The sequence below is a fragment of the Camelus bactrianus genome, chromosome 11, assembly GCF_048773025.1.
Source record: "Camelus bactrianus isolate YW-2024 breed Bactrian camel chromosome 11, ASM4877302v1, whole genome shotgun sequence".
NCBI classification, from domain to species: Eukaryota; Metazoa; Chordata; class Mammalia; order Artiodactyla; family Camelidae; genus Camelus; species Camelus bactrianus.
This window is the reverse complement of record NC_133549.1, coordinates 44,034,900-44,323,257: the sequence shown is the minus strand read 5'-3', so window position 1 is coordinate 44,323,257 and position 288,358 is coordinate 44,034,900. Positions and strand designations below refer to the sequence as shown.

General features: G+C 44.3%; 2 protein-coding genes across 12 annotated transcripts in view; one reads left to right on the top strand and one right to left on the bottom strand.

Annotated features, from left to right (window-relative positions):
* Window positions 1-105,534, top strand: part of LCOR (ligand dependent nuclear receptor corepressor) — a 110,675-nt gene extending 5,141 nt beyond the window's left edge. For 6 of the 10 annotated variants that reach the window (XM_074373826.1, XM_074373827.1, XM_074373825.1 and 3 more), the window contains 6 exons: window positions 37,393-37,458; window positions 37,803-37,882; window positions 60,025-60,157; window positions 64,393-64,680; window positions 67,595-67,688; window positions 90,831-105,534. In XM_074373826.1, coding sequence (XP_074229927.1) covers window positions 37,393-37,458; window positions 37,803-37,882; window positions 60,025-60,157; window positions 64,393-64,680; window positions 67,595-67,688; window positions 90,831-95,163 — 4,994 coding nt within the window. In that variant the 3' untranslated portion in view covers window positions 95,164-105,534. Of the gene's footprint in view, window positions 1-37,392; window positions 37,459-37,802; window positions 37,883-60,024; window positions 60,158-64,392; window positions 64,681-67,594; window positions 67,689-70,231; window positions 79,762-90,830 lie in introns of those variants that run through there. The other 4 variants (XM_074373829.1, XM_074373830.1, XM_074373831.1 and 1 more) reach the window with 2 other exon arrangements.
* Window positions 105,535-107,979: 2,445 nt separating this feature from the next.
* Window positions 107,980-287,681, bottom strand: SLIT1 (slit guidance ligand 1). Of its 2 annotated transcripts, none has more exons than XM_045507428.2 (37): window positions 287,518-287,681; window positions 248,739-248,810; window positions 246,532-246,603; window positions 240,483-240,554; window positions 164,161-164,232; window positions 162,998-163,069; window positions 162,311-162,382; window positions 161,620-161,783; window positions 158,889-159,036; window positions 158,378-158,449; window positions 157,787-157,858; window positions 155,469-155,540; window positions 154,603-154,746; window positions 148,028-148,191; window positions 147,350-147,373; window positions 147,055-147,199; window positions 146,363-146,437; window positions 146,066-146,209; window positions 143,297-143,440; window positions 142,843-143,009; window positions 140,294-140,426; window positions 138,072-138,140; window positions 137,137-137,208; window positions 134,937-135,008; window positions 134,084-134,155; window positions 126,366-126,529; window positions 124,435-124,559; window positions 124,055-124,152; window positions 120,840-120,979; window positions 120,598-120,691; window positions 117,814-117,951; window positions 116,276-116,513; window positions 114,627-114,757; window positions 113,997-114,151; window positions 112,655-112,943; window positions 112,094-112,305; window positions 107,980-111,238 (listed from the first exon to the last, which is right to left on the bottom strand). In XM_045507428.2, exons 3-37 carry the CDS (start codon window positions 246,594-246,596, stop codon window positions 111,000-111,002), a joined length of 4,329 nt encoding a protein of 1,442 aa, XP_045363384.2. In that variant the 5' UTR covers window positions 246,597-246,603; window positions 248,739-248,810; window positions 287,518-287,681; the 3' UTR covers window positions 107,980-110,999. The 2 variants fall into 2 exon arrangements, with proteins under 2 accessions (XP_045363384.2, XP_010969421.2); XM_010971119.3 differs by lacking the exon at window positions 287,518-287,681 and adding an exon at window positions 267,981-268,458.
* Between the last annotated feature and the right edge of the window lie 677 nt (window positions 287,682-288,358).

Below are 288,358 nucleotides of genomic sequence, written 5' to 3'. Positions count from 1 at the left end.
TGCCTATTTTGGACATGTCATATAAATGTAATCATATTATATGTGCCCTTTTGTTTCTGGCTTCTTCACATGTTTTTAAGGCTCATCCATGTAGTAGCATGTATCATCGCCTTATTGCTTTTTATGGCTAAATAATATTGCATTGTATGGACATACTACATTTTGTATATCCATTTATCAGTTGTCAGACATTTGAGTTGTTTCCACTTTTTGCCTATTATGAATAATACTGCTGTGAATGTTAGTGCTTTATTTGTGTGGACGTTTGTTTTCACCTTTTTTTGGGGGGGGGATGCTTAAGAATGAAATTACTGGGTCATATAATAACTTAACTTTCTGAGGAATGGCCAAACTGTTTTCCAAAAGCAGCTGCAATATTTTATATTCCCACCAGCGTTGTATAAGAATTTCAGTGTCTCCACACCCTTGTCTGCACTTGTTATTGTCTGTCTTTTTTGATTGTAGCCATCCTGGTGAGTAGGTATGAAGTAGTATCTCATGTGGTTTTGATTTGCATTTCCTTAATGACCACTGAGTTCAAGCGTCTTTTCTTGTGCTTGTTGACCATTTGTGTATCTTCCTTGAAGAAATGTCTGTTCAGTTCCTTTGCCCATTGTTATTTGGCTCTTTAATTATTGAGTTGTAAGAGTAAATTTTAGATACTAGATCCCTATCAATATATGATTTGCAAACATTTTTTTCTCATAATACTCTCAGTTTGAGAATCATTACAGATTAGAAGATAATCTGCAGTATATTTTGTGAAGGGAAAAATGAATATGGTAATAGAGTAGTCAGAATGAACTACAATTACTTAGGAAATGCTTCTTTTAACATCCTTTTCTATGAATCATTAAAATTGTTACTTGATGGAGTTTTGTAATAACACAGATATACTTTGCTATCCAAGCCTTCTAAGTTCTTGTTATCCAAATCTTCTTTTATAGTGAGTGTTCATATTTTAAGTTCAAATAACATAAAACTCATTATCTGAATCTGTTCTATGCCTGAATTTTGAATAGTGAATAACAAAAGCCTGGGTGGAAAGGGTTATCTTTACTCAATGTAGACATATTGTCTGAATCTGGTCTGATTCTAGTATTCATGATGTTACCATCTTATATATGAATAACACATTTTATATTTTTTAGAAAACTTTCATATTATTTTATTGTCTTTATTTAGAAATGTAGAAAGATAAAGATGGGTATTAAAAAACAATTGGTCAGTTGGGAAATATTGAGTAATAACTCCTGTTAAAATAATCAGGGTATTTCCCTTAGCATAAATGCATCCCTCTTATCCACAGAAATAATTTTATGATATTTAAGTGTTTGAAATAGTTACCTGACTTTTCATGTAAAAGTAAAACACAGAATTGAACTCTTCCAGCAGACTTTTTAACTTAATTTGTTCCAATTGCTCTGTGAAATTGCGGTGTAGTTTTCTACATCTGTTATGATGATACATATCCAGACTGACTTTGGGTTAGAAGATGTGAACACCAATATTATTTCCCTTGAGAATTATTCTTACTGGAAAAACTTGTATGATGAGCATTTTCATTCTGATTGATAATACTAGAAGTCTGTGACTGTTATTCAGTCTCATGATTAGCTTATTTTTCATAAGATCGGAATCATTTTATCATCATTATTAATAAATGATTATTGTATATATTTCTCTTACTAGTTGACTTTTTAGAATTTTCCAGAGAGTAAAGGCACGTTCTCCCTCTCCTAAACTCCCAATATATATGAGAAGAAAAATAATTTTAAAGGATCTACAGGGTGTATCTTTAATTTCATTCCCTACGTGTTAAAATATGAATTTACTACAAAAAAAAATTCATGTTATAACAGAATTCATCTCTGATATAATATAGGAAACCAGCTCCAATGGTACTTTTTAGAATTACTGGTTTATACAAATTTCAAAAATATGTGTACAACGTGTGTAGAGAAAGGAATTGGTGAATTTGTTAAACTAAGACATGCTTATGTTCAGTTTGATGCTCTTGTTTTTCACATTTTTAAAAATTATCCCCAGTACATTGGTATTTGTGGGTTTTTACTTGAATGCTTCCCTTCTTCCCAATCAATGTAGGCATATTTTCTAGATCATTTGTGAGTATTTACCTCTATAACTACCTACAGGATATTCCCCAGTTCTCTTGTACCTTTCTTACATCTTTTAGATATGTGATTTATGAAAGGTAGAAGGGATATTATAACTTGCCCAACCATATTAATTAAAGGGAAAGGAATTTTTTTTTTAATATTTCATTTTGAAAAAATTTAAACATACACAAAAGTAGAAAGAATAGTTTAGTGAACACCCGGCTACATCAGCTAATTGCATTCCCACTAAATTATTTTGAAGGAAAATCCCAGACTTCATATTTAGTATGCAGTCTTTTTGTAACCTTCTTATATAATACTGTGTCCCTCTTCCCACCTCCCATCCCCATCAGGTGGTTCATAAATTTAAAGAAATAAGATATCTGAATATGGAAAAGACAGGTTTTTGTTTTATTAATAAAAACAAGCTTAAAAGCTTCTATGTTGAGTATTTTTTATGTGCCAGAGAAGATCCCTTTGATATTAATATCTGTTTTACAGGTGGAGAAACAGATTTGGAAAGATTAAGGGTTTCATTTATGGCCACTCAGCTAAAGAGTGGTAGATCTGAGACGGGAATTCAAAAGCCTGTGCTGTAAAACATGAAAGTCTATGCCCTTCTTTTAGACTTTCCTATTTGGTTTCACCAAGTTGCCTGTCTTTGTTTCTGACTCCTGATAGTTTACTTGATTTATATTACATTAAAGAATTCTGGTGTCTCTACTTATAATCTTACCATAAGTAGTAACATAATTCCCTGGCCTAGAATGCCTTGCCCCATTCTCTTTAGTGTTATGGTCCAATTTGTCTTTCCTTTTTCTTCTCAAATGTTTTAGTTTTGTCAGAGCTAAATAGGCTTTTGAGTTGAATGTTTCCACTGGCTTAGTTTCCTTCATATATTGCTAGACTGGCCTCCTTTCACCATTGGCTGAGATCTGAGCATAGGCTTAGAAGAGGAGAGACAGGAAAGGATATCCAAGTTATTCCAGGTCTTAAGCTTGGTGAGCCTTCCACATGGACCAGCTTAGTTCACAGGGCACTTTGAAGTTTGTAACAAAAGCCTTATAGTAACAGTGTGTAGGTGCCTGGCCTTTTCTTCTATTCTTAATCCTTCCCAGAGACCTCAAGGGGGGTGGGAGGAGTGAACAGTAAAGCAGATTGAGTTCAAGATTCAGGATTCCTGGAATTTAACCAAATGCCTTCTCAGTTTTAACTTTCTGACTGTGACTTTGATTTGGCACTTGGCAATAAATGTTTCAAAATGTGTGATGAAAAGGGACATTGCTGAGTCGTGTATAATGACTGAGAAGGGGAAGGAGTGATTGACAAATTTTAAAAAATTATACCATATTTTGGTAATTGTATCACTGGTCTTAGACTAATGCTTCGTCAGTAGATACAGGAAGATGTTGTGACAAAGGTAATAGGGAGAAATTCCTATCAAGTTAAAATGGGAGCTCCTTGCCTTCACTAAGAATAAAAAAGTGAGCAGAACAAAAATGTTTGTGAATATGTGCCTGTGTTGAAATGTGAATTGCATGATTAATGGTATGAATACTTACTAGTCCCATCATCATATGTGTTAGGTTATGTGAATTTTCATTCAGCTATTAAGGAAGCAGATGAAGTTTATCTTGTATAAATGAGCATTGATTCAGTTTATGTGATCACAATAGAACGATACTTTAATTATGGATGGGCAATAAGTCTATAAATCTTCGGGAATAGTTACTGAAAAACCTTTAAGCTGGTCATTTTTCTGTGAGTGAGTAATACAGTTATTTTAAATGATTTAATTAATATATTACCTGTGTTCAATGATCAGTATACTAAAATTTTACTTATTGTTTACCTATTGGAAACATATAATCTTTAGCAGTATTTTTATAATGCTTAATATGTTAGATACCCTGTCTAGATCTGCTTTTTGTTTTGGAGAGAGAATACATCAGGATAAAAATAATGAAATAATACAGATTCATTTCCAACAATTTTTTGAAAGGTACTGGACTTTTGCTGCTTTCAGACTTTTCAAAAGGAGGTATGATTAAAGTGATAAAGCCGTTTTCCATAAGAGACTTGTACAACCAATATTGATTTGTGGATGCATACATTTTCTGTGTATTTATTAAAATAGATTTTGGCATGTTAAAAGACATACAAAGAGTCAGGTCCACATATATCTATTAAAAATAGTTTCAAGAACCATGGCTTATGGCTACTAATGTACAATCTTATCTAATAGATAATTTCCCCTTTGGCCCCTCTCTCTTTTGGCAGAGAACCTTGTTTAATTTTATGTAACATACCCAAATCAAAGATTATTACATTTTATTGGTGAAGGACAATGGTACATTCATATATGGGGTAAAGATAAAGAAGAGAAACTAGAATTTTCCACATTAGGTTAGAAGACTTTAGGTAGGAATTATCAGAAGCTGTAAATCTGTGTGGGACTTAATTTTTCTTTAAAAAGAAAAAAAAGTAGGCCGCATAGGTGATAGTCCAACCTGAATGAGTTGTTTAGGTCAGGACTGTTAAACCATTAAGAAGATTGAATTATCTACAGATTTTGATCTTTTAAAAACAAGAGAATAAATTAATGGAGAAGAGTATTCTAATATAATTCCACTGATAAAGAAATGAACTGACATTGTAGCAAGGAGAAAGGACCAGAGATGTTGATGACCCACACAATTTTTGCCTTTTTTTCTTTTCCTGAGGACTTAAACTTTATTTTAGAAAAAGCAGAAGGTTCACTCCTGTTAAATGATGAATAAATATGTATTACCTCTCAGACATTCCATGGTAGAAATTATTTCTTAAAATCATATGAAGATGTTTAGGTAAAATACTTTGAGTAAACTTTTAGTAACCTAAGTTAGCCAATGCATATTTTGTCAGATATTCTTTAACAAGTAATTAGAGAAAGAAAAACAAAACAAGACAAAAAAGTAATCAAGTAATCCAGAGGAAATCAACTGATTTGAGAAATACGAATATATATCCAGTTATAAGTAGAAAAGAAAGTAAAGAATAAAGGCTATATGAAGAAACAGGAAGGTTCTACTGTCAAGCCATGCTGCTGCTAATGTCTGGTTTTTGTGACTCAGAACAGAAGTATAAGCAGTCCTGATAATGATATTGTTGCTATTATATATAACTGAATTATGAAGTAAGCAGCACACTTTAAAACTTGATGCTGAAAGGATGCTTACTCAGCAAAATATACAGAATCTTCAGATGTTTGATACAATAATGTAGCCTAGGAATCTGCAAAGAATGTTCGTTCAGGAATGAGTTACTTGCTTTTGCATGATAAGGCTTTTCATTCATCTTTCTTTATGTAAATCCATTTTTTCTTTATACACTTTTTTTTGTCTCTGTGCATCTAAAATAAATTGATGTATGTTTGTAAATACATGGAATGAAAAGTAAACTGAATTAATTTTTAAAATAAACATATATTTTAGTCTGGGGAAACATATCTTCAGAAGCCCATGGAGATAAGAATAACTTTAGAAGTAGGAATAATGGTGGTTGTAGTTAAGAGAATGAAATTAACCATCCTGAATTCAGTTATGAAATACATTCAGTGTACTCTTTTTTAGTGAATATTTTTGGCTCTATTTGCAGCATTGTTAATTAAGTCCATCAGACAATTTTATTTTGATATAATGCAAATAGTTTTCTGGTTTTTGTCTATTTAAGAATTTTTAAAAACTTATGAGATGCAACCTTTGTTGAAATTAAACATTAGTTCTTTTTTTTTTCCTTTTTTTTTTACACCAGCTTACATGAAAAACTTATGAACTTACAGAGAAAAGTACTTGACAAAAAAATTTAAACATAGATTTGAATGCCTTTCAAATATTAACCATGTCTAGCTAACCCTTTAAAGATTGTATCTTGGTAGAATGGAAGAGGTTGCTAAATGTACTCTGCATTCAGAAGTTTAATTCCTCTCATCAATTCCTCAACTGTTAACCATATTTGGAGGCCCATTTTGGAAACACTTGCATATTAGAAGAACAACAAAATGTGGTTTTGAGTCAGACAGAGCTGAGTACAAATTTTATCTTCACACTTTACCAACAATGGAATGTAGAGAGAAATAATTGCAGTTTATTCTTATAGTAAATACTGTGTAGGAGGGTTGTGAGAATTGAGTAAAAGGCAAAGAATTTAATTTTTGCTTAATAAATAATAGATCATTTGAAAAAAATATCTGTTGAAGCTGATGCATAGAATTTGCTCTTTGGATATACTAAAATAAAAGTTTCTCTTAAATATTTTTATATATATAACAATTATTATTCTCTAGAATTTAAATTGTTTGATCTATCCAAAGCTTCTATGTATTTACAGCTTCTCTGTAAAGGTTTGGGTGATGACATTTATGTATCATTAACATTATCACATTTATTGGTACATTCTACAAAACAGTAGCAAAAAATGCTCAATTTTTGTTTTTTTGCCAGCTAAGAACTACTACATGCTTTTTCTTAGGTAAAAAATAGTTGCATCTTAGGCAGTGGAATGGGGTGGGGAAAACCTAAGTAGTTCTGGTATAAGTATGACTACAACTGTCTGATTTTGAGCAAATACATCACTTAATCTCTGCCTCTTGGTTTTTTTATCTGTAAAATAAGATGGTCTTGGAGAGCCTTCTAATTTCAGTATTTTGATATAAATTTTTGTGTTGATTTTCACTGTCGAATAGTTTTGGGAATGGTTGACATGAAATCCATCAGGAAATAGAATATTCATACTGTCTATAACAGGGCAGGAGAGCTAAACTGACTAATGTGCTCAAAGATGTTTGTCTTATAAAATATTCATGACAATAAAGACTGTTCACTTTATGTGCAAAGCACGATGTCTAAGGAATGGGCAACAGTTCCTCAAGCTCATGTAAAATACATAACTAAGTTTTCTCACTAAGAGCATTAGCTACATACTCAAAAAGTGAGAGAAACTTAGTCTCCTTTAGCTAATAATGGTTGTATCTACATTTCATATAAAACTATGTAAATGTATATTCTTTTGTGTATTCAATTTATTTAATTGAAAAAAATATTTACCCACTCCAGGCAACCACCAGTCTGTTCTCTGTACCTTTGAGGTTGGTTGGTTGGTTCATTCATTCATTCATTCATTCAATGTGTAACAGAGATTATATGGTATAGCATAATGCTAGCAAAGTCCATCCTTGTTGTCACAAATGGCAAGATTTCGTTCTTTTTTTATGGCTAAATAATTCATTCATACATCAGTGAACACTTAGGTTGTTTCCATATCTTGGCTATTGTAATGAACTTGGGGGTGCATACATATTTTTTAATTAGTATTTTGTTTTCTTCAAGTAAATACCCAGAAGTGGAATTGCTGGATCGTATGGTAATTTGATTTTTCTTTTTTTTTTAGGAAACTTTATACTATTTTCCTCAGTGGCTGACCCATTTATATTCCAACTGACAATGGAAAAGTTTCCCTTTTTTAACATTCTTGCTGCTACTTGTTATTTCTTGTCTTTTTGCATATAGCCACTCTAACAGATGTGCGGTGCTATCTTACTGGGATTTTGATTTGCATTTCCCTGGTGATTAATGGTGTAGATCATTTTTTCATGTACCTGTTGGCCATCTGTAGTATTTGGGAAAATGTCTGTTCAGATCTTCTGGCCACTCTTTAATCAAATTGTGGTGTGTTTGGTTGGTTGGTTGGTTGGTTTTTTGTATTGAGTTGTATGAGTTCTCTATATATTTTGGATATTAGCTCCTTATCAGATATGATTTGCAAGTATTTTCTCCCATTTGGTTGGTTGCCTTTTCATTTTGTTGATGGTTTCCTTTGCTGTACAGAAGCTTTTTAGTTTGATATAGTCCCACTTGTTTATTTCGCTTTTGTTACTTCTGCTTTTGATGATCAGATTCAAAAAAATCATCATTAAGACCTGTGTCATGGAGTATACTGCCAATGTTTTCTTCTAGGAGTTTATAAAATTATAGTTTCAGGTCTTACATCCATTTTGAGTGTATGGTAGTGGTCCAGTTTCATTCCTTTGAATGTGGATGGCAGTTTTTCTAACACTATTTATTGAAGAGACTGTCCTTTCCCCATTTGTTTATTTTAGGCTTCTTTGTCATAAATTAATTGGCCATATACGTGTGGGTTTTTTTCTGGGCTCTGTACTTTGTTCTGTTGATCAATATGTCTGTTTTTATGCCATTACCATACTGTTTAGTTACTAGAATTTTGTAATACAATTTGAAATCAGGGAATGTGATGCCCCCAGCTTTGTTCTTTTTTCCCAAGATTTCTTTGACTACATGGGATCTTTTATGGTTCCACACACATTTTAGAATTGTTTGTTCTATTTCTGTGAAAAATACTGTTAGAATTTTTAAAGGGATTACATTGAATCTGTATATTGCTAATTTCTCTTTCTTAGAGTTCATTATTAGTGTATAGAATCACAACAAATTTTTGTGTATTGATTTTTTTATTCTGCAGTTTTACTGAATTGTTTATTCTAATAGTCTGTTGATGGGGTCTTTAGGGTTTTCTATTTAAAATATCATGTCATCTGCAAGTAGTGACAGTTTTACTTCTCTCCAGTTCGGGTGCCTTTCATTTCTTTTTCTTGCCTCATTGCTCTGGCTAGGACTTCTAGTACTATGTTGAATAAAAGTGGTGGGAGTATACATCCTTGTCTTTTTCCTCAAAGCCTGCAGCTTTTCACTGCTTAATATGATGTTACCTGTGGGCTTGTCATATATGGCATCTATTATGTTGAGGTATGTTCCCTCTATACCTGCTTTGTTGAGAGTTTTTATCATAAATGGATGTTGAATTTTGTCAAATCTTTTTCTACATTTGTTGAGATGATCATATGATTTTTATCTTTCATTTTGTTAATGTGGTTTATCACACTGACTGATTTGAGGATGATCAGCCATCTTTGTATGTCTGGAAAAAAATCCCACTTGATTATGGTATATGTATTTTTATGTATTGTCTTTTTAATCTGGTTTGAATTCATGCTAATATTTTGTTGAGGATTTTTGCATCTTAGTTCATCAGGGATGTTGGCCTGTAATTTTCTTTCTTGTGACGTCCTTGTCTGGTTTTGTTATTGGGATAATGTTGGCCTTGTAAAATGATTTTGGAAGAGTTTCTCCTTCTCCTTTTGGGAAGAGTTTGAAAAGTATTGTTATTTATTCTTTGAATGTTTAGTAGAATTCATCAGTGAAGCTGTCTAGTCCTGGACTTCTGTATGTTGGGAGGATTTTTTTATTACTGATTCAGCCTCCTTACTGGTAATCAACCTGTGCAGATGTTATAGTTCATTGTGATTTCAGTCTTCATAGGTTGTGTGTTTCTTGAGATCCATTTTTTTTTATTATAGGTTGTCCAATTTGTTGGCATATAATTATTTATAATCTCTTATGACCCTTTGTATTTCTGTGGTATTGGTTGTAACATCTCTTTCATTTCTGACTATTTATCTGAGTCCTCTCTCTTTATCTCTTGGTGTGTCTAGCTAAAGGTTTGTCAATTTTGTTTATCTTTACGAAGAACCAGCTGTTGGTTTCATTGCTCTTTTGTACTATCTTTTTAGTCTGCATTTCAATTATCTCTTCTGTAACCTTTGTTATTTCCTTCCTTTTGCTAACCTTGGGTGTCTTTTTTTTTTTTTTTTTCTTTCTTTTCTTTTTTTTTTTTTTTTTTTCCTTGTTCCTTGCATGTCAGGTTAGGTATTTGAGGGTTTTTTAGGTTTGCTTGTTATTTGAGGTAGGCATTTATTGCTGTGAGCTTCCCTCTTAGAACTGTTTTTGCTACATCCCATAAATTTTGGTATGTTACATTCCCATTTTCATTTGTCTCAAGGTATTTTTTGATTTCTCTTTTGATGTCTTATTTGAGCCATTGGTTATTTAGTAGCATGTTGTTTAATCTCCACATATTTATGAATTTATAAATTTTCTTCATGTAATTAATTTCCAGGTTCTTACCATTGTGATCAGAAAAGGTGCTTGCTATGGTCAGTCCTCTTAAATTTATTAAGACTTTTTTTTTGTGGCCTCACATGTGACCTATCTAGGAAAATATTTCATGTGCACTTGAGAAGAATGTGTATTCTGTAGCTTTTGGATGGAATATTCTGTAAATATCTGTTAAGTTTATCTGATCTAACATGTTTAAGGCTGATGTTCCCTTACTGATTTTCTGTCTGGATGATCTATCCATTGATACAAGTGTGTTATTTAAGTCTCCTACTATTATTGTATTACTATGTCTCCCTTTGGGTCTGTTAATGTTTGTTTCATATGTTTAGGTCCTTCTGTGTTGAGTACATAAATGGTCACAGGTATATCTTCTTGTTGGATTGACTCCTTTATCATTATGTAATGCCCTTCTTTGTCTCTTATCAGTCTTTGTTTTAAAGTTGAGTTTGTCTGATATAACTACTCCAGCTTTCTTTTGGTTTCCATTTACATGGAGTATCTTTTTTATCCCTTCAGTTTCAGTCCATGTGTCTTTACATCTAAGCTGAGTGTCTTGTAGGGTCTGTTTTTTTTTAATTCATTCAGCCACTCCATGTCTTTTGATTGCAAATTTTAGTCCATTTACATTTAAAATAATTATTGTTAAGTATGTGCTTATTGCCGTTTTGTTCATTCTTTTCTGACTGTTTTCTGTTCCTTTCTTCCTTTTCAGTGTATGATTTTCTCTAGGGGCATGCTTATATTCCTTTCTGTTTATCTTTTGTGTATTTACTATAGGTGTTTGTTTTGTGGTTACCATGAGGCTTACATATAACAACTTAAATCTAAACAATCTACTTTAAGTTGATAACAACTTTTAAGTTTGGTCCCATTGTAAAGCTCAACATTATTACTTCCCCCCCATAAAATCATGTTTTATGTTTTTGATGTCATATTTTACATCTTTTTATTTATATATTCCTGAGCTAATTATAATCTTGTTTACTGCTTTTATCTTTTAACTTTCATAATAACTTTGTAAATGATTGATTCACTACCATTTCTCTATATATTTACTTTTTCAGTGAGATTTATTCTTTCATGTGTGCCGTTGTTACTAATTAGCATCCTTTCTTTTCTGCTTAAAGAAGTCCCTTTAACATTTCTTGTAGGGCCAGTTTATTAGTAATGAGCTCCTTTAGTTTCTGCTGGTCTGGAAAATTTTTCATCTCTCCTTCACTTCTGAATGATAACTTTATTGGGTAGGGTAGTATTAGTTGGAAGACTTTTTTCTTTCAGTGCTTTGAATATATTGTTCCACTCCCTTCTGGCCTGCAAAGTTTCTGCTGAAAAATCTGCCTGTAGGCTTATGGTGGGGAGGGGGTCCCTTGTGTGTAACAAGTTGTTTTTCTCTTACTGCTTTTAATATTCTCTCCTTGTCTTTAACTTTTGGTGTTTTAATTATAATGTATCTTGATGTGGGTCTTTTTGGACTGCTCTTATTTGGAACTCTCTGGCCTTTCTGGATCTGAGTGTCTGTTTGGTCCCCAGGTTAGGGAACTTTTCAGTCATTATTTTCTTCAAATAAGATTTCTGTCTCTGCCTTTCTTCTTTTTCTGGGAGCCTTACAATGTGAATGTTTGTCCATTTAATGCTATCCCTTGAATCCCGTAAGTTATTTTCACTTCTTTCTCATTCATTTTCCTTTCTGCTATTCTGATTGGGTGAGTTATGCTGGCTGCCTTATCTTTGAATTGACTGACCCTTTATTTTGCTTCATCTAGTCTGCTGTTAAAGTCCTCTAGTGTATTTTTCAGTTCAGTTATTGTGTTCTTCAGCTCTGTGACTTCTATTTGGTACTTTCTTAGTTTTCCTCTCTTTGTTGAAGTTCTCACTGTGTTCATCCATTTTTCTCATTACATTGAACATCTTTATGATGGTTATTTTAAACTTTTTATCAGATGAATTACTTATCTCTGTCTTATTAAAGTTTTTTTGTTTCCTCTGAAGTTTTATTTTTTTCATACAGTCAGCTCTGGATTGGTTAGGCAGCTTGGCTGGATTTGCTTCATGTCTGGGGATGACTGGCTTATGTAGGTTGACTTAAATTGGGATGACTGCAGTAACTAGACTCTGTTCTGCCTTTCTCAGCCTTTACCAGGGTACCTTGAGGGATGTTACTATAATGTGTAAGAAGTACACAAAGCAAGCAGAAATAAGGAGGCAAGTTTTCAACCCTCTGGTTGTGTAATGTCTGCTAATATCTCATCGGTTTAAGCAAAGTACATGATTGAGCCCAAAATCATGGTAGGATGGGTATTATAAAGTTACGTGGCAAAGTGCCTAGATATATGGAGGGATGAAGAATTAGGGCCATTTGCAGTTTTCCTTAGAAAAATCAGTTTCTTTTCTTCATGGAAGTATTCATGACAGTAGATACTCATCAAACACATAGTACATGCTTAACATTTTTCATTTAATAGGTATCATCAACCTGCAAAGAGCATGATACCTTCTTTTTTAAACTATAAAGGAACAGAATTAGAATGATAAGTAATTCATAAATGTGATGAAACTGGTGGTTTGAATCTGGGACTGTCTGACTTCAGAGCCTATAGGCTTTCTTATGATTGTAATCATGTAAATTAGATATAAAATTTTCCCCCTTAATCTTTTCTCCCTTATTTTGGGAAATAACTATGTGTGTGTTTTGTCATGTATTCTGTACTGCGTATCTTGTTTTTGCCTTCTCAGACTCTTTTCCCTTCTTTTTTGGTAGTAGTGCCTTAAATTCCCTTTAGGGAGTCACTTTTCCTAACATTCTTGAGTTTAATATGGTTTGGATGAGGCTGACTCACTCCTGTAACTTATGCCTGGCCATTGGTCACAGTGAGTGAATGGTTCAGGGATCAGCCTTGAGGTTGGCTGGTAGAGTTCTTGGGAAAGAGATCTCTTTTTTCTGGGGTAGATAAGCTATTAGCCAATGAGCAAACAACAGCTACCATGCCGGGAGAGCCTGCCTGTGAGTGAAGCTGTGTACCTCTGTGTGAGACAGACGGCAGTGGCTAGGGAGAGAAATACTGCTTTTCACTTGGATCCAGCTTTTCATGGAGTTCTAAAAAGCCTATGTGAGCCGATAACTACCCTTTTTTGCTTTGGCCCATTTAGTTTGGGTTTTTATCACTTGGAACCAAAAGCCCTTACTAACACTGTTTTAAAGTTCAAGAAAGGCTGTATGTCTCTAAGGAGAACAGAAAATGAATAGCTTACGATAGGTAAAAAATGTAAAAAACAAATTCTCTGGCCTTATGGAAATGGGATGGAATGATACTGTACCAGAAAAGAACAAGCACAGTACAGTGTGGGGAGGATTTAGTAAGCTGCAAAAATAGACTCACAACTACAAGGTATTCTCTTCTTTCATTCTATCTTAGTGAATTCTTCAGTCATCTTCTAGAGGACTAAGCATAATATTAATATAAAGAGAGTACCCATTTGGGTATTAAAGAGTTTATTTTTGTTTTTTGGCTGTTTTTATTTTACAAGACATTTTAAGCTAAGAAACAGTGTTATAATTGTTGGTTATGATACCAGGTCAGCCCCACAAACATGATTTAAGTAAATTGACGAGTTTTAGTAATGTATTGTTGAAATAAAAAGAGTAGACATATATTCCCAGTGCCATCCACTGTACATTTTTATTATCTGGAAATGTTGAAATCTTGAATTCCAATATGCCATTATTCCTACATGTTTTATATCTGATCATATGTAACTTAATCTTCATAATAACTCTACTAGGTGGGTATTTAATTTTATAGATGGAAAAACAACTGTGTGGATTGATGCTACTTCAGATTTATGTCAAGCCTCAGCTGGACTCTTAGCACTGGGAATTCTTTTGTGTATTCTTGATCAGTTTCTGCAGTTTCTCACAGTGGCTCTCTTTTAGCCCCTATGCACTCCTACTTCTCACTCAGTTAATGGTCTTGTCACCTATAAGACAATGAATGTTGAGGCTATGAAAGTGAATATTCCCCCAACATTCTCCTCATCAATAGGACTATTTGGAAAACCTGAGAAAAATACCTATGTAAAGCACTGTTTAATAGTATTTACCACATGAACAAAACCACTGAGGTATTTGTAAAAATAGAAAATTTGGATTCCTACCTCAGATTTGCTGAATCCAAATCTTAGGTGGGGCATGGGAATTAATTTTTAACAGAAATATCAAGTGGTTCTTGTCCACACTGAAGCTTGACAAAAACAGACATTTAGAATAAAGTTACTTTAAGCAACATGCAAGACCCTTCAAGATAACACAGCCTACTTCTTCAGTCTCAGCTCTCTCTGTATATCTTGCCCATTCCCTACTCTAATTCCTCAAGTCCTCTAACCACAAAGTACAGGTTGCTCTTTTTCTAGTGTGCAAGCATTGTTGTACTACTTTATTTACTTCCTTCCTTTTCTTTCTCCAATTTTACTTCTAGTTTGCAGACCCTTGAAGTCAGCAGCCATGTCATGTTTTTCTTTGTGTTTTAAGTATTTCACAAAGTGACTGGCACACAGTGGATGCTCAGTAAATATTTGTGGAAAGGTGGAAAACAGTACTTTGAAAAATTACAAACTACAGAAATAACTGAAAGTGAGTAAGAGATAGTGTTCTGTTTATAATGATTCAAGTTATTTAAGAAAAACAAAATTAATGTGAGAAAGAGGTGGTGCAGATATTTTGAACACAATCTGTGATACCTTAATGGCTTCAACACAGTGATTTTTAAGGGCATTTGGGTGGGTGGAGTTGCTCCTTTGAGATACTGTATTAGAGATACTCAGGACTAGTTTTCTGTGCATGTAAATTGTGTAGAGACACAAGAAAAACACAGCCTTTAACAGGTGAAACGTTATTTCTTTATTTTGTCTTGTTTCACTTCCAAATGTAATTTTTTCCTTTTTGTTCAGAATGTATGTGTTACTTTGAGTTTTCTGAAGTACCTCAAAAGGAATTTTGTCCAGAAGTCTAGGGACATTTATTTGACACAGTTTGCTTGAGATAGAAGCAAATGAACTATGAACAATGATAGCCATATTAAGGGACAAGTCTGTCATGAATGTTCTCAAAGTCATGATGTGGCAAGAAAGAGATATTTCAATATACCATTCTAGCCACCATGTAGTGATATTGATCTAGGACTGTTATTGCTTTAGGGATGGTGGAGATGTGGAGTGTCGTTGAAGAGGAAAAGATCTGATGAATGCTTTGTTTTTATATATTGATATTTAGGTTTTTATAACTGAGAGTTCCTTACACTGTTCATATTTTTCTTTCAGAGGCTTACAGATTGATACTTTATCAAACATAAATGAATTTTTTGGTAACTTTTAGATTCTAAAATCCTTCATGGCAGATGGCCTGGTGAACAGAGAATGGACATGGATACAAGCTATTTTCACTTTATACTCTCCTCTCTTTGACAAGTTTGAAAATAAGACCGAAAAAAAGTGAAACCCTGTTTTCAGTCATATGGCACGTTGTAGTATCCTGCCTATATCTATCAAGACTCTTTGTTTTGCAAATTGAGAAACCCAGTTCAAATTAATTTAGGTCAAAAAGGTCATTTTGTAGATTTATAAACTGGGAAGTTCACAGAGTAAAGCTGAAGCTAGATTCTGATATGACTGGATCCAGAATTTTATTTATATCAATAGGAATGTCTCCTTATCTCCATCTCTAAGCATTCCTTTCTTCTTTTGGTTTCTTTTTGGCAAGTATGGTAAAGATGATCAGTGGCAGCTCTAGATTTACATAATTTTTAAAATCCACATGTGTCTTTTTGTGTATAGCACCCGCCAAATTGGGTGGATGGGAGGACTTATTGGCCAGCTGTGGGTCACGTGGCCTAGTCCTTAACCAGTCACTAAGGCCTATGGAGTGTGATTCTCTGACCCACCCAGTGACAGGTGCCTGATATTGGAAAGAGGCTTAAATTCAGCCCTCCCTTATAGCTTGAAGGAGAAGCAGATTGATTCTTCAAAAGAAAATTGGATGCTATTACCTTAGAAAGGGAAATGGTGCTGGTTAGGCAAAATCTGTGAATATTCCATATGTGAATTTAGGACTACTTTTGAAGAAATTGACCAATTTGGACCATGTTGTGAGTTGAAGTGTGTTCCCCCAGAAAGATATATTTAAGTCCTCACTCCCAGTATCTGTGAATGTGACTTATTTGGAAATAGGGTATTTGCCGTTGTAATCAAGTTAAGATAAAGTCATACTAGGTTAAGCCCTGATTCAATAACTGGTATCCTTGTAGAAAGAGGAAATTAAGATAGACAGGGAGGTTGGCCATGTGAAGACAGACAGAGATTGTAGGTATAATGCTATGAGCCAAGGGACAGCAAGGGATTGCTGACAACTACCAAATGCTACAGAGGCAAGGAAGGATTCTTCCTTAGAGCCTTTGGAGGGAACATAGACTTGCCAGCACCTTCATTTCTGCCTTCTAGTCTCCAGAACTACAAGAGAATACATTCTAGCTATTTTAAGCCACGTAGTTTGTGGTAATATGTTACAGCAGCTCTAGGAGAGTAATATAGACCATATTTGCTACAAATAAAAATTTTTTTTTTATTTAGTCCCTTTTCTTAAAATGCTAACCGTAAGTTTTCCTAATAAACGTCTTTTACATTTAAATGGACTTAGTGGGGATTTGGAATATCTTTGGAATGTATGGGTTTGGCATTTAAAAATATATGTTAATAATGTGACATGATAGTTTGTGATTGATTGAACTTATTGAACTCTACATTTTACAGAGGCTATAGTTATATTTTAGTGAAGCCTTGGTCCTTGTTGATGAACAACTAAACATTATTTCTCAATATGGTTGACTCCCAAATAGCACACTACTATGTGAGAACCAATAGCAGAAATAATTAAAGTGAAAAACCATGTTCCTATATACATATGTTCCAGTAGCCTGAATATAAAAGAAAGAGTATGTCTAGGGTAACTGTCTTTCGAGATGGGAACTTTAAGTAAACCTTAAGAGTAGCTTGAGCAGTGTTTCTGGGCTCTTCTTCATTTTCTGCAAACTGAGAGTTGGATAATACCATCAACGTTTTGTTAAACTTAGAAAAAAATATGATTTTAAGAACATTCTAGAAGAATACTGTACTGTAGTATACTATTATAGGTACTGTAATTCTTACTCAGAACCTTTGTAGTATGAAAATTCATTTTAAGGAACTTAAGACTTTATTAGGAAAATAGTTTGAGGAACCTGCACAAACACTTTTAAATATATATACTCTCCATATTCACTAAAATGAAGTAGAAACAATAAGTAAAGAAATTGTCATATCTTGCATTAATAATGATGAACATGGTATAATTTTTATTATAAATATTTTTGACAGTAGTACCTTTTTTAAAGTTTAGTAATACTTTTTCAATTTAAAACTCAAAATTTTATTTTTGGACCATGCAGTGAGAAGTCTTGCTTCTACCCATTCCCCGTCTACTCTAGTTTTACTTTCCTCCTGTAACCTTTTTATTATGTATTCTTTCAGTGTACCTTTGTAAGAATAAAAGCCGATGTTAGTATTTTTCCTACTTTCCTCTTTTCTTACATATGATGCAAACAGAATACCTTGTTCTTTACCTTGCTTTTTTTACTTAATGTACCTTAGCTATATTTCCATATCATTATATAAAGAGCATTCTCATTCTTTTTCACAGCTACATTGTATTCCATTGTGTGAATGTGTATTGTAATATATTAAACTAGGTGGTTGTTGAACATCTGAGATGTTTTCAATTTTCACTTATCACTAACCGTGCTGCAGTGAATATTGTACATAAGTTATTTTGTATGTGCTGTTATTGATAGAGTACATTCCCAGAAATGGTATTGCTGAGTTAAGGGTAAAATGTGTTTGTAATTTTGCTAAATATTGCCAAATTGCCTCTAGATGAATTTTGATAGAATTTTGTAGTCCCTCCGTCATTGGAAGAGAGTACCTGTTAGGAAAACATCTGTATCCCCACAACCTTACTGATACCATGTTGTGTCTGACATGGGGATTTTTGCAGATTTGACATGTAAAAAATGTTCTCAGTGTAGTTTTCATTCGCCTTTCCTTTATGAGTAAGGTTGAGCCTCTTATTTTTAAGAACATTTTCAATTCCATTTGATCTTGAATTGACTTCGTGCAATGATAATTGTGATACATTTCCAGTGGTGAAAGTAATAATGTTTTAGTAGGGGAAGAAAGGGAGGAGGTAATTGTTATCAGAGAGAAGACCTCTGGATCCTCTTCCTTCAACTCATAAATTTTCACATAATTTAGAATTGATTCTGAAAGTTCAATTGCTTTATTATTGCTTTAGGAGGCATACAACGTGTGATTGGCACAGCACAGCCATCCAGGTTTTTCTGAGCATGCCTTTTGTACCCTTTCAAGAAAGCATAGACTGATGTTAGGCAGTCTCTTTAAAGTACTTCAAAGGATTGTAGAAAATTGTTCAAGTTTTGCCCAAAGGCCTCTTCTTATATTCACTTTTAGATGTTTGCTAGAGTCTTTATCTAGATAGTGTAAGCTGATTTCTATAAATATTTTTGCTTTCATTTGGTGAGTTCTACAAAATGCTACATGCCTTCTTTCATGGTGCTGTTTGCTTCCAACTTGCCTATTGTATCTGTTCTTTTTGACACTTCATTATTTCTGTGTCAGCATTCTGTTTCCTGAATGTTGGGAGAACTGTTTTAAGCTTTTTGGTAGTGGTGTCAGTTTGCATTCTGAACTGAAGCCCTCTTCCCTTAGCAGTTATGTTTCTGCAGTTATTCACAACATTAAATACTGTTTTGGCATTAATTTATGAACATTATTGTTTAATTTCACGAAATCTGGTTATCTAGAAACTATAGGAGAAGCATGTAGTGGAATACACAATAGAAATTAAAGATAATAGGAATAAATGTATTCAGTTAAGAGGGGAACAACAGGCAGAACAAGGGTAGAAACTAATGACTCAGAGAACAATCCTATATTCTGAGAACCAAGTTGACAAGGAAGTAGATACTCAGTGACTCATAGATGTGATCCAGAATGTTCTCTGTCAAAAGTATATTGACATACAGTGAATTTCTCAAGCAAGGACAACTTCTTTGCTTTGGTAACAGTCTCTGTTTAGATAGTTTGGTTGAATTGCATTTTCAGTTTATTCATTGAACCAAATGCTACACTAAATGCAGAGATACAGTGATGTGTATAGTAGACTTGTCTTGCACACATGGCACTCAGAGTCTAAGGGGAGAAAGTAAGGCCATTAATCACATGAGGAACCTATAACTAACTGCGCAATGAGATAAGAGCTTTGAAAGGAGACATTGTTCTCTCTGTGAGTGTAATTGTGTTTGTGGAGGGGGACAAGTTGGAGTAATAGAAATTCAGAAGAATTTCTAATAAATTTTTTTTAATTTTTATGAAATATAGTCTGTTTACAGTGGGTCAGTTTCTGATGTACAGCACAATGCTTCAGTCATACATGTACATACGTATATTTGTTTTCATATTCTTTTTCACTGTAAGTTACTACAAGATACTGAATATAGTTCCCTGTGCTATACAGTATAAACTTGTTGTCTGTCTATTTTATGTATATTAGTATCTGCAAATCTCAAATTCCCAGTTTATCCCTTCCCACCCTTTTCCCCCGCTGGTAACCATAAGTTTGTTTTCTATGTCTGTGAGTCTAGTTCTGTTTTATAAATAAGTTCCTTTATCTTTTTTTTTTTTAAAGAGTCCACATATGAATGATATCATATGGTATTTTTCTTTCTCTTTCTGTCTTACTTCACTTAGAATGGCATTCTCTAGGTCCATCCATATTGCTGCAAATGGCATTATTTTATTTATATATTATAACTGAGTAGTATTCCATTGTATAGAGATAAACCACAACTTCTTTATCCAGTCATCTGTCACTGGACATTTAGGTTGTTTCCATGTCATGGCTATTGTGTATAGTGCTGCTATGAACATTGGGGGTGCATATATCTTCTTGAATTAAGGTTCCCTGTGGATATATGCCCAGGAATGGGATTGTTGGATCATATGGTAGGTCTATTTTCAGTCTTTTTAGGAATCTCCACACTGTTTTCCATGATGACTGTATCAGACTGCATTTCCACCAGCAGTGTAGGAGGGTTCCCTTTTCTCCACACCCTCTCCAGCATTTATCGTTTGTGGACTTTTGAATGATGGCCTTTCTGACTGGTGTGAGGTGATACCTCATTGTAGTTTTGATTTGCATTTCTCTGATAATTAGTGATAATTGAGCATTTTTTCATGTGCCTGTTGGCCTCTTGTATGTCTTCATTGGAGAATTGCTTGTTTAGGTCTTCTGCCCATTTTTGGATTGGGTTGTTTGTTTTTTTGTTTTTTCCTCATTCAGTTATATGAGTTGTTATATACTCTGGAAATTAAGCTTTGTAAGTCTTACCTTTTGTATGTATTTTCTCTCATTCTGCAGGTTGTCCATAAATTATTGTTTGACAGGTAAAAGATGAATAGGAGTTAACTAAGCATGGGAAGGAAGAGGAGAAGAGTGTTAGGTGGAGAGGATTCTTTCAGAAACAGTATCAGAGGATGTTTTCAGAAGAAAGAAAGAGAAAACTAGACCTTGGTTTCCCTCTTAGGGTTCTGATTTATATAAATATTTATATTTCCTTTTCACCACTTGGTGGCACTTAAACATGCTTTTAACTAGGCTCAGTTTTGGCTGTGGATTATTCTTTGGCTATTTTTTTTAAAATCAGGGAAACTGATATATGTGAAATTGAGGGAGAGGAGAGCACTGGATGAGATTATTATTAAAAAGTTATGGAAAGAAAGTGTACTCAGGCACTGTATATTTCTGTCAATGAACATCTGTACAGTCACTTCCATTGGGGAACGTGAACACATTCTTTGGCAGGCACTCTTAATTCTTACCCTCTTTTCTTTCCAAGTTCAGGTAGGAGTGATTTTTTAAACCATCTTTTTAATTGAAATATAATTAAAATGCACAGTTCTTAAGTTTTGACTGTTGTTTACACTCTGTGATCTCCACCCAAAACAAGATATGGAACATTTCCAACCTCCTAGAAAATTTATTCCTGTCCTTTTCCAGCCAGTTGCTCACCATCACAGTAACTGATTTCTATCACTGTAAACTAGTTTTGCCTGCATCCTGGATTTCATATTAAAAAATCATACAGTATGTGTTCTTTTGTATCTTGCTTCTTTCGCTTTAACATAGATTTGTGTGTATTACATTAATAGTTCATTCCTTTTCAAGTGGATTTATTGAGATATAATTCATATAGGAACCAATTCACCCACTTAAAGTGTACAATTCAGTGATTTTTACTATATCCAAAGAGTTGTGCAACCATTACCACAATTAGATTTTAGAATATTTTTATCATCCCAGTGGGTATCATCATTCTCAGTTTACAGATGAGAACTCGGTACCATCAGCATCAGCAGCCATAATTTAGCTTTTGTTACATCATGGAGTCTTTAGAAAACCAGCCTTTTGGTTGACTGGGAGACATACATGAGTTTTCACCAACTTCTCTTGCTTGTGGAAAAGAGAACATGGGACATTTTATGACCCTGGAGGAATTTTGTTGAAAATGATTTACTTTGCTGGATGTTGAGTCTTTTTGTTATTGTTGTGTTTGGGGGAGTTTGTTTTTATTATTTTCTTTTTAGTTTTTTTTTTTTTTTTGAGGTGGGTGGGTAATTCAGTTTGTTTGTTTGTTTGTTTATTGTGGAGGTGCTGGGGATTGAATCCAAGACCTCATGCATGCTAAGCAGGCACTCTTACCACTGAGCTACATACCTTCCCACCCCAGGTGTGATTTCCTTACTGAAATGGAAAGCATTACAAGTAGTCTAGAAATATTTATTATTAAATATATATATATCACACGCGATAAAACTCTATTAGACATATGGTCCCTTTTAGTAGAGATCAGTATACAGCCGTCCTAGGTCTTACAAGAGGTATGCAGATTTTCTGCACTTCAAATAAGTTTTTATCACTTCTGTATACTACATTATTGAAGATTCTTCATGATTCTTGCATACCTGTATTCTATCCAGTCTTTGACTCTGCAGTGTAATTTTTCTGAAACATGCCATTATCCTGTCAGAAAACCTTCAGTGGCTTCCCATCATCTTCAGCATAAAATCCAGACTTAACATGGCTTTCCAGGAGCATCTTAACTTACTGCTTAGGATTTTACCTAATTGATCTCCATGTCCCAGTAATCAGCATAATAGCTAACATTTATGTAGTACTTACTGTATATGCCAAGCACTGGCCTAGGCAGTCATAATAAACTGCTTGTAATTCTACAAATAGATCGTGTACTCCCATTTCATACCTGTTGTTCACTGTGTACTCCGGAGTACTCTTTGTCAGTTTCTTCATCTGTTTAATACCTACTTGTTCTTTCAGACTCCATTCAGACATCACTTTTTGGAAGCTGAATTCCCAAACTCACTTCCTCTACCCCAACCCTATCCCTCACCTCTTAAGATTGTTGTGAGATGTCAGAACAATGTGTGTGTAATATCTAGCATAAAGCAGAACACAGAGTTTTTCCCTCTGAGCTACACCTTCTTCTCAGCACAGTTCAGTAGGATTGAGTTGCTCTAGTTTAAGGGCAGAGAGAACAGGATTTATGACTATTCATCACCATCACCTTCCTCAAACACTGTGTTTGAAAGCACTTGGGTCCAGAGGCAAAATTCTTAGACTGATAATAAAATGAGTAAGATATTCCTTGCCTTTGAAGATCCCAAATTCTAGTGGGGATAGACTTAAAAACAGCTAATTGTATCTAGCTAGGTGAGAGATTTAAACGTTGAAAAAAGAAAAAAACTATAAAAGATATAGAAGAAGCATACTCAATTTTTTTCTATCGTAATGAATTCGGAAAGGTCTTCAGATCTAAACTGAGAATTATAAAGGAAATGATTGCTTTTTTTCAGAATGTAAGTATTTCACATGACAAAGAAATGCCAAAAAATCAAAATTAAATAGAAGAGTAAGATTGTAGCTTTTATTAATACATAACTATGTCATATATTAAAATTAACTTGTAAGATTCGGAAAGCAAAAGGAATTAACAGCCTACTGGAAAAATGGACAAAAAAATGAATAGACAGTTCACAGAGAATTCAAAAAGATCAGTAAACATGAAGATTGTTCAAGCCTAATTATAATTGAGAAATTACAAATTTAAACTGCAAGTTAAATTCTTTTGCCTATCAGGTTGGCTAAGAAGTGTCAGAAGTTCACAAAGCCATCTCTAAGATAGAAAATTTGAATATTAAAAAAGTAATGACTGCAATAGACTGAACTATATCAAATAAATAAAAGTCCAGGAGTCCATAATGATATTTTAAAAATAAAAAACAAAAACAACTATTGATCACCTTTGGAGGTTTCATGTGCATATCAGCTCATTATTCTGAAAATTTATGCAAAGAGAGAAGCATTTATTTTGTTGCAAAGTGTATTTGAGAGTAACCAAATTTTTGATAGCAGAGAACTCTTCTTTATTGAAGAATTTCAGTTAAATGAATGAAAGTACTAAGAAATGAAAGTATTAGAAAAGTCACCATTTTGTGCCCATAATACAAGAATAGGTCTAGATATGTTATTGATGTATGCTAAAATTATTAGATGAAAGGTGATAGATGACTTTGTAATGGTGGGATCAAGCTAATATCCTGAATTCACTGATCAATCTTAGCATCACTTAAAGTAGAACAGGCAGATTTTATGTCTCTTGATTTGATGAAATAGGAAGGGCATAGCACTACTGGGAAGTATTCTACCTTAAAAAATTAACCTGAATCTAGTCATGAAAATTAACAGAGGACAGGATGGATCATGTAAGGTATATAGGCTGTTGTGAGGACTCTTGACTTTTTGGTGCAGGTGTGGGATATGTCTCTAATGGCTTATTTCCCCCATAGTTTACTTTATCCTTTGAGTAAAGCTCAGCTGCACTTCAGACAGTTGAACCTGATTTTATTTATTTTATTTTTTAATGAAGACTATTTTTTAGAGCAGTTTTAAAGTTTACAGAAAAAATTGAGGAGAAGATAGGACTTTGGCTTTTACTATTAGTATTTAAATTACTATTACTATTACTATTACTATTACTATTACTATTACTATTACTATTACTATTACTATTACTATTAAAATAAAGAGCATTCTAGGCTTTTGAGCAGAGGAATGACACAATGAACAAGCTCAGTTTTAACAAACTACCTGACTGCTATGTTGAGAATAGGCCAGGTGTAGGGGGAGTATTAGCACAGATACCAAGTTGGAAGATTTTGCATTAGTCCGGGTGAGACATGAAGGTTGCTTGTACTGGATACTAGTAGAGGAAGGGAGAAGTGTTTTGGACTGTAAATATATTAAACTAGCAAAAGATTGGTTAGGATTGGTAGAGGCAACATAACTTCTGGGGGGTGAGAGAAAGGAGGTAAGGAGGACTGTAAAGGTTTTGGTTCAAGCAGTTCAGAGTGCAGGGTTGCCTTTAACCAAGGTGGGAGAGACTGTGGGTGGAGTGGGTTTGGAAGAGAGGTTAAGAAATTCAGTTTTGAGTATCTTCCACATAGTAGATACTCATGAATATAGTACTGTTGAATATTAAGAATCAAAGATATGAGATAGCTGCCATAAGAAGGCCCTTCCTTGTCAGTCTCACATTGTTCCTGAACTGTGTGAGTTCTCACTTCATGAGATTGATGTTGTTTCTGTGTTGTTTGTATATTTTTTGTTTTATTTTTCCATTTAAGATTTGTGCATGTAGTACTTTGTGCCAGGTACTATTCTCTCAAATTTCTCAAATACTAATTTTTTTAATTCTCATAAAAACCTTGTGAGGTGAGTATATTGCCTGTTTCACAGAGAGGCATTGAGAAATCAAGGATCTTGCCCAAGGTCACACAGCTGGAAGAGGTAGAGTTAGGATTCATACCCACACAGTTTGATTCCAGAGTAAAAGTGAGTAAAATAAAGTGAACCCACGAAACTGCAAGTTCAGGTACAAAAGCTCTAGAAATTATATCTCAAGGTGCTCTTAACCTAGGCAGGTTTTTATGTGAGGCCTTCTTGAATGTAATGGTTGTCTAAGTAGGAAAATATCTATCAATACTGCATCTTTAGCCATACCTCAACATAATAAAAGCCATATATAACAAGCCCACAGCTAACATCATCCTCACTGTTGAAAAGGTGAAAGCATTTCCTCTAAGATCAGGAACAAGACAAGGATGCCCACTCACGCCACTTTTATTCAACATAGTATTGATAGTCCTACCCACAGCAGTCAGACAAGGAATGAATGGCTTAAATGGCAAATATTTATTTTCTTACATGTCTGAAGACTAGATGCCTCAGAGCAAGGTCCAGCCTGGTTGGTTTCTTGTGAGTACTCTTTTCCTGGCTTGTAGATGCCCACCTTCTCACTGTGTCCTCACATGGCCTTTTCTCTGTACTCAAGTGAAAGTGAGGGGTACTTTCTCTGGTATCTCTTCTTACAACCCTGTTGGGTCAGCCCTCATTCCCCCCTTATGACCTTACTTAATTAAAGTTACATTAGAAATTAGAACTTCAACATATGAATTGGGGGGCACAAACATTCAGTCTATAACAGTTCCTTTTTATGGCTGAATATTATTACTTGGTATACTTTTACCCCATTTTGCTTGTCCATTCATCAGTTGATAGACGTTTTGAGTTTTTCTGCTTTTTGGCTGTTAAGAATATTGATGCCATGAACAGTCCTGCAACAAGTTTTTGTTTAGACACTTGTTTTGTATGTACTTGGGAGTGGAATTGCTGAGTTGAAGGGTAATCCTATAGTTAGCTTTTTGAGGAACCATCACACTTTTCCATGGCATCTGCACCATATTGCATTACCATAAGCAATATGTGAGGAAGCGACATATGAGGTCCCAATTTCTTTCACATCCTAGCCAAAACTTACTATTTTCCTTGTTCTGTTTTGTTTTAATAGCAATCCTAGTGGTAAGAAGTGGTATGTCATGGTTTTGATTTGCATTTTTCTAGTGACTAATGAGTGTCTTCATGTGTTTGTTGTTCATTTGCAAATCTTTGAGAAAATGTGAATTTAAGCCTTTTGTCCATTTTAAAATTGGGTTATCTGTTGAGTTGTAAGAGTTCTTTATATATTCTGGGTGCTAGACTCTTATAAAATATATGATATGCAGAAATTTTATCCTATTTGTGGGCTTTTTACTTTCTAATTTTTAATTCTTTCGTTGCTTGTGCTTTTGGTGTTATATTTAAGAATCCATTGCTACATCCAAAGTCACCAAGATTTATTCCTGTTTTTTAAAAAAGAGTCTTATGGTTTTCTCTCTTATTTAGGTCTTTGATACGCTTTGAGTTAATTTTTATGTATGGTGTGAGGTCAAGAGTCCAACTTCATTCTTTCACAAATAATTATCCAATAGTCCCAGCATTGTTTGTTAAAAAGGCGGTTTTTTTCCCCACTGATGAGTCTTAAAATCCTTTCCAAAAATCAATTGACCATTGTTGTTTGGGTTTATTTCTGGATTCTCAGTTCTGTTCTGTTTGTATATTTGTCCTTGTGCAGTACTACACTGTTTTGATTGTTGTGGCTTTGTAATAATTTTTGAAACAGGATGCATGAATCCCCAAACTTTCTTCTTTTTGTTCAGCTTTCTTCAAAACAAGACTGTTACGACTCTGGGCTTCCTTGTAGTTCCATATAATTTTAGGATCAGCCTGTCAATTTATGCCAAAAAGGAATCTTGATAGGGATTACATTGAATTTATAGATCAACTTGGGTCATATTGCCATCTTAACAATATATTAAGTATTCTGATTTGGAAACATGGGATGTCTTACCATTTATTTAGGAATTCTTTAACTTCTTTCAACATTATTTTGTAGTTTTTAATGTGCAAGTCTTCCACCTCCTTGGTTAAATTTATTCCTATTTTATTCTTTTTGATACTATTATAAATGGAATTCCTTCCTCATAATTTCAGATTGTTCATTGCTAGGATATAGATGTTCATTTTTAGTATATAGAGATACAAATTATATTTGTATGTTCTTGTATCTGGCAATCTTGCTGAACTTAATAGTTCTCATTTTCTGTGAATTATTTAGGATTTTCTATTTATAAGATCATGACATTTGTAAAGAGGGGTGGTTTTACTTCTTCCTTTCCAATTCAGATGCCTTTTCTTTTTCTCTTATCTAATTGCTCTGGCTAGAACTTCCAGACAATGTTGAATAGAAATGGCAAGAGTGAATATCCTTATCTTACTTCTCATTTTAGTGGGAATCTTTTAAGTTTTTCACCACTGAGTATGTTAGTCAGTGAGGTTTTCTTAGATGCCCTTCAACAGGTTGCAAAAGGTTCTTTCTGTTCTTAGATTGTTGAGGGTTTTTATCATGAAAGGGTACTATAATTGGTCAGATGCTTTTTCCGTGCCAGTTGAGATGTTTTGTTTACTTTGTTAGTTGAGATGATCACATTATTTTTTCCTCCTTTCATTCTATTAATATGGTGTTTTTTCCAGTTGATTGATTTTTATATGTTGAGCCACCTTTGCATTCCGGGAATGAATCCACAGTGTATATAGTTCTCTTAATATGCTGAATTTGATTTGCTAGTATTTTGTTGAAGATTCTTGCATTTATGTTCTTGAGGAATACCGTTAGTTATCCCCCGCCCCCCATTATATTCTTTGACCAGTTATTTTTTCACTTGCCCCTAACCACGTACTGTCATCATCATCATCATTATTTGTATCATTTGTCTCCCCTGTCGTAATTAAAGTTCCAAGATAGGGATTTTTGTCTGTGATGGTCACAGCTGCATCTCTAGTGACTGATTCATAGTAGGCACTCAATAAATATAAATAAAATAAATAAATGTTGACCCAGGACAAGAGGCTCAGAAACAATAGAATTTAAAGGCAAAAGAAATTGTTAATCTCTCCTACAGTATTTTTAGTATCTTTGAAAAAAATATGTAATGACAAAAAAATTCATATAGTATGAATTCAGTATGCTTTTTAAAGAAACATGTAGTTTGTTTACAGCAGAATGCATTTGGAAAATTGGTCGCTGTATATGTAAGCACATTTTTATTTAATTTACCAGAAGTGCTCATATGGATGTACTGACCTTCTAATGACTGAGTTCCTCTAAGGAATGGTGGCCCACAGATTGTGAACTCCTGATGTAATTGACTCATTCCTAATCAACTTCAGATTTGCATTTAAATAGCTTCTTTTTAGCATAATTACCCAAGACAGTTTGATATAACAGAAAAAAATAACCAAAACTGCCCTTGGATTTCCAAAGAACTAAATTCATTTGACCTAGCTACTTACTACCTTTGATTTTGTTTACTTAACATCTTGGAATCTCATTTATGGCATAATGTGTGTAAATATAATTATATAAAATTATTTTGGTAATGTTATAGCTACTCAATATATATTCCTTTTCCATCTGTAATGTATTAATGCCACTGTTTTTTCAGGACTTCATCTTTCTCAATTTATTTCTCTCTTTGCTGTGATTATAGCTTTGCACAAAAAAGTGTCCTGTCATCTCTGTTCATGGGTCAGCAAAGCAAGCCATTAATTATGTTCTAGTTTTAGTTCATAGATACAGGAACCTTTTTCCATTACATATCAGTTGCCCTTCTGTTTCATGTATTTTTATTTCTTTGGGTCTTCAACATGCCAGACACACAAAATAGAGTTATTATAAAATCTTAAACCACTTAGGTAAATAGGATATAGGAGTTAGGAAGGGTGTGTTTGCATTTCATCCAACAAACACTTATTAATTGCATTTAAGGAACAGGCTGATGTTAAGAAAAGGATGAAGAGATTCCAGGTCACTGCTCAAAATCTAGTAGATAAAATGCCAAATATATATATAAAAAATAGTTTACATATAGTACAACTTCAGCACTGATGAGGATGTTCCTAACTTTGCCTGGGGCTCATTGTCTGAGATAAGGGATGCCTTAGAATTAACTAGATTAAGGGTTGCAGGAGAACATTCTGGGCAGAGGACATGCTGTGCTTAAAAAGCATGGAAACATTGACATGTATGTAATGACTGATAGATCAGTCTGGCCAGAGCAAAGCATATGTAAACAGAAAATGGTGGCAGGGCAGAATGAAAAGGTAGTTTGGGACTAGACAGACCCTCAATGATCTTGCATGTCATCTGGGAATTTGAAGATGTCTTAGTGATAATATAAAGCAGGCAATTAGAAATAAGGGGCAAGGGATGAGAGATTAGAGAGTTGTCAGTATATGCGTGGTAGCAGAAATGTATATAAATCTTAATGGCAGGGCATATATTTCAAACATATCCTCTGTATCCACACACTTCTGAGCTCTCTATAAATACTTGATTGGTTCTTGTTATTAAATGTGAGGTTTAGGGTGGCTTTGTATGTAGAAAAGATAACACATAGTTAATTTGATTTCTACTTTAATGCTCCCTTTATTTAAATTTATGAATTTAAAATCTAGTTCTCCTAAAATACAGATCTTACTCCAAAATAGTTTTAAAAAATGTTTAATACATATTTTAGTCAACTTCTTAAAACATTTTAAACTATAAAAATTTTGTATTTTCTCTTTAAATATTGGTTTAACAAACAAAACCTCAAATGCTTAAATAAATCTTATAAATATAATTTAAACTTATAAATGTGATTATTCTTAAGTTATATGAGTCCTCTAATACAGTATATAAGTTTAATATGACTTCAGCCTAAAACCACGGGTCTAAATCAGCTATTCAGTTCTACATTTTGAAGTTACAAGGCTGGCTTTCTAACAGGCCAAATTTTCTTAAACCATTACAAATATTTACAACATATGCATATTTATTTTGTTAACAGCTTTATTAACATATAATTTGTACACCTTAAAATTCAGCCATTTTAAGTATACAATTCACTGATTTTTATTATATGTACAGAGTTGTGCAGTCATCACCAAAATCTAAGTGTTAAATATCTCCATCACGTCAAGAAAGAAATGTACTGTCCCTTTGCAGTCATTCCCATTTTCACTCTCAGCCCTCAGAAACCACTACTTTCTGTCTCTACAGATTAGTGTTTTCTAGACAGTTCATATAAATGGAATCATATAGTATGTGACCTTTTATTTCTGGCCTTTTTTACTTAGCATAATGTTTTGAAGTTCATTCATTTTTATTGTAATAATATTCCATTATATGGATATGCTTCTGTTATAAGATAGAAAAAGAACAGCAGAATAAACCCAAAGAAAGTAGATAATGAAACTTAGAGTAAATTAGTGAACCAGAAAACAAACGTATGATAGAGAAGGTCCAAAAAAAAAGTCAAAAGTGAATTTGGGGGGGTGGGGAAACTAAGAAGACGAACCTGGTAATAATACTCAAGGAATAAAAGACCCAAATAAACAATGTTATGAAAATGAGGACTACAGATGAAGAAATTTAAAAGATAAAGGATTTATAACAGCATTATTTACAATAGCCAGAAGGTAGAAGCAACCTAAGTGTCCATTGATGTATGAATGGATAAACAAAATACAATCTGTGCATCAGTGGAATATTATTCAACCTTAAAAGGGAAGGAAATCCTGTCACATGCTGCAGGATGGATGTTCTGTAAGGATATTATGCTAAGTGAAGTAAGCCAGTCACTAAATGACTAATATGTACTCTATTCCACTTGAGAGGTAGTTGAAATAGTCACATTTGTATAGACAGAAAGTAGAATGGAGGTTGAAAGGACTGGGAGTAGAAAGAAATAGGGAGTTACTGTTTAATGGGTATAGAGCTTCAGTTTTACGAGATGAAAAATGTTCTGGAGATAGTTGATGTTGCAAACAATGTAAATATATTTAATGGTAAATCTAAAATGATTGAAATGGTAAATTTTATATTATGTATATTTTACCAGAAGTTTTAAAAAGATAAGGGAAAATACTATCAACCATCTGCCAATAATTTTGAAATTAGAGAAAAATATAACTTGCCAAAAACTGACTCAAGAAGAAATGAAAAACTTGAATGATTCTATAACTGTGAGGTAGATTTAATAGTTAACTCTAATCAAGGAAAATAACCCAAGAATGATTTATATGTGAGTTCATCCCAACTTTTAAGGAAGAGAGTTTCCCAGTTTTCTGTCACCTCTTCTAGAAAATAGGAAAAAAGGAAATATATCTCAGGTCGTTCTAGGAGGCCAGTTGTCAAAACCAAACAGATACAAGACAAAAAAAAAAAAATTACAGATCAGTTTCACTCATGGAATAGATTAGCCCTTTAGTAATAGAAAAATTCTTCATATTTTGTTTTATGCTTTTATCCTTGAATAGTTCTTTTTCTAGTATTGTTATTGCTGATATTTTACTGCTTTTTGCTTTTTTCTTATCTTTTTTTACATTTTTCTCATATCTATGCCTGCCTCTTTAGTTTCAACACATCTGTGTTACTTTGAGTCTTTTATAAACTGCATATTGCTGTGCCCTACCTGACACTTTTTTCTTTTACTTAAGTTAATTCAGTTAACATTTATCATAACGTACATGTTTGGTATTATTCGTGAAATTATTTTGTGTGTTTCTTGTTTAGCATGCTCGTGTTTTGTTTAGTTTTTAATTTCATTTGCTTTTATAGTTGATCTTTTTTTTGCTGTTCCTTATTTCCCCTGGTGATTTGAAATTTTTCAACTTTAGTCATACATTTTAAGCAAATTTATTTTAAACCTACATTTTCTTATCAACATCAAACAGTAATGACTACTACAAATTGCTCCCTCACTTCACATACACACTTGATCTTGCATACTTAAGCATATTTTACTCTTAACTTCTTCACCCAAGATTTTATTGTAATAGTTTGGGATGTTATTCCTAAATCATTAATTTAAAAAATTATATTGTGTTCATCTATTTAAAGAATCCTTTCTTATCTGTTATATTAAACTGAACCCCTATATTAGTAACAGCTATTTATACTTAACTATTAGTTTTGCTGGTATATTGCTTACCATTATTTTTCATATGAAGTGTTTTCCATTTTTTGGAGGTTTTTGTTCTGGATCTTTTTATTATTATTATTATTTTTTTTTTTAAAGCTGAGCAGCTTTAAGTAACTCTTACTGGTACTCAGAGTATATGGCTGTCTTACTTTCCAAATCAGAGCATATCTAGTAATTTATTTTAACCATATGTATGAATAATAGATTGACTACAAAAGTGTGTGTTTTTTTTCTCTCTCTCAGAATTTTGTAAACACAGCTCCATTGGCTTTTATCATTTACTGATGAAATGACTGGCAGCCTAAATCTCTTTCCTCTTATATCAAGTAAAATTAAGTAAAAATGTACCCTTATTTGGAGCTTTTAAACTTTTATCCTTGAAATTTAGATATTTTACAGGAGAGTTTTATATGCATATATACTTTCTCCCCGAGTATTCTTCCCCAGTACTTCTCATAACCCATTAGATATAAAGACTTGAGACAGTATTCAACATTAGGAAGTTCTCTACCACCCCACACCACCCCAGCCCCTGTATTTTTTGCTCTTTTTTGTTCTAGAAATTCTGTTTCACAGGTGTTGAATATCCTGGCCACCTCCTCATCTCTAATCGTTTTCACATGATTTCTTTGTCTTCAGATTTACTGTGGATCATGAGGACATACCTTTTTTTTTTTTTTAAATGACTAGTTTTATGTGTATTTTTCTACTTAATACCTCTATTTGATTATTTTGGTTGTTTTGTTTTTCTTTTTTTCCCCTCTCTAAACTCATATTCTCTACTCTTTTTTTCCCCCAGGGCAGCGTGCTCTTTTTTAAAAATGCTATTCCTCCCTAGTTTCAACAGAAATACTATTTATCATTTTTCTTCAACTTCTGGTGTTTTTTTCTTCATTAATTCTGTTTCACTTGGGGCTATTTTTGGCCAGATTATTGTTTCCCTTCAGTATGACTGGTCAGGTTTTTCATCAGTTCTTATGCTGGGTGATTCTGAGGGTGATAAGTGAGCCAGCAAATGAGCTCCTCACAGAGCATTGGGCCAGGAGCAGATGCTCGGGGAGAGAGGAGGACCCCTTAATGAGTGTAGTTGTCGAGCATTGGGGTGGATTGCCTACAGTAATGAGAAGAGTAGCCTGGGTTTTGCCCATCACAGGTAGAAGTTCATCCAGACTCCTTTGGTTGTATGCCACATTGAAATATCTGGAACATAAATAAAACAGGATTAATTACTTTATGTTCCCTTGGATTGTGTATAAAAGATTGTGTAATCTGCTGCTTTTTAGTTAGTCATTTTGGCACTCACTTGTAATGAAGTTAAGTATAATACTGGCAAAAGTAAAATCCTGAGTTTTAAGCAAAGAGCTCCAGGTACTAACAGTCCCCTCTTTATTAAGATATTAGTTGATCAGTGTTACTAGCAAGCACCTGTGAACTGACTGTTTTATAAAAAAAATAATACTCTACTGAACAATAGATGGAGCTCTTGTATACCAAGCAACAAGTTTTGCAAGATCCCCAAGAGCCCTTGATGTAAAAATTGCTGTTTTTCTGATATGCCCCTAGTTTTCTTTCAGCACCTCTTTGTCCCTCAAACTGATAATCTCAGTACTGTTATCTCAGAGGAGAGGTTCCCAAGATCCAGGAACCATTTTTTTCATTCCATCTGTAGTATTTTCCTTTATTTCAGAAGTACAGGCTGTTGCTTATCTTAGTTGGCTATGTATTTGATGTATTCCTATCTTGGTACTTTTCATAACCTGCTTTTCTCATTTTGGTTAGAAATAGAGTACAAATTATGATTTGGATTGAAGAGGGTAGTGTGTGAGTGTTGGATTCTGTCTTCTGTTTTTGAGAGCTACGTTATTAAAATCAGAAACTAAAAACCAGGCACGGAGGGCCCTAGTGTAAGAGGAACATTGTGGGAAACAGGAAGACCTTCCTTCCTAGCCTTCTTGGAGCTTTAAATCTCCTTGAGATAAGACAAAGACATATGGAAAGAAAAACAAAAGCAGGGTTTAGATAGCCTATGACAAATTTTATTTTTACAGAGTACTTGCATAGACAGTGCTTTTGCATGTGACAGAAAAGAGAAAACATAAGGCAGTTGACATTTATAGAGAAGAGGGGAATGATGCATGGATTCTGAGGATGAGAAAACTGAAAAACCCATGCTCTACGAAGGCAGGCAGCATACCATGTCTGCTCACCACTGCCTGCCTACTCAGTGCCCCGCTGTCCCTGGTAGGTGATAGGCTTTCAGTTAATGTATATTGGATAAGCAGATGTCTGTTTGTGGAACAAATTGAAGAGTGCCTTGAAGGAGGTAATTTATTTGGGCAGAGGTGAAATGAAAAGGCTTGAGGAAATATTAGGAGGTAGAAGTAATGGGTGACTGAATACATTAGAATACTAACCTGGCTGAAGCTTTGAGAATTAGCAGGAAAGTTCTGAAGAATAAGGCTGTTAATGGTAGGCTGGGGTCAAATTATATAAAGTTTTGGTTGCTAGACTTAGGAGTTTGGGATTTGTTTTTTAAAACAAAGTGGGATTTTTCTAAACAGATGGCGAGATTGTCAAAGTAGTGGTTTAGGAATACAGTCTGAAGTGATTGTCTTCAGGTTGCAGTGAGGAAGAGACTGGAGGCCAGCTTGGATTCCAATTACAGTGTTGGATTGGAATTCTTTGGCCAGTAGTCATGCCCAATAAAATTATTAGTATTTTGATAGTAGTATATTACATATGGGTGCTTTTTAAGCCCTGGTGATTGAACATAATGACATAGCTGTCTCTTTCAGTATTTATTTAATTTTCCTTGGCATTTTGTTATTGATCTTCATGGCTTTTCTGTGAGATCATGGTATAAATTTTGAATACATTTGTTCTTATTTGCCTTTTGTTAATGTCAGGCATAGCACATGAGACATTCCTTGTTGCTATGCAACTACTGAATTCAATATTTAATATTAATAAAACTGAGTGACATTAATTCAGTTAACAGAGGGAAGCAAAATATAGTTTTACAGTGTCTGATTGGTACTTGTAAGGTTTAATGTATTGTTGCAAATATGAGCAAAAGAGAAGTGACTTGTTTACAGTTACTGTTTTGATCAAAATTAGTTTTAATTAAATCTTTGCATTTATGACCACATTTTTTCTTGTTTGATTCTTTTTTATCTTTCCTTTCACCGCTTTTTGATGTGATTCAGTTTTGTTATTGAGGAAGTTCTTACTCTATTTTCTTATTCTTTCAGAGTCTATCATCTTTTGTAATTTTTAAAATTTTATCTCCCAAAGCTTTTATTTGCTTTTTTCTTTCGTAGTATTTTTTTTTGCTGTATTTACATTTTTCCTTTTCAAGAATTTATGCTTAGCATGCACATTTGGAATTTGTTATTATTTCATATAAACCTGTGTGAAAGTGTCTTAGATTTGCTCTTCAGTATGAGCCACCTGTAATCCCCTTTAGTTATTTGCAGTGTGTACTTGGTACTTTTCAAGATATTGAAATGCTTTCATTAATATTTGTGAAGTCAGAAATCCATTTAGGGGGTAAGAGGGATTTAGAGTTGGAGGCAGGGATTTATTTTTTTTTAAGCCAGTGTTTAATAATATCTAGTTTGCAGGGCCAACATAGACAGTATCTAGCATTTCCTTCTCATTCTTTCAACACCATTTCCCTGCCCTCAAAATCCTTAGCCCAACACTTTCTCCTCCCTAGTGTGGGGAAGAGAGGCCATAGTAATTTAGTGGACAATGTTTTAATTATAGTAGGCAAATAATAAACAGACATAGATACTTCCTATTTGCTTGTATGGATAGTTTGTTTTTGCTAATGTCCTTGGAGTAATTTTGAGGGAAAGAACAAAGGAGAGTCGAAAAACAATTGATCTTTAATAATAAATGAAAAATCTAGAATCTAGAAAATAGTATAGGAAAACCAACTCCCTAACTACAATTTAGATAATGCAAACTCTAGAGCTTACTTTATTGAAAATGATAACTTAATACTAAGGACAAAGAAATCCTTTACATTACAATGTTACTCTTATAACCAGATAAAAATACTGTTTCTAGGACCATCTTTTGTATTCTCTTACCTTCCAAACCCTTTATGGTGAGTGTATTTGTGGTTAGGAAATATCCCTGTTCATGGACCTCATGTATCTACCTGGCTAATAGTATTTTAAATTAGTGGTTCCCTCACTTTTGAACATAAAAGTTCTTTTTAACAATTAAAAAAAGTTTTAAACCCTTAAGTGTGATAGTAGATTATGTGACAAAACTCAGTGTCCCAAACTACTAGGAATTTAGTAACACTTTTTATATTTTCTTAATTATAGTAATATTCCTATGCATTTGAAGAGTAGCATGTACCCTGAATGTACAAGACATTAATTCTTTCTAAAGGTCATGCTTAAATACATATGGATTAATGGACCACTTGTAACTATTTGAGCTACTAATGAAGTCTATGACACATAGTTTGGGAACTAATCCATTATTTCTATTACGTTGTATAACGGTACAGTCTGATTCACTTCTGCATTTTTCTCACTCTTAATAACCCGTAGAAAACAGCAAGATGGCAAAGATATTTTTAATTTTTGGTTGAGTTGATTGGCAATATTTGAGGTAATAAATCAGGAAACTTTGTTTATTTTTCATTTTCTACTGTATACTGGTAGAATGTGATAATAGTTTAAAAATTTATGTACAAGTATATTTGAATTCTCCCTCTCTCTATATATATATATACGTGTATGTATGTATAATTAGTTGCTCCTACTTTCATAAAGGAACCCACAAGTAGTTATTCTGGCAATATGAAATAATTACAAAGGTCTTTTCATATTAAAATGGCCTTTTTTTTTAAGTGATATTGTCCTTGAATGTCCTTGAAAATGCTCTGAATTTGTATTGAATGTTAATCATTGACAAAAATGCAAATGCTCTTTTTAGGTTGGTCGTTGACACTTTCCTCAGCATCCCTTCAGTAATAATCTGGGGATCCTTGAAAACTGGAAGGAAACACATTGTTTTTTCATGCAACAAGATTAATAGTTAATTACAATAGGGAATATTGTTTTAATAATGGGGTTTTTTTTTTTTCATCCTTTCAGGGTTTGAAAGTATTCTGGAAGGGCTGTTTGGACCTGCATTATTAAAAGATCTCAGTTTATTTAAAGGTATTCAAAAATTTTTTTTGGTATTTCAAATTCTTCTTGGTGACATAAATGATACCTTGGTGTTTTAAACCTCAACCTCCTTTTTATTCACAGTTTTATGAATGGTTAAAGCTATATCCATGTAAGCATCTTTTTGTGTATAGTTGATAATGCAGATATATGTATGAACAAGGTATATTAACTAGTGAGCAGTTATTGCAAATAAGGAACCTATCTACTATTTAGTGAGGGGTGTTTTTGTTGTTGTTGTTAAAATAAGTAATATTTTTGAAATTAGCTCTTATTTGTCTTCTGAAAAATCCTCTTTTGTGACTATTAATTTGTTATTCCTACTGCTTTTGCAGACTGTGAACCCGAAAGCATTTCTGATTGGACTTTTGATGAAAATTGTCTGTTCTGTTGCTTAAGAAGAGATAAAGTAAAGGTAACCAAGAAACTTGTGAAACTTGTATGGTATTTTATAGTTTTTATTTTTCTAAAATTTGGTTATTTTGTTGGAGAACTTATAGGAAAAACAAGGTATGATTCCATATTTATTTATAAAGGATTTGCTGTTAACTCACTTTTGCAGTTTAGACTGTTTCTAGTCTGTTGATTAGCCTGTTGAGAAATCTATATCCCAACATGCATTGTTCTATTTATATAGTTCACTAGGCAGAGTAATTAACTAGTTCTCAGACTGTTGTGTTTATTTTAAATATGAAACGTATGATAATTCATGTAATGGGAGTCATTTGTACAGAAAGAACAATAAGATGGATCTGGATCAAGGAATTATTAATTCATGTAGATGTATAATGGACTGTGGTTTATTCTTTAGTGTAAGATATTTCTTTGTAATATTTGAACATGGGTAGTGTTTGTAATCAGTTGTAGAAATTGGCTGTACCTTTGGGTTTCTGTAGTTTTATTGCTTTGCATTAAACAAATAGAATTTTGGTTTAGAAACATTTCAATTGTTGGAAACTTTTATTAATAATGGTTTACTGTCTTAATGTTTCTTTTCATGGTATTTCTTTTCCCTGTTTTAAAGCTTTGGGAACATTTTGAATTCTTTTCTCTCCCTTGTACTTTCTAACTTTAAATCATTGGCCAAGTTCTATCAGTTCTTCTCTCATACTGATTTTCATGCTTTTTTTTTTCCATAGTCATCACCATAGTTCAAATTGTTAGCATTAATTCTGGGCTACTGAAATAACATGATTGCTCTTAGTTTTCTTCAGTGTGTTAAACACTGCTTCACGAATAAAATTCTCTCCCATACTACTACCTCCCACCGACCCTCACCCCTTAGTAGTGTGGAAATGTTATTCTGTACTCAGTCTCCAGTAACTTTACCATTGTCTTCAGGATTCATCAGCCTAACGCTCAGGGTACTACCCTTCGCAGTTCAATCCACTTCTATTTCTGATGCTACCCTACTAGACTAGTCTTCTATACAGTTTTCTGTTCTGTCAGCTAAACTGGTCTGATCATTTGTAGTAAACAACATGCTTTTACCATTTGGACTACACCATTACTATACCCATTGTTCTTTATAACCTGAAATTCCCCTTGCTTTTGCTGTTAGCTTAAGCCTCTGCCGTTCTTATAAATGTCATTCATCTGTTCTTAACTGCTCTTTCAACCGTTCACGCTGTTGTAGTAAATATTATTACCAGTTATTTATCAATTAATATTCTGCCTTACTTTGTTCATCCTTTTCAATGTTTGGATCTTGTGTTCCTGACTACATTGTCAGCCTCTGAAGACTGTTAACCGTGACGTGTGCTGCTTTGACCCCTGCATGTAGCCATTCTACCATTATTTACTATTGTTGACAAGTTGCTTTAAAGTCAAAAGCCATTTTAAGAGCTTTTTTGTGTTCTTCTTCTGTGGTATCTTTATCTTGGTTAGTACATGAAAAAGTTGTTGCTTTGACTATCCAGGATGGACTGTTTTCATTGAATTAGTGAGGAAAGTGTTTTGAAATGTATTGTAACTTGAAACAGACCAGAAAATTAAGCAACTACCAGTGAAGTTAAAGTTCATTACTTTAAACTGTGTGTCTCTCTGTGTGTGCACACACACGTTACAACTATTTATTGAACAAGTTATTTAATAGGCATTTTGATAGCATAAAAGGAGCCAATGATTAATTGACTTTTTTTCAGAATAGAATTGGGAGGAAAGCCCTTCTATATGTTCAGTAATCGAGTAAAGTATATTCTTATAATAGAATTGAGTTTTCCATTGCTGTATGAGGATAAAATATTGTATGAATATTTCTAGAAGAAAATACAGAAATATCAAGGCATGGAACCATGTAGTATTTAACCGTGTAGTTCTTACTTTTTGTAGTTCTACAGTTTTTAGTTGATATTCTAATTAGAAAGAATATTTCCATTTGACAGCTCAGCTGGATCTGGGAAAGCAGTTTTTCTCCATTCGACATTTCACTACCTGTCTTTGGCATTTAGTTTTTTCAGAGGCAATCATAATGTCTATATTGGAAAATAGGGAGAGAAAGCCTAGAAAATATAAATTGTCAACTATATAGCTTCAATTGTGTTAGGTTTAAAGTGATTGTGTTGGAACTCTTTGTAGGCACTTGGAGCATCTCACTAGAGAAGGACTAGAATCTGGAAATTAAATATATCAGCTGGGTTGAGGCTTGCAGTTTAAGGCTGACTTAAGATTCCAAAAAAGAAGGAAATATCTGGAGAGTTTGGTAGCAGCCAATAGGTGGCAGTATAGAGCACAATATTGGAATCTTAAGTTTGAGGTTGGCATGATGAGATATCTCAATAATGTTTGAAAAAGCTGTTAGAAATATTGATTTGATATTTGGAAAGGAGGTGGAGGTTATGCATATTTTTTAGTTAATTTTATTTTCATTGGATACTGACTGTTAGAACAGATAAAATAGTACATTATATTTACTTTTAAAAACATCTAGGTGAGCAGGGGCGGGTAATAGCTCAAAGGTAGAGCACATGCTTAGCAGGAATGAGGTCCTGGATTCAATTCCCCAGTACCTCCATTAAAAAAAATTTTTTTTAATAAAAAATAATAAACTGAAAAATACCTAGGTGAAAAGTATGAAGTAGCATCTTTGGAAAACAGAACAGGGACTCACCTAGAGATTAGCAAAACAATTGTTCATTTACACTTCAGCATTAGAAAATATAATTTGTAAGGGAAAGGCAACTAACATTTTTTGAGCGTCTACTATGTGTCAGTTATTTTTATTTGTTCCCATTTAATGCTCAAAACAATAACCCTATAAAGTTGATTAAAAGCATGTCAGTTTTATAAATAAAGAAATGGGAGGGGTCAGAGAGACTAAGTTATGGGCAAAGTCATAGAGTTGGAATTTGATCCATGTTTTTAGAATACATGTTTTGGTAACAAAACTAGAAACATAGACATGGAAATTGGTAGAGCAAGAATTAAGTAGTACTTGCAGTTACTCAGTTTGAAAGAGAGAGAGACTAAGAGCATAAATGGACATAAGTATATTTGAAATAGCCAATCTTAGCTGTACTAGGAGTCTGTTAATGACTGACTTCCTGCCTGCCTTGCTTGCTCTCTTTCCTTCCTTTTCTGTTGGTTGGGCATGTAGGCACTCTGAAATATTTACTAAATGAGCAACTAAGAAGTCAGTATGCTCAATAAAGTTGGATAATTTAGTATTAATAGCTGACTGTTTTGAGCACCTACATCTGCCAAGCATATATACAAAGTTCTCTCTGTATTTTTCACTCATGAGGCTTTTATACTTTTCTCAGCTTCTTTTTGAAGTAATTTTAGACTTATAAAACAGTTGCAAAGATAATAAAAAGAATTCCTCTATACCCTTCATCAAGATTCCCCAGTTAACATCTCATGTAACCACAGTACAGTTATAAAAATCAGGAAATTAATATTGATACAATACTATAATCTGTAAACCTTTCAGAATTCACCAGTTATCCCAGAAATGTTATTTTCTGGTTCAGGAGTCAATCTAGCATCACACTTTGTATTTAGTTGTCATATCTCCTTATTCTCCTTTAGTCTGGAATAGTTCTGTTTTTCTTTGCCTTTCGTAACATTAACACTCTTGAAGAGTACTGGCAAATTGATTTGTAGAATGCCCCCTCAATTTAGGTTTGTCTGATGATTCCTCATGATTGAATTCAGGATATGCATTTTTGGCAGGAATTTTACAGAATTGATGATGTGTCATCCTTAGTGCACCATATTTGGGATGCACATGGTGATGTTTGTTTTGTTCAGTTGGTTAAAGTGGTGTCTGCCAGTTTTCTCTACTGTAAGATTTCTATTTCTTTCCTTTTTGTACTTAATAAGTATCTTGTGGGGATGTACTTAGAGATTTTGTAAATACCTTTTTCTCATCATGCTAGTTTCTTATTATACATTAATTTATTATCCATTGATGAATTTTGCTTAAAAGAATTACTCTGGTGGTATTTACCAGATGATGATTTTCTATTCCTTCTGCCTTTGTTAGTTGAAATCCTACTGTAAAGAAGAGGATTTGACTATTGAGAACCCTTTGAGGTTGGCTCCTCATCTTTTTTTTTTATTACATGTTTCTTTACTCTTTGGCACCAAAAAATGTTGCATGCGTATCTTCACTTTCGTTGTTCCAACCCTGAATTTCCCCAAGGAATCCTAGTTTCTTTTATTTGGAAAATTGTATAAGAGAAGAAGGTACTAGATGTACTCATTGGTACTAAAGCATCATTGCTCTAGGCCTCCTCTGTTGTCTGCGCTAGGATATATGTATGTTTTCTTCAATATACATACACATACATCTTCATTTCTTTCAGTATCTATTAGAAATTATCTTGTGAGGCTTTTATTAATTGCAGGATTGTGTTGATAGTATGAAGAGCTGATCCAGTAGTAATGAGAGAGTATTGGAGAGATGGGAAGAATAAAAAATTACTTTCACCAATTAATATCCCTAAAAATGGACTAATTCTAAGCAGTGAATCAATCTGGTAATGGCTGTTCTCATACATGACTGAGATTAGAGATAGCTGTCGTAAACAGCATGGATGTTTTAGTAACTAAGGATGATGCAAGATAGGATATATAAAATGTTTATGCTCTTAAAAAGCTTATTATAAGACTGTTAGTAAGTTTAATATTTGACTAGCATATTTGGAGAATGTTTTAAGAAGTTATGACTTGAGCTACATTTTTGAAGAATACATAAATCTGGATAGGCAGAGAAAAGAGGGGCACATCCTAAGTGGAGCAGAGCATTTATTTTTGTAAGTAACTGGCAATAAGACTGGAGTCAGATCATCAATTTATTTCAGTACCCATCTACCCTCAGGAATCATGTAATTTAAATTAGTCTATCACATTGTGTTTACTCTCAACATTTCATAATTTCCTGTTTCGTGAGTATTCCTTAAATAGAAGTTCAGATACATCCTTTAAACATTTTAATTTTTATTATTATTTTAGCACATTGAAAGTTTAGTAAGAGCAGGTGCTAAATCTAAGTTAGTATTTTCTCATTATATCCTACAACATGTATTTCTGTTGAATGAATTCGTTTGGGCATACTCAGCACTGCTTGATTTGACTTGTTTGTCGTCTTGTCCCAGAGTACCACAACTCAATAAGTATAATAGGAATTTGGAAGAAAAACACATCAATATAGTACCTGTCTATCAGGAGTGAAAAATAAGAAAAAAATATGAGAAGTTTTAAGATTATTTATTTATGAGATTTAAATAGATACACAGTAGAGTTAAATGGATACCACAAATTAGTACATAATTAATTACTCTGTTAATTGTGCAAATCTAAATTGCGAGATCTAACCTTGTATTTCCAGAAGCGTTTTATATAGATTATTTTAAAAGATTAAGGAAAAACCACTTGACACAGTGAATCAGTGCTCATCTAAGATTAAATATCAAAGAGTTTTTTGGAGGGGACAGGGAGTGGCGTGTGTGTGTGTGTTGTGTGTTTTGTATATATTTACTCCCAACCTGTGGATTTTTTTTCACCCTACAACAAACATATAGACTTGGAGAAAAACTGTTCATTGGAGATTAACTCTGCTCTGTTTAGCTTTATGTGGTCAGAGTTAACCAATATACTAATCATTAGGCAAATTTATTTATTAAATGTCTGGTTCTGTGTTAAACCAGAGAGTATATCAAAAAAGTAAAAAACTGATCCCTCCTTGCTTATGGAATCTTGGTGAGATAAATCATGGATGGCTAATGTAATTAAAGGAGATTTAAATTAGGTGTAAATCATCCATCCTGCATGCCTGAAGCTCTGCTGTAAGTAGGAAACATTGAGAGTAAAATTCCTTCCTTCATTCTTATACAGTATTTTAAAAGAAAATATAAGTACTGTAGCAGTTGAGAGGTGCAGTAGATGACACTGGAATTGCTTAATCAAGGATATTGAACCTCAAAAGGGTCTGGGTTTTAAAGCAATTCATTTGGTAGTTATTTTGAGGTTGTAATGGAGAGAAAATTACCAAATGATCTTGTAATAATCCAGAAAATGAGCCTAAACTAAGGTCTTGGCTGTGCAGATGCATAAGGAAGGTATGTATGTAGAAAATCTGGAATAAAGAATTGTCAAAACCTAGCCATTACATGAATATATAGATAAGAGAGAGGAAAATGATACTGATGGTAGTCTTTCTAAGCCAGGATGACTTAGCATGGTGAATTAATAGAAGTTGAGAAAATAGAAGTTGAGAAATGAGAAGGGGAAAGGTATAGTGGCCAATTTTTATGGGGAGGATAATGAGGTTATTAGCTGGAAGCAGTTTGTGATGAAAGTAAACATTATTTATTTAAAGTGTCCAGTGCAAATTGAGTTGAAATGAGATCTGAGCTGAATCCATACTTGGAGTGTTTCTTAATCCATATGGTGATTGGATTATTTGAGCCGATGAAGTCTTTGGTGAAAGGTAAAGCACAAAATAGAGCTGAAGAAGACCTTTATTTTGGGAAGGAGGAAGAAGAATCAGATTGGAAGGAAGATAAAATCCTAAGACTAAATGAATTGCCATCTTGCATCAGATATCTTCCTGGCCCCATCCTGTGTGATGCATAGGGAGATGGGTTGTCATGTTTGTTGCTCTATTATGAACTCCTATGCAATTTCCCAAAATGGACCCTAAATGGATTGAGCAAGTACCCTGAAACCATGGACTTCGAGAGAACAGCTTCTCAAGAATACTGGTTGTGGGAGCCAGACTATAAGTCTGACAGGGTTAATGAATAAATGGGTATTGTGGGAGTTAAGAAAAGGATATAGACTACTAGTTTTAAAAGTTGTCAGTGTCAGGAATGATGAAGAAAACAGGACCATAGAAAGAATGGACAGTTGGTTTAAGTAAAGATATTTTGGGGAGGAGAGGGAAACACGTAATAGTTATACTCTTGGAAGAAAAAAAAACTGGAGGAGAGGAAGAAATAAAAGTTATTAAAAGGAGAGAACAGTTGAAGAAGGCAAGATTGTAAGAGAACCAACAAGAAATTAGTTACTGAACAGTGATGAGAGATTCCTATTGAAATTAGTACAGTTAGTATAACTGTAGGAGGTAACAGCTGGCAGGAATTAAATGAAGCAAGAATGCCTAAGAATCCTGACTTGCTCACACTGAAGGCTAAGAACTGTGAGGAACTCTTTGCTATGAAGGTGGTGTTTAAAAAAATAAAAAAATAACAAAGGGGAATAGTCCATAGTATCTTTACTCCTCTCACTTGTATTGATGCTTGGAGTTTTCTAGTTATACCAGCAACAACAAAAAAATAGTTTCAAGAAAATTAATAAGATTGCCTCATCCAGCAATGCATTTTTTAAAACCATATTTTGGTTATTCCTTTTTCTTTTTTTAAATTGAGATATAATTGACATAACTTACTAGTTGCAGGTGTACAACATAATGGTCAATATTTGTGTACATTGCAAAATAATCACCACAGTAAGTCTAGTTAACATCCATTACCACACAGTTAAAATTTTTTTTGTGATGAGAACTTTTAAGATTTACTCCTAGTAGTTTTCAATATATAATACAGTATTATTAATTATAGTCACCATGCTATACGTTACATCCCCAAAACTTAATGATTTTGTGACTAGAAGTTTGTACCTTTTGACCACCCTCACTCATCTCCCACCCTCCCACCCCGCCACCACCACTATGAGTTTTGATTATTTTTTTTCTTTAGATTCCATATTAGATCATAAAATATTATGACTTTATTTAGCATAATGCCCTCAAAGTGCATCCATGTTGTCACAAATGGCAGTTTCCATAAAAAGTTGAGTATTATTCCATTGTGTATTTGTGTGTGTAAATAGTTGGACTCATCATATTTTCTTTATCCATTCATACATCTGTGAACACTTAATGTTGCTTCCATATCTTAGCCATTGTAATTAATGCTACAGTGAACATGAGGATGCATATTTCTTTTTGGGTTGCTGTTCTTGTTTCCCTCAGATAAATACCCAGAAGTGGAATTGCTGGATCATACGGTAATTCTGTTTTTTGAGAGAGCCTCAGGCTTTTTTTCCCACATCAGGTGCACCATTTTACATTCCCACCAACAATGCATAAGGATTTCAGTTTATCTACATCCTTGCCTACATTTGTTATTTTCTGGGGTTTTTTTTTAATAGCCATTTTAATAGCTATCCCACTTCTAGGTATTTATCTAAAGAGTACAAAAAAAAAAAATTGGGAAAGATACATGCACCCCTGTGTTCATCGCAGCATTATTTGCAATAGCCAAAATACGAAAACAGCCTAAATACCACATCGTTTTGATTACTGTAGCTTTTGTTGTCAAAACTTAAGTCAAAACTTAACTTTGAAATTAGAAAATGTGGTATCTCTAACTATTTTTCTTTTTCAAGGCTGTGTTGGCTATTTGGAGTCCCTTGAGATTCCATATGAATTTTAACATGGATTTATGTATTTCTGCAAAAAACACTGCTGGGATTTTTGTAGGAGTTACAGTAATGTGTATATCATTTTGGGTAGTATTGGCATCACAATAGTATTAAGTCTTTGCCCTCTTATTTCTTATGTTTATTTTTTCTTTAAAAATTTTTTTTCAGCTCCTTGTTTCTAAATTTAAAATCAACTATATGTATTTAACCATTACTATGTCAAAAAGTACCAGCCACTGTAGTTGAAATAAACGTACTGTGAATAATGAAAAAGAAGTTGTAGCCACAGATGCTATTTTCAAGAAATTTGTAGTCTATTGGAGGAGGTAAGAAATACTGATATATATATATATATATATATATATAAATAAATTTAGTACAGATTATAAAACTAGTGCCATCATAGCACTATATATAAAGGCACAATTACCCTCACCTAGGCTTTATAATACCATTAACCTCCAATATACAGTTGAGTATCTTTGTGTTTATTGTGGTCTTAGGCATCTGGGGAAATCCACAGTCATTACCGAGAGCAGGTTAGAAATTTAGGAAGTATTTTGATTGAGATTGGGTTGTGGATGAGAATTGAGATAGTATAAACTTAATTTCCAGCTAGTGGAAGGATATAGGAAAGCCTTGCTATTGACTGGAGGTGGCTTGCATTTGTCTTTTAATGTTTTAATAACAGTACATGTGTAATAGAAGAAAAATTATAGCAACAAATGCTGGTTATAGATACTGGTGAATTAAGTATAATGGTAGTTATAGTCATTTGCCTCTTGCACTTCAGGCTTAATTTCCATGTACAGTAATAACAATTAGATATACTAGTAAGAGTCATTCATGGTAAGTTTGTTGTACATTTTTCATACTTTAATTCTTGATAAGAATTCAAGCTTCAATCTTTGTTGTTTTCCTGTTCTTTGACTTGATCTGCTTAACAAAGTTGAAGGTAATTGATATATAGTAAACATTGTATAAGCACAACAATTCTTATTTGGTTAATATAAAAACCAACAGTGTACATGAAGTAAGAAGGTTTCTTTTTAGGTAACTGACCTTAAAAAGTGTAAGCATTTTAAATGGTGGAGTCATTTTCCTTAAGACTTGCTGGCATTTAAAATAATAAGACATAGGAGAGTGGCATTTAAATCAATGAGTTGCATCTTGTCAGCTCTCTTTAGCTCATTGCTTGAAATGTCAGTAAGCCATGGGTAGCAGACATGGCTGTAGCTGTAAGCCCCTGATCTACTCAGGAAGGCCTTTCTAACATAATTATTACAAAACCTGCATGCATACATATAATTCTAATTCCCAGATTTTCTATACTATAGTATGAATTTTTTAAAATACCATTTAAACTTGGAGAATCCAGGTACAGAGTGACAATGCTTTTGAATTTAGTCAGGAATGACTCTGAAATGTCACCCCTTCAGTTTTGTATCACACTCCTAAAATCTAGGCCATTTTCCCTTTCCCAAGTGTAACTTGTCATTTTTTTCTTCCATTTCCTTTTCTGAGATGTCATCTTGCAAAAAAAAAAAAAAAACTATGTAAGTGACACCCTCATTCTTACCCCGCAAAAAACCCCAAACTCAAAGGAAACAAACTTTAGAGCTACAAAAGAAACTTTAAGAAATGTTCATCTTTATTTTTTTCGTTTAAAGTTTAACTTTATTAACTGTTTGTTGCCCTAAGAACTACCATGGTGATACAGTTTTGTTGCTTTATTTATTCAGTAATGTCCATGCTGTTTTCAGGGACCAGTAGAGCTATATTTGTGACTTCTTGAAGAAGTTTAATAATTCTCTCCAGCAGGGGTTAGCAAACTGTGACTGAATCTAGCCCACAATCTGTTCTTATGTCTGCAAGCTTAAAGAGGTGGTTTTGGAGGTGGGAAAAAAGGAGAGATGCTACAGAGATTATATGTGACCTGCAAAGCCTAGAATATTTACTGTCTGGCCCTTGACAGAAAATTTCTTACTGTTTTGAATATCTTCATCAGGTTATTAAGATGAAGAGAAGGCTAAAAGTTGTTAACTTCCACATCCTACTTACTGTTCTCTTTGCTCTTCTTCTTCTGTGTATCAGAGCAACAGCACAAGCAAATATAATTTAATGGCAAGACAGCTGTGATTATAGAGAAGAGGGTGGTAGAGGAACAAGAGAAATTTGGAAGAAAACAGAGTTCAACATTTGCCAACCCTACATTTTTTTAGACTTTTTGCTTTCAAAAAATTTCATGTTTATAAAAAAGTTAAAAGAATAGCACAAAAAATTTTGTGTCCTTCACATTTAACATTTTGCCACATTTGCTTTATTAATTCATTCTCATTCTTTATCTGATAAATTTTACATATAACACATAGATTTTCCAAAACCATGTCCTTCTGACATGCCCCCATCATTTTTTGAGCCCTTTCTTACTTCCTAATACAGGTTTTTCTAGGTTCATCTTGCCTTTTCTCTGTTCTTGTACTGGATTCCATTTTTCTAGGGGCAGGGGTCTGGTTCCTTTGGTGAGGAATTGTTAATGCATGCACCCCCTTTTTTGGTCCAGTCTACATACAGCTTCATTAACAGACATTGTCGGGCAACAGTCAGCCTCCTTATTTTCATATTTATCTAAGGATATACCTAAAAATCTTGAAATGCCACTGATTCATGTCCACTGACATACCTATTCAGAATACTGTGCACGAAAGTGGATGGCAAATAAAAGATACTGTTTTTTAGCCTAAAAGTATACTTGCTTGTGGAGAAAGATATTCACATGAATTTTCGAAAATGTGTCACATTTCTTTGTGACTCTGAAAATGTAAGTAAAGATCATTTCTTTGATTTCAGGTGGTTAGTTCAAGTTGAAATTCAGTGATAAATTCAATATCTAGTATCTTTAATACCCTGAACCTGTTTTCAGTGATTTTTAAATTGAGATAGTATTTGTACACAATAAAATTCATCCATTTAAGAGTATAGATTAATGAATTTTGGTAAATGTATACAGTTGATAACGGTCAGCACAGTCAAGGTACAGGACAGTGCCCTCACCTTAAAAAGTTTTCTCGCACCCCTTTGTAGTCACTCCCTTTATTGGACCTCCAGACACAGGCAATCACTATAATTTTACCTTTTCTAGAATTTTATATAATAGGAATCATACAATATGTAATCTTCCATTTTTGACTTTTTTCACTTAGCATAATTATTTTATATTCATTTTTTTTGCTTGCAGTTTACAATCATGTATTAATTTCTGGTATGCAGCATAGTGATTCATTTATACATAGATATATACACACACACACATATATATGTGTGTATATATATATATATATTCCTTTTCATATTCTTTTTCCTTATGGGCCATTGTAGGGTATTAAATAGTTCCCTGTGCTTTACCGTAGGACCTTGTTATTTGTTTATTTTATATATACATTCTTGGTTTTTTTAATAACCTTTTGTTCCTTTTTATAGCTAAGTATGTCTCCATAGCATGGATATGCCACTATTTGTTTATCCATTCACTTTTTTATAGACATTGAATTGTTTCCAGATGTTGACTATTAGGCTTATTGACATGTAAGTCTTTGGGCATGTATTTTTCTTCCTCTGGGATAAATACCTAAAATTGGAATTATTAGGTAGTACTCTAATTGCATATTTAGCCTTATAAAATATTACCATGTTTCACCAAAGTGACTGAACCATTTTGTATTTCTGCCAGCAGTATATGGAAGTTCCAATGTTCCACATCTAGCCAACATTTTATATTATTGGTCTTTCTAACTTTAGCCATTCTGGTGGATCTGTAGTGGTATCTCGTGATTTTAATTTTTATTTCCCTGATGACTTAGTGATGTTGAGCATCTTCCTGTATATATATCTATGTGAAACATTGTGTGACTCTTTTGCCATTTTTAAAAACTTACTATTAAGGTGTAATAGTTCTCTATGTATTCTGTATAAAAACCCTTGTCAATTTTTTCTCTTAAAATTCATGTTTTTATGGCCTTTTCAATAAATTTTTGACTAATCCAGTGTCAGACACACAAAGTATATTTTCTTCTAGAAGTTCAGTCATGCTAACTTTTTGATTTATGATCCATTTCTAGTTAATTTTTGTATATGGCGTGAGTTAAGTGTTGAGGTTTATTTTATTCTATGAGATAATCCAGTTTTAGCACCATTTGTTGAAAAGACTCCCCCCCAAACAGTTAACTTATCTTGGCATCTTTAAGTCAGCTGATCGTATATATGTATGTTGAAAAGACCCCCTCCTCAACAGTTAAATTACCTTGGCATCTTTTAAGTCAGCTGACCATATATATGTAGGTATATTTCTGGGCTCTGTCCTGTGCCATTGAACTATATATCTATCCTTACATCAATACCACAGTGTCTTGATTGCTGTATCTTTGTATCTTGAAATCAAGTAGTACAAGTCCTCTGTTTTCTCTTTCAAATTTGTTTTGCTAATCTAGGTCCTTGACTTTTCTATATGAGTTTTAAAATTAGTTTACCAGTTCTTCAAAAAGCCTTTTAGAGTTTTGATTAGGGTTACATTGAATCTCTAAATCAGTTTGTAGAGAATTGCCAAATTAACAATGTTGAGTCAGTTTATGATCCTGATTTACCCCATCTTTATTCACATCATCTCTAATTTATCTTAGCAGTGTTTTATAGTGTCATTTCCCTTCAGCCTAATGAATTTCCTTTAGCATTTCCAGTAGTACAGAGAGAGAGTACTTAAAGCTGTAGAGAAAATTTATAAACTTACTTGAATGCATCTTGTGAATATTTGTTTCTTTGCTATTCCCCAAAAAGTAATAAAGGGTGATTAAAGAATATATTATATGGATTATATGGCTTGAGATGACCAAAAGCTTAATAAAGAACTTGAGGTCTTTTCTACTGAAGAAGATCCCAACCCATTCAGTATTATTTCTTTTTCTACTTTGGGTGCTGGGTCACTAGACCACAAAGTGTTGGTGGCTTGCTGCAGCTCCCTTTTCGTCTACCTCTCCCTACAACCCTCACAGTTCCCTGAAGTGAAATTACCTTAAAAAGATAATTGGAAAATTGACACAAAGTGGTGAGACTACCAGAGAACATAGCTACTGAAGACATGACCTACACTTTCCCCTGAAAGCTGTATACAGAATTAAGTTTTAAGTTCTACATACACACACTCACTCACTAACTCACTCACTTACTCTTTGTTTTGCCAGTCCTAGCAGTTAGAAAAGAAAGGAAGCATTCTCTTCATAATGACAGTAAAAATGTAAAATAATAAATATGTGGGAGCTATATGAATAAACAACAGAATTTTAATTGAGAGCCATTAAAGCCCATTTTGATAAATGAAAAGCAGTTCCTAAAAGAGAAGACTGAATATTTTTAAGGATGTTACTTCTTCCTGAATTACTTTCTAAGTATAATGCAATTCAGATTAAAATACAGTGTCTTCTTTGGGGAGTTGGTGGTGGTAGGAACAGAATTGACTGAGTGATTTTAAATACAATCTGAAAAAATACAGTTAGAATGGTCAGGACATTTTAGAAAATATGAATAACAAGTGGGGATTTGCCTTCTCAAATACTAAGATATTTATAACAATGTAATAATTTTTTAAGTATGATACTGATGATTCTTTTTGCAGTTCCTTAGTAAGGAGAGAGCTTTTAAAAAAACTTAATGCCCACTCCCTGCCCCAGAGTTACAAAATAAAAAGATCTGGGAGTATATTCTAGGTATATATGCCTTTAAGAAGCTCACAGTAGATTCTAATATGACAGAACCACCTCTTGCTAAGAAGCACCCAGTCTAGGTAGACCAGTTCCTGAATCCTGAAGGAAGCAACTCTTAGGTGATATAAATTCATTCTTATCTCCAGCTTTATTCCTATTTAGTTCTGGGCCAACAACTGGTTCTTTATAAAGGAGAAATAATAAATGCAAAGAACAGTGACTTTTGATTTACAGAAAAGTATGTCACATCTTTTTGTTATTTTTTGCCATACCATACATAATGACTCCTTTCAGAATTCACATATGGGGGAGGGAAAATGGCATGAATTGTTTTCTTTAACTTACTATCTCCTGACTATTATATTAGCTTTTTTAGCTTTATGTCATATGAACTTTCTTGGTCTTGTTGGTTCATTTAATTTTGTATATCTATGTACAGTGAGAGAGGATGAGCTATATTTTGTTTATACATCAATGCTATAAATTTTAACCATGTGACCAGATGTACTTGAAAAAAGTATATGATTTTGTGTTGTATTTTTCATCTTTGGTTATTATTTTGGATTAAAACAAGCAAAATAACCATTTAACTGGTGACAAAAAAATTTTTTGGAATAGAAAAGGAGTTTATTAGAGGTACGCTGCCATAGACAACAGCAGGCCACACAGAAGTGCCTGTGTGAGCACCAGGGCGAAGAACAAGTTTAATAGCTACACTGCTGTAGGCAACAGTGGACCACACAGAAGTGCATGTGTGAGCACTGAGGGCCAGTTGTTGGGGTGTTTTATAATATAGAGTCCCAAGGTGCCTGATTGGCTTGTGCACAAGTCTCTGGTTGGTTGTAGTGAGGTAAGAGGTTTAGGGTCCGTGAAGGGCAGTGGGGTTTATGACTCTGATAAGATTGGTGAAGATTATTTTAAAACAATCGTTCAAATTCAGGAAATAATTATCTTAAGGGTATACAGCAAATGGAGAATCATTTGTTCAAAAAAACCCCTAAATTTCAGTAAGAACAACAAGAGTTTATGGCATTTGAGCCATCATCCACTCCCACCCATTTTCCTGAGCTCAGTTTGAGCAGAAGGGACAGACTGTGGGCATCTTTTGTACCTTCTAGCTTTTGTTGCAGAAGCTTTCTTCCAGACAGGTGAGGTCAGAAGGCCTAAGGGCTCCCATCCTTTACTCAGTAGAGGTCTACTGTAGGCACAGCAGGCTGAGAATACTAGGACCTAATTGCCCTGGGCCAGGCCTCATTCATAAGGCAGCAATTCCATGCCAGGAGGGGCAAGTCATTCGACACCCCCTACTCATAGAGCACAGATAACGCTTTGAGGGAAGTAAATTACTGTCCCAGCCCCCAGTTCCTGTGCAGAATAGCACAAAGGTTCTTCCTAAGGCAGAGGCAGGCCTTAAGAACAGAGAACTGTGTAGCTCTTCTAAGGGGACTGACTTTATTTGGAACAGACCTTATGAAAAGATGTTGAAAATTATGAAGATATTTGTGGTGAAGAGTTTAAAGGAGGCTGATAGCTCCTTTATACTAGTAGAAACAAGTGAAATGGCAAACAAGTTAGAAGTTTTAACAGAGAAAAGCAGAAAAACACAGCAACAAAGTGCCCTCCTGGGGTTGGAATAAGCCTCAAAGACTGGCAACATTCTGCCCCTGCAAAGGGGCTCCACTTTTATTGAATCAGACTGAAGTGCAATTTATGCCCCAGGGTGTGGCAAAAACAAGTAGAATAGTAGTAGAGACTAACAGCTGGGTGTCTGATACCACTACAAGCAGATCATCCAGAAGCTTATAAAGGGGAAACCTGATAAAGAAACTGACAAAGAGAGCTCAGCTGAACCCTCGTGAACAGAGAGACTACATGCTCAAGACCACATCTTTTGAGAAGTGGTATCAGAGGCTGCACACTGCTGGGAAACTAAACAGGGACATTTTCTAATGATAAAAGGATCAAACTGTATTCTCTCCTAAGAGCAGAACTCCAAACTGCATGAAGCAAGATGCGACAGAATTGAAGGGGGAAGTATACAATTTAACCATAATAGTTGGACACATAAATAGCCCACTTTCAATAATGGATAGAGCATCTAGGCAGAAGATCAACAAAGATGGAAGACTTGAACAACACTGAATCAACTAAACCCAGCAGACATTACTAGAACACTCCACCCAAGAAAAGCAAATGAAACATTCTCCAAGAGAGACCATATGCTAGGTCATAAAAAATAAATTTTAAAGAATTGCAATTATACAAAGTTATGTTTTCCATTCACAGTGGAATGAAATTAGAAATCAATTACAGAAATATGAGGAATTTAAAATCATGTGGAAATTAAACTGCGTTTCTAAATAATCAATGGATCAAAGAAGAAATCACAAAGGAAGTTAGAAAACAATCTGAGATGAATTAAATCAAAACCAGAACATACCAAAGCTTATGAGATGTAGTTAAAAGACCAACAGTGCTTGGAAGGTAATTTATAGCTACAAATGCCTGCATTACAGAAGAAAAGATCTCAAATCAATACCCTGTCTACCTTGAGACTAGAAAAAGAGCAAACTAAACCATAATTAAGCAGAAAGAAGGAAATGATTAGAGCGGAAATAAATGAAAAGGTAAAATAAAGAAATAGAGAAAATCATCAAAACCAAAAGTTAGTTCTATGAAAAGATCAATAAAAATGATAAACCTTTATCTAGTGCTGATCAACATAAAAAGAGAGAAGATTCAGATTACTAAATCGCAAGTGATATAGTGAAGACCATTACTGACAGTACGGCAGTAAAAAGGATTCTAAGGAGAATACTATTGATAATATATATGCCAAAAGATTAGATAACTTAGATGAAATGGATAAATACCTAGAAAGACACAAAACTGGCATGAGGAGAAATAGAAAATCTGAACAGATGTATGTTGCAGATTGAATGTGTCCCCCCAAAAGATAATGTTTAAGTTCTAATCCCTGGTATTTGTGAATATGACCTTATTTGGAAATAGGGTCTTTGCAGATATAATCAAGTCAAGATGAGGTTACCCAGGCTTCAAGTGGGCCCTAAATCCAATGACTGGTGTCCTTATAAGAAGAGAGATTTGAAGTCACAGACACAAACACACAGGGAAGAAGTCCATGTAAAGATGGAGGGAGAAATTGGAGTTATGCTGTCATAAGCCAAGAAACACCAAGGATTGCTGGAAACCAGCAGAAGCTAGGAAGAGGAAAGAAAGGACTCTTTCCCTAGAGCCTAAAGAAGGAGCAGGCCCTGGTGACACCTTGATTTCAGACTTCTAGGCTCTAGAGCTGTGAGAGAATAAATTTCTGCTGTTTTAAGCCCTCCAGTTTATGGTAGTATGTTACAGTAGCCCTGGGAAACTGATATGACCTAGAACAAGTAGATATTGAATTAGTAATTTAAAAAACTTTGAACAAAGAAAATCCTATGGCTAGATGTCTTCACTGGCGATTTCTACTAGTTTAAGAAGAATTAATACCGATTCTTCACAAACTTGTATAAAATATAAGGAAGAAAGATTTTCTCATTCTGTAAGACTAGTATTTGAAAATCAAAACCAGACAAAAGACGTAACCAGAATACTACACACCAGTATCCATGCAAAAAATACTCAACAAAATATAAGCAAATCAAATCAAGCAACAATTAAAAACTGCTATACACGTTACCAAGTGAGATTTATCTCAGGAATGCAAGGTTGGTTTAACACCCCCCCCCAAATCAATTAGTGTAATACAATGTATTAATAGAAAAAGTGGCAGGAAGCACAGTCATCTCAATAGATGCCTCCCCAAAAGACACTTGACCAAATCCAACTTTCTTATGATACTTCAGCAAAGTAGAATAGCAGGAACTTACCCAACCTGACCTGCAAAAATACACAGCTAACATCATACGTAATTGTAAAAGATTGAACGGTTTCCCCCTAAAATCAGGAACAGGACACAAATATCTACTCTTTCCACTTCTTTTTGGCATTGTACCAGAGGTTCTAACCTTGACAGTTAGGCAACAAAAAGAAACCAAAGTTAATCCAGATTGTAAAAGAAGTAGTAGAAGTATGTCTGTTTGCAGATGACATGATGTTGTTTAAAGAAAATCCTGTGGAATCTATAAAACTATTAGATTTAATAAGCAAGTCCAGCAAGCTTGCAGAATACAGTGTTTTAAAAATTAGTTGTATTTCTGTACATTAGCAGTGAGCAGTCTGAACATGAAATTAAGAAAACAGTTGCATTTATAGTAGTATCCAAAAGAGTAAAATAAACAAAAGTGTAATACTTTGTACACTGTCAATTACAAAACATTGTTCAAAGAAATTAAAGAAGATCTGAATTAATGGGAAAGCATTCCATGTTCATGATTGGAAGACTCAATATTATGAAGTTGGCATTATTCCCCAAATGATCTGCACCTTTCCTGTCAAGACCCTAGCTGGGTTTTGTTTTTCAGAAATTGACAAGCTGATCCAAAAATTCATATGAAAATTCAAGGGACTCTCAATAGCCAAAACAATCTTGTAGAAGAACAAATTGAGAGGACTCACATTTCTCCGTTTCAAAACTTACTACAAAACTATAATGATCAACATAGCGTGTTACTGGCATGAGGCTAGATATAGATTAATGGGATAGAATTGAGTGCCCAGAAGTAAAGTTTATGGCCAGTGATTTTTCACAAAGGAACTTGGACCCCTTCCTTATACCACACACAAAAATTTAGTGGAAATGGATCATAGATCTAAAAGTAAGTCCTAAAACTATAAAAATTTTTGAGGAAAACATAGGAGTAAATCTGCATGACCTTTGGTCAGCAACTAGTTTTTTTTTGGATACAATTCCAAAAGCACAAATGACAAAAGAACAAATAGACAAATTGGAATTCATTAAAATTTAACTTTTGGGGTAGGGGGACTAGCTAAGTGGTAAAGCACATGCTTAGCATGCATGAGGCCCTGGATTCAATCCCTGGTACCTTTGTTAAAAAAATTTTTTTTAACTCTTGTACAGCTTAACTGTAGCATCAGTGAAGTGTTAGAAAGCTCACAGACAGGAGAAAATATTTGCAAATTATATATCTGATAATGCACTTGTATCCAGAATATATCAAGAATTCTTGCAGCTCAACGCTAAAAAGATAAATAGCCCAATTAAAAACTGGGCAAAGCATATGAGTATACATTTCTTTGAAGGAGGTATCCCCCATCAATAAGCACATGAAATGATGCTCAGGATCATTAGTCATTAGAGGAATGCAAATCTAAATCATGAGATACCACTTCTTATATATTAGGATGGGTGTAATCAAAAAAATAACAAGTGTTCATGAGTATGTGGAGAAATTGGACCCCCTCATTGCTGCTGGGAATATAAACTGGTACAGCTACTTTGGAAAATGGTTTGGCACTTCCTTAAAATGGTAAACATAGTTAACGTATAATCCAGAAATTTCACTCCTGTGTATATATCCAAGAGAAATGAAAATATACATCCACACAAAAACTTGTAAGCAAATATTAAAAGTAGCATTATTCATATCATAGTAGACAAAAAGTAGAAACAACCGAAATGTTCATCAGTGGATGAATGGATATAATGTTGTTTATCCTTACAATGGAATATTATTTGGCAGTAAAAAAAAGAAGTCCTGATATGTGCTACAACTTGGTTGAACCTTACAAACATTATTCCAGGAGAAATAAATCAGTCACCAAAAAACCAAATATTGTATAATTCCATTTCTGTGCAATTTCCAGAGTAGATACGGCTTATAGAGACAAATATAGTGGTTGCCTAAGGTTTAAGGAATGAGGGTGTGACTGTTAAATGGGTACAGGGCTTCCTTTTAGGGTACAAAAATGTTCTTAAGTTAGATCATGGTGATGGTTCCATACCTATGAATATACTTTAAAAAGCATTGAGTTTTACACTTTAAATGGTACATGAATTGTACAGTGTGTACCATACCTCAGTCAAACTGTTTAAAAACAAAATAAGTAAGTGTGACTATAATTAACATGAACCAACTAAAAGTAGGCTGTGTATTTCAGAGTACAGGCTGATTAAACTGGTAATTTTTGATTCAAAAACGAACATGTAGCAACTGCCTTAGTGAACACTAGGTTAGTTACTGTGTTGATTTATATTAGAAAGTGGCCTGAATGCTACGTTAAACATAGTTTAAGTATAAATTCTCTGTTCAAAGTCTGACTAAACTGAGTGAATGTAGGACTAAGGACTTGTAAGTACAGCTTATGCCATGGAATGTCTGATTTTTAAAAATCAATAAACAATGAAATGACATTAAAGTATAGTACAAATGAGAATTATTGAACTCTTTAATACTTGTTCCTAATACATTTTAATTGTTAAATCTGTATCAAAATTTGTGATTCGGTTTTAAAAGTTACTTTCTTAATAATTTATTTAATGCATAGAAGAGAATGTTGGCAAATAACACCTGTAATAAAGGTGTTTGTAATGATTCATAACTTAAAATATTTTGTTTAAAGCTTTTTAATATTATGTGGCAAACAATGTGTCTTATATGGAAATGTTAAGGGACTGTCATTTCAGTTTGAGTATACAAGAGAATTCTTCATGTTAAATATTTACAATATGTAATTGAAGTTAAATGTGTCTTTGCAAAATACATATTTTGGTTGTGCTGTTGACATAGTTTGGGTGATGGGGAAATCATAGAAAACTGATTGCAGTTATCATTGAGTATATTTAAAATTTGAGGGGATATCGTTTTTGGATTGTAACATGCTTTCAGTGTCTTATTTACTATTCATTGTGCCAGTGTATGTCCCGTTTTCTTATTTAGAGCACTTCTAAGTTTTTCATGATATAAATAAATGCATGTGTTGATACATTGCAGTGACATGAAGTAAATGATATGCACTTGAACTTAAGGAAGTCTTAAAAAATATACGTTATTTTTCTTTATAGTCTTATTTTTTATTATAGGTTTTTATAGTCTTATTTTTTACTGTCATAATTTTCTGTTTATTTATTAGCTACAAGAGTGGAAATAAGTACAAAGCATTGTCAACCTAGTCCAGTGCTCCTATAGTCTGAGTGTATATTCTGGGAGTCTCTGGGATGAGTCTAATGTAGTATCTTGAAACTTTTTGATCAGGACCCATATTTTCATATTGAAATCATGTTTAAACAAATATATATAAGATACAGAAATGTTTACCCTTAAGATACTGAACTGTTTAACCATTACAACATGCAATGCACTCTGTTTTTCAATTCTTTTCTTCTAATGCTAGTTTTGACCTATTAATTTCAAAACCCACTAAAGATTTGAAAGCTACTGTTTGTAAAATAGTACTGTCAGGACAGAATTATGAATTCAGATACATTCTTTTTGAGTTTTCCCTCCTAATGACCTTTTAAAAATGTTTGTTTTGTGTCTGGAGAAAACAGATACTAGGAGGGCAAACAAGATTCTCAAATGAGATTTGGTGTTTAAGGTATCTTTTTGTCTGAGTTGAGTTGTCTATGAACCAGTGCTATAGTGTAATAAGAACCGTTATGTTTGAATGCTCAAAGAAATTTTCCCCCTGGTAATTATGCTTAAAGTTAACCTATAAATTTAAACAAAACTCAATCAAAAATATGGATAAAAACCACTCAAAGCATATTTTTATATTCACTTTGCTTTTATACTTTTGTGGAGTTAAATATCCTGATTTGAAGTTTTAAAATATTTTAATTGTATTAAACTAATTTATCTTACCTGTTATTAACATTTGTCTTTGACTTTGGATCTGTGCTTTTAATATTGAATGGGGAAAAATTTTTGTGCAAATGTTTCACCAAATATTTTTGCAGGGACACTTAGTCGGTCTGGATGAACCAGCTTCGGGAGCTGGGCAAGAAGCTCTGCTTAAACAAGAGCAAGCAAAAATCATTCGATTCGAGAGACAAGCAGAAGAGTTCCTCAATGCAGTCTTTTATAGAAAAGGTTGGTTCTAGTGAAGAATGACATTTAGCATCTGCTTGTCTTATATTTATCTCTTTAATTTCAGTGTCATTTTTAAAAAGAGTTACTTTTAAAAATATTTTTCTTTATAGATTATATACTTTATAATTCTCTATATTCCTTTGGTCAAGTTAAATTTGAAATAGCCTTGTTTTCTAAAGTTTTTTAAATTATTAAAATTAAAGAAAAATTCACTATTACATAATAAAAATTTCCCACATACATTTGAGGTAACTTATTTAATAGCTTTACCTCTTATATTTTTCAGTTTATCTTTCTCCATGAAACTTTTGTAGGTTTCTTTTATATTTCTTTTCTCTATCCACAAAGCATAATTGCCATCAGCCAGGACCTTTGGGAAGCTTCCCTTCATGTTCATCGTAGTGAAGTCTTTACCTTCAAGAAAATTCTTTCTAAATGAATTTATAGTCCTTAGTTATGCCAATCATCTAGTTCCAAGATGGAGGGTACTATGATAGGTGCTAAAAAAGTTTTCTACAAACTCCTGATAATGCTGAATATCCCTGCTTAATCTTCAGCAGACTCAATGATTCCACTTTCTCTAATGTTTCTTCCTATGTTCTTGTTTATGCCTCTCATTCCTCTGGAAGTTCCCTCCTTCCTTCCGAAGTTTGAAGGGTGATTTTTGCCTGTACATTAGTTAAAAGTCTGATAAATGCAGATTCTAATAGGTTGATTACAGTTGGAGACCAGCTGAGCTTCTGCTTAATGTGATCAATATTTTCAAATGGGAATATAAGGTAAAGTATCATAAAATTAAGGAATGCACAAGAATTTTCTTTTCAGAGGCACTTTTTTCCCTTCTTCCATCAGATCCCTAGGTAGAATTAAATCTTTTAGTACCTCTTCACTTTTCTTTTATATCCTTTAATACCCTCTGACCTAAAGCTCCCAGCTGAGGCTTCCATGCTCGCCATATCACTTCCATAAAATACCCTGATTTCAAAAGTCTGTTCAAAATAGTTTTATGAACAGTTGATTGTTTTAAATTAATTCACATATATACTTTAGAGTATAAATGATTGCTAGATCTGTTTCTGTCAGTTTATTAACTAAATACAGTATCTTCCCAGCTCTTCTGCTGCTCTTCTTTGAGATGTGTACTGAGTCATGGGTCTAATGCTGCAGGAAACTTGATTATCTGGAGAGGAACGCCTCTTCCTAATTTACATAGAAGAACCACTTTTCATTTACTCTTTGCTTAGGGGGAGTTAATGAGGTTAATCACAAGCAGATTCCTGAGGAGAATTTCAGCCTGCTTCTCTACTAGTGCCATCCCTTTGTCATGTAGGGATAACTTAGGTTAAAGTTCCTACAGGTTTTCTTACTTAGAAATTAAATTTGGGGGCACATGACTTTCGTGGGGAGAATTCGTACCTTGAAATCAGTCTTAGGATAGACTTTGAGAGATGAGAATCCTCTGAAATTGTATGTAAAGTTTGTGTATTTGTCTGTACACTGGCATATGATGCTCAGAAAAAGAACTATTGCTTTGCAATTGGAAGTTCCCCCTTTATGTATTAATATTGTTATTTGTAGATATTTTATTAACCCTCTTGGAAATGTCTAAAAGATAGACATTACAAGTCTTCAAATTAATACCAAAAATGTTCAGTATCCATAGAGATGACAGGCAGTTTAATCTGAAGGGAATATTTTGTTTTTAATAAAAAATTAAGATATTTCAATTTAGTCTTTTGTTGCCAAGTATTGCAAATTGTGTATTTTAAATAATTGAATGTGAAAAGGTTATATGTAGCTAGGTAGAAACATAGATGCGATAAGAGCAGGCTTTTGTGGTATAGACTCTATAATAAGTTCCTCTTTAAGAACGGCGTGCCTTCTATAACTGTCATGATCATTACTTTTCAGCTTGCTTTGTCACTTGTGTCAGAAAATTTGACACTTTTCTAAAAGTTAGGTTTGCATTTTTAAAACATACAGGTGGCTATGATGTAGCATTTACGTGTTTTTCTTACTTTTAATTTTGACCCGATTTATTATTTTTATTTGACTCAGTTGTGCATGTTCCCCCTAAGCGTGACTAGGTTTATAGATGTAGTGTTTTAAGTAAATAAAAGAATGAAATGTGCTTAAGAAACTTTCAAAAGATGTAGAAATTCAAATGGCAGAGATGTGATCGGATCATAAACATGAATTGTGTTTCATAATTGTGTAAGTTATTCAACAAAGAGGCAAAATACACTGCAGGCATTTAAAACTCAGTGGTAGGAATTCATGATCTTTATCCTAAAATCTCTGACTCTTTACAAAACTCTTTAATTGTATTTACTAGTCTAGTTAAACAGAGACATTCTATAAATGAATTCATATTGCTTCCTATTTGGAAGCTTTCTTTTTTATGTATTACATACTCCAGCATTTTAGGGGGTAAAAAGATACAGGGATGTATTAAAACTTGAAATTATATAGTCTTTCATTTTCATTTGGAGGGTTATAAGCTGTGTAAGAAAAAAAAAAGGATGTAACGTAGGAAGTTAAATGATTATGAATAAGAAAACCCAGTGGGTAGAGAGATTGAAAAAAGGAATATCTGACTAAAATGTTTATTAAAACATTCAAGGAACCATGGTTGGTGATTGTAGTAACTTGTGAACCTTACCTACTGAATACCTTTATTCCTAAACCATCTAGCATACTCATGGTCTCTATTTATAGAGAGGCAACTTAGGGTTAAAAATACTTCTTAGTAGAACAGAAATGTTATTATTGGTAGAGCCAACCTCAAACTCCAAAAAATTAAGTAAATTTTAATTTGTCCTTCAGAAAAAAAAAATTGTTCTTGGGAGTCTTGTGTGATTTTAATGATGTTTGTTTTTTGTGATATTAACAGTAATTAGTCAGTTTTCCTTTAAATTTATAAATCAAAGTTCCTTACAACTCCAAAATATTATGAGTAAAGTAATTGACCTTCTATAGTTAATATTTAAAAGACCAAGGAAGCTGAGGTTTTCTGAGATCCGTCTTCTAAAGCCTCAGGAGTGTGGTAGGGAAGTATAATGGTTACAGGTGGAGCATTAAGATCAGGGGGAGAGTTTTAGTCAGGGGTCTGTCACCAACCATCTATACAGATTTGAAGAGATCCTTACTCTTCAAACTATTTGCTAATCGATTGATCCATTTATTACTCAACTAATATGAATTTATACTTTACACCAAGATTAGGTGCTTCGTGTATAGGGGTAGTCTCTGCTCTCAAAAAGCTTTTAGTCTCCCTGATAGGGTGTTAATGACAGAGATGTGATGGGATATGTTTATACAAAACATTTTCCCTTTTATTTTACCTTCAAGGTCCCTTCCAGTACTGAAGGTTCTATGAGTTAATGAATTCGTGTTGTCTTTATTTTTAAACTAACATTGATTAGAAATTGATAACTTAGATGTGTATTTCATTACTTCCCTGTTTATTGTGTTTAATGTTGGCAGAGTGTATTTAAAGAACTTGTGGGAAAATATGGTCTTAGGCTTTAGAGATTTGCCATTTAAACTCCTGACCCAGGAGTTCTGAGAATATGGTCCCCTGATCAGCAGTGTCTGGAAACTTGTTGTAAACGCCAGTTCTTGAGCTCACCCTAGAACTGCTGAATCAGTAACTCTGGGGATAGGACCCAGCAATCTGTTTTTATAAGCCCTCAAAGTGATTTTGATTAACATTGAAGTGTGACTACTATTGCCCTAGTCTATCATAGGTCTTAATATTAATTATCTCCTTTTGTAATCTTGGTATGCTTTCAGTCTTTAACAGTAAATTAAGCCCTCATGAACTGAACATTCCATTCTTCAGTAATTTAGGAAGAGATGGCTCAGGAAAAATCTAGGGGAGACCAGATGTGATCTATAGGTGGTAAACAGGGGAGTAATTATTTTCATAAAAGAAGGGTTTTGGGATTTCTGTATCAGGTAAGTGACTCTTGCCCATAAGATAAACTATTTGTTATCCCTTTATTTGACTTCATAATCGGGGGCGGGGATGGTGTTTAGGAATAATTTTATTAAAATTATATTTTTAAAAATCTGCAACTTTTATAAGCCTAGAGATTAAAAATATAAGAGGGAATACTATTTTTAGGATATTGCATTTTAAGAGAAAAATAAAATGAAATTCTGTTTGCTTGAAAGCTGTCTCTTTTTAGTACATTGTCCCACTTTAAAAGTAAATAAATCTTTGTTTACAGACAGTCCCTGGGTCTCCGACCCCAATATCCCCCTAGTGGCCCGTGAGATCATGCAGCGAATGATCCAACAATTTGCTGCTGAATATACCTCAAAAAATAGCTCTACTCAGGACCCCAGCCAGCCCAATAGCACAAAGAACCAAAGCCTGCCGAAAGCATCTCCAGTCACCACCTCTCCCACGGCTGCAACTACTCAGAACCCTGTGCTCAGCAAACTTCTCATGGCTGACCAAGACTCACCTCTGGACCTTACTGTCAGAAAGTCTCAGTCAGAACCTAGCGAACAAGGTATGGTTTGATGTCAAGATATCTCCTCTGTCCAATAAGTATACTTTTAATTTGGGGAGAAAAAAAATTATTGGCAAGTAGGGCACCAGTAACACTAATAGGATAAAAACTAATGTGATTCTTAAATTATTCCTGACTTTGCGGTGATAGAGAAGTACGAATAAAGTAGCAACCTTACCCATCAGTAGTTCATAGTTACGTGACTGAACCAGGAAAGTTAGGTGGTTACAGTTGTTACTTGATATTTATGTAAGCATTTTACACTTTCCAAAGCATTGTCATATCCATTGTTTTTAAAAGCCCTTTGAAAGTTAACTTTTCCCCCTTATCCATCAGTGTTTAGGATTAGCACCTATCTGAGAAATAGATATGTCTTGTTAGATAAAAGAAGTTATACTCTGCAAATAAGATCGTAAGGCCAAAATATGTGTTATTTGCATTTTTAAAAAAGAAACTCACGGGGTTAGAAATAATGAGACAACAGTAGACACACTTCAGGTTGTTAACTGTAGTCAGTATTTTATAAATACACAAATACATACATGCACTATATTACAAACTAACTAGGGTATTTTCAAAAGGTAATCTGTGAGGAGGATCCTAGTTAAGTGAAGAGGTTAAGAGGGTATCAGTTTTGCTAAGCATATACTTCTTGAGTGTTTTAAAAGTTATTCTCTTAAGATTAAATATTACAGTTTTGTGATTTCATTTTACCTTTAATTTCACAAAAATGAAGTGAGCATTTCAACTCTGCCACTCTGAACCACTACAGATTATTAATTGATGAATTAATTGGTGATGTCTGTACTAATGAGATTTTATTGTTGTAGAAATCTCCTAAGAGTGGATTTATTGGTGAGAAATATGTTTTTATATTGCAAAGTAAATAAGTTTAATTCTTATAAGAAACTCTGAAATGACTTTATTTTGCTTATTGTAAGTGTATGAAGGAATGACACTTAATGGACTGGCTTTAGTTGCTTATTAAAGAATATTTTTTTGAATAGTTTTCGTTTGCCTTAACTCTTTCTGTGTAGTGAATAGCAGTCAAAATCTCTTTAAGTTCTGAAAGTGGGGATATAGCTTAGTGGTAGAGGGCATGCTTAGCATATATGAAGTCCTGGGTTCAATCCCCAGTGCCTCCATCAGAAAAAAAAAAACCCCTCTAAGTTCTGAGAGATCTCTTAGCAGGAGGCCTCCTAGTTGTCCAATGTTCATATTGATTAGTATATCTTTGGTTACCATGTTTGTAAAGTTGTTCTATTCTATTTTATTGAGGATTGTTTTCTTTACCGCAGATGGGTAGCTTTCATTAAAAATCTGTTTGCTTTAAATATTGCATTACAAGCTTCAGTTTTACATTAGAATAACAGCATAGAGGTTGTATCTAAAATATTAATGATGGAGGTTAACATACAAAGATACAAGTTTATTTAGTCTAATTTAACTTCTTATAGCTAGTGTTATGCTTGAGGTATGTTGTGTTGACAGTGCGGTCTTATCAAGAGAAATTTGAACCAGATGGTAAGAGTATAGTATAGATTTCAAATGAACCAAAAATTTTAAAATAATATTTCCCAATGAATTTTAATATGTTTTCAACTTAAATCACAGTATTTTTCAGGGTAGATTTAAGTTATGTTGCCTGTTTGATTAGACAGGCTTAGGAAATAATAACTGTCTCTGGTTGGAAATATTTTAAACAGTGCATTTGCTTGTTAGGTATCTAATTGGGTTAGGTGTCTAAAAGGATACTTGGTTCTGTAAGATTACAATTGTATTTTTAGAAATATTAGTGACTCTAAAGGACAACAGTTACTCTGTATGAGTGTGGGCTTTTTTTGGTTTATGAACTCAGTTGCATATTTATTTCTAACAGCCTGAAATAGGGAGTTACAGTGTCCCAAATGGGTTTTATATTGGAGTGGTTTTTAACATAACTAGGTAGCCGGCTTCTCTGCTAGCCAACTGAATATCAAAGGCATTGAATGTTACCTTGCTCTGTTAATTTTGGACAGAATGGCAGCTTTGAAAGTTATCTAGACTTTGAATTTTCTTTTCTAGACTTGTGTATGAGGGGAAAAAAATCTTTCGGGGGAGAAGAAATGTTCTAATAACATGAATTTGTTATTTGGTCTAGCTTCAGTTTAAAAAAAAAAAAGGTTACCCTGCAAGGCTCCTTTCAGTATCAAGACGTTTCATTTTTCTTTCTTTCCTTAAACTTTGCCTTTGTAAGTATCAACAAGTCGATTTTGAAGCCCTGCTGATTTTTCCCAAAAGGTTGAATCCAAATATAGTTTTTTGCAGATGTGTCCAAAGAGTAATTAGGACACATGCAAATTATAAACAATTAACAACTGATTTATCTTACATACTGTCTTGTATATATGTTTACTATAACCATATAAACTTGTTTACAAAATATTTTTGTATTAAAATTTTCTAAATCCAACTTTCACGTACTCTTAGTGTTTCAGGTAGACCTACTAGCTCTTGAGAAATTCGATTTTTATAATTTGTCTGACATTGTGGCATTGAAAACTCATGCTTTGATCAAGGTAAACTGAGTAAATGACATAGTTCTGTTGCAGAACCTCATACTATGTAAACTGCCATTTCTAGTATCTCACTATATCTTAATATCTTTAGTGTTATGCTCTACCTTTTCTTTTGCCTTATTAATAAAATATTTAACCCTTGGAGATATTAGATATACCAGACTTTGCTAAATTTATGTCACTTCAGAAGAAAAAATATCCTGATCCTATTAATGAATTGGTTTCATAACTCAAAATATATGGCTAATTTTACCTGCTTAGTTGACTAGGCCTACTACTTTGTCATTTTTAGCCTATTCAGTTCGTATTTGCTCCCAGTTTTTAATATCCTCAGGTGTTTCTTTGTGTCTCTACAGACGGTGTACTTGATCTATCCACTAAGAAAAGTCCATGTGCTGGCAGCACTTCCCTGAGCCATTCTCCAGGCTGCTCCAGTACTCAAGGGAACGGGTAAGGGAAAATATTTGTGGCCTTCCACAGTTTTATAGGAGACAGTTTATCAAATACTGAGTCCAATCTCCCTTGTGTGTTTTAAAACTTAATTTTTCAGAGTAACACTCTTATTGGTGGGCCTTTAGTGAAATTACGTTTAGTCTATCAATCAAGTAAAAGCACAGTCTGTGAAATCTAGAGTTGACTAGTATAGGTCAGTTTTGCCAGTTTAGTACAAATAGTAAGTAATCAGGAATATGGCAAGAATGTCTTTGGGCCTTTTGTTGTTGAGTATTTGGGAGTGTGAAACCCAACTTAAATAATTTCAGAGTTCAGATGTAAAGGCAATATTATGTGTGCTGAGGTTGTTGAATGAGAATTGGGTTCTGGTATGTAATTTGGTATCTCTAATGGAGTGTGGGGCTGTTTGCTTTTTTCTTGTTTGTTTTGGTTTTGTTTTGTTTGTTGATTTGAACTGCAGTTTTAACTCTGTGGCAGTTCAGAAAATAATTGTGTGTATTTTTTGTTTTGAATTGGATAAGACTGGTTGTAGATGTTGGTAGATAACCGTCTTATGCTGCCAAGACATTACATGCTCAGTTTTGATAACTCTTAGACTAAAGTGAATTTTCTGTTTACCTAGTTTTATAAGTGTAAGAATTGTCTAATTCTCTGTCCGTGTGTACATAGTAATCATTTTTAGAGGTCAGGTAGTAATGAATATACTTAGATGCCATATTGGGAAGGCATTTCCATAAAACTGTGTTGTGACCAAAAATCGGCTTCATCTAGATATGAAAAATAACTTTAGTAAATTAATTAATATTTAGGTTTATTTAGTTTTTACAATGTCAACATGGGGAAGTAGTTTAGATATTTAAGGAGTAAGTAGACACTAAATGGATTAACCTTATTCAACTTACTCTTAATTTCCTTCAAATTGAAGGATTCCGTCACTGATTTCTAAAATGCTCCTTTATTTTCTCTAAAATTCCATCATCTTCCTTTTTCTCTCATCCTATATTAGGTCTAGAATAACTTATTAATTTAATCTATTTTGCATAGTTTGCTAATCTTTTTTTTCTTAAGTGCTTTTTTTCACCATAGTTCAAACTAGATATAATTCATCATGATCCCAAATCATTGGGTCCATTTAGGTATCAAAAAACTTGAGTTGTGTAATCAAGGGCATATGTAGGAGAAACCTAAGTGCTGTTTGCAATAATGAATCCCTTGCATAAGATTCACTTTAAACTTGACCACCAGGTCCATGTATTAAAGGGTTGAAATTGTTGGATTTGTCCATCTGAATGGAAAGTAAATATTTTCCTTGTGGTAGTGTTTTCTGGAAGACAAAAGCATGGGTAGTACTGTCCATGTTTTAGTTGAATTGTTATCCATATTATGTTACTTACTGATAAAAGCAAAATCCCTATAGACTTTTGGAAAACATAGCTGGTTTATCATTATTTCTGCAAAGTTCCACTTTTGTGCCTAGTTACCATAATTATTCCCCTTGGGCATGCTTTAGTAGTTGTCAGTTTTACCCATTGATAATCTTTATAGTGAAAATGAAAACTTAGGAATTAACTTTGTGTAAGTAGTTAATTTTTTAAACATTATTTGAAAGCTATCCGCTTAAAATTTCAAAATTGATATTTGGTATTTTAAGAAGAAAATTTTTTTTTAACTGAAGAACTCTGCTAAAAATTGTTTATATACCTCTGACAGTAATTACTTTGAGTAGAACTTAAACAATGTTTTGGGGGAAACAAAGGGCAGATTCTTTAAAGCTTGGATGATTTCAAATGGAAAATCAGTGGTACTCATGTATCTGCAACTAATGTTTTAAAATGAAGAACTGTGGTAAGTTATAATTCTTCGATGGGTGTTTTGGTTTGGGTTTTTTCTCCCCCTTGGGCCTGGTAGCCAAATCTTTTTTTCCTAAGCAAAATAAGATGTTATTTGGTGTTGTTTGATTTTTTTTTATAATGAACATCAACTTGTTTGTGGGATAAATGAGCAATTATCTATGGGTTCCATCCACCAATGTAAAGTGTTCCAATTTTATAGCTGGTTGTCATGAATGTTGACTATGTTGCATTAAAATAAATAATTTGGCTTACTCTTTTATTACTGTACTTGTTTAGTGGTAACGTCACATTGGTAACACAATTCTTTGTAGATCTACGGAGACTTGATGATTACTTTGTAATTAATAATTAAGGTGCTATTTTCAAACAGTTGCGCGAAACTTTTTCTCCGAAAATTTGTGAACCCAACCAGAGACCAGCTGACAGGTTTAATTTTTCTTTGCCCAAAAGCTCCTGGGTTTTTTTTTTTTTTTCTTTTTTCCTTTTTCCTTTTTTTTTTCTTTTTTTGTGAACAAGTTTAAAACTAACTGCTGAGACCTTTTTTTTTTTAATTTTAGAGAAAAAATAAATAAATAACACAAAGTGATGTTACCCAAGCAAGGCCTTCTAATAAAGGAGTGGTCCCCTCACCCATCCCTCCCTACCTGTGCAAGTCCTGCTCACATCAGTTTCCTTCCATCCAATTAGGCGACCTGGGAGACCCAGCCAGTACCGCCCAGACGGACTTCGGAGTGGTGATGGGGTACCTCCAAGAAGCTTACAGGATGGAACCAGGGAAGGTTTTGGACACTCCACATCACTCAAAGTTCCATTGGCTCGATCCCTGCAGATTAGTGAAGAACTACTGAGCAGAAACCAATTGTCCACAGCTGCCAGCCTTGGGCCATCTGGATTACAGAATCATGGACAACACTTAATATTATCCAGGGAAGCCTCTTGGGCAAAACCGCATTATGAGTTCAACCTCAGCCGTATGAAGTTCAGGGGAAATGGTGCACTCAACAACATCAGTGACCTTCCTTTTCTTGCAGAAAACTCTGCCTTTCCAAAAATGGCACTTCAAGCAAAACAAGATGGGAAAAAGGATGTGAGCCATTCATCTCCTGTAGATTTAAAGATACCACAAGTTCGAGGAATGGATCTTTCTTGGGAATCTCGCACTGGTGATCAGTACAGCTATAGCTCTTTGGTAATGGGTTCACAAACGGAGAGCGCGCTTAGTAAAAAATTAAGGGCTATTCTTCCAAAACAAAATAGAAAAAGCATGTTAGACGCTGGACCCGATTCTTGGGGCTCAGATGCTGAGCAGTCTACCTCTGGACAGCCATATCCCACATCGGATCAAGAAGGAGACCCTGGCTCCAAGCAGCCTCGGAAGAAAAGAGGGCGTTACAGACAGTACAACAGTGAGATACTGGAGGAAGCAATCTCAGTGGTTATGAGTGGAAAAATGAGTGTTTCCAAAGCTCAGAGTATTTATGGGATTCCCCACAGTACACTGGAGTACAAAGTAAAAGAGAGGCTGGGCACTTTGAAAAACCCTCCAAAGAAAAAGATGAAATTAATGAGGTCGGAGGGGCCAGATGTTTCTGTAAAGATTGAATTAGATCCCCAGGGAGAGGCAGCACAAAGTGCAAATGAATCAAAAAATGAGTAGGAATACTGTAGAGTGCCAATTACTGTACAAACTGGGTGAGCACTACTGCATTGTTCAGCTGTCATTACTTGCACCTAACTCCATTTACTGTGACACTTGTTCCTTTGCAGAATTTGCATTGACTTGTGTGTACAGAGGTGAAAGGTGCATTCTGAATGTTGCATATTTTTAAATTTTCGTGTGCAGTATGGCTCAATATATTGTTTGGCCTTTTGCATGTTTCTCTACAAGAGAGAATTGAGTTACCTCACAGAGAACAGATACATGGAAGTGGACTCCTTGCCTGTAGAGCCTGCATGATTTTCTTTCTGTTTCTTAAGTTATATTTGCCTTTATTTTTAAAAGAAGGAAAAAAGGAAGAAAAAGCCCCCTTTTAGAAACCACCTCTATCATACTGGGAGCTTTATCATTGCAAATTGGGAAGCCGTCTTACAAAATTATTCACATTTTTTTCTTCTGAGATTCAACTCATTGGAGGATTAAACTAAAGAAACTAAGAAACAATGAACCTTTGAATTTAAGAAATTTGGTTATTCAATGATAAATAATTATTTGAGTCGATTAACATTTTATGATTTTCTTCTCACTATTAAATTTACTTAACAAATTAGCAATCTATTTAGTGCTCACCCAGAGGGAGAGGAGGTGGAAAATGTGCACACACTACCTTCAGAAATGCTTCAGTTAATTACTTTGTAACACTACCTTTGCTGTAATTTCAGTTGGGATTTTCTAAGGGTAGACTTGGTCTCACCAACAAGTGAGGATATATAGCCTTATCTCATGGAGGACGAGCTCCGTTCTTACTCAGGAGCAGTCAGGGTACATTACATAAAACAGTAGAGGATGCCTCATTTTAGCAAACTAAGTTTCTTTATATTCTTAAATCCATTTACAGATTTGATCATGTGCTAGCTAATAACCGAATGTCATTGCAGCAACTAGTTTAAAATATCCAAGATCTGTTATTGGGGGATGAGAGATAGGGGGAAAATGTGTACAAGTAATTATAATACTGCAGAAGTAGTATCTAAATTTTACAGCCTCAGTAGTCTGCTCAAATATCCACATAAATGAAGAGTCTATGTTTGTGGCAAGAGAAAAAACCGCAACCCCAAAGTAACCTAATATGATTTAGGTTGCGTTTCAGTTCTGACAGAAATTCAATCAGAAATCAGGCTCATTAGAGATTTCTTTTTTAACTAATCCAGATACTAGTACAAGGGTCGGGCGTGGAGTTTTTTGGTTTTTATTTAATTTGTTTCTTTGAACTTTTTTTTTGTTTGCATCCTACATAATATCCCCTTCGTAACTTGTTCTGATATTTAACTCATTTTTATGGCTGTTTAGCACACAGTTCAGGATCCTTCAGATCGTGTTTGTATAAGCATTCCTTGAAGAACATCTGAACTTTTTTTTTGAGGTGGGCTTTTAAAGTTACAGTAACAAGGTTTGGAATGTTTATTTTCTATACTTCTTTTGTGAGAATAGCAGATAAATAAAAGCCCACAAAATTTAATTTTGCATTGTGACCAAATTAAAATGACTGTGCAAAACAAAATCCACCCCACATACACCCTGTATTCTAATCTACTGAGAAAAGTTGGTCAGGTCCTTCTAAATGCTTAACCAAAGCAAACAAAATCATTGGAGTTTTTCTGTAAAATTCAGATTTGGAGCGTTGGTTAAATTGAGGCTGATGATTTCTGATGGATACTAACAGTTTGAGGAGAAGTAGATCCAGATATTCCCAAGGCATTAATTCTTGCCTGAAAACTTTGGAGCAGTTAATTAAAGGTTGAGGATAGTTTTCCCTCAGCAACTTATGTGTTCAAAGGTTAGGCACACCATTGCTGTTATTAAAATACACACACTGCTCATTCTTGACATAGCCTGGGCTTGGGTTCCTCTTTTGGTTTGGTTATTTTGTAGCAGTTTAATCAGTGGATGACTGAGCCTGTTTCCTCTTAGCTTTCTAGTCTTCTCAACAGAAAAAAACAGTTTAAGTTCAGAGCAGTATATGACTCTGCAATATTTTCTAGCCTAGCTGGAAGTTGCAATAAAAATACTTTATGAAATGTATGGTTTTCATCTGCAGTTGAAGGAAGTTGTAGAAATGTTGCTAAAAGCAAATGGCTAAGCTTATGAAGGAACGCCTCCTTTGTTCCACACTCGGTAATTTGTCACACACAATTAATTGCAGCCACAGTGCCTTTTTGCATGATATCTAGGAGTATTCAGTAGCCTAGGATTGCTGCAAAAAGGTCCTTTGAGCAGTTAATTTGTGCTTGTTTTTATCCTCTCTCAGAAAGACATCATTAAGGCCCATTTAAAAATCTGGCCCTAAAAGTTCAACTTTTGTAGAGTTTTACTGTTCAGAGAGGTTTTTAATCCTATGTGGTAGTTTATAAAGTGATGTATGAGTTGAGTTATGTAAATTTTGTCATTGTAGTGTACATGGAGTGATCATTTTACTAACATAAATATTTTCTATGTGTGTTTCAGTGGATGACAATCGAGCAGCAGAAGAATGGTGTGCCTACCCTTTAATGCTGCAGTTTAAATAAGAGAACTTGTATTGTGTCATTTCAGATTGTAGGCTGAGAGTTGTAAATAGTGAAAATTTGAGTACTTCTATTATTTGTTTTGGTTAGAAAGTGAATTTAAAAAACAAACCAAACTCTAAACTTTCTCAGATTAAAAGTCCTGAGACCTGAAGATTGTAATATTCATGTCTGTGAAGCTTTTAAAGATTACACTTGAGATCAGTCATGACTTGATATTCAGGTAAATTTTCTTTTCCAAGAAGCTTTTGAATAAGCATATTTCCTCCAAAGGTCGGTCTGTCTCTCTTGTCTCTTTTTTTTTTTTTTTTTTTTTGAGTGTAGATTATTTTAAAGCACTAATTGCATTACATTGGTAACTGCAATATAAAATAGCCATTATTGTTTTGTGAAGCATGGTTGAAATTAGATAGTGGTCCCTTTTAAATTTCATGAGCCTCTCAAAAAAAAAACTTAAAAAAATACAGAAAGCTGCTGAATATTTCAAAAGATATATATTTTACCTTATTGTAGGTTTTGTAAAGTTAGTTTGTAATATTCAGGTGCACTTTTAATGTTAAATTTTGTGTTCAGAGTTCCATTATACCATGTGTTTCTTAGACGTGGCTCATCACATGGCTGGCTGTCAGTCTTGGTGCCGCAGTGATCCCGTGATATTTGATTTCTCTCTTGATTTGCCACTATTCTGTATTGGCACTTTCAGTGTAGATATTCTAGTTTGGGGACGTCCTCGTAAATGTGTAATAGAGATTGGTCTATTCGCATGCTTAATTTCTGCTAATCAGAGTTTTGCATGGTCCAGACAACAGTTGACCATTTTTATGGTATGGGAAAGTATAGTTCACAACTATCTTTGTCACAAAAGCCTTTTCTCCTTTCATTTTCCAGTAGGCCGATGATGACGTTACTCAGACTATTTGATATTACTCAAACTAACGTTAGGAGATAATGTATTTAAAATCAGTTTCTGCATTTTTTTCTGAGAGAACATAGATGTTATAGAGTAGTTAAGCTATGGCACTATAAAATCAACACTAATTCTGTGGAAGAGTATCTAGTTGATATTTTTATCATTAACCTTCATCATGCTTGACAGAAATGTATTATATTACTTTGTTTAGTAGGCTTACAAGTGACTCTGAACTGTATGATGAGCTATACACTTTTTTCTGTTCCCCAAATACCATGAAGGACAAGGTCTCTCTCTTTCAGGAAAAAATAATTTATATTTGTGTATAATACATTTTAATATTAAGTTTGTTGTTATTCTGAAGTTTAGATGTTGCTTGATAAACCTTTGCTGCAGCAGATCATGGATATGAGTAAGGCTTTGTGTGATGATAGGGGTCCTTATGTGAAGTTAATTACTGTTCAGTTCTGGTGAGCAAGCTCAACAAGTGTGAAGTGTGTATTAGCTTTATTTGGTACACTTTTACTTTACAATATTGAAGTGCTTTTAGAACTCTGGTTATCTTATATAAACCATTACCTCAACTAATTGGCATTTCCATTCCCCAACATTTTATCTGAGCTATATATAAGATGAGCTATATGGGATCAGATAGTAAAACAGTAAGGCACAATGAGAAGTTTAGTTCCAAATTTTCTGGAGAGAACTCTAAATTAGACTGAAAATGACTACCTGCAAAGGCCCACGTCGTAACTACCTTCTGTCATTAGGCTGTACGCAGCAGCCTCGGAGCTGCTCGTGACCTGTGTGTTCTCCCCTTGCCCCAAGGAAGCACATGGTGCGAGGCTTGGTTCTAAGCCTTTGTGATTCTCTTATTTTCACTGACTGATAATAGTGAAGCTTGGATTCAGTTTTTTTTATGAAACAAATTAATGAGTCAGCCCAGTGTCAGAACCTGAAATTATTTTGAGTATGGTTACAGCAGATATATGATAGCTCAGTATCATTTTCTTTAACAGCTATCATCCCTGTAGATTTGTTTTTTAAACTACATAGTTTTACTTTCATAATTATTCTTTCTTTAACTAAATGCCAGAGATTCTTTTCATGTGAACCACCCTTTCCTATATATTCAGGTTGCTGTCGTTGGTGATGGAATATGGCAATAGACTGAATTGCTCCACTTAATCTTTTATAGGAGACATTAAAAGTTATAGGTTAAACTTTGATCTTCATGAAGACGTCAAAGATTGTTTTCCATGTTACCTTTCCATTATAATTAGGTTTTCATTAATATATGATCAGGCCAGTGTTATTTAAAAAAACTTAATGGCTTTAACTAAACAGCCCTTTGTAGGCTTTATTAAGCTATATAGGGATTTTTTTAAAATTAGTTGCTTTCAAGCTTTACTGAAAAGGAAAACAGTATAATCATGGTACAAGGAATGCAGACCTTCAAAGTCTTCTTAGTTTTTTTTGGATACATTCTGTCCTTGAGACTTGAGTAGGATTTGTGAACATGGTGACTGAAGGAAGAATAGAGGAAATTCTCTGCATATTCTCTGTCTCTTATTCCCAAATAAACTTGCAGTTGCCTTTTAAAGAAGCAGACATTAGCCCTGTAGCTGTGTGCCCTAAGTGTTTTGAAGGAGATTGGGGGAGGGGGGTAGGAAATAGGATGGGGAAACTATGTAAACTTGAGAAAAGGCTAAAGATTCTGCCCTACAATACTGAAAATGAGTCACAGGATAGATAACTTGGTAAAGTTGGGCCATCTTCATTTGATAGAAAAATATTTTACAGATTGTTTGAAAAGTGAATCAAGGCTAATTAATATTGGATTGACAAACAATAAAACGAGTTGATTCTGCAGCTATTTGGGGGGTAATTTTAAGGTTTCCAGTTCATTTAGAGCTATGTCAATAAAAGCTGAAAAGCAAGCACTTTTAGTTAATCATAGATTTATTGGATGTAGCAAATATTAAATATTATAATATTTAATCTTTATTTGAATATGAAAATAAACTCTTTACTCCATCTTGAACTGTCATTGAACAGGCTCAAGATGATCTTTTCAACACTGGAAATGACCCTACACACATACCAAAAAAATCGAAAGCAGTAAGAGATATTTGAAGATCCATACCTCTTAGACTTTTTAGATTTGTCTTGGGAAAGAATTTATGAACCTATAACCAGTATTAGTGCAGTCCTGGGTTCCTTGTTCTGCATAATTGCACCCTTTCTCAGGTATGTCCTGAAAACAAATTTTAAAATAATCTCTTTAGAGATTAGATTCTCAGTGGATAGTGTGTAAGGGGACTGGGGGAGGGAGGGCGGGAGGGTGAGACACAGGACACTGACACAGTAGAGCAGGGATTTTTAACATTCAATAGCCAAATAGAATTTCAATCTAGAATATTTTTACCCCCTCAGACTGAGTTGAACAACATCTTTTATTTGGTAAATACCTGGTGCTACACTCCTTAAAGTCTTTTCTTTCATCCAGGTGACTTTTTCCTGCTTGGTGGAAGGTTATATAGTAAACTTTACTGTCACTAGGAAAGCACTTGTCTGAAATGTTTAAAGTACTAGAAAAGGGATAATCCAGCACTTTTTCTGTTACAACACTAAAGTCTTAATTTATCTTCAGAGTCTTAGGTACTGTAAGTTTTAGGATGATTATTTAAAAATAAAAAACATAGTACATAATATGGGGTCAGATCACATTTATATAAATAATTCTTGTCTTATTTTTTAAAAAGACAATAACATTTTGTACCTTTCAAGCAATTCCAAGTGATTGCCTCATTTTCCCCATTTCATAAAGCATTTCAGGCTAAGAATTTGGAGTTTGAGAGGAGGTGAGGGGGAAGTTCCCCAAAATGAAAAATTGTGTCAGACCATTTTAGAAAAATAAATCACTAGGAACATGGGTAGGGATTCTCTCTCCCTTTAAGTCTTCAGGGAATGAGCAGTATTTAGAATCTTTGGCTGAAATTCAAGCCTTTTTACTGTGTAAATTTTTAATATTAATTCACTGACATGCTTTTTACATCAGAGGACTGAAAATGGATCTTAATGTTTTTAAGTTGTGGAAGGGTATATTTCTAAAATGATGGGGGGATAATTAACTAGGTTAGTATACCAGCATTAGTAAGTTTAAGGAATTTTAGTATGTAATAGCCAAGTGTTTGATTAAAAGTCTAATCCTCTATTGCTAGTCGAAATTAGTAACATTCTGATCTAGGAAAGATATAGTCATTGGATATTGATACGCTGTGCTGTCAGAAAATCAGACTAAGATAGAAACTTATATCTGACTCCCACATGTTGCTTGTTCTGATGGGATGTATACTTTACAGCAGCTTATTGCTGCTTTGAGAAGAAATGTATAAACTATACATTTGGAGTGTTTGCGTATAATTCTTTATAACCTCCACTTTAAACTGTCAGACATTGGTATTTTATCAGTCCACGCTGTTAAATAAAGCTAATGTTGTTAGGAATCCAACTTGTACACACTGTTTAAAAACCCTCAGGGACAGTTTACACACTATTCTCACTCAATTCAGGTACTTTGATGCTATTCTTAAACCTAACAGTGACTTGTATTTTTCTGTTTTGCTTTTATTTTGATGTGCTGGTAGCACATCCTTGATGAATGTCAACTTAAAAACTCAGTTCAGGTATCCAGGTATAACTCAGCCAAACAGATTTTAAAGCTGCATATAACTCTCCAGCACACGGTGCCTCACACTCTTATAGTGGCATTCTATATATTCAGTTATTACTACTGAGCAGATAATAGGGGGGGTTCCTGTTAACAGTGTATTTAAAAGGACAAAATGTGCATAAATGTGTAGCCAGCACATGTAACACACACACACACAATTAAACTATATATTTTTAAATGCCACTAATAGCCAGCACAATTAAATGACATTCCTTGCTGCTTCTGTAAACTATAACAGATGCAGTTCTTCCTCAATGTGGCTCTTGCTTCTTCACCATACTACTACTAAATTCAAGCACTGGTCCTTGGGTGTCTGACCTCTACATTCTAGTTTATGCAATGTCTTTAGAGATTTCTGTGCACTGGCCACTGTGATGGAACCATTGGGCCAGGAGTGCTCTGAGTTTATTAGTAGTGATTCTGCCAAAGTTGGTGTTTTAACATGAGTATGTAAATGTCAAAAAAAAAAAAAAAACTAGCAGAGGTCTAGGGCTACGTATCAGCAGACAATTTTGTCAGTTTATTTTGTAGCCTGAAAGTCCTCAATGACAAGTTTCTTCTGATGTGAAGTTCTAATTCCAGTGTTTTAGCCCTTTGCATCTTTAATGTTAAGACTTGTCTGCCAGAGGTCTTTATTCTTTAAAACTCCTTTTGTTTTCTGCAGTACTATCTGTGGTTAACAAAATTGATTATTCCTCTGCTTTAGTATTTGATATCTTACATCTAAAAGGACTTCTCCATATATAAAACCCATAGCCTTTGAAGATACGGAAAAATGGCATCTTTCAGATTTCTAGAAGTTCAAGTGTCATGCAGCAAAACAGGAACCCCCTTTACTCTTATGGACCTCATTTCAAAATACTGTTTACAGTTTGACGGAATTGTATAATTTAATATTTCTCTTGTACTGTAGTTTATATTTATTTACAGATTTTTTTTTGTACTGTGTGATTTGAACTTTTTGTTCCTTGCTATGATCAATGTTTATGTAGTAGAGCACTTACGATCACAAATTAAGTTTTTTGGTTTGATTGCACTACGTTAAATTTTTTAATGCAGTTCTGATTTTTGACTGGACTAAAATAAGCTGTGTCTTAATGTATGTGATGAGTACTTAAAATTTTAATCCATGTGGTCCCCCTTTTTTTTTTTTTTTTTGGCATTGTATGTCAGACGCGCTAGTTCTTTCGTGCATGTGTAAAATTTAATGGTTCCATTGTATTATTTGACCATGACATTTTGGAGAAACATTCCCAGCTGTAATGTTGTGTATGGTAGTTCTCACTGGATGCTAGACTTTTCAAAACCACTATTCTTCTAATAAATTTTGTTGTGAAAACTGTTTTAAAAGTTTGGTTTCTACTTCTTAAGATTATAATGCTTTAAAAAAAAATCCACAAAAGGGGTAAGATTTCAAAGTGTACTCTAAATGCACGTGGTTATCAAAGTTTCTAATTTATGATAAGTTTTTTCCAGATGAAATCTCTTAGATGACTAGAAATTGCCACTTCAAAATTACACTTCAGTATTTGGATTTGGTATTGTCTTGTAACTCTGTGCCTTTGCTAATTTGATACTCCTTTACCTCAGTTTTCTTTATTGGATTATTCACTTTTAAGTATTTTCAGTAAAACAAGATACATTGATATTTTCATAACACCTGCTTGCTGGACTTAATTTTTCATAATTTCCTTGGAGTAAAGCTTTATTCTGGGACTGCTTGCTAAGAATAATAATGATTTACTAATTTTTGTTTCCTCTTTTCTTGAGGCATAAGTATGAAAGCAATACTGTCAATCAATTCAAGTTATAGTAATTCTGATTCTTGGGAGGTGGTATTTCTTTTTGCCAGGACAAGCAACAGCACATCTGTACTGTGCCTTTTAGCAAATAGGTGTATAAAAAAGTTTTGTATTACAAGGTGATTTCTGTTGTTGAAGTGGTTAGAGGGGAACAGCTGAATTACAGTGATAAAGATCAGAAATGATGAGCAAAATGTTTTAGAAAGCTGCTTTTTCAAGCTCATGATAATTCGTATAACTATTGTAAGCTGGTTGAAGTGATTTCTGATCATTTCTAATGGCATTTTATATTTTTAAATGATGCTGTTACTGGTAGTTGGTCTAGATTATCTTTCAGTTAATATTTTTGGCTTGCTTTCTTTGGCTGTCTTACTTTTTCTGCCTTTTGGCCTGATGTTTATAATATTGGAAATTTTTGTTGGTACTACAGGCTTGTTCTTTGGCTTCATTTGTTCCCCTTACTTGGTTATCCCATGTGTCTAGAACATTTTTCTGTAAACCTGATTATTATTTCTTTGTAGATTTCAAAGCGGTAACTGTGTGTTTCTTGTCATTATACATTCTAAACTGGTGGCCAGATCAGTGTAATAGGATTACAATCTAGCATCTCATAAGTGAATTTATTTTAGTGATCCTATCTTTAGATTGATGTTTAGCTCTTCAATTATGACCTAATCTTTAAAAAGGGTTTGTTTCTTCTAATCCAAACTTTTCTTCTCTGATTCTGCTGATACTTTGGAATTAATTCAGGAACTCATAGGAATTAGGGAGATTGCATAAGGGAAATGGAGTGAGAAAAAGTGGAAAATGGTATTGCTTTCCGGCACTTCCTGAGTTGTGCACTTATTTTTTTTCACCACTGTATTCAAATGTAAAACATACAGCCAAGTCATGTGATGTTAGATTTTGTAGCTGAAATGAATGAAATCCTTTTTTTTTTTAAACAGTAAGTATTTGTTAAGTAACATAAAAGATAATTTTTTGTATTCAGAATGTTGTCCTGAATGCCTCTTAGGCTTTATTTCAACTCTACGTCTGTTAAAAATGTGATTTTCTATTAAATGTGAGATAAACACACTATAGTTACATCTGTTCAAACATTGAGAAGTACAGTAGCAACCTTTTATTGGATAGTCAGTTCTTATAAACCTTAGGTCTTGTCTTTTCATTGCAGCGTTTTCCAAAGGGGGAAAAAAATAGGTCTGAATGTCATTTTCGATATCTTTTATTTAAAACAAGTCCATTTTGTTAAGTTTTTATTACGAATGTATGAATGTGATGTTAGTTTTGTAAAAATTAGCTTCAGCAGTTACTTTTTATTGTGATTAATTTTAAAGTATGTAGTTTATAAATTCTGTTTCTGTTGCATGCCAGCTAGTTCTGCTTTGAATGTTAGAACATGAGGAGTTCTGGGGATCACTGGATATAATCAGTCTCCGTCAAAATCAGTCTTTTAACAATACAGATACCTGGGGCAGTTTATAAAAGTGAGGCTTGAACATGTTATATATTTTCAAAATGTAACAGAAGAGGGTTTTTAGTTTTGTTTTATTTGTATGTTTGCACTTTTAAAGGTCATTCAGCAGATTTTTTTTTTCTAATTTTGTCAGAAGACACATAAAATTTACAGTCTTAAAGTGTATCATTTTTAAGTGTATGGTTTTTTAGTGTTAAATATACTCACATTGTTGTGACCCTAAGAGGTACCTTATTAACCCATTAAAACACTATTGGTGCTATCCTAATCTTACATTTTTTTTTAATGAAAAACATGGAACTTGTACTCTTTAAGGGACTTGCCCTTCTCACACAATGAGCTGCCCTTAATACTCATGATTCCAAACCATTATACTTGTCTCTATACCACTTGGCATTCTTGGCTCAACCTGGAATTAGAATGAGGGTTTTACAGGGGGCAAAGTGGGTGGGAAAGAATAAATTAGGAGTTCAAGATTTGCAGATACTAACTCCTATGTATAATATAGATAAACTGAAACAGTATTCTCTACACCAGAAATTGACACAACATTGTAAACTGACTATACTACAATAAATATTAAAAAAAAAAAAAGATGGATTTAATCTAATAGTTTTCTTTTAGATTCACTTTTAACTAAGTCTCAACTATTAATATGTCACTCTTGAATAAACTTACATTGCTTTTTAGGATGAGAATTAAATCTATATTATGAAATTGACAGTAAAGAAATGACATTTGAGGCATACTGCTAAGTAGAAGTCGGCATTTTGACTCAATGCTGAAAAAGGTGAATCTTGAAGAGTAGAGAATATCCCAAGTTTAAGAGACAATTAGATGGATCTGGCCTGGTTTAAAATCCCAGCTCTTCTAATTTCTTACTACATGATCTTGAACAAGTTATTGAACTTTTCTGAGCCTCAATTTTCTTATCTGTGAAGGGAGGCTCATGCTACCTACCTTATGCTGCGAGGCTTAAATGAGATTCTATATGTAAAATACTTAGCACTGTGCTATATTAGGCTCTTTGCAAATACTCAATAAATGAAAGCTAGGAGTGGAAGCACCTGGCAGGAGTTAATTTGGTGTGAGAGATGAAGGGAGAGTGAGAAAATCAGACTGAAAGTTGTGGAGGAAGCTGTTTATATTAATTAGAACTTTGAAAACGAGGCAGATGAATTTATACTAAACTGGGACACTGGACAGCCGATCTTGTTTTATCTCTAAAGTCAGAGACGTAAAAGTGTTGGAAATTAAAATTGAGACCTGGAATGCTGCTTTTCTGATTTCTTGGTCCAGTTTCAAAGGAATATTATCAAACTAGTCCTCATTGTTTATTTTCATAGACTAAGTGGAATAAAAGTTGTTAGAAAGTACAAGATGTTCAAGATTTAAAAAATACAAAGTTACATAGAATTTATCTTCCTTTCCGTTGTATACAGTTTTTGTATTTTCAAGATTGGAATTTTACATGCTTTGAATCTGTAGATTTTTCTTTTTACGTGGGGTAGTTTGAATAAGAAAATGTTAGAGCTAAGTGAGCTGAGTGGGATTGTGGGGATGTGTGGTGTGTGCTATATGATTTACTATGTGATAACAAAAGTAGAATTTGCCACTTTTAAGGGTTATACCATAGATTTGTATGATTTCAAGAATGGAGATTAAAAACTTCAAGAGAATATGAGAAAAGTTGGGATATAGAAGATCCCATAAAAATGACAAAAAACTCAGGACACCAATAATTGCTTATTTAGATGCATAGTCTGCTGTCTCCCTCGTTCACCCAAAAAGAAACCAGGAATAGCTGTCAAAAAACATATCACTTAATTTTTTGAGAGGAAAAAGAAAATCTGTGTTACAGAGATCCTTCATGTGAACTACTAAGTATCTTTTTGGTTTGTGTTGGTGTCAGCTCTCCAATCCTCCTTTAGATCCTCTGTCTGTGAAAACACTGCACTGCGAGGTGGTGCTGCAGGGTTGTGAGTTTGTCGTTATTGTTATGTTGTTTCTACAAAAGAAATACATTCCCGTTGTAATGAGAAGAATCTCGTCTGGATTGACTCCTCTCAGTTCCACTCCGGGGAAACTTGTTTCTACTGGGCCTTGACAAACGTTTCTTTCCTCTCACCCTCCTTTAAAAGAGCATCATGATGTGGTGCGTTTTCTCTTACTTGGGGAATGAACACTTCTGTCTTCTGCCTAAGCAGTGGTTTTTTGTTTTTGATTCTGGTTTTGGGTTTTTGTTTTTTAGTCTAAGTCTGTCATTGTCCTGGTCATTTGAAAGGAATTAGAAATTTCTACCAAAGAACAATGTAGATTTTAGTCTCCCACCTGACAGATACAAAAACAAAAAAAGAAATAGCCCAGACTCACTGACTTGTCATGAGCTCTCATGTAATCCTGACCTTCTGAAATGTCAGTTATGCCTTTAAGGTCAGATCTCTCTTAAGTCGTGAGTCCAGGGACAGACTCATTTTCTGTTCAAATCAGCCCTGGGCAGAGGTCTGTCCTCTCTGTCTGAAATTTTTACATTATTTCCTAAAGCCTATTTCAAAGTGTTTTCCAAGAATCCTTAGTTATAATACTCCTTAGATTAATAATATAGGCTTGCATTCTCACCAAATCAGTATTTAGTTATATCATTTAGGGTTATTTCTTCCCCTACTTCAGGAGCTATCATTTTTAAAAGGCATGCCATTCAGTCCAATATCCCCTCTTTCACAGCCTCTGAACCCTCCTTCCTTTTGTTTGTATTAATTAACAAGTGTAATATGTTTGGTCTTGCATGCATAGTCTTACCTGGGTTGATAGAAACAAAAATCAATTTGGTTGTGGGGAGGGGAACTTTTTCAGAAGTAAATAGTTTGACAGAAGTGTCTGTTTTTGTGAGTCTATTATATTCCTCCAGGGGAGATGGAAGCATTGGACTGTTGTGCTTAATGACCCCTTGCTCTGATTTCTGACTTACCAAGTAACTTTCTGACTATATATTGGCTTCCCAGCTACATTTGCCTCTAGGGTAAAAATATGTTGAAGAGTGAACATGAAGCACTCCTTGATAATTATGTTTGTTATTGTAATTTAATAAGTGTGACAATCTGGTTAAATTTAAGAGAAACAGGAGGTACAATATACAAAGCCTTAAACTGCTTCTGTCATATTTAGATCTACTCAAAATAATAGCCTGTAATTAAGCCTTGAGATACAGAAAAGCTAGCAAATTATGGCTTCATGTCCAGTAAGCACCCTCTGAAGCACTTCTTCCTTTCCCCAATTTACATTACTAATTCATAATTTTTTGTTCTGCCCTACTTTCAGTGAACTTGGTTAAGAACACGGTAAACTCAGAAAGCTCTCACAAAGGGATTACATGTCTTTTGTGTTAGATCAGTAGTTCTTAACTATTCTTCCACTCCACACCTGAACTATGCCATGTTGCCATCAGCAAGAGTGGCTCACTGAGGAATTTTACAGGTTGAAGAGATAGATACATCCTGGATTTGACACACACACAGCACCCCCTGCCCCCCACCCCCTGCCCAACATACACCATCCCCCACTACCCTGATCGTTGGGGAGTAATAAATAGTTCTCCTTTACCCCATTTTTGAAAACTTTTTCTGTCTAAATACAAATTGAGATCATTTGGATTTCAGCCACCTGGAAATCAGGTATTAAACTGCCTGATTTTAAGTCACTTTCTATTCTGTGATCTTACGAATTTAATTTCTCACTTTTCTATGTCACCCTTGCCTGCCTTCTTACTGTTCCTCCTAGCTCAGTTCCAGGGAAAGAAAGCTTGATTGTTCAGTAGTTTACTGCATGACAACTATACATGGCCTTTTAGATAGTGAAGAAAAACCCCAGATGCACACACAAAATTTTGTCATAGTTCTTGGAGTATTCCTGTATCCAGGAAGATACAGGAAGGGAAGATACACAGGTGTGAAATAGCCAAGGGTAGAAGCATTTCCTAGTGTAGAGCTTGTCAGCAGATTTAGCCAGGCCTTTGAACATACTTACATTTTCTGAGCTTAAAGGGCCAGAAATAAGGAATTAGGGAACATAATTTCAAATTATTGTCTAGCAAAAAATACAGCTCTTATTGCCTTTAGGGAGGCTAACGATGCATTTTTCTGTTTTCTTGTATTTGAAGAGAAGAATCAAGCCAAATTAACTTACAACTCTTAATTATTTGGTCTACTGTCTCTCAAGTGTTGTCTCAAGCATTCTCTCCCTTTCTGTTTTCCTGGGACTACCTTTTTCTGCTTCTAAGATTAGCTCCTATCCAGACATCATTCACTGTCTCTATCAATCTTTTATGGTCAAAAAGAATATATTTTAGTCATCAGTGATGTTGACTTGCCATCAAGCAGTTTCATCAGTAGTTACAGAGTAGATACTGAGAGACTAATTGAATCCATCAGTCCCAAATTCTAGACTCTTAAAATTGTCATTTCAGCTCTCTGCCACATCTCTTCTCTATTTGATCTTTTTACCCTAAGAGAACATAAGCACTGACCATCTACCATTTATATTAACCACAGGAATGCTTTCGTTTGGGAATTTAAGTACCGTGGTATTGACAAAGTAGGAAGCTCAGCTGTTTCTGACCTCTGACCTAGAAAAACATCACTGAGTAAATCATTAAAGATCTGATTGTGAAGCAACACATCATTCTTAAACTGTGCCTTTCAGAGCTTTTATGAATATTATCTTATCCTTCTACCACACCCTTAAGAATTAGGCATTGAACTGGGGTTAGAAAGACAAAAGTAGTCAAGGTCATGCAGGCCATTTCTCATCAAGGAGAAAGACTCAGAACTAATCCAGGTAGTTGGAAGTCAAGGTTCCCTCCTCTTCAGCCCTTCCTCCCCTTCACCAGTCCCTAGGATCTTACTTCTTTGGTGGTGGTGATGAAGTATTTCTGACTGATAAATAATTCACTTAACTATTGCAGAGAGTCCTGCTATTGCGTGGAAGGAACATGAAATCACACAAGTGATTTCAAAGTCCGTAATGAATTATTGTTCTTGTAAAAATCTAATATAGTCAGTTGTGAAGGACATACTGTGATGCCAGCTGTAATCACTGAACTAAAACATTGCTTCTCCTTAGGTCGAGTTGTGTGAACAATCTACAGGAGAGAAGCTCCCCTCTCTAATTTCCCTGCTTACTGTCTGAGTACTCTAAATTAGGGGCAAATGTTGTATTTAGGCTCTACTGAAGGTCTAAGGCTATCTGAATAATTGAATAACTAGATGCAAAGATAAAAACCAACTGTTTTAAAATTCAGGCAAAAAATTGGCTATCACTCTTTTTTTTAACATGAGAAAAATAATAATAAAATTAAACTTCAGGAAGTTGACATTGATTTTTAAAATTAAATAGTCAACTAATATGAAATTAAAATTCATCTAAACCTAGGTCCTATTGAGAAAACTTCCTGAGAAAATCAAACAAGGTAGGAATAGGAAGCTGGATAATTTAGAGGCACAGTCAAAAGTAATTTTATTACTATAGTTAAAAAGTTAGCTATTATAGCAGGGCCCATTTAATGGCCCCTGGACAAAGGTTAGTATTAGTGTGAAGGTTCTCAGACTGAAGGGAAGCTGCTAGTGAACTCATGCCTGAGTGTTCAGTTGCCTACCAGGCATCTCAGATTCAAAATCTTATAAACATTTCAAATCAACGTGTACAGGACTAGCTCATCAGATACACACAGCCACAAGCTTCATTGCCTGTGTTCCTATCTCAGTAAATGGTGCTGCCCAGGAAGAAAACCCAGGAAACATCCTTGATGCTCCCTTTCCCTCTCTTCTTTTTTGCTAAGAGGAAACAGGAAAACATGAAATGCGGCTCCTACTTATACGCTCAGGTAGCTTATATCCACTTGGAAAGCTAAGACAAAGACAAGGCAGGTTAAGTCAGTAAAAGATAAAAATTACAGGATAAATAAGCAAGACCCCTTATAATTGCCAAAGACTTTTACAAACCATTATAGCTTAGGATTTAAGGGAACGATAGTCACTCCAGGTGAAGATAGTTTTGAGGTGGCCAAGGATGTAACTGACACAAGAGCACGCTACTGCTTCGGCTCGTGACCTATGGTTCACAAGAGCTTTGTCCCTGATCTTTTTTACCAGGAAAATACAAACACAAATGACCCTCTGTTGATGTCTTTTTCTCTCAAGCAAGGTTGCCATTTGCAGTTTTCATCTTTTCATCTCCCGAGCTTCCCCAAACCACTACTGTAAATGCCTTTGAAGGTTGGTGTAGCCTGTGTCCACCCATCTGATGCTGCTTTTCAGCATCAAAATGCTGCACTGCATTGTGCCAGGTTAGAGTTCAGTGGGTGCTAACAGTGTGTCTTTAGTGTGCCTTAGCTGTGAAGACACCACTTCCCCCTCCCATAGTGCTGGGAAATAGATACCTACCGATGGTTGTCTGTTTGAGCCTCAGGGACTAGTTGAGCCATGTTGCCACAGTCATTGCTTCAGAGCTGGTTGCATGGTCCTTTGGAAGATCTTACATTAGTTTGGGGTGATTAAAATATTGAATCATTATTAAGTTATTGAAAATTTGGGACAGCAGCAGATCCTAGGCTTACAATCATAAAGCAAGTTAGGTATCATCTGTGGATTAATCATTATTCAGTTTTTTATTCTCTATGAGCATCACTTTAGAAAAAAGTGCTTTCTCAGTTTTTCTTCAGAGAGCACTCTGCCCTTTTATTGGGCACATGCCTTGATTTCATGAATCCCAAGGCATATTGTTAACTCCAAACACCAAAGCCTGCTCCCAGAGCATAGCCACAGGCATGAAGCAGTGTCCAGAACATCCTCAGACTTTGGTGATGAGTGTGCTGCTTCAGTTGGAGAGAACTATTTATCTCTTCAGTCTTGTCTACAGTAAGATGCCATGATATTTTTTAATCTTTCTCATAGATCTTTGTCAACAATTTTTTTTGCGCTTATATTCTTTGATGCGTTGAAAACCCAGTAATAACCCACTTATTTGTGGTCGGCTATCTCAGAAACATCAGGAACACACCCAAGAGCCAAAAACTGAGGAACAAACTCCTCTGGACATAACCGCAGGGACCTCCTGGAGGGGGTCCTTCAGCAGGGACTCCGGAATTCCCCATGAGCTGCGAAGTCTGCAGCTGTAGGCGGAGTTTAAGTACCCATGTATATCTCATTGAGTCCAAGAGTTGGAAGTGACTGCTAAGTCACTCACCCAAGGGTGTCACTTGTGTCTTTCCTTCTCTGAAGGAAGGGAGGGGCTTCTTCCTGTTGACCTTCCAGGTATTTCCTTTCTAAAACTTTTTACTGAAGGACAGTATATAGACAGAAAAATACACATATCGTAAGTATCTTGTTCAGTGAGTTTTTTTTCCAGTTGCTTTTGGTCTTTCCTTCTCATTGTTAGATTTTGGCCCCATAACCAGCATGTACTTTAAAGTTCACCATCCCAATGCAGCTGTTATAATACTTCTATAATAATCTTTTGTTCTTGGTTTATTCACAATGCAGTGATCAGTCTCATGTTTGAGGTAGGCATTTTCTAAGACATTTCTAGTTTTTCAAATCCGTAGTCAAATATAGGCCCTTTCAGATACCCACACAATAAAACTGCTCTTTTGCTAGTTGTGAAAATAAAAATACAGTGTAACCTTTTCTCTTGCAAAGCAGTTTAGATTAAACAACAGATATGATTAATAGTTTCTTGGTTTTATTTCATTTCGTTTTGTATTTAGGCATGTTTCAGCTTTATTCACCTACTTGGTCTTAAAAATCTCCGTAAGTCAGGAACAGAGAAAGTAAAGTTGAGTACCTGCTGCTTTGTGCTTTATGAAAATTATTTAATATCTCACAACAATCCTTTGAAATACTGATATTCAGTTCCAACTTACAGAAGAGCGAACCAAGAGAGGTTAAGTAATTTGCCTGAGATCCTATATAGATAGCAAATGTCAGAGGTAGAATATAGGCTTTTCATATTCTACAATCTATGTTTATTCCACTAAAATCACACTGCTTCAGAGGCCAGAAGAGGGTGGGGAGGTAGGAGGCTGATGTAGGCTGTCTAGGGTGTGGCTTCCTATAAAGGCACCTCATAACTGGGAGATAGTCAGAGATCAAAGCACATCAGCTGCATGGGCTTAGTAAAAATCCCAACATCCAGAAACACAAAGCAGCTCTTGAAAACACTTGGCTGTCTAAGCAGAAATTGCCTTTAGCCTGTCCTGAATCCAGTATCACTCTTGCCTGCCATCCCCACTGTCCAGGTTGAACTCTAAGAATTATCCTAGATAATATACAGAAATGGTTGAAAAGGGTCCTTGAATGTAGATTTGGCTTCCTGTGGATTATTGTAAAATGTTTATTGAAGATCGAGGAGAATGTAACAGATGGGGCTTGACAAGACAGTACTACCACCTTGCATTGACAGAGCCTTATGGTTTACAATATGATTTCGTATCTGCTTCCTCATTTAGAGGCTGGGAGTTAGGAATTGCTTGCTGTTTCATTTTTCATCCGAAGTGTGAGGTTATTGATCTCTATTCATTCCTCCACACCCCAAAAGAATAGAAGGATTCCTGCATCACTGTTTGCAGAATTATAAAGTCTAGTCAATTGGTTAAGCTGAGAAACCATGTTAAAACTATCATTTCACCAAGTATTTCTAAACCAAGATTTGTAATACAAGGTGTCTGAGTTTTTGTCAGTGTTGTGGACTTATGGACCAATGACTACTTAACAGAAAGACCCAGGCCTAAAAACAAAAGTATATGTTGACCAGCTGGAGTTAATAATATGGCCAGAATTTTATTTTGCAAAAAAAAATTTATTTTCAATGATATTTCTTCTCTTTAAGATAAAAATTATTTATGAATAGTCACATTAGAAGTATGAAGGTTGTTATCACTAAAAATTGAGAATGTAACAGAGCTGGTCTTATATTTTAAGTAAATGGTCTTCATTTATTGAATAAAAAGCATATGGGCACTTAGAAGCAGTTTTGTTCAGAGTGTCCATTCTCTTTGCAACATGAGTAACACTGGTGAATTTCAAAATGTAAAAATGGTTCTTTGGACAACGACCATACTAATTTCTTCTTTCTCTTTGTCTGTCTAGTGAGAACTCAGCAGAGGCAATAGCAGTAGATTCTAACAATCAGTCGAAGTCCCCACTGGAGAAGTTTATGGTCAAACTGTGCACTCATCATCAGAAGCAGTTCATCCGTGTTCTGAACGATCTGTACACTGAATCTCAGCCAGGCACCGAGGACCTGCGACCTTCTGATTCTGGAGCAATGGATGCCTCCACCTGCAATGCTGGCTGTGCCCAGCTCGATACCAAACATAAGGAAAGGGATACTGTGTGTCTCAATATGAAGTCTCCTACTTCTGTAGATTTGTTCTTAGACTCATCAGGCTCTCACAGCCCTCCACACTTGACAGAACAGACCCTAAAGGAGCCTCCTCCTGAAACAAACTCCGTAGATGGAAAAGAGAATACCTTGACTATTGTCCAGAAAGATTCCTCTGAACTTCCAACCACTAAGCCTAATTCTGGTAGTTCAATGGATAGTTCCACTCTGGAATACCTCACTGCATCTAATTCTTCCTCATTAAACTTCCACCATATCTCTAAGATCTCGGAGGGGCCAACCACTGGACAGGAGCAAGACACAAATGTGAAAGTATGCGAGGACGGTAGAGACCACGTGCAGAGTTCAGCTTTAGTAGAAAATCTCATTGCAGGAAAAGTGGCAGCTGAGAATAGTGAAGAGAGCAACAGTTGTATTGTTTCTCAAAGAAATTCATTCAAAGCTTTATCGGAAGAGGCTTGGGACTCAGGGTTTATGGGGAATTCACCTAGAACTGCTGACAAAGAGAATGCTTTACAGGGTGGCTCAAAAACACCTTTATGCCAGGACTTAGAGGCAAGTGAACAAGATTCAAGGCCAAAGCAAGAGAACCATCTTCACTCACTGGGAAGAAATAAGATGGGTTACCATTTACATCCCAGCGATAAGGGCCAATTTGATCATTCCAAAGATGGTTGGTTAGCCCCCAGCCCCATGCCACCTGTCCACAAAGCACCTAATGGACATTCACGAACCAAGATGATATCAACCTCCATTAAGACAGCTCGGAAAAGTAAAAGGGCCTCAGGGTTGAGGATAAATGATTATGATAACCAGTGTGATGTCGTTTATATCAGCCAGCCAATAACAGAATGCCACTTTGAGAATCAAAGATCAATATTATCTTCTCGGAAAACAGCCAGGAAGAGTACTCGAGGATACTTTTTCAATGGTGACTGTTGTGAACTGCCAACCGTTCGCACACTGGCCAGAAATTTACACTCTCAAGAAAAAGCAAGCTGCTCGACACTGGCATCAGAAGCGGTGGTCACTCCTAAGCAGACCTTTATTGTTTCAGCACCTCCACCTGCAGTAGAAGTGCAGCATCCCAGAGAAGACAACCCTGAAGAACCTAGTAAAGAAATAACCTCCCTCAAGGAAGGAGACAGAGATGAGTCATCTGAAAAGGAATCTCAAGAGCCTGAGGTTTGCCCCATGACGAGTAATGCAAACCCAAGCAGCTCCCCTAGGTCCAAGGAAACAACAGCCTCCAGCCTGGAGTGGCCTCTCCCTGCTCAGCTTCCTGAAGAGGACCTGCCAGAAGGCAGCCCCGTAGTCTCAGCTCCCACAGAGAGCAGGATATCTTCCCCTGAACTAGACCAACAATCAGTTGACCTGCTGGATACAAAGGAGATGAGTGTACCTGAAGATTGTCACCTGCTTCCTTCTACTGAAAGCATTTCTGAGGGAGGCAGTGAGGATGTTGCTCCTAGGCCTCGTTCTTCTCCAGAAACAATCAGTAGAGAGGAGAGTCCTCCGTGCTCAGAAAATCACAGTCCCCCAGTGGGCTTGGAGCCTCCTGTGAGCCCGAAAAAAGCTGAGGAAGATCAGAGCATCAGTACAGAGGCCAAGACTGGTGACACTCAGGAGCTAGACACTGACCCACTCTTGAAGGAAAGCAGCACTTTTTCTAATGAAAACCCCAGTGAAATGGAGGAAAGAGGGGCAGCAGGTGGTACAGGAAAATTCGAGGGAGAGGACAGTGATGTAAAACCTACTTCAGAAAAAGATATATGCGATCAAAACATTGACTCACCTGAAGAGAATCTGGACAAAAAGAGAAAAGGTAAAAAATTCCCCGAGGCCTCTGACAGGTGCCTAAGAAGTCAACTTTCAGATTCTTCCTCTGCCAAGAGGTGCCTACGAAATCAAAGTTCAGATTCCTCCTCTGCTTGTCCTGAGATCAAGGTTTCTAAAACTCCCGGTGCAAGACGTTCTAAAAAAGAAGGGTACCCTGGTGGGACAACACCTGACGGCTTTCCCACTGATGATTTCCATACAAAAGCCCTGGAGGACACAGAAAACCCAAATGTCAATGGGAATCCCTCTGAGAAGGATGCTGAGGAGGAAGACATAGGAGGTGGGATAATCACCAGGCAGACTTTTAAAAACATGCTAGCAAAAGAAGTCAAGGGGGAAGAAGGAGGTATTTTCCCCAGCAATGATCCCATAACCACAGCTGGCCAGCCCCTGCCTGGAGAGAAACTGGAAATCTATGTTCAGTCTAAATTAAGTGAGAACAGTACTCAAGACCTCTCTGAAAGTATTCCTTGTACTTCCCCAGAACAGTCAAAAGAGAAGCAAGGACCTGCTCCTGCACAAGACACAGAGGAGGTTGTTAATGAGATGGATAGTGCAGACAGCCAGCATAAAGATGATGATAGTGATGTGCCGTCTAACACACTTGGGGTGTCAAGTGATGGAAGTGATGACACTGCTGGGCCCCCAAAATGGGTACCAAGGCTTACAAGACTGACCTCTTCAACCTACAACCTAAGACATGCTCATCCTTTCGATTCCTTGGGTACAGTAAAAGTGACTTCAGAAAAGGAAGCAGTACAAGAAAAGCCAATCTCAAAGGAAAATGAAGCTTCAGAGAGTGGAGATCCCTTAGATGAGGATGATGTGGACACAGTGGTAGACGACCAGCCAAAGTTTGTGGAATGGTGTGCCGAGGAGGAGAACCAAGAGCTTATCGCCAACTTCAATGCCCAGTACATGAAAGTTCAGAAGGGTTGGATCCAGCTGGAGAAAGAGGCCCAGCCAACACCCAGAGCAAGGAACAAGTCAGATAAACTGAAGGAGATTTGGAAAAGCAAGAAAAGGTCACGGAAATGTCGAGGTTCACTGGAGGTTCAAAAATTTTCTCCTGTTCAGATGCTCTTTATGACAAACTTTAAATTATCTAATGTTTGTAAATGGTTCTTAGAGACGACTGAAACCCGGTCTCTGGTCATTGTGAAGAAGCTCAATACTCGTCTTCCAGGAGACATCCCACCTGTCAAGCATCCTCTTCAGAAGTACTCTCCTTCCAGCCTGTACCCCAGTTCACTACAGGCCGAGCGCTTGAAAAAACACTTGAAGAAATTTCCCGGAGCTACTCCTGCCAAGAACAACTGGAAAACACAGAAGCTCTGGGCTAAATTTCGAGAGAATCCTGACCAAGTGGAGCCAGAGGATGGCAGTGACGTTAGCCTCAGCCCCAATCCTGAGGACAGTGTAGAGCAAGTCAAGGAAGGTAGAAATAGCCATCCTCCCACAAGCTCGCCTACGCCAGCCAGTACCCGGATCCTTAGGAAATATTCCAACATTCGAGGAAAGCTCAGAGCCCAGCAGCGTTTGATTAAGAACGAGAAAATGGAAAGCCCATTTGGTCCAGCTGTGGAAAGTAAACAAAGTTGTAAGAGTGTATGCATCAACCCTCTGATGTCCCCCAAGCTTGCCCTGCAAGTAGATGCAGATGGGTTTCCCATTAAGCCCAAGAGTACCGATGGAATGAAAGGAAGGAAAGGGAAGCAGATGTCTGAAATCCCACCAAAAGCAGAAGTTCAAAATAAACGCAAGAGGACAGAAAGCAGCAGCACTCAGGACAGGAAGGACAAGGGACCTGCAATGAAGGCCAGCAAAGAGAAGCATATTGATGGAGCCACCAAAACCCCCGCTGCAAAGAAGCCAGCTACAAGGGACAGAATCAGCCAACTGCCCAAAAAGATGTCTTTGAAAGAGAATAAAGTGAAGACCCCTAAAAAGTCCCCAGGGAAGCGCTGCCCTCCCTCCAGGAAAGAAAAAGAGAACACAAACAAAAGACCCACCCAGCCCTCCACCTCGGAGACAATGACAAAACCTGCAAAGCAAAAGGGGGCCGGTGCATCCTCTTCAAGGCCACAGAAAGCCACAAGTAGGAAGCAGAGCAGTGGAAAGACTCAAGCCAGATCCTCGACGAAAACCCCAGAGAACAGTGCAGCCCAGAGAAAGCGGAAGCTAAAGGCAAAGCTGGACTCTTCCCACAGCAAACGGAGGCGGTTGGATGCAAAGTGATTGGAAGGGCGGTAGCCAAGAGTTAAAACTGTTCTATAGAAGTAACCCTTTATTTTGCATTAACTAAATCTGCTTTTATAAGCTTATCAAGCCTTTCAAACCTGCAGTTAATGGAGAATACCACAATTTAAGATGTCAGAAAATGCGTCTCAGATGGAGAAGGGAACTTGCAGAGTCTTTCTCTGAGGCTGAGTAAGGGAAGTTATATATTATATTCTGATTGTTCCTTGGGTTTTAAACTTGGAACCAAGCAGTTTTAGTTTTTAAAAGTACAGTGCCTTATTTATCCTTTTTGTTTTTAAATTTACAAAAGCTAAAAAGCTGATCTATGTGATTAAAGGCTTGTATTTTATACTTGATGCACAAGCACTTGTACTGTAGCCGAGAAGACCACCATAATGCACATAAAAGTAGCTTTTCAGCAGCCACCCTGCAGTATCTGTACATGAACAGATGCTCTTCTTTGCAGAACCCAGCAGTGAACTTCCCTCTGTCTTGTTTGTTTGTTTAAAATGATATTTGAAAGCTAAACCAAATCATTTTTATGGTATGTGGAGAATGCAGAGGGAATTTATAATTATTATAAAGGATTAATATTTCTGTTGACCCCTTTTTAAAAATTCATATTCATTGTTGGTCACTCATCTCTGATCTTTTGTTATTTGAGGAAAAAATTTATTCTAAATTATGTGCCCATGGGACAAAAAGTGTGTCACAAGGTGTTAATACTGATTTATGACCTCTAAAAATTACTCACATTCCCCAATTATTTGCATTACTGATTCTTACCATCCTTTTCATTTTTGGCCTTGCAAGCTTGCTAGCACACTAACAAGATTTTCATCCTACTTTGGGGAAAAAATCTAGGATCCTTTTTTTCATCTTGTAGCTGTAATTTGACAATTAGGATGAGAGTAACTGTTCTAATTTTCTTTCTTGCCCTAAGTACTTCCATATTCAAAGAAAGCCAAAATGTTACTTCCAGGAATAGAAAAGTTTAAGACTGTGTATGTGCATGTGTGTTTGGGTTCATTTGCATGTGGTTATCAGGCACAAATGTCTCCCAACCCCAGTTCTAGAGTAAATTTTTTCCTTCTCCATGAAGTGTAATAGGGTGTTCATGAGCTGGGTAACTAGCATAGGCCAGATGGCTTAAATGTAGCCCAGGGTCTCTATGAGCATTCCCCAAACTTCTTTGGCACCAGACTCAGGAAGGTCTAAACAGCACAGAATTATATAAAGTTCAGAGCAACCTTGTAGTTAAAGAAAGTAGCACCAACATCTCATAGTGGGGCCACACACACCCCTATACCAGGAGCTGATGTTCAGCTGGTATGTTCCAAGGTGAAATGTACATGTTTAGAGTAGGTGTCCTTTCTGATTGGTTGGCATCATACTAGTAGTTAATGCTTGTAGTATCACACCTGCCTCTGTCATGTCAGGCTCTGTACCATGGCTCAAAAGTGAGAGCCACAGTATTTGTAACTAATGTTGTTTTAAGGGCTGAGATAGGTGCATTGACTTTACCTTGGTGGCTGTAACATTGCTCCGTTATAACAGAGTGTGTACTTGACATCTCCATTGAGCCACTCTACCAATAAGGCTTCTCTAATATACTCTGTCACCAAAATAGGCTTGTATGGACAGCTGCTACTCTGTCCTTTTTATTTTAAAAAATTTCCATTTATATTGCTTCTGATCTGTTTAGATAAACCCAGATGTACCTTTTTTCATGCATTAGCTCATCCAAATCATAATAAAACAGATTTTCTACCAATTCTGTTAAAGATTTGCTGTATATAATGAAAACTTTGGATGATTGGATAGGACTGGAGAAAAGCATTTGATTCATGGGAAATTGAGAATTGTGTTGAACTTCATAGTAAGTGAAGTTTACTATCTTCAATGAAACCTTGATTTTTTTTTTCTAATGTCTCCTCTATCCCATGAGTCTTTTTTTTTTTTTTTTTAATATCTTTGACTTTGACCATTCAGGAGCTACCTATGTTAATGAAACTGCTGAGTGTGTATGTATGTTGGCAAGCGTTTCTCAGCATTAAGTTGCACAGAAGCATTAATACGTTTTAAGTAGGTTCATTTAATCTATAAAAGTCATTTTAAAGTTTTTAAAAAAAAATCTTTTCATATAGTCGTCACTGGATGTTGTTTTTGTGGTGACTTAAATGGCTGAGGTTTGCTGATGTCAGGTGTGCTGATCCCTGTACATATGTTCAAGGTGCCCCCAGTGACTGCATATAGACTGCCTTGTAAGGGTGCTTGGATTAAGTTAGAGAGAGGTGTGAGGCTGTAAGTGGGTGGAACTTTTCTAGTTGCAGGTTTGTAATCCATTCCATTACCTTTCTAAGTTCTTTTTCATTTTTAAAAGATTACTTCAGATGCTTATAGCCTTCTCTCCCATACTAGGCAACATGTGAGAAAAGGTATCAATGTGTATGCATTTATTTTATATACCTTAACAATGCAATGGATCATCTTAAAATCAACTTTATAATAGTGGCTACATTTAAATAGACTGGGATTCTACATAATTAGGACACTTAAAAGTTTAGAATTATTTTTATATTTATTGAATCTCATTTTTGCTGATTCAGTTAACTTTACTGATAGATTTAAAAAAGAGCAAGCTGAGGGCCAGCTCTGGAAGGCCCTTTTATTATAGCAGATGCTGGCAAACCTGTCTGCCAGACACCTCCAAGCCTAGGCTTGCTTTTGACCTAAGTCTCCCTTTGTTTCCTCTTCTCTTGCAAAGACCAGCTTCCTGTAGCCATTGTCACCGGGGCTTGCCGCCTAATACAGGGGCACTCTGTCCCACATACTGGACTCCAAATTAGAAAGGAATTCTGCTTCTGGGTCTGTACTCAGTGAAGTGACTGTTGGAGCTAGCGCTGATGACCAGGGAGCACTGGTATTTCCTCTGAGCTTCTGGAGGAGCTGGAAGATGCCTGGGAAGCAACCACTGAAGCTCTACCATAGCTCCCCAGAGCTGGGCCCTCTTCAGGAGACCTGTTTTCTGTCTCCCATTTTCTGTCCCCTGAGGCTCCCTGGGTTTTGGAGGACAACGTGGGGACTGCTCCTTCATTTGGGGTCCAGAGCCTCGCCCCCAGCACTTCTTCAGACTTATAGCAATCTTGCAGCGCAGCAGGGAGGCCACGAACATTTATTCTACTCTTGAGGCTCCTTATGTACAGATGTAACCTGTGATTGCTAACCCCTTGGATCCTTTAGGTAGCCAGTTCTGTTGTGTCTGTACTTCATTGAAGACTTCTACACAAACCTTATTAAAAAAAAAAATCTTAGGCTATGGGTTTTGTGCCTCCTTCCTGCAGTAGTGTGGATAGAAGGGTGCAGTTAGTCATTCCTTCACAGATGTGGTGCTTTTAATGGGATTCTCTATGCATCACATACCATGAGGCTGAATTTCTCACTGTTCAGACAGGTCATCAGTAAAACACATCACTTCAAGACGGTTATTTTGAATTGAAGTTTGGACTCTTTTCTCCCTTGTGATTAATTCTGTAGTGAAGACTGAAGCTATCACTGTCACTTATGGACAACATTGATTAGTGGGGAGCCTAAGAGCCAAGTAGCAAAGGGCAATATGCTGTGTGGTGCAAGCTGGAGATGCTGTCCTGTCACCATCAGCAAGACAGTGTCTTGTCACTGCACCTGGGACTAGGCTGGAATTTCCCAAGGTGCTGGCCCACAGTGCCACACTGGCTCCTTTTGGTTTTAGCCCAGGCAGGCTCTCACTTGGCTTACGAATGATCTGTCAAAGGTCTGCAAAGTGTGGCTAATCATTCTTCTGTAAATAAAAGTTTATTGGAATATAGCCATGCCCATTTGTTTATGTATTGTCTGGCTGCTTTCTAGCAGAACTGAGTATCTGCCACAGAGAACACATGGCCCACAAAGCCTGACAGATTTACTGTCTGGACCTTTAAGAAAAAGTTTGCTGACCCGTGCTTGAGAAAATAATCCTTTTTCAGGAAGAAATCGTCCCTGATTTGTCTTCTCCTTTCTTCTGCCTCTTTTCCTCTCTGTCTTCTTTTCTTCTCCTTCCTCTTTATATTACCTCAGTTGAGTTCTTTTTACATTTCTTTATTTTTTCTTGCTATAAAAGATAACACACTATATAGCCACAGCACATCAGATACCATCTCCTGAAACTTGAGGTATCTCAGCCTCACATCCTGTGAGACTCACCCTTCACAGTAACCAAAATAAGGCTACCTTTAGCCTCTAGTCAGAATCTATGAGCAAACAGGAATCCAGAGTTCTCAAGGTGTGCAGCCTGGGCCTCTCCTTTGCCAGTTTTTATCAGAGACCTGACTCTGGCTTGTTTATTACTAAAATAAGCCAAGATTTTGTTTCTTTCAAACTTAGTTGAGACTACTTCAGTTGGATGTTCAATTTTCTGAACCTCACATTTAGATATGGAAAAAGTCTTTTCACAGATGAGAAACGAAGTCCAATCACAAAACCAAAACACTGTTGATTATATAATTTTTTTGGCCAGCTTCTAGGAAAATAAAAATGTTTTGGCACTGATATTTTTTTCAGTCACGATACTCTTCTTTCAAAATAATTTTATTAAAGGCAAGCCGATGACTGAAAAATAGAGGCTTGAAGTACTTTAGAGAGAATAATAGAAAAGTGGAGCATAATAACCTGACTGTGACTGAGAAGTTATAGGGTTATATCTTTAGATCAAATCCAGTCAACTTCCAAGGTGGTGTCCTCCCCCTCCTTAAAAACTCAAGGATAAGTTTCTGTGCTGTTTTCAAAGTGAAAGTGAATGTCATATCAGTGAATAAGTTTTTGTTAGTGGCTCTAAAACAGTGACTATTTCGGTTGTTTTGAAACAGATAATTAACATTTTGAATTCTTAACTATGAATTTTTATCTTCCTATGGCTTAATATCTACTGAAATACTGGAAATTTTTCTTAGTATGAAGTCATGTCCATGTCAGGCATCAGCAAGGCAATCCTCACATCTTAGCAGTGGGAGTACTCTACCCCATGCTTGCTCCCAAGCCCTTCTCAGGGGAAAAAAATAAAAGAAAAGAAAAAGATTATTGTATTTAAAGCAAGCATGTTCCTGAAAAATGTAAACATAATTAACTCATCTTCAATATAAATAATAATAAAACAAGCAGAATTATGGGAAGCATAACTTTTGAGGCAGCCTTGAATATAGTTCATTCCTTGAAACGTCAGAACAAACCACTGTATTCTACAATAGATGGATTGGAAGACTTGAAGGTCTGACCTCTTTTCTTTAAAGATATTAAATCACGCTCAGGCAGAAACCTAGAGCTCTCTGATGCTGCTCCCAGCTCAGGTCTTTCCATGCTGTCCTGGGGACCCAGGGAAACACCTCGGACACTTTGCAGGTGCTTTTGCCCTTGGAATTGAGCCAGAGCTGGCCAGTTCCTTCCATTACCTCCCCTTTGTCTGATCCTTTTCCCAGAGCGCTGGTGGTTTATGCTCAGTGCCCAGAGGGCCAGTTGTGCAGTTATGCTCGCCTGCGAGCCCGGTAACACACAAGCTTTCTCACCTGCCTGGAACCATTCTGTTTAACACGAGGTGGTCAGTAGGCAAACCACATGGAAGTAGATTGCTCATTAAAAAAAGAACTATAAAACCATGGTTTTTTTTAAATGCCAGAGGTTGGAGGAATGCATTGTACCTCTTTTTAAGGGTTATGTTAAAAACAAACAAACAAAAAAAGAGACCACATATGGCCCACATAGCCTAAAATATAAAATATTTTCTACTGGACCCTTTTACAGAAAGTAAGCTGATTCTTGCAATATGTCATCCAAAATCAAATTGTGCGGCCAATTAGGCACAAATTTATTTTTCATGTAGTCCAGCAGTGCAGCATTCCTTTCCCTTTAGATTTTAGGGTATCTTGCCTGTTCATCTTAGCATACAGCTACTGTTCCACATTATTCCTGAGTAATGCTCATGTATTAAAGCCAGAAATGTATCTCCCTTTGTTGATTGAATATTTGTTGAATTGTGGACATACGATCTGATCTACTAGGATAAGTAGTTAAAGCTAAAAGTACAAAGTCTTTTACACTAAAAGTACTGCAGTTGTCCTCATGTTTATGAGTCAGGGTGAACTTGACTCTCATGGAGAGACATTCCTCTATGGCAGTGCTCCACACAAACGAATTTACTTGTGAACTTACAGCCTGGAATAGTGCCTCTCCCCAGCAGGCACAGGGCATGTTAGTTTCACCCCCAGAATTCCCCTTTTCTTTACAGTGTATTTGCAAGTTTATCACTCCCCAAACTTTGGTCATTACTCATGAACATAAATGGCTGGTCTTTGCCTGTTTAAACCTCTAAACCAAATCACACATTCTCAACTCTGAAAAATACCAGCATAGTCGTCCATGACACCTGGTCAGCACACCAGCAGCTTTAGCCCGAAGCTCAGAGCTCTCTGGCCTGGCCAGGGGAGCCTGCGCCTGGTCAGGCCTGACTCGCCTCATTTTGAGGACCCACCTTTGGCATCTTACCTCTTCCTCTCCTGCTTTTCCCCCCGTCCCCTTCCAGGAGGCATCTCTGGGAAGTCTCTTACCTTTCAAGTGCTTCACTGAACATGTACATATCATATTAGAAGCGTTTTTCTTTTCATAACTGTTTTTCTTCTAGTATTTAGCAACTGGGTCCAAACGCTATTCAACTTACCAACTTTCTCACCCACATTGTTTTCTATAATCTACTCTTCATGTTGTCTTGTAGCTAAAGCTGTAGTATTTGGGAGCTAGTTTGTGGAAAAGATGTTATACAAACAAGATTTGCATAATTTTGTATATTTATACCACAGGTAGGGATTAGTTTTAGAGCCACCATAGTTTAAGGTTATTAGTTTCACCGGTGAGTTCTGCAGTTTTAATAGTTCTAGGAGACTGTGTGACTATGATTTCAAATACGTATATATAATACCTATTTATACGCACCACTGTGAAATTTATTTCACTGTGTAAATAGTGGTATTTTCCTGTTCAAATGCTTCTATAGAAAATATTTATTTTAACAAACAAAAAATAGCTGTCAAAAGGGCTTTCTAAAAAAGTATTGTTTCTAGAGACCCTGTCCTCCCCAGCTACATGCTCAGCCACTGAATCTCCAAACAACATAGTGAAGGCAAAAGAGCAGGGCCTTAAAACCCTCACTGTATTTGGGTAGATGCAGCGTGGATTGGGAACCTGAGTACATCCCCCTAGTGTCACCCCACCCCGGGACAAAGCAGGTCTCCCACAGTCGGTATTGGCTGTGCCAGACGTGGCACCAGAGCTTGCTTCAAGCAGCCCACTTTTGCACACACAGTTGGTACATTCAACTGTACATTTCAACAGCCCGTGCAGGGAGACCAGCCTTAGTTGTAACTCCAAGGAAATCCAAACCTGTACCTGTGGGATATGGAGAAACCACTGGCTGCCTAAGGAAAGCATTAAGATGTATTTTAGTCTTTCTCACCTTTGTGAAAAACACCTGTTCGCACTCAGTCATTAACCATGGGAGATAAGCATGTTTCCTCCCGCACCTTGACCGTGCTCCTGAGCGCTTCAGCTCACCGCCTTCTCCCCGTCCCTGTCTCAGCAAGCTTCTGTGCAGATGTGGGCCAGCCCCTCCTATAGCTGATGGTGCAGAGTGAGGCCATTTGCTATAAGGTGTGTGCAGCTTTACTTCTCAGGAGTCCTGGTCTGCAATTCAGAGCACCCGTAGGTGTAATGGAACAGATGTTTTCCCATCATGTTCCTCTTCCCTGTGCCCCATTCCTGGACACCCCTGTCGGAGTCAAGATTCTCATTCTGCCTGGGTGGCTGAACTGGGAACTGCAGCTCCAGGACTGCAGAGAGTTTGGGGCTGGACACAGGGATTTGTGTCATCCATTTGAACCATCATTTGCATACTTACTTCTGGCCTCCCTTTGTCTTTTCTAAACAAACAAGGAGGACACTTGAACAGTAATGCTGGAGAATGTTTTTTCTAAGATACTATTTGTAAGCAAATCTGACTTTAAGATGAAATGTGAATGGATAGCTAGGTGCCAGGGAATTTAGCACTGAATGAGACAGTCAAAAGTTTTTTAACCTTTGCAAGAAGAAATAAATTTTGCTCTCATCTAAATGTTCACAAGAAATAATGTTGTAAATAGTTTTTTAAAAATATTTATTACATGTGCTGTATGCAGATTCATGTTCTGAGTGATGTTGGTTTGCATTGTAGCATTGTAGAAAAATATATTTTGAGCAGTGGACTTCCTTTCATAACACAGTTCACACATGGAGAAAGAACAAAAACCAGCAGGTTGAGAGCTGTTTGGGGCATTTGATCTGTAATGTTACATCAAATCCAAGCTTTAATCGCCCCCTCTTCTCATCTGGTTGTGTTATATATTATAATATATATATATGTATGTATGATAAACTGGTCAGTGGTCAGTCCCCAGATCTGCAGAGCAGATTTCCAGGTGTTCTTTCTGATGTGTTGCCCATAAGCAATAAGATTCTAGGTAATAACATTTATTCTGGGCTCTGCGTTAGCCCTTGTCTCAGAGGATAGGGTGGGGGTAGAACAGCTCTTGCTAAGACCTCTTGCCTTTGCTGGAGAGGTTGCTGTACTTGAATTTTTGCTTCTGTTTGTCTGCACGCTCCTCCACATCAAACAACTCTAACAATGGATGAGAGATCTGCCAGAACCAGACACACCAAAAATTTGGCATAGAGATTGAAAAATTATCAATTTTCCATGAATTTGTAGGGTTTACAGAATCTACTTGAGGTAAAGCTCATTTGGCTATATAGCATTAATATAAGAACTTTTCACATTGAAAATTTACTGTAAATGGCCAAGAAAAAGTTCTTTGACTGTATCTGACCTACGTTTAAGAGCTAGCCCGTTTCCTATATTCCTTCGCTGCACCTGGGTGTGAAATGTCCAAGCCCCCTTCGTGTCTGGACTTAAACCATTTAGGTCTGTGCAAAGCGGGCAGTTGCTCTTCCAAGTATCCCAGCGTGTCCAGTCTAACAGGTTTCTAAGCTGTTTAGCAGCCTCTCCTTGTGACCGTCCTGAACTTTATGAAAAATACCCCACACCCAGATAACCATTAATGAATAATGTAGTTTTTTAGGCTTTTGGAATATGTCTTCTCTTTTGTATTTATGATGATGGTGTTTGGAATTTTTCACTAGTGTTTTTCTAGCTTGAAGTGGGTGCATTAGGATAAAACTTTCCCTTGCTGAGCCTGAAAGCAAGCAAGAGGAAAGAAACTGACCTATGTTGTATCATTGGGAAGGTGACTACTTCTTGTGGTGGTGGGAGGGCGGGGAGGGGGCCTTGTAGATTGTGTGGGGGTGAAATAGAATTCCGGCCTGAGGCTCTCGAAGTCTTATTACCTTGTAATAAATAACCCCTTTATTAGCCTCACTTAATCTCAATAGAAGCCTGCTGTTTACCCTCAGGGAACAAGTAGTTTTCAAAATTGAGCTCCTCCAAGGTCATTGGACAATACCTGTGTACAGGCATTGGTCGTCTTTGTGAACTCATGGCATTATTTTCCCATATGCATTATGATATTAAGAAATCAACCCCAACCTGTATGAAAAGCACAGCCCAGGGTCCTACTTTAGGCTAGAGTTAATGCCTTTGAGAGGCCAGGGGGTCACAGGAGGCCCATGCAATTTAACTGAAGCTCAGGTGCCATGTTGGGTTTTATTGTTTTTGGGCCACAACCCTTCAGAATGAGTTTAAGGGAGGGGCTGCTGATCCAACTGTGGATCCAGGGAGCTCTAAGATGAATCTCTACCGTTCCTTCTAAGGTCCTTCTGGTTCTTCCCAGTGTTGTCATTGCCGAGGTCAATCTCGTAGTGGTTCAGATGTCTTGTGAGTCTTAGCCAGCAATCCAGACGCGCAAGGAGAGAGTCTCCAGAGGGCCCAGCTCCTTCCAGGTACCAAGTGTATTGCTCCTGGGCTGTGTAAAGGTGGTCTTTCCAAAAGCAGTGAAATGAGAAATTCTGCAAATGGCGATCCAGATGACCAGTGTGTATCCCTTGGGCCCGGAATTCCCACCATGTTAGTGAGTGTAGGAAAATACTGTGTCTTCTATGGATGAAAATTCAATGTATGCTGTGAATTTGTTGGTTTGAAGCATTGAAAAATTTTCATTAGACAATGTTTACATACCTCACCTGAAGAACCTTTGAGAGTGTATATATGAAATTTAAAATATATTAAGTTGCTTTAAAACAATATGTATAGCTATAAAAGTTGGAGTTATTTTAAATTTGAATATGTACCAAGTCTCTTAAATATTGCAATCTTGTGGACCTTTTGTGCTTCTGTGTTTTACTTTCCTATTAGGCCCTCTAGGAAACTGTGTTCTTGTTACTGGTAAAGGGGCCCTCAGTGAAATCCAAGCTTGGAAGGATTTCCTTTGTTGTTTCAGATTTTCTTGTTTGGTTTGGAGGGATGGGGTATGGAGCTAGAGGATGTGTGGGAGGGACTTATCTAACATTGACATCTATTCCATGAGCTTTTTCTAGGCGCTTATTTTATTGCAGCGTATTAAACTTCTTTGATATTAAAAGTATGTTTGTGTCGTTACTGGAGAGGATGCAGAACGCATTGAAGCCCAGCATTCAACTTGTAGCCTAGGGCAAATTTGGTAAATTGACAGAAGGAACCAAAAAGCAATAGTAGGCCACCTATGTTGGGACTTAAAGGGACATTGCTAGATCTGTGGCCATTTTGTGAATTAAGCCTAACTTCAGGGAAAAGAAAACACAATGGGTAGCTTCTTAAGAAGTCCCATGGCGGAGTTGGGAAGATGCCAGTGCTTCATCCTGAGGTGCAGGAAGCAATTGAATTCACACTTCCGACCTCAGGTATGCCACTGATAGATTAGGGGACTGTCTGCACAGCCACCAGGGAGAACCACCCCAGGTCTCTGTAGCCCATGTTGGAGTGTGGCAGAAACTTGGCCGGAAATCCTTCCATTTACAAGCCTCATGACCTGTTTCATTATATTCTTTCAACTCTATTGGAGATGGGTCTGTTTGAGGATCCAGTGGGCCAGTGATTCCCATAGAATCAACCACAATTTCATGAACAAGTTCACCTGACAGTGGCCATTGATATACAGAACTACACCCAGTGAAAACAACCCTGCAGCTGGCAGTCAGGCTCCCTGTCTTAATTTGTATTTGGAGAATTATCTTGTTCCAGAGTAGAAGTTTTCAATGGTAAAATAGATCTCTTTTCCCTCCGATATTCATCCTATGGTAGTATAATAAGAATCTGATCTGAGAGGTACAGACTGGCTTAGGGTGAGGGGTTCAGGGCACAGGGGTAAGAGAGATGTGTTACCACCAATATCGGGAGAACATGGCAACTCTAGTTAGAAGCCTGGGTGTTCCTTCTATTGCCTCCACCCTCAACCAAGCCCTGCTGTGCCCGTTCCCTTGGCTGGGGGGTTTCCGTGTGACTGGGAAATCTCCCACTTACTGAACTCTGACTTAGAGGTTGCAAACTGGTGGCTGACAGTGGTGTTTCATTTAGCCCAGTGTTAAAAAAAAAAAAAAGATTTTTAAAAACTGTGAGTGTTTACGTAACAATTGATTTCTGGCGTCTCCTTAAAAAAAAAAAAAGATAATGACGATCTGACAAAATCAGTGTGTGGTAAGAATCAGCTGGAGCTGATTGGAAAGTGTGCCTCTTGGTTGTCACTTGTCCCTTGTTCTCTGCAGTAGGGAAATCGGTCTCTGTCCCGCGGCTTTATCAGAAGTGGGAATACAAATGATGGGCCAGTGGTGTGTGCCCACCTGACTCCCTTAGGTAACCTACTGGCCAATCCAGACTCTTGAGATTACAACCCCATTTTAACCCATTTTCTCTCCTGTACCTAGTTTATTACATTTCCTCCCAAATCCCTAATGGCTTTGAAGGCACTGCAGTTACCTTCACTGCCCACTTTCAAGATGACAGTGTGCCATTAAGGTGTGGCTTATGCAGCCATCGCCAAGACCCATTCTTCAAGTGGGATATCAGTCTGTCCCCTCCTGCATCAGAGGAGGACCAGCCAGGTCCCCTTGGTGTGAGGGTCCTTGCCCAGCTTGACTGCCAGGGCCTGGCCTCACCTACACACTCAGGTCGCGCATCCTACAAAACTCCTGAGTGCAACTTTGACGTGTGAGCTCGTAGTAGAGCCACTATAGAAGTACGTTTGCCTCCTTTCTCCACTGAGCCCCAAGAACTTGTTCTGGTGCCTGGCAGGTCAACCTTACAGGACAGTTTGAGAAGCCACAGTGCTTTCTAATCTATTTGCCCTGACACTCTGAAATCGTCAGAGCCAGGTTAAATATGGGTGTTGGTCTGTGCACGAAATTACAAAATGTGGGTGTGACAGGAGACACCTGAAGGAAGTGAGGATGGGCAACCTCCCCAGATCCATGTGTGCCGTGCTCTGTTGGGCTCTGTTCTTATACTCACATCCCCTGGGAGCCCTGACCAAGCCATCCCTCAGGCTTCCCCTTCCTTCTTCAGGAGGAACAGACCTCCTTTGCCACTCCAGGTAGACTAGAGAGTTCCAAGGACAAATCCTACAGGTGCTGCATCTGGACTCCATCCTTGGATTGTGGCTGGTGTATGGGTAGCCCAGAAACTCTCACCCCTGCGAGGGTGTGTGTCAGCAGCAGGGGCTCATCCTTGGTGCAGAAAAAGAGATCAACAAGGCAGAACCTGAGTGAATCAATGTCATGTTCACATGAAGACAACAGACAATATCCAACATGTTCTAAAACAACACTTCTAGGGAAAGGGCAGGTGTGGCTCCCCCACGGCCTTGTTCTAAACCAGTCTCTTTAAAAGAGTGATCCAAACAAGACTACAGAAATCCCCCCAAACAAAACATCACAACCACGTAGCATCTGAAAATCAAAACAAGACACTGGATGTTGACTTTAACATATAAAAATACTATAACAAAATGAAATACAAATATATATTAGAATCTGTTAAGTATTCTGTATAAAGAGATACCTTCATGGTTAGGCTAACAGCAGGCAAAGAGGAGACAAAGTCCAGCCTTTTCCATGTCCTGACACCTGCACGGGGAGCCCAGGCCACTGTCACCTGCGATGCTGCCAAAGCAGCAGCAACCTCGGGACTTGCCCTGCTTGAGTCTCTTCAGCAGAAACAGCCAATGGCGACGTCAAAGTGAACTGGCGGTCTTTACCAAAGGGGTGGCAAGGCTTGGAAACGATTTCTCAGATGCTCTCCCGATAGCCTTCGTCTGGGACTCAGCGGGCCCAAAAGTGATGAGGCAAGGTGCGTGGTGATCCAGTTCCTTAGCAACTTTCAGGTTGATGGTTCAGTTGTGGAAAAGTTGATCCTGGGCATATGAGTCTTGGCCTCTTGCTGCCCTCAACCGAGGGTAAGCGGGGCGTGGTGGAGCAGTGGGTGGGGACAGCGGCAAGCTCACAGGGCGCCCCCTGTGAACAAACACTCCACCCTCTGCCCTCCCAACACCGTGGCCCTGGAAGTGCAGGACTCCTGACAGCCATCACCTGTCTGCAGGTGCCCTCTGGACTTTCTGCAGAGTGAAGAGGTCTTGCCAGTCAGTGCCCCTCCGGCCTGGGGAGGGGCCTCTGAAGGGCAGTGGGGAATGGTGGTGGCCAGGGTAAGGTATGTGTCTCAGGATTGGTGGGTTCCAGAACCCTCTCTTCCATAGAAGGGGCAAGCTCGAGCAACACTCGAGCTTTCCTGCCTATCCAGCCTGGTGCTGGCTGTTCTCCAGGGTCCCACAGTGGCCCAGAAAGTCTAGGTAAGGGAGGGATGCTGTGCTGCCCTAGGGGAAGCCCCTCCAGACTCAGGTTGCTGCCCACTGGTGTAAGGGGGCACTGTGGCCTTGCTCAGAACTACAAGAAAATAGGGCCTGGCCCCTGGTGAGGGGCAGATCCAGCCATGAGGACACCTCCCCCAGTGGGCAGGGCGGGGTCCTCTTCCCATTACAGGAGTCCCAGAACTCAGACTTACTGGCCTGAGGCCCAGAGTAGTGGAATGCCAGTCTCCCTCAGTCGCAGGAGGCACCGGCACTCTACTCAGTATCAAGGACTCCACCCACGGCTCATGGTGGCTGGGGACACAGGCACAATGCCACCCCGACCCCACAACACACTCCATCACCCTGACTTCTATTTGCAGGTGGAAGGAGCCAGGAAAGGGACATGTCACCCTCCTTGCCCAGCAGGGTCCCCCAGGGGCACACACTCTTGGAGAGACACTGGGATAGGAGAGTGTGACCTATCTTCTTTCCAGCCAGCTCACAATTTAGGTGCAAAGATCATCTTTCTGCATTTTCCTTCTCCATGGAAGAGAAGCGTCTATAGTCGCACGGCTATGGCCATGTATTCGGTGAACCTTCAGACACTGAGTCGTTCCTTGCAAACACCTAGAGTGAGCAGCTCTGGCCTGGGCTGGTGTCTGAGGTTGGAGCCCTCACTCGGCTCAGCTCTCTTCCCAGGCATCCAGGTCGCTCCTGTGATGCTCTGTGATGAGTTCACATCTGTCCACAAGGGCAGAACACCACAGTCCAGCGCTGGTTAGGCACACAAATACTTGTTGACGTGATTAATGAAAGCAGCTCTTCTGACTCCTCCTGCTTCCCTGCTGGAGCCACTGTGGGAGGGTCTACACTGCCTAGTCATCCCACCTCCCCATTTGATAGCTGAGGAGACTGAGGCCCAAGGGGAAGAAGTTTGCTCAGAGTGACAGAGTCAGCAGAGGTTACCTCATGCCTGGATGACTGCTCCCTACTAGTCTACAGTGTGAGGAGACCTGAACCCAATCTACTTGGAAGGAGACCCCTCCCTGGCCGAGCAGCCCAGCCCAAGCCCCCTACACCCCCAAACCCCCCTGCCAATGGCTAGCCAGCAGCTGATGGCTGGCTAGTGGCTGAGGAAGCCCAGGACCAATGTTCCCTTGGTGGCTAGTGTATGGAGGTGGTGTTTATTCAGCTGGAACCAAGAAACCCGCCCCCTGCCCCCGCCACCTCTTGGTGGGGTCCCCACCCCCAAGCAATCCCAGGGGTCATTTTCTCCACATGAGCACCCTCCTTGAAGTTACAATGCTCATCCTATAACTTGAGGATTCAGAGATCTGGTCCTAAAACCCACTTCCACCCCCAGGCTCGTTCCCAAGCAAGCAGTGGCTGCAACACTGCCAGACAGCCCAGAGGGCAGGGGTTTGTTCCTCCCTGGCCAGCAGGAGAGGGCCCTTCTCCTCCGCATCCTGGTCTACTGCCAGCAGACGCTGCAGCAGCAGAAGCTGAGAGCCAGGCCTGCTGCCCCAGTGGGGTGCTGAGAGTATTTCAAAGTTATCTGCAGGGGGCAAGGGGCTTCTGGGAACTTCAGGGGCCCAGGCGAGAGGGAAAGGCTGGTTTGGAAAGGGGCAGTCCCTTCTTCAGACCCAGATAATAGGCAAGGAGGAGTTGTCACCATTCTTCACTTCTTGGCCTGACCTCACGCACACATTCATTCAACAAATATTTATTAAGCGCCTATTTGTGCAAGGCACTTCCGGAGAGGGCGGGCAGCAGCCCGGGCCACGCCCACCCGCCCCGCCCCCCGCTGCGGCGCCCTGGGCTTTAGAAAGGTGGTTCCAGACCCACCCCGCACCGGAAGGAAGGCCGATGGCCCAGACAACGCCCCAGCCCGGCTGCCCACCACTGCCACTCGGCCTCCGCTCTGGCCGTGCCCCATCGCCCGCCCTCTCCCCTCCCTGTCCGCGCCAGGCGCTACGCGCAGAGCGCACAGCCACACTTGGTGGGCTTCTCCACCTCCTCGGCAAAAGAGGTCCCATCGCTGCACTCAAAGGTGAACTTCCTCCGCTTCAGCCGCAGGCCCTGGCAGCAGCCCTGGCCCGGACATGAGCCCCGGCACTCCACCCACGACAGCGGGCGCGTGGTCTGGCAGATGGCATAGCCCCTCTGGACCTGGTGAAAGTCCCGGACAGGGTCCCCCCGGCACTCGGACTCTGGATGGGACAGACACCAAGAGAAAGCCTCAGGGCACACCCATGGGCCAGTGCTGCCCCCAGGGAGGCAGGAGGAGAAGGAGGAAAGGGAGAAGGAGGAGGGTGGGGCAGCATCCTTGGACCCAGACAAAGGCCCCCACCTTCGTCTGTGACCCTGCATCCTCCCTGCCCGACATGCACATGCACACACACACACACGCTTCCTCCTGGGCCCACAGCCAGGTCAGTGGGAGGGAAGAACTTGCTAGCTGCCAGGGCCCTCCAGGATAGACTGGGCTGCCAGGGTAAGGTGGGCTCAAGAAGAGAGCAAGAGATGGCTGGAAGCCTGGAGGCAATGATGTCAGAAAAGGAACTCCAGCCAGACGGTGTTGCCTGGGGGACCCTGAGGTGCCTGAGTTCTGGATTTCTCAGGCTCCTCCCTGCCCTCTTCAGCAGAAGTCTCTTGATCACCTTGGTCACCTGGGCCTGGGGGTGCCTGGGAAGGAGTCCCAACCCCAAGACTTCCTGTTGTTCCCCAGGTCCCTAGGTGACGTGGCCAAGTTGCAGAGATTTGAGCAGGAGCTGTTACCCTGGGTGGTCTCTTCTGTAAGGAAAGACCCCAGCCAGAAGGGGCATTTATCCCACATAAAGGGGCTGGAGGGCAAGCTGGGGCCAGGGAGAGATGGGCATCTGTCTGGGGGTGGGGCTCAGAGCCTAGAGGGTTGGGGACATCACAACCTAGTAGCAGCCCAAGGTCCAGGAGAAGAGAGGGGGCACGGAGGGGTTGCTGAGGTTAGGAAAAAGAAATGTCAAGTCGCTAAAGCAAGTTTCGGGGAGGGACCCTGGAGAGGGCACGTCAGGAGGGGGGCCCCTGACCTTGCTCACACAGCTCGCCCGAAAAGCCAGGGTCACACACACAGTGTGCCCCCTTGGTGGCAGAGGCCTGGCAGTGGCCGTGTAGGCACCGCAGGCCCCCACAGGGGTCTGCAGGTGCCCCGGCCCGGTTGCACAGGGCCCCTGAGTACCCATCCTGGCACTGGCAGCTATATGAAAGAGCATCCAGAGGCACACATTTCCCGTGGACACACCTGGAGGGGACAGAGAAAAGGCCCTGTGAGGACAGGCCAGAACCAATTCAAGCCCACCCGAGGTGACCCCGCACCCCCAGCCTTGGCTTCACGGGACGGTATGCTGTTCCCAAGATTGAAACAAAGGGAGCAAAATGGGAATCTGTGTTTGTCCCTAGGGTCTTTTTCCTGTTAATAAAAACTGAAAACCCCAAAAAACGAACAAAACCCTGTGTTAGGCCCCATGTTCCAAATTTGGGGTTTAAAAGTACAGTCCTTCCCCACCATGGGGAAGTGGAACTTGCAGGGAAGGGAGGGGAACCTGTGGGTGTGCAGTGGGGGAGGGCTCCCTGGGGCTCATTAGGCTCACTTGTGGCCATGGCAGGGGCCGTCGGCGGGCTGGTCGCAGTGCAGGCCCCCCCAGCCGGCCTCACAGTGGCACACGGGCCCGGGGGTGGCGTTGGGCTGGCAGATGCCGTGCAGGCAGTAGAGCTTCCGGCAGGGCTCACAGCCCGGCACCACACCTGGCTTCATCCGCGTCTTGGTGAAGTCCTGCAACTCGTTGTTGATGTACAGGTTTCGGATGCAACCGTGGAAGCTGGTGCCATTGAGGATCTGCCACAAGCGGAAGGCGGCCGAGTTCACGTCCACTGGCATCCCTGGGGCAGAGGGGAGGGGCGCAGGGCTGGGCTGAGTCAGGCTCAGACCACGCCTAGCACCCACCTCCGAGGTCCACTGGGCATCTCTACAGGGTTCATTCTTGCCCTTGGCCTCTGTCCTTCGGTCTCTGCAACCCTGGGCCAATGTCTTTTGCCACCTCAGTGGGTCCACGCTCCTTTCAGAGAAGAAATGGAAAAGCTGCTTCCTCTGTGATCAGAGCCTGGAGTGCCAGGCCTGGCAGCAGTCAGCTGACAAGTGATACTCACCCAGGGCTCCTACCCAGAACACCAGCTTTGAACTCTCAGACTCCCCAAAAGCAACAAAAGACTTAGGCCCAGAACCCATGTGTACGGCATGTTGTCACTCACTTTGTGGTCATCAATTCGCAGCAACGCCCTGACGTTGGAGTTGCTGAAACCCCTTTGATTTCAGTGCTCCATGACCTGCCTGAGGTTGCACAACTAGCAAACAGCAGAGCTGGGATTAGAATCCATGGCTCTGTCCCTCACATCTGCCCGAAGTCTCCACAGTGCGGAGACGGCCCTGTTGCATCCAGAAACCTGCCTTGTCTGGACCTAGGAATGTTCTTGGCACTGAATGGGGTCATTTAGCTGCAAAGTCTATAAGCCCAGCTGGGAGGTCCCCAGCCAACGCAGGGACTCTGTGCCTGGGCTCCTGAGAATGGACCCTGAACAACTGACAAGCCCTTTCTGGCCCAAAGCCAAGAGGAAAGGTGCCCACCATGCAAAAGATAGCTGGGAAAATCCAGGCCCAACCCACATGTCCATCCTTCTTGGTCAGTTTGGGCCGGCAGAGAGTGGTACGGGCTCTGGGCAGGAAGGACAGTCCATCAACAGTTTAGCCAGTCACCAGGACCCTCCCCTCTGCTGTCTTGAAATGCTCCCCCTCACCACAGGTCAGTCTAGTGCCCTGCTCTCCTGGCAAACCTCAGGCCAGAGAGCCAGAGGCCCTGCCTGGAATGGCTGTCACCACCACCTGATGGAGTGGCCTGGGTTGGGCCAGCGGCAGCTCCTCCTGGGCCAGGTTCTCACCTCCCACGTAGAGAGGGGTCTCGCTGTTGAGTGTGTAGTGTTTGCCAAAGTTGTCCATGGTCATGGGGCTGCCACCATCAATGGAGAGATTCACCATTTGGTCAAAGGTGACCAGCTCGACGGTGTGGAACTGCCCATCATTGATAGTCTCAGCACTAGAAAAAATGAAGTCCCCCCACCAGAAAACGGCCTTCAGTTTGGCACATCCTTTCCCAGGCACTTTCCCAGAAAGGCCATTCATCCAGCAGCTACTTCCCAGGAAAGCAAACCTCTCAGAGAGGGGGCTGTGGGGGTTCAGTGGCCTGGCTGGTTGCTCCTGTTCCCTTTCTGGGGACTCTCTGGGGAAAGCTGAGAAGTTTAGAACAGGGGTTTCCAGCTAATCAGCCTCCCCGTCCTTCCATGGAGCCCCCTGTGAGATGGTGGTGGGATGGGGAAGCTGGGGACCACTGCTCAGGCCCGGGAGCCTCGAACCCAGTGTGGGGCTAGACTAGCGTGGTTTGAATATCCTTTCCACCTGGCAGCCCTGGTTGCTGGCAGCCTTGATAATCACCTGCTCTTGGCCCAGGAGACCCCTCCCTCCCAGGCAGTCCCCCAGCCCTAGGGCAGCTGGTGGGCATGAGGAAGGCCTACCTGTAGATGGCAGAGCTGGGGTAGCTGCCTGGGTCATAGCTGACACGTACATGGCCCTGGTATAGCTCCACGGCGATGTGGTCATTGTCCCCATTGTACAGCAGGATCCCATTGTCCTCTGCCGTGGAGACCTATGACAATGGCACTTTCTCTCCCACCCCACCCCACGCAGCAGCAACACAGGCTGGTGGATGGGGCAGATGGAAGACCCACGATTAACAGAGAGATGTGTGCAGAACTGTCCTCCCCTGCCTGCCCAAGTGACACATCCTCCAGGGGGCACTGACCGAAGCTGGCAGCCTCCAGTTCAAACTCCATCCACTGCCAGTCTGGCCGGGGCTGGGCATGCGAGGGCAGATGGGCCAGCTGGAGGCCCGGAATCTCTATGCCAGGAGGTAAGAGAGCTGGCGACCACCTGCCCAGGGAGGACAATTAGACTGGATATGGGGTAGCTTGTTCTGTGGGGCTCAGGGAGCTGCTTTGGGGCCAAGATGGGACCTCCTCAGGAGGTAGCACCTGTCACTGGAACCATGTAAGCAAAAGCTGGAGTTGTGCTTGGGGAGGCAGACCCCTCTATGATGCTGCAGGAGCCAACATCTTTTTTCCCTGCCTTGTCTCTCCTCTGGTAAACCCTGACCCCTGGTCTATAGAGCTGACACATGGCCCAGGCTGGACCAATCACAGTGCCCCATCTCCCTGGACTCAGAGGTTGGTCCAGGGATGGGCATGTGACCTAAGGCAGGCCAATCAGAGATCTTCCCTGGGGTTGTTGATTGTTGTCCAGCTAGAGCTGGATGGGGATAAACCGAGCCTCTCCAAGGATGTGCCTGAGGCAGTGGCTGGGCAGGGTTTTGGTGAGTTTTATTTCGCTGAGCATGTAGGCTAGCTGTGGTCTTGCTCTGTGGACAGTGTAAGTGGAGAGGATTTTAGAGAAGTGATCAAGGGAAGGAGGGGAGGGTAAGCATGTTTGAGAGGCTAAAAGGTTCTGAGAAAAAAAGGAGAAAAGGAGAAAAGAAAGGAGAGAAGAAAAATATGGCAGTGGGGATGGGGACTGAGGGAAAAGAGAGAGATGACTAAAGAAGAGTTAAAAAAAATTTTTTTATCATGTGATGTACAATGCAATCTATTCTCATCTCCTTCCCCAAGAAATATTTAGCAAACATTGCTGTTGCAGTGGGACTTGCTTCTTTTTCCTTCAACATAGTGACGTTTTGGGATGGAATTTAAGACACAAAATGGCAAAATAAGGGATCCCAGGGACATGTGGTTAAAGATACAAGCCCAGGGCTAACTGTGGCCGTATTCCAGCCACATGGAGAAAGCCCCTCTGCAGCGTTGGAGGCTGACGCTGAGAAGTAGTTGAGACCAGAGGGGAAGGGGGTCCTGGTAAGTTTGGTTATCTGCATCCGGCCAGTCACCCGTGAGACCACCTCCACCCTGCCCTTCCCTGAGACTGGTTTGGTGACCCAATAACCTTCCCAAATGTGCTTACACGAGTTCAAGCTGAGATTCTGATACCCATAACGAGAGTTTTGACTAACACAGGGTCCTCCCAGTTCCATCCCCTGGGCAGGGATGTGTCTTGATGCTCTGACCTGAGGCCAAGGTCCCCCACTGCCTGACCACCCTCTGTGGCCCTGGGCACGCACCTGCAGTGTGATGTTGGCTCTTGGCCAGTTCTGCAGGTCGGTGAACTGCAGGTAAGTGTCCCGATCCACAAAGTTGACACTGAGCAACTTCTCACACTCTGGGCCGCCAAAGCCTGGGAGGCACTGGCACACGGGCCCGCTGCCCTGGTCCACACAGTTGGCCCCATTCTGGCACTCGGTCCCCTCGCAGGGGTTCCTGGGGGCAGGCGGGTGGGGAGGGGTCTCACAGAGCTGCCCACTGAGAGGGAAAGCACACAGGTCAGAGATGGCAGGGCCAAGGAACAAGGGGGTCATCTTCCTCTTCCACAGTCCTGGAGAGAAACTCATTAAACATCTTGGGACACTACATCTTTAAAGCAACAGAAGGTGCTCCTAACACTTTCCCTGAGAGAACTAAGAGCCAGAAGGATGCTGAGAAACTCGGTGAGAAACAAGTGTGGTCCCTGGACCAGCAGCATCAGCATCACCTGGGCACTTGTCAGAAACGGAAAGCCTACTGAATCTGCTTGTTAGCAAGATTCCAGGTGACTCATATGCACATTAAAGTTTAAGAAGCACAGTGTTCCTGTCAGCAAACTCTGCTAGCTAGTTTTAATCTACCCATTTTACAGAAAAGAAAACTGAGACTTAAGACACAAGCAAAAGAGAGAAGACTCTGCAGCATCAAGTATTCACAACAGCCCAAAAGAAAAAACAACCCAAATGTCTATCAATGGACGAGTGGATAAACAAAGGTGGTATATCCATACAATGGAGTATTATTCAGCCATAAAAAGGAATGAAGTTCTGACACATGCTACCACATGGATGAACCTCTAAAACATGATGCTAAGTGAAAGTCCATCACAAAGAACTACAAACTCTATGATTTCACTTATACAAAATATCCAACATAAGCAAATCTATAGACATAGATATTAGTAGATTAGTGCTTGCCTAGAGCTGGGATGGAGCAGGGTTGTGGTGACAGGTATGTGGAGTTTCTTTGGGGTAATGAAAATGTTCTGAAATGATTGTGGTAATGGATGCACAACTCTGGGAATATACTAAAAGCCACTGAATTGTCCACTTTAACTGGGTGAATTGTATGGTATATGAATTATATCTCAATAAAACTCTTTTTAAACAAAAGACACAAGCAGAGCATGGGAGGTGGATGGCCAGAAGGAGGGCAGGTCCTCTCCCTTCCCAGGCTTCCTGGAGCAGCCAAGATACAAAGGTAAATGACCTTTAACGTAGGACATGTCTTCAGGTGTTCAGTGGGCAGTAAGTGAGGGGGCACTGCCCTGTAATCTGTACTGACCTCCCACTCCCTCCACCAAACAGGTTAGGGACTCTCTGCCTGTGTTCTAAGCTGCTACGTGACACTCCCAAGACTACACAGATGGTGACTGGCATAGCCATGGTTAAAGCCCCAGGATCCAACTCCCAGGCTCTGGCCCTTACTCCCTCCCACTAGCCATGCCTAGGGGCTCCTGCTGGCCCAGGGCTGATGGCTGGGAGGAGTCAGTCACGTGGTACATCCAAGAGCTGCTCACCTGTAGCCCTCAGCACAGAGGCAGGAATAGCCATTGACTCCATCCACACACTGGGCCCCATTCTGGCAGCGGTGGTCCTTGCAGTCATCCTGGTTCTCACTGCAGTTGTCACCTGCATAACCTGGTGCACACTCACACCTGGGGGGGCAAGCAAGGGTGGTGGGCAGTCAGCCCCACACACAGCCCGGAGCTCAGCCAGGAGCCTGTGTGTGAGACAGAGAACCTCACATCCCTGTGGGTCTATGGGGTCCCCCAGGAAGTCAGTAGAGCCCTAGATACAAAGATGCCCCCACCCTTCCTGGGACCTCTTCTAGTATAGGAAGAGAGCTTGTGTGAGCTGCAGGCAGGGGAGTGGGTGCTCTGGGCTGGGAGGGTGGACACCCAGCAGCTGGAGGGGATGGACGTTTATGATGGAAAACCTACCCTCAGCGCCAAAAGCATATCCAAGATCAACCTTCATCCCTTTTTCAACCTGCCAAGTTGCCCACTCAATGCATGGCCCTGAGTCTCACGGGGCTTATCCATCCCTCTTCCCCAGCTTCCCAACTGTACGGGCCAGGCCTCCTGGGCCTCACATGGATTAGTGCCTGCCTCTCCATGAGCTCCTAACTCCAGGCTAGGCCCCCAGCTTCCCAGTTTGCACTGTGACTCACTGCTTGCCTGAGTCAGTCCATTTCTGCCAGCCATTTGCCTATCAAATAAAGAGCACACTCCTCCAGTCTTGTTCAGTCACAGCACTGCCAGATGCTCCTTGTCCTGATCCCCCGACAACAAGCCACCCTGTGGTCAGACAAGCCTCCAGGGGCAGCAACCCCCACCTAGCTACACTCTTCTCCCTTCACATCTGTTGATTCTGAAATACCCTCTTCTCTCTCCCTGCATAGGTCTCACCTCCTCCAGGAAGCCTCTGGTGAACACCCCACCTGTTTGAAGCCCATCCAAACTACAAACTGCAAACTCCAGGGCTCAACCACACAACCTGGCAGGTAGGTGCTCTTGCCTGACTTTTTTACTCATTCCCGTTGTTTTTCAAGCTGTAAGAAATACCTTTGTGCCCAGTACACACACACACACACACACACACACACACACCCTCTGAAACCAGTTTCATGCCTCAACACTTATCCTTACTATGTAAAATAGCATGATGCTCTCTGTTATTTTCTATTATATTTTTTAATGTTAATCTTGATCCACCCAATTGATCACCACCTACTATTGGGTCTTTAGCTGTCATCTGAAAAATGTTACAGTAGCTAAGCACCCTCCCACTCGTTCACTTACAATCATTTATCCTTTCATTCAATGAACGTGTGCTGAATCCTCACGGGTACCAGACACCACGCCAGGCATAGTCAAGTGTCTGTCAGTCCATCTTTCCTCCAAGACAAGAAGCAGAGTGAACATGCTCTATACACCCGCTGAGTGCTTATCCTCTGTGGTGTGAGGGACCATCCCAGCAGCTCTGAACCAGACAATGTGCAGCCTTGCTTATTTCAGCCCCTCTGAGGAGTGGGCATGCCACTCGCTCTGCCACTGCTCCTTGGTCTGCCATGCCAAACCCACCTGGCAGCTCACCCCGCAGTGCAGCATCTGTCTACCATTTGGATGAGGCTCCCGTGCAGCCCTGAGATCCAGGATCTGGGCCTCAATAGTCCCCTGGCTCTCACTTCTTGCCCAGGGGACTCTGGCAGCCCCTGCTGGACCAAGCCCCTGGGGGACTCCACCTGCTGCCTTGGCCTGAGGGGCTTGGGTTGGGTCCTTTAGCCACAGACCTGAGGAAGTCCAGTCCTGCAGACCATTGTGCTGCCCTGACGGTGGAATAGGGTCCCAGAAATGAGACTGTGTTTGCAAAACTGCAGATGGGAGCAACATCTTAAAACATCTTTTTTTTTTTTTTTTTTTTTTGGTGTTTCCTCAGCTTTATTGGAGGCAGGGCTAGGGGGATAAGAAGTGGGCAGGTCGAATAGACCTGAAGGTTGTTGTTTTCTTAATGTAAAATAATTTATCCAGTGACCTTCACATCACAGCTTTCAGGTGACGAAACACTTCCATAGATGCCAGTAACAACAATGATGACAATAATCAACGATCCCTTATCCAAGCCTTCTGGGGCCAGACACATTCTGAAATTCAGAATTGTTTGGATTTTGGAAAAGTAAGACAGTGCCTATAACTGGGTACTATGTAACATGCCAGTGGGATCTAGGGCAGCCCCTTAATTAAACATGTTCACATTTCTGCTGCAAATCTACGTATATTCACGCTACACGGGATGAACAGTGACTGTAAGTAACCTCGTATCAGTGCAGGTCAGCTTTTCATACCAAATACATACAGGTCAGATCAGATTTTGCTATCAAATGGGCTTTTGGTTTTCAGAGTTTTGTGCATTTTATTACTGGGGATGAGAAATTGTGGACCTGGAATGATAACAGCTATTTATGGGGCACTTTTCAGATGTCAGGTATAGAGGTAAGTGCTTTCTATCCATTTGCTTATCTAATCCTTACAGTGACCCCAGGAGGAAGCTACTGGTGCACCCAGTTTGCAGATGAGAAAACTGAGGCTCAGAGTGGTCAAACCAACCACTCAGGGTCATGCTGTAAACCCAGTTCTGTCTGACCCTAACCACCACCACCCTGCCCCCAGCATGGACTGGCAGGAACCCTGTACAGCCGAGACCAAACCCCTAACAGGTGCAGAAACAGGTTGGGGAGGGCAGAGGAGAGGTGACATGGTGGCCCTTGCCCTTCCCTGGGTCTGGAAATGGGCAGCACTGACCTGGGCCCATCTGGGGTGCCCACACACTGGGCCTCGTGCTGACATGGGTTCAAATCCGGGGAGCAGAAGTCCACCAGCTGCTCACAGGCCCTTCCTGGGGGAAGAATTGGGGAGAGGCAGGAGAGAAGCTGCTCCCTGTGCTCTGCCAGGCAACAGACCGGCAGAAACCTCCTCCAGACAGCCAGGCAGGGCCCTAGCCCCTCCACCCATAGGAACGGGTCCCAGAACCCCACCACGCTTACCTGTGTACTGCAGGGGGCACTGGCACGTGTAGTTGCCCGCGCCATCCACACAGATGCCCCCATTGGCACATGAGTGCTCCACACAGTCGTCTGTGTTTACCCCACAGGTTGGCCCTTCAAAGCCCGTGGGGCAGGAGCACCTGAGGGGAGCAGAGAAGGAGGGAGAGGTGGGTGGGCCCGTGGCCAGGGCAGCAGCCCTCCTGAGGCACTGGTGGAAGCCTGTGGCTAACGGTCAATATTATCATCTCAGAGTTTTGGTCCCTACTCTGGGTCAGGCCCTTGTTAGGTGCTGGGTGTTAGAGTGAACAAGACCAGCCCTGCACTCGTGAGATCACTCACGGTCTAGTGGGGGAGAGGACGAGGAGACTGGGGACTAAAGGAGAGATGTGAGTATCAAAATGGTGCAAAACTAAGGCTGGGTGGGGTGGACAAAGGGCAGAGGACACCCAGCTCCTCCCTGGGGGGATAGGTCAGGGCAGGCTTCTTGGAGGAGGTGATGGTTAGCCAAGGACTATGACAGGGGAGAGCAGGAAGAAGAGGGAAGGTGGTGGGAGCAAAAGCCTGGAGGAGAGAAAGCCTTACAGCCCATCCTCTGGGCTCATCTAAATAGTTCAGGACTTGGGGAGCACATACTTCAGGGATGGGATGAGAACGGGGCTGGAGGGTAAGCAGGAGTCAGGTCATGGAGAACCCTGGAGATCAGTGTTCTTCAAACTGGGGTACAGTTCCCACTGGGGTAACTGTGGCTTTCCAAGGAGTAAGAAAGTCAGAGATCTCTAAAAAATTGATTTCCACATCTTCAAATTCTGGACGAACTCCTCCCTCAACTGACCTGCCCCAGATCTCTGGAAAGGTGCAAACGCATCTCTCAGCCCAGGTCCAAGGAAGGCCATGCCTGGGGCCTAGGATCCCTGGGTGCCAAATAAAGGGGGCAATTAGGAATACTGATGTTTCCAAAGTGAATGAACAAATGCTTTTGCAGGTCAAGAGGTTTCCAGTTCTGTGCATTAAAAGTAATGGAAGGAAGACCTCATGGAACTGTCAGCTGATAGAGAATTAAAAATAATTTTGATGACAGATCACTCCAGTTTTTGGCATATAAACTTGGAAGAGTTTCAAGTAACTGAGTGACATGGCTATAATAAAACTTCTAATCCCACTGGTTTGTTTCTGTGAACAAACTTCCTCAGCATTTGTACTGCATGAGTGTGTGTGTGTGTGTGTGTGTGTGTGTGTGTGTGTGTGTGTGTGTGTGTGTGTGTGTGTGTGTTTAAAGGAATAGACTGGCTGCTAAGCCCGCTCACATTCTATAATATTCACCTCTGGACGCATGAACCAATTAGGAGAAGAAAAGAACACATAAACACACAGACACAAAACCAAAGCTCCATCTATCTCATTAGGAGATATAGACTCGTAAACTTTTCCTTTTATGTGTAATAATTATCAATCAAATTTTGTAATATAGTTACATTGTTCTGAGTTGTATATTGTTGATAATTGTCATAACACAATGCAAAAGAAAATTTTAATTACAGATTTATGGTGACAAGAAATAAGAAAAAAACTTTAAAGTTTGAACTTATATACCCATGTTGGCGGCAGAAAAGTATGGCAGGGTGCTCAAGGAAAGCCTCTCTAGCATAAAAACAGATTACGTTAGAAGGAAAATGGAGGGGCGAGGGGAGTAAAATAGAAATACTTGCTTGAGGAGAAACGAGAACGTTGCAAAATGTCGAAGCTGTTAAAAAGGAGCTTCTTCCTGTGATTTTAAAATGATTTTCTATTGAAAAATGACGAAAGAGTGATTTAAAGAGTGATAGGTTTATCTTTAAATGTTAATAATATGTACAATGTCCTGGAAATTTCCTCTTGTTGCAATGAAAAATTAAACTTACCATGAAAAAGTTTAGCTGTCACTTTAAGAATGATTGAGGGGGTTTATAGCTTAAAAAATTTGTTTTGAGGGGTGGGGTTATGTGAGCAAAAAGATTTGAAGCCTACTGTTGCGGGGAGTGTCCTGGAGTTTAACTCCCCCGCAAGGCTGGGGTAAGGGCACAACAGAGAGGTTTTCAGTGGGCTGAGGGGGTCCCAGCTTTGCATTTCAGAAAGTCCTTGCCGGCAGGGTTGGGGGCGGGTAACTGAGGAGGCCCTTGTAAGCCTCAGGGTTGAGAGGTAACTCAGGGAGGTACCCCATTCTACCAGGAGGGGCCGTCCCACAGTCCCCTACGCCCAATCTGAGGGCTGCCAGGAGTGAGGGGGCTACTCCCAGCCGCACCCCTCCCTGCCTAGCAGGGGGAGTTTCTGAGGGTGTCCTCTCAGCTCCTCACTTCTCCACAGACACGCCCCCAGCAGTCCAGCCAATGGAGCTGCTGCCAAAGCCCAGAGGAGGATGGAGCCTACTGTAAGGACGCCGTTTCCAAGGTGATGCTTGCCGAGAGGCCATTTAATGTTTTCTTTTTTACATCTGGTAATTTGGGATTGCGGAGACAGGTTTGGCCATTTTCTGCCAATTGATTCAACATCATTTTCTGAAGAGCCAATTTGTTCAGTGGGCAATTTATTTTCAGCAACTGAAAATACTGTGTATTCCTCAGGAGAGCTCTGGGGAGGTGGGAGACTTGCTGAGAGGCTGGGGGACCGGGAGCAGGGTGAGGCTTGCACGATGATGTCAGCACCGTGAGGACTTTCGAGCTGAGTTGTGAGGTCTGGCCCTTCAGTGAGTGATGGAAATGGGCTGCCCATGGTGCCACCAGAGTGACCCACGAGCCAGTGGGAGAGGCCCTGCAGGGCATGACCAGGACTTGCTCCCACCTCTGGGCAGGCTTCCCTGCCTCTTGGCGCTGCCACTGCATATGCCCTCAGCCATGGACTCCCAGTGCTATCAAAAGACCCTCCTGGCAGCTGGCAAGAGCAGGGAGAGGCCTGGAGCAGGCATTCCAAGCCCTAGCCCCACCCCGGTCTGCTGTGACCTGGGCAGCCCCTAATCTCTGTGCTTTCACTGCCTCTGGGCAACAGGGGCATGGCCTGGGTGGGCATGGAGAGTCCTCTGGCTGTGATCTGGAGTGAGTGCCTGCTCCTGGGGAGCCCGCCCCTCATCTCCCAGAGCACAAGGGGCCTGGGCCATCCCATCTGGAGGAGGAAGGCCCTGAGGCTTGCGTTCTGGACCTCATAAGCACCCACCCACCAGGTTCAAGCCTCCCCAGGCTACTCACGTGAAGCCAGCATCCTCGCCCTCCTGTGAGTGGCAGGTCCCGCCGTTCCCACAGGGGCCACTGGAACAGCTGTCTAGGGACACCTCGCAGTCTCGGCCCTGGTGAGAAAGTCAGCGATGGGGACCCCAGGGTGACCCAGGGGCTAGTGAGGCAGCAGGAATAGCCAGCCCCTCTGCAGCTCAGCTTGCCTATCCTGGGAATTACTTTTTCACTCATCCACATATTAGGTCAGTGTTGAAACACTCACTCGGGCTCCTGCTCTGAGCCAGGCACTGCCCTGGGCACTGTGGGCTGAGTGGACAACAAGACAGTCCCAACCCTGCCCGGCCACACCCTTGGTCAGCCCTCCTCCTCCGTCTCAGCCTCCACTCACCACTCACCTTATAGCCGCTGGGGCAGGCACACCTGTACACCACAAGGGGGTCGTTTTGGCAGGTGCCCTGGTTCTGGCAGGGGCTGGACAAGCAGGGATCACACTTGGCCTGGACAGCTAGGGTGGGGGGACCTGAGGCAAGGGGAGAGCGTTAGTGCTGGGAGTCGGGGAGAACGGGGCTGGGCACAGAGCCCCATCTCCCTACCTCCGGTATCCCAGCTCCACGGGGACAGGTGGTGGAAGCCCTCTCCCCAAGGAGATTTTTGCCTCTCCCTGTGTTTCCTCTGGATAGGCTCCCCTCCTTTCACAGTCTACCTCTCTGCCTCTGGACCTTCCTCAGTCAAATGAGGTTAAAAACAGCCCCTGTGTCCTGGGGCTGTAAGGACTGAAAGAGGTAATACCCCAAAAAAGGCTTAATGGGCGGGCGCTGGCCACTAAGGAGCCCCCACATGGTGGTAGGGGCAGGGCCATCAGTTTTCTCCATCCCCCCTCACCCTTCCAAGGCAACCTCTCCCCAGCCCTGTCACTCACTGGCCAGGACAGCAAGGTGGCCACCCCGCTAGAGAGGAGACTGGCTCTGTGAGGAAGCCATGCTTGGGAGGAAAAGGTCCATTTGCCCTGAACTTGTTTCTTTCCAAGGCTGAACGGGAAGGACCCTTTCCTGTCACCTCTCTGGCTACAGGTGTGACCTTCTCCAGCCCCTCCAGGACTCACTGGTGGCCCTTCCCTGAACTTGGAGGTGGACAAGGAGCCTGCAAACATGCCACCTATAAGGAGCATTAGGACCTCACAAGAATAAACAGTGAGACCAGCCATTAATTCGTTTCCACTTAAAGCTGCTTCCAGAAGTAGAGAGCTATTAGTTCCGCTGAAGAGGCCTGAATATGACCAGAAAGAGAAGCACTTTTTATGGAGGGATTAATAAGAGCCCCTGGGTACACGTGGGGCTCTGTTTCTTGATCTGAGTGCTGGTTACCTGGATGGGTTCAATTTGTGAAAATTCAGCAAGCCATTCCCTTACGATCTGTGTACTTTTCTGTTGTGCATGTTATATTCCAATAAAAAGTTTTAAAAAAACACACAAAAACCTCCCACCAGTATGAACCCCACCCCACCCCATTAAATAAATACTGAGCAAATGTTTCAACCTAAACTGGCCTGCTCCCAACAGTCAACAGCCCAGCCACAGATCAGGCCCCTCTGAATTGTTACTCCAGTGACAGCGTCCTGCACACAGGGTGGCCCGGAGCCTCCTCGTTAACCTATGGCTGTCAGTTTCATTTCCGCTGGTGGCCTGTGAGCTTGCAGAGGGCAGGAGCCATGCCCCACAGCCTCCAGTGCCCTCCCGCAGCTGTCACTCTGCACAGAAAGCTAGGCCTGGGGTAGCTGGCTGGGCACCTCCCTCTGCTCGGCAGGGCTCCTGGGGCTTGGGCCGTCAGTCAATCAGTCAATCAGCCTCTGAATGAGTATTTATAGACACCCAGGGTGAGGCGCCTCCAATCATGCTCAGACCCTGTGCTTCCACAAACGTCAGGAGAGTGGCAGCTGGGTCCAGTGGCTCAGGGGGTTAAGCTAATTGCTGAGCACAATTCCTACCAAAGAAAGGGCTGATTGCTCTCGCTGCTGAGAGGCTTGGAACTTCCAGAAACACTACTGCTATTTTTATTTTCCTTACATAACCCCAGGGATGGATTAGGGCCCTTACAGCCTGAGATTTTCCGCCTGGCTTTTTTTGTTCGCTGTGCGTCCGGATGAGAGGGCAGCCATGCCAACAAGCAGCAGGGGCCTCATTCCTGCCACCTGTCCCCAACTTGGCCGGTGACTGCAGGGTCTGGCAGGCCCTGCCAGGGTTGGGCAGCTCCTGTGGGCCCCCAGCAGCTGGGGATGGGGGGGAAGTAACCCAGGACCCACAATGCCCTCTCGCACTCCTGGGCTCACCTTGGCATTCAAACTTCTTGGCGGGCGTGGTGAGGAGCAGCTTGCCCTCCACGTCTGGGGGCCCTGCACAGCGGGCAATGCCCGGTTCCTTGTAGCCTGTCTTCACCCAGCTGGACAACCAGCGGAGGTGGCAGTCACAGTACAGGGGGTTGGCACCAATGGCCCTGGGTCAGAGAGCAGAGAGAAGCAGGCGTTACAGCTTCATGGGGCCCTTACTGGGCACCTGGAGTGCCAGGAGCTGGGAAAAGCCCTAACAGCCCCCATTGCAAGCATTCATGCGTAGCCAGCACTGTTTTAAGCACTTCACATCTGCTATCTTCCTTCGTCCACACCACACACTCCCATCCCCACTCTACATGTTGAACCCGAGGTTCAGAAGGAGGAGGCACTTGCCCAAGATGGAGGTGGAATTTGATTTTGTGCCGTTGAGGCCAGAGCCCCTGAATGCATTGCCTCCAGAGTGCACAGGTAAAGAGGAATGACATTTACTGCTAGGATGAACCAGCTCCTTCTCCCATGTTAGTACATCAAATCCTCCCATCAGCTCCACCTAAAGGTTTTTTTATCTCCATCTCAGAGATGTGGGATCTGATCCGAGCCTCACGTGGAATAACTGATTTCCCTAGGGTCACACAACCTGGTGAAGGGCAGCCCCTAGATCCAGACCCAGAGCTGAGTCTGAAGCCTGTAATCTTTAATTCTTCTCTTCATTTTTCATTAAAGAAAAAGCCCATGAACGCATTCTTGTTGTAAACCTTTTTCAGACCCTGTACACAAAAGTCCCCACCTCACAGAACATAGTGAGTGTCCTAAATGCTGCTGGATGGTACAGGTTAACATGGTTAATTTTACATTCTGTGAATTTCACCTCTATATATATATTTTTTTTTTTTTTTCAAGAGTATGTTCCTATGTTACTGATGGGAGTGCAAGTTGGTATAACTCCTTTGGAGGGAAAGTTGGTGATATCTATCTAATCTGCAATGCAGTTGCCCTTTGACCCAGCAATTCCGTTTCTGGGAGTTTATCTCACAGGTATGCCTGCACAAGTGTGTAAAGACATCTGTTGCAGTGGTATGGATGGCAGCACTGTTTGTAACAGAAAGACTGGAAACCTCCCGTGTTCATCAGTGGGGGTGTGGTTTGGTAAACTGTAACACACCCACTTTCCAAAGAAGTCTACACCACTGTCCCTGCCAACCACAGGACCCACGGTCACATTATCATCATGCTCAGGCCTTCCAATCCTTTCCCATATTTACATACAGTTTCTTCGTGAGGAAGAAATTACATCTCTCTACTATACACTGTCACTAAGCACCTGCTCCTTGTCACTAAACAGCATGTCTTGGAGATTTTTGCATGTCAGCTCCATGGACCCACCTTATTTTGTCAAACTGCTTCACAGCATCCCAAAGAACGGATACTCATAGCTTTTGCTGCCAGACATTCTGGTAGTTTCTAATCGCAGCGAACACGCTCACCCATGCCTCTTTGCGAGGAGCGCGCATTTCTCTAGAACAGATGCCTAAGAGTAGGATTCAAGTCGCAAAGGAAGTGCACGTAAAATGGTAACAGCCGCCTTCCAGGAAAGGTTGTACGGACTTACACTTGGCCGCAGTGTGAGGCCAGGCCTGCTCCTTCACATCCCCACCCCAACACTGGGCACAGCCAACCTCTCACCCTTTGACCAATCTGGTAGGCAAGCCCATAAGCTCCTCACTAAACCACAGTGAGAAGTTGAGAGATGAAGAAGACATGGATTTGAGGAAATGAAGGGGCCAGAGGTCTTTGCTCCAGCAAATAGAAAAATTAGAGCGTCATATCTGAAGTTCATTTATATCAACATTATTGTAAAAATGTAAGGCTGTATAATGTTCATGAGAACGGGCACGTTTATTAAGTACCGCGGGGATGCTCAGCCATTTTCCACCTGCGTCTGGGCCAGATAGTGGAAGTGGTCCCCCTGAGATGTGTTCAGTCTGATGACAGCAGCACCAGCTCTGAGCAGGAATCCACCCCAACAGCACAGCTGATGAGGGGGCGATCTTATAAAGCAGCTCAACAATCCTGGGCCTCGGCCCTGGCGCAGCTGCTCACTGCCCAGGTGACCTTGAGTGACTCACTTAACATCTCTGGGGCTCACTTTATGATTCGATAAAGAGCCTGCAATCTGGAGCGAGGAGAAAGATAAGCACATCTAACCTAAAACGGGCATCGAGGGAACAATGCAGCTTGGAAAAGAAAGCCGGTTCACCTCGATGTGTATTTAATTTTTTCTGTCCTGATTTGCCGACAGCATCCATCCTGGCTAGTGGGGTGGGGAGACACCTTCCTCTTTCCCACCCTGAACAGTGCCAGGGCCTCTTAGAGGTGGAGGAAACTCAGATGCTTTGATTTTTTAAGCTCCATTGTGCTAAAAAAACAAAGACTTAAAAAGAAATAACATGAATTCAAAAATGGTGGCATATTTAATGTTTACATTCACCAGACTAATATTTTTAACATAAAAAGTGTGAGGTAATGTAATTATGTTATTCAAAAGATAAATACAGGATTTATTTTAAAGTATTTCTGTAGCACACTGTGGGAGTGTGGTCTGCTGATGTGCCACGAGTTGAGAGTTTATTACGAAGGGTTTCTTCTCTCAGTCCTGTAGCTCATTTAGAGAAAATGCCAGAAAGACTAAATCTGCAGCCATTATGAATGGGGAGCCCTGGACATGTCTCGGGATGTCACAGTTCCCAACTCCCGCACACAGCTCCCCACCCCGTACGTAACGCCAGTAAAGGTGCACCTCAAATGTAAGTGTCCCTTTACAACTCTTACTAGAAGACAACAACAAAGAATAACATGAACTACCGAAGCCACCTACAGAGCTATTCAAAACCACGCATTCTGCCTTGCACAACACACGCTGAACTTGTTGCTGTGCAGAGCAGATGACGAGCCACACCTGAATTCAGCTTTTCAAGTTTTAATTTATCCAGAAGCTGGGGTTTTGTGGCTACTTCAGTGGTATTTCGCTAGCTACTTCACCTGAGGACAATTTCTTTTCACAACAAAAACTACCATGAACTTAGTGGGGGCAAAGGGGTGCTGAGACGCAGTGGTGGGGGTCGGTTTCACACACCAACAAAAGTAAAAATCACCGTGTCGTTGATCTCTGGTATAACTTGGAAATCGCCAAAACAGTAGATAATTGGTCTGTTCATGCTAAGGCCAGGCTGGGCGTCTTCTATTAACGTAACCAGGACAGAAATAGATTTCCTGTGGCTGTTTCAGGGGCGCCAACTGTAGAGTTTAGCATATACTAAAACTTCAAAGTCTCCTTCACCTGAGCTATTCCTCCTCTGCCCTTCCTCCTCCCAGGCAATGTGTGTCATCACTGTCTCTTTCTAAAGACGGAAGCTTCTTGAGAGTAGGAATCATAACTCCCTCCCTGTGCCTGACACCAGCAGGCACCCCAGGAATGTTTGCTGAATGAACATCTGACTTCAAGCATGAGAAGGGCACAAGCCTCGGTAGGAAAGCAAAAGGAATTCAAAAAGAAAAAAATCAACGATCATCTCATAAATGCAACTGATTTGATTTTCATTAATTCCCTTCTAGTTTTTGTGTTCATGTATGTACATCGCTGAAATCAGACTATACCATCTTCTTTATTCTGCACTTTCATCAAATAATAAGTTACAGCACCATGATTATTATAGTGAATTAATTACTTGCTATTCTGTCCTATGGGCATACCATGATTTACTTAATCATTCCATATTTACTTTTCACACCCAATTCTTAATGAATCCATAAATCTAGTTTTCCAGCATGCAGCAGACTAGAGGCAACAAAATGCCAGATTATAGACATGAAGAATGACACTAGGGAACCTTGGCACAGGATCCAGCCAAAGTAAATATTTGCTGATGGATGGATGGACAAATGGATAACAGATGAGTTAACTGTAAGTACAAAAGCAAAGAGCAGCCCAGAGATACGTAAAGTGTCGAAGCCCGGGGCAGTGATGAGCGCTCACTATGGTGGCATGTTAGAACTCGAGCGGACCTTAGAAATAACCTTTGTGCAAGCAAGGAAAGGACCTAAAGAGATGAATGCATTGCCTGAGATCTCACTGTGAGTTAATGGCAGAACAAAGACGTAATGCCACGTGTCCTGATTCCTAGTCTAAAGTCCAAGGGGTTTAAATACCTCATACTCCACTACACCCTCAGCCCACCTACTCATCCCGCACGCTGCCAGTGAAGAAGAAAAGCCGAGGACAGTCACGGCAGGAAAAGAGGGCACCTCTGGAAGCTGGGAACACTGGAAGCTAACTCTTGGGCAACCCTGACTTATGACAGAGCCATAGGCACTTCCTTCCCTTCAGACCGCATGTGGCCTTTGTGAAGCCCGGGGTGAATGCGCTGAGTCTCTGCCAGCCTTTTCTTGTACCTTGATTCCTAGTAAGTGCTCAAGGAATCCTTGTAGGAGAGCTGCAGCTCTTCATGCAGAGGAAATAACGGCTACACGTATGCATGGGCACATGTATTCCATCAGTGTTACACGTGCACACACCTGAATACAAGCACACACACACTTCCCAGGCTGCTGCCTATTTCATTACCACTTAGCTGAGCTCTACTTATTGTGGGTTTTTTTCCTTACAAATTGTATCTGGCTTCTGGCCTGATGTCACTGTTCTCCTAAAGAAAGTCTGAATTTATAGATAGGCATGGGCTCAAAATCTGTAATTTTGCAGCTCCAGGTTTTTGTTTGTTCAAAACCTATGTTGTTTGTTCACTTCGCATTTGAAAAGCAAAGCGTCTAGATTTTGAACTAGAGACAAGATAAGAACGTCCTTGGGTGTCATTCACTTTTCACGGGAAGGGAGAAAAGGTAATGCCCAAGCCTAAGAGATATACAAAAAGGGACCCAAAGGAGGGGAAGTTGGGCCAGATGCTTGAAAAGATCTTGCCTGCCAAGCTGGAGAGCTGGAGCAGACACTTGGCGAAGCCCAGGGGTAAGCAAAGGAGCCCAGAGCAGTGTGGGCCCAGAGCAGCAGCAGACGCTGGCCCAGCAAAGGCAAGCACAAAAGCTCTCTGGAGAGAAGCATCTCCAATTTAGGTCCTCAGAATCCTAACGTCAGCAAAAAATAAGCTCACAACCCCAAATTCCCAAACCTAGACAGAAACAAGCCCCTGTGAAGGGCAGTCATCAAGACCAATGAACAGCACTGTCCTGGCCTGGTCTTTGCCAGAACCACTGTCTCCAGCCAGGCTCCCTCCTGCCTCATCATCCAGCCTGCACATGTCACCATGACTTTCCAGGAGTTTTACAACTTAATTCTTCCGTGACTCCCTTCTATTTACAGAACAAAGCCCAAACCCCTTAGCATGGCACAAAAGGCCCTTCACAAAGGAATTCCAATGTCCCTTTCCAGACTCAGTCTCTTCCCACCCCACATGCCTCACCTAGCCAAACTCCCTACAGCCCGTGCTGCACAGCATCGCCTCCCTGAGTATGCCATTCACTCTCCTGTCTCCATGATTTTGCATTGCTATTCCCTCTTCCTGGAATGTCCTTCCCCATCTTCTCCAAACAACAAACCCCTAGGGCCTTTCCAATAGCAGCATAAATGGCACCTCTTCTCTGAAGGTCCTCAGACTTCCCTAGAGTTAGTCACTGCTGTCATTGATTGCTTTATAATATCCCAGATGGTCACAGAAGACAGAAACCATGTGTTAGTAAATTCTTCAGCATTTAACTCACTGTGGTTACTCAGGACATATTTACTGAGGCAACTACGAATAAATAAAGTGCTTCAGAATCAGCCACACCTAAGTTCAAATCCTGTCACTGTCATTTCCTAGCTTTACAACCTAGGGAAGCTGTTTAACTTCAGAATCTGGAACTGTAAAATTAAAATAGCAAATAGGACAGTGCCCCTTACTAACTACACACCCATGGCAGACATCACTAATCAATCCCTGCACTCTGCCCACTGAGTCCAAACCAGCCCTGAAATCTTCAGTATGGGTTCAAGGCAGTCCCTGTCTTATTTGTGGAGCTGGCGCTTAGCACAAAAGTTACTTCCCATTTTGGTCATGGAGTAAACAAGACACCATGGTTAGTAAAGTACCTGCCCCAAGCAAACTCTCAGTGAGTAGCACTTACCACTATTTTATTTCCTCAAGTCTAAGACTGTTAGACGCCTGCCCATTTAGCACGCTGCGGGAGAGGTGGGCAATGTTACATTAAGTACAAATAAATCATTTGTAAGATACACTCTGATCTCAGAGATTAAAAGGTGGAGAAGATGAGTCTTAGAGCTGAGAAAATGCAGTGAGGTTGAGTGAAAGAACTTCAAGTAGAGATGCTGGGGACCCCAAAAGGCTCTCTGATCTGGGTGCGCCTGCCCACACAGGCCCTGGGCACTTGGCAGTAGGGCAGAAAGCAGGAGGATGTGGTACCACCCAGGGTCCCGGCTGAAGTGCATCTGGGCTGAACACGACCTTGGCCTGCAGCTGAGACACTAGGAGGAAACGTGTTTGCTCTGTGCCCAGCCCCACCTCCAGAAAGAAGACGGCCCTGCCATGGCCCACTGCATTAAGTCTTCACTTTAAAATTGTGGTAAAATATATGTAACAACAAATTTGCCATTTTGACCATATTCTATGTACAATTCGGTGGCACTGATTCTATTCACAGTGTTGTGCCACCAGCACCACTCTCTGATTCCGAAATCATCACCCTGAACAGAAACCCACTAAACAAAGATTCCCCTTTCCTCCTGCTCCCAGCACCTGGCGACCACCATTATCCTTTCTGTAGTTATGAATTCTGGGTACCTCCTATCTGTGGAATTGTACAATTTTTGTCCTTTTATGTCTGAGTTATTTCACTTAGCATGTTTTCAGGGTTCATCCATGTGGTAGCATGTCAGAACTCCATTCCTTTTCATGGCTGAATAATATCCCACTGTATGTGTGTACAGTATTTTGTTTCTTGATTCATCTGTCGGTGGACACTTGGATTGTTTCTGCTTTATAGCTATTGTGTGAATAATGCTGCTCTGAATGGGGGTGTACAGGTATCTGTTTGAGTTCCTGCTTTCAGTTCTTTAGGGTACACTTAGGAGCAGCATCACTGGGTTATATGCTAATTCTACATTTAGCCTTTTGAGGAATTAAGGAATTAAGCATATTGCTTTTTAAGAATCCTTGGGGCGCTGCCAGCTAAATGGTTTTGGAAGCAATTCTATGTCTGATGACATCAATTATACTTTTCGGGGGTAGGAAATTTCTGGAGCTTATACCCCACCAAGTGAAGTCAATACTGGTGTCATGCTTCAGAGCACGGGCTTTTGAGACAGAGGACTCCAGCCCTTACCAGCTACACAACTTTGTGTGAGCTCGTCACACTTTCTGGGCCAGTTTCCTCATATGTAAAACGGGGATAACAGTACCTATGCTGTAGGAGTGCTGGCGTAAGTGTGGTGCTGGGCAATCACTACACAGGCATTACTGCTTTTATTACTGACTGTGAAAAACTGTTCTCAAACGCAACTGTGGTGACTGATGACACTGAATGTGTAAGGGTCTGAGATGGGGAGCTTTTGAAGTTCACAAGCTAAATTAGTTTCAGGGTAAAAGCAACAGTCTTAGGAGGGGGTCTCTCTTAGAATCCAAAGAGGTGCGGAGCACTGGGCCAGAGTTACTCACAGGTGAGACAGGGAGGTCACGTCGGCAAAGATGCCCTCTTGGAGGGTGGAGATGTCATTGCCATGCAGCGACCTGAAGAGAGAAGAGGCTGTTGGTGCCTCATCCCAAGACAGAGACTTGGGAACTGATGGAGGGATGGGAGCAGCCCTCCGCTGAGAGGAAGATGGTCCCCAGCTTGGAGACCCCGCCCTGCCGGCCACAAGCAAGGGAGAGGGAACTCCTAATTGTCACAGACCACCCTGCCCCTCAGCCCTTCTGTTGGACCCTGCTTGGGGCTTAATAAATAACTTAGGCACCACTTCTGTTCATAGGACAAATGGACGCGTGCAGGTGTGCACACTGTGCCCTCCCCAACTTGTTTGGAGACCCTGAGGGGGTGGCTTCTTCTCGGTAAGGAAGTTACTAGATGAGCCCTAGGCTGGGGATGAAGAATGGCCCCTGGCCCCGGGCGGGCTGCCAGAGGCCTCAGCACAAGGGTGCAAGGGGCGTGGGGGCGGTCATAACAGGCGTGGCAGAGGGCTTGGACCACCTGCCAAACTTCACATTGGGAATTCTTAAAGAAGGTTCAACTTTCACCATCTGACAGGAGACTCCCGTGTAAATTGTGGATGCCCCCAGACACTGCCCCATCACACACTCCACAAACACAACCTGGGGCAGACAGCAACCCCCTTTTCTCGGATGGCCTTGGCCTCCGTTAGAAACTTGAATGAGAATGGACTAGTTGCCTACTTTGGACACAGTTGGCCCTGCTGGGGCCCCAGACATGGGGACATCTCTGCCCACCAGGTGGGTGACGGGGGCCCTCAGTGGGGCAAGTTCCCCTGGTGGAATGAGGAGTGGGGAGACTCACAGCAGGCGCAGGGAGCGGAGCCCCTGGAAGGCCAGAGGAGGGATGCACTGCAGGGCGTTGTAGCTGAGGATCCTGCAGGAAAGAAGGGGGGGAGGGGGGAGGAGGTGGGCGGGGGCAGGTGGGGGGAGAAAGAAGGGAGGAGGTGGGAGAGGGATTGTTAAGGGGCACCACTTCTCATGGCGATGAGGTGGTCACCATCTTGATTCTGGAGATAGTTTCATAGGTGTGAACATAAATCAAAATGTATCAAATGATACACTTAAAGTATGTGTAGTTTATTATATATTAATTATGCCTCACTAAAGCTACTTTTTAAATAATAACGAGAGAAACGAGATGTTTTTGTCACAGGAAAGGGCTGTTTCCCCTTACAGCTGCCAGCATCACTTAGCCCAGGATTTCTCAGCCTCAGCGCTACTGACCGTCCTTGCTGGAGGCTGTGCTGTGTGTTGTAGGGTGTTTTGCAGCATCCCTGGCCTCTGCCCACGAGATGCCAGTAGCTCCCCCTGCCGTCCTCTGGCTGTGACAACCAGAAATGTTTCAAATATTGTCAAATGCTCGCTGGAGGGCAGAATTACCCCCGGGTGAGAACCACTGCCCGAGACTGTGGCAGTTTCACACACAGGCTTGCAAAGAACAAATGGTCCCTGCCACTCTAGTTCTACAAGGACCAAGTCATTGGCCACTGCTGTTGCCCACGACAGTGAGCCCTGAAGGGCAGTCAGGATGAGACAGAGAGAGAGAGAGGGACAGGAAATCTTCTGTGCTTGGAATATACTGGCCTTTAGATAGTTCAGATGCATGTCTAAGGAAAAATGTCAAGTGACCCCAGACTCATGCATCGTCCCATACATAGAAAAGCACTAAAATTGTTAACGAGATATATATATATGTGTGTGTATGTGTGTGTGTGTGTATATATTTTATATATATATGTGTGTGTGTGTATATATATTTAAGCAGTAACTTTTTGATGCTTGACTACATGTTTTTCTCAGGAAAAAAAGTTCATATGTACCCTGGCTCCTCCCTTAACTCTTCAGAGCAGTTCCTCAGAGCTCTCTCTCTGAAAGCCTGTCTCTTGGGCTATAGGCCTCAGTAAAGTCCCCAAATAAAACTTAAGTCACAACTTTTATGCTGTGCATTTTTCTTTCAGCCAACAGGCTTGTGAAGATTTTGAGATGGGAACCAGTTGATTAGTAGGCCTGGGCAGGTAAGTGCAGGTAGGTAACCTAGAACCAGCATTTCATGGCATTGGGCCCACATTCTGCTCCTGAGAGCCTGACTGGGTCAGGGTCCTGTTTGCTGGCTCTACTATTTGACCACAGCAGAACCTAAAGGAAACTTCTTGGATTCTTGGCACATTATCTGTAAAATGAGGTATTGGAAAGGTGAATGAAATACATTCTTAAGCTCTAGTCAAATATAAGGGAAGCTTGTTAATACTTTCCAATCAATTGCTTGGAATATAATGAAAACAATCATTAAAATATCTTAGAATAGGGGCACAAAAATGTCCAGAGAGTCACTGTTCATAATAGTCCAAAATGGAAACAACTCAAATATCCACCAATAATAAAAGGGATAAGAAAAGTATGGCATGTTCCTACAAAGGAATACTATATAGCAGTGAAAATGCAGATATTACAGCTTCACACACAAGACTACAGCTTCATACAACATGAGTGGTCTCACAAATATAATGGTAAGTAAAAGAAGCCAGACACACAAAATGTATATTCTGTATGATTGAATTTATATAAGAGTCAAAAATGGGCAAACAAACTTCACTGTGTAGAAATGCATATGTAGATGACACTATAAAAACCAAAGTAATGATTATTGAAAAAGTCAAGGTTGGACTGCCTTGTGATGGGGGGAAGGAGGAATAATGATCAGGAAGGGATAGGGGCACTTTTGGGGTGCTAGCTGAGTTCTATTTTTTGTCATAGGTACTTAAACATGTGCTAGTTTTATGATTATTTGTTAAACCATACATTTATATTTTTCTATTTGTCCATATTATGCTGTATTTCATAATAAAAAGTATTTTTTAAAAGTCCTTTCTGCTGGCAGGCCACAGCACACTCCCTGGTGGGTAAGGGAGGCTGCGTGGGATACCTGCCGATGACCAAGGCTTGAAGAAAATCTCAGTGGCCATGGCACAAGCCTGCCCTCCACCCCCCACCACGGGACTCACAGAGTGGTCAGCTGGCTCATGTTGGTGAAGGAGGAATTGCTTAAGGAACTGATCTTGTTGTTACTCAGGTCCCTGAAAAAGACAAAAGCATCAATGTTTAGAGAGAAAGAAGAACTTCCCCCACCCACCCTGGCCATGGCCATCTCCCAGCCAGGAGGAAGAGTGGCTTGACTGGCACTCGGGGCTGGGATGTGGTGGAGAGGGGCACTTGGTTCCCAATTAGCTACAGCCCTTCACTCTGCTCCTTGAACTGCCTCTATGTCCCCAGGGTTTCAGGTCTCCATTTCCTCAACCCCACCCCGCCAAGCAAGTATAGTCTGGCTCCTGCCCCCATCCACCATGGAAATGCTCCCCACGAAGGGCGTTGGCTGCCTCCCAAATGCCAGATCGGGGGGGGGGGGCGCTCTCCTTCCTCTCTTGCTAGCAGCTTATGTGGGTTCATTCACTTGTCCTCCCTGTAGTCCTATGAGGGAGATAGCAATCCCCTTTTACAAATGAAGGTTCGGGGTCTCAGAAGGATGAAGTGACCCACTCAGGGTCACGCAGCTGGTAGGAGGCCCAGCCAGAGTCAAATCCCAGGCCAAGGTTGGATAAAGAAGTTTGCCATCACTCTCTACTTCTGCTCTGGCTCCTACCTTTGCAAGATAACCCTCATTATCAATAATCATTGGCCTAGAGGGAGGCTTGGGAAGATAGTGTGGGCAGAAGCAGAGTCCAGGAGCCTGGGACAGTGCAATTCCTAGTCATGGCCACTAGGTGGCAAAACAATTCTGTGCACAGATACTCCCAAAAGGATGGGGTGAAATTAAAAAACAGATCTGTCAGATGTGGGGTCTGTAGGGAATTTCAGGGAAGCTGGAGCCACAGTGGCTAATTCCAATGGCCCTCCTATCCTCTGAGGCAGTCCTGAATCCTCAAGCGGCCTGGATACTCACACAAGCTGCAGGTACTTGAAGGTGGACAGCTGCCCTGGAACCAGTGTGAACTGATTCCCGTCCAAGTAGCTACAGGAGAGAACACAGCAGTTAGTGCAGCCATCTCGGCCCCAGGCAGTGCCCGGTGCTGGGAGAACCTTCCCCTGAAGCCAGGCCCTTCTCATTCACTTCCTCTCCCACACGTAGACCACACGATCAGCCCTGAATCACTAATCCAAGGAGAAAATATGGATCTTTCTTAGGCCATTTGGGTAGGTGCCACCCAAAGATTTGGTAGAAGCCACTGAGACATGAAGCTTCTCGTGGCTTCCTTCCCGGGCCCCTGCCTCCTCCCTGTCTCTGGGCACCACCCAGGGCTCAATCCTGGACCCCTGCCCTTCCCTCTCTGCTCTGCAATCTTCCTGGCCAAATAGGTATGATTGGCATGTTAATACCCACCTTCCAGGCCCACCTACCAGGCCATCACCAGCACCCAGGGCCCTCCCTCTACCTGCTGGCCAGGTACCCGAGGCTATCTCAGGGAAGCCCCAGACCCAAACCTGCCCAAATCCGAGTTCCGTGCTTGCACACTCACACAGCCTTCCCCTGACTCCACCCGCACCACACTCCATGCTCTCAGCCAGGCTCAGGCCCCTGACGGTGAATCTCCAACTCCCCCTGCAGCCAGTCCCGTGACTGACTGCCAACTTCTGCTGCCCTCTGGTCTCTCATCGGTCCCTTTCATTCCACTCTCATGTCCCCCTCTTCCCTCAACCCCAACTGCACACAGGTCCCCATGCCTGGGCTCCTGCGGCAGCCACCTCCTATTCTTCCCACCTTGGCCTCCTGTCTGGTTCCCACTACAGACACTGCCACCCAGTCACTGTCCCTAAAGCCAAGCCCACCAAAACTCCTCCTCAAGCTTCCCAGGATTCCCTGTGTCTACAAGGTAGAGTTTGGGGTTGAAGATGCTATGACCTGCCCTCCCCTGCCCCTTCCCCTCACAAGCCTTCCTTGCTAAGCTGACTGAGCTCTGGGGCTGAAGTCCCAACTGGGCTCCCTGCACAGCCCCACTGATGGCAGCCCTCAGGACACCTCACCCACCCACAAAGATCCAGAGAGCTGAAAATCCAGCTTTACTCCCCTGACCATCACCCTGGGTCCTACAGAGTAACTGCCCACTCCTCTCCTTCCATCCTCTCAGACGCCCCTCCCAGTAGAAACTGAGGCTTAAGTCTCTGAACGTCAGCATCCTCAGTCAAGGGAACCAGGCTGTCCAGGATGTCCCATTATTCCCAGGGTTGCCGGGAAGCACCAAGGAGAGAGTGGGACACATCAGGTTTGCAGAAAATTTGGTAGGGGACACTGCAGGTGAGTCACAGGACAAAGGATGCCATGGTTGGTGTGCTTGTGAAGAAACAATGAATGAAAGAAATACAAACGAAAATCTCATGTGCTCCCCATAGGAAAAGGAAAAGTTTGGCTATGGAGGCCTGGAGGCACCAGTCCCAGGGGCAGGAAGAGTCGGGGACTGACAAAGGCCTTTCCTGTGGAGGGGTTTACTGAAGAAGCCCCGCTCTCCATCCCTCTGTCTGTCACACACAGTCACATCCATGCCCCCATGTGGGCTCAGATGCCAAATCCAGATCAACAAAGACTCAGCACCACGATACCCAGTGTTGATGGGGGGTAGGGGCGGGAAGATGGGCAAGAAGGCTCTTTCCACACATGGCTGGGGGGAGCGCAAAGGAAACAGCTTTTCTGAAAGGTCATCAGGCGAAAGGCAGCAAGGGTCACAACAATGCACCGCTCTTTGAAAAGCAGTTTCACTGAAGGGATGTTCACCTCGGCGCTGCCTATGATAGTGAAAAATTGGAAGCTAAACTATCCAACAAAGGGGGGTTTGTTACATAGATCATAGCAGATTCAAGTGATGGAATATTATAGGGCCAGTAAAAATAAACTTTGTGAGCATTTTCATCACAGAAGGGAATGCTCGTGAGATGATGTGAAGTGGAAAAAGCAATGTTATTCCTAATGTTAAAGGCAGAGCTGAGTTTACTGGGATGAAGCGCTTGCCATGGGCGATCCCTGCTGCCAGGTGACTGCAGGGGGTCATCACAGAGGAGCTCAAAGCCTCCTTGGAACCAGTGTCTCTTGCAAAGCCCTAACTCCAAGCTCTCTGCCAGCTAATGTCTGCCCTTGGTCCTCCTCCCCTCCTGCCCCCAGCTGGGGTTACTCACAGCTCTGAGACGTTCTTGGGGATGCCCTTGGGCAGGGCCTGGAGGTGCTTGTTGCTGCATCGAACCACTGTGTCCAGGCAGGCACATTCCTGGGGGCACTGCGGGCGGGGCAGGCAGCCCCCCTCCTCCTGGCCTGGGGAGGAAGGTACGAAGCCATGTCAGTGAGGGGATAGGCCTTGTCAGGGCCTCCCGCAGCCAGGACCCCGCCCCAGAGGGCCTCCAAACGGAAGCCCCTCACTGACACTCCCTCATGCACCAGTATATTTCCTCTTGGCTACACCCCTCCCCTACCACACCGAAGCCCCTTGGACTTGTTCTGAGGTCAGAATAGGGCTTGGGTCCATCTCTTCCCCTTGAGATCCAAGGTGGAGCCAGGCACAGCAGAGAAAGAGGGTGGCAGCCACACCACTTCCTGAGCACCTAACGTGGTGGACGCTGTATCAAACATAATCTCCTTAGCGATGCAGTGAGGAGGGCCACAGCCACCCCTAGGATGCAAGCACCACGGAGACAGAGATCTGTGTCTCTTTCTTCTTTGTTCAGAGCAGGGCCTGGCACACAGCAGCCCTCCAAATACATCAGTTGAACGAAGGAGTGAAGGAATGTCTATCTGACTGAGATCTGGAGAGGTTACATAGCTTGCTTAGGTCCAGAGGCTGGTCAGAGGCAACGTGGGGTCTGCATCCAGGTCCAGCTGGCACAGAATCTGAGCTCCTTCTGTCCTGCCATCCTTCACGGGTTCATTTGTTTATTCAATGACTATTACTGAGTGCCTTTGTGTGCCTTCCTCCCTCCCTTCTGACTAGCTACAGGAGAGACAGTAAAGACTCCACAGTCAGAGGTGTAAGGGTGCTAGGAAGCAGGTGACAGTGACTGCTGGTTATGGAGGGTGGTGTGTACAGGTGCCTCGTGATAAGGAGGAACTCAGTGAATCCTCAACATACCTCTCTGGTGGATGTGCTACTATCAGCCCATTTTAGAGATGCAGAAACTAAGGACAGAGTGATTAAGTAAGTTGCCCAACGTCCCCTGTCCTGGAAGAGGGGGAACTAGGACTAGACTCCAAGCTGGCTGCCTCCGGAACCTGCCCACTTGGACCACGACGTTCTACTGCCTCTTGGCAGCAACATCTCAAAAAAGTCACATGCTTTCACTTCTAGGAAGTTATTCTAAGGGGAAAAACCGCATATATGGACAGAATTATCTACCAGGATGCTCCTGGCATGTAAATGCCAAGCGGTTGGGGGGCTGGCTAAATAGACTGTGGTGCCACCAGACAACAGACTGTCATGTTGAAAAGGTGCACAGGCGGAACTGCAAGACTCTACACGTGTCACGCACGTGAACACAAACACACAGCAGAGACCGGGAAGGCCACACGCGGAATGCTGACAGGAGTCACCCAGGGCTGGGGCGGGCTGGGGGTGGGGACTCACCGGTGATCTTTTTATTCTCCTTCTGGATTGTCTGTTATTGTTTTTAGGGCAATGAAGATGTCTCACTTTGTAATAAGAAAAATAGAAAGAAACTTGTTTCTTGGAAAAAAATAATGCTTTCAAAGGAAACTTAATGGCATAAAAAATGGTCAAAATATATAATTCGGTTAAAAAAAACCCTAGCAAGGTATTAGTATATTAAATGATATAAAAATATATTTGTGAGTAATATGGCATTTTGTTTTGTTTTGTTTTGTTTTAAAAGCTGGATGCAAAACTGCTCTTAGAGAATCCATTGATTTTGTTTAGAAAAATACCCTGACTGTTATTCTTGGTGAGAAAGTTGAAGCTCCCTACCCAGCACCTCCCTCGCCTGGCCTGGATAGGCCAGCTCTCAGACTGGAGAGAGGATAGGAAGGGCTGAGGAAGGGGGAGACCAGGGGGAAGCAGCAGGGGGCTGAAGTTGAAGGCAAGCAGAGAAGTTCCCTGTGACAAGGCTCAAGAACAGGGACAGCTGGGCCAGGACACAACCTTGCTGTCACCTTTGGTAAAAGTCTGTTTCCAACAGCTGCCTTGTGTGAACGCTCTGTGGGCAACTGAGGGACGGGGCTAGATTCTGCACACAAAGGGAAAGAAGGAAGTGGCCACAGGAGAGAGACTGAGAATACTAAGGAAAGAGGACACGGGTGCCAGAAACCACCGGCATGGGGATGATGGGGGCCCAGAGCAGCCCATTTGCATGTCAGGGACAGGCTGAACCCACAGCCTGGAGCGCTTAGGAAGATCCAGGAGGGAGGTTTCCAGGTGAAACGTACTTATACAAAGAAAATGCACTAAAATGTTAACCCTGGTTTTCTCTGAGTGATGGGCTAATAGGTAATGTTTATTCCCTTCTTTTATCCACATTTCCCCCCTTTTTAAACAATAAGCTCATTACGGCTCTTATAATCACACGGAGACCCCACCCCGTAGAGGCAGGCACAGCCCTGGGTGGGTCTCCTGCTCCTCGCCCCTCCCCATCTGCAGAGCTTCCCCTCCCCACAGGACCCCTTGTCTCAGGGCATGCCCACTCCCCATCCCCCTGGCCTGGCCACCCAGGGGCCCACGAGTTACCTTCCTCACACCTGAAGTCAGGGAAGGCCACGTCCTGCAGGGGAATCTGCCGCAAGAAGTCTGGGTTCTGGCACCTCGGGTTCCCGGTCACGATCTTCCTCTTGCGCAGCCAGTCACCCAGCCAAGCCAGCTGGCAGTTGCAGTTGAAAGGATTGGCCAGGAGGTTTCTGGAAGAGGTGGGTCGTGTGACCATGAAAACACCCGCCAGACTCATTGTCCCAGCTGAGCCATCTCCCGCCCGCTGAGTGCGGGCCACACAGCCACCCAACCCTCTCCCAGACAATCAGCAGTTACCGAGAGACAGTGTTCTAACGCAGAACACCCACGTGTCACAAACTGCAAGGACCTAAACATCCCAAGTGAGACCATGCCTGGGGTGGGGGTGGGGGGCTCCAGGGAACCAGGTGGCTGGTGCCACAGCCCCAGGCCCACCTGCCCTCCAAGGGGCACTTACAGCGTGGAGAGCGCCTGGAGGGTATCGAAGGCCCCGGGGGAGATGGTGGTGATCTGGTTGTCGTAGAGTGACAGGAGGCGAACGTTGCGCAGACCCGTGAAGCTGTCGTTGTGGATGCAGCTGATGCGGTTGTTCCTCAGCATCCTGGGGGGCAGGGGGAGGAGGGGAGAGCCCGCGCTGTGCCCTGCGGACATCCACCTGCCCTGCACTTTGACTACCAGTGGCCAGTTCACAAAGTCTCCTCTGGGGACGCTGAGCCACAGAGGGAAGCCAGAGCCCTGGAATTCTACACACCTGTGCTCCCCTCCAGACCCTCCCCGGCTTGGAGATGCCTGCCTCTCCATCCTGCCTGCATGGCCCTCATGCCAACCGACTGTTGTCTTCACTCCTTGGATGCCCAGAGCCGCACCAAGCTCCAGGCCATGCTCCACGTCAACACCTAAGACTCTCTTAAAACCTAAATCCAGCTATGTAGATCACTATCCATCCAGCCTAAGGCCCATAGCAGCCTCCAAACTGCCCAAAGAATGGTGTTTAAACTTTTTACTGTGACCTGCAGGAGCCTGTCCAACCTAACCCCAGACAAGCACCTGCCTGCCTCCCCAGGGATGGACACACCCTCAACTCCTCTGTCCTTCGGTCTCCTGCTGGGGCCTGTGTCACCACGCCTTTCCCCGGCTATGATCTCCTTCTAGAATGACCTTCTTCCTCATTTATAGCTGCAAAAGTCTCTGTTCATCCTCAAACACCTGGCTCAATTCCCCTCCCCAGGCAAAACCAAAACCAAGTCTGACACAGAGTAGGCAATTCATGAAAGAAATTTAAATGGTTTAAATTAAAATGACTGAACTACGTGAGGGAGATTAAAAGGTACAAACTTCCAGTTACAAAATAAACGAGTCATGAGGATGAAATGTACAGAAATAACTAAATAAGTAAATGGTGTATGAGCATTCATTTAAAAATGTTCAAACTCACTAGTAATCAAGGACATTTAAGTGATACTGAATTTTTGCCTGCCAAATTACAAAATAATCAAAAATATAATAATAATAGTAACACTCAAAGTTGCCAAGAGGGTGGGAGGATGGGCACTTTAACGCACGGCTGGCAGGAGAAGGACTTGGGACCTCCCGCAAGTGCGCTCGGGGAGATGCGCCCATTCCCTCTAAGGGCCCTTTGTGCTTCCGTTCAGCAGGAATGCCTTTAGGGCTCTGTTGAAAGAATAATAATCCTGGAGGGGCACAGAATTTCATGACAAAGATATTCATCACAGCACTGCTTGTAAAATTAGAAATAGGCCAAATCTCTAATAATTACTGTAATATACAGTCATTCAAAATGATGTAAAAGAAATTGTAAGGATATGTAATGACACTCACATGTTTAAGGAAAAAACAGATTACTAAGTAAGATGTATTCTGGGATTCCATTCAAATATATCTGTGTGTTTGCATGTGTGTATGTGAGTGTATACGTGTATGCACATGCGGGGGAGTGTGTGTGTGTGTGTGTAACTGGAAAGATAGTTGTTTATATCAATAATTAACTGTGGTCTTTTCCACCCAGTGGAGGGGTTATGGGCGTTCCTTCTCCTGTAACTGCACTGTCACCGGGGGGGGGGGGGGGGGGGGGGGCTCTTGCTGGTTCCATCCCAGCACCGGCCCTTCCGCTCTCCTCTGTCCACTCCAAGTCTTCCTCAGAAGGAACCCAAGTGACTGGTTAAATAGCCCACAGTACCTTCTTTCAAGAAATACTAGGCATATATATATAAAAGAATGAGTCAGCCCTCTATGAAGAACCTGCCACACTATATTCACAAGTGAAAAATGCAAGCATGAAAGTGCATAATAAATCCCGTTTGGTAAAACAGACAAAAATTCACAGGAAATCCCTTCATGCACTCATTTTCCTTACACAAATTCCATGATATGTGATCAGAGAACAAATCGATAGCCCTACTTTGGGCTGGGATTTAAATCCAAGCGGGTGGCTTCTAGAGGTATCTGTATAGTAACCACTAGCCACCCGTGGCTATTCAGATTTAAATTAATTAAAATGAAATGAAATTCAAAAGTCAGTGTCTCAGTAGCTCTGGCCACATTTCAAGTGCTCCAGAGCCTCATGTGGCTACCAGACTGGACAGCACAGACGTGCGATGTTTCTGTCACTGTGGCAAGTCTGACTGACAGCACTAAAGGTCTACCTGATCCGCTAGAGAGCGAGTGCCGCCTGGACAGAGAGGGGGGCTCCCTGCAGCATTCTCGGAGGGATGGATGACCCACGATCCCACTCAGTCCTGACGTCTAGAAGCTCTGCCAGGGCTCTGAGTCATGGGGTCCCAAAATCCCAGGGATGGTGGGACATCCCTGCTCCCCCATCTGTACCCACTTAAGTCACCTCTCTAATGTCCCTGCCACCATAACGCTGGCCACTCCTGAACTGAACCCTCATGCTGTGCTCTTGCAGCCTGACCACTGGGCGATGAGCGGGGAGCTCCAGGAGGGCCCATCTCCCCTCATCCCTTCACCAGCCACCAACCCCACACCCGAGGCAACAAGACACAGGGCTCACCACAGTTACCAATGTTGGATTACTTGGTGCATTGCAGCCAGGGTCCTCAGCCTCGCCCCCCTAACTCCTGCAAGCTGGGGCCAGGGGAGAGAGTCTCTCACCCTCCCTCTTCCTTTCCCTTTAATGCAGATGCCCACACTCTGGCTTGGCTTCTGCCTACCGGCCGTGCACCCTGCTCCCGGGCCGCACACTCACAGGGTCCTCAGGCCGTCCAAGCCCCGGAACATGCCACTCCGAATGGACTCCAGCTGATTGGCAGTCAGGTGCAGCTCGCTCACTGAGGCTGCACCCTCGAACGCTCCATCTTCAATTTCCGACACCTTGTTGTTGCTCAGATTGCTGGGAGAGGATGATGGAGTTTAGGAAACCCCCTCCTACACCCACCTCCTGTGCACGGAGCCCTGCCCCCACAGAAGCTACCCCACAACCAGTATCTCCCTTCCCATCCTGACCAGCGTCCTGATCGCACCTCCCCGCTCATGGGTAACTCACATTTTCTTCAGATGGGTGAGTTTTTTAAACATCCCCGTGGCCTCCAGGATGGAAATCTCATTGTTGTTTAATCGTCTGTAAGAGGCAATGAAAGGAACTTACACATCGTAAATGACAGACATTCAAGTATCTTCCAAACTGAGACTATCTAGGACTCAGACAAAGGGGACTCCCAGAAGAATTTCTCTGGCAAGCGAACTGATCCTATTTCAAAGGAAGGCTGGGCCAACTGTGGGGGGTGAATGGGGATATTTTAAACATTAAAAATGCCGTGAAAATTTACATACCTAAACAACAGGCATGAGGAAGTGTCCGTGCACAAGCATATACATGTGCACAAATTTATATTTTTAGAGAAAGAAGAATAATAAAGAATAGCTTAAGCTACAACTTGAGCTGATGGAATTGGGTCCCCCAAAGAAGACAAAGGCGTGATTAAGAGAAGCCGTCCATGGAGGTTCAGGCTGGTGGCCTGCCCTGGGTGCCAGAGACTGCCTCCAGGGGCATGTAGGGCCAGGAGTCAGAAACAGAGAGGCGGCTTCCTGCCGGAGCCAGCAGCTGCCATGCTTCCGGGGTGGGGTCTCCAGTGGTCCCCAAATAGAGCTGAACCAGAGGAAAACTCCGGGGGAGGCCCAGGAGGGTCAGTGGGAGCTGGAGGCAGGTGATGGTGAGGGGCGGCTGGGGGCCCTCACAGCTCGGCTGTGGCCTGGGGGATGCGCTCAGGGATCTTGGTGAGCTTCAGGCCGGAGCACTCCACCATGCTGGCCTCGCAGCGGCACTTGTGGGGACAGACCACGTCGCTATTGCATTCGCTGTTCAGCTGGTAATCCTCTGTGCCTGTGGCGAGAGGGTGAGAGCCAAGGGCTGAGGGGCTCCACACAGCCCTACCCAGCCCAGGGTCTCCCAGGCACCCCCGGCCTGCCACCCCAGCCCCCTGCCCACCCCCTGCCACAGTCCCACTCAGGCTGGCCTTGGTCTCCCGCCTACCTGGAATGAAGTACTGCTCTTTTGCTGGGGAGAGAAGCAGAAACACTACAATGCTGGGATCGTCCAGAACAGGTAGGAACAGCCCAGGCCCCTGCCCTGCTGCCCATGGGAGCCACCCCAGAAATGTGACTGGGGTTGCAAATCAGGGCCCCAGAGCTCCCCAACCCAGCCCCAGTGTGGAGAAGTCCTTGCTACAGAGCACAGATGTTCCTTGCCCAGGCCGATGCCCGAGTAAACCTCTCTCAGGGAGCACCAAAGCCATGGGACTATCCCCATGCAATGGCACAGGTGGGGACAGACTAGTATCTGGGCTCAAAAGCTGATCTGCACTGTCCCCAGCCAGCTGCAGTGTCTGCTGCCCCAGAGCCTGGAGGAAGCAACCATTCCTCTGAGGAGGGTTCCCGGGACTCCTGAGGGTCTTAAAAGGCTTAAAAGCAGCTCCATGAAGGAGAACTGGCCTGGAAGTAGAGGGACCTGGGTCCTTGCCAGTCTTCTCTGGGGGGCCTTCAGCAAGCTCTCCCTCCTCCCCAGGCCTCAGGCTGCGACTTGTAGATCCAAGTCTACAATGGGGGGCCTACACCCTCCAGCGCAGGCCCAGAGTGGCCCAGGGCACCCATGTGGGAGCCACCCAGAAACATCCTGGGTCCCTGAGCAGAGTGAGGGCGGGCGGGCAGCTACCTGAGCACCGGAATTTCTTGCTCTTGATCTGCCCGATGCGCTTGTTGGCAAGGCGCCGGGGGCTGGCGCAGCGGGCCCCGCTCGTCTCGATGGGGTTGGTGCGCAGGAAGTCCGCCAGCCACTTGAGGTTACAGTCACAGATGAAAGGGTTCTGGGCCAGATGCCTGTCCGAAGGGGGCAGATCAGGGATCAGAGAAAAGGCTGCGCACTCATGCTGACCACTTGGATGTGGCCTCGCAGCTTGCTCGTGGCCAGAGCCCACCCAGCCCTGGGGAGAAATGCACCACCTGGGTACATGACTTGGGGTCACCCGCCACCTACAGAGAAGTCTTGCCAGAACATGGCAGTGGGGATGGACCTCCACAGCCTGGGGCTTCCAGCTCTCCCTTCAAGATTCACTCTGTCCCCTCCCCTCTCCTTCTAATCACCCATCCATCCCTCAACCCTGCGACAAACATGAGTGGAGGCAGAAGTCACCTAGAGGCTAGCCAAGGCATCCTTGTCTTTCCAATGGCAAGGTGACAGTAGGGGCATTAAAACTCAAGGTGGTCAGCACTCAGAGGCCTTTGGACCCCCGGTGCCATGAGTACTGGACTGTGGCCTCCCTGTGGCCTCGGGCAGCGGCAGCCTCTCTCTCACAGCCTGTCAGGAAAGGGACGGGGCCAGAGTGGCAAGGCTGGGCCTGCAGCTGGGGTAGGAGGTCTCAAAGTGTCTGCTGTGGTCCCTCAACTTTCTAGGGAATCTCCGTTTCCACCCCAGGCCATAAAGGCTGCCTCCCCTCAACCACTTCACAGGCTGTCTCTTGACACAGGGAAACTCAGGAGCATCACTGAGTAGCTACTTATTGGCAAACCATTCAGATTTTCTTGCCAGCTGCCTGCGTTACCAGTAGGATAAATGTGAGGAGGAGGCAGCTGACAGGGGACACCAGCTGAGGGAACGTAGGTCACTGTAGGCTTGCTCGCTTGTGTCTGGGTCACCGCCACCCTGCATGCCCTGCTTTCCACACCAAGACAGCCAAGGAAGAGAAACTCAGCAACTGTCTTGGCTACTGTACCCAAGAGCCAATGCTTCTGCATGGAAGTACGGAGAGACAGAGCAGGGACCAGCTGAGAGGACTCACATGCCACTGCCACTTTTCCTCCAACTAATGCCATCAGTTCAGGTCCTCTACTTACTGGCCTCAGCCCAGCCTTGGGGTTTCAGAGCTCTCCAAGCAGAGGCGTGAGCCCTTACCCAGAGTCTGTGCTCAGCTCAGCTCAGACCTTGGCTGCTCTCTCTCCATCTGACACCTCCTGGGCTCTGCCCTCTGGCCGCTGGTCAGGATGCTTGGTGAGAGCCTTCCCTGCCCGGCTGTCCCTGCCACTCCCCTTTGCAGCGCCCCCCTCAATTTCCTGCCTGAGTCTTGGCTCCTCTCAGCTCCACCAAGTGAGCCAGACCTCTCCCGCACCTTCTGCACCCAGTTCAACATTTGTTTCCCAATTTAAACTGCCAATTTGCACAGAGAAGATGTGTTTGCTGACTCCCCAGGGCAGAGTTCGTAGCTAATCTAAAATAAACAGGATCCAAGGATTGCTCTGGGATCTTTCCAGCCACCCATGCACATCTGTCTGTGCCTTAATGCCCAGACTCTGCCTGAACGAACTGCTTCCCTGTATCACAATCTTGGCAGAAAACTCAGTTTACAATCAACTCAATTCTGTTGTTTAGGCATGTATTAAAATGTCTAAGGGGTGCAGAGTAGAATACATCCTTTTTAAGAACAGTCTATTTGCGTCAAAAGCAACCTATAAAACTTAAACCACCCATAGAGGCAAGTCGCTTCTATATAAACTTAAGTATTTGACATAAAGTAGAATTTTTAGCAGTGATAAAGAGTAGGGAATAGGGGAGAGAAAATGCTCAGAAGGTAGAAAAAAAAAACATGTTTGGGAAAAGATAATCATCTTAAAGGCACATCCAGAAATAGGCTGCACCTATGGCCAGACAGTTATCTCCATGGACATTTCTGATAGCAGAAGGTAGGAGAGAATTCTGATTCCCAGTCTTTCTTGGAATACGGATTAAGAAGTCACAACTTAGGGGGAAGTATAGCTCAGTGGTAGAGCATGTGCTTAGCATGCACAAGGTCCTGGGTTTAAACCCCAGTACCGTCATTTTTTTTTAAAATAATAAATAAATAAGCAAACCTAGTTACCAATCCCCCCAAAAACAAAACAAAGCAAGACAATAAAAAGTGACATTTAAAAAGAAAAAAAAAGAAGTTGTTGCAACTAAAAATCTTTTGGGGCAAATGCTCAACATCATTAGTCACATTAAACCCAAAATGAGCAACTCCGTCACCCTCTCCAGGATGGCTACCCTCAAAGAGAAAAACGATTCCAAATGTGGTCAAGGATGTAAAGAAATTGCAACCTTTATCACATTGCTGGTAGGAATGCAAAGTGGGGCAACCACTTTGGAAAACAGTGGCAGTTTCTTCAATAGTTAAATGTAAATTTCCCATGTGATCCAGAAATTTCAAGAGAAATGAAAACATTTCTCCTCATAAAGGTGTGTAAGCACATATTCACAGCAGCATTATTCATAATGGCCCCAAAGTGGGAATGATTCAAAATGTCCATCAACTAAGAAGGATAAACAAAATGTGCATACAATGGAAAATTATTTGGCAATAAAAAGGAACAAAGTACTTAACCATACCGCAACATGAAGGAACCTCAAAAACATTACGCTAAGCAAAAGAAATCAGTCACAAGTGGTGATAGATCATATGATTCCATTTTTATGAAATGTTCAGAAAAGGCAAATCTATGGAGACAGAAATTAGATTAGTGGTTGCCCGGAGATGGACTGGAAATAGGGATTGATTGCAATTGGGCACAAGGGATTTTTGGAGGGTAATGGAAATGTTCTAAAATTGGATTGTGGTGATAGCTGAACAACTGTAAGTTTATTAAAAATCATTGAATTGTACACTCAGAACAGTTGAATTTTATGGTATGTAAGTTATACTTCATTCAAGCTTAAAAAACTTTTTTTAGTCTCTTGGGGCAAGTAAAACTGCAAAAACAATGCTGTGAGACAAGGCCCTCAGCCACAGATCTTGGACCTATGAACAAATCAGGCAAGACTTGGTGAGTTTAAATCTGCTCAGATCTGATAGGAGACTCAGCCAGGGGTTTAACCATCTGAGGCTGTAATAAGAATATCTGATCATACCTCAGATTTGCATTTCTTTTATTCTTGTTCCAAATTGTACTTGTACTTTGGTTGTTAATATATAATAGTTGTTCACGGAAGTTCACTTTTACTTACAGCCTTAAATAATGAGGTCTATTCTTAGGGAAGAAGCATAATTGAGGGGCAAGCTAACTAATTTCTCAGTGACAGAGACCAAATCCCTGCTCTGCAAGATGCTATGTGAGCTTGGGTGAGTCAAGTCACGTAACTGCCCTCCACCTCAGTTGCCTTATAAGTAAGGCAGGAATGATACCCACATAGGTTGCTGTAAGTATTAAGTAAAAAAATCACACCCAGTGGACAGTGGCCTGGCCTTCAGTATTAAACAGCGATGATACTGTTGTCAGTATCACTTCTATTACTATCTCATCTATATGAAAACTTCCTGCTCTAACATTCTGCCCCAGCTTTCAGCCCTACTACCACCTTGGTGGCAGTGGCCAAGATCTCGGGTACAGGGTCTAGGAGGGCAGAAGCACTCCTGAAATCCAGCCAGGTAAATGGACACAGAGGCCACCCCCAGTGAACACAATCCATTGGATGTATTCATTCTTTTTCCACCTTGAAAGGGAGAAGCTCCTCACATGAGACCCTCAGCCCCATTCCCCATTCCCAAGGCTCTCCTGCATATGTGTCCCCAGCCCTGAAATAATCTGCTCAGTGCATCTCTCTCGGATGTTCTGCCAGCTTCTGTAAAATAACCCACCTTGCCAATGTCTCCCTGTGACCTCTAATTTCACATACTTGGCACGATTTCCCCACGGTGCTCCCTCTCCCCCTCCCTGGCTAAGTAAATTAATTAGCAGGAGTGGGCTGCAGGCAGGTGCGTGGGCCTTAATGAGTTTGTCTTCATGGCTGACATCCCTAATGATTTGCAGGGTCCTCAGGGAGCAGGAGTTGTGCACTCTACTCTGCTTGCTTCGCACCCATCCCAGCACCCCATGACAAACTCATGTGACGGAGAGCCCTGCCCAGCAGGTAAACAATGGCAGGGATGGCAACAACAACAATGGCCATAATAACATTAATAATAAATGCTCATCAAGCACGCATCACAGGACCCGCAGGTCAGCACATCAAGTCAAACTGCAGGCTCGAAACTAAAGATGTGGAATGGAGTGCCTGAGTTTAACTGAAGAGTAGAAGAGGAGAAGTCCCCCTACACAGAAGCATTCCAGCTAAAGGACAAGGGCTCTTTTTTTAAAGCATAACTGCAACAGTACTGTCAACTGAAGAAGTGATGTTAGAATTCACATGTCACCATCTCTGGATCCCCAGTGAATGAGTGGGGTCTGGGCATTGAAATCAATGGCTGTGTTTATTACAAAAAGAGAGACAACCAGATATCATCAGCCTCCTGCTGAAAGTACATGATACTGACTACGAACTCATCTTGCCAGAAAAAGAAAAAATACCTGAACCTGATACAAGCTTGTAGATGAAATTTTCTATCTGTAGGATATAGAGAGACTAGAGGAACATGTGAAACTGTACCACAGAGGATGCAATCAGCAAATCCAGACTGGGACACTGTGGATACAAAGTAAAGCAATGTCTTCAGTGAATAAAGTACAAGGGAAAAGGAGATGGAGAGGATACTAGTACCAGCTAATTGTGATGTGCAGGCCTTTGTTTATGAGGGGATCTTAAAATGCTCTATTTTTAAATTTTTTAAATTTTTATACAATTTTTGGGTTACTTTCCATTTACAGTTATTACAAAATATTGGCTATGTTCCCCGTGTTGTACAATACATCCTTGAGCCTATCTTACACCCAGTAGTTTACATCTCCCACTCCCCACCCCTCTATTACTCCCACCCTCCTCTCCCCACTGGTAACCACTAGCTGTTCTCCATATCTGTAAGTCTGCTTCTTTTTTGTTATATTTACTAGTTTGTTGTAATTTTTAGATTCCACATATAAGTTATATCATACAGAATTTATCTTTCTCTGTCTGACTTATTTCACGTAGCATAAAGCCCTCCAAGTCCATCCATGTTGCTGCAAGTGGCAAAATTTCATTCTTTTTTGTGGCTGAGTAGTATTCCATTGTGTGTGCGCGCGCGCGCGTGTGTGTGTGTTATACCATATCCTCTTTATTCATTCATATGTTGATGGACATTGATGGACATTGATGGACATTTAGCAGATGAATATGCTTCCATATCTTGGCAATTGTAAACAATGCTGCTATGAATGTTCGGGTGCATGCATCTCTTCAAATTAGTGGGGTTTTTTGTTTGTTTTTTTCAGATATATACCCAGGAGTGGAATTGCTGGGTCATATGGTAGTTCTACTTCTAGTTTTTTGAGAAACCTCATACTGTTTTCCACAGTGGCTGCCCCAATTTACATACCCACCAGCAGAGTATACATAAGCCTTATTTAAATCCTGATTCAAATAAATTGTGCTTAAAATTGTATAACATGTAGGAGACATTTGGAAATTTGAACACTAATTAGTTGATATTAAAGAATTATTACATTTTTAGATATAATAATAGTGTTGTATGTTTTAAAAGAGTCCTTGTCTTTTTATGAGTATGTATAAAGTCTATGTCGATGATAAATAACGCCTGAGATTTGCTTCCCAGCAGTTCGGAAGGCATGGAAGAGGTAGCGTAGGTAAAGCAAGGCCGGCCGTGAGCTGCAGCCGGGGGATGGGCACTGGGAGGCTCGCTGTGCTGCTTTTAACATGCTCGTGGTTTTCTATAATAAAAGACTGAAACAAATTCCTAGAGTTGCTGCTCTCTAACCTTTAATTTATAATCATCATTGCTGTTACTGTATTCCATTGATTTAGGATGTTATCCATTGCAAGATGAACTATTATTTTACGCACCATCAAGGAAGAACAAAATGCTGCCAATTGAATGATATGCCATCGATTATAATATGCATCCCAATTTCACAGCTGTTGATGTGGAAACAAGGTGGGTCTTAAAGTCAATGAGTGATAATGATACTAATAATATTAACTGTAGCCCGCATTTAAGAAGCATTCTCAATGAGCTAAGCTCTGTACAAACATCCCTTTTAATCTCGTAACAATCCTATAAAGAGGATGATATCCTCACTTTATGAATGAGTAAACTGAGCCCCAGAGAAGCTAATTAACTTGCTCAGGGTCACACAGCCAATAAAAGGCATAACTGGGATTTGCACACAGGACTATCTAACCCAGAATCTGTCCTCTATGAGTGGCCATTCCCAGTGAGCAAAAGGCACAGGGCAAGATAGGTGTCTGTACCTGGAGGCTGTTACCTCCCTCTAGGTCCACCTGCTGGGGTGGGGGAGGGGGGCAGGAGAGGAGGGCAAGAGGGCACTCACAGGGTCTGGATGGCCCGCAGGGAGGTGAAGGTGCCCTTGGCGAGGCTCTGGATCTTGTTGTCGTACAGGGAGAGCAGGGAAAGGTTCTGCAGGTCCTGGAAGGCATCGGGCCGGATGCAGTTGATCTTGTTGGCATTCAAGAGCCTGTGGGCAGAGCCAGGGCCAGGCGGTGAGGGGAGAGGCACAGAACTGGACTCATCTTGTCCTGGGCACCTTCCTAGGTAGAGCATGCATTATCTCTGGGAGGAGTCCACAGGAACAGGCACAGGGAATCTGGTCCCCTGGATGTCCACTCCATGCAGTGGAGCCAAGAACTCAGCTGCCTCCTCTGTGCACAGGGACCAATGGTCTGCCCACTCTTCTCTCTTTCAAGGAACCACTAAAGGTGCCCCATGGGATTCTGGGGCAGCAGAGAGCACAGTGGCAAAGCCACTCCCAAAGGCATTTGGGGGGTCCTCCTTCCCAGAATTCTGCTGGGTTTCCCAGGCAGCTGAGATGGAGTGCTGTGTTTCGCAGGTCCTAGGAGAGAATCCTTGCCTGAATGCTCATGGTTTAAGAAGGCTGATCTTGGCCCAGGTGTCCTCCTGCAGGAGACAACTCTGTCCCCAGCCACACTCAGGGACGCAGGCTGCATCTCTGGAGCCTCTCAGCTCTCCGATCAGTTCTGAACCTGCCTCTCCCTCCCTCTCTGGCCTCTGCAGAGCCCCACAGCCTCTCACAGCCTATTGGGTCTGCTGTCCCCCAAGCTCCTTGCCTCCAGTGAGTTCCACACCCCAAAGAGGCCAAAAGGGCCAGTCTGAGAGGCCAGAGGAATACTGGCCCCCTTCCTGGGCCCCACCCAAGGTCACTTGCATTCTGGTCCTTACAGGAGCTGCAGGGTGAACAGGCCTCCAAACACTCCCTGGGGGAGGTCTGTGATCTTGTTCCCATATAGGACCCTGGAAAAAAGGCAGCAGAAAGTGAGAGTTGGAGGACTGCCCACCAGATGAGGGCACAGCTCTGCAAGTCATGCCCACACAAAGGTACCACCTCTAAGCCCTTCACGTTGCAGGTCCTAGCGGTACAGGCTTGTTATAACAGCGGCCAGCAGATGGCAGTAAAGTGTGCTAGGAAGGGGTCGCCTCTTTCTAGTCTGTACAATGGGCTAGAGGCAGCTGTGATCCCCAATACTGCAGAACACCTGCCTCACTCATTCTCTGCCTTCACACACAGATCCCACAGAAGCCAGCAAAGTGGCCCTTCCAGGGAACCTCATGGGAGATTAACCTGGTTTGGGATCCAAAAAGAGATTGTTCAAAGAGAAGAAAATCCCAAGGGCAGGAATAATTAACATATGTTCAGAGAATTACAGGCAAAAATTGGTATGAGCTCTAGCACATTAAGCGAGTCTTTCCAGCACAGGTAAAACACCAGAAGGAAACAGACCAAAGTGTTAGCTGTGCCGAGATCTGGTGGTAGGATTGCAAGTGGATTGTTTTAGGCTTTAGTACTTTCACAATTTTTCTATATTGAGCATGAATTCTACGTATAATCAGAAAAGAAAGCTAAGGTTCAAAAAAGACATGCAAGCAGGAATGGGTTCAGACAGACAGTGAAAGCTTCAAGGGGGTCTGGGGAGGGGGATGTGTTCCATTCCAGTATCACAAGCAGCCCCCACAAGCCACCCCTGGACACATTTCATCTGAGTGAAAACAGAGTGTGCTGTCTCACTGAGATCGTTCTTGGAGGAGGACACAGCAACAGCTAAGTGTGATCCGGGATAGCCCATGCGGAGAGCTCCACTGTGGTTTGGGAGAGGAGACAAAAGGGACAGTAGCTTGGATTTTACCCTACCAGCACCAGGAAGCCTCTGAGACATGATGAGATTTGCATGCGGAAAGATATCTCAATTTGCTGTGTGGAGAATGGAGTGGAGGGACAGGAGTTGAGGCAGGGAGGCCAGGTCAGGGCCTGCCAAGGTGGACACTATTAGTGGGATCTTTTGCACGACCCCAGCTTGAAAGTTCCCATATAGTGAGGAAGCAGCTGTGGCCAGGTACCCACGAGCAACAGGAACCCACTTAGATGGGTTACTGTCATGTTCTAATTTAGGAGGAGATTTATTCACTTTTTGGAGGAAAATCCTGCATTTTAGCAGCCACTTTCAGGATCTGATCTCCTCAGCCAATGACAGTGACCCATCACCAGACCGTCATTTACAGCTGTGTACGTTACACGCTGTACAACTTTAGGAGTGCCATTCACAATGGGCCCCACCCACTCCTTGGGCACTACTCCAAGAGAAGAGGGTGCACACAGAAGGCACTGAGCTGACAGCCTCCTGCACTGCCCCAGGGCAAGTTCCATTCTGTTCCAACTCTCAGGTCCCTAATCTACGTCAAATATGTGTCCAGTGCTGCCAATGGACTGGTGAATACACTCATTCCTACAAGTAATGAATGGCCCCCATCAACAGGGAGCTCTTCTGACTACAAGGCACCCTGAGTTCACTGTCTGTGTAGACGAATTACTGTGGGACCTCAGAGAGTGAGGGGCTTGGTGAACCTGGGGGTGTGAGCAAGAGATCTTGAAAAAAGAGAGATGAAATAACATTTCTGAGATGAGTTTTCAATGCTGCTTGATGTTTTGTAGATTGATGGACTCGGATAATCCACTGAGGGGAGGGAAATACTGGACAGGAAACACTGTCTTCACACTGCCCACCACAACTTGGGATCAGAGCATGGCTGGCATGAAAGATACAAGGCAGATTTCACAACTCAAACTGGTGGCTGCTGCCATTATAGGTGACCCAGGGAAGCTTAGGAGCACAGAGAGCTGAGCCTCTGTGGGGAGGTGGGGCCAACATGAAGACTGGGCTGAGTCAGATGACTGCCACAAAGAATGCTGGGGAAATCCCCACTGCAGAAGGGAGAACATCTCACTTGCCAGGGGCAACAGCTCTGCCCAGCTCTTCCATGCACCTTCAGCCCTTGATTCCCTCCTCCCCCTCCCAGCTGCAAAGGGTCCACAAAGTGGAAGGGAAAGCCAGGCACAGCAACCCTGGCCTTGGCATCCAGAGGGAGACCCACTGAGGCTGGGTGAGCAGGGGCTGTGCTCTGCACCCACCAAAGGGGCCCTAGGCCCTGCTGGCCTCCTAGGAGGATGCCCTGGACCACTGCAGAGCCTTGGTGCTGCTACTTACAGTGAGTTCAGGGAGCGGAGGCCCTGGAAGGCATCGGGGGCAATCTCCGAGATCTGGTTGTTGCTCAAGTCTCTGCAAGATGAGCGGAGGAGAGAGGGCTGAATCCCACAGTGGCCACCAAGCCCTGCCTGTCCCCTCTAACCCCCAGATACCATAGGAGGGCAGGGGTTTCTCTGAAATTAGGAAAGCAAGGGGCCAGTTCCCCTATCTATCTGAAAAACCCACAGCCAGCCCCTATTTCCCTGTGCAGTCCAAGGGTCATGCATGGGCAGGCACCCCAGCGATCCCCTACACACCCCCCCATAGCCTCAACTGCTCCTGTTGGTGCCCAGGCTGAAATGGGGGATTGACAGTCAACTCTGGTCATTGCCAGACTCAGATTCAGCATCCTATTTAGGCCTCATGACATCCATAGAGGAGGTCACATCACCGCCATCCCCACATCACAGATGAGCCTGGCGGGAAGATGATGGCTCTGCCCAGGGCTGCTCAGCCGTAGGAGGCAGAGTCAGGACCTGCCCCCAAGCTGTGGCATGCCGGGTCCAGGCTCCGCTCCATGCTGACTCCCAGGAAGCAGCGGGAGACACTCACATCCTCCGCAGCTTTCTATAGGGAGAGAAGGCTCCAGGAGGGATGGACTTGATGCCATTGAGCTCCAGGCGGCTGCAAGAGAGAGAACACAGAGAAAGGCAGGGTCAGGTCATCCCACCCAGGCGTTGCCCAAACCAGGCCCTTTGCCCACCAGCCCTTGCTCCCTTCCTCTGTCTGGAGTAGGGGGACTGGTTTTCAGGCTCCATTATCCCAGGCTGTTGTGGCTGAAAGGGGCTCATGAATGATGCTAATACTAAGTAACCAATTCTAGCAGACTCATCCAGCTGGGCTGGACAGACAGACCACTGAGGGACACCACCCCCCAATCCTTCAGAGTTGCCAGCCTCGGGCAGAGAGCTTGGCTCAGCTGAGGCAAAGCATGCCTTCTCTGTTTACACTGATGGGCCTCGGGGCAAGCTTTGGGGTAGTGCCTACTCTGGCTCTTCCCTGGCCCACCAGGGCCTGGCCCTGCCGAGGGCACATCCTAAGTGCCTGCCCTGCCTGTACTCACATCTCCGTCATGGTCTCGGGCAGGTTAGCAGGGATGGCAGTGAGGCCTTTGCCACGACAGTCCACAATGCTGTTGCTGCAGGTGCACATGGCGGGGCACGAGCCAGAAGAGAGGGTGCAGGAGGGCACATGCCCAGCCTCCCCCTGGCCTGCAGAAAGAGTGGGTTGTGACCTCAGGGTGTCCTGCGCCAGCACCTCCCTCCCTAGGTATAGGCTGATGGGTGGGGACAGGCTGTTTCTCTGGATGATGATGAACCAGAGATCACCAAGGATCATGATGCAACTCTGTGGGCGTATAGCAGGGACCTGTTAGACATCTGCTGAACTTGAATCTGAACCTAACTGTGCTGCTTGAGAGTGTGATTCCTCTGCTAGGAAGTCCTAGCCTCAACTCTGAAGCTCCAGGTTCTGGTTCAAGTCACTCAACACTTCTGAGCCTGAGTATGACAAGGACCACGTCTACTGAGCACTGACTCTGGGCCACATGCTGTGATAAGCGCTGTACACGCAGTAGCTCATCCACGCCTACTGCACTACCTCGCCAAGAGCATGATATCACCGTGCCCGTTTTCCAGGTGGAAAAACCAGAATCTTGATGTTAATTAATTTATGGAAATTCACACAGCTAATAGATGGCGACATCAGAGTGAAGCCCAGTGTCTGATGTCAGGGCCCACACTTTTTAAAACTGAGGTATCACTGAGGGGGAGGGTATAGCTCAGTGGTAGAGTGCACATTCAGCACACACAAGGCCTGGGGTTCAGTCCCCAGTACCTCCATTAAAAAAGAAAATTAACTAACTAACTAACTAAACAAGCCTAGTAACCTCCCCCTACCAAAAATAAGAATGGGAAAAAAAACACTGAGGTAGCACTTATATCAAGTGCACTATCAAGTGTATAGCTGGCTGAACTTCTCCAGATGGATGTAGCCCCAGAACTGCCTCCTCAACACGGAATATTTCTATCACCCAGGAAGGGTCCCTCATGCTCCCTCCCCGAGGTAGCCACTACTGTGAGATCTATCACCAAAGACTCGTTCTGCTTGTTCACGGACTTCATATAAACGGAACTAGACAGCAGGCTCACTTGTCTAGTTTCTTTCACTCAATGTAAAATCTTCAAGATTCGCCCACGTTGTTGCATGAATCAGTCGTTTGTCCTTCTTTTTCAATTGCTGAGTAGTATTCTATTATCTGGGTATGTCATAATTAGGTAATCCATTCTTTTGTTGGTGGACATTTGGGCTGTCTCCAACCTTGGGATATTATGAAAAAAGCTGCTTGGATATTCTTGGCCAGGTGTTTTGCAGAACATCTGCACATACCTAGCAGTGGAGCTGCAGAGTCCTGGGGGAGACACACGTGCAACTTTAGTCGATTCTGCTAAACAGTCTGCAAAGTGGCCAGGCCAACGTGCACCCCTACTGGCATTTTAACCTCCAGTCCTTTCGGTGGCCACCCCAAAGGGTGGGCGCCAAGGTCAAAGGGGACAAAGCTAGGAGAACTCCTGGAAATTTGTGACATTACGCCCTTCTCAGGACAGGGATTGCCAGGGTGAAGAGACTCCAGGGGAGAGAAAAAAAAATGCCTTAATGGAGAAACCAAGGAATTCCAAATGCAAAGGAAAAGGTTTCATTTCGAAATAAAAATTGTCCACATGAATTACCTATCCCTATTCCTATTCTTAAAACCTGAGAATTGGTCAATCACTCAGCAGACATTCCTTGAGCATCTACCTCTGTGCGTCAAGCTCGAGCAAAGTGCTGAGATATGGTTAGAGAACATGGTACACAGCTCCATGTGCTCAGGAAGCTTGCGACTTTGGGGGACCCCCTTCTGGGGCCAGAGAAGGTTCCCTGGGCTCCACAGGGTGAGGAGGACTCGGGGCAGCAAGGCGGGGAGGGTGAAGGGCTGAAGGGGAACAGCCTGCCAGGAGTCTGGGGTGGGAGGCATCTGACGCAACCCGGACACAAGAGTGAGGAGGCTGCCAGGCAGGGAGGCCGAGAGGACCCCGCCCAGCCTCGCAGGGCTGGGGACTCTCCCAGGAGCACTGGGGGGCCAGGTGAGGAGGAAGCAGCAGTGACCAGCCCAGAAGGGGTCCCCTCAGGTCTTTTGGGCTGTAAGATGAAGATTGGAGGAGCCAGAGAGGAAGTGGGGTGGCCAGGCAGGAGGCTCTCACAGGACTCCAAGTGGAAGATAGAGGCATAGACTCCCAAGGCCATCTAACTTCAAACCAAGGCTAGAAGGCCCAGTTCAATGACTTTGCAAGGTTGCAGGAGTCAGACAATGGGGGAGGGGAGAGGTGGTAACAGGAGGGGGCAAGGAGTGGAGTGAGTGAGGGGTGGGAGGTGTGGGATGGGAGCAAACAGGAGGAGGCACTGGGTGGAAGCAAAAAGAGTAAAGGCAGGGGACAGAAGAGGACAACGGGTAGGGGACAGGAGAGAAATGATGGGAGGCAGGATGGGTGAGAACAGGAGGTAATGGATAAAGCAGGAGAAGGAGATATGGCAGGACAGAGTGATGAGCAGGGACAGAAAAAAATGAGTGAGGATAGGGTATGGTGGGTGTCGAAGGGGTGTCCACAGATAAGGACAGGAGCTGATGGCAAGGACAGAGGTCACAGGAGGACCAGACGTCAATGTGTGGTGACAGGTGGTCACAGGAGGGGATGGGAGGTGGGGCAGGAGGCAGGCAATGGGTGGCCAAGAGCCCCAGCAGGGCCTGCACCCACCTGAGCAGCTGAACTCACTCTTCTGGACCTCGGCCACGTTGAGGCCACGCAGGCTGGCAGGGCCCGAGCACTGGGTGAAGAGCCCGATGGAGGGCCGCTGCCTCAGCCACTGGGAGAGCCAGGCCAGGTGGCAGTCGCAGAACAGGTGGTTGGAGTGCAGGCGGCTGCAGGGGGACAGGGCGGCTCACAACCCACCTGGGCCCCAGCCCCCTGCCAAACAGTGGGAGCCCCTCTGCCCGGGAGGGGCTGAGCCCCGGGCGCTCACTCGGTTGGGCATAGTCTGCACATGGTCAACTGCGCAGCGCAGCCCCAACTTGGGGATTATCTGCAGTCGTGAGAAACTTCCTGGAGGCTGCCCCTTCCCTCCCAGTGAGCTCAGGGGAGGGCACCCCTTGGCCTAGAGTGTGCCCCGCGAATGTGGATTCACCTCACTGAGCTCACGCTGAACCACCACCCCAATCACACAACTCATCTTCCAAAACAAAAGGAATTCATTTGTTTTCCAAGCAAAACATCACATATAAATGACGTTCAAGGTCCTTCCCTTTTAGACACCCTCCTCCCCAACTCCACTCAGCCCCCAACCTGGGGTGGCCTCTGGGGATGCAGAGGAGGCCGGGCTCCTTCCCCACCGGCCCGGGCACCTCCCCTGCTCGGCCGCCCCGCGCTCGGCTGCCCTGGGCTGACTCACAAAGTCCGCAGCCTGGGCATGTGGTTGAAGCTGGACACGGGGATGGTGGTGATGTTGTTGTTGTTCAAGGTCCTGAGAGGGAGAAACCAGGCACTTAGCATCTGCCCAGAAGGAAGCTGCGTGGGAAGGCGGGCACGGCTTCTCTCTGACAAACAGGCAGATTCCCACACGTGGTTCACAGTCCCCTCTGAGGTGGACCAGCGCTAGGCTGGACCCAGGACTATGCTGGAGAGCATGAGACACAGAGCCACCCCAGGGAAAGCTCTGAGCTGGGACAGTCATGCAGAGACATCACAGCTTCCGAGTCTGGTAGGATGGGAGGTGGAGCCAGAAAGTGAGGATGGGTGCAGGCTCGGAAGAAAGCGTGGGGTGTAGACAGACAGAGAGAGAAAAGGGAGGCATTCCAGCCTTGTACGTTAGAATCTCCTGGGAGACACAGCCCCTCGCCCTGGGGTTTATCACAAGCAGGGTAATCCCAGGTTACACTGCTGGACATGACCCCAGGAGTATGACTTGGTGGCAAGACTAGCAGGGCAGAGAGCATGGCCTCTGCCCTGGGCTAGAACTCGCCTCCCAGGTCTCCTGCCTCCTGTGCTGCCCCCAGGCCCTGACTCCAGCTGCCTGGGCCTCGGCACTCATATTAGCTGGGCTCTCTCACCTCTGTTTCCCTTCCTACATTTTACTTACAGCACCTCCAGCCCCCGCAGAGCCCGGAAAGCTCCTTCCTCAATGCAGTTGATCTGGTTCTTGTCGAGCTGTCTGTGAAGCAAAGGGAAGTTGTAGGGGATGGCACGTTGCCAGCAGCCGGGGAATCCAGACATTTATGATCAAGCACTCCATTAGTTAAAAAAAAAAAAAGAGGCCTGACCCCAATCATTTGTCCAGTTTATATGTGTCGATCCAAATAGTAAATGTTAATAAAAGTTTAAAGTCTTTCTTATTTTTAGTTAAAACAGTAAGTATAAATAAGCTATTTGCTATAATAATATATTAGCCAATCTGGGGATATCTCCTGGGCAGCAGGCACCACCCCACCTTGGAGACCACCTGGAGGGTTCTGGCAGTTGTAAAATGAATCTATCACAGGAGCCGTGGCAGCCAGAGCTGGCAAAGAGATTGCAGTCTGAGTGCCAAGTGAGAATGACTGGCGATGGCTGCCTGGAGTGCTGCTTGCAGAATAAACTGAAGCTGTGATTGGGCTCCTTGGGAAAGAAGGCAGTGATCAATTACTAATGTCTGCTACAGGCATGGGAGGTAGGGGAGTGACAAGCATGCCAGGCATTTGCCATCAGTCAGACCTGGCAGGAGAGGGGTAGGGGGTGGAAGGGATGGAGTAAGCCTGGACCAGAATAAATCTGAATAATAGAAATAAACCATTACATTTAAATGGCATTTGACAAAGTGTATTTATTTCCATATCTCATTTAAACTTCAGAGCAAGCTTGTGAGGTAAATATGATATCCCCATTTTGCAGAACAATAAATATTGAGGCTCAGTGACGTTCACTGACTTGCAGCAGCTTACACAATATGGACCTGTAAGAGAACATTCAAACCCAGCTCTCCCACTCACTGCAGAGCAAGGGCACGGAGACTGTCCATTTGAATGGAACAAGCACATCACCCAAGCACCCCACAGTTCATGCTACTCCCTTCAACCTGGTCCCCAAAGTCTGCCTGCTTCCTCCGACCCCAGGTTGTTCCAGAAGACCATACTGGCACCAGCCATCTCAGAGCCCAGACCAGCTCCCTGGCTGCCTGGACCACAGGGCTCAGGGAGACCCACAGGGATGCTGCCAGGGGTGGCCCTGCAGCCTCCAAGCCCCTCTCCCGCCCAGGTCTATACTCACAAGTTTTTGAGGTCAGTAGCTCCGCGAAAAGCCTTCCTGGGGATGGCTTGGATGGTGTTCTCACTTAGGTCCCTGCGAGGTCAAAGCCAGAGGGAGAAAAAACACTGTCAGGAAAGATTTCCTCAGAGCACCCTGATGAATCAGGGAGGTCAGGTGGACCAGACGGTGCCTGGACCAGTCACAGTTGCATCCCAGCACCTGGGACAGTGCTTGGCACACAAAGGTCACTGGGTAAACATTTGTCGAATGAATGAATGAATGAACGAGCTGGAGCTCGATCCCCAGCCGCCTCCCCTCCCCTTCTCTGGGCAGAGGGGTGGCAGCTGGAGGGTGCAGCCTGGGGCAGCGGTGATCAGCTCTTCCTGCCCCCAACCCTGCCTGCCAAACCCATAGGGGTCAACTCAGCCCCTGAGGCATTGTCCAGGGCTGCAAGGAGCAAGCAAAGGAGGGGCTTTTTGATGGGCCACAGCCGCCGGCCATCTGTGGTGAGTGTACCTACAGCTCACTCTGTGTTTTACTAATCAGGATGGAGTTTCCAGAAGAAGGCACAACTGGATTCCAGGTAGCCCATCCAGTATGTGGCTGACCCAGGTCGTGAGCTCCAGGCTGGGTCTGACTCCAGACCCCATGCTCTCAGGGACTGTGGGGAGCAGCGCTGCCATGGGGAGCCTGGGCCCAGGCTGGGGACTGAGCACGCTGGCCCAGGGGCTGCAGTGCTGTATCCCTGCCCTGCCGGAGGGCAGGGACCACTGAGGACTCCAACACTTCCCCATTATTAAAGTCTTGAAGTGAGAGAGGAGGCATTGCAGGGACTCAGCAAATCAGCTTCCACTTCCCAGCAGCATTGGGCCTCTGGCATCTGTCCATCTGCCCTTCCCTCCCTCTTTCGACCTTACTACAGACTTTTACAAATGCCCCTTTGCTTCCCACGGTGGTGGTAACAGCCCCCACCCCTACCCCACTGAGAACTTCACATGTGTAAACCTGCCTGCCCCTCGCACTGCTCCCATTTCACGAACGAGGAAAGAGGGGTTCAGAGAAGTTACACAGCTTCTTTGAGGGAACACAGCTGGCGGGTGGGGGCTCCAGAATTTGAAGCAGGCAGTCACGTTCCAGAGCACCTCCTTGCCCAGCAGCCCTGGGAGCAGGAACCGCAACCTCAGACGGCCAAGGCTGCCTGTGCCGCGACATGGGACTCTATGCCTGGCAGTTTTGCAGACCCCAGCCCCTCCTCCTGGGCCAGGCCCATGGGGCTTTGACCATCTCTTTCCTGTCAGCCAGTGTTATAAGGACACTCAAGCAGCTCTCTGGAGAGGCCCACAAGGAGAGGAACTGAGGCCTCCTGCCAAGAGCCAGCAATGTGAGAGCGTCATCACGGAAGAAGGTTCTCCAACGTTAGTCAAGCTTTCGGATGATGCAGGCTGCTATGGTCTGAATGTTTGTGTCCCCTCAAAATTCAGATGTTGACATCCTTATGCCCAATGTGACGGTTTTAGAAAGTGGGGCCCTTGGGAGGTGCTTAGGTGATGAAGATGGAGCCGTCGAGAATGGGATTAGTGCCCTTAAAAAAGAGGTCTGAGAGTGCGCCACTGTCCCTGCCACCACGAGAGGACACGGCTATGAGCCAGGAAGCAGGCTGTCACCAAACACCAAATTTGAAGGCACCACGACCCTGCACTTCCCGGCCTCCAGCACTGAGAAAGAAGCAACTGTTCTGTGTATGATGCTCAACTTACGGTATCTCTGTTACAGCAGCCCTGATGGACGAAGGCACGGTCCCAGCCAGCATCTTGACTCCAGTCTCATAAAGACCCCCAGCCAGAACCCAGCCACTGACACAAGTTGTGAGATAATAAATGTTTATTGTTCTTTTGGGCCGCTACCTTCTGAGGCAATTGGCTACACAGAAATCAATGAGTAACACAGGGGCACCAAAAGAGGAGAGGCTTGGAAGTCCTGTTAGAGAGTGGGGTCCTGAGTCTGAGGGCGTGAGGTCCCCCTGAGAGCCTCTGAGGAAGGCAGGGCCATGTGCAGACTTGACATGAATGAGCTGAAATGTGTTAGAGCCTTGGCTCCATCACTTCCCTCTTTGGGCCTCAGCTTCCTCGCTTGCAGAGGCTGGCGCAGATGACCTAGTCTCCCTACCCACGTGGGCCCACCAAAGGCCAGCCACTCCAAGACACAGCAAGTGAGGCTCCTGGTTCTCAGGGCATCTGAGGTCCCAGGGAGGAGGGGAGGGGAGGGGAGCCCGTTGTTGACAGTGCCACCCCTGAGAGGAGTGGGCTGAGGGAGGAAAGACCTGGCCACCTGCCCTCCCCTGCCCGCAGGGAATCAGGAAGAACGGAGCGCAGGTGGTGAGGGCAAGACAAGGACGGGGAGGGGTGGTGGCCAGGAGACTCCCACGGAGTCAGGAAGATGGAGGGCGCACAGGGGTGGGCACCTCCGGCGGGACTCTCCTCTCGGCCCCAGCCAGCAGTCTGCCCTTCAGCCAAGCCTGGGGGGCAACTCTGGGCTGACTATTCCCATCCATTATTCCATTTAATCCTCACTACAACCCTGCAAGGAAGGTTTTTTATTTGTATCGATTAGTTTATTGACTTAGGCCAACCTTGTTCCAGAAAGACGTTAAGGTGGCTTATAGGGAATTATAAAACAGCAAGAGAGCAGGAGTGAAAAGTAGGGCAAAGAGAAGACAAATCAATGGCGGATAGCAAGCACGCAGCACCACGTGACCCTCACGCCTGCCTGCTCCAGGGCAGAGGGTGGGCTCCAAGCTTTCTGAGAGCTGATGTGAAAAGGGGAAACTGGTCAGATAACTGCATCCCCAATATAGGTATAAATTCAAAAGAATCAGTTTCTCAGGAGTAGAGCTGCCTTTGGCACTAAGAAGAGATAAGAATTTCTCCAGGGCTCTTTATGAAAAATGACAGTGTGTCCCAATCAATAACGCTAGATCCTTATAATAAATGGGTTTCAAGTGTCTGTTTCTTACAAAAGCATTGCATCAAAGTGTGATTCAGGCAGAGCAATTCTATCAGGACGCACACCAGGAGCTAAGTGGGGAAGGGAGGGGTAGGAACAGTCTGTTACAGGGCGAAGGCATCGAACCTGGCATGATCCAGGAATCACTGGGAGCAAGTCCTGGGAAGAGGGTGTTGGCAGGAAAAAGCTTTGCAGACCAAAGAAGGTGACAGGTTAGACCAAAAAGGGGTGTGATCTGATGGCCTTCTGGACAGGGCTCTGTGGCACCAAAGCTCACAGGGGAAAAGATGCTGCCCTGAGACGGGCATGCAGGCAACAGATACCAAGAGTCAGTCAATGAGGTGAGCGTCCAGGGGCGGGTGTGAATCACCTCATTGATTCACCCAGGGCTGGCCCACAGCAGTGAGCCATTCACGCTGTTAAAATGAGTAAAGGAAACTGAATTTGAGACCCCGGAAGAGGTCAGCCTCTGGACCAGAGGAAAATAGGTGAGCCTTGGAAAGCCGAGGAGAATGCAGAGTGCTGGCAGCAGAGGGCAGTGGAGAGAGCCTCAACTCTGCAATGGAATGCCTGCTTCTGCCAGTTAGAGCCACGGACCCCAGAAGTTACATACCTGAGAGCTTCAGTTTCCCTATTTGTAAAATGGGGATTAAAGTATGTACCACACAGGGCTTTGAAGAAGAGTAAGTAGGTTCATGTGTTTACGCTTCTGTCCTAGCACCTCCATTTGGCTATATTTAAGAAATGCTGGCTTTTTCCCATTGCCTTAAAGCACAGTTCACCTATCTCTTTCCTAAGGTTCTGACTGTTGTTTGCAGTTTGCTCACTAGAGGGCGCGAGAAGCCTTCCCTGGACTTGGATGTCTGCTCAGGCACATCACAAACCCAAGCAAAGCTATTCTCTCTCTCTCTCTTTTTTTTTTTTTTTTTTGGCCTCAGTTGATCCCCTACCTAGTCAACAAATGTCTTTCCCAAATCTCTTTTAAATAACGTTTCTCATCTCCATTCATCTCCATTTCACCAGATTGGCATGCAAACCCCACAGGCACCAACTTCGACTTTCCTCATCGTGTTTACCAGGCACTGAGCCTCCTTTTTCTTCCTGAAACTTAGTCGTTGCTGCCCCATCTTCCTCCCTTGGTGACCTTGTCACAGGCCCTGAAGTACGGACCATGGCCTGGGGTGAGAGAGGCCATCCTGGAAGAGGGAGGGCTCTGCAGCTGGAAGGACAAACCAAAACCAGGAGCAGCTGGTGGCCTGATTCTGGCCAGGGGGAAACACAGGGCACAGAGCTGCGAGGCAGACAGGGGCTCAGAAGGAAGTCCCAGGCAGGATAGTGAAAAGCAAATTCCCAGAGCAAGGACGCAACAACCAGACAAAGGACAAGACAGGGGAGATAAACAGTCCTGGGGACGGATTCTAGGGGTAAGGATGAGGTCCTAGATTTCTGACAAGCTCAGATGCTGCTGGTCCAGGAGGCAAACACTGAGATGCCAGGGCATAGAGGAGAAATCCCACAGCTAAGTATCAGGATGCAGACTTGGTTCCAAAAAGCCCTATCTAACTCACTTAAATCGTGTGGTCTTGGCTGAGTCACTGAACCTATCTGGCCTCAGTTTTCTCATCTGCAAAATGGGAGTGAGAAGCGGCTCCTTCCTTACAGGATTTGATGTAACAAGTACTGGGTGCTCTCACCCCTGTCTATGACTCCACACATGCTGTTGTTCTTTCATTTCCTCAAATTCCTCCTGCCACAGGACCTTTGCACTTCTGTTCCCTCTGCCTAGAATATTCTTCCTCCATTCTTCACCCAGTAATTCCTATTTATCTTTCACATATATGTCTATAGACACCTTCCCTGACAGCTCCCTCTGCAGCTGGCTCTCAGGGCCCCAATGCTTTTCCTTCATAGCACTAATTCAGGTTTATAATGAAATATTTGTGTACTGAATGTAATAATAAAGTACTGATTTTTGGCTAACACCCATCTCTACATCCTGGACCTCGATCATTTTTAACTGAATTGAACTAAAGTGGATCCTTCCATGATTCTCTTGCTCCAACCCTTCTGCATTTTCCTGACTAGAACAAGGAGTTAGGATAGGCCATGTGGCTGAGATGGGAAAGCAGGGGCTTGGGGCAGCACAGGCTGGCTCTGTGTCAATTTCATGAGCGACCAAACCTTGTGCACTGGAGATGGCTACACCCGCTCTGAACCAACGAGTGGGGGCTCTGACGGGGAGCACTGGAGAAGTGCTTATTACCAACGTTGTTATAATAAAGCTGGCCGTTCTCTTTACACGTTCATATGAAATTCCAATAATTACCCTGGATGGCTCTGAGGTGTCACCAGCAGCATGAGCACGGAGGTTTGGAAGCCTCTGAGGAAGGTGAGTGGCTCATGGGAGGAGAGAGAGCTGAAGTGCCCCCACCAGAGGGGAACCGAGGTAAGGGTCCTGCAAGCAAAGATTCCCCCCTTGCCTGAGCCCCATCACCCAAGATCAAAGGCCCTGAGAGACAAGTTGCTGCCAATAGCGCCACCCCTGCCGAGTCTGGGGCACCCTAGTCAGGTCCCTTTCCCTGAAGAGAAGGGGGCAGCCAGGCCCACACCCTGGCTTGGGCACCATCCCAGGGGCCCCCCTCCTCCCACGCACTCTGCCAATCCCTCCAGCCTCTGCCAGGGCCAGGGGAAGCTGGGGCTGGGAAGCTGAGGTCGGGACCCCATGTTCTCGCTGCTAATCCCCCTTCACGCTCTAACCAGATTGGGCTCTGATGGCAGGCCGGCCTCTAAGGGGATCCACAGCGGGGCCCAGCCGGGGATGCTGGGCACTAGCCAAAGCCAGACTCCGCCTGGGGTCCCGCCGCCTGCCTGCCAGCCCCAGCGCAGAGCTTGGCGCCTGCTGTCTGCCTCTCAAGACACAGGGAGTCTGGGCAACCTGGCCTGTCCCCCTTGCCTGACTGGTTACCCTGAACTTGCCCAATATGGGGCAGGGAGGGAACCAGGGTGGCCCCACTGTTCCAGCCCCCACCCCCGATCCCTGGGGCTTCTTTGTGGGATTAAGGACGTGGGCGCTGGAGCAGACAAAGCCGGCATGTACCTACACACCGAGGGACTATATGTACGTTTCCTAACCCCTGGAGCCTCAGTCTCCTCCTCTGTGAAGTGGGAATAACGGCAGGGTTGTGGGCTTAACTGAGGCTGTGTGTGGTGCTCTCAGCTGGGGCTGGTAGAATGGGCTGCCACTGCCAACTGCTCTTATGAGCCTTGGGGCTGAAGGTGGTGAGGGTCAGGGTTGAAAATTCCAGCACTGAGAATGAGAGGGGTGAGGCTGGAGGTTGGCTCTGCCACCAGCCCACCACGTGACCTCAGGCACAACATGCAGTTAGTTCCCAGCACCTCGGTCTCCCCTCCCAACAGCACTAACCTCCCAGAGATCAGGAGGATTAAATCACACACAAGTGGGCCCAGCACGGGGCAGCCTCCCTCCCGCTGCTGCAGGTGATGGTGATGGTGGTGAGCGCCACCCGGGATCCCTCAGCCAGTGACTCGGCTCCCACAGCTCCCACATCTCCGGCGCCTAGACCCGCAATAGCAGAGCCACCTGGGAGTTTTAGAAATATGGACATTCTGGCCCCACCTACTGAATCAGAATCTAAATTTTAGCAAGACCACCAGGTGATGCATATGCATGTTAAAGTTTGGAAAGTGCTGCAGCTAACAGAGGGAAGTTCTGAGCTGTGCCTGTCCCCAGCTGGGGTGAAAGCGAGGGATAGGGGCTGTAGCCCCTGTACTTGCCAGCATTTCAAAGCCAGGGGCAGAGGTGACAACTCCTATCCTTTGGAGGGCGAGTGGAGAGCCACTTGAATACGGACTCCCCCACTGGGTAGAGAGAGGGAAAGGCAGCCTCTGACCTGCCACCTGTGGCATGCCACTGCCCACCTTCACGAGAACAGAGGAGGTGCTCACCAGAGGTGGGGCAGTGATGGTCACTACCTTAGTCCCACCGCCCTCCCTGCATTCCTGCTGGGGCAGGGGTGGCGACGGGGGGAGGGGGGTGTCACTGCCTGAGAGGGTGTTGGCAAGCACCAGGCTGTGGTAATCAGTTCCTTTGAGAAGGTCAGGAGCCACCAGGCCAGGAGCTGGGAGACAGTCCCCAGGGATGGCTCTGCAACCCAGGTCCCTGCTGCAGGATGAGCCCCCAGAGGAAAGGCTAGTCATGACCGGGGTGCACACCCTCATCTAAGGGGCTCCTGGGACCTGGCAGGACCATCCCTCCTTTATTTCTGCCTTCAAGCCTCCCCTCACATCCTACCCTTCCCACCCAGGAGGGAAATTAATTCTGCAATTACCCCTCCCTACCCAGCTGACCCAGCCCATGGGACATTCAGGTGCCCCAGATCTACCCTGCGTGGGTGTGTTGCCTGTCTATGCACCTGTCTCCATGTGACCTTCAAGGTGAATTCTTGAGAAGCATTTGGTGATAAGGACTTGAACCTGTTTTGCCTGGGCTCCAACCTCAAGGCAGCGACTGGAACTTTGTCATTCATAAATCTCAGGTGCTCCCAGGAGAGCAAACTGAAAGTTTATCAGGGGCTGATTCTCAGTGTGGATGAGTTTGTTTCATCATCTCCAGAAGTCAGGTTTGGGTCGAGGCAAGGGGGCGGGTGTAGAAGAGACCAGGGAGTCAAGGGACATGCTGGTGGTGAGGTGAAGAGGAAATTGGTCCCATCATCCACAGCCTAGTTTCCTCTGATCTTGGCCCGTCTCTCCCCCACCCCAGGAGCTGCCTTTGCCTCCTCCTATGGGGCCTGGCTGCACTAAGTTTCCCCTTGCTAATCCCTGTGCTCTCCTGATCCCCTCTCCTCTGCTCCCCTAAGGGCCAGAGTCAGGCCAGCTGGAATAAATGGCTGGGGCCATCAGATAAGCCCATGTCCCCAAAGGGAGCCTCAGTGAGGGTGAGGCACTGGCCAGACAGAAGCTGGTCTGGGAAGGGAGCCAGGCAATCTGGGTTCAAAACAAGCTCAGAATCAATTAGCTGCCTCTCTGTACCTCCATTTCCTCATCTGTAACATAAGCCCATGAGAGAAGTAAATAGATGAACGTAGGTGAATGTATCCCAAAGATTGTCTGGCACACAGTATGTGACAATCAATTGTGTGGCCAGTAAGACTTCAAAGCACTCCTACTAATTGCTGGGCGGTCCAGCTCTGACCCCTCTCCTTCACCACCTCTCCTCCTCCTAAGGTGGTTATAACATGCATGGCATTAAAGCTCACACATGCTTTGTGGGGCCTTGAGATTTTAAAAATGTTGAGCACTCATCTTCCCAGGGAACTCCTGATGTCCAAACTCCTGTAGGTGGTTTTGGAGTCTGACACCTGGGGCGGCGGAGTTGGAGCTTTGCAGGAAAAATGGGCTGGTCTGAGCTACAGTGCGTGCCAGGCACCGTCAGCAGGAAAGATGTCCTCTCTTTCCTGCCCACCACACCACCCCGAAGCCACACATCCCCCTGTGGCCAGCCCCACTCCCTCCAACCCTGTGGAGTTAATGTTGCAGAAACCTAATTAGGAAGAGACATTAAGCAGCCCTGGATGGCAGTGCCATGAAACCAGCCTGGGTAACATTTCTGTGAACTGGGCTGTTTGTTATGTACCTACAGGGCATCACTGCAATCAATTCCCACGACAGAGATATCAGAGGAGATACGCACACCCCACAAAGCAACCACAGAGCCCTGCCAAGGAAAAGCTGCTCAGGAGTGAGTGGCTCAGGGACAAAGAGGAAACAGACCAGCAGGCACAGATCCCAGCCACCATAGCAAGAACAAAGTAAGGGCAACTGGGAAAATGAAGAAGACAGGGAATGCAGGCCTCTCTTAATTCGAGTGCCAGTCAACAACCACCGTGCACTGAGTCCTCAGGAAGCGCCAGATACTCTGTTGAGTCCTGAGCAAGGATGCACTGGGAGTAAAAAGACTCTTGTCCCAGATGCCTTTGAGTTGGTAGAACCAACAACTCCAGAGATTCCCAGCCCAGGCACGCAGGGTGGGGAGTTTGGCAGGGAAAAGAATCACAACACAGAAGAAAGAACATGAACTTTGGAGCCAGACAACCCTGGGTTTGATTCCAAGCTCAACCATTCCCTGCCTGTGTGACCTTGGGGAAATTACTCAACCTCTCTGAATCTGGTTGCTCATGTGTAAAGGAGAATTCATCAGAGCTCCCTCTTGCTGGGTTATAGTGAGGATCAGACACCACGTGTGCGATTTATATAAAACACAAAAATAGGCAAAATAAATTGCTGTTAGAAATCAGGATGGTGGTTACCCGTGTGAGGGGATTAATGACTGGAAGGAGGTACAAGAGGCTACCAGGTGCTGGTGGTGTTTTATCTCTTGATCTGCTGCTGGTTGTACGAGTGTGTTCACTTTGTGAAAATTCAGCAAATTATATATATATGAAAATACATAACACATGTACAGGAGAGAGGACCTGGAGGAGCCCAGGGCAGGTGTGTGGGGGACGGGCCAACAAGAGCCTCCAGAGCCGGCCTGGATTCCTTCTTTGCCTTGTTTTAGGAAGGAATTAAGGCAATTTTAGGGATATATTATAAAATGGAGTAAAATAACAGAAACCAGGGGAAGAATTTTTAGATTTAAATTTAAGGCACACCCTACAGAAGACCTTGCACCTGCTACACATGGGTGTGGGCTTCTCCCAGCCTCAGAGGATGTGGCGACTGCTGTGCGTACAATTCACCAAGTCCTCGAAACCAAGCTTGGGAGAGGCGTGGCCTTTCCTGGTTCTAAAGCCAAGCATGGAGGCCTCTCACAGGTCCCCTAGAGAGGCGGTTATTGGAAGGAAAGTGAGACCTTTACCAGCATCCCCAAAAGAGGCTCAAGGATGTTAGGTCACTTCTGAATCACTTCCCCAAAAGCCAAGTCACAGATCAGCCAGTTCTCCAAAGGGCCAATTTGCTAAATTTCTTTGTTTCCTTTACCAATTTGGTTTTATTTAGGTTGTTTCCCATTTGTCTTCACAAAGGCCTTTTAGGGGTGATTGGGTTATGCCTGCCCCAGCTCCCTGCAGTCACAGGAAGAGACTGGGAATGGGTTCACCATAGTTCAAACACCAGGAGCGGGGCCAGAGACAAATGGAACAGTCCTTAAACTACTATCATAAAGACAAAATGCAAACCAGTCAACTCACACCAAGTAGTGAAAGAAAGTAAGTCAATTTGATGAATTGGTCATTTGACAAATTGGCCATTCAGTGAATTGACTTTTGGCAAATTGACTTTTAGCAAAATGACATTTGGTAAATTGGTATGCTTTTGACACAGCAATGTGTTTCAGAGGGCAATTACTTATACACTGCCAGTCCAGGCTCATGGCTGGGACCAGTGCTTACAAGTCATTCTGGAGACAGGTCAGCCCCACACCATGCTCTGCTCTCCACTGGCTGCCTTGAGCCAGTGTAGATTTTCAAATATTTTGAGGGATGCATGCATGCAGGCCATTCTTCATTCATACCATTTTTCTCAGTTAAATTCATCTAGACTCCAAGGCAGACTCTTTGGGTTGTCCCTGCAAAGGACCTGGGAGCAGGATGGGCAGAATTCAATGTGGTTTGGGTAAAGAGAGAACCAAGGACAGGGGCAACAGGGCCGGGCAAGTAGAATCCAAGCTGTGCTGGGGGCAGGGGCTCCACTCATGATGAGTAAAATGTTGCCAGTCTGAGCTTCCCCAGGGAGATAATGCCAGAACAGATGTCTGACTGATGCCCATGGCAGGAGTGGTCCACCGAGGAAGCCAACAGAGTATTACTGAGCCTGGGGGGCATTCCTAGTCCTCTCTTCCCTGGCCCCCAAACGGAAAATGGGGCCCATTTCTTTTACCAAAGACCTCATCCACTGTCTCCCCATCTGCTTCAGAGAAGTTCAGGTCCTGTCTGAGTCTTGGCCTCAGGAGTTTCTCAGAAGAAAAGAGGAGCTTGGGAGATTAGAATGGCAAGAGTTCAGCCTCTCCAAATACTTGCAGTCCCTCACATCCCCTCCACATATACTCACAGGGATGCCCAAAGGGCATAAGACCCTTAACTACCTCTCAGGCAGGTAGAAAGACAGAAACTTGCCATGTTACAGGCCAAGGAAGATATCTAGTTGCTGAGTGTGTTCTGCAGGTGGCAACAGCAGCAATAAAGCCCAGAGAAGCCCTGCGGAGCGGCCGTTTGAGGAGCTGTCTGTGGTGCTGAACCTTCCTGGCAGCTCTTCTGGTCAGACACACCTCGGATTCTAGCCACCTTCCACCTTCCCCAACTGGCCCACACACCAGATCTTGTATGTTCAGCTTTTTCTCATAAGCCCACAGGGCATCTGGCTCTTAGCATACAAACAGAGGGTCAGGAGAGCACAATTATGAGCATCAAGGAACCCATCCTTATACTCTTAGGAGAGGCACATGCTGAACACAATCCACGTCACTAAGCTACTTCTAGATAAAGGTGAAGCTTGATCCTGCCCCCTCCAGAAGTCAGACCTCCCACAGCCTAGACATAGAGCAAAACACAGAGAAGTGCTGAGAGATCTTCTGGCTATGCCGCAAATAACCTCCCCCAGATCCTTGCACAAAAGCCATTCATTTTAATCCTTAGGAACTTAATGATCATCACTGACTCCTGTATAACACACAAGTATTATTATTAATGTTGATAGATACATATATTGAGCATTTATTGTGAGCCTGGCACTGTGCTAGGTATTATATGTTTTATATACATTACCTTATTTAATCCTTACAGCAGTCTTCTGAGGTAAATACTCTCATCACTCTGGTGTGGATGTTGACAGTGGGAGAGGTGAGGCATGGAGGGAGGAGGGTAGAGAGTATACTGAAACACTCTATGCTTTCCACTCAATTTTGCTGTGAACCTAAAACTGCTCTTAAAAAATGAAATCTATTTTAAAAACCCCAAAACCTCTTACTATATCTGTTTTCCAGATACATAATTGAGGCATAGTAACCTTTCCAGGTTCTCTGACTGCAAAGCCCACAAGCTAACCCACTATGCTACACTGACTCAGCACATTAGAATCATCAAAGTGGTGGACAGGTGGGTGGGGAGGCATCTAGAAGAGTACACATGTCAGCAGTGACATTTGATAGATGAACTTGGAGGGAGGAGGCGAAAGCCTAAAAAGCAGAGTATGATAATGAACATTCACAATGTTGACACTGAGTCATCAAGCAAAGGTTAAATTATGTTCAAGACCCTCTGTTTTAGAACTTAGACAGTCATGTAACATATTTCAAATATATCTCATCAAAAGTGGCGTGAGCTTAGCATGTCTTCCCTGAGCAGCCAGGCCATGGGGAGAGCCAGCCCCTACTGGAATGAGCACCGTCAGTGACTTCTCCTTGCACCAGGGTTCCTACAAGTATCCCAGAAACTGTCACTTCTCCCAAACTCCCATAGGTTGGAAAGACAAAGAGGTGAGCTTTGGGATCTTGTGGTGAGGGGCTTCAATCACAAGTCAGTACAGATAGGGAACATCCCCTGGGCCTCTGAGAATGAAGGGGTTCTGGTGGGAGGAATCTGAAGGGAGGATCCAAGGCCATCAGCCACTGGCTTCTGACAGAGTCTCTGGCACACTGGACCACCATCCAAGAGCCCCCAGCAGAATGAATGATCCTCAAGGCTCCTGCCCCCAGTCTTCACCTAGGTGTGGAAATGAGGCTACCTGCAAAACGTGGAACACAGAGGGCACCCAGACCTCCTGGTGTGGCAGCTGTGGCCAACTTCTGGGAGAGACTGACAGAGGGTGGAGGGCTCTGCCCACTAGTGTGAACACTAGAAATTGATGCTCAGGCTCAGAAGCTTTCATCTCAGCATCCCAGTTCACCCAATTCCTTTTTTTTTTTTTCAGATCTTATTCCTTCCCTATTTATTTTTATTATTTTTAAGTATATTTTTATTGAAGTATAGTCAGTTTACAATGTTGTGTCAATTTCTGGTGTACAGCACAATACTTCAGTCATATAGGAACACACATACATTCATTTTCATATTCTTTTTCACCATAAGTTACTACAAGATATTAGATATGGTTCCCCATGCTATACAGTATAAACTTGTTCCAATTCCTGATTCTCTAGAAGGAATGGAAACATGCTCCAACTTCTAGGAGGCCAGCTCCAGCAGCCCCGCCACCCTCCCCCAGGCTGGTGCAGTCAGCCTGCTGTCCCACCTCATCCCATTCACACCCCAGACCAAGGGTCCCCACCTGTGGGGTTACAGAGGCTAAAGGGCCATACAGTTGTTGCAACATCAGGCATCCTCATAAGACCCTAGCATCACCTGCAGATTGAATGTGAATTATGTAGGACCTTGGGCTCCACCTCTCTGAGCCTTATTTTACATATCTGTAAAATGGGGACAGTGAGAGTTGTTATATCAGAGAAATGCCATGAGCATTTGACAGGTGGGTTTGCAGATTAAGGCCTAATAAGTGGGAGCTATTGTTATGGCTCTTCGTCTTATTCCTCCCACATGGGTTGTGATAAATAAGACATATATTCAATTAAAAGCACTGCTGGATTCATAAGATCCTCTTCGAAAGCATTATGCATTTTCTCAGTCACCTCATAACTGTTACCCATGCTTTTTTCTTCTTAGCACTTAACATATCTTTAATCAATTGACTATTCATGGTATTATTTAATGTTTATTGCCTCAATTAAATACTGCATTCCATGAAGCAGGGGCCATGTCTGTTTATTGCATGTCTAGCAAAGAAGTGGGATTTGATAAGTATTCGATGATGATTTTGGCTACTCAAAAGGTCGAATTAGCATTTCAGAGAGGGTCTATGACCTCTTGACATTAAAAACAGGACCCCTCTGGGAGTAGCAGGGTATGAGGTCCCCTGCTGTGATCCCACACATGGTTGTGTTCCTTTGAGAGGCCTGTCGTCCAGCAAAGGGCAAAGGCTTTGAACTGGATTCAGACAACTTTTGTGACAGTGTCAGGTGCGAAGGGCCACATCCCCTCAGAAGAAAAGCTAAATGACTTCTCCAGACCCCCCTCTGGCCATGCTCCTGGTTCACCTCACTGTTCCACCCTCCCCACCACCTACCCATTCCTCCCCGTCTCACAACACCCCCCGCTATTTCCATCACTGAACTTGTCACATTGCATGTCTGTAAGTCTCTCGCCTCCTGGTAATAATAGTGACAGCACAGATGTCGAGAAGGATACATCTGCCCTCTGCCTGCCTCCTGGAGGAAGGCTCACTAACATAGGGGACCAGCTATCACCTGGGCCACATCTACAAGTGGGCAAAGTCACATGATGACAGAGCAGGCACACAAATGCACCCCCCTCCCCATTCCCCGCACGCCTGTCTGAGTTTGCTATTCACTGCTTTCAGCTCCTGCAATAAGCATCCAGCCAGAAGGTGGTAACATCCTGGGCCTTCAGTCTAACCTTATGCTCCAACTCAGGATTACCAGAGCTCTGCACTGGGGGATGACGTGCTGGTCAACCAGGCCAGTATTTCCCATTTTTCATCTTTCATTGTTTGAGAACAAAGCCAGTTTGGAGAACAAGCAGTGGAAACCAGAGCCTTGCTTTTCAATGTGTATCAGAAGAGGTGCAGTATCAGCAGTGATAGAAATACAGAGTCTCTGGCATCACCCCAGATCTGCAGAATCAGAACCTACATTTAATTCACTGCTTTGTTTGCACATTCAAGCTGCAAAGCACTGGACAGAGCAATGGTCCTCAAACTTGGCTGTGCCCTGGAACCACTTGGGGAGGTATAAAAATATTGATGCCTGAGCCCCACCCCAGTGATTCTGATTTCACTAGTTGGGGGTGGATCCTGGGCGTTGGGATTTTCCAAAGCTCCCCAGGAGAGTCCTATGCACAACCAGGAAGGAGAATACTTCCTACATATGCGGCTTTTAACACTGTCATTTCTACCCCTCAGGCCCTTCACCTTGTCCTCCTCCACTTACAGTGCTTCTCCAACTCTCTCTCAGGATTTCCAGTCCCCCTGGATGACTGGTGCTAACTGATGTTGAGGAAAGTGAGCCTGGAAGAGTAGTTTACACTGGATAGTGAATGACTGATAGCCCAGATTTCCATTTCCAATATGAGCATTTAAAAAAGAGAATTCCTGACTCAGCCTTTATCACTGATGACATCAGTTTGAAGAATGTAAAGGAAACACTTTGAGCAGAGACAGGCTTCGTGGTTACCTTAAAATTAGCCTTTTCTCTTCAAGCAAACTTACTGTTCAAAAAAAGAGCTTTTTATAGTATGGGTGAACGTTCACTACTAAACTCAGATGGTTAAGCAAAGATATCTGTGTATATCTCTGCGTGTATGTGCCCAAATTTCTGTCTCCTACTAATGCTGAGTGGTCCCAGGGCACTTTTGGTAGGAAGAAGAAAGAAGAAAAGGGGAGAAGAAAAGAGAGGAAGAAGGCACCTTAGAAGCCAGGAGCAGATGCTGGGGGCAGGATCTGAAGGTGACTACCTTCACAAAATGAACCAAAGTGCCACATCTCACACGTTCGTGGTGGCTCTGGTTTAATGTCCCTGAACTAATACATTCCCTTCATCCTCCTGGGTGGCCATGGGGAGGGTCCAGAAACCCAGGGAAGGAAAGGCTGGACCAAGTTCATTTATCAGATGGGCAGTAGAGGCTGGACCAGAAGTCAGAATCCCACACACTCTCAGCCTGCCAGCACACCTTGGGCTGTACCCTGGATACAGAAACTTCAGGAAAGCAATGGGCTGCAGCGCTGGGAAAGCAGCAGCCAACTCCTGGGCTCGGCGTACGTAGTGAAGCCATCGGCAGAAAATCAAGAGAACCGGAGACAGAGATGGAGATGAGAGTCCAGTAAAGAGAAATAGGAGAGAAGAGAATAAATAAGAAAGAAAAGCTACATGAAAGAAAAAAACAAAGAGTGAGGCCAAGACGTCCATGATTGGGGATGAGGCTCTGAGGCGGGAGATGGACGGGGGTGCTGGGCTTTTCACAGCAGCGAGAGATGGCATGGAATCCAGGTTTTGCCTGACAACCAGCTAAGGTGCAAATGAAAAGAACTCAGCATGAGCCCGCAGGGGCTCCACGCAAGCGTTGGGCCCTGCCACCCCAGTCTCTCTTGGGCAGGCCGATGGCCAGGGGATAATTTGCCCACGGCTGGAGGTGTCAGGCTCTAATGATGAGTGTGAAGCCTGCAGGTGACCTGCCCGTGGGGACACATCCTGTGTGACTAATCACTGGACGGAGGTGGAAATAGAGTTCTGGCCACTGTAGCCCCTTCCCGGCAGAATCGGATCCCTAGGAAGGGGATGGGTTGGGGGTTGTCCTCACTTGTGGCTGAGAGGGGAAGGTTTCTGGATCGAGAAGGACCTGCAGCTTGGAAGGCTGCAGGCTAGCTGACAAGACCAGCATGCACGGGCTGTCGTCACGGAGGGGCGGGATCAGTGGGGGATTGTGGTGTGCGGGGTGCATGGTTCATGTTCCCTCGTGCACACACAGGCACAACAAACACTTCACTTTATGTGGTTAACAGCAGAGACTCCAGAACCAGACTGTCTGGGTTTTAATCCTGGCTCTGCCTCTTACTAGCTGCATGACTGAGCTTGCCACCTAACCTCTCTGCACCTCACTTTCTTCTTCTGTAGGGTGAGAATAATAAATAATAATTATAGCTAGCTCACAGGCTGTTGTGAGGATTCAATGAGTAGATATGTGTAAAGTGTTCCCATCAGTCCCGACTGGCACGTGGTATGTGCCGTGTGGGCTAGCTGGCATCATCCTTGCCACGGATGTTCAGGTAGCCCCTGTGAAGGCTGAGCACTGGGCTGGGAGCTCAGGCAGAGCAGCGACCAAGACAAAAGAGGTCCGGCTGGGTTTCCATGCTGGTGGGGGGTGAGAAAGACAATAAGTAGCACCACCAACCCCTGCCCCCCAAGCTGATTTTGGAGATGGATGAGTGCTTTGAGGGAAACAGATCAAGGCACCACGCTAGACTGACTGGGAAGGAAAGAGGCTTCAGTGACCAGGGTGGTCAAGGAGGGCTGCCCTGTCTGTCCAAGGAGAAGCCAAATGGGGAGAAGAAGGGAGCCATGCAGTGTCCTGGAGGAACATTCCAGGCAAAGGGAGTACTAGGGGAAAAACTGTGAGGTGGGAAGGAGCGGGAAGAATAGGGAACAGAAAGAAGGCTGGTGCACGGCCAGCCTACCGTGGGCAGCCAGGGAAGGGGGTGGCGTGGCTGGGGATGTAGCAGGGATCAGCAATGAGGGCCCCATGGGTGTGGCCAGGACATGGGCTGGACTCTACATGAAGTGGAGAGTGTTGAAGAGGAGAGAGGCAAACTCCACTTGGCATTTTTCAAAGAGAACTGGCTGCTGGAAGGTGACTGAATTATGGAGGAGTTGATGGGGGCAGTGAAAGCAAGCACTGAGCCCTCTTGAGAACCTGGGAGGTAGATTTTTTATGATGAGGAAACTGCAGCTTAAACAGCTGCTGCAGGATGAAAGGGGTACAAAGAGGGACCAGAGCAGCTACCATGTATTGAGTGCTTACATCTCCCAGGCTCTGTGCATTGGTACTTTCTCTGTCACCATTTACTGAAGAAGTTAAGCTGAGAACCCAAGGCCACCCAGCTGGTACTGGAGTGTGGTCAGGCCACCAGGTCAGGCTGACTCCAAAGCCCACACCCTTGACCACAGGGGCCACCCTCTGCTGGTGCTGGGGGATGGGAGCAGACCCCAAAGGGGGCCCTGGTTCTGAATACGTCTGCCGGGCTCTGTCCTGCTCCAATCCTAGGACGCTGCCTACTTCTCAGATGGAAACTCCCCACTGTGATGGGAGGAGGATCATTCAATGTCAGGGGTGGTGCTGGAGGTGGAAAACCCTTTTTGTTTAAGATCATTTCCCTAAGTCTAGAAGATACCTACTTGTCCTACCAAATTTTGGCCCTACTGAAAAAGTCACTCTGGTTCAATATAAATTCTGTCACCTATCCCCAGAACTCAGAATCTTTCTCTTGCAGAAGCCAAGCACTATAGATTCAAAGCATGGATTATTTTGATTTTTTTCTACTTAACATAACTTTGCAGCTGTATCAGAAAACCCATCATTGTGGGCCTGTTCTGACACGTTTCCTGCATCATTTCTATCATCTTCTCCCTAGGAAGGGGCTTCTCCTGATGTCTTTCTACGAAGCTGGCCAGCTTCCCGAGGTAATTTACCTTGGTCTGTGTCACTCCTACTAATTAGGGACTATACGCTGTGAAGCTACCCGTGAACTTACAGATCTGCGTGTGGCAGAGTAGTAAATGATCACTGTCTGGCAGAAGAGAGAATCTCAAGGGCTAGCAATTGCCCTGTGGGACATTAACCAGCTTTACATCTAACTTTGAAATTTTATTTCGATGTTCTCTGTCTTTCACTGATTATAAGCTGTCAGCGCCTTGAATTCTCCTTGAAACAACTTTACCATCCTGCTGCTTTTCTCATTAATGAGTTAAATAATCACAACCACTCTATATTTGTATGAAAGTCATGTTTCTAACTTTTTTACGATCATGTTCTTCCAGTAGTTTTATCTCCATCTTGCAGATGAGACCACTGGGGCTACGAGAAGCCAGTGAACTAGCTGCATGCGCAGAGCCAGCGGGCGTGGAGGCAGGTTTTGGACGCCCCTCAGTCTGATGCCAAAGCCCATGGTCTGACTGCCTCCCCAGGGCTCATAGGTCATCTGAGTTGATCGAAGCCTTAGAATGATCTGATTGAACTCCTGTATTTTACTGGAGACCCTGAGACCAAGAGGAAAGAGAAGCCTTGCTCACAATAACACACTGGTAAGGACAAAGGGCACCTTCAGTCGAAAAGATGTTTCTCCTTTAACTACTGCCTCATCTTCTTCCATGTGCTCAATCCTGGCTGCTCACAAGGAGCAATAAAGAGTGCCTGACACACAGTGGACTCTTCCCTGCCTGCAGGAGGAGTGAGGCATCTCCAGCACAGAGTCACTCCTCAGAGTGTCAGGCAGGGCTCTGACTCAAGTCCAAGGAGGCCCTGAGGACCTAAGAGGGGCTGCCAAAGTCTGTGCAGCCCCAGAATTGTGTGCAAATTTTGCAAAAATGTGCACAGTGCATCAGATTCTCAAAGGGCCAGGACTCCAAAAAAAAATACACATTCTGCTTTGAGACTGTCTGTAGAAGGCCCTGTTAGAAGCAGGTGAGCTTCCCAAGAAGGAAGACACATTACTGTGCAAGCACTCGCATAGGCAGCCTGCTGATACAGGCGCGGTGGCCGTAAGAACAATACAATTCAAAAGTCATTTTTGAACTGGGGTGTTTGGTCAAGTACCTGAAAGACTCAGAATCTCTAAGATTGCATGTGAGAGGCTCAGGCCTAGAGTCACACAGTTGCCACTTTTGGTGGCACAAGAGCAGCCAAGGATCAGAGAACCTCCCCCAGCACAACGGGACGTCAGCCCCCTGAGATAGGGATTCTGGTCTGCTTTGCTGGCCAATTATCCTAGGATCTAGGAGAAAGCCTGCTGTATCGCAGACACTCAGTACACGTTTGCTGACTGAATGGGAATTGCCCAGGAAGAAAAAGACATGGCACTGAATGATAATACCAATAAAAGCCAGGCCAATTGCAAGACCCCACAGATAGTAATAAGATTAACAGCAACTAACACTTGGGAGCCTTTACTGTGTGCCAGGCTCTGCGCTAAGTGCTCTACCTGCACCTCTCATTCACTCCTCACGACGCCTCCCCAGGGTTGCTGTCTGTTGGGAGCTCTAACTCACATATGAAGAAACTGAGGTTCCAAGGGGTTCAATGCTTTGCCTAAGGTCACAAATTTGGGGAGCCCAAGCCACAACCTGGACCAGGTCTGCCTTAATCCAGATCTTAACCAACACACAAACACTGCCCTTCCTGGCTTCATAGGAGAAGAGGGAGAGGAAACAGAGAAGGCAGAGAAAAGAAATGCATTGGGGGAGGGAGGAGAGTGCAGTGCAGCGGTCAGAAGATGCAACCTGTGCTGCAAAGCTCTGCTGGGACAGCGTTCACGAGACCCTGGAAGAGCAGGCGTGGAAAGGGAGAGGGGAGAAGCAAGGAGATGTGGCAGAAGCTGCTCTTGTCCCCAGCCAAAACCCATTGTCCCCTTTTTCCTTCTATTAAAACTGTGATTTTCTTTTTTGCCATCAATGTGCCAAGATAACATATACATTTCTTGCTTCCCTTGCAGGCACGGGTAGCCAAGAAGAGGTAAGCAGAAGTTGCTGAATGAAAAACCTTCCAGAAGAATCTCTGTAAAGGAGAGATTTACAGAGATCTGGCTCAGTTGGTAGAGCTGCCTTTTTATCCTTCCTTCTCCTCTTCCCTCCTTTTTCCTGCCTAGGACCCATGTGAGATGACTGGAGCTCCAGCAGTCATCTCGAACAGGGAGATGGCCCTACGGATGGAAGACAAAGTCCAAGAATGTTGGAGCAAAAGATAGAAGGACCCTAGGACCCTGACTCCTAGCTGACTGAAGCTGTCACACATTAATGTGAGAAACTCCTGTATCTAGTTCAATCCGTTTTTCTTCTTTTCTTTCTTTTTCAAATTTTTCTGTTCTGAGGAGCCAAACCCCATCCTCCCAATTGGCACAGAAATTCACTTTGTGGCGAAGACCAGCAGAGGCGGGCAGCATCCAGCACTACACCTGCAGAAACATCAGATAGAGAATCTGCAGAGTGACCACAGCAGAGAAGCCAAGTCCTGAGCTGAGGGGGATATGTCTCCTTCCCACCCCAAACTCTCTTAAGGCAGGTAACAAGGGAGGGTGGGGGGACACAAACGAAAAGTGATGTTAAAATGAGAGTGAATGCCAGAGACTACTACAAAGATGCAGATTTTCAGAAGGTGACAAAACCACCTGGGAGAAGATTGTTCCAGTGCTGGGACTGTCAGTCACTTTGCAGAAGGCACTTTGCCCCAGAGGGTCCTCTTCATCCCAGATGAAAGAAAAGCCAAGGCCCCAAAGCATGTTGATCTGTGAGAAAAATTATAGGCAGCAAGTTCCAGGGCTAGTGCTGGAGTCAGAACCTCCAGGACCACTGCCAGGCCATAGGTGACCCTTGTGGGAATTAGAAAAGGGGGCCCTTCTTCAAGATACTTCCACTTACTTGGAAATTGTCAAAATAAACATACAAATCTACATCTGAGGTGTGGATGTGTCCCTTAGAGATGGCGCCCTTGAACAGCGCACAGCCTGCACGACTGTACAGTGAGTCTACATTCATATCTATCTGTCCCACCACAACTGTGTCGACCGGCTGAATGTTAGGCTCCTAAGGACGTCCCAGCCTTATTGAATGATGATTACATGAGGCCACGTGGACCCCAGTTAAGAAGGCAAGAGAGATTTCCACCCTAAAAAAGACGCAGTGTTAAGTTTGGGCACCTGCATTAAATATCATTCACAAGGAAAATGCAGCTATGTGGAGCAAGTAACAGCTACATTAAGACCAGAATTCCCTGCCCCAACTGCAAGGAAAAAAAAAAAAAAGAATCCTAGTTAAACTGCAACCGTGCTTTTCAGCCAGGGACCAGCTGCTGATCTCACACACCTTCATGCTGTTCTCACAGACCAACCACCATTTCCCATGCAAGGTCCCCCTACTCGGGCTCCCCAGGCCCTCTGTCCCCGTCACCCTGTGTCATCTCGCATCTTCAGATGCCAACTCTAGGACCAGAGTGGAAAAATGAGCACATCCCAGGTGAAGGGAGGGGTGGGACTGAACCAAGTGCCTTTAATGAGAAGTGGACTTCACCTAATGAGTGCTGATCAGTTCCTGATGCTGGTACCCAGGGCAGAGGCAAGCCACTGCACCACGCAGGAAGAGGTCACAGCCACACTTCTTGAACTTGCGTTTGTTCCAGGCACGAGACGGGGTATGCAGCTGATGGGGAAGAATGCTCTGGACCCTGACTCAGAGGCTTTTGTTAATGCAGAGGCCTGCATCAGCTGTGTGACCTTGGGTGAGTCGCTCTGCCATTCTGGGCCTCAGTGTCCCTACCTGCAAAATAAGGGCCCTGACTAACACCTCTAGGTGTTGCTCCTCAAGCTGTAATGTGCACACAGTCCCCTGGGGTCTCGTTCATATGCAGACTCTGACTCGGTGTGCTTGGGGTGGGCCTGAAAGTCTGCATTTCTAACAAGCTCAGAGGTCTCTCCTGGACCGTACCTGGTGCTTTGCCTCCTTCCCAGTGGCCAGGCTGAGACAGAATCCCTCACCGTGAATGAGGCTGGCAGCTGACCCCTCTCCTGCCTCTAGCCTGGTGCCTGTTAGAATTTCAGCCCAGCTGACAAAACAGCCAGCTGTTGACAAAGCCCAGGGACCCAGCCAGCTGCCTTCTGCTTTTCCCTTTACAAACAAAATTTGAGATGTCACTTTTTTAAAATCAGAGAACAGCTGAGAAAGAAAACAAGTATTTCCTCCATATCCATCTCTGCTTCCCACCCCCACTCACCGCTTGCCAAAAACTAGCCTTGATGTCTCCCATCTCCCTGTCATCTTCCCTTGGCCCTCCTCCCCCATCACCCCTCCATCATGTCAGCTGACAGGGTCCCCCCAGCTCCTCTCCTTCCCCATTGCTCTCTGGGCTCACCTCTGGCAGAGCGGGCTGGCCAGGCTTATTTTTAACAGCTCTGATTGAAGCTGGGATCCCGCTGACATTTACACTCCCTCATCATTAGCAGCTCGAAGCTTCCAGCAGCCAAGCTAAAAAGGCTTCGCAGAGCGCAGAGCAGGAGGAGCTGGGAATGAAATGTCATCGGCTCCGCACTCCTGCTTCTGGTGGAGCTGTCCCACCACCTGCCCGCAGCACAGCCCACCCTCCCCAGCTTGACTGGGAGGTGGGGGAGGCAGGGACCCCCCCACCCCGCACCAGCCCAGCACCGAACGACCAGCGGTCTCTTGTTCTAGTGACCACATTTTCTCTCCCAAGAATTAGGACACGTGGTGTGACTTAGAAATGCACAGAGGTGAAAAGACTCAGAGAGGCAGAAAAATTAAAACCCATTTAGTTGTGTATTTAATGAGAGCCACCAACAAGCTGGGCGGTTTCATCCTCCTTCAGTCAAATGGAAACTGTACAACCATTGCTCTGCCAAACTTATAGCCTCTCTGCTCCTCTCTTGAATTCTGGAATACCCAAAGCTCCGCTTTCTCATCTCTAAAAGGGAATAATCATCCCTGCCCATAGGGCTCCTGGGAGGATTAAATGAGAAGAGGCAGGCACCCATGTGGTACCCACAGCCAGGCTCCACATCAGCATCCCACCTTCAATAGCTGGTCCTCTCCCCCAGGAGCCTCCCTCATCCTATACATCAGACATCAAACACTACAACCATGTCTCATCCTTCAAGCTACTGAACTGTTGAGTCTCAGAAAGAAGAGACATGAGAGCAAGGAGCCCCTGGACGGCCCCCTGTCTCTGAAGAAATTCATGGCTGTGTTTTAAGTCTGCTCAGCAAGGTCAGAGTTCACGGGAATGTGCCTGACTCACCACTAAATAATTTACTCCTGGGTCATAGAGGCAATAATTTTTACAGAGAAAGCATTTCCAACTCAATGCACTAAAACGTCAGTTCATTAAGACAGTGGGGGTGGGGTGGGGTTAGGAGGTGAGAACCAGGATCATGGTGACGCTTCTGTTGGGAGGAGAAATTAGCTGTTAAAAGCACTGAAAGGACACACAGCATTTAAATTTCTATTTTGGTTGGTTGTTTGTCAATAATGTCTTGCCTATATGGATACTAAAACAAAAGCAAACAATCTAAAATTTTTGATAGCAGATATCTTAAAAAACAAAAAAAAAGCTCTGCCCAGCTCAAGGAGCTCCCTCCAGGAAGTCTTCCCTGATTAACCCTACTCTGATTATTCAGATTACTTGGCAATCTTGGAGCATTTGGCCGTATGGTCTGGTCTGCAATCCACTGCACCTCAGGCAAAACATTAAATTTCTCATTGTTTCCAGCATTCAAGGAGGGCCTTCCCTAGCCATACACTCCACCGAACCAGCAGCCACTGGCTTTGTCTTTCTCTGCCGTCCCCTGTGAAGACAGCTGGCAGGCTGTGTCTGGCTTGTTCAAAGCACTGCCTTCCACTTCCACACACACAGCTGCGATCACCCGCCTAACGATTCTGTTAAATTGTCATTTTGATATTACCATTTCAAGTGAATCAGGAAGCCCAGTTTATGGTTCAATTTGCAAAACTGATCACACTGCCAGCTAGCAAGTCTGGCAAAACCAAGAGCCCCGAACTGTCACAGCTGGAACCACTATTCCCAGAGCGCCTCCCACCGCAAAACCAGTGGCCCAATTGCATAAGGGTGCAAACACACACGCGGGCACAGGCCTTGTCCTCCCAGAGCTCACATCTAGCACGAAGAAAGCAGCGACGAGCCTGAGACGTAGGAGTGCCATCATGTGTCATCCTCACAAAAGCCCTACAGCTCAGTGCTATGACTGTCCCCAGTTCAGAGCTGGGAAAAGAGAGGCTGGGGGAGGTGGCAACTTGAACAAAGCAGACTGCCAGAGAGCAGGGGCTGGGCTTCCTACTCCAGAACCTAAGTGTAAACCTGACGCTGATTTAGACCCTGGGTGAGAGACACAGGACCCTGGGTGAATGGGGCAAGCAGTTAACAGCCACTCAGCACCTACAGGCAGGGCTCCAAAAAGGAACTGGTGATCGAGGGAAGTCACAGAGGAGAAACCCCTGGGCTGGAGCGGCTGGGAGAGAGTCAGGAAGTGAGGTGAGGGCTCCCAGGGGACAGCGGGAATTGGGAAAGGTGGAAGATAAGCCACACTGCCAGGGCTGAGCATGTGCTGGGGACAAGCGGAAAGCCTGGCCACCTGAGTGGTGTGTGAGGAGAAGCAAGGGGCCTTCGAACGCCAGCCTGAGGAGGGCGGACTTGAGCCCACAGCAGTGAGGACCACTGAAGATTTCTGAAAACAAGAGCAACCAGATCGGAGTGATGCCTCAGTAAGATGATGCCTGGTGCCTAGAAAGGATGGCTGGGGATGGGGAGGGTGGGGGTGGGGGTACCACTTGGGAAGCCATGATAGTCCTTAAAGCACAAGCGATGGGGATCCCAACTTGGAGGTGAAAACAGTCTCGGGGAGTAGATCAACGTGGTCACGAGCATGAGCTCTGGGGCTGGCCTCACTGAGCGGCCCTGGGAAAGACGCTTGGCCCCTCGTGTCCCCAGTCTCCTGAGCAGTGAAAAAGGGATAATGCTAGATCCCCACGCAGAGCTGCCGAAGGGCTGAATAAGCCCGTGTGTGCAGTGCAGAGCCCTGTGAACAGGAACACAGAGGCCAGAGGGCGGTCCCGGGCGGTGTGGTGACTGCACCTCCACCAGGCAGTAGGGCCTGTGAGACAGGGCTGAGGAGAGGGGTCGGGGTGAGCAGCCCTGGTCTGGGGCTTTACCCCCGGGAAAGGAAAGGCTGAAGTCACGGGAGGGGTGAGCTCTCCCGACCGCCCCCGCGGAGGGAAGCCCAGCACAGGCACCAGCGCTCCTGTGTTAGGTATTTGGGGGAGGGAGCTTCCAGCCTTGTCTTTCACTGTTCCCTTTCAAGCAAATTTTGATGGTCCTTGGGTCGCTGCCCAGACCCAGAAGCAGAAGGAGAGGGGAACCCCAGGCAGTGGCCCTACGGCAGCCGGTTGCTATGAAATGAAATTTATACATGAAAATCAGAAGAGGCCCAGGGCACCCCAGTCATGGCTCTGAAAGAACTGACAGCTAATTAGAAAGCTCATTTGAGTCTCACGGTGAAAAGCCATTTAATAATTAAATGTCTTATCTGTATTTAAATTCCTGTGACAATATATACTTAGAGGGCAGTCAGAGAACCAATTTCTCACTTCCATCACCTACAAGACACAATATTTGAATTTGGGCATCTCTCACATTGACAGTAAGTGACATTATGTCACTCAGTTTGTATTGGGAGTGTTCCAACACTGGGGGACTCTTCCTTCAGGCTCTTGGATTGATGCATCAGAGATCTTGATGCAGAAGCAAGCTTGACATGAATATGTCCCTTCACAAGTTACTGAACTGGGACAGGGCAGCCAGGGAGTCGGGGAGCAGACCCTCAGCCAAGTGAGGTCCAGGGACAGAAAGTGAGATCAGCTCACTGAGTCAGTGAGTGTAACCAAAAGGGGTGCATGATCTGTAGAGCAAGAATAAACAATTTTAAATTAAAAAAGATTTCTTTTAATAATAATAATAATAATAAAAGTAATAATGAAAGTTAGTCTGCTTTTCATTACCACCATGCATAGGCAATTCTAAAGAATGTCAATGATACATGAAAAAATGCGATGTATCACTAATTATCAGAGTAAAACAAATCAAAAGTACCTCACACCAGTCAGAATGGCCATCATTGAAAGGTCCACAAGTGATAAATGCTAGAGAGGATGTGCAGAAAAGAGAACCCTCCTGCACTGTTGGTGGGAATGTAATTTGGTGCAGCCACATAGAAAACTATATGGAGATTCCTTAAAAAAACTAAAAATAGAGTTACCATATGATCTAGCAATCCCACTCCTGGGTATATATCTGGAGGAAATTCTAAGGTGAAAAGATACATGCACCCCAATATTCAGAGCAGCACTATTTACAATAGCCAAGACACGGAAGCAACCCAAATATCCATCGACAGATGACTGGATAATGAAGATGTGGTGTATACAAACACACACACACACACACACACACACACACACACACACACACACACACACACGGAATACTACTCATCTGTAAAAAAAGAATGAAATAATGCCATTTGCAGAAACATGGATGGACCTAGAGATTATCATACTAAGCGAAGTAAGCCAGACAGAGAAAAACAAATATGATTATCATTTGTATGTGGAATCTTTAAAAAAAATGATACAAATGAACTTATTTACAAGAAAGAGACTCAAACATAAAAAGCAAACTTATGGTTACCAAAGGGGAAAAGGTAGGAAGGGATAATCTAGGAGTTTGGGATTAGCAGATGCAAACTACTATATATAGAATAGATAAAGAACAAGATTCTAATATATAATAGCACAGGGAAATACATTCAATATCTTGTAACAACCTATAATGAAAAGGAATATGAAAAAGAATATAGATGTATAACTGAATCACTATGCTGTACACCAGAAACTAATATAACACTGTAAACTGAAGCAGCGCCTCAGCACCAGGCAGCTCCAGCCCTGCTTTGGGGGCAGATATAACTGCATTTCTGGGATGCTTGAGTCATGGACACCCCTTGAGTCACAGTCAATAAGACCGAGACCATCTTTCTGGGTTACGTGCAGTCCGATAACCAAGAGAACTGGCCTGGACTCCCATTAAATCCAGGAATATCAAGGGTCTTAGATAACACCTCACACAGCTGTGATCCTGCCCTCAAGTGCTCTCTGTTCTTTGGGTTCAACTGTTGATTTACTGTTGCTTTTCAAAGTGTGGTCTATTGACCAGCAGGGTCTGCATTTCCTGGGAGCTCGTTAGAGAAATCAGTCTCAAGCCCCTCCTGGACCTGCTGGATCAGGATCTGCATTGACACAAGACCCCCAGGTGACTTGGGTGTGTGTTAAAGCTTGGGAGGTGCTGGTCTAAGGCTCAGTGAGGACACTCAAAGGCGGGCCTTGGAGAAGGTCAATGCTCAGAGATCATCACAGACCGTCCACGACAGGGCGTGTGTGACATGGTGCCACCATCGCTCTGCTCTCGCCCAGGGGAGCATGTGAGTTTCCGAGTTGCAGAGGATGGCAAATACAGCGTGCTCTGGGATGAGACGTCTTGATGCAGCCAGCCACCGGGTTAGGAAACACGCTTTGCGTGGTGTCAGGGGAGACCTAGATCTGCGTGTCCGCTCTTCACTCACCAGTTCTGGGAACTGTTGCAAGCCAGTTAAGATCCCCAGGACTCAGTTCCACATCTCCACTGTGACATAAGGATGCGAGGAGATCCCGAATATAAAAAGCTGGCACTATCACTCAAAAGTCCACAAATGACAAATGCTGGAGAGGCTGTGGAGAAAAGGGAACCCTCCTACACCGCTGGTGGGAATGCAGTTTGGTGCAGCCACTGTGGAAAACAGTATGGAGATTCCTCAAAAGACTAAGAATAGACTTAACATATGACCCAGGAATCCTGCTCCTGGGCATATATCCAGAAGGAACCCTACTTCAAAATGACACCTGCACCCCATTGTTCATAGCAGCACTATTTACAGTAGCCAAGACATGGAAACAGCCTAAATGTCCATCAACAGATGACTGGATAAAGAAGATGCGGTATATTTATACAATGGAATACTATTCAGCCACAAAAATCAACAACATAATGCCATTTGCAGCAACATGGATGTTCCTGGAGAATGTCATTCTAAGTGAAGTAAGCCAGAAAAAGAAAGAAAAATACATATGAGATGGCTCATATGCGGAATCTAAAAAAAAACAAAAAACAAAAGAGAAACAGACTCATAGACATAGAATACAAACTTGTGGTTGCTAGGGGGGATGGGGGGTGGGAAGGGACTAGGATTTCAAAATGCAGAATAGATAAACAAGACTGTACTGTGTAGCACAGGGAAATATATACAGGATCTTGTGGTGGCTCACAGAGAAAGAGAATGTGACAATGAATGTATATATGTTCATGTATAACTGAAAAAGTGTGCTCTACACTGGGATTTGACACAACATTGTAAAATGACTATAACTCAATAAAAAAAAATGTTTAAAAAATAAAAATAAAAAGCTGGCACTGGCCTGTCCCTGAAAGGGGCTTTTGAATCCTAACAGCTATGATTATGATCTGGTGGGGAGAGGGGAGACTGGCTGCTTCTCTGTATAGCCAAAGGGGACAGACCTGGGCCTGATAAGCAGTAGTTGCAAGTTCCAGGACAGCAAGTTGGAAGAACGTGGGCAGGGAGCTCCCCAACAGCAAATGCTGAGCCAGGGCAGAGAGCCTGTGGGGAGTTTGGGGGTGGGGTGGGCAAGCAAGGTCCTTTCTTCTCATTCCTACTGCTCTAAGCAGGGCACCAGCCTCCCCAAGACCCAAGTGGGATCTCCCCCTTCCTCTCTCCTTGCAACAGACAAGGACAAAACTGCACCAGAGTGGACGCCACAAACCTGTCAACAGCTCCCCACACCCTTTTCCCAGCAGCAGCTTCCAGGCAAGTCCCACCAGGTAACCAAAAATGAAGGCACCACTGATCTCCTTTGTAACTGCCTCCAAGGCCCCTCGCTAATCATTTTAATACGCTTCCAGCTCTCCCCCAAACTGCTTAATTTTTACAACAATCATACTCTTATTTTCTCCTCTATACATTCATTTTAGCACATCTGACCAGAACAGTGTGATCCCCAAATCAAGTTAGCGATTTCTTCACAAAGTGCAACACCCTCGATTAACAAACCCTCTGGGAATGAAGTTCCTTCTAAGAAGACACCATTAAAAACAAAGCTGAGAGTCTCACACGGCTCCTAAGTGTTTGTTAACCGGTCATAACTGACAAGGGGGTGTGCACAGTGACAGTGACATGGACGGCTCCAAGGTGGGCAGGGTCCAGCCTCTCCTGGAGGCCGAAGGAAAGGAAGGAACAAGCTGTGTGTGAATCCAGAAGAAAGAGTATTCTAGGCAGCGAGAACAGTTAGTGCAAGGGTCCTGAGGCAGGAGCAGGCATGGTGTTCAAGGAAAGCAAGGGGTCAGGGTGGCTGGAATGGGAAAGGGGTGGTGGAGGGTAAAGACTATGGCTATCAGGCTAAAGGAAGCAGAAAGCCATCAGAGGGTTCTGGACAGAAGAGCAACTTAGATTTGGAAGGTGAGGCACTTAAGGCACTAGCAACAAACACTACCTTGTACAGAGTGAGCGTTTGATGAACATGAGCTCTTGTTGCACATTGGCCCCCTAAATTTCTGCCTGGTCACCCCACATCTGCAAACACACACATCACTCAAAGCCCTTCAATAATGCCCTTCAGCCTACTGAGGTGTCCCAGATCCTTCTGTCTGGGATTCAAGCCCCTCTATAATAAGGCCCAATGCACATTCCAGCCACCACCCCAACACACGTGCCCGGCCCAGACTCACTCTCCCCAGATGCGCACACCTTCCCTCTTCTTTGTTTTCATCTTTTAGTACAATTCCTTTCCTCCTGAAGGCACTCTCCTCTCAGCAACTTCTAACACCATCCCCCTCCAATGTCACATTCATCTCAAAGGCCACCTCCTCCATGAAGGCTTCTCGCATGCATCCCCAGATGGATGCCACGTGTCCACCATTAGCCAAGCACACTGTTCCACTCATGGACCGTCCCATCCCGGGTACTGGTCTCATTCCTCCACTGAACTCCGCCTCCAGCCACTGCCACCACCCGTGAGGAAGTTACCTACCAAGCTCCCCACATGTCTTAGCCAAGGCTCTAAACACACCATCACGAAAGTCAGTGGAGTAACATAACAAATGCACAGCCCCCTTATTTGCCCTCATCCAGTTGACAGAGAGGTGGCCGAGACTCAGCCAAGCTGTAAAGGAGACAGAGCTGGCCTCCTCAAGCCTGTCCAAGGGGCCTGTGTAATTACAATTGAGGAGGGAGAGTGGAGGCATTCCTCTTCCTCAACATACAAATGTTCAACAGACAGAATAAATCTAACAACTGCTCAGTTCTGTTCAGTCAAGCCCAAAGGCTTCGGCCCTTCAGTGACCACAGATGCAGGTATTTCACAAGATAAAAACAGCCATAAAAAAAGAGGAGAAGATCAAAACCCCTGCCCAACACAACACGCCAAAAAAAGCCCAGCATGGCTGCGCGGCCACGTTCAGGCTCTCGCATCTGGAGAAAGGGCACCCTTCCCCTCCGGGAGGTCGCGGAGCAGATGAGAACCCGCACTGTCCTTGCAAGGTCAGCAGTGGGAGCCCTTCGGCCACATGGTAGAGGCCTGCAGTGACCGAGGCGTGTGAGGGTGGGGAACGTAACTTGCAGCCCCTGTCTTTACAGAAGACACATCAAAGAGCCCTGAACTCCCACGTGGTTCGCTGAAGCAGGCAGGAGAGATGCCAGATCAAACAGGGGTCAGAATCTTCTAGGTGACTGCTTAACCGGACGCAGATAAATCACAGGACCACAGAGCAGCCTCCAGAGGGTCTGCATTAAGGAACTCAAGGTAAATATGGGGCCAGGACTCATGAACTGTTGTTATCCAGGCCTCTCTGGGAGGCTCCTGTTCTCTCTCAAGCTGTTTCACCAGGTTAGTCCCTGCCCAGGGCCAAGAACCCAACACACAACCAGCCAGAATCTGGTCAAAAGACCTTTGCCAAGGGCACAGTCAGTTGGATCCCAGGCCCCATAATGGACATCCAATGATTTTTGTTCTATTTTGGCCTTGTCTGCAGCATCGGTTCACTGTACTTCCCAGTGATAAGCTCAATTTGTTTGTCTAGGGATCCACCCCTCCCCCATGTGCTCTAGTGGTCAGGTGGAGATGACCCCACTCCCAACTCCAGGGCCGCCCTATCATTTCCCTGGCTGGGGTGGTTGGTTCAAAACGGCCATAGAACCCATCAAAGCCAATACGATAGATTATATGAGACTCTGGGGATAGAGACTATCACTCTTGCCTGCTGGACTTGGATCTAAAGGCTAGAGCTTCTGCAGCCACTATTGGAGGACAAATGGAGAACGTGCTGAGGATGGAGCCAATGTGGAAGAGGTTAGAGGAGGGAGGAAGAAAAAGAGGAAATGAATGGATTAATGAATGAATGAATAAACTTGGACCCTGGTATCAGCATTTGAGCCCCTCATCAGTCCTCATCTGATTCAGACTCAGGTCTGCCTGACTCTGAAGGTGGGAAGAAAGTTAAAGGGTATTGAGTATTTATTGCCTGATATAGTGCAAATGTTACTGCGTTCAATCTCCACATTAACTCTGGGGGGAGGGGCCTTATTTCCCCCTTATCTTTATTTGTAAACAAGTAAACTTGTATAGAGGGTTTCTAAACTGGTGGAGGTCAGTCAATTCACAAGAAGCAAAACCACAACCAGGGGGCACCTGCCAAGGCTCTGTGCTCTAGGCTCCACCCCTGGTCAAACAGGCCAGAGCCCAGAGAGGGCTGCGGCCCCACAGGAGTTCACATTTTGGTAACTGAGCCAGAGGAGGGCTGCCAGTGAAACGTCTGCTCAAGGGACTAACAGTATAATGTTCTTTGGGAGAGAAATGCCATGTCTGCTGGGATATGCCTCAGGAAGATCTCTCGCAGGACTGCGGAACCTGCAGACAGCAGCTGATAAATGTCAGTGCACACGGTCATCCTGGGGAAACTGTGCAGAGTGAGTGAGAATCTGACTTTTTGAACAGCAGCGACTCTGAGCCATCGATCATCGTGCAAGAGAGAGCCCTGAGCGTCCTCCACAGGGTGACTGCCAAGGACATAGACCCAAAGCCAGAAAAGGCACAGAGCACCGACACCCCCAGAAAGGCGTCAGAAAGAAAAGACACAGCGTGTCGGGGAGAAGGTGCCCCCCTGCTCCGGGAGCCGTGCGTACCTGCACCGACGGCTCGCACTACTGCAGCGAGGGTGAGTGACCGCAATGCGGTCCAGCAATGGTCATGTGTTGTAAACAGGGAGCGGTGGCAGTATGTTAACTCTATGCAAGTTTACTTGTTTACAGATAAAGATAAGGGGGAAATAAGGCCCCCCTCACAGAGTTAATGTGGAGATTGAACGCGGTAACATTTGCACTGTATCTGTCAATAAACATTCAATACCCTTTAACTTTCTTCCCTCCTTCAGAGTCAGGCAGACCTGAGTCTGAATCAGATGAGGCCTGATGAGGGGCTCAAATGACGATAGCAGGGCCCAAGTTTATTCTTGGCTGCCTGGGTTTACACCCCAGCTCTGCCACTTACTTTGTTGCTTTAATCAAGTTACATAACTTCCCTGTGCCTCAGTTTCCTCATCTGTAAAACGGGGAGAATAGTATTGAGGTTAAATAAACTAATTCTTGGAAAGTATCTGGCTGGGCCAGCACCTGGCTCGTACAATAAGCCTGAGTTTTCACATTTCTCACTTGTTTTTTCCCTCCTCAGGGGCCCAGGCTCTAAGTCACCCCTGTCTGTGTCAACACACAGCCAAATTCACCTTTCCAGTGGCAATATGAAACAGCCAACCCCTGGGTCATCATGGAAAATCTGAATGGAGTGAGGGATGCAGGTGAGGGCTAAAAGCCATGCTCTGGACTGAGCAGGCCAGGGTGAGAGTGTGGGTCTGGGTTCGGGGTGCAATGACTAGGGACAGGCCCCTTTACTTCTCTGAGCCTCGGTTTCCTCAAGATAAAAATACCCGAGATAAAAATGACAACCTCACAGGGTTACTGTAAGGAGTAAATGAGATGATGTTTCTAAAGAGCTTGGCAAAGTCCGTGGCACACGGTAAGTCTCAGTAAGTGTAATGGGTTCTGTCGCTTTTAGCAGTAATACTGCTGGCATTACTATCAATAATGGACAGTGGGTACCTGAGGCCTTTGCAGCCATGGCTACTCCCAGAAGAGGTACTTCAAGAAAGAAAGCCACCTAGGAGGAGGACTGCCTTGAGATGCTGGGGGAGGAGAACTGCCTTCCCACTCAGGGCCCTGATCAGAAGGTTCTGGAGACCTGCTGGCAGGGACCCTTCCCAGTGAGAAGCTGTGGACCCCTGCTGCTCCCTGCAGCTCTTCTCTCTCCGGCTCTGCCTGCCATCTCTCTCCTCACACTGTAGCCCTGTCACACAGCGAGGAAGGCATGAAAGGATGGAGTCTGGAAATTAACATTTCAAAGTCAGTGTTGGACGAGGGCTGCCTGAGCCTCCTGAGCAGTGTGTGTGGGAGCCCCAGAACAGAGGAGGGTGGGGAGCGGGCCAGGCGCCTGCGATCCCCACAGCTTCCTGCCTGATCAGTCGTCCCAAATTTTCCTCCCGCGACACATTAGAGAGAAACATCGTTGACCAACCTGCCCCATCCATGCTGAGCCAGCCTTCAAACACAGCCCTGCATTCTCAGCACAGGCAGTGAGGGAGAAGCCTTCACCTCCTCTCCCCTGGCAGACCTACATCAGACTGGATGGGCCAGAATCTGAGGGGGGAGGACACTGTGTTCAGCCCAGTACTCAGATACCCATGTAAGCAGCGATTAGATCAGACAGCTACTGACCTCCCAGACCGGCCCAAATGAAGCACAGAAAAGTATCAGTCCTTTATCATTGATCCACCATCCATCCAACAACCGCTAAAATTAGATTTTACTTGTGAAGTGTCTGCTGGCTCATTCTCTGTCTGTCAGGGAATCACGCCTGGGAAGAAGGCATGGAGACGACCCCGTGGCCCAGAACCACACAAAAGTACCAGCAGCCCCTCGCTCAGCGCACAGGCACAGCAGTCACGGGGACAGACTCTCCCCTGATCCCTGGGAATGACACTGGGGAAACTGGTACAACCGTTTTGTAAAACAATTGGCTAAGAGCCAGTCAAGCTGACAAAGCACATGCCAGTGACCTAGCAATCCCACTCCCAAGTATTCACCTAAGACATGCTCCCACACGTGAAGCCTGCGGAAGGATGTTCTCAGCAGCATTGTTTGCAGCCGGAAAACCTGGGAAATATTCAAATACACACAGGCGAGAAGATGGATATACTGTGGGAATTACATACAATGGGGAAAATGCATGACTTGCAGCCACCCACAGCATCATGGACGAATTTCAGAAACATAATGCTGAGTTTAAAAGAAAAAACAAACAAAAAAAATATTGCAGAAGAACATATGTAGCTCAGTTCCTTCTATAAAAAGTTAAAGAATAAGCAAAACTTTAACTGACACATACACAGTAATACCACAAAGAAAATCGAGGAAATGACAAACACAGAAATCAGTGCAGCGGTCCCCTCTGGTTCCGGGGGGGGGGGGGGGGGGCGGCAGGTGGCCTTCCGACAGCACCATAATGCTTTTGGCTTAAATTTAAAACGGTGATTGCATGGATGCTTCTTTCATTATTATGCTTTGGCATAACATATACATTATTTATAACACATTATCAATATTCTTTTGTTTTAGCCAAAATTCACCTAAAAAAGATTTTCAAAAAGAGGGGAGGGGTGGCAATAATATTGGTAGGGACATCTGAAGGCAAAACATGGCTGGAACTCTGAAGAACACTGAACCTGAACCAAACAACCATTAACAACCTGCCAGCTTAGAGTTTAGGTTATTAAAAACCACAGAGACAAATGAAGGATAATAAACCTGCTTTTACTGAGTGCCCATCATGCCACCAGCACATGCAAGACTCTAGACGTAGATTATTCTACTTCTCATCTGTGCAACACAGGTGTCATTTACTGCCACAGAAAGAACGGCTCTAGGTGGAGAAGTGACAAGGCCAGGGTCACCACGCTGGTCCTGCCCCCGAGCAAGAAACCAAATGCAGCCTGTCTGCCCGCGCCTGCAAAGACTGCATCTTTCCACGATGCCAAGCAGCCTCTCAAATATTTATAGACATAAATGGTGAATGAACCAAAGCACAATTCAATCCAGCACATATTTATAAATATTTATAACCAAATGTTTTGCTTTGATAAGGCCTATTCTCTGAAGTACCTGGCGTCAGACAAACAGGGCTTTTTCTGTGGGTGGAGGCTGTGGCTCACCTGGGAATGTTCGCTCGTTTCCATGAATCCACACTTAAGTCTGCGCTCACATCCATACCCAGATGGCCCACCGCCCCGTTACTCATTGTCATCAATTTAACACACCGTGAAAATAAGACTGCGCTCAGGGACCACGGGATGCTGTGTTTTGTGAGGGAATTCGTGCCTCTCTGCTGCCCAAAATCTGCCAGAGGCTCCCCACCGCTTTCAGGATGAAATCCAAACCCCTCGGCAGAATGACACGTTCTGGCCGAACTCTCCAAGCTCACATCTGCCCACACCCCAACCCACAGGCTGGGCTACAGGGCAGGTTCTCCAATGCACTGTGCTCCCCATCAGTGTGCAGCCTTTACACAGGCTCCCCCTCTGCCCGTCTCCTCTTCACCTCTCTCCTGGCCTGGCTAATGCCCACTGGACATTAATGCCCAGCGGTGATACCTCCCCATCCCAGGAGCTTGGCCCAGCGCCTGCTGCTGGGCTCCCCTCACTCCCGCACAAACCGCCCTGGCGCTCATCTCCTCACACCAGCTCTCTGTTTTCTCCTCATCGTCTATCCTCCCCAGGACCTTGAGCTCCTCTTTCTGCATCTCCAGCCTGGAGGCTAGGGAGACATGAATTAAGAGAGTTTGCGCTACATAAATGCAAGCTGTCACCTGCACCTCCTGTCCCAGGCCCGCATGAAACTGCAGTGCGGGGCACAGGAGATCCACGTTAATGTTAATGTGTGTGCACCAGCCTGTGCTGAGCCTTACTTGACTTAATCCTCATAACCTCACTTTGAGGCACACCTATTCCCATTTCACAGATAAGGAAACTGAGCTTTAGAAAAGCCCAGTGATAGAAACAAAATCATGCAGCCAGTCACCCAGGCCTGTCAGACCCCAAAGCCCAAGATCTGTGATTAATTTTTGAATAAACAATTGAATGCCCTTAGACTCTGGAAATCAGAGGACAGTAGACCTGAAAAGCATCTTTGGAAGTAATAACAACTTTCAGTGGTCATTTTTGTGTCCCGGAGAGATTTTTATTTTTTAATCACCCTAAGATGCACTAATGACAACACCTTAGATTTTGAACCTCACGTTGCAATTTCAAAGGATTTTCCAACTGAATCATCTTTTCTGAAATTTTTCCTTTGAGGACTTTTAAGGTAGATTTAATAGGTGTCCCAAGACCTGTCCACAGACACGTGAAGAGTCTCACCAGCCCTCTAGGCAGGGCAGAGGAGTGGGAGCCCCTCCCCACCCAGCGTGGAGGTCCTCCGCATGGCCCAAGGCCACTCCCACCTCTCACCCAGACCTTCCCAGCAAGGCGGGAGTGAGGATAACAAAGCAAAGGAGCACCATCTGCCCAGTTCCTGACCACTTCTCCACAGTGTGACTGTCCATGGCAGAAGTATCATAAGCCAGGGGACCACAACAAGGACAGGTGAGAACAACAATTTACCCCAACCCTCAGGGCCAACAGTGGGCAGCCAAGAGGCCTCGAGTCTCCCACAGAGTGAATGGGGTGGGCACAGGGTGCATGAGGGCCAAAGAAGCGATGGGGTGCACCTCAGAAGCACCAACTCTGGGGCCTGTCTAAGGAGGGCCCCAGCTAAAAGGGGGCCCAAGTGAGCCCGGAAACAGAGAGAGAATCATTACTGCACACTTCAGCGCTTTCCAGTAAAGACATCAAAGGCCCTGGGAGAACTACACCCGACACCTGGAGTCATGCCTCAGCTCAGGAAGAGTCCCAAGGAGGCCTGTCCTCCCAGCCTCCTCTGAGCCCTCATCAGCTGTGGGCTCTTACATAAACCCTTGGCTCCTCTGAGCCTCAGTTTTCTCCTCTATAACATGGAGATGATAATAAATTCGAATCCTGTAAGACTGTTAAGAAGATTAAATTAAACAAGGCACATAAACCCCTTAGCACATAGGAGGCCTGATGGTTCTGCTGATGTCCCACAAAAAATTCTTACCTGAGTGTTAACAGGGACCACGTCCATTTTGTCACCATCGGATGCTGGGCACAAAATAAGTGCTCAGCAAACAGCAGCTGACTGCATGAACCACCACTGTCAGAGGCCATTTGGGCTGGGAGGAGAGGGAGTGGCACAGGGTGCAGGGACTGGCCCAGCTCAGAAGACCCTCCCTGAGTTCCCTGTGAGGTTGGTGCAGGGGCTGCCCACCCCGCCTCTGCCTGAGCACGCCCAGGGCCGGGGCACTCACTATTGCTGGCTGCCTGGCACCCACTCTCAGGCTGACCCTCCTTCTGGAGACCACAGAGAGAGAACTCCCTCCATGCTAGCACCCGCTCCAGACATGCTCTCAGCAGCTCTGGGGACCACCCCCCAGCCTCCTCTCCATTGGCTAAAACCTCTCCAGTTCCTTCACTGACCCTGACAGGTGGATGCTGGGTGCTCGTGGGTTTGGCAAACTTTCTCTCAAGGCAAGAATGTGGAGCCCAGCACCAAGTTGCAGAGGAGATTTCCTCAGCACCTCTGCTGCCCCCCCGACCTCCAGTCCCAAGTGGGGACGACCTTGGGAATCCAGACCTCGAGACTCTCCCATTCTTCGGTGAGTGTGGAGGTTACTGCTGAGGGGAGGACCAATAAACCAGCCCCATCACTGGGTGCCTGGGTGTGCTGAGTCCTTCTCCCCTAGAAATCCAGTCCCCACCTATAAACCACCCCAGCTCTCATGGTGAGATGGAAACAGCATTTCTCTGACCTTCATTCTAAGGAAACAAGGCTCTGAGAGGCAGCTTGTGTCCGATTCCAAAACTTTTGAAAATTAAGGGAACATATACTCCTCCAACAAGGACTGAGGGGCAGCTGGGAAAAAGAGCTTTTCCATAAAGTCAAAGGTCTCTTTCCTTGTCAGAAAGAGTGCAGAAGGCACGGGCTGAGTGGACAGAGCACAGACTCTGGACTCAAAGCTGTGTTCTGGACACAAAGCCTTGGCAGTGTGAACTCGCCTGCTGTGTGACCCTGGGCAAGCTGCCTAACCTCTCTGAGCTTTAATGTGGAAGAAGAATCAGCAAAATAGACCTCACAGGACTACTGTAAGAATACAATGAAATAATGCATGGAGAATCATTAGCTGTCCTGGGTCAGGGCATGAACTGAATAATAGTCTTCAGTGATGAGGAGGATGATGATAAACCAAAACAAAAGGAAGAGGAGAAGGAGGAACATAATAATTCATCATGACCCCCCTTCACCTCTTCCCCCAACCCCACCACAGAGGAACACCTTCCTGAACTGTTAGAAGCCCACTACAAGCTTCCAGGTTCCTCCTTCCAATGAGGGGTCAACACCCCTTTCCTACCTTACAGAGCCTGGGAGAGTGAAGACCATTGACAGTGGGGCGCCCGGTGCCCACAGGCCTGGCCTGGCCTCCCAGACCCTCTCCCCAGTGCTGCTGACTGAACTCCCTTACGCATGTCAGCAGTGAGGTCTCTCTCCCTGGCCTAGCTCATTTCTGGAGACAGGGGGCCGGGGGCTGGGCACCCTGCCCAATTAACACTATCAAGAATGCCAGCGGAGCAGCTGCAGTGGCAGTCAGACTCCCCAGGGAGAAGGGCCCAGGTGTTCCTGCCTGTTCTCCAGTGCAGGCTGGGGGAGGGCCCCCGAGCTGCAAAGAGCGAGGGAGGCGGGATGCTTGCCAAGGGCCTGCCACCAGGCCCAAGCCCCACCCCAGGGCATCTGGGCTTCGGGGGTGGGGGAGGAAGCATCTGGCAGCCCACAGACCCTATGTGACCTATGCCAAGAGGATGGTGGCCTCTGGAACCAGAGACAAGGGACTCACTGCTGGTCTCCAGCTATTACCTGTCTGTAAAATGACAACACACTCCACCCACAAGGTAACATGACAGCACGTGGCTTGGCCCTCGGTCCACAGTCAGCACCCAATAAAACGTGCTGGTTTTCTCTCTCCCCTTCCCATCCCTGTTTAGACCGGGTAGCAGAAACATGCCAACACCTTGCTTTGCAGAGAGAGAAGATGGAATCAGAAACACATAAAAGCAATTTTTCCTCTGTGCGTCTGAGAGAGAGACTTGAAAGAAAAGGCACCTGATGTGGAGAAAAGTTAGAGAGGTTCTGACATGGAAGTATCCTACCCTTGAAGGTCTGAGAACAAAGCCCATGAACGAGGTGCAAAAAATTAAGAAGGTTATAAAACAGGAACCAAATTCTGGGAGGAAAGGGACTGGGGATAATATCTGTTAAAAAAAATCATAAGGAAAGGCAGCTTCTTGCCTCTAATAATTTATTTGCTTATAAAATTTGCTCCAAACATACTCTCCACTTCCATTTTGACTGATGTTCACTTGTATTTAGCTAATTTAATAAAGCTATTTATCTTTCTGTAAAAAAAAAAAAAAGGATGTGACTGTTCAAAGTATAAATCCATGAGGCTATGAATTTCCAGTAACTTAACCCTCAAGGGTCTACAGCACACTCCTGCCACCTCATTACACTGGAAGGATAGGACTTCAGAAGTGTATAAACCTCTTTGGTTGCTGAGTCTGAAAAAGGCCATGTGTCTTTTGGCCATATCACCCACATGCAGGTCACTCCTCGGTTACCAGCAACTGCTTCTAAAAATCAGCGAATAGATGTTCATTCTCAGCCAACCTTGAGGGCAACTCATTTCCGAGTTGCAATCTAACCTTTTCCTTCTGTATCACATGAAGGGAGGGAGCCTAAAAGTTCTCTGAGGTCACTGCTGGCGCTGACATTTGAAAGCTCTATGAGCGTATTTCAGGTGCAGAATTCTGGTTCCAGATTCAAATTCTAAATCAGAATGTCTAGGGAAGGGCTCTGAAGTCCACATTTTTAATAAGCAGGTCTCCACCTCCAGTTTGAGAATGGCTATCCCAAGTCCTTGCATGTAATATTTATTAAATCTAAAAGTTTTGAGGGGTCTGGGCCCATGTAGTACCCTAACATTTTCTGAGAGCCTGAATATCACATAACACCCAATGCAGCTTCACAAGGTCCCCGTGATATAAGAAGGTTTTAGGCCCATTTTGCTGATGGGGAAATGGAGGCTAAACAGGTGACACAAACAGTCCAAGATCACAGGCTGAGTGAGCTGGGCCTGAACTTTCCTTTTTGGAATGTCCATCAACTTCCCAAAGAACCCTGAGCCTTCCTGACTCCCTCCTCCACTGCTCAGTGCAGTGAGGCTGGGTTTTCCACCAAGCAACGGAGTTCAGGGCCTGCTCCCAGCCCTCAGAGGCTTTCTTCAGCCTTGTGGGACACTTCTAACTCTGGTCCAAGCTAACAGAAGATCAGCATCCGTGTCATCCATCAACATGCACCTCTAGCTCAAAAAGGGTCCCTGTGGGTTTTTGACACTCAACCAAGAAAGGCAAGGGTGTAACCAAAACCTGTGCTCACCTCGTTTGCCCAGAATACACGCTTCTTAAGGAGAAAGAAAAGGTGGTTAGTTTTTCCTGCAACTGCTACTTCCATTTAACAGTCAGAGGCAGCATGCTTAACGATTCAAGCCCCAGCTCTGTCGCGCACTAGCTGTGTAACCGTGGCAACTTACTTAACCTCTCTGAGCCAGTTTCCTATTGGGAAAAATGGGGATTAAAAAATTTCTCACCTTATGGGATTGCTGTGAGACTTAAATGAGATAATACATGTAAGGTGACTACAGAAAGTGCTGAATAAATGATGGCTTGAAAAAAAAAGTATTCGAGTATTCACACACACTGACAACATGCAACTTAGACATAAATGGAAATAAGTCTCTGCTCTGAGCTGCCCGCTTCACCCAGACAGGCACAGGATCACCCAGAGGCTAGAAGGGTCCACAAGCCCAGCAACAGTCCTCCCTGAGGACGGTTATGGGCAGGCACTGTGCTAGACTCACATCTGTTCTCCTAGAGGGCCAGTGTCCTAGGCGGGGAAAGGGTTTCAGGCTCAAGTTAAAATGAAAAAGAACTCCCCTTCCCCACTGCCCCTCCCACCTTCTTGTGAACCCACAGGAAACCAGTCTGAGGAACCCCACCTTCAACGTGAAGGTCAGGGCATCAGCTTATCACCATCTTTATTATGACACGAGCTGGCAGGCAAATCCCCTTTCCACAATCCTCTGGGGGGAGAAGGGGTGTCTATTTATCTTTTAATGGAAAGGGGAGGGGGGAAAGTGAGCTGTCCTGGCCAACCTAACTACCGCCTCTGTGTTCTTCAATTACTGGTACAAAATGATTTGATGAGAGGAACCAAGACGACATCTGGGTTTCAGTTAGCATCTGACATGGGGCCTCGCTAATTAATCTGGAAACATGAATTGACAAAGGCTCAAATCCGAGCGCAGTCAGGGAGAAAGCTGGCTGACGGGCCGTGAACAGAAGGTGGTGCGTGGCTGGCGGCACGGAGGTCACCGGGAGTGTCCGGGAGGACTCAGAGACGGCGCCTTGGGTTCCCCTCCTCCTTCCCGGCTTTGTCATCTGACCCCCAGAGGACAGGCGGGAGGTGGCCCAGCGGCAGCTGGGAGGGGCACGGCTGACGCCAGCTCTGTGCCGGCAGCCAGCTAGAAAGACAAAGGGACCCAAACAATTCAGCCCCATCAGCCAGACCAGTCTCTTGTTCCCACCTGGCCCAGAGCTGGCACACTGTTACATCTTCTAGGCTTCAAATCTTCCTCACACAGTCTTAAAAGTTAAAAAGAAAAATTACATATATACAAAAGTATGTATCCATTTAACAATCATTTATCAGTTGATCTCTTACTGGGCAACACCATGGAGCTAAGCGCTTTACGCATTATGACATTTAATCCCTATACCAACCTGGTGAAGCTTTATCTCCACCTTACAATTGAGCAAGACGAGGCCCAGAGAGGTTGAGCTAGTTGCCAAAGGTTGCATAGCAAGCAAGTGCAAAGACAGACTCCTAGAGCTGGGCAAACACGGATGGCATGCCAGGTCCCCTGTTAGTATATATAACTCTCCACACCCTCACCTTTCTTCTCCCCCTCCCTTAAACCATCACTGTGACTTTTGTGGGGAGAGTGTGTTGGAATCACAGAATCTCTAATGATTAGGGCTGAGGAAGCCCTAGAGATCATTAGTGGTGGTCCAAGCGCATCCCACACAACTTCGGAGGTAGGCCTGAGTCTGAGGGGGAGTGAGCAAGTGGACAGGACCCCCTACCCTCCCCAAAGTAACTGTTTTATATCACAGAGTTTCCTGCAAGATTTATTTTGAATAAACATGCTGCTGCCTGCCAAATTTGTGGCCTGCTGATTCAAGTCCACCATTTACATTTTATAGTTAAAGAAACAAAAACCCAGGCAGGTGCAGGACACATCTCAGAGGACTGGAGCCAAAACCCAGGTTTCCTGACCCTAACTCTTCAAACTTCACACTGGGTCCAGTGGGCAGCTCTGAACGGAGGTGCAGTCCTTCCCCAGCATTGTGTTTTCTCGGGCTTTGCATCTTGCTAAGAGCATGGGGCAGGTGTCTCCTGCCTAGGGTATTTGTGATTCCAAGGGGACAACACAGTGAGTTGGTGCACAGTGAGTGCCCCATAAATATTAACTATTATCACTGTTTTGCTTCATTGCTCCATGATGCTAAGATAAAGGCTCCCATCAGCCACTGAATGCTGATCGTCCCTCCCCACCTCCCATCCCCATCCAAGGGAGAAGCTGCCTACCTGAAATGAGAGCTGGTCCCTGGCTTGTAGAAGGGCTCCATCAAGGCTGGCCAATACTGCGGTGACTACTGTTGTATTACCTGTAAGCCTTCTCCCTCCCCTCCTTCCCTCCATCACCACGAGACATCAAGCCCTGTCTCACTGGCCTGGAAGTGCCAGCATCTCACACCTTCCTCCTGGCTGACAGTTGGCACTACCCTGCATTCTCTCCTTCTGTAGACCTATTCATCGCTCCCCGGTTTCCTTTGGCTTTTGAAAATTAATTATCAGTGATTTGTTAAGTTCATTAGCTCTGCCTCTCAACAGCAAGGAAGGCCTGCCATCTGGACCAGTATTTTCATTTTTATGCACATTGTTCCATAATTACACAATAAGCGGTGTCACCCTGTGAAGCCACGCTGAACGCACTCAGCATACCCCTCCTTTCTCCAGACCTACACAATCTCTCCGCAGGACAAGCAGATGTGTCTACCCTGCTCTTGGAGCCACCATCCCTTCAAACATGTGCAGAGGGCCCACCATCTTTCTCTCCTTAATCATTCCCTGAACCCACCCTGTGTGCCAGATCTAGTGTAGGCACTGTTCACACCATCTCCTATTTACACCCGTAGTAATTCTATGAGGTTACTACCATTAGCCCATTTGCAGATGAGGAAACTGAGGCTCAGACAGATGAAGAAACTTGCCCAAAATAATGCATAATTCTCAAGTAGTCAAGCCGAGATTTGAACCCAAGTCCAAAATCCACAGCAGAAAAACCTCAGGCTGACTGGAGCACAAGCCTGCAAGCCTGCCCCTGCCTTTCTGTTAAATCCAACTTCCCACCGCTTTCCACTCCGGGACCTCTCAGATGTGCAGCCCTTCCTGATTTCCATTCCGTCCCCCCATTCCTGCCTGACCAGCTATGGTCCAGTTCCGTTCCATTGCTTTACAGATTCCAGATTCTTGACAGAGGGGGCACTCATGAAATAACATGAAGAATGGACTTAATTTCTTGAGCATATGACAGTGCTAAATGCCTGGATCATCTCATTTAACCCATTCAAGAATCTTATAAGGTAGGTAACCACAGGAGTTATCACACCCATTTTACAGATGGGAGACCGAGTTATAGAGAGATGAAAACAGTGCCCTTGGTTGTTCAGTCAGTAATTTGTAGGATCAAGATTTGAACCCAGGGACTATGACTCCAGAGTCTATCATGCCACCCTCACAAGGAAAAAGCCAAATACATTTCTGAGAGGCTGCTACACACATAAGGATCCTGACCATAGGGAAGATGGGTCCAGCACGTGATGAGGTAAATGTAGGCAGACTCCCACAGCTCCATCTTAGGCAAGTAAAACCCTGTTTTCAAGTAATCAGTCATCAGTAGGAAAGATGATTCTTACAACATTCGTTCAACAAACATTTCCTGAATGTCCACAAGATAGCAAAGGCCATGTCAGGTGTTGGGGACACTGAGAACTCAATAGATACGCACCCCATCCCCTAGGGGCCACAGACCCTGAACAGATGATTACAACGTCCAAGGGCCTGATGCATGTTACAATTATGTGAAGTCAAGGGCATGGAGGGAGCACATGGCAGAGGAACCCCATCTAGCCCACGAGGTGATGAGAGAAGGCTTCACTAAGGAAGCCATGTCCCAGCTGAGACCCAGAGGATGACAGAAATCATCCTGATGATGTGTACACAAGTGTGTGTGTGAGTGTGTGTTTGCATGCACAAGTGTGTACACACGCACATGCACCTCTTCACAGAGGTGTGTGTTTCAGATCAAGAGAATAGCACATGCGAGCCCAGAGTTAAGCACATGAGGATGGCACACTGGAGGAATGCAGAGAGGCTGGTACCACCTGGAAGCCAGCAGGTGATTCATTTGCTCAACAAATGTTCACTGCCAGCCAGTGATGCTCCCTTGGATTTCCCTATCTGGCAGCTGCTTTGCTGGGCCAGCGAATTTGGTCCAGCTTTGGAAGTCAGCCCTTCCAAAATGAGCTGCCTCATTTTCTGGGTTTCTCAGACAGTCACCTGCTCTTTGTGCCTCACCTGCTCAGCAGCTCTCCCTAAAACCTCCCTAAAAGTCAAGCAGCTTCTCCCTGAAAACCTAGCATCTTTTGTCAGCATGCCACATTTCAGCAAAATGAAGAGATTCCTTCAAAAGTCCCATGGAATGTAAAAGTGTAAGCCACCAGCAGAGGGGAAGGGGAATGACTGCCCTTCATTTGGCAAAGAACATGTAACCCATGGGGAGACAGGACAATTAGATTTCTCTGGAACATCTGGACTGTCTCTGGACAATCCAGAAAAAGCACCCACCATGTGCCAGGCCCGGTTCCAGTCACATGTGGAAACAGAAGGGAAACCCAGTGTGGGTCCCTGTTCACAAAAAGTCAACAGCTAATCAAGGAAGGCAGGACGTATTTAAGTGCCAAAGCAATGCCCTAAAGCTGAGTTCTCCTCCAGAGGTTTGCCAGCCCTCTGGCAGTGCAGGACATATTATTCCAAGGAGTCCTCAGAATCCTCCATCAAACACTGTCGCCTGAATAAACAGTACGCTTCTCACATGTGTATAGACTCAGGAGGATGAGTGAAAAACAAACTCACTTAAAAGCATTACTGCAATGGAAGCCCCGGGGGTGAGGCCACACAGGATTTCACTTTCTGTGTGATACGGTTCCAGCATATTTGAATTTGGCTAACAAATACGTATCATCTTTATACAACTTTAAATAATTTAAATGAAAATGGTATTACATTCATGGTACCTTGGTTCCTGCATATTTTCTGAAATGAAACCTGCTCAAAAGTCCAATTCTGACCAGTAGGGGTGTGGAGGGAGGTCTTTTGACATTCAGAAGGGACCGCTGGCCTTGGGAAGGTTGGGCCCAGGGAGGGGGGCCTTTCAGTCCTGGGCTTCCCTCACATGGGGCTGCCCTCCCTCAAGCCCTGCTATTCCAAGGCTGAGGCCATCCCATGCCTTATAAGTAATTCATGAGTATGAACAATAATGCCAGCTGGGTGGGGGAGGGGCTTCTGAGGAGGCTGGTGAGGTAAAGCTCTAAGCTACTAGAAGAAAACATCCACCTAATCAAGTTCCAGCCTGAGAGGGCTTAGCTTTGGTAACATTCTTGAAGGCCCCCTGACATTCCTCTCAGGACCAATGGGATCCTCAGGAACACCCAACATGATGTCCATTTACCCCCTCCAGGAGCAGTAGGCATGGCCAGTCCAGCCCTTGTTCAGGAAGGCAGCATGGGCACTAGAAGACCAGGAATCAGAAGGGTGGATTCTAGTCCCAGCTCTGCCATGAGCCTGCTGTGTGACCTAAGATAAGTGGCTTAACCACTTTGAGCTCCAGCATACTCCCATACATAATGGAGATGGAATAGAAAAATGGGCGAAGGACTCTAACAGGTAGTTTAACAAAAAGGGAACACAAACAACCTTAAAAACTAAAAAGGGATGCTCAAGCACACACATAATGAAAGAAATATAAGTTTGGTCAATTATACTTCAAAAACAAACAAATAAACAAACTCAAAGAAAAAGAGGTCAATCTGTGTACCAGAGACAGGAGGTGGGGGTGGTGGGAGGGGAAACTGGATGAAGGCAGACTAAATACACAAACTTCCAGTTATAAGTACTAAGGATGTAACGTACAACAGATATAACCAACCCTGCTGTATGTTATACAGGAAAGTTGTTAAGAAAGAACATCCTAAGAGTTCTCATCACAAGAAAATTTTTTGCTATTTCTTTAATTTTTTATCTATACGAGATGATGGATGTTCACTAAACTTTTGTGATAATCGCTTCATAATGTATGTAATTCAAATAATATGCTGTACACCTTAAACTTACACAGTGCTATACGTCAATTATATCTCAATAAAACTGGAAGGAAAAAAGCTGAAAAGGAAAGATAAATTTAATTTTTTAATTTTTTATTTTGGGGGGAAGTAATTAGGTTTATTTATTTTTTAAATGGAGGTACTGGGGATTGAACCCAGGACCTCGTGCATGCTAAGCTATGCTACCACTGAGCTATATCCTTTCCCCTAAGAAAGATAAATTTAAGAGAAGTTAAAAAAAAAAAAAGCCAAAAAAATACTCAAATACAAGTGAAAACAAGATGCTTTTTTTAGCCTGTCAAACTGGCAAAAATGAAAAACATTAACATTGCCCAATACTGAAAAGGGCGTGAAAAACAGAGATTTTCATATCTTGTGAAGAGGGTATAGGCTTTCTGGACAGCAATTTGGCAAAAGCCATCATAAAATAAAATGCATTTCGACTTAGCACTTCCACTTCTAGAAGTTTGTCCTATAGATCTATTGCTATAAGTGCAAGAGTCAGATGGACAAGGATATTTCTTTGTAGCAACGTTTTTAAAAGCGAAAAGACTAAAAACTATTTAATGGCCTCTGATGAAACATACGAGCACCCATGGCTAAGAAAAGGAATGGGCAGCTCTAAATGTGCAGATACGGAGTGAAAAGAACAGGACACGCTCCCATTTTGAGGGAGAGAGACGCGGGTGGCAGGAGAAACAGAGAACAGTACATCTGTGTTTTTACACACAGGGAATATTTCTGGAAGTCTGGAACACATGAAGCTGTTTCAGTAGCTGTATCTGGGAAGCAGACCAGGAGATCTGGAGTGATACAGAGATTTCTTTTCATTTTATATGCTTTTGTCCTCATTAATTTTTCACATCAGGTATTAAATTTTCAATAACTTTAAGACACTAGGGTTTTGTTCTGCTTAGATGGGGAACATCCTGCCTGTGTGAAAAATTAAATGTAGTCGATGTGAGAGTGTTTTGTAAACTATAGAGGACCACACATGTGCAAAGGGTTACTAGTTTGTACATACGTACAAATTCCCACGGCAATATACATGTTTCTTAAAGAAGAAGAAAATCACTTGAAGATCTAGGGGAGCAATGAATTGCAGTGCTCACTGCTTCACACCACATTCATCCCCAGAGGTGTTTCTGGAGCTGTTGAAAAGGACAGGGTCCAAACTGGCCTTTTAGCTAAGAGGTTCAGGGTGGGGTAGAGACAAACACCTCTTCATGGATCTATTTCATCTGAAGAACCCATCTCAAGCCCAGAGACTGGCTCTCAAAGAGCAAGGCTAAAGGATGCCTGATGGCTTTGTCTTGTCTAACAGATGCCAACACCCGGCTGTCTGTGAGCACCACCTGATGGCTGGAACAGCCTGTTCCCCAGTCTCCCTAACAGTCAGCTTGGTGCCGGGCACTCAGGATGCACTCAGCAAACATCTGCGGAGTGGATGAATGCGTGGCCACGAGTAGGTAATGTGCTGGGAGCTCGCAGACTGTCGGATCTGGAAGGATGAGCCCGTCATACAGAGAGGACTTGCCCAAGGCCCAGGGCAAGAAGGGACAGAGACAGACTCACACTCAAGACCAGTGACTTGGCCTGGCACTTCCTGCCCTGCCCCGCCCTGAATGTGCACAGAAGCCACACTGCTCCAGGGCCAACGGGCTGCCAAACCCTCCTTCCACTGACACCATTCTCGGGCTTTAAAGGTTTTTTAAGCTGGTCTCCAGTCTGACACTTTTGTAAAGTATCCAGACCCACCAAAGCCATCAACCTAGCCTTATAATTCAAAATAGGAAAGGAAAAGTCTGTCCCTGCCACATGTTGCACAGTCATTAGACAAATGTCTATATATTGTCCCTACAAGGTGCCAGGTGCAGCTCACTGTCCCCTTAGAAGAGGGACTCAAGGTCTCACCCCAGTGGGGTCAGATCACTCCAGATGTACAGAAGCATTTACAGATGTACAGAGGCCCTGCAAGGACCCATCAGAAACCGTGTCCTCTGGGTGCGAAGTTGAGCCCAACAGGCCCTACTGGCTCACTTCTAGGGATGTGAGCCCCACCTCCCAAAGATCTGCCCACTGAAAGGGAATCAGGGTCCAGAGAGCAGCTCCCGGCTCTGCTCGCACCCAGCTGGGTGAGAAATTCCTGCCACTTCTCTTGGCTTCAGTCTCTTCATCTGTAAAGTCCGGATGTGTTTTAGAACCTCCCTTAGCTTCTTTCCAGTTCATATAAGACTAAAGCAGTGATTCCTCGGGGATAAGAGGATGAGACAAAAATTTTCAATGAACTGACAAGCAACAGACCAGCTCCCATACCAGCCTCCTCAACAAGCCAAAGATGCCCGTGGGAACCTGCCATGCAGTGTCAGGAAGAACCATGCATTCTGGATCCCCCTGCTCTCGTCCCCACCACCTCTCACGAGTAAAGCCGGCCTCAGCCCCAGCCCTTCTTTCAAGAAGTGTGGGCTACCCTATCTCAAAAGAGCCCTGTGGTCTCAGGGCTCCATCCTTCCCCTTTCATGCAAAGCCTGAGCCAGAGTCCCAGGGGGCTCTTCACTGTGTTTGTGAAACAAACCTTTTGAATAAGCATGTGTAATCGTAAAGAGGGGCCCAGCAGGATAAGCAGGAGTGTTCGTCTCTCACCTGGCACAATGCCTGTATCAGGTAGCCCAGGCCCGCTGTGGCTACACACACACACACACACACACACACACACACACACACTCCCTTTCAGCAGAGTGCATCCACCAGCTCACCTCACCTGAAGCTCTTCCCTCTAACTTCCCAGAGTGGGTCCTCCCCACCTCCCTCTGACTCGGAGGGCTTGAGGTTAACATGCCCCCTCCTCCCCATGCCCATAACCTGCATTTTGTGTGTAAGAGACACAGAAAGTATTGCAGCAAAGAAAGGCACGCCTGGAGCCCAGAGCCCAAACCCCAGGGCTGATGGCGGTTGCTAAGAGACAGAGGATGCCCAGCTGGAATCGTGACTGAGGTTTCTTATTTGTGCAAGAGCAAGATGAAGAGGGAAAGAGAGGACGTGTTTGCTGTGATGAATTTCAGCCTCTATCAGATCCTGCCGGAGGGGAAAAAGGATCTCACTTAGGATTATACCCAATGATGTTCTGTCTCTCCAGGCTTCTGACAGCAGCAAACACTATAAGCCCCATTCCTTAAATATGTGCCTTGAAAAACTAAGCCAAAAAAAAAAAAAATACACACACACACACACATACATACATACATCTCCTGGGAGAGGATAAAAGTAAGCCATTCTATTTTGTAAGGTACAGTGCTGTAAAGGAGTAGTTCAAGTTCAATCTATGGGCCCAGCCAATCTCCATTCAATCTTAGCTTCCCTGCTGTGTGTCTTTGGGCAAATTACTTAACCCATCTGTGCCTCAGTTTTCACATAAGTAAAACAAAGCTAATACAAGTTCCTCATAGGGTGTTGTGAAGATTAAGACCAGTAACCCATATAAAGTACTCAGCTTGGCTCCTGGTTCTTACTTAGGACCCACAACCCACAAACGTTCACAATTTACTAAACTTAGGTTGGCAGAGCTAGATTATCCATGGCTCCTTATTCTAAGATGAGGAATTTGAGCTGCAGAATAGTCCAAACCAGGAGTCTTGTGACTGCTTCAAATCAGTGAAGGAAAAGAGGGTCACTTCCATGTCACTCCACTGTCCCTTCTCTCCCCTCCCCTGGGAGAGGCAGCAGCTCAACCTCCCAGGCTCCCAGGAAGGTAAGTCTGAGCCACTGTCACCATAGTCCGCTCCACCCTTTTCACTCCTTCATCCATCAGGCAGGTCCCGAGCGCCTCCATCCGGCTGGCCCCACGTCAGGCCCTGGGCATGGTGTGAGAGCAACACGATGCAGCCCTGCTCCCCATGGGATGCAGACTCAGCCCCTTCTGGTGTCCCAGCCAGAACCTGACTAGGACTACAGCCTCCTCTCTCCTCAAAACAGCAAACCTCTTCTCCTCACCCAGCCCTGTGGCCAATCCACACGTCTTGCCTGGCCCTGCAATGGCTCCTAGATCCCAGAGAGGGTGAGGACAACAGGAAGAGGAAAGACAAACTCCCAGCAGGGCAAGAGGCAGGTCCAGGGTAATAGGGACACAGGGAAAAAGAGAGGTTTTGGACAGCAGCCACAGTGAGTAGATGAGCAAAGCTTCTGATTTCTAGATCAAGCACGTGCTCTGATGCGTGGATTTATTTCTGTAAAAATACAGTGTTTCCTCAAAAAATTAAACACAGAATTACCATTTGCTCCAACCATCCCACTTCTGGGTATATGTACAAAGAACTGAAAGCGAGGACTCGAGCAGTTGTCTATGCTCTTGTGTTCACAGCAGCATTCTTCACAATAGCCAAAAGGTGGACACAACCCAAATGTCCATCGATGGATGAATGGATAAACAAAATGTGCTACATACATACAATGGAATATTACTCAGCCTCAGAAAGGAAGGAAATCTTTCTACATGCTACAACAGGGACAAATCTGGAGGACATTATGCTAAGTGAAATAAGTCAGATAAAAAAAGATGAATACTGTATCATTCCTCTCACATGAGGTAGTCGAATTCATGGAGACAGAAAGGAGAACGGTGACCGCCAGGAGCTAGGGGTCTGGGGAAATGGAGAGTTGTTATTTAATGGATACAGAGTTTCTGTTTGGGAGGATGAAGCGTTCTGGAGATGGATGGTGGTGACAGTTGCACAACAATGTGAATGTACTTAATGCCACTAAACTGAACACTTAGATGATTAAAAGGGTCAGTTTTATGTTATATATATTTACCATACCCACAATAATGCCTGGCAAAAGTTTCTAACATAATCACACTTAGCTGCACACTTAGCACAGGCCCTCCTTGAAGGACTGAAAAAAAGGACATTTGGGAGCAGCACAGAAAATCCGAGAGGGTGAGTTGTCACCTGTGAAATGGGAACTTCCAGGAGCTTTTGAATAAAGCTCACAGAGTACCAATCCCAAGTCCCACATCCCCCAGAGTGGGCGGAGCCAGGAACCACACCTCTTTGGCCACCAGTGAGTGAGACAAGGAAGCAACGGGAGATTACGGATCTTTCGTAGGGCATGTGGCACGGGCTCCAGGGCAGGGGTGCCCCCAAAAGGTCCAATGCAGACGAGGCTCCAAATGCCGTGCAGAAGGAGCCGGTGCTGGAGCTCAAAATCCCATCTGGCCTGTGTTCTCAAAGAGCAGCTACTCCGTGGGCTTAGCATTCTCATTAGAAAAACCAGGGATGATGATCCCAGCTCTACAGAATTGTTACGAAGATTACAGAAATAATGAAAGAAAATGTAAGGGAGTGGTCAAAAGCACGAACCCTGGAGCCAGGCTGCCTGGTTCAAATTCTGGCTCTTCTGCTATCTAGCTGTGTGACCTTGGACAAGTCACTTAACCTCTCTGTGCCTCAGTTTCCCTACCTGTAAAATAAGGATAACTGCACTTGCTCTAGAGGGTGACTGAGAGGATTAAGTGAGTTGATGTAAGTCAAGCATTTGGAACAACGTGGGGCACGTGAAAACAGCACCTGAGCACTGCTGTTAAGACTGGTGGTGATGGTGGTTGTGTCACCATTCTGTCCAGGGTCAGGACATCTAAGGACATGTCAGTCTTCCTTCCTTCCTACTTGGATTTGCTCAGGGAACATGCCTTGTGGTCTGGACCCACAAGGAGCCCAAGTCCCCTGAGTGGGTGACACCAGGGCCACGCGGACAAATTCAGTCTTGATCCTCAAATTGTGGGTGGCCAGGACATTGAGTGGAGTCTGTGGAGCCCAGGCAGACTCTGGGGGTGCAGACTGCAGTACAGAGCAGGCTAAGTGAGGGCCCGGTGGATGGTCATGGCCTTCCCCACTCGTCAGCACCAAAGCACAGCACTCCTTCTGCCCCGACGGGCCACCCGGCCAGAAACAGCCTTTCACCTTCTGTGCAGCTGTCCATTCAGGGCCCACGAGGCGCCTCCTAACGCCCTTTTCAAATCTTGCCAACCTCTCTCACCACACACACTCTTGTCACAAACAGGTCCATTGAAGCAGCTAATTCAAACAAATTCCGCCTGGGTGTTGGCTGCCTCTGGCAGACGGAAGAACGCACACCAGGCCTCCCTTGGGGCCACGCCTACCGGCCCCGGACCAGGCAGCGCTCCGGGCACACAGGCCCCGCCAGCCTGCCGAGCACGGGCCAACGACAGGCACCACAGGCAACAAGCTCTGACGGCCACCCCGTGAGGGGCCAGGCACTGGAGACCCCGTCCAATGGCAGAGACAAGTCCTGCCCTCTGGACCCTGTGACATTTCCCAAAAGGCTCCCCTCGAAGTCCCCTAAAGACAGAGGACAGCCGCCCAAGCACAGAACTTCTTGGAGGTCTCTTGTCTGATCTGCAACATTCTGGTCCATTTTGCATCCTCCTGAGCATCCCATTTTTGATTTTACCAATAGTCATGATAATAATGCCATGAATATATGTTCAGAACTGCCTTGTTTCAGGCGCTGTTCTGAGTTCTTCGCATCGCTGTAACAAGCCTGTGAGGCGGGTCCTGTTAGTACCCAAACTGAGGCGAATAGAGGTTGGGCAATGTGCCCACGGTTACACATCCCATAAAGGGCAGAGCTGAGATCAGGAACCCAGCCTGGGCCCCTAGTGCTCTCTGTTAACCGCTATCTGAATGTAAAATGCAGAACTGATATTTAACACTTACCTGCCCATCCCCCCAGAAGTTTTAAGTAAAACTGAAGCTCCAGGACAATGGCCCCATTTAGCCCTGAGGCTGCAGGCCCAGACTGGCTCACTGACCTATCCCCCAGGGCCCCCAGACTCTTCAGAGTTCAGGTTCTAGATGCTGGGGACTGAGGTCGCCCTCTGCCAACCATGTCCCTCTCCTCCGGCTTCCCAGACCCTGCCCTCTGCAGGCTCAGGTAATCCCAATGCCCAGACTAAGCTGACCTGAGGTACCCTTGCAGAATCTGTCCCTCTCCATCATGGCAACAGAATTTAGAATTATAGCATGCCTTGTCTGGCTGCCCTCTTAGGGGTCCCGAAGCTGACCCCCACACTTCTCAGGATGCCCCAGCCCAGCCCAGACCCCTGAGAGTCCCCATGGTTCCCTGAGCCTCAGACCACCCCCAGCACTGTCCCCATATAACACTTCCTGGGCCACAGTTCCACAGCCAAGACCTGGTACCGAATTTTGTCCATCTGAACTCCACATTGTTTCCCACCCCAGGATACAACAAACCCAGGCCATTCCCCTGTTCCTGTCCGAGTTCTGGGTCCTGATTGGACAGAACCTAAAATGACAACTACCCCAAGTGTCACACACCCCAAGCTTTCACTGTGCACTCCCCTACCTAATGGGGGCCCAGCTACCACTGGGCTCTCCAGAACCTGCCAGCACATGCTGCAGAGTCCTGTGCCTCTGAGATGCTGTGCCTTGTCAACCTGCCTACATCCCCCAGCCCTTCCTTGCCTGAATTCAGACCTTCTCTTAGAGAGAGAATGGCCACCTTGTCAAGCAGCAGGAAACAACCAAGGATGGGCATCTTTAGTGGGTGTGAAAGGAATCACTGACAGTCCCACTTCCAGGACGCCTTGAGTGTTTGGATGAGGAGCAAGAAAAACAGTCACCAGTGCATGTCTGCAGGTCATAAAGGAGATCGGAGTGGGGAGAGGCATGTTCATAGCAGTGTTACTCACAATAGTCAAAAAATGGAAGCAACCCATTGATGGATGAATGGATAAACAAAATGTGGTGCAGACATACAATGGAATATTATCCGGCCTTATAAAGGAAGGAATTTCGACACAGGCTACAACAGGGATGAACCCTGAAGACATTATGTTAAGTGAAATAAGCCAGTCACCAAAGAACAAATACTGTATGACTCCACTGATATGAGGTACCCAGAGCAGTCAAATTCATTCAGACAGAAAGCAGAATGGTGGTTGCCAGGAGCTAGGGGAGGGGAGTTGTTGTCGAGCAGGTACAGAGTTTCAGTTTTGTGAGATGAAAAAGTCCTGGAGCTAGGCTACAAAATGATGTGACTACACTTAACACTACTGAACTATATGCTTAAAAATGGTTAAGATGGTAGTAACTTTCATCTCATGTATATTGTACCACAATTAAAAATCTAAAAAATAGAATAAAATAAAAGTGGGAGAGGACTCTTTTGCAAGTAGATCACACATACTCTATCTCCTCTCTATTCACTATAAATCTATCTGTGAGAAGCTGTGCTTCAGGGCTTGGGGAGGGGAAGATCTGGATAGTCATGCACCTGCTATCAAGTGACACCCCCAACCCCGTCCTCAAGTTCCCTGCCCCACCCCCATCTGCTGGGTCCCCTGGGTCTGTCTGATTTGCCGTCATTTCTGGATGGCCTAGTGCCCTTGCTATGTTCGATCTGGATGGTCTCTCTGCTCTGACTGTGTCCTTGGGCTCTCTGGTCAGGGAGCAGATGTCCCAGAAAGCTGTTGACCATTTCCTGGAACATCACAGCTCCCTCCAGCCTGGCAGGCCCCCACCTCTCAGCAAGCAGACCCAAACCTTGGTCAGACCCTTCACGGGCCTTCTGAAGCCCCGGAGAGGCTGAGGCGGCCTCACTTCCTCTCCCTAAAGGGGTGTGTCAGTCCTACTCTGGTGAGGGGACCATTAGCCTGTCCCATCTCATGCCCCTAGCCCCTCCTGCCCCCCCACCTCCTCCCCCAAGCCCCCATGTCTCCACTGTCGTTGGGAACCACAGTTGCGTGACAAATGACTAAGGAGGTCCTGGGGATGCCATTTCATTCTGCAGGCGTCATTGTGCCTGACCTAAACCCAAATACCCAGGCCCCAGTCTCCCGGGTGACACCTGAAGGCCTCAGTTTCCTGGCAACCAGGAACAATGGCCCCTGGGAAAAGCACACACAGTTTGGGAAAGGGCAGCCTTTTTTCTCTGCGCCCCTGGGTACGACAGGGAACTCTCCTCCACTGCAGGCAAGGTCTGGAGGGAAATTCAAGCCATGAGGGCACTGGGGCCTCCTGTGCCCAGCTCCCCACCCTAACCCTAAGCTGCAGGAAGTCTCCCAGTGCCGGGAGCTCCCCGACCTGGGGCTTTATGCGCCGCCTCTTAATGGGACAAAAGCCCCTTTGAGTAGACCCGCTGCCCCTCCTTCCCCTCCGTAGCCCTCCACTCCACATTCCTGAAGCTGACTCGCGGTGTTCAGGCTTCAGTTCCGGTGGTCCCCGGTGTCACCTTTGCCTGCAGAAATGACATTCTCTTTCCTCTTTGAGCATCCTCAAAGGATGCTGGGAGGATTAACAAGCGCTCATGTACACAGCAGGTGCTCAGTACATAGCAGCTGTTATCAAGACCACATTCTGGGTTCCAGAGCATCACCTTTTCCCCAGCAGAAGCAGAGAAGTGTAGTGACCAGAAAGACACTGAGCAGGTCCCCAGGCTGACCTGTGCCCTTCACCATACGCCCCTGAAACTGCAGATATCCAGGAGGGCTGAATTTCCTGGAAGCAGAATCATAGTCCCCACGTTCCCCTACAGACACAATGGCTTCCAGGACAATCTCAGAAACCTCCTCTGAAAACCAGGAACTAGCGAGTGAATTCTAATGTGTTGTAAAGGTTGTTTCTGGGAGAAAACTCTTGCCTACATGCTAGGTAAATGGGACCGCACTTTTTAAAATCCACTCAAGTCTTACTCATCTAAAATATTCCTTCTGACTGAAACCACAAGGCAACTTCTGCAACATCTAGTTCTTTTAGCTCTTGGGACTCCATGTTGTCTCCCATCCCCACAAGAATAGGAAGGAAGGGTGGATGTGACTCCTATTTTAAAGACGGGATACAGGAGTACAGGGAACTCAAGGCCACAGCATTGCCAGGGAAAATGTCACAGCTAGGAGCAGGAGGCAACCATGCACACAGAGCTCTGCCATCCTGTGCCAGGAGCACAGGTTAGAGGGGCACCTGGTCCAGAGGAGCAAGCTTGTCTCCAAATCATAGACACAGGGAGAAGATGGGCAGCAAAAGCACTATAGGCAGATGCCCAGGCCAAGGATGCAATGAAGCAGGAGGGCTGCGGGCTACCTGAGGTGCTGGTGAAGGCGGGACAAGACCTCGAGTGTCACAGATCTGACCTCCTGAGGCTGGACAGGCACAGAGCAGCTCCAGTGAGCAGGGGCAGAGGGCTGGGCTCAAGCATCCTGCATCCAGAGGCCTCTGGAACCTCCCTCCAGCCCTGCTGCATGGGTGCCAGTGCCTCTGTTAGAGCTCCCAGGGACCACGTCCTTCCCTTCTAAGCTCTCACCGCTGCTTCATCTTTGACTAACGTGCTGCGCTGATCGCTGTCTCTGCCCTTCATGATGCTGTTAAGTCCTGCACCAACAGCCACCTGGAGTTTTGAGCAAAACTCTTTCTCTAGCTCATGGGGACTCTCATCCTCAACAGGACCTACCAGCGCTGAAAAGCAGAGACCACATCCTTTTCTTCTCACCACCGCATTCCCCAGAAACTGGAATGAGGCAGGCACAGAAATATTTGTTTAGTATGCTACAGATGAAAGATTAAAGGCCCAGCCCAAGAAAAGCCAGGGGCCAACAGCTGGCCTGAGGCAGAGCGCTGTGCCCACAGACTCGCAGGCATGAACGTCATGAATGGTGGAGAACGGCAAAGCAGCCTGGGGAGCACATTGTCCAGGTAACTTGCTTGGGCTTTTGTTCCCTTCCTCATCCCTTGAACATGTGCCTTCGTCTTCTGTGATGGGAACACGTCAGCCAGTTAACATGTGGTTCCAAAATACTGAGGCCCAGTGGCCACGCACTGTATCACCCCATCAGCCTCTCCCCGGGAGAGATGGAAAGGACTGCACGACTCCATCCTCCTCCCTAGAAAGGAAGCCCCTTAAAGAGCAGTGGACCCAAAGAGCCAGGGCAACAGAACGGCCCCCATTAAGTCGGGCCGACACTGGCAGAGCTGCAGACATGGCCAAGTGCGCCCGTGCACTGCCTGCACTTCAACCCCGCCCCAGAGGCCCATTAGCACCCCCTTTTACAGATGAGGGAGTAGGCTGAGGGGTTACACTGCAGGTCTACAGTCACGTGGCTGGAAGTGGCAGCTGCAGAACTGGACCCCAAAGCCCTCTCTCACAACCCCAGTGCACGGGGCTTAAATGTAGGAATCCCCTAGGAGGTGGAGACTGAGAAGCAGAGCCCATGAAAAACTGGAATCAGCAAGGGGGAGGGGGTGGCGGCGAGTCTGATGCCTCAGAAGCTGGAACGACAGTGAGGATGCCTAGATGGTGGTTTCTTGCTGGACAGCACTGAGGCCTTGGGATGCAAAAGGCCCCAAACCTGAAACCTGAGCAGAGGTAAGTCCAGACAGGATTCAATGAGCACACTCACTCCGGAGGGCCTCCAGCCTCTCCGCAGCTCTCAGCGATGCCGTGCTCCAGGCCTCGCACTGACAGGCTCTCTCCCCAGAGCAGCTGCTCATCCAGGCAGAGGGGGTCCTGCCCTTAAACACTGCTGACACTTTCTGCCTCCTGTTTCCCAAAATGGTAATGACTAGGGCCAGGTTGAGGGGTGGGTCTTCAGTTAAGAATGTTTCCCTTAGGCATCGGTGGTGCAGAATGTAGATACACCAATGAAACAGCATTCTGAATAAACAACCCTTCTCCTTAAATGAAAATGAGAACCATCTCTGCCAGGCTTTTTACATAGTGCTGGCGGGCACGATTTGCTGACCCTGAAGGGCTGCTAAATCCTGGAAAAGAGCAGAAAGGAGGGATACTCTCCTGCTAACAAAGCCCTGATCTGAGAGCCTGGAAGACCTGGAGGCACATTCTTGGGGTATAAGAGGCAACATGACATCCCAGGGCCTGATGTGACGTGCCTGGGGGCAGTGGCTACGTCACAGGGAGGCATCTCTCCCTCTCCCTTCCAGTTGTGAGCTGACATTCACCATAGGGATGGGAATCAGAACAGCCTAAGCAGGACCAAGTCCTCCATTTGAGTCAAAACGGATGACTATCAAGGTCTACACCTCAACAAAGCCGGATACACTTGGACGGAAATGAGCATCCTTCTAACCTGGACCAAATGGATGCACAGTAAAGAGTCAAATAAGAAACAGAGGGACCTTTTTTGCCGATTAAGCTCTGGTCCCCCAGTCAGCACTACAAGCAACTGTGTTTTTATTTCTTTTAAAATAATGTTTTCCTCCCCCTGATTAGTAAAGGGAATTCTTCACAGAGCCTCTCAGTCCAGAAACAATAGGTGTTAACAGATACCCTCTGGAGAGAGGCACTGTCTTCATGACTCTTTCTTGTTGGAAGGAGAATTTCCAGAATCTCACAGAGTTTCCAGAGTCACAGCCACATTTGGTTGCCCTATTATCTTTGTTTGAAACAACAACAACAAAAATCAAACTACAAATCATCAAAAAACACCTTTGGAAAATGTTACTCTAACATATTCCAAGTAAAGAATAAGGATAGGACGCTGATTTGAGGGTAATGGAAACATAGCTGTTTTCTTTTGTTCTCTGCATTTCCTACTATTAGAAAGACTAGGATCTATCTATCAAGAAAAATATAGGCTTAACCTTTCTTGATGGATTACCACATGCAAAATGTGGGCCAGAATCCCAGGCCCCTTCGCTGACATCTTTTATTTAATCCCCGCTCGACAATCTGGGATAGGTCTTTATTATGCCCTTTTTCCAGATGAGAAAACTGAGTCTAAGCAAGATTAAGCAAATCGCCTGGGTCAACTAGGTAGTAAGCAGCATAGCTGGTGGATTCTAGGGACCAAACTCTTAAAACTTCCATGTTATGCCTAATCCCTATTATTTTGGCAGCACCAGATAATGTGTAGAAAGTCCAGATGGAAACTGCACAGCGGCTTCCCCAAGTCAGGGCCTTGAGGACACCTGCACCTTCAGAAATGCACAAATGGCACCTGGATGCACCTCCACCACCAACAGATGGCGCTTATCAGCAAGGGACGCACTCCTGCAGGGAGCCCAGGGGACAGAGCCATTTGCAGTCTGTGGTCAATGTTCAAATGACCAGTTGTCCACAGCCTTCCCTTAGGGACAACTGAGGTCTCATGCCATCTACAGCTGACTGTGAAAGATGCTATTAAAAATCATCAATAAATGAGTTCTAGCCTTTGCTTACATGATTTATTGTAAGGACCTGCCAAAAATGATTTCTGGTCCTCTGTTTCCTATCAATGGAGTTGATGACTTGTAGGAAACTGGTTTGTTTTTCCCAGTTGCCTTTAGAAAAATAAGACATTCAGATGCCCAGGTGTCATGACCACATTTCAATATATCTGAGACAGAGGCAGGGGGAAGTTTGTTTCAACAGCTCTGTAATTGATATATGTGCGTTTGTCCCTGTGGGATATGATTTTTCACTTCTATTAGCTTTCTTTCACATTCCTTTTTTTTTTTTTCATTTCATAGGCACTGGGAGGGAAAAAGCCAGGCAACACACCAGCCATCAAATTCCCACAGCTTATACCCACCATCCACTTGTGAAATCAGCAACCCAAGAACCACTAGTCAACACTCCAGCCAAGTCCTAGACCGTATCTAATTCATCTGATATTCCCCACTCCTGACAAATCACTGCACGCGGCACGGCAGGCTCAAAATAAGTTGGTTGGGTTAATGAATGAATCCATCCATCCAGAGGGGGAAGCCAGGTCCCCACGGCCAAGCTGGGGAAAGTGCACTGAGAAGAAGGGCTGCCTTTCAGCCAGGAAGCAAGGCGAGGAGCTGTCCCCAGAACTCGCATCTCCTTCAGGAGGGATGTTCACCATGGGAAGCGGGCAAGTACTCGGGAGCCTGAGACCAGCTGCTCCTTTGCAAACATCAACCAGGAACCACACTAAGGATCCCCGCCTGCCGCAGGAGCCTGGGAGGAGAGGCTCCCAACGTGGCCCCACCTGACATGGTGCCTTTGAATACTGCTCTAGACTCACCCCCCTGGGGCCCTTTCTCTTCTTTCTTAAATGGTTCCTAAAGATTATGAAGAGGAGAGCTGGTCACACGCACACAAATAGATAAAAAGTCGTCTTGCTGTTTTGTTTTGTTTTCTAAGAAAAGAATATTGACGTGATCAAAAATGATTGGTCTGTGACAGAAAACTAAACCCTCCACCCACAAGCCACTGTTCTGGACCCCAGGATGCCCCCTGGTTGTTTGGGGAACCTCGCGGAAGCCATAGAAGTCCAAACACAAACTGCTAAAAGGCTTCCTCCAAAAGGCCCCAGGTAATAAACACCGTCTCCTTTGAGACCTGATATGTACAAAGGATTCTCCAAGAAAAGAAGGGCCGAGTTCCCGGGGTCAGTCTCTGTGTACTCACAGGGCATCGATCGGGCCCTTGGCTCCCTGGCAGGCTGGGGACTCCCAGAGTCAGCCTGGGTGCAAAGCCTCTCACAGGACAGGGCCCCGGGGTAGCAAGCACACGACTCAGCACTGGACACACTGCCCCTCCGCCACGTGTGGAGCAGGCGGCAGTGATGGAAACCTCGCCACTTGCTCCTGGCACTCAGCTGGGGACTCTGGCTTCTGCCGAGAACAGCTCTCCTCTTCCTCTCCATCATTTCCGGAGCCTGTAGGGCAACGGAACCCCAGTGTGGCTCTTCTCCTTCCAGCCACCCCTCACCCAGGCCTCATCCCTGGGAGCGGGATCATCTCTGGAGATGGCTTTGGGGAGGTGATGAGTGGCCGCTGTCTCCCTGCCAAGGGGAATGTCACGCCGCCAGAATTTATGTGCCAGCCTTCCTTGTACCAGCTTTTCCCAGGTTACCTCCCCACCCATTACTACCCCATTAGTTGCCATGTGTTTTCCCCTAACTGTCACCAGCCCACACTGCCTCTTTGTTACCCCGCAGCTCTGGGCCGGCCCCTTCCCAAGCAAGGGGCTGAGCTTAAACTCCACATTGTGAAGTATTTCCTCCCTCTCTCCTGTCCCCCTCGCTGGCCTCCCCTGGGCCCCAGAGCCTTTAGCAAAACAAACCCACCGAAAGGCATTCTCTGCTCTGCTGGCACAGAACGAGTGGACCCCCGAGTTGCCTGGCGCCCCTCATCTTCCACGAACACACTTCCCCTCCTTATTGGTATTCAGTCAATACCTTCCTCTTCTGACCCTTCCCTGCTTGGCCTCTGAGATCTGCCAACAGAAGGGCCTTTGTTGAAGGAGCAGAGGGGTGCAAACTCCGAAGACACCATGTGGACTCCAAAGGGGAAATGAGTCGTGCTCAACAGGGGTGGGGGCCCTGAGAGAGAGCAGTTCCTCTGAACACCTCCAGAACCAGACCCTTCCTAAGGATAACCTTCCATGTCTTTTTACAGACCTGACACCATTTCCAGAGGTATTTGTTGATTTTTATGGTTCCAAATTTGATTCCAAAATGTGGACCAGAATCTGGGGTCTGCTAAATATTTTGTTACACAGTTCACTGGAAGCACTTAGCTATAAAGGATGGTTTCCAACTCTGAGGCTCAGGCTGGGGGCCTCCCAGGCGCCCACCGTCATCAGTTTCATGTGTCTGCAAGCAGATGAACCATCCCAAACATGTTTGCACTGGGTCTCTCTCCTCCTCAGGAGTCCTCTGTGTGTCCCTGGTTAGACCACTCTGCATCTAAAAGCACCCCACGGCCATCACACCCAGGCTCCCCCAGTGTCTCAGGCATGCAGTCCTGGGAGATGTGGCTTCAGCCCTTCCTTGAACTCCTCCAGGGATGAGGTGACAGACTGGGCAGCCCCCTGCCCACCTCGGCAGCCCGCTCTTCAGGAAGCCTGCCTGATCTAGAACAAAACCCACTTCTCCACACCTCCTGCCCACTCCTGGAAGTCATGCTTCTGGAGCAAATTGGTCCCTTTTCCTCATGACAGCTCTTCACATAAATTGTAAAATTACTCTCAGAGTTCCTCTATATTTGCTTCATCACACCAAACAGCCTCAGGCCCCTTTACTGTATCTCATATGAAATGGTTTCCAAACAGCTCCCAGTGTTAGCCACCCTTCTCCAGAACGTGTTCAGTGTTCCCCTCACAGCCTCCCACAATAAAACACAACTGGTACTGAACACTGTTCTCTAGACGTGCTCAAATCAGGACAGACTAAAAGCAGGCCTATCGCCTCCCCTGAAGAGGACACCTTGCCTCTATCAATTCAGCTTAAGATCACGTTCACTCTTTCAGACACCTGACCGCACTCTTGACTCATCCTCAACTTGAAGTCACAGGCCCTTTTCATAACAAGTGCTGCCAAACAGCGTCCCCTCTCCCCATTCAATGCTGTCACAGTCATCTTCGTATTTCTCAGTCTTTAATTTCACCTCATCAGTTCCCACATGGTTCATGGATATCTTTTTCAATCTTCCATCATCTTGGGTATAATGGCCATGCCTTTGCAGTTTTATGCCACTTGCAAATCTGCTGAACATCCCTTCTGTATGTTTATCCAATTCATTAATAAAAAGGACAGACAGAGCAGGGTCCAGAGATAATAATGACTTGTCTAAGATGTCACAGCCAGATGGGGACAGAGCCAGATCTAGAACACAAGCATCCTGGCTCCCAGGCTAGGGATCATTTCTATCATACTCTGCCAAAAATTCCCCAGAAATCCTCAGTCAGCTCTCTCTCCAGCCATCTACCACACCTACCTCCTTACTGGTCCATTCTGAGAGGCCCTGATTATAGACAGGGAAGTCTGGGAAGGGCTGGATTCCTGGGAGGAAGTTGGGGAAACTGCCCCCTGGCTGAAGGCTCCTACTCTGTTAAATCACACCGGCTTCCTGCAGGCATAGCTCTATGCTTCTCCAGGAAGCTTCTGGAGTAGTCCACTCAACAGACCAGGCCAAGCAGACAAAGCTGGAAGGGCAAGGAGGTTGGGATACTCCTTCACAAAGATGCCCGGGATAAAGGGGATAGTACAAGGGGGGCTACTGAGATTCCAAGGATAGCCCTGAAGCTTGGGAAGAGTCTAAATAATGGACAGTCACTTCCAGATAACTTCAGCCCTCTTACAAACAATTCTCACAGATCCTGTCCCAGAAACATGAGTGGTCCTGTGAAGACTCTGCCAGAGGTAATGGCCAGTTAAAGGGCTGACCCTTGGCCCACATCCTGGCTGTGAGTATAACTCTAGAAAGAAACACCAAGGTCACTGGGCAAACATGCTGGGAAAATAGGTCAAGGTCAGTATGAGAATTTCAGATGATCAGAGCTGCTCACCAACTAGACTGGCTGTCTTGTCAAGTAGTGAACTCCCCATCACTGATGTGTGTAAGTTGAGGCTGGAGTAGATGACTTCTGTCCCACTTGAATCCAAAGATCTAAGACCCCATACCCTCTTTTCTATTGTAACAGGTCCCTTGTGATTCCAAATAAAAAGCTATCACTGGACCCAAATAGCCAAGACAATTTTGAAAAAGAAGAACAAAGTTGGAAGACTCACACTTCCCAATTTCAAGACATACTTAAAAGATACAGTAATCAAAACAATGTGGCACTAGCAGAAAGACAGACAAAAGGACTAACGGAATAAGATAGAAAGGCTAGGAATAAACCCTCACCTATGTGGTCAAATGATCTTTGACAAGGATGCCAAGACCATTCAATGGTAAAAGGACAGTCTTTCAACAACTGGTGTTCAGAAAACTGGATATCCACATGTAAAAGAATAAAGTTGGACCCTTATCTCACATCATATTTAAAAATTAGCTCAAAATAGATCAAAGACCTAAACATAAAACCCAAAACTATGAAACTCCTGAAAGAAAACATATGAGTAAATCTTCATGAGCTTAGATTTGGTAATGATTTCTTGGGTATGACACAGGCAACAAAAGCAAAAACAGAGAAATGGGACTACACCCAACTTTAAAACTTCTGAGCATCAAAGGACACAATCAACAGAACAGAAGAGCAAACTATGGAGTGGGAAAAATATTTGCAAATCATATGTTTGATAAAGAGTTAGTACCCAAAATATTTAAAGAACTTCAACAACAACAAAAAAGCAAATAATCTGATTAAAAAATGGACAGAGAATTTGACTGGGCATTTCTCCAAAGATGATACACAAATGGCCAATAAGCATATGAAAAGATGCCTGACATCACTAATCATCAAAATCACAATGACATGTCACCTCACACCCATTAGGATGGCTACTCTCCAGGAAAAAAAGAAACAGAAAATAACAAATGTTGGTGAAATGGTACAACCACTGTGGGAAACAGTATGATGATTCCTCAAAAAATTAAAACTAGGATTACCATATGATCCAATGATCTCACTTCTGCTGATATTTGCACATCTATGTTCACAGCAGCACTATTCACAATAGCCATGAGATGGAAGCAACCAAAATGTCCATCAGTGGATGAATAGATAAACAAAAATGTGTTATATACATATAATGGAATATTATTGAGCCTGAAAAAAAGAATGAAATTCTGACACATGATATAAACACAGATGAACCTTGAGGACATCATGCTAAGTGAAATAAGCCAGTCACAAAAAGACAAACACTGTATGATTCCACTTATGAGGTACCGAGAATTGTCTAATTCATAGAAACAGAACGTGGAACAGTGATTACCAGGGGCTGAGGGGAGGGAAGAATGGAAGTTGTTTAATGCATTCGGAGTTTCAGATCTGCAAGATGAAAATGTTCTAGAGATCTGTTTCCTAACAATGTAAATCTACTTAACACTACTAAAATGTACGCTTAAAAAATGGTTAAGATGGTAAATTTTATGTCATGTGTTTTAATCATAATTTTTTAAAAAGCCATTGCTGACAAGTGACAGGATGACCTAAAACTGGGAAGAACGAATGGGAATTTGGGTTTCAAAGAAGCAGAACCAAGCTACAGGTACATCAGTGAAAGCTGAGGAGCCTCCTGGAATATCAATACCAACCCTTCATTTACATGGGACCACCTCTGCTGCCCTGTGGACCTCTGCTGCCTAAGTATAAAGTCCCAAAGCAATAAAGTCCCTGTGTATGTTCTAGGAAGGACTTTTGATGCTGAGAGGCTCAATGTTAAAGTTTAAATTAAGCAGACATTGATACCAGTCAAGAATGAATGAAAAAGATAATGCACCGTATCCAAAGGTTTATTTCTTCAAATCCTGCACTACTACAGATCACAAATTTAAATGTAACGAGTTATCATATGAGGAATCTAAAAAAAGAAAAAAGAAGACACTAACGAACTGATCTACAAAACAGAAACAGACTCACAACATAGTAAACAATCTTATGGCGGAGGGGGGGAAGAGGGTAGGAAGGGATAAATTTGGGAGTCCGAGATTTGCAAATATTAACTATGACATATAAAAATAGATTTTAAATTTCTTCTGTATAGCACAGAGAACTATGTTCAATGTCTTATAATAACCTTTAATGAAAAAGAATATGAAAGTGAATAGATGTATGCGTATGCATGACTGGGACATTATGCTGTACATCAGAAATTGACATACATTTCAAAAATTTTCTCCTAGAAGAAATAAAAGCAAGAATAAACAAATGAGACCTAATGAAACTTACAAGCTTCTGCACAGCAAAGGAAACCAGAAGTAAAACAAGAAGACAACCTACGAAATAGGAGAAAATTTTTGCAAATGAAACCGACAAAGGCTTGATCTCCAGAATATATAAGCAGCTCATACGACTCAATAAGAAAAAAATAAACAATCCAATCCAAAAATGGGCAGAAGACCTAAACAAGCAATTCTCCAAGGAAGACATACAAATGATCAAAAGGCACATGAAAAAATGCTCAGTATCACTAATTATCAGAGAAATGCAAATCAAAACTACAATGAGGTATCACCTCACACCAGTCAGAATAGCCATCATTCAAAAATCCACAAATGACAAATGCTGGAGAGGCTGTGGAGAAAGGGGAACCCTCCTACACTGCTGGTGGGAATGCAGTTTAGTGCAGCCACTATGGAAAACAGTGTGGAGATTCCTCAAAAGACTAGGAATAGACTTACCATATGACCCAGGAATCCCACTCCTGGGCTTGTATCCAGAAGGAACCCTACTTCAGGGTGACACCTGCACCCCAATGTTCATAGCAGCACTATTTACAATAGCCAAAACATGGAAACAGCCTAAATGTCCATCAACAGGTGACTGGATAAAGAAGATGTGGTATATTTATACAATGGAATACTACTCAGCCATAAAAACCGACAACATAATGCCATTTGCAGCAACATGGATGCTCCTAGAGAATGTCATTCTAAGTGAAGTAAGCCAGAAAGAGAAAGAAAAATACCATATGAGATAGCTCATATGTGGAATCTAAAAAACAAAAACAAAAACAAAAACAAACAAACAAACAAAAACAAAGCAGACAAACAAACAGGACAGAAAAAGACTCATAGACAGAGAATACAGACTTGTGGTTGCCAGGGGGGTGGAGGGTGGGAAGGGATAGACTGGGATTTCAAAATTGTAGAATAGATAAACAAGATTACATTATATAGCACAGGGAAATATACACAAAATGTTATGATAACTCACAGAGAAAAAAATGTGACAATGAGTGTGTATATGTCCATGAATGACTGAAAAATTGTGCTGAACACTGGAATTTGACACAACATTGTAAAGTGATTATAAATCAATAAAAAATGTTAAAAAAAATTGACACACTGACTATACTTCAAAAAAATTTTTTTAATTAAAAATAAATGTAATGAGTTATAATCTGTGTTAATATTCATGCCAAGTTAATCTAATAAAGAGCTCTACATTATAGTCAACTCCTGGAGAATATGTTCAGAGAAAGGGTCTGCTCACGCCAGGCTACATGTCAGCACCAATGACTGGCCCAATAGAACCTGCAGCTCCTCAGCAAAGGGCCAGACTCCGTGGAACTATGGGAAGGAGAGCCAGGGATTTGGGAAAAGCAAGAGGTTGGGTTATCAGCTCCTTGCCTCTCGCTCACCCACCTCACTGCAAGGCTCCCTGCAGGAGCAGGAGACCCGCAGAGCTGCCCTGGAACAAAGATTGCTCTGGCTAAAGGCTCCACGTTAACACTGGGGCCAAAGCCAGACTGACCATAGGAATGGGCAGCCAGGAGCTCCCTGACCTCTGGCCCAAGGTTGGGGTGTGGGGCAGGAACGGGTCCAAACAGATAAGGCAACGGTTCCCAGTCATTTCACCAAGAGGATACCTTTTGATAGCTCCCCCACCACACCCCTCAAATCCAACATTTGAAAGATTCGAGCCATTAAAATATCTTTATTAATACTATGTCTTTTCATGTTATTCTTATTAACTGAGAGTCAATTAATCAACTACCAGTCAGGGCATCCCATTTCCACCCACTGAACTGATATATCAAAAATCAAAGAAAATGTACTGAGTTCGTACTTAGAGAGCTTGGAAGCCCTGTCATTTCTTCTTTGAGCTTCTCAAGACCCACAGACACCTGGCTGGGAATCCCAAGTAGAAAACAGAACCACCTGGGCCATAGTGGTTCAGCTTAAGGAGAAGGTCTGACTAGGGGATGCCAGGTCCTGGCCCAGCATCATTCAAGATTGAGTCAGTCAAACCCTAGTGTGCAAGCTATGCTCACACCACCAGGGTCCAGCTCTTGCCAACTCACATCTGGTCTCCATCAGCTAAAAGGTCCATGTTTCCTCCTGGATTCCCTCCTTTCTTCACTCCCAGCTCAAGCTCTTCCCATCTCCCAGGAAGCAGGTGCTCCCTACGACTACCCTCCATGCCCCATTTCAAGCAGAGGAGTACTGATGCCTGCTTCTCCAGAGACTCCATCCAACCCACCTCCAGGAGGTTTTACTCATCCTACGAGCCAGCACTGAGCTCTTGAACAACTGGCTTCATATTTCTAGACCACAAGTCAAGGCCAACCACAGGTCATGTAGAACAGGGGTCAGCTGGCAAGTACTGAGTCCATGAGGCAGGAGTCCAACACAGATGCAGAGTCTCAAGCCCATAAATCAGAGAAGGGAGGGAAGACCTAGAGAGCCCCACACAGAGAATAGAAGCCATTTTCTCTCCTCCTGCAGCCTTTGGGAGAATGTCAGCCACCAGAAGGATACCACAGCTTGCTGGCCCTGCCAAACCCACCCATGCTGGGGAAACAAAGATGGGTAGACCTGGGTCCCTGTCCAGTCTAGTGGGAGAAGCAAGGAAAAGGGTTATGAGGGCCATTGTGAGAACTCTGACCAAGGTGTGAGCAACTGCTAAGTGGGCACTGAGAGATAGAAACAACCCCAGTGTCCATCAACAGCTGAACGGAGAAGCAAATGTGGTAAATCCACAATGGAATCTTACTCAGTTATGAAAAAGAATGAAACCTCGATAGATGCTACACCATGAATGGACCTTGAAAACACTCTGCTAAGTGAAAAAAGCCAGTTCCAGAAGGGCAAATATTATATAATTCCACTTACACAAGGCAAATTAAAATAGGCAAATTCATAGAGACAGAGAGTAGACTAGACGTTACCCAGGCTGGAGGGACAGGGAAAAATGGGGACTTACTGTTGACTGGGTACAGACTTTCTGCTGAGGATTATGAGAAAATTAGGGGTACAGACGGCGGTAACAGTTACCCAACACTGTGAATGTGGTTAATGCCACATACATTTACAAATGGTTAAAATGAGAAGTTTTAGGTTGTATATATTTTACCATAATAAAAAAAAAAGTTATAAAGAAAAAAAAAGAGGCCACTGAAGTGGCAATGATCAGTTCTGGCTGGGGAGGGAAGAACTGAGGAACTGTGACAGGGAGGTAGCATTTCAGACAAGCCAAAGGAGAGATGTGGGCCCACCTGTCCCTCCTGCTTAGGTGCAGACAGCGGGAGGAGTAGGGGGAGGACCTCTGCTCAGTCACTGTGCTCTTCAAGAACCTCTGTGGCCCTCTCTGCCTGTCACCCATTCCAGACTCCTCACTCTAGAAGACAGAGCCTGCCTACACCTCCTCACAGGCCGATAACCATCCACACTCTACAACTGTGGGGCCCTCCTCCTAGAACAACCCTATCCTCTCCAGCCACCTGTATCTCCCACATTCTTCAACACTTGACTTTAAACCTACCTCCCCAGAAGATTTCTGAGCCATCATTCTTCCTGTTTCTCCATTTCCTAAAATTTTCTGTAACGAAGGCAGTACAGCATGGGGGGAAAGAGCATGCCCTATGTTCAAAGCCTAGATCTACCAGTTTACTTAACCCCTCTGTGCCTCAATTCTCCCACCAGTAAAATGGGAATAAATATTGCCTAGGACTGTAACAATTAAGATAAGGAAACATACAGAAATTGTTTGGCATATAAGTGCTTAACAGATGGTATTTGTTAAAAACACTTATTTTTAAACAACACTTGAATGATAGCTCCAGCATTTGTAAATGCCTTATTTAACAGGAAAAAAAAAAGGGAGAGAGAGAGAGAAACTCCTTATCACTTATCTTCTTGGCTTTTCTCTATTTTCCAAATGTTCAATATCATAGCAAAATTATTTATATAATGTATGAGATGGTTTTTTAAAAATCCTCACTCCCCTGAAGGTCATTCACAACAGCCCTCTCCTGCATGCACTCCTCTCCGTTCAGAATCTTCTCGATGCTTATGAATTGTTTATTCCCTACTGATTTTATCAAGCTGGAGGAGAGAACTGGGCTTTTCATTCCTCTGGGCCCCTGTAAAATGTCTCCAGCAGGACGCATTCCCCCGGGGGATGACCCATCCATGGCTCTTGCCTCCAGCCCTCCCCCTGGGCCCTGGGTTTCCCTCCTTACTTGTGAAGGCCCACAAATGTGTGGCTGGGGGCGGGGAAGCCGAGCCAAGGCCGGGGCTGAGCTCAGGACTTCCATCCATGCTGGGCGAAGTCAGCCGCTCTGGCACGCAGGACGTCAGTCTCACAGGACGTCAATCTCAGGCTGGCCTTGCTTTTCTGCAGAGGCTCCCGGGCTGCCCCAGTGGGACACATGCATTTTTCACTCGTGCCTTGACAGCAGGCACAGATTTAATGATTGGAAAGCACTTTGAAAGCCCAGAGTGCTCCGTAATTGCCAACTCATAATCCCCAAATCGTTCTCTCTCGGCAGCAAGAGGTGAAGCGTCTGCCCTTGGGAAGGTCTTTGTTCATGTGGCTCTCACACCAGAACCAAGCCAGCAGGGGCAGACAGGGTCCCCACCGAAGACTCAGCAAGCGTGCTGGGGGGCAAGGCTTCTCAAAGTGTGGACCAAAGGGGCTTGATGATAATGCAGGTGCTTGGGACCTTCCAAACCTACTAACTCAGGGTCTCTGGTGATAGCACCCTAGGGATCTGCACTTTAATAAACTCCCCTAGACGACTGTCACACTGATTTGCATACTGATGGTTTAGAGATAGGTGCATGGGTCAGGGGGACCTGAGTTCAAGTCTCAGTTCTGATCCTTACTGTCTGAGGCCTCAGCAAGTCACCTGACGCTAGACTCACAAGATCGAGGTATTCCCTAAAAGAAAATTTAAAGAGTTTCACAGTCAAATCATTTTGGCAACACCCTACCTGCCCTCAGAGGGCTTTATAATGTGGATTAAAGGGGCTGAAAGTCACTCTACAGAAAACCTTGTCTGACCCCGAATTTCCCCAAACCTTCTGACCAAGGAAGCTTCTTTCTATCATTAATGCCAGAAACACCTCACAGACTTAATATCTCATAGGCAAAGCTCACGAGATTCCTTTCTAGGAAAAGGGAAGTCTAGGAAGTGAGATGGCATCTTATGGCAGCCAGTTCTGTCAAGGAGCCCCATTCCTCACGCTCGGGGGCCCTAGGCAGCAAGGCCGGTTCGGTTCCACAGACCTGCTGCCTGGAGAGGACGTGTCACAACAGCGAGGTCACCTTCCTGCTTCGGGTAACTTCCCTATGAGGCAAGACAGATCCATTTTTAACAGCTCTTCATTTCAGCAGAGAATGCCCCCTGCCACTGATGGGGGCTGGGGACCGGGATAGGAAAAGAGGCTTTGTTCTTCTGACCAGTGCTGACAGTTTAATTAAACCCAGCTCGAGACGAGGTCGGCGGGGTCAGGCATTCTTCAACAGGACTCCTGCAGAATATCACATCCACGCCTCTCCAGCCGCCAAGGCCCTGGTAATGAGTTATCCTGGTCCTTACAGCAGGAGTATAAATAAAGGGAAATAGATGCCCTCAGTTGCCCTTAATCACCCACCCCTACCCCTTCCAGGTCCAGTGGAGACACAAAAGGTCAGTCTTCTCAGGACCCATACTGGTTTCAAGGCTAAAAAAGAAGCCCAGTTTCCAGAAGCGGCTTCTGGATGAGGAAGAGAATGCAACTAGAAAGAGGAGGGACTGCAAGGCAGCAGGAGACTCCTCCCCAAATCTGGGAGGACAGGCCCAGGTGGCTGACACTCACGGTGCTCCCCACCCAAATGTGGGTGAAGATTCAGTTTTGCGGCTGTAAGAGAAAGAGGCAGGTTCAAATCTGTGCCTCTAATGGTAACCTTGACCCCTGTGTGCATCCACGAAAACAACATCTTCACATCCTCTTGTAGGTGACTGTCAGGTGATGAAGCTGATTTTAAATCCAGGTAACCTGCCACCAGGGTATAACATCCCCCAGCAGGAGACACGGGTCCACCCAGTCAAGTGTTTGCCCCCTCCCACTCCAAACTGCAGACAGGATGCAGAGGATGCAGGCGGCTTTCAAACAGCAACAGTGATAAACCCTCACCTCCTGGAGAGACAGCGTCCCTCCATCTGTCTTACACAGCCATCACGCCAAGTATTCTCAGCACCTACAAAGGTGCCTGGTCCGTAGTAGACCCTCAGTAAATGGTGGCCAAGTGGGTGGGCTGGTGGATGGGCAGGAAGATGGAAGGGGAGGGGGAATGGGAAGTGGTAAGGGGAGAGGGGAAGGGAGGGTGGGTGAGTAGTAGGGGGATAGATGGGTGTATGGTAGGTTAATAGGTATGTTGGTAGATGCATTAGTGGAGGTTAAATGGGTGGACTTGGTGAGTAAATAAGTGGATGCTTGGATGGGCAGGCAGATGGGTAGGCAGGTGGGACAGTGTTAGATGGGAGGACATGTGGAAGGAGGAAGGAGGGACGGGTGGATTGACTGGTGGGTTGGTAGATAGGAAAGTGGGAGCACAGATGAGTGGAAGGCTGGCTAGGTGTATGGGAACAGGGGCTAGGTAGCTGGATGGGTAGACGAGGAGGTAGATGGTGTAGGAGGTGCGTAGAGGGTGGATGGGTGAGGGGGTGGGCAGATGATATGGAAGGATGAATTTTAACATCAGACAGACCATGATTCAAATTCAGCTCAGGGCAGGTCACGAACCCTCCAAGCTTACATTTCTTCATCTGTAAAAGGGAAAATTCACCTAACATTTCCTGAGCACCTACTATGTGCTACTGAGTTTACACCTGACATGAGAGTGAGTTATATCTCTCTTTAATCCCTACAACAGCCTATGAGGCATGCATTATCTTTATCTGACAGAAGAGCAAACGGGGCTCAGTGGGGTTCAAGGAAGTGCCCCAACATCATTTACCCAATGTTCACTTTAACTCAGACAACAGAGGCTTTCCATTGCATTTAAAAACTAGGAGGTCTCCTACCATAAAAATAATAAATGCTCCTTACAGAACACCTGGGAAACATAAAAAAGAAAAGGTCACCCAGAAACAACCCCTGTGGGCATTTTGCAGTCACTTCCCTGTGCATGCTTTAGAGAGATTTATTTCCTGATCATGTTGTCAAAACAATTTTGCATCCTGGCTTTGATATCACAGACATTTATCTGCATTACTTTACATCTTTCATAGAGGCCATTTTTGATGATGATATAAATATTTCATCGAGTAGATATCCCATAATTTAGTTAACCATTCTTCCAAAGTTGGACACTTTGGTAATTTTTATATTCTTTTCAATATTCTATACTTCAGCATTCTAAACAATGCCACAGTGAACATGTTTGTGGTTATATTTTATGGACTTTAGGGTCTATCCCCAAATGTGAGATTTCTAGGTCAAGGTTTAAACCCATTTTCAGGCTTTTGATGGTCCCTTTAAGGCCTGGTGTCTAATTCCAACCCTGTCACTAAACTGCTCTGTGGTCCAAGCCAAATCACCTCTCTGGGCTGCCGTTCCTGCACATAGAAAGAAATGGACTGAGTAACCCAGCACCTGAAGACATATTCATGAGAAATAACCGATAACAAGATTGTAACTTCTGGAAGCTACATAGACAAAATCCACTGAAACGTGGGCCACACCACCTGGTGTGCTTTGTGACCACACCTCACCCTGCACATTTGGTCTCTCTCAGACTTGTTTTCATGCTGATTTAGCATAACAGCCTCTGGTAGAATTTAAAAAAAAAAAAAAAATCCATGATTTGCTCCAGGTGAAGAGGATTAGTAACGGATCCCCCAGAGCAGAGGGAAGGTCAACAGATGAGAGACCAGAAACACCAAGCCCTGCCTCCCGTCACGCCTCCTCCTGAGGGTGGGCCCCGGAGCATGACTGCACCAGGTGGGGCCACAGCCCCACACCGCTCCTCGGCCCAGGGGTGAGCTCCTGACCGAAGATGGGCAAATCAGATACTTTCCCCAGAAATCTGGGTTGGGACCTGAGACACAAGAAGATCTGAGCTCCAAGGTTGCAGGAAGGGGAAGGGGAGTAAACACAGTGGCCAACTAACGTCATGGCAGAGCTGAGATGCTGCTGATAAACCCAGGACGGACACTGGTTTGCAGGGAGGAGTGGGACAATAAGGTAGATATTCAGGAAGAACTAGAAACATCCCTCACACCCCCAGTCCCAGCTGTGCCTCACTTCCTGGCACAGGGAGCCCATGAGTCTGCTGCTTGTGCCCTTACAATACCTGCCCCCATCACCCCCCACCAGCCTGCGGAGGTCCTTTTTCTGGAACCAGGAGTGCCAGAGTGCCCGTCAGCCAGACGACTGGGAGAGTTAAGAGAGATGTTTTGGAATGCCAGCTGCTCAGGTCAACGGGTTGGGGGTGGTGGTAAGGCAAAGAATGTTAGCAAATAAGTCTTTAAGCATTTGCTCCTGCATCCTTCCCTATAACCATCCTCAAGGGGAAAAATCCAGAGCCCAGACACCAGGGACAAACAACCAGCTCAATAAAGTGGCCTGTGGAATTCTTTCCCCCCAGAAGGTGCCCTTTCTGAGATGGCCTGAACTGGAGGGACATCAGGAAGTACTGGCCCTGGTCATGATCTCACGTCAACATGAGGAGCTGTGTGGGGCTGTGGCACCTCCCGAGGGCCCACCCTCGGTTGGGGGGCGAAGATTAAAGAACCATTTGCTAAGGAGAGGCAGAAGAGATTCCTTAGATAGTCTCTAAGGTCCTGTCCTACCCAAAAGCTCACAAAATGAAATGTTCAGTAGAACTATCACAGACATATTTGGTAAATCACAGAGCAGCAGAATTAGCCACTACCTTTTAAACTTGAAATAAATACATTTACAGCAAATAAAAGTATGACTTTGTGCCACAGTCAATAAGCTCGCAGAACTCACTGCTCTGAGCCGAAAATAGAAATGGATCCAAGAAGGGCTTACTTGAACAAATAAATATCCTACCCAAGGCAGAGAGATGCATAAGAACGGTCCTCCCTATACAGTCTGGCATCACGGCAGAGCAGCGTGCCCACCCCCAGAACATCCCCACACCACACTGTCAGAGGCAGCACTTGGAACTGGACAGACTGCTTATCTGTCAAGTGCTCCCCATGGAGCTATGCCCCGTCCAGCACCTTCCTACAGAAAGGACCTGGCCTTTGATGCCCTGAACAATGCCTGCCAGGTGAGAAGCATGGGGGTCACCATCACAGGAGAGTCCAGGCCCCACTGACCACACACCACCCCGCACCCCCGGCCCCAACAGGGTGAGGGATAAGACCACAGAGAGCAATTTCTTCCATGGAGTGTTACTCACAGCCTCGACAGAGCCTGGTTATTCTGGAATAGCAGTTCTGGTAACGTGTGCAGCTGGTTCCGGTTGAGTCGTCTAAAAAAAGAGAAGAGAGAAAAATTAAATTAAATTAAAAAAAAAATTTAAAGGCGGGGGTAGCTCAGTGGTAGAGGGCATGCTGAGAATGCACTAGGTCCTGGGTTCAATCCCCAGTACCTCCAATAAAAATAAATAAATAAAGATTAAAAAGAGAAGAGAGGAAAAGTTGGAAATGCCCAACTAGTACAGAAAATCCAACGGATTTGTCAGATAGCGCTGGATTCAGAGACAGAGAGCCCAGCGTTCAAATCCTAACAGAGTCTGTGTGTAACCCCAAGGAGTCACCTTCTCTGGGCCTCAGTTTCTTCATCTACAAAGTGAGAATTCTGCCATCCAACAGTTTGGGAGGATAAGAAAAGAATATCTCTGAAAGCCCCTCAGCCGCGGACCAGACACGTCTTGGGCAGTCAGTAAATAGAGTCTTTCCTTCCATTATTCCCTCCCATACCCACCATCGTCATCACTTCAATTTTGTGATCTATAAGGCACAGATTCAAATATTATCTCAGTTTGTGAGCTGGACACCTGACTACCCTTGAACTGTGAGATATACCCTAACGGGGTAGGACTGGCCATATGGTTCTGATTCATTATTACTTTCGTCCACATTTGGCTCAGTGGTGACTCAGCTTTTTTTATTGTTTGCTCTAGGTCTTTTTTCCAAATGAAAATGGCTTTTTTTACTATTTATGAAAATGCATGCTTAATGTTTTTTAAAAGCCTCAAATAATATAAGAAAAATACTTGGCCACCTGCATTTTTCTCACTCGACAATTTGTGGATGTCTTTCCATGCCAAACAATAGAGAAAGTCCCCTTTATTTTTAATAATTTTGTTTTTTATATGTCCATCATTTTTAATTCCTCTATTGGTGGGCAAACAACTATCCTGTATTATAGACACAGGCAGAAGTGGGAAGCCTGGTTCTGGAACGTGGCCTGCCGAGACAATGCAGAAAGGACTCGAAAGGCAGGAAGGAAGGCCAGGAAGGCAGTGAAATCTGACCAGACTCATCTCGCCACCTTAGGCAACCAATTCTCTGACACTAGAGTGTAGGACTCAAGCCTATCTGGGGATGTGACACCTATAACATATGAAACCGTGGTACTCACACTGTGTCCATGGACCACATGCAGGGGCATCACCTGGGACCTGGTAAGAGCTGAGCTATGCAGGGCTATCCCAAACCTGTTGACTTAGGCTCTGCATTTTAATCAGATCCCAAGTGATCTGTGTGCATGTCAAGGTTGGAGAAGCACTGGTGCAAAATGCAGCCCCCCGCCCTCCAGTCTACAGCACACTTTGAGTCTCACACAACCATCTCCTTGAACAGTTCTAGACAAAATAAACCAACTAGGCAAAAGCTTTCGTTTGCTGGGAGGGAGGAAGAAATATAATTCAACGAGGCCAGCAGTAACTGGTCTGTGGTTACCTCCTAGGAGGTCACCTTTCATCTGATATGTGAAATATGCGATACCATTTTCTAGCAAGGTACACTCAGAGTTGCAATTTTAGACCAGCTGGAAGAAGTTTACTCTAAAGGGTGGGCTCCCAGGGAAACACATCATTGCCTAGGGAAAAAAAGGGACCACTGGTATAATCCTTAAAGCAAGAGGAGTAGACATCAGATGACTCCAAGTTCCTTAACCTCGTCCAATAAATTAATCCTGTATTTACACTGCCTGGTAATCATTGGGCTTCATTTTGTTTTGTTTTCCCCTAAGACTTTCTCATTTTTCCAGCTTTGATTTCTGAAAAACACTTAAGAGGAAAAGGGATTCAATAGCTAGTTTAAAGTGTAAAATCAAAGGACACCAAAGAGGGACCCAGCAGGGTGAGGGGCCTGCAGGAAGCTAAGGATAACGACAGAAGGAGTGACTACCAGCCCTAAGCAGCCCTTACTCTGCGCCAGGCGCAGGAGAGAAGCTTTATACACACTACCTTACCAGCGGGGGCAAAGCAGAATGAAAAGGTGGGTTTCCTTCTCAAAGAAAGCACCACAGTGCACATCCCCTCCTGTCTCCTCCCTGCAACAACCCGAGAGGAAGTTTTGAGCACCACACAGCTGGGCTCTCAGGTTCTCAGAATATGTTTGTTGACTTTGCTGAGCTGTTTCTTTGATACTTTAGGGAGCTGGGATGCCCGGAGGTGACTGACTCACCCAAGTCAAAACTGAGTAGAGAGGTGGATGCTGAAGATTCTCTAGCCAGACTGTTTCCAACGGACTTCTAAAAATCTCACTCCAATTTCAAGAAACTAAAATGAAAAATCATGAGCAAGGTATATGTGTGTGGTTTAGGTGAGGAAAATAATACAGAACTCCAATCAGCATCTCATGCTAAAAAGAAAGACCTTGGCAAAAAAAAAAAAAAAAAAAAAAAAAAAAAAAGGAGGTGGGAGGGTCTATAAGGAGGGTACATGTTTTGACATAAAATGAAATATTTATAGTATGTGTGGTTTTTATGACTCCCCACTGTATCCAACTTTTGTGATTAACTGATCCACCACTGGTCTCCAGAGCAGAGGGTGCTGCCGTCCACAGCCAGCATCAGGCACCCCCAGGACAGAGCAGTCACACATCCCAGTAACTTGCCCACTATGCAGTTGTTGGTGACCCATCCTGGAATAAAGGAATTAGAAAAGGACAGAAGGGACAAAGTCTGCAGTGACACGACATGACTCAAAATCGCCATTCCTGGGGTGGCAGCGGCAGGTGTGATGTGGGGCCCAGTCACATGTAGGCTCCTGCCCACCTTTTCTCCTCCCCCAGGGCATGGCTGCCCAGGAACCGGATGGGTTAGGTCCAAATCAGCCCCCCATAGCCAGGTCATGGACATGCATTTTGTTCTGAGCCTTTTAAAGAAAACAAACACTGGACTAATTATCTGTTCTCACTTTGTGCTCCTTACAGCTCAGTGTTAGGCCTGGAGGAGGAAAAATGCATCTTGGTTTTTCTCCAGGCTATAGGAAGGCAATGCAACAACCACACTCTTTCCTGTTTATTTAATACCTTATTTTCTTTGAAGTAAAAGAGAAAGTGAGGTATTAGGTCATAGCCATTACGAACTCAGGCTTTGGAGGCAAAATGAACCAGGTTCTAATTCCCTCTTCTGCACTTAATCACTTAATAATCATTTAATAAGACAAGTGCCTTAACTTCTGTGCATCTCTGTTTCTCATCTGTAAGATGCCACTGACCTCAGTGTTGTTTTAAGGATTAAATGAGATATTGGAGGACAAAGAGCTTATTGTGGTGCCTGGCGATCAATAGTAGCTATTCACAGAACAAGAACAAATAACTCTAAAGTTTATATGGAATCACAAAAGACCCAGAATTGCCACAGCAATAGTAAAGAAAAGGAACAAAGCTGGAGGAATAACCCTCTCAGACTTCAGACAATAGTAGAGAGCTACAGTAATCAAAACAGACATATGGATCAATGGAACAGAACAGAGAGCCCAGAAATAAAACCACAGACCTACGGTCAATTAATCTTTGACAAAGGAGGCAAGAATACACAATGAAGAAAAGACAGTCTCTTCAGCAAGTGGTGTTGGGAAAACTGGACAGCCACATGTAAATCAATGAAGTTAGAACACTCCCTCACACCATACACAAAAATAAACTCAAAATGGCTTAAAGACTTAAATAAAAAACAAGACACGATAAACCTCCTAAAAGAGAATATAGGCAAAACATTCTCTGACATAAATCTTAGCAATGGTCTCCTAAGGCAGTCTACCCAGGCAATAGAAATAAAAGCAAAAATAAACAAATGGAACCTAATTAAACTTATAAGCTTTTGCACAGCAAAGCAAACTGTAAGCAAAACAAAATGACAACCTACAGAATGGGAGAAGATATTTGCAAATGATGTGACTGATAAAGGTTTAATTTCCAGAATATATAAACAGCTCATACAACTTAATAACAAAAAAAAAACCAAACAACCCAATCCAAAAATGGGCAGAAGAGCAACTCTAAACAAGCAATTTTCCAGTGAAGACATACAAATGGCCAATAGGCACATGAAAAAATGCTCAATATTGCTAATTAACAGAGAAATGCAAATCAAAACTATAATGAGGTATCACCTTACACCAATCAGAATGGCCATCATTAAAAAGTCCACAAATGATAAATGCTGGAGAGGCTGTGGAGAAAAGGGAACCTTCCTACACTGCTGGTGGGAATGTAGTTTGGTGGAGCCATTATGGAAAACAGTATGGAGATTCCTCAAAAAACTAGACATAGACTTACCATATGATCCAGCAATCCCATTCCTGGGCAAGTATCTGGAGGGAACTCTAATTCGAAAAGATACATGCACCCCAATGTTCACAGCCAAGACATGGAAGCAACCTAAATGTCCATCAACAGATGACTGGATAAAGAAGTTGTAGTATATTTATACAATGGAATACTACTCAGTGATTTAAAAAAAAGAATAAAATAATGCCATTTGCAGCAACATGGATGGACCTGGAGACCGTCATTCTAAGTGAGGTAAGCCAGAAAGAGAAAGAAAAATACCATATGATATCGCTCATGTGTGGAATTTTTTTTAAAAAAAGAAAAAAAGAGAAGACACTAATGAACTCATCTACAAAACAGAGACAGACTCACAGACATAGTAAACAATCTTATGGTTACCAGGGGAAAGGGGGTGGGAAGGGATAAATTTGGGAGTTTGAGATTTGCAAATGGTAACCACTATATATAAAAACAGATAAAAAACAAATTTCTTCTTATAGCACAGGGAACTATATTCAGTATCTTGTAATAACCTTTAATGAAAAAGAATTATGAAAATGAATATATGTATATATATGCACGACTGGGACATTAGGCTGTACACCAGAGACTGACACATTGTAACTGACTATACTTCAATTTAAAAAATAGTAGCTGTAATTATCATTATAAACTCATTGTGAGAAAAATCCATAAATAAGAAAAGCACAAAGAATAAAATTAAAGTTGGCTGTTTTCCCACCACTCAATGCAGTGAGTCAATGGTCTCAATTATTTTCCTCCTCCTGTATTCTGTACACATACAAGCTGATTTTATTTACACAAATGTCACTTTCTGCCTTTTCCACTTCATGTTATTTTGTGAACACATTCCCATGACCTCAGTAGTTCTTCAAACATGTGATTTTATATCTTATATCTCCCCAGAATGGCTGTTTCCAATTTTTGTACTGTATTTAAATAATGTACAATGAATATCCTGACATATAAATTTTTAGCCATGCTCTCTGATTATTTCCATAAAATAAAATGGACCTTCTGGTTCAAAGGGCATGACCTTAGAACTCTTGACACCCACAGCCAAACCAAAGCAGAAAAATGAGGCTGGTGACTACCACGAACATGAGTGCCCATCACCTACCTCATCCATACCACATTCGCTTTTTTTTATTATTATTATTGCCAATCTGAAATGCAAAACTGATCAAGACCCATTTTTCAAATTCAAAAGCCCCATAAGAAACAAACCATGCAAATCAGAAAACGCTACCTCCCAGTTTTGTGCCCCAAGCACCCGAGAAACTGCTCCTGGGGTTTCCCTGTATTTAGTCCCCTGGCCACCCCAGTGCTTCCTTTAAGGTCACACAAATCAATGAACAGTGGTTATGCCTGGCGTATAAGATTACAGGAGGAGATTTCACTTCCTCTGTACTGTATAGACTTTTTGCCATAATGTATTCTCAGGGAAAAACAACAAAGATCGCTGTATTTAGAATGCGGGGTGAGGACCACTCCAGCTTTCTCTTTGCCATTATCTCACGATACGTTGCAACCCCTTCCACAGCTGCAGCTGCCCCTGGCCCCGTCAGCAGGCAGGAGGCAGGCTGGGCGTGCAGCCCTGACCCTGAGCACCCTTCCTTACCGCCTGGCTCAGCCTGCTCACCTCCCCCGGGCACCAGCCCCCACCGCCCCGCTGAGCCTGCGCCCGTGGATACTCACAGCCGCTCCAGCTCCTTCATGTCGTCGAAAGCCCCCCGTTCCACCACTCCAATCTGGTTCTCCATCAGCTGCCTGGGGAAGTAAAGAGACAAAGACAGCTTGGGATGGTGGGCCAGGACTCCTAGAAACAGCTGGCACGAGGGAGTGAAACAGGAGCACAGCCTGAGACGCACACAGACCCGCAGCCTGGGCCGAACCGACAAAACCTCCTCCCAGCCTTGCAGATTCCCTACACAGGCTCCTCAGCACAGCCAACCCCGACAGACAGCACGATGTGCTTCCGGCCCTACCCTCTTTGACCCTCTGGAGGGCCTGCACGGCAGAGGCACAGGGTACCACAGCACCGGGCCATCGCTCCTAAGGCATGCTCAGGGAAGCCCGCACCCAGGCAGAAGGCAGCAGGGGCTGGCTCTGGGTGCACATGCCCTCCTCCAGCCCAAAGGGCTGGTGTCCAGAGGGCAGAGCAGTGGGGATCAGCCGGTAGCGGCAGGAGAGGAGCCTGTGCCAACTCGGCACAGTCCACACAGGCAGCAAACACATTCTGCAGTTGGCAGACAACACCCCCTCTGCCTGTGCCCCAACTCCGCCTGGTCTCATCTGCCAACAGACCCACCTGACTCTGGGGGACTCTGTACCCCCTCACCAACAATGCGCCCTGAAACCCAGAGCATCCAGCTGGCGGGGCAGCATTTTTCAGCATATAGACCACTTGCTGAGTGGAAACTTTTGAGATCTTTCTCCCTGTGTTTTCCCTCCCTACTCTCAGGCAGGTGGCTTATGTGCGCCCACAAGGACCTCAGACAAGGTCTGGGGCAGGGCAGGGGGCAGAAGCGGCCACCAGACACTCCTCTTCCTCTGCTTTATTTCCAAAAACCTGTGCTATTGGGGAGCCTCCTCTAGAGGCCAGTGGTTCTGGAGAAGCAGAGACATCTTCCCCAGCGACTGACAGCTACAACCCCAGAGAGGATCAACTACAGTGTTCCCAGCTCCTCCAAAGAACTTCTGAGCTGCAAAATCAGTAGTTCTGGAAGAACTGAGGCCCCAAGGCCCCTGCATTACCCTGGGAGTAGGGAACGAGGGACCCTATGATTGTCTGATATTGTTTCTCCTGCCAGCCAGATGGGATGGGGGCTGAAAGTCAAAATCGAGTTGAAGCAAAGAAAATAAAGAAATGCCATTCTTCCCTGCACACCTGACTTTGTGGGCTGAGATGTCCCCACACCAGAAGGTATGCATGTGGGTGGGGCTGCCTCTGCACCCTACGATCAGCAGAGTAGGAGGGGATGAAGGGACCCACCCCTTCCCCTCGCTCTCACCCCTGCCCAGCCTGACAACGCAGGAGTCAAGGAGGGCTCTTTTCCTGGCTGGTGGCCAACAGAGCCATGCCTGCCACCTCCAGTATCTGCCACTGTCAGGCACCTGAGGGGAGTCACCTCTGTCCTCAACTGCCCCCAGTGACCTCCTCCTCGAGTCAGGGGGTCTGTGGCCTTGCTGAAAAGTCTTTCTGGGGCATAAGTTCAAAAGAACAGTGGAGGCTGTTATAGACTGAATTGTGTCGCCCCCCTCCCTAAAACTCATACAGTGAAGCCCTCACCCCCAGTGTGACAGTGTTGGAGATAAGGCCTGAAGGTAGGTAATTAGGGCTAAATGAGGTCGTAAGGCTGGGACCCTAATCTGATAGGACTGGTGTCCTCATAAGACGAGGAAGCAACACCAGAGAGCCCTCTCTGTGCACACACAGAGGAAAGGCCACGTGAGGACACAGCAGGAAGGTGGCCAGGAAGAGAGGCTCCCACAAACCATCGGGACCTTGATCTTAGACTTCCAGCCTCCAGAGGTGTGAGAAAATCCATTTCTATTGTTTAAGCCACCCAGTCTGCAGTCTTTCGTTATGGCTGCCCAAGCAGACCTGGTCTTCCCTCAGCCCTGGAAACAGCCAATGGACAAGGTAGTCCCATGTGCCCAGGTCCCGCCAGGCAGTGCCCACTGGTGCCCACTCCATGCCCAGTTTTCTCAGCCATGAGGGAGGCAGTGGCCACTCCAGGTCAGGACTCACCATCACCTCCACTCACCCATTACGGCCTCCCAAGACTGACTCCACAGGGGAGGGGCCCAGCTGGCCTACAACCCCCGACCCACGGCCAGGGGTCTGTGAGGGTGGGGGCAGGAGAAAGGTTAGAGCAGCGGCGGCAGCATCCCATACTCACAGCACCCGCAGCTGCTTGAGTCCCACAAAGTCATTCTTATGGATCCGAGTGATGTTGTTGCCATTGAGTTCCCTGGTGGAGGAAAGGGGAGAAGGAAATGGTGAGCTGGCCAGGGTGGGTCTCCAGGTCAGGGGCTCGCCTCCAGGCTCTCTCTTCTTGTGACTCAAGTCACTCACCTCCCAATGGGGCTGCGTGCCTCCCAGCCAAGCCCCGGGACCCCCAAGCCTGTGTCGTCCTAACAAGCTGGGACTGCTTTGCAGCAGACATTCAACCAACAGCAACGCACAGGGCACAGGCTCACTGCCAAGAGGACTGCGGAACCCCAAAACATGGCTTTGGCCCTGAAAGAGCTCAGTCTAGTTGGATAGACGAGACAGTCACACAGGAAAGAATTTGGAAACTAGCCAATTAGAGAAGCTCTTCAGGTGGAATCCTCGCTGAGCCTCACTTTCCCCATCTATAAAATGGGAATAATAACTGTCTACTTCATAGGATTAGCATGAGGCATAAACAAGTAAAGAGCATGGCCAGCACTTGGAAAGGGCCCCCGTGGGGACACAGATGCCATCATCTGGTGGCACTGGCTCCTACGAGCTGTCTATATTCTGAAAGGCAGGCCACTCCAGGGATCAGGCACCCCTCTCCCGAGAAGGTCCTTCCACTGAGCCACACACAGCAGAATCTCACTCGGGCCCAGCTCCAAACCCAGGTGCCACCTCCGCATCTAACCTGTCTCCCTGTGCATCCCCGCGTTCACAGCCACACAGCCTCCTCCACTTTCTCACCATCTTCACGGTCCCCCACATGCCTAGCAACAACCTAACTGCCCCCACCCCCAACACACACAAACACACACCACTGTACCTGCAGCCCAGTCTCCTCACTTACCAACTGTGGTGAAAGATTGCAGGTGTAGCTACCACCCCAACCCAAATCCAAGCTACTTTGAAAAAGAGCAAATTCCCTTTCCTAAAAGTGTTTGGGAATTGTGTTTGGCCCAGATGATGTTCTGGAGTTGCTCCCACTAAGAACAACCTATGTTCTTGGTTTCCACACACTCTGGGAAACCAGGTTTTGTGTATATCCTCATGAGATGCCGGAAGGTGGTTACTGCGGCCGTCTTACAGATGAGGAAAGAGTGGCTCACAGAGGTGAGGTGCCCTCCCGAGGTCACCAGCTGGTAAATCACAGAGCAGGGATCTGGACCCGGGGCAGTCTGATCCTAGGGCCCAGGCTTCTCCCACCAGGCAGGCTGTCTCCACAAGTTGACAAGCCAATAATTCACTCAGCTCATCCCTCTCTCTGCCCTTCCCCTGGGCCTGGCTCCTGATCCTTCAGAGCAGCTGGAAAAACTCATCCCCTGCTCTTCATCTCTCTTTTAATAGGATCTCTCAGAGGGGCTTGAGGCCTCTCCAAGGTAACGGGGCCACTGATGAGAGCCCCAGCCTGAGCCACTTCCCATCCTAAATGCAGGGAGGACAGCTTCTCCATGCGAGACAGGCTCTTTTCAATGCAAAGCTCTTTTTTTGTTGAACTAAATGTTCTTCCCTGAAGCAGCCACCTCTGAGCCTCTCTTTGCTGCACCCCAATCTGCTCCTTCTGCAACACGATCGTGCTTCAAAAACAATGAGAACGTCATCTCGAAGCCCTAAAAACTGCTTGTTCTCCACCTATGATTTTGACTGGTATAAAGGATCCCTTCAGTTGGATATGTCATGTTACTGGGCATGCCCTGATTCCCTGACCCTGGAACATCTGGGCTGTGTTGACATTGTTCAATTACAAACACCACCACATAAAGCTCAGTGGGCATTTGGGAGGAATACGTTGCTAGAAGATGACTCAGTCAAAGGTCATGAAAAACCTCATGAATTTTACAATCATCCACTCATTCCTTCTCATGGCAACCATGGTTCATAAGGCAATTGACCACAATAATTATTCAATTCTCAGGTGGCAAAACTGAGGCACAGACAAACGTTAAGACTTGTCTGAACAAGGCAGGGTCCACATGGAACTCGGAATCCCGAGGATGGAATTCCTATGAGGCGGGCGGGGGTGGGGGCGGAGGGCTCACAGGGATTTGTGATGCTGCTCTCATTTACCTGCCTCTCTCCTCACCTTTGGCACCAGGCTCCACCGTGCAGACTCTGGGACACATTCCTTAGCCCATCAGTAGATTCCAGCCCCTCCTCCTCACTTCCTGCACCCCACTCCACCCCAACTCAAGAAGAGACCGGGGACAAACAGGAGGAGGAGGACAATGGTGCAGACACCAGAGCAAATATAGCCCCTCACTCAATGTCTATGGAGGCCCAAGCCCCCCAGCCCCAGCCTCCCCCATCAGCCTTGCTCTCTAACCCGGAGCTAAGCTAAGTGCCTCCTCTCAGGGGAGAGCCCTTGAGAAGGCAGCCAGGAGGCAGAGGCAGCTCTCATCAGGCTCCAAGGTCCAGGACTGCAGCTTAAGGAGTCATTATTGCCACTTAAGCTGAGAGAGTGGCCTCCACTGTCCCCACCCTCTCCCCTCAGCCGGGCAGCCCACCGGGATCGAGTTTCCAACCTGGCCCCGCCACTTCCCCTCGAACCTTCAGCACAGGCTGCTGGAATGAGGCAAGGAGGTCATTTTTCTCCAGTGCCTGATTCCTCCAACAGGTGGTCCTTGAGCGTTGCCATGGAGACCCCTCCCCAGCAAGCCTCCTGGGAAAACTGGAGAAACTGCTGTGACCCCCAGACCTTTGCAGCCAGAGCAGCCAAGTGGAGTGGGCCCTCTGGGGCAATTCTCTGCCTCGCTTCTCAGGAAGAAGCCAGGATCCACCACTTCCCTGGGCTCCCTGAAGTTTTCTCCACCAGAGCCCTTATCTACCACTTCTCCTTACTGAGTACCTACCATGTGCAGGCTCTGAGCTCAACTCCAAGCATGCTTCATCTCATTTCACCCGCACAGTAACCTATCAGGTGAGTCACATTCTCTCCATCTTGTGGATGAGGAAACTGAGGCACAGATCGGTGAAGCAATTTGCCCAGTGCCACACAGCTCCAAAGTGGTGGGTCCGGGACCAAATACTCCCAGGCTGATGTGAGTCTTTCCGCTTCATTACGACGCCTTGTGTTGCTGGGCTCTGCTGAGCCTACCCCTCACCCTGAGCAATTATGCATAGGACAGAGCTGAGAAACTACTTGGCTGCTTTAGATAAAACACACTCGGGCCCCGTAATAAGACAGTGTTCCCTGTCCACGCAACAATATTCGGGCAGCTCCCAGCTGCCTGAGGTAAGTGTGCTCTGAGTGGCTAAGAGCTTGGGCTTTAGAGCTGGACTGTCTGGCTTCAAATTTCTGCTCTACCATCACTAGCTATGTGACCCTGGGTGCAATATTTAATTTCTCTGTGCCTTGGTTTCCCCATTTGTAAAATGAGGATAATGATAGTACCCACCTCCTAGAGATGTGGCAAGGTTTAAGTGACTTAAGTATTTCTAAAGCACCAAGAGCAGTGGCTGGCACACGTAAGTGCTCTCTACCAGTATTACCTGCTGCGATCACTTTCACTACTACTACCACCATTGTTGTTGTTGTATCCCTCGGGGACCTTGGCACCACCAGCAGGGTGGTGTCCCAGGCTCAGCTCAGGCAGGTGCCGGGATGGCTGGGTCACACTCAGCAGGGAGGAGCCAGCTACTCCTGCCCAGCAGGCCCCAGGATGCTGAGGCCCAGGGAAGACGCCCTGAGATGGTTCTCTCTCTTTCACAAGTGACGAGTCTGCACCCATCCTTCTTCCCAGGAGAAAATACACTCCAGTGGCAAATGGCCCTGATTCCCATCATTCCTGTGTGGTCCTAACCTAAAAGGAAAGCCTCGGTGGTAAGAGATTTTGGAGAAAATCCTCTGAAGCAAAACTACTGAGGAAAAAACAAAAACAAAACAAATCAGGATTTCTGGAATCCTCACAGGAAACAAGAATCTGATCCCCAGCAACTGTGTGTTTGTGATAAACTGAAAGAAACCCTCGGATTTCCTAGAACTGCAGGAATAAACACCTGGGACCCCTCTTAGGGTGTTCTGGGGGCCCCATGCACTTCACAAGCATTCTCATAGTGGGGGCAGGGTCTAGCGACTGATGGTGCTGGTTCCTCCCCAAGGCCCAAGAACCTTCCTACAGCGGCCCAAACCTGCAGTGGCAAGGGAGAGGCTCAACTGCCCCCCAAATCCCTTCCTGCAGGGTCTCCAAAAAATATACAGGTACTCTCTGACTGTGGTTGAGACAGGCCTCTGGGCTGGGGAACTGTATATCTTGGTGCTGTCCTTTGAAATCTTACCCTGGCCAAACCCACAGCACTGTCTGCAGTCAGACCGAAGAACTAAGGGAAGGAAGAATTTCCCTACCCAGCACCACCCCGACAGTGGTAGCAGGTCCCATGCCCCAACCTGAAGGCAGGCGAGCTGCTCGGAGCACCCGGAGCCGCCTAAACAGGCTCCGCATATTCACTTTGGCTCCCCTCCAATCTGTTCTCCAGGCCACACAGCCAGAGTGATCTTTCAAGATGCAAATCTGATCATGTCACTCCCCACTTAAACCCTTCAGTGAATCCCCATCACTCTTGGAATCAGAAAAAATCTCCTTAACATGGACCACAAACCCCACGTGGCCTGCCCTACTCCCTGTTCTGATTTGCTCCCTCCGGTGGCAGGGGCTTTGAACTTACACTTCCCTCTGCCTGGACTGCTCCCTCCTTCCTCTGCCTAACTCACTCCAACCTTTCCTTCCAATTGGTCAACAGAGCACTCCAACCCTCTCTTCTGAGCACGAATCAGGGGCAACTTGACATGCACTTGGGGCTTCGCTGACTGATGTCTCTATCCCCCACCCCATGAGAGTACAAGCCCCTTTTCAGTTTTTCCTCATTATTGTGTCTCCAGGGTTTAACACAGTACATGGTACCTGGTACCCGATAGATGTTTCAGTAAGTATTTCTTGAATGCATGAGTAAATCTGCACTAAAACTGACATATTCCAGGGGGGACTGCCAAGATGGCAGAGTAGAAGGACGCGGTGCTCACCCTCTCGCACGAATACAACAAAAACTACATCTACGTACAGAACAATTCACACAAAGTACCTACTGAACTTTGGCAGAATATCTCTTACGTTGGAAATACAAGGAGAATCCTCACAAAATTGAATAACCAACAAATTTATACTGATTAGCACAGGGAACTATAGTCAATATCTTGTAGTAACCTATAATAAAAAAGAATACGAAAATAAATATATGTATTTATATACATGGCTGAAACATTATGCTGTACACCAGAGATTGTAAACAACATTGTAAACTGACTATACTTCAATAAAATAAAATAAGACTGATATAATCCAATTAGCATTGGGTTGAATGAGTTTTCCATGTTTCTCTGCTCCCCACTCAGGAAAAAAAAAAAAACCCATACTAGTTAAGAAATGCTCTCTCCAAATGGACATCAGCCAAGGAAAGCTTCACACACTGAGGACACTGCTGTTTTATCAACAACTGTTCCAGAGCCCACAGGTTAAAAGACTGATTTTTCTTCAGCTCCCTTGTTAGGAAAATTCCAGCCCCCAGGGCTTCAGCCACCATGACCCTCCACTTCTCTCAACACACCAGTGCTTCTGCCTCAGGGCCTTTGCCCATGCTGCTCCCTCAGCCAGGAACAGCCCTCTCTCCTCCTCCCCTGCCCACCGACACCCACAGCTGGCTGACTCCTAACATCTTTCAGATCTCAATTTAAATGTCCCCATTGCTGTTCACTTAGCTCCTTCTCCAGAGCTGGGATTTCAATTCGGCAGTGTGTTCAATACGAGGTCCTTTGTTAAAGGCCAGTCTCCCCCGCCAGGATGTGAGGGGCAGAGGCCACATCTGTAAGCCAGCATCTATGAGGGTACCTGGTACACAGTAGGTGTTCACTAAATACAAGCTGAACGAACAGTCCTGCCCCCTGAGCCCGGCTGCTGCCAGCACATCGTGGCCGGGGCCTGGCGCACACTCCCATCAGCCCCAAGCCTTCCCAACAGTCCTCAGGCCTCAGCAGGTCACGATCCAGAGGCTCTTCCAGCCCCTCAGCAGAGCCCACAGGCCTGGCACCAACCCCAGCACTGGGGCGGCCCCCCACCAAGTGGTGAATCAATAAGCCCCAGGAGTGAGTAGTCAGGGGCCCTACAATGGGGCAGATTTGCTACAGATCCCGCTGTGCCCAGGCTCCTGGGCACTCCTCTCGTTTCCCTGACTTTGTTACCAGTAATATCTATACCACCACAACCAAGCCGGCTCATGTAAGACTCATAATAGCACATGGCTCAAAGGTTTGCTATCAGTCTTGATTTACAGACTCTGCTCAAGATCAGCCAGCTGGTAGGGGTGGAGGGTATAGCTCAGTAGTAGAGTGTCTGCTTAGCATGCACAAGGTCCTGGGTTCAATCCCTAGTACCTCCACTAAAAAATAAATAAATAATAAATAAACCTAATTACCTCTACCCCAAAAGGAAAAAGAAAAAAAATTAAAAAAAAAAAAAAAAAAAGATCAGCCAGCTAATAACACAAGACTTGAACCCAGCATGTCTGACCCCAGGACTCAGGTCTTTTTTTTTTTTTTTTTAATTACTATTAAAAATACACATAACAAAATTTACCATTTTAACCATTTTTAAGTGCATAGTTCAATAGTGTTAAAAACATTTACATTGTTGTATAACAGATCTCCAGAACTTTTTCATTCTGCAAAACTAAACTCTCTACCCATTAAACAGTAACTGCCTATTTCTCCCTCCCCCCAGCCCCCAGTAACCATCATTTTACTTTCTGTCTCTATGAATTTGACTACTCTGGGTACCTCATAAAAGAGGAATCATACAGTATTTGTCTTTTTGTGACTGGCTTATCTCACAATGTCTTCAAGGTTCATCCATGATATAGCATGTGTCAGAATTTCCCTCCTTTTAAAGGCTGAATAATATTCCAGTGTATGTCTAAATCACATTTTGTTTATCCATTCATCCATCAGTGCTTCTACCCTTAAGCTACTATGAATAATTCTGTTATGAACATGGGGGTACAAATATCTCTGAGACTCTGCTTTCAATTCTTCCAGGTATATACCTAGACTTGAACCTGCAGAATTATATATAGTAATTCTTCATGTGTCATTTTTTTCAGAAATCTTCATACTCATTTCCACAGCAGTTGTACCATTTTACATTCCCAGAAACAACACACAAGGGTTCCAACTTCTCCACACCCTAACCACCACTTGTCATTTCCTAGCTTTTTGGTTTTGGGTTTGTTTTTTTCTTTTTAAGTTTTCCATTTTGATGAAGTTTATCCATTTTTTAAAAAATATTTTTTAAAAAATTTTGATGGAGGTACTGGGGATGCTAAGCATGTGCTCTACCACTGAGCTATTTCCCTCCCCACTCCCTGGTTTTTTTTTAATAGTAGCTGTCCTAATGGGTGGGCAGTGCTCAGGGCCCAGCTCTTAACCCCAACTCCATGGCGTATTCTGTTCTGAGGCCCAGACTGCACCCAAGTTCCTTCACTACTGAGGCCTGGCCTTGCCCTTACCAACGCCCTTCCTAGGTCTGGGGCCTGCCCCATAACCACAACCCTACAGCCAGGCCCAGTGCCAGCCACCAGGCCTCCATATCCAGTGCTTGCCAGCCTGCTCTCCACTTGCTGACTGCCCCAGGCCCTGAGAGACCACCTGCCAGCTAACACCCTGACCTCCACCTGCAACAGCACCTCCCTGCATCCCCCAATTCTCCTCATCACCCCAAACCCTAAGCTAGACACCCCTCCTCATGCCAGCCTGCAACCTGGGTCCACCCTGCAAATACATGCAGGCTGGAATCAATCTTGGCCAATTTTCCATTATGCCCTAGTGCTAGCTCCTGACAGAGGTTTTGTAGGTGCTAAATGAATGTTGAATGAATGAATGAATGAATGAATGAAGCGAGGACTGTAGAGCAGTAGTCAAATTTACACAAACAAGTCATAAAAAAGAATGATAATGCTATTTGCAGCAACATGGATAGAACTAGAGACGATCATACTAAGTGAAGTAAGTCAAACAGAGAAAGACAAATATCATACGATATCACTTATATGTGGAATCTAAAAAAAAATACAAATGAACTTATTTACAAAACAAAAAGAGACTCAAAGACACAGAAAACACATTTATGGTTAACAAAGGGGAAAGGCAGGGAAGGAATAAATTAGGAGTTTGGGATTAGCAGGTAGAAACCACTGTATATAAAATAGATAAAGAACAATGTTCTAATGTATACCACAGGGAACTACATTCAATATTTTGTAATAACCTATAATAAAAAAGAATATATATGTATATATATATATGTATAAATGAATCACTATGCACAAACAGAGCCTTGAGACCCAGGGACTCAGAGCACCACTCACCAGCTGGCTGTTTGACCCTGGGCAGAGGGCTCTACCTTTCTGAACCTTCCCATCTACAAAACAGTGATAAGTACAGTCTGCTCTTATCCCCTTTTCCATGGGCTCCACCTCCGTGGATTCAACATACCACAGATAGAAAATATCTCCCCGCAAAATCCCAGAAAATTCCAAAAAGCAAAACTTGGATTTATCACTCACTGGCAATTATTTGCATAGCATTTACACTGTATTTACCTGGATTTAGGTATTATAAATAATCTAGAGATGATTTAAAGTATAGGAGAGGATGGGAGTAGGTTATATGCAAATAGCACGCCATTTTATACAATGGACTTGAGCATCTGGGATTTTGGTACCTTGTTTAGGTTGAGGAGGGGTGGGTCCTGGAACCAATCCCTCTCGGATACTGAGGGACGACTATAATGCATCCTCTCAGGACTGCCATGAGGAGTAAAAGAACGGATGTGGCTAAAGCATCTGGCTCGGAGCCGGGGCACAAGGTGAGGGCTCTGAATGGTGACCCCCAACACCATCACAACTCCCTCCTCGCTGCCCTCTACCTCTGTTCTTTGACCTGTCTAGCTTCTCCCCTCCCCCATTGCCCAGGGCCCTGACTCCTCCTTTCCACAATCGTCCCCCACCACCTGCGACCCCAGCAGGACTCCAGTCCTCCTGCACCTACACTGCAAACAATCTGCTCAGAGCTGCTGTCCTTGGAGTTCCTTGCTGCGCTCTCCTCCCGCAAACCTCACTACCTACTTGCTCCCGACCACCTGCTTCCGCCTTCCACTTCTCCCAGGAAACCATTTTGCCCAGCTCTGCCAGTGACCCCCAATCACAATTCCAGAAGCCTTCCTTGGCCCTCACCCTCAGACAGACTGGCTGCTCTCCACACTGTAACCCTCCCCTCATCTTCAAAGGCCTTCTTCTTCGGCTTTGGCAGTAACCACATCGCCCACGTGGAATCCACACACATTCAACCAGGGCTCCTCTGTGTAAAACACAGGTGGGGAGCTCTTCCTGCTCCTCCGCCAGCTCTTTCTTGGTGGCGCTCCCTTCCCCCTGCCTTCTTAATGTGGGTGGAAGCCAAAGTCCGTCCTCTTGAGTCTTCAAAGTGTACACTTTCTCCACCAGGAAACCCCAGCATCAAGTGGTGTTTCTCAGAGTGTGTCCTGGGCACCTCCCACATATCAATCACCTGAATGGCCTTTACCAAAGACCTGCTGACTCAGCATTTCTGGGATGAGCCTGGGAATCTGCATTTTATACCAGCTTCCCAGGAGATTCTTATTCCCATTGAAGTCTCTTTCCCACTGCCCTTGTGGGTCCCACCGCTTCCCCAGGAGGCCCTCCCAACTGTCTCCCCAACCTGAATACTCGACAGAATAATCATCCCTTATTCCTACCTCCAGGGTCATCTTTTCACATAGGCATCTATTGGCAATTCAAACAAAAGAGGCAGAAGCCAACTTCACGGCTTCTCCTCCAGGATCAGCCTCCCTCCCCAACTTTACTCTGTTTGCAAGATCATTCTCCCAGGCTTGGGCCATAGGGTCCCCCATGACGTTCCCATTTGCTCTCCCTGCACCCTCTGCCTCAGTCCAGGCCTGCCTCCTCTCATGCCTGGGCCTCTGCAGTAGCCTCCTAACTCTATGCAAACTGGAGTAGCTGGTATAGCCTACTGCTGCTGTAACAAATTACCACACACTTAATGGCTTAAGACAACACAGATTTATTACCTTATAGTTCTGGAGATTAGAAGTCCAAAATCAGCCTCACTGGGTTAAAGTCAGGATGTTCCAGGGCTGCATTCCTTTTCGGAGGCTTTAGGGGACAATCCATCCCCTTGCCTTTTTATCGATCAAGAGGCTGCCTGCACTCTTTGGCTCATGGCCCCTTCTTCCCATCACTCCAATCTCTTGCTTCCATTGGCACATTTCTCCTACTACTGACTCTGACCCTCCTGCCTCTCTCCTTGGGGACCCTTGTGATTATGTTGGGCCCACCCAGATAATCCAAGATCATCTCCCATCTCAAGATCCTTAACTTGATCACATCTGCAAAGAGCCTTTGGCCCAGTAACGTAACGTATTCATCGGTTCCAGTGATTAGGATGTGGACATATTTGGGGACCATTATTCAACTTACCACAATGATCATATTTTCTACTACAAAGATCAGAACCATTAAATGTCCTACCAAAGATTTAAAACAATTCATTGAACACACATTTTTTGAGCACCTACCATACACCAAGCAATGGAAATACAAAAATACATGAGACACAATCCCTACCCTCAGGAAACTCAAAACCCAAGGTACTGGTCAAACAAGCCACCTTTTTAAAAAGAAATAAGATTTTCTTCTCTACAGAAGAATTCCAATTAATAAATGTAGAAGGAATGAGGGAGATAGAAAAGCAAAATTGGATAATAATGGTTGCAGGCAAGATCCATTAATGGATGCTAAAATTAGTAGGTGTGAATTTGAGGACAAAAAGGATATTACACACTCTCCAAGTATCTCCCCCAAATATTTATTAATCACAAATGGAAAGATAGTGTTTTAGTGGAGAAACCCTGCAGACACCATCTTAACCAAGAGATCAAGGTTAACACCACCAGCAATGAGACATACTGATGTTATCTCCCCTCTGACAGGATGTTCTGGGAAGGGTTCACACCACATCTGTGTCATTCTTGCCAAAAATGCATAACCTCAATCCTATGGTGAAAAAACAGCAGACAAACCCAAACTGAAGAGCAGTCTACAAAATAACTAACTAGTGCTTGTCACAAGTGTCAATGTCACGAAGAGCAAGGAAAGACTAAGGAACTGTCACAGATTGAAGGAGACTAAGGAGAAATGACAACTAAATGCAGTGTGGAATCCTGGATTAGATCCTAGAATAGAAAAAGGACTTTGGTGGAAAAACTAGTGAAATGTGAATAAAGTCTATAGCTTAGTCTTGTCCCAATGTTAATTTCTTGGTTTTGATCATTGCACTACGATTAAGAAAGATGTTAACATTAGGGGAAGCTGGGTGAGGGGTGTATGGGAATTCTCTCTGTACTATTTTGCAACTTTTCTGTAAGTCTAAAATTGTTTTAAAATAAAAGTTTAAAAAGAACAAACATACAGCAATGACAGAAAAACTGCTGTCGGAAATCACAGTCACCATAACCAACCGGTCTCCTCACCACTGGTTGGCCTCTCTCTCCATTTACCGTCCACATCAAAGCCAGGCAACAGAAGATCTTAAATCACCACTGTGCACTTGTCACTCTCCACTCAAAACCCCTGGAGGCAAGGGCTTAAAGGGTCTTGTCAATAGGACATGGGAGCAGCTTGAAGGGGCTCCCGTTGGCCCCAGGATGCTCTAAACATCAAAATAATGTAATAACAAATTATAACCCAATGAATAAAACAATAATCCACAAGTTCACACTGTTACAAATAAACAGACAACAAACAAATGGGAGAGAAGGTAAAGTTCTTCCTTATGGTAGAATGCCAGCTAATAAATAGGGAAGAAATGATGGAGTCAGAAATTTCTCATCAGTGCTGCTAAAACTAGTGAAATGAAAGTTTGATGAGTAGGAATGTACACAGCCTCAAAGTATCTCCCTGCAAATTGATTATTAATCACAAAGGGGAAAATGGTAACTTTTCAGCAAAGAAGCCTGGCAGACACCAACTTACCGAGTAAATCAAAGCTAAAATCACCAATATTGGGACAAGCTGACATCATGTGTCATCTGACGTGGTCCAATGAGAAGGGCACAACATTGCTTGTTTAGCACTCCCGCCAAAAATGCGTAATTTTTGTAATCGTGGATTGTATGTAAACTGAATGGAATCATGAGAAAAGAGCAGATGAAGCCAAATTGAGGGACATTCCACAAAATAACTGGCTGGGATTCTTCAAAAATGTCAAGGTCAAGAAAAACAAAGAAAGGCTAAGGAACTAGTCCAAATCAAACGAGACTAAGGGGGAAGGTATAGCTCAGTGGCAGAGCACGTGGTCCTGGGTTCAATCCCCATTAGAAATAAATCAGAAATAAATTAAAAACCTAATTCCCTCTCCCCGCCACCAAAAAAAATAGAATAAAAATTTTAAAAGTAAAGAGAACAGATGAAATTCACATTAAATTGTTTAAAAGAAAAAAAAAGACTAAAGAGCCATGATAAGTAGATGCCATGTGAGATCCTGGACAGGATTCTGAACCTGGACAAAGAATAGTTAAAAAGACATTATTGGGACAACTAATGAAATTCTAACAGGAACCATGGAGTAGATAATAGTATTGTATTAATGTTAAATTTTCTGATTTTCATAGCATTATTGTTCTTAGAAAAATACACACTAAAGCACTCAGAGGAAAAAAATTATGTCTTAAATCTATCCTTAAATGATTCAGAAAAAAAGTGCATGTGTGTGCGTGTGTGTGTGTGTAATACATGAGAAAGCAAAGGGGGCAAAATAAACAATTGAGTCTGGATAATGGATAAACAGGAATTCCTTATACTTGCAACTTCTCTGTAAATTTGAAATTATAACAAAAGAAAAAATTACAATGAGCCCAAGGGATCTCTTTGGGTGATGAAAATATTCTAAAATTGGATTGTGGTGATGTTTACTCAACTCTGTAGATTTATTAAACATCACTATAGTAAAAACAAAAAGTTTTAATAAAAAATTTGACACACATATACACCCCCTGATGGCTCCCCATGTCCCAGCCCCGTGGCCTGTGCCCACTCGTTCCTTTAGTCTTCTCTCTCAGAACTCACCAACTCAAACATTAACCCCATCCACTGGGTCTGCTCCTCATTCTCCTTCCCAAACCCACAGCACGCAACTCTAGATGCCCGCAGATTCCCTTGTCCTCGCTTCACCTCTCACTCACCGAGCTCCTGACCAACCTTCAAGGCCCAGTTCAAATTCCTCCTCCCCAGTCCCTGCAGGGAGCCAGCACCTTCCTCCATCTCTCACTCCCTCCTCCTCATCTTTAACACTGATACTTTCTACCTGCCAACATTATTCTAACCACTTTATGTGGACTATTTCATTTGTACTCACAGCCCTACAAGGTAAGTGCTAGTGTTGCTCCCATTTTACAGATGAGTAAGTCGAGTCACTTGTGAGCCAGCTGCGATCCCTCAGGTGGTAGCTGACAGGGCCAGGATTTAAACTGTGCCATTCTCACACTAAAGGCTGCACTGGTAGCTGCCGTGCTCTACGTCCCTATGGGCATCCTTACACATTTGTTCTCTCGTAGACAGACCTTTCTTCCCCACCAGGCCGCAAGCTCCCCAAGGAGCAAGTCCATACCCTGAACCTCTCTAGACACTTTGCACACGGCAGGTGCCCAACAGCTGTTTGCCCGCCGCAGGCTGGGATCCAGAAAGAAGAGGAGGGGGTTGTGAGCTCAAAAAGAGGAGCCAATTCTCCACCCCCGAGCACAGCCCAGCTCCCTGGCTACTGCCCAAAGCCCGGCCGTCATCTGCTCGGGGTAATAAGTATTTGTATGGCGATAATTACAGCATTTGGGAAGAAAATCCCATTAAGCAAGAGCCCTGCCGAGCTCCTAATGCCGGCACAGAACTGGAGGCGGCAACTCCGCCAAGCTCCCGTCTGCTCCCAATAATGCGGGAGCTGCCGTCCCGCCGCCCCTCACCCGGCCCCCAAAGAGCACGGTCGCCCCTGCTGGCAGCCTCAGGCAGCCTGGGCCACCGCAGCCAGCCCCCTCCCTGCCTCGGAGAGAGGGTACCGTGGAAGGGGCAGCCCGGTCCCCATGTGCTCCAGGGCTCCCTGGAGATCCAGAGTGCCCAGTGGCTGCCTGATGAGGCAAGAGAGAGCAGAGCCGTGCTGGGTTCTGGCATTGAGTGGCGCCCAAGTTCCTTTCACGTCCCTGCAATTCTCTGTCACCTTAATAACAATAATAATACTACCATTTATTGGGCACTTGCTGTGTGCCAGGCCCGGTGCAAAGTGCCTCTCCCAGCATCACCGCATTTAATCCTCAGGACCACCCTCTGAAGCAGGTCCTGTCATCATCCCCACTTTATGGGCAAGGAAATGGGGTATGAGAAGTCACGCTTTCCTCCAGAGCACTTATCCCAGCTTGCAATTATGTGTTTCTTCTGATACTGTGCCATTCATCTCTACCTCCCCTGCTGGACTAAAACTCAGAGAGAGGGGGGGCACTTTCAATTTCTGTCGGCCACTATTCATTCAGCACGATGCAGACAGTCAATAAACAGCTATCTGTTGAATGAGTGAATTATACCTCATAACTTGCCCAAGGCACCCCCTCCAGCTGCTGAGTGGCAGAGAGGGGTTAAAAAGTCAAGCAGTCTGGCTCCAGAGCGGTCCACCCTGCAGAGTCCCTGCATAACACTGCCCTGTGCCCTGTCTCCAAATCCCAAGGGACAGGGGAAGGTCCAGGGAAGGAGCACTTGGAGAGCCAGACCCTAGCTTGCAGCTCGGTCAATATTCAAATGCTTACCCCCCCCCCAAGCTCTCTCCTCCCCCACCTGAACCCGCAAACCTTTAGCCTGAGCTTCTCAAATAATAAAAATAATAATAACATCACCTAACGTTGGAATCACAAAGCATTTTCACACACATAGAATAAGTGAATCCTGGCAAAACCCCATAAGGTTGTAGGTGTCACTCTCCCCGGAGGCTGAAGGATAGTAGAACACCAGCCTTGTGCCAAGCACGCCTCCAGACCCCCTGCATGCATCCTCTCATTTAAAATCATCACCATCTACCTGCAACCATCATCCCGTTTAACAGGTGGGGAAACTGGGTCTCAGAGCAAATGGAGTGACAGCACTGGGCGGTACTACCAGTCACTCAGAGCCCAGCAATAAGCCCAGTGCATCTGCTACTGGAGACATAAGCCTCACCTGGAGGCAACTCCCCCTGCACAGCGTGAGTCTCTACTGCAGGAGACCACAGAGCCCTGCTCAGAAAGCCCAGCCAACGGGGCCCCAGTTAGCAGACATGGCTTCCATCTGGCCCCCTGACTCCTCTGAATCACCCCCAGCCACCATCCAATCATTATCTGGAATTCCAAACAATTGGTCTGGAGGTGCCCTGGGCAGTCTTCCTTGGTCATGACCACCTGCCTGATGGAATGGGGCCTCCAGACTCAGTGGGGCCTCTCAGGCCTCGGCGGCAGGCAGGGAGCTAAGAAGTGGACAAACTGGCCAGGAGGCAAGAGGATATATCGAGGCAGGCAGGAGTGTGAGGCCCCCATGGCCCAAAAAGCAGCAGAAAGTGCTGGACCTGGAGGCAAACAGAAGTCAGCAGGCCTTCCCAGGCGGTCTCTCCATCCTCTGTCCTCTCTGTGCCCTGCACCCACAGGGGGGATCTGTGGCAAGCCCAGCATAAAAGTGCCCAGGGCAGAGGGGAGAAGCGGGTATCCACACATACTACACGCCTTCATCACAGTCTCCTAAATACTCTAGTCCAAAAGATTCTTTAAATTAAAAAAAAAAATCCAACTGACAGTCAAGGTCCTTGAGTGGAAGAAAAAACAATAGTGGCCATGGCTGGGTCCCTCTGAGTGTGGGTCCTACAAAGATACAAGCGCCCAGGCCTCTTCCACCACACCCCCAACCCTTGACCTGGATTTCAATTGTTCCACAGCAGTGAATTATTCAGCATCCCTTCCCCACCCGGCCCAACAGCCCCACGGCCCCTCTGGCTGAACCAGTCTCCTCAACAGCTCTGGAGCCGGCGCAGCCTCTTTCCAGAAGTCCCCGCAGCAAACCAATGACGATTTCTTCCCACTTGGGGAGACAGGATGGGCCCGGAGTTATGGAATATATGATCATAAAGTTGCTGGGCCTCATAGGCTGCCGTAGAAACTGCCCAGAGGACAAAAGGCGAATGAAGGCACAGCTGCAAGTCTATAAAAATTTCACAGCCTGGGAAGGAGCCGCTGTTTCAGGCTCTGATACTGCACGACACCCATATTGATTAGAGAAAGCATTTGCCACAGTTATTTTGAGTCTGCCCAGGGCCTCTTTTCAGGATGTTCTTTTCCTCTTCAAATGGCTCTTTTGCGGCCTGTTTGTTGAAAAGGCAGGATCCCTCTGCTTTCCACAGTCTTTCCCAACCCGAGAAGTTCAGCACCCAGCAAAGATCAGACTTGGTAACTCGCCCCTGGACCCCAACCCTGAAGTCCCCAAAGGAAAAAAATCCAGATAGAGAAAGGCCTCCTGACCCTTCCCAGCCTCAAGTCCCATCACATCCCACTGGACACAGCATGTTTCTGCCCTGGGGCAAAGCTGGTCCCTCCCTTTACCCAGCAGGCCAGGCACACTCACATCTGCAGGCCTTTGGCTCCTGCATTCCCTCTCTCTGGGGTGCCTGCCCTCTGTGCTTGGCAAAATCTAACCCAACCACTACAGCGTCCCAAAGTACCCTCATAAAATGGTCCATCCTCTCAGAAGCTCCTTCACCTCAGAAAAGGGCTTCTCAACCCAAAGCTTCCCCACGCACAGCCCCATCACACTGTCAGAGCTTACAGTTGGGTGTCCCCTACCCTGTCCTCTCAACTGTACATCCCTTGAGGGCAGGGAATTGCTCACTCCCTTCTGGAGCCTCAGGACCCAGGGCAGTTACCAGCTCCACAAACATTTGCTGAATTAAGGAACAAGACTCTTCTCTTGATCCTGTTATAATAATGGCTCTCACTTAGCAAGCATCATAAGGTACCAAGCACTTCTCATACATTATCTTCAGTCCTCACAAGAACCAGAAACCTTATGTATCAACAGCCCCATTTTCCTGATAGAAAGCAATGAAGGCTCAGAGAAGTTAAGTAACTTGCCCAAGGTCACACAGTAAATAACTGACTTTACTCTGTGCTAGGAAATTTCACTTCTATCTCACTCTGATTGCAAAAGATCTTGAGAGCTCACCAAAATCAAAACAGACACTGTCCTCAAAACTAAAGGAGGAGAGAGAGCAAGGAATGAGGTGACTTCAAGATTCAGATCTAAATGCAAAGGAGAAGGGCTAAAATGTCTCAGACCTAGGCTGCTGCCAGGGTAACAGCTGCAGGAGAAATGCCCTGTGGGCAAAGCAAAGGAAAGAGAAGATGTCCAGAGGGAACAGGTGTGGAGGGTGACCCTGCAGCCTCAGAGGTCCCCTAGACAGATTTCTGACCCCTGGTCCCTCTCCAGGGCCACACAGGATAACGTACAGTCTCGGTTCATTCCAACCTCTCCCCACACAGCATCTTTCCTCCGCACCACAACACACACACACACACACACACACACACACACACACACACACACACACAGAGAGAGAGAGAAAGAGAGAGAGAGAGAGAGAGAGAAAGAGAGAGAGTGAGAGAGAGAGAGAGAGATCGATTCCCATCTACATTGCATCTAGATTGCAAATTCTCTGAAACCTCCACAGGAACTTTTCAGACTCAGCCAAGACTCTGGGGCCAATGTGCTCATTGCTGACCCTGCTACTGAGTTTTATTTAGGAGATAGCTCTCTCCCCAGGGTCAGATTTCTGCCTCTGACCTGCTGGGAGTCATGAAAATATACTCAAAAGTTCTTGAAATATGTGCCTTTCCTGAGCACCACTGCAGTGGGCCAGGGATTTGGGGAAAAGGAGTAGGCAGGTTTCACAGGGGCTGGCAGCCTCCTCCAAAGTCCAGTTCAAAAATCTCCCAAGGCAGCCACCTTTGCAAGCAGCACAAAGGCCCTGCATGAGACCAAAAATCTATACACACAGTCCATGTACAGGGACTCTCCCAGCCTCACGCTACTGAGGTGACACCGCAGATACCAGGAATTCACACAGACACACATTCTGCAAGAGAACCTGAGAAAACAAATTATGTATGTCGATAAACACACACACAGCCTAACCATCCACACACCCCACACACACACACACACACACACTACGAAGATTGGCGGGTCTAGAAAGGGCCGAGTTTTCTCAAGAATTTAGAAGTGAGCAAGAACAGGATAAGAGGAATGTTTTTTATGACTTGTCATGGTCAATGTCTTTAACCTCGTGTCTCCCACTCCAAGCTCCTGACCTCCCAACATTATTAACGGGACTCCTGGTCCAGGTCACCCTTACCCTTCTCTGGGTGCTGAATGTAACATACCCCAAGCCCCAAACTCAAATCCCTCAGGTCCCATTGTCTGCCTGGGTTGGGGTGGGCTGGATGTGCAGTGGGGGACCAATGCCTCACACTTCCAAGGGAAGAATTCTTAAGGCTCTGGGACAAACAATGGGGAGGAAGGAGGAGACTAGAAACTTCGACTCCATCCCATCCTGCAGCCCATCAACCAGCCTACAAGCCCTCAGAGCTCAAATCCACACCTCCGGCTCAGAACACAGTCCAAGCCCCATGTGCCCAAAAGGAGACATGGTGCCTGGCGAGTGTGAGGAGCTTCCCTCCTGGGTGCCAGGAAGGCTTTCTGGCACCAATCCGCAGGCACCCTGGAGGAATAAAGTGCTGGCGCAGTGGGAAGGGCCTGCCGTGCTGAGCGCAGAGGGCAGGTGTGAGGATGGGAGGTGACAGCCCCGCCAAGGGCCCTTTGAATCCCGCGAAAGGGAAACAGTGGCGCTCCGGACTCCTGGCTTCTGGCTCGGGAAGGACGTTGGCAGGCACTGACTCGTCTACGGGCGGCAGAGCCCAGGCCCCCAGTCCCACCCTCACCTCCAGCCCCGTATTGCGTCGGGATGGGAGGGCAACGTCCGGGCTCCCCGCGGGCTGTGGATGGGGGCCATACTCACAGGCGCTCGGTGTTCCGTGGGATGTTCTTGGGGATGGCCTGCAGCCCCGTGCCGTGGCAATCCACCGTGGTGCCCGTGCAGGTGCAGAGGGCGGGGCACGCGTTGGCACCCAGGCGCCACGCGGCTGCCCACAGCAGCAGCCAGAGCTCGAGCCGGACAAGCCCCGCCGAGGACCCCCTCTGGGGCGTCAGCGCCATGGTGCCCTCACGGCGTCCCGCTTGCGTGCCAGACGGCGGTAGCCGCTTACCATCCCCGTTTGGGGTGGTCTCCAGGTGCAGTCCCGGGGCAGAGCCGCCGAAAAGACCGCGGGCTGGTACGCTGCGCCCTTGCGGGCTGGGTGGCACCTTGCTCCTCCAAGCGACGGCGCCTGTGCGCGGACGGAGGGAGGGCGCCTTCGGCGGAGGGCTTTTGGCTCTTCTCCGGTTTCTCGCTGGCTGCGTCTCCCTCCCTCCCTCCCTCCAGCTCCCAACTGACTGCTGCGAGGAGGAAAATGGGCAGGCCCCGTGCGCGCACGCACCCCGCGCGCGCACACACACACACACACTCAAACACACTCACACCCGCACGCTCGCTCCCACCCGGCAGTCATCCATCAAACGCAAAGCACACATCCAGAGCCAGACTCCTCCCCGCCCTCCCCCCGAACCCCTCCCCGCCTCCGCCTCCCGACGACCACTCGGCGGCGGCCGCTGTGAGCCGCGTACAGTTTCAAAGGTGGAACCTTCGAGGCGCTGAGAGCCGGCAGGGGCTGCGGGGGAGGGGGCTCACAGTTCGACCTGTCAGGTCCCAACCCGTCAGCTCTACACACACACACACACACACACACACACGACGCACACACTTAGACGCACTCACGCGGCACCTGCGCCCCAGCTGCTTGCACGCGCGGGTGGGGGGTGGGGGGTGTATTATTTTGCCGCCTGGACCCCGTTCCCCCAGGCCACAGACCTGCTTTCCCCGACGGCAGAATCTGCTCTGAGCCCCATCAGACTTGCTTTATCAATTCTCAGCGAAAGGAAGTCCCCAGTCCCAGGTGACCTCTGGCAAGCCACCTATCTCCCTTAGCCTGGGACCTTGAGGGCAGAACACTGGAGTGTGGGGGTGCTCAGAAGCCCGAGGCCGAGAGACCGAGCAAGTCTCCTCCCTCCCTCAACACTTCTCTAACAAGATGGCAGCCACTCCACTTCTCCCAAGGGAGCATAGAAGCTTACTCCCCCCAGGAGAGCGGCCCTGATTTGGACATTTGCACAGCTGGGAGATGTTATTTCTGCCCATTGGGCTATGCTAGCTTCCCAGAGTATCAGTGAGGGTTGGAAATCCAGCAGATATCTCACTGCGCTCACACCAGCGTGCCTCCATTTCTGACAGGTGAAAATAGATGAAAACCAATATTCAGTTCTGTCATCAAAGGACTGCAGAGAGGGCCAGAAAAGGGCTGGATCCCCTGCTTGGAGAGAAGCACCAGGGGCCACCCACGTCAGACCCTGGGCCTTCATAGTCCTCTGGGCAAGCACTGTTCTCACTGTGAGGCCGATGTGGACACAGATGTGAACAGGAAATCCAGCTGGACAGAGAATTAGCCACAGCCCAGAAAAGATAAAGACCTCCACCAAATCAGTGAGAGCTGTGATTTGATGGTACCCTGTGGGACTCAGACATTATTTGTCCATCAGTTGGGGCCCCTGATCCAAGGCTGCCTACAGCCCAGCAAGAAGTAACAGTTGAACAGGTCAAGAGTTGGCTCTCACAGGAGTTGGCTGCGCAGGTTTCTCCAAAGGTATGTGGCTGGTCCAGGAGTTGCCAGGCTAGGCAGTTTGTCAGAGGAGGTGGTGTGATATTGATAGACTGCACAAAATTAAAGCCTATCACCCACCAAGGTACCAAAAGGCTCAGGGTTTTTCTGTTTTTCTCTTCCACCTTCACGAAAATTTTGCAGTATCTCTACTGTCATAGCACAGATAGAACTGCAGCTAGTGTGCCACAACTAAGGTGGCTGATTTTCTGGGCTTTTGACAGTTCTTTTGAAAGCTTTCACACAGTCCTGTCCATTACCTCCATCCAGATCCATGCATCCTAGAGCACCAATTCAGTAACAGTTCAGGGGGAAGGGGCTTTCTCAGGGGTCTCTGTGTGGTATAATCTTAGGGAATCTTCCCACAACTCTGCAAGGTCCTCTCTCCCCTCTCCCTCATGAATTCCTACTCCTTCTCCACCAGCCCCTGTCCCCTCTCCAGCCCTCCCCAGCTGCCTCAGGCAGAGTTAAATCCTCATTCCTCTGAGCCTGCTGCTTTGTTTATCCCCTCTTAGCTGGAGCTCTGTTTACACATGTGGCTCTTTCCCTGACACTTCTCCAGAGGCAGAGCCTGCCCCTGACACCCGTGGCTTCATTTCCTCACTTTGGTACTTAACACAGCACCTGGCACTTAGTAGGCCTGTCACAGACGGCACTCAGACTGTTGAAGATGGCTAGTCTCCAACCTTCTGCTCCAGCGGTGACTCCCTGGCCCCATGACCTCAGAGGGCTCCTCGGAAGCCAGGACCCATGTGGGGAAGAGGGAGAGTGTTGATTAATGAGCAACACACCCTGGGGGCTTCAGAGCAGCAGGGTGGAGGGGTGGGAAGAGGGGTGGGAGCAGGCAGGGGGCTGCAAGATTAGCCCTGCCAGTGGCTCCCGAGAGCCAGCCGCTGCCCTAGAAGCTTCCAGACTAGCCTGGACAGTGAATCCCAAGCAGGCCTTCAGCCAAATTGTCACCACCTGGCAAAGGCCTGTCCTTTCCTTTAAAGGGGGGAAGGAAGGAAGGCCCTCTCAGACCCAGGACAAAGACTCCCCTCCCCAGCCCATCACTAGAGGCCCTGCCCCAGCAGCCGGGCAGCTCCCCAACTTGGCTCCCATCCCCAGTTCCTCCACCCCAGAACCTGGCCGGCTCCCTGACTGGGGAAGCGGCTCACCATGAATGAACGCAGCTCATTAATGTTCCCAGCACATTTACTCGTTAAACAACCGCCTGGCCAGCCGCACACCCCTCCACCCCACCCTCCTTCGCTTTTTCAGCTTCCTCTCCCATGCCCCTCCCTCTGTTGGCTCTCCTTACCCCCTCCCTACAGCCGGGCCACCTGCTCCCTCTGCATGGGTGGGGAGGAGGCAGGCCTGTCACACTGCTTCTGCCAGGAAGGCTCCTCCAAGTCCCACTCTGGCCACTGGCCATCAGCAGGGCCACCCCTCGGGGGAAACTTGGGGCTGGGTCTCCCCAGCCCAGTAGTGTGAGCTTCCTCTGCTTCCCATCAGTCATGCACACTTAGGACTTGAAGGGCCACCTCCTGCCTGTGACTCCGGGAGAGAGTGCCCTCCTCCCAGCAATCTGCACCACCAGCCCCTCTGGAGCACAAGAAGGCGGAGAGCCTGGGTAAGGCTTGCTGTGGTTTGGATTTCCAAACTGCAAAATGGAAGAATGAGACATAATGCCTGCTATCTAGGCATCAGTTAAACACCATTTATCAACTACCAATGTACTATATACATTGTACTGGGACGGCAGTTCAACAGGGAATACGAAAAGCCCTGGCCCACACTGAGCTGACAGTCCAGCAGGAGAAGAGAAAGAAAAACCCACTCAGCATGATAAGTTTACTGGGAGTGTGGAATTGCAGAGAAGCCAGCATGAGGCACAGGGTAAGGCTGGAAGGCTCCCTGGAAGAGGAGGCAGTTGAGTCTTGAAGGATAAATAGGCATTGGTGGGCAGCAAAAGAGGAAGAAGGGTGTTCCAGCCAAAGAGAACTGCATGAGGTGAGGCACACAGACAGCAGCAGCATCCTCGGTGGCTAAGCTGCAGCAAGTTCAGTAGCGCTGGTGCGTGGCAGGTGATTCAGGTGGGGCGTGCTGGCAGAGGTCAGAGAGGTGTTGGGGACACATCCCAGAGGCCCTGGTGCAGTTGTTCTCTGGCTTTACTGGGCCTTCAGAATCTCCTGGCTGGTCCTTGTGCTCAAGCACATGTCTATATGTGTGTGCTGGGAATTCTCTGTCACTACCAGTGATAGTGGCTTCCAGGGAGGGGACTGCATAGTAGCAGGGGAACAGTTTCAGCATATGTTTTTTTTTCCTCCTTACTGGTCAGATTTGTTTACCTGTGTAGTATGACCTAACCTACCATCACCACCAATACATATTTTTTTTAAACCCCCCGGATGCTTATTATAAATTCCTATTCTTAGGACCCATCCAGGTCCTTCTTAATCAGAATCTTCACTGTTAGCATGCTGGAGGGTGGGGCTGTGAGACTCTGACGCAGGTGGTTCCAGAGACCATGTTCTAAGAATCAAGGCTTAGTGTGCTGAGTTAATGAGTTTGAACTTGGACCTGAAAACCCTGGGGAGCCACTGAAGGAAGGGGCCTGGCAGGGACAAAGGGTCTGCGGCCTGCCTGCCTCCATCCTCTCCAGTTTCCACACACTCTTAGTGAGGATGAGACACATCAAAGAGAAAGATGGCCACAGGGGAATGGAGTGGGGGCAACCAGAGGCGAGGGACAGGAACACGTGACACTGGTCATAGTAGCATCAATCATAAGATACCAGAGCTGGGAGAAGATTAATAAATGATCAAATCCAAACACCACTGACCAGTTGGTGGCTCAGAGAAGTGAAGCAATCAGCCTACCTTCTCGAACATATGAAATATAGTCAAAATAGCTATATCTTAATTCTATTTTCTGTATCATTTCTGGGTCAGTTTTGATTGATTGGTTTTTTTTTTCCTCATTATGGGCCATATTTTCCTACTACTGTGTATCCTGGGAATTGTAGATTGGATGCCAGACATTGTGGGTTTTACCTTGTTGGGCACTGGATAGTCTTGTATTTTTAAAAAAGAAGCTTGGGCTTTGTTCTGGAGCAGAGTCAAGTTACTTGCAAACAATCTAATTTTTTGAGGCTTGTTTTGAAGCTTCTGAAGGCACGACCAGAGTAGTCTTTAGTCTAGGGTTGATTTCCCCACTACTGAGGCAACACCCTCTGAATACTCTACCAAGTGCTGTGTGGATTCAGAGGCTTTCTACTCTGGCTGGTGTGAACACAACTCTTCCCAGCTCTGTGGGAGCTCCAAGGATGGTTCTGCCCTGGGGATGGGATGGGGCACTGCAGGGAGGCACCGTCTGCAAATCCCTGGCCACACTCTCTGTGCAGCAATTTCCTCTCCCGTCTCCCTGAGAACTCTAGCCCCCGTGGCCTCCCGAACTCTCACCTTCAGCTCTGCAACTCGATTTCATGTCAGGTTCCACCTGGGTGCCCCTCTTGCTCTGTGGCCTGGAAACTCTCTCCGGGAGATAAGCCAGGGTTCAATTACAGTGCTCACCACGCTTGTTCTTCCTCTTAAAGGAATCATCGTCCCACATGACCAGTTGTCCAATGTCCAAAACCAATTGTCTCATTTTTTTTTCTAGCTTTTTAGTTGTTTCAGGCAGAATGGTAAATTTGGCCCATTTCTCCCGCTTGGCCAGAAACAGAAGTTTGTTCAAGATTTTTAGCCATTCTCTGTACCCTCTAAACACTCCCAGGGTGCTGTGAAGAGAGAAGCAAACAGACAATTACGTGATTCTGACAAGTGCCCTCAACTGGCCAGAGAGGAAGTGGCCTCAGACACGCGGGGCTTCTCTCTCTCAGTTGAAGCAGCACCTCCCACTCTCTGTGCGTGACAGTCCCCACGCTGGATGCCCGTCCTGTTGTTCTCAGCCTGGCTTGGTCCTCCTCAGCCTCAGCAGCCCCTCCTAGGGAAGCCTTCCTTGACCCGGTTAGGTCAGCCCTCTGCCCTGTCGTGTGAGCTCCTGGCTCCCCGTGCCTCCCCTCAGAGCACGAGTCTGTCATCTGTAATTACTTGTTTATCTCCTATCCCTCCTCCCTCCTAGGCTGAAGCAACAGGTTTGCATCTACCTTGTCCCTTAATGCCTGTTCAGGGCCTGGCACATTGGAAAATGTGGAAGAAATATTTTTTACTGAAGTGTAAGGAGGTCATTTAAGGGAAGAGGGATCTTGAGAATGAAGGTGCAGAAAAGGCAGGCCTGGGGTCAGAGTCAGAGCAATGAAGAGTCACATTTGGCTAGAAGAGAGAGAACTCCCCAGGGGACAATGAGACTGGATGGTGGGAGAGAGCAGGATGCGGAGGGACTGCGGGCCAGGCTGAGACCTTGGGATGTTATCCCAGGGGCATTAATGAGCCACTGGGCAGCTGCGAACCTTCAACACATGGCACAGGCTGGGCTCCCTGGGAAGAACCTCTGGGTCAGAGAGGAGCTTATGGAGTATTTACTAGGGAATGATCCCAGGATCATTGCCCTGGGAGGGAGGGGAAATGGAGCTGGGCAGAGGGCAGTGCTGAGCTGTGATGCTGTTTCAATGGCAGTTTTGCAGGAAGTTCTGAAGATGAGACGGCCCTCTGGAGCTGTCCCAAGTTGTGGCAAGAGTGCTGGATCTTTATCCCATGGTGCTGACCAGACATTGGACAAAGGCTGCCCCTGGAAAGAGGTGTAACCTTGGGTAAGGCGGTATTCTTCAGCTAAAGGCAACCCCCAGTGAGGGCTGACAGCTGACAGCCATCCCCGGGCAACTCCTCTAGCAGCTGAGGGGTAAGTCCTTCATTCCTGGAGGCATCGCAGCATCCACCACATTACCTGTACAAGTAGCATTTATGGGGCAGTATGGGGGCTGGGGAGCCCACAGGGACAGTCATTTATGAGACCAAAGAAGGCTTCTAGTAGTGAATATAAGCTAAGACCTAAAGGATGATTAAGAATTAGCCAGGCGAGCAGGAGTGAGGTAAAAGTGTTCCAGACAGAGGGAACAGAGTAGGCGAAGGCCCAGAGGCAAGAATAGGCACAGGGCCTTTTGACATGACTGGAAGTAGATTTTTCAGGAGGGAGATGGGACTGGGGTGATAGTCAAGGAGGGGCAGAGCCTAAAGGGCTGAGTAAATCTGTTAAAGACTTGGGCTGAATCCTGAGGGGAATTGGAAGTCTCGTGGGGAGGGGGGTGGTAAGCTGAGGAGGTAAGCTCTCCTCTGCTTGTCCTCTGACTCAGCTGCTTCTGTGTCCTGTGGCATCTGGGAGAGAGAGGGCCCTGTTTGGAAGCACATCATATATCTACCCATATACATGAGATGGAGGAGGCAGCCTTCTCTATGGGAGCCAGGCTGCAGTCCTCCAAAATCCAAGAAAATGACAAAAATTGGCCTCTGGGAGCTCATTAATCCCCCATGTCTTGGGGGCCTCATCTGTAAAGAGTAATCCTAACAGCTAACACTTCCATTATGCCTATAAATTCTAAAGATTTATACTATTTCAAGAGCTTTACATATTAAATCATTTAATCTTCCCAACAATCTTAGGAGGTAGGTACTATTTTTACAATTGAGGTGGCTGAAAGCACAGAGGGGTTTAGTAACTTAACCAAGGTCACACAGCACATGGGTGGCAGAGGTGCAATGTAAAAACAAGATCTACCTCCTGGGGAGGGTGTGGGATTGAAGGGAAATTATGTATTAAAGTGTCTTACACTGTCCTGGTACATGGGAAGTGTGTGCATTTCAAAAACACCCAAAACTGGTAAGTTTTAGGTTAGGGAAAAGGTCTGTCTAGAGAAATTTGCTTCTGACAAACACTATATGATTAATTTTGCAGAATCACCTCTTCTCCTTTTTCCTCAGCTCCTGCTGCAAATGATGCTTTATGGGTCTGCTTGGCAATGTAACCTACACAAGGTCCAGCTATTCTTTGAGCTTTCCTTGCCTTTGTAGACCATGGATGGGGTCTTCTAATCTCAAATGTAGTGATCTTTCTCAAACTGACAAAAACTTAAGTTCAGCAGCTCATAGCCTAAAAACATTAAATGAATTTCACTGTGAATGTAATTTCTTTAAAAAAAAAAAAGACACCAAAATGATAAGATCATTGCAACTGTAAGTGATTTTTAACCTCTTCTTTTATACTCATCTCTATTTCCCATATTTTCAAAAACAAACAGGCTATAACCAAAAAATTAAAACATTGTTTTAGAAATAAAAATGTAATTACTAAATCTATAATTATTGCCTGAATAAAATTACTATTAAATTTAATGTACCAAATCTAATGATTTTATGAGCAAATAAATGCCTAAATAACACATTTTACATCCCTGCACTGACAGAGCTGCTACAGATCTGCAGATGGCGCTTAAAAAATTAGTGATGTCTTGTGTGAAATACCCAGAACAGGCAAATGCATAGAAACAGCAGACTAGAGGTTACCAGGGGTCAGGGCGGGGGGTGGAAGTTACCGCTTAACAGGTAGAGTTTCTGCTTGAAGTAATGAAAAGTTTTGGAAATAGTGCAGCACTGTGAATGTAATTAATGCCACTGAATTGTACACTTAAAAACAATTTAAGGTTAAAATGGCAGTTTTAAGGTTAAAATGGCATTAAAAATTTCTTATATATTTACCACAATAAAAAATAATAAGTGATAACACAGTTAAGGGAGAAGATGTGGCTCAGAATGACTTGTCCTCCCACTGGTCCCTGTCTCCCGCTGCCCAGGATGCACCCAATAAGTGATGAAAACAATAGGGATCACTAATAAGGACTGCCACCTAGAGATTCAATAACTTGCTCACCATGGCCCACCGACAGGGACAGGGGACTTGAACGCAGGTGGTCTCACTCCAGGTGTCACACCTTTAACCATTTCACTGCACTCCACTCTGACAGCACTGCCTGCCGTAGATTTCCTATGACATGAGTCATCTGCAGGTAGCCTGTGAGGAAGATGCTGTTATCCCTGTGCACAGACAGAAATCTGAGGCTTAGAGCGAGCTGCTTGCTGTGCTATCCAAATGAGGGGGGATGTGAGGGAAAGCTTCCTTCTCAGACACAGCAGGCTGGTGTCTGCAAAGGCCAGGACTACAAAGGACTGATTGCAGTTGGACATAACCTATGCAGTATTTAAACTGAGTCGAGGGACAAGGGGAAGGAAGAGCAAGAAACACTTGGAGGGGTTTTCAGGGAGGGTAGGAAGAATTTTTTTTAAATCGATTGTTAGGATGGTTTGGGCTTCTGCCAAGCCAGTTTAGATCCTTGGAGGGTCTCTTAGCATCTTCAATGAACATTCATCAACTGGCCTGGGCTGGCCAAGGCAATGGCCTGGAACCTAGTTTCCTGGGAGGGTTCTGGACACTTGCCCCCTTTGGGCTCTGCCTGGTGGGACACGGATTGGGAGTTGCCTCAGGTTTCCAGGAAAGAGAGCCCAGCAAGGGCATCTGGGATGCGCAAGAGCAGAGTAGGGCCATCTGGACCTGCCACCTGTGGCTGGGGGTGTCTGCTAAGAGGGGCTTGGAGGAAATGGAAGTCACGTGCTTTTGTTGGATCCATCAGAACAGCACCTCTGGGCAAATGGGGCTGGGTGTGGGGTGGGGGAACAGAACCCCTCTGGGAGGTTTTGGGCACCATCTATGAGGGGCTGAAGGCAGACTTTCACCCAGGCAAGCGCCAGGTTGGTCCAGCTCTGTGAACAGTCCTCAGTTTCCCTTGGTGGGGATAGATGCACAGCGCCCCAGCTTAGTGGAGCTGAGTGCTTCTCCAGAGATAAGCATTGCAAAGCCCCCACTTTACAGATAAGGAAATAGAGCTCCTGGAGGAGAAATGAGTGGCCCAGTGTCACAATCTGATGGAGACAGAGCAGAATGGCCTCTCCTGACCTCATCACCATGATTTGTACATTTAGATCTGCCTTCCTGCCTATCTAACCAGCTTCCATGCAATTTGTGTTTACAGTTTAGCACTCACCCCAGTACCTGGAACTTAGTAAATGCTCAGTAAATGTTTGTGAAATGGAAATGAACTGGGATAGAAAATGCAGGTCCTCAATCTTTGAGGAAAGACAAAATTTAGAAATCCAAGAATAGTAACAATTGTTCGTAGCCAGAGCACCTAAAATCTGGATAAATAGACCCAACCCAGCTGTCTGGAGAGGGCCACACAGGCAGCTCCACTCCTTTTTGTAGCGAAAATAAGTTCTCCTGCTCACCCCCTCCTCCAGCTGCCCACCCCCAGAGGCTTAGGGTGAGGAAATTGCCTGAGGGCTTTGCCTTAAAGGCTTAGAGTTGGAAGGAAACTTCCAAAGCCTCTCTTTCAGCCCATGTAATGTCTTCTTAAATGATTTTCATTACGTTCATTCAACACATACTTACTGTGCATCCACCACGAACAAGGCCCTGTGCTGCTGAAACAAGAGGTGTGAGCCTTGTTCAAACTAGATGCAAGTTTACAAGTCGGGAGTTTTCTACAGCCGGAAGTACTTCGTGCGCAAACACAAGCATTCAATACAAACTGTACATACGGCAACTACTGTTTTAAAAAAGCAAAGAACTAAGATTAAAAGAATCATTTTTTTGGAGAAATTATACCCTTCTGAATGGGGGAAAAAAACCCAATTCCCAGGCATAGAGAAGTGGTCAGTGGACTAGGGAGGCTCCCAAGTCTTTCTCCGGCAGACACAGACAAGATCTGTTCCGGTACAAGCAAAGGGAGCTGAAGATTTGACATGTGGCAAAACAAGCCTAGACGAGCCCCTGGAAAGTCAGGAAAGAATTAGAGGGAATTTGCGAATTATTCAAGCCTGCAGAAAACCAAAGTTTGATTAAGTAATTGAAAATAGGAAATATTGCAAAAATATGAAAATAGTGAAAGCTCAGAGAATGAGCTGAACCGTTATATAGTTGTTTGCTTCTAAGTCTGGCTCTCAGCTGTTATCGTGTCTCAGAGTCGGAGTCTGAGTTTGGCAGCTCCCTGTGGGAGACTCTCTTCACATCTGGTGAAGTTCAGTGCTTTGTGAGTAGAAATCCAGCTAAACATTCACCTTCTCTACGACCCAGCAAGTTCTCTCCTGGAGATACAGATACAGATTACTGCCTTAGCTTTGGCACCTGTAACAAAGCGCCGTAGACTGGCTAGACTGGGTGGCTTGAACAAGACATTTTTTTCTCACAGTTCTGGAGGCTGGGAAGTCCAAGTGCAAGTGGCAGAAGGGCAGGTCCCTCTTCCTGGCTTGCAGACAGCAGCCTTCCTGCAGTATCCGCACGTGGCAAACACGGAAGGTCTTGTGTTTCTTCCTCTTCTTCTAAGGATGCTAATCCCATCAGGGGCTCCACCCTTATGACCTCATCTAAACCTGAGTGCCTTCCAAAGGCCCCATCTCCTAATACCATCACGCTAGGGGGTTAGGTCTTCAACATATAAATTTGGGAGGGATACAAACAGTTAGTCAATAAAATATCCAACAGACATGAGGGGTTTAACTCACCAAATAATGTGTACTAGAATACTTATAGCAGCCCAGCTCATTCATAATAGCCCAAGCTCGTAAATGACTCAAATGTTCAGCAGCAGAAAGGATAAAGGCATTGTGGTGGATCCGTAGGATGGAATAATGAGCAAGAACAAACCACCCAGCAACGTGAATGAATCACACAGGCATTAGGCTGAGGGGATGAAGCTAGATGCAAGAATACATAATGTTTAATTCAATGTTCATGAAGTAAAACACACACAAAACTGATCTACAGTGATAGAAATCTAAACAGCGGCTGCATTTAAGAGAATAGTGACTGAAAAGGGGCAGAAGGCAGCCTCTGGGCTTCTAGAAATATTCTGTATTTTGATCTATGTGGTGGTAATGTGTGTGTGTAAAAACACCAAGTTGTACACTTAAAAATGTGCTCTTTTTGAAAGTTATCCCCTCATTAAAAAAAAAGAAAAAATCCTTAGATAGAATAATGATCAGTACATATATGTAAACTAAAAAAAATGTGCAGTGTATTGTATATATGTATTTACATGCAATATATTGTATATATGCAGTCAAATTGTAACAATTCTACCTAATAAAACCAAAAAATGAAAAAAAATCATTTCTATCAGGGATGACAAGTACACAGTGGACTTGCTTCCATCCCCTCCCTTGTCCATTAATTGTCCATTAATATTAATTAACCCCCGTACTTCCTTTTCATTGAGCTCAGCATCAGTACCATCCTCAATCCAGCACTCCAGCCAGTTTTCGAGACAAAAACTATTAGTGTTCCTTCATGGATACACAAGGATCTTCATTAAGAGGGAAAATACGATGCTACTCTTTTCAATTTGCTTCACCACGCTTTGGGGAAGCCTGGTGGCAGGTTCCTTGAATTCCAGGTTCAGTTCCCTAGAGAAAGAAGCTTTGGAAGAGCAGATTTGGAAACTGGAGAATGAGGGTGTGAGGGGCCCACAGCTGGGGTGAAGACCCCGACTGAGGGCTGGGGGATTAATTCAGTACCACAGATAACAGTGGGGCCCAGCCAAGGCTAGAGTTTGCCTGGGGCCCACTTTCTACCGTGTAGAACACACGTTTTTCTCCGTTACAGGGAAGGGAGAAGAAGAGGCAGAAGGTAAAGGCTGGCCAGCAGGAAATGACACCCTCCCCATTTGCCCAAGGTCGTCTGGCAGCTGGAAAGACAGACTCCACATCAGCAGTCACCCCAGTTCCACTACATGTTGTCAGGGAGGCTAAGTCATCCTGTGGGTTCACTCGACACAGCTTAGAAAACCTTCTACATCCTCTGTCACCTACCCACGTGATCCAGACAGAGTGGAAATACCATCACCCCCCCTTTTAAAATTAATGTATGGAAAATAGATCCATACCACGTTGAATTGCTGTGGGGTTTCAGCATACTGAGAGCACAAAGAAGATCCTACAAGCTTCCAGAAAGAGTAGAAATAATGTCACCTACAAAGTCCTGGGAGTTCAGATGGCCTTGATCCTCTCAGCAGCAAGACTGGAGCACAGAAGGCAATGGAAAAAGTACCTTTAAAATTCTCAATGAAAATGAGCCTCAACTTAGAATTCTAAACACAGCCAAACTATCAATCAAATGTGAGGGGGGAATAAAGGCATTTTCAGATATTAAAGGTCTCAAAATATTGACTCCTCATGTACCTTTTCCTGAGAAGCTCTTAAGAGGATGCCAAATTCTTTACCACTCACCCAGCATTCTGTTCCTGTTAGCCCTCTTCTGTTTTCCCTGTCCTTGCAGGTCTTGCACCTTAAAATAAAAAATCCTTTTTCTGTCAATTTAGCAGGATTTTAAGTGAGAGAAAGCAAGTGGACTCAATCAGTTATCATCACCTGGAAGTTCCCTGCTCTTTTACTCATTTTTATAAGTAATGGACCCTTTCTTCAAAAAAAATCTTATGCAAAAGATAAATATCTAAGAAACACGAAAACAATACACATTGCAATGGCTGTAGGATGGTTTCTCTCCATTGGCTGTTAAGAAAGTTGGTGCTGCTAATTAATGGAAAAGGAATGATCAGATTAGAACAACATCGTTTTGTGCCCATAAATTAATTAATGAATCTATGCATTGAGTATCAGCTGCTGTTAACATCACCCACTACGCACACATACACACATACACTCACACACAGAAACACAAGCGCGCGCGTGCGCGAGCGACATCATGCCTGCCTTTTGATGAAAGAACACACCAAAAAATCAAAACCTGAATTGATCAAGCCTCTGGATCTAACTACCAATTTCCTGGAAACAGAAGACAGAAGGACATGCTGAGCTGCATCATCAGGATGCAGTCCACAGAATCCAGACTGGGCAAGGTCTGCTGTTCAAATGCCCTGGGATCCTCAGCATATACATTAAAAGGGGAAAATAAGGGATGAAGGGAGAATCTTTGGATTAAAGATTTAAAAGATGTATCAAATTAGAAAATGAGTAAGTGCACGCCCGTGTTCATAGCAGGATTATTCACAATAGCCAAGAGGCAGAAGACACTCAATTGTCCATTGACAGATGAAATGAATAAAAAATGTGGTGTAGACATACAATGCAATGTTATTCAGGCTTAAAAAGGAAGGAAATTCTGACACATGCTGCAGATAGATGAAACTTGGAAACATTATGCTAAGTGAAATAAGCCAATCACAAAAGGACAAATGCAGACACTAATGAACTTAGCTACAATACAGAAGAAACAGACTTGTAGACATAGTAAACAAACCTATGGTTACTGGAGTGGGGGGAAAGGGGGTGGGAAGGGATAAACTGGGAGTTTAAGATTTGCAAATATTAACTACTATATATAAAATAGATCAACAAGTTTCTTTTGTATGGCTCCCTTCTTATGTACAGGGAACTATATTCAATATCTTATAGTAACCTACAATGAAAAAGAATATGAAAATGGATATATATATATGTATATGTATGACTGAAACATTATGCTGTACATCAGAAATTGACACACTGTAAACTGCCTATAAATTTAAAAAAGAAAAAAAAAAGGACAAATTCTGTGTGATTCCTCTTATATGAGGTACCTCAATGCATATTCAAATTCAGAGACAGAAGGTAGAATGGAGGTTACCAGGGGTCAGGGTGGGGAGGAATACTAACTTATTTAATGAGGACAGGGTTTCAGTTTGGCAAGATGAAAAACTTCTAGAGATCTGTTGCACAACTATGTGAACGTACTTGACTTACTGAACTGTACACCTACTAAGATGGTGAATTTTATGTTATGTGTTTTTTATGACAATTAACATTTTTAATTTAATTTTCAAAAGTGGGTAAGACTAAATGATAGATTTAAGAAGGTGCCCTTGGTGGATAACATTACCTAGAAATACAAGAAGTGATTACCATAAAAGTCGGATGGGAGCTACTGGCGGTAGGGGGAAGGAGTTGAGTATTGGGACAGGGCACCAAGAGACTTCTGGAGTTCCATTTCTAGATCTAGGAGCAAATTTGCCAGAGTGGTCACCATATAATAATTCATTATGCTATACAGACACTTGTCTCTTTCAGTTTTCTGTATCTGTTTTGAATACGATTAAAAAGCAAGACAAAAACACTGTAAAGAAAGCTGATTTACTTCACTTAGTATGATCATCTCTAGCACAAGGAACTATAATCTTGTAATAACCTGTAATGAAAAAGAATCTGAAAAAGAATATGTATAAATATGTATGTGAGTGTGTGTATGTATATATGACTGAATCACTATGCCATACACCAGAAATTAACACAACATTGTAAATCAACTATACTTCCATAAAAAGAAAAGAAAAGAGAGAAAAAGAAAGAAAGAAGAAAGGGAGAAAGAGAGAAAAAAAAGAGAGGAAGGGAGGAAAAGAGGAAAGAAAAAAGGAAGGAAGGAAAGAAGGAAGGAAGGCAGCTAGCTGCTGTAACCCTGTTAGCATATTCTGGTCAAACAATCCTTTCACCTAATTTAACAGAGGAGAATTCAGGAGCAAGGCAGCCTGAAGCTGGGCCCACCTCACCCTCTCTTGCTGGGTACTTTGCAAACCCTGGTGCTGCCCCCTGTCTCCTTCCTGCCTTTGAAGCCCAGGCCCTGCACACAGCCCGCCTCCACCCACAGGGACGTGCTCACAGACCTAAAACAGCGGAGCTCTGCCTGGGGTCACAGAGGGTAACAGGACTTGGCGGCCGCGTGACAATCCAGGGCCTCACTCACACAAGTGCAGAAAATAAGGCTCGGACGCCTTTGTTGTCAGCTGTCAGATTTCATTTTCTGGTTCCCAAATTCTCTAATGTGGATTCTGCTAAAATCCTTGTGCCACCACAATGTGCTGTCACAGGGTCAGGATTTCAACAGCTTCCTGTCAATCCACGGCAGTGAGTGTCCCAGCACGGAGTCCCTGAGCTGACACAAGCATGGTCTGCAGCCAGCACGGGAGGCTGCTGGGGGGTCATGGTTGAGGGTACAGCTCTGGTTCAGACCCCCATGGTTCACATCTGGGCTGTGCCACCTGACCTGGTGTGACAGCTGCTTATGATCTCGGGGCCTCTGTCTCCCCAGACATAAAGTGGGGCTTGTGGGTATTTCGGAGGGTTGTTATGGGTTTCAATAAGCTGAAATATGTCAAGTCTTCAAAAAGAGAGCATGGTCCAGGGAAAAGAATCAGTATTATTATTATTATTATTATTATTATTATTATTATTATTATTATTATTATTATTATTATTATTATTATTATTATTTCATTTAAAGGATGCATCTCCAGGCTCACAATACCAGAGAGGAAAAACAGAGAAGAGAGGAAGGTATCCCCCAAACTTTCCTTACTTTCCAAACTTTCCTGGGGATGGAGAGCTTGTGAAGTCATGCTGCCTCCAGACCTGCCCGTCCAACTGCCTGCTCGACATCCCAAACTCAGCATGACTAAACCCCAAGCTATAGGCTTCCTCTCCCCCTGTCTCCAACCTCAATCCTCCTCTCATGTTTTTTCCCTCTCTGAACGGCCCCGCTGTCCATCCAGTTAGCTGAGCCAGAAAACTAAGCAGCACAATTTCCTCCTCCCTCTTCCTCACCTCCCTGTGACCCATCATCGTGACATATGGATGTCACCTTCTCATTAGGTCACAAAGCCATTCACCTGTCTGCATCTCCCCACCATCTGCCCCCTGGATTGCTATGGGAATGGCGCTCCCTGGGGTTGTCCCACACCCCTCCCCTCCCGTCTTCTCATCACGACCACAGTCACCATCTAAGTTCACCTCCGTGACTGTCGGATTAATATCTGCCTCTTCCACTAGACTTGAAGCTCCAAGAGGGCAGGGGCTCTGCCTGTGTTACCCACTGTTGTATCTGCTGGACTTACTGCATGCCTGGCACGTCGCAGGTGCTCAGGGAAGACACACCGAATGACGAAATACTAGATTGCAAAGGGAGCTTGGTTAACTAGTTTACACGCTGTGGTTCAAGGGAGCCTCCTGCAGCGACAAGGGCCGTCCAGACAGGAGCGACAAGACCTCTCTCCACCTGCCCCCATCCCTTTGCCCTCCTTGCCTGCTCCTCAGGCCAGTGGAGGTGGACCTGGACCTGAACTGGGGCAGCCATGGAAACCTGGCCCCTCTGGACCCACTGAGCCAAAACCTCCACTGCAGGTCCCCACCTTCCCTCCCCACTCCTAACAAGCCCATGAGTCTGGGTACCTCTCCCAAGGCCGGAAAACTCTTAGAGACATGTAGCCACGTCATCTGCTCCCAGGCTAGTGCAGCGGGTCACTGCACAGCTGCTTGTCCAGCGAGCGTTGTTGAGCACCTGCTGTGGACCAGCCACTGAGCGAGACAGCCCAGCGGCCATTCTCCTTTCCTCCTTGCTAGCAAAACCAATTTTGTTCAGACTCCCTTTGAAGTATTTCTTAATCACCCTAAATCCATCATGGTACTTTATTCCTCTCGCAAACACTCAGTTTAACAATGGGCAGAGGACAATTCTAGCCAATGGAACTTGAGGAGAAGTCTGATGGGGAGCTGCTGGGAAGGTTTTCCTCACTGTTACAAAGGGAGATGAGGAAGGAACGCCTACACTGGGCGGTGCCTGGAGTCGGGGCAGCCAGCCCACGACCTTGAGGGAGATAGACAACTCTCTAGAAGGGCAGAGCTGAAAGACAGAAGGAATCTGGCTCCTTGGTGACACTGCTGAGCTTCTGAATTCACCTCCCTGCGAATGCCCTGCCCTGGTCTCCTTGCGGAAGGCAACGCTCAACGCCCTCGTTGTTTTGTTTTTTAATGAGGTATATATCACATTATATGAGTTTCAGGTATACAACATAATGTTTCAATATTTGTATATGTTGCAAAATGATCACCACAGTAAGTCTAGTTAACATCTGTCACCATACGTAGTTACAAATTTTTTTTGTGTGATGAGAACTTTTAAGATTTACTCTCCTAGCTACTTTCAAATATGCAATATGGTATTTTTATCTATAGTCACCATGTTGTACATTACACCCCTGTGATTTATTTATTTTATCACTGGAACTTTGTACCTTTTGACCCCCTTCACCTATTTTGCCCTCTCCCTACCCACCCTGCTCCTTGGCTTGGCAACCACCAAGCTGTTCTCTATACCTAACAGCTTAGAGTGTGGGGGTTTTCTTTACATTCCACATATAAGAGGGATCATATGGTATTTTTCTTTCTCTGTCTGATTTATTTCACTTAGCATAATGGCTTCAAGGTCCATCCATGCTGTCACAAATGGCAAATTTTCATCCTTTTTTATGTCTGAATACTATTCCATTATATATATATATATATAATCTTCTTTATCCATTCATAGACACTTAAGTTGTTTCCATATCTTGGCTGTTGTAAATAATGCTGCAAGGAACACGAGAGTGCACATATCTTTTTGAGTTAGTGTTTTCATTTTCTTCAGATAAATACCCAGAAGAGGAATTGTGGGGTCATATGACAGTTCTAGTTTACTATTTTTGAGGAACCTCTATACTGTTTTCTGAGTGTCTGCACCATAAGCCCTCATTGTTTAAGCTGATCCTGGATGAGTTTTCAGTTACATGCAGCCAAAAGCCACCCACAAGTGTGAGTCAGGCAGCTAACACTTCCTGAGCAATTGCTGGATACCAGGCACTGAATCCCAAACCTTAAATCTCTCTCAGTAACCCCCACTCCCACCCCAAGAGTTGGAAATGATTATGCCCGTTTTACAGCTGAAGAAGATGAGACCCAGAGGTGGAGAGGAACCTGCTCTGTCACACACTCAGTGCCTGGTGGAGGTGGAACAGAAACCCAGGTCGTTGGCTCTCTTCCCACTACACCAACGGTGGGAATGGTCCAATCAGCATGTTAGGAGCTCTCCATCACACGTAAGAGGGATGTGGGCCAGGCCAGCCTAAGCTTCAGAGGGCGTGTATTGGCTCTCATCTCCTTCTCTCTCCCTGTCATCTTTGCTTCTCTCTGACATCATGCCCTCAGACCAGCTGCCCCACTAGGCTAGAAGCACAGCCGCCAGCAGCCTTAGTCCCACATCCCAACAGCCAAGCGCCAAAAAGGACAAAGGTCTCATTTTCCCCAGCATGAGTTTTTTTGGCCAAACTTGGGCCACATGCCCACCTTTGGGCTGTTCCCTATAAGTCTGAATCCTGAACGCCTCCTCCTGGTTCTGCAGCCTGGGCAATCCAATCTTGCTATGCCTCAGTTTACCCATCTTGAAATGAGGAAAAAAAAGCAGTACCTGTTCCACCAGGCTGCCATGAGGATCATTCTCCTCTCCAAAAAAACACTTAATGTGTGCCAATTACATGCCAGGCAGTATATTAGGTCCTGAGCTGCAGCAGAGGACAAAAAGACCCACCCCCGCCCTCATGGGATGTATGGCCTAGCAGGAAAGACAGACATGAAACAAGCAAACATTTGGATGGATATCTCCGCTACAAGGCAGATGAGTCTTATACAGGACAAGTACAAAGCTCTGTGGGAAAGAAAGAAAGGGGACCGAGCTCAGGTTAAACCAGAAACGTTTACCGAGCCTGACGCTGGCGCGGAGGAAGCTGTCAGGCTCCGGTAGCTGTTAGATAGGTTTCCGCTCAGCATCTCCCCCACCACCCAGCCTCCCCACAGCGACTTCCCTTCCCACAAGAAGAGCTGGGTGACTTGGCTGCCTTGCTCGCCATCTCTGCGACCAATTACAAACCTCCTAGGAAATGAAGAGAAAGTGTGACGCACGAGCTGGGACAGCAGAAGTGCAGCAGGTCCCAGGGCAGCCGGCTCCTGGTGGGCCGCACACCCCGGCTCTCCCGTTTCTGCGCATCCGGAGGGGTGGCTCCTTCTGGCTCCAGCTGAGGCCCCAACCAGGAGGCCTGCAGAGGCCCAAGTGGCTTCTTGGGCTCCAAGGTCTCCCAAGCTGCTTCCCCTGGCCCTGAGTCAAGCCCTAGTTGGAGTGCTGGAGGGAGATTTTCTGCATAACAAGCCAACTTTCCACTCAGCAGCGCCAGTCTCTGTGATCGCCACAGCTCTCGGCCAGAGGGGACGAGGGCCCTGCCCGGCCCCAGGCCGCTGGGCTGTATCATTGTTTCCTGGTGATCGCCTCTGGAGGGACCATTTGCAAAACTCTTTGTGATCCAAGATGTGTCTGTGGAACACACTGTGTCCCCACCAGGCCCCTCTGGGGCTCCCTTCCCATCTCTCTTGTGCAGACGTGCTGTTTCTTCAGGGAAGAAAGGCCAAGCGCCGCTGGGTTGGATTAATTGCTGTAAACGCTGACTCCTTTCCAGCACCTCCATCACCACCTCCCCGATCTCAGATCAAGGAGTCGTGACCCTAATCAAGACCCCGGTGCCAGCCCATCTGGTCTGCGAGTCCCCCAGCTCTCCCTTCTCACCAGGGGATGGCCAAAGGGGCTGCCTGGAGCACACATCACTCCTCCATTTGCCACCTTTGATGGTGCCTGGATCTGGACAATCCAAACCAGTCCCTTTAATGTGGCCAACAGGTCCCCTGTGCTCCAGCCCCTGCCTTATGTTTCCAACTGGGCA

Excerpts from the sequence above, each read along its gene's own strand:
- SLIT1 (XM_010971119.3), bottom strand. The coding sequence starts at position 268,177 with ATGGCGCTGACGCCCCAGAGGGGGTCCTCGGCGGGGCTTGTCCGGCTC. Across the intron at positions 154,747-155,468 it reads CTGTTCACCCTGCAGCTCCT|GCTCTTGAATGCCAACAAGA; the intron begins GTAAGGACCAGA and ends CTCTGCCCACAG. Across the intron at positions 112,306-112,654 it reads GGCCCCTGCCATGGCCACAA|GTGTGTCCACGGGAAATGTG; the intron begins GTGAGCCTAATG and ends TGTCCCCTCCAG.